Source organism: Scomber japonicus, chromosome 10, assembly GCF_027409825.1.
Source record: "Scomber japonicus isolate fScoJap1 chromosome 10, fScoJap1.pri, whole genome shotgun sequence".
Taxonomy (NCBI): domain Eukaryota; kingdom Metazoa; phylum Chordata; class Actinopteri; order Scombriformes; family Scombridae; genus Scomber; species Scomber japonicus.
In genome coordinates, this window is record NC_070587.1 from 9,372,860 (window position 1) to 9,653,581 (window position 280,722).

Below are 280,722 nucleotides of genomic sequence, written 5' to 3' on the forward strand. Positions count from 1 at the left end.
GCTTTGTAGTACTGGTGTTGCTGGTTCTTGGACAGCCGGGACAGGGTTCCTGTGTTGCCAGGGACGTCACCCATGTTGAGCAGCTGATCAGTGGATTTCACTTTCCTCGCGGGCTTGGAGAGAGTGTCATAGTTGGGGTTGTACTGGGGCTCTGGGGGATCCAGGGGGTAAGGATTGGGAGTGGGTGAGGCGGGCATGCCAGAGGGTGGCGGTGGGATCCAGGGACGGACTGCATGCCTGGGGAGGGTTCCTCTCCCACTGAGGGTGTAGTCTCCACCCCAGTGGAGGTGGTGCTGAGAGGACTGGAGGGCTGGCTGGGCTGTGTGAGGCCGGCGCTTGGTGGTGCAGTAACCAGAGGAGTACTCATCAAGACCTTTTTCTGAAAGCCAAACAAAATTTCTCTGTATTGTTTATCAGTAAATACTTTCAGCACATAATGACGCATTCTGCACTCTATGCCATAGTGTCAAGAGCGTCTCCATGTTCCAGCACTAATGAAACAGCTGCAGAAGCCGCACTGTAAAGGGAAGCGAGGGGCAGACAGACCAGTATATTTGTCCTCATTTCTCAAAATTGAAGGTACTTACCAAGCCGTTTGAGTGAGGAGTATCTGTTGAGCTCAGGCTTGGTGGCACTCTCATAGGAGGGAGGCAGCTGAGCCAGGTTGTGCAGGGAGTGGTGGAAGGCAGGCTGGGATTTGGTGTTGTTGTGTTTACTGGAGAGCAGGGTGCCTCCAGCTGCCAGCTGAGCATTGTTCATTCGAGGGGTGCGTTCTACGGAGACCACCGGGAGAAAACAACTGTGTGTTAAATGAGATTTGCTCCTCTGGATATAACACGCAGCACGTAGCAGTGTTTGAATCTGCTAATATTCACTGGAACAGACAATGCTTTCAACACTAACATAAGCAACCAAAGCTATGATAATCATTGTTATTGTTAGGATGAAACAGTCTACTTTTGAGCTTAATATGAAACTGAATGAAGTAAATGAAGCATCAAGATGATTACATGTAATTTACATAGGAGCCTGGCTTTCACCAGCTGCCTTACCGATAGTTGCGGTGTGTTTAGGGCTGGAGCCTGAGGGGTGGATGAAATTGTGTTGCAAATTGCCCACTGTAAGTCAAAAGAACATAAGGTAATCAGCTCACAAAATGGATGTCAGGCAGTTTGCAGTTCAGTGGTGTTTCAGCACAAAAAGATCAAGGCGACTATACTCCTTTATCCATCTACATCAATTCACCTTCATGTGATCTTTCATGCACGAAGACTCTCTGAGCAGATTCCTGTACATTTAACTGCTTCAATCTTGAAGTAGAAGTATATTTTTTCTGTGAGCATAGCCAGTACAGAGAAATTACAAATGATATCTATGATAGACATGCTTTTGTTAAAGATTACAATATTAAATTTAAAGATTTGTATCTCTCTTAAATAGCTGCAGAGATATCTTTGTGGTGGGACACAGGCAAAAGATCATTCATTCACATACAGACATGACAAACTCGATGTGTGTCTGCACACAGACGATAAATTGTACTGTCATTTGTGCTATTTTTGCAATGCTGTAAAAAGCTCTGAACTCTCACATCTGTTGTCCTTGCTGGGAAGTCCTGGGGCGTAAAGATTTTTTGGAGGTCTCCCTAGTGTCCCTGTTCCGTCCCCCACAGCCAGAGCCACGCTGTTGTTTCTCTCATCCTGTTGGACCGGGCTCGACTGGTGTCGCAACATGTCAACCAGGGCTCTAATGACATCATTAACACAAGCAAAAAGGAAATGCAAGTTTAAATCAGTAATCTGTTGGTTTATGTCTGATAATCGTTACAAAGAAAGTTAAAGTCAAACTCAGGTTGATGAAATATGTCTTACTCTCCTGGTATTTGTTAAGTATTTTTTCATTGTCATTACAGAAGTGTTCATAAGGTTTGATTTATCTTGGACAGTGAAACTACTCATAATGGATCGGTAATAGATGGACCATGTTCATGCGAGGATGAAGGCTTTGAGGCTTATAATGGCCGCTGACTAAAGCAAACACATTAACCTTACAGAGTTATTCAAGTGATGTGACAGACATTTATGCAATGTGAGGAATTGTGGTGGTGTTTGCAGTGAGGAATGAGGTTTTGCAGCCTCTTTCACGATGACCTAAAAACTAATTCAATATAACTGTGTATACAGTGACGAACATGTTACATAATTAGAAAAACCATATGCTACTAGTTTTTTTTTGTATGGCTTTCTTTTAAGGGCCAAAACAACAGTTAATATTGGCCTGATTACCATCATTCTCCACTAGTCAATGATAAGAGACCTGTACAAAAACCAAATACACTTCTTTATTGTGAAGAATACAGGCCATACATAAGATGAAAAACCCTGAGGAATCAAAACAACCATGATTTCTGCAGCATCCACTCAAAGGGGATCAAATTTATTTCGGATGATGACTACTAACATTATTCTGAGCCCAGAATGATGAATCTAGGCCATTTATGGAGTCCTGAAAACCTAATTTCATTATAGTATTGATATGTGGAAGAAACAAATCCAGCAGTGGAAATAAATGAACGAAAACACAGAAGAAAAATATGTTCAAAGTCTCACCTGGGCATATTAAGATCCCTTTGGTGGGCTTCTTGTTGCACTTTGTTGAAGACCACCTTGATGCCAATAGCTACAGCCACCATGAACACAATCACCCCACCGATGACGAAGCCTGTGTTGTGGCTCTGCTGCTTCAGTGGATCAAAGTCTGGGTCAGGACCTAATTCCTCTGGTATATTCATGGCGTCTGTCTGTGGCTTGGCCCAGTCTGGAGAGTCATAGTTTTTGCACATGTCCTGATCCAGTTGCCGGCTACGATCTGGACAGCAGAAGCGGTAGTGGCAAGTTCCACAGCAATAGATGAAGGTGTCCTTGGAGCAGTTGAAAGCGTTGTCAAATTGTCCCATTACGTCATAGTAACCCCGACATACATCAATCCATACATCCATCATCCGCGGTGCAACCTGGGCTGCGCCTAAGGGAGGTGCGAGGGCCTCAGCTGAAGTCACATTCTTGGGGAACATGACTTGAGGAAGGGGTTTTGGAGGCGTCTCCAGGACTCCCTCTGAGGTTTCTGGAAGTTTCTCAGGGGTTTTGGTCCTGCCTTGGAGAGCAGCTGGTCGGATATTGGCCTTGATGGCGAGGAGCAGGAGAGAGGGACTCGGGTCGATTTTGGGCTGCTCAGTGAACGGCCTCCCTGAGCGGTCTAGGTGCTGTGGAGGGGGGGACGGAGAGGTCTCCACAACAGTGGTAAGTGGGGCAGTAAGGAGGGAGAGCAGGGAGACAGCGAGGATTCGGAGATTGGTGGTGGGCGTCATTTTTACATGACTAAGAGATCTATTTTCTGTTGTTGAGTCAATGCAGTTACAACGCTGTATCCGCTTTTGCAGTTTAACCCACTAAAACGGCATGTGGAATATTCAAGTAGCATGTACTGTATATTGATGATGTATCAGTCGGTTCATTCAGTAATGTTGAGCCTGTTTCTTTGTCTAGTCAGAAATTGAGCATTTAATATGGTATAATTATAGAAAAGGTCAGGGATAATAAATCTTAAAGATCAGTTGGTAGGTTTCAAATATTGATGGTAATGGTATTAAAATGATTAACTGCTAGAAAGGAACCGAGAAAGTGTTCTGACTTGCCCTCTGATAACACATTTCAAGTCCAGAACACTAAAATGGTGCAGTTTTATCAAAAAGACAATAATAATCTCCTTGCTCCATGCAAATATCTGCCATACTCCTGGGTGGATTGTTTTTTAATATATATACTACGGGCCTGTAAAAATTAGGAGCAAGAATTTTCAATAAAATATGGCAGTCCTGTACATTCCTGTGCTTATCATGGCACTTGAGCAACAGTAGTCTATGGCCGGTTGTTTTGTCAAATCTAAACAGTTTGATCTGTTTTGTTCTTGGTTGACTATTTTAGTCTGGCACTACATACATTCAGAATTGGCACTTATTTAACCTGTAAGCAATCATTTTCTGAAAAAATGTGTGAAATCTTTAATCCTCATCATATGTTTGGTGCTTTTTGGCATTGTAAACAAGCAAATGTAATTAACAGATTGCACCACTGACGAAAGACAGGACTAACTCTGAAAACTGTCCATTAATAACACCTAGCCTCTGAAGCTGAGACTTATGGCCGTATTCACTTGTTCTAGGCACTCGTCACGTCCATAGATACACCATGTACTTTATCTCAATCTTTTATATAGTTGGATTAATGTGCATCAGTACTCGTCTGGCACAGACTTTGATTGGGCTGGGGGTAATAATGGGGGAGGCTTTAAGTGCTAGAAGATTGTATCAACTGAAAATTAGGAGCAAGCATAAACCAAGGAAACAGCTCACAGCCTGTGAAACACATCGTAAAATTAGGCAAATGTTGTTGATTTTGAATGTTCTGTATGCAGTTTCAGGCACAAAAGTTGCCCCTGTCATTTAACTGTATCACTAATTAGATATGAACTGAATGGCGCATCATTTCTCCGTGTGACATGTCTAAGTAAAATTATTCCTGATTCGTCTCCGAGGTTCAAAGAATATCACTTTTGTTGAGAAATATGTAAATGTGTGAAGTTATTGTGTTGGAGGTGTTGGCAATAATAGACAGAGGCAGATCTATCTCCCACAGAAATTATAATTATATGTAATTATCAAAACGTCCCTATCTGTAGCAGAGAATGTAGGCACAGATGGGGGAGACAGAATGCTGAAATCACCGAGGGCTCCACTTGTTTCAGTTACATGCTCCTCTAACCTTCGGAGGAGAGTTCAGCAAAAGGAGAAAAAAAAAGAGAGACACAAAGTAGCACTTCTCTCCCACAGACTAATGTTCCAAAAAAAAAAAGAAAAAAATCTCTCCGGGAGAATTTCTCCTCTGCCGTCTCTAAATGTTCTGCTTGATTTCCAGAATTGTCTTCGGGTTTACATGTCGACAATCAAACCTGGAATGAGTTGGCTGAGCGTCCGCTGCAATGCAAACAAGAGACATGATTAGAGGGCAGGTCTGCAAGCTTCTCTGCTCACTTTTTGACATTTGTGACGCCAGCATCTGCAACACAAGTCATTTTTATTAATTGCTTTATGTGTTGTGCATTGTGTGTGTGTGTGTGTGTATGTGTTAGTGCGCTGATCCGTTTGCGGGAGGAACACGCTCCTGAAAAGCCAATGATAGAGAAAAGAGAGAAAGAAAGCAGAGGGATAAATGCAGGGTAGGGATTTAAATGAGCAAAGAGATTGTGGCGAGCGGGAAGAGCCAGAGGTATAGATGCAGAGACGACCATGAGTGGGAGGGCGGTGTGTGGGTGGCACAGAATCAAGTACATTTCTCCCAGCACTTACCAATACAACATAGCACATCACACAAACAGCACCACCAAACAGATCTGCAAATACAGTGCATGCCACACACAAGAAGGCTGCTAATCAAGACTACAAATCAGCCACTGTTAGAGCAGTTGAAGGGGCAGATTGTAAAATAAAAAGCCTTTTGTGTGTGATTGATGTTCATGTGTGTGCATGTGAGAGACTATAGTAGGCATCCGGTAAACCTCCTTTTAGTCAGTCTCTACCTCTCTCTCTCTCTCTCTCTCTCTCTCTCTCTCTCTCTTTTTCACTCTCTCTCTCTCTCCTTTATTCCTCTTGCTCCCTCCTTCTCCTCTTTCTCCCTCATTCTGCCTTTCTCTCTTTCTCAGATTCTGTGCGTGGGTTGAGGCAGCTAACTCTCTCAGAATAGCACTGCAGCTCTGTCTGTGTGTGAGTGAAAGAGGCAATGAAAGAGAAGGGAGGCAGAATCCAATCTACACCATTAGCCAAAAACCACATTTTCAAAAGTCACATCTGCCACATCTCTTGCTCAACAAGATGACACTGATGCCTCGCCGCCGTCACCTGCGAACGCTGCTCAACTTCCATCACCGTGTTTTTCAGGCCTCGATTTCATTCACCTTGATGAAGATTTATTTTCCTCTGGCCAGATAGTCAAACTACTCCCCAATAAATGTGAAATTACAGCTTTCTTTCAATGCATAAGATTTTTCAATTCAAAATAAATCATTTCACCTTTAAAAAATATGGAGGGCCAGCCCACCTGCATCCCCAAACCCTGAAATCTAATGTTACATATTTGCCATTTTCCAGTAAAGTGACTCAACATATATAAAAAAGCTAATGTTTTCCTCTAGGTATCTCTCTTTTACATGAAGCAATGCAGCAGAGAGGGATACAGAGAGCAAGGATGGAGACCAAAGAGTGAAGAGCAGTGAAGATGCATCCCAGAGTTACGCGGCCTCTGGAGGAAGGACAACAGATTTCAACAGATTTCTGGCACTGCACGCAATTGTGTCAAAGCAAATGATCCAAACGGCCCCCCCTTTTTTTCACTTTGGTTTGCAGGATGCTGACGAGCTGTGCAGACTGGTGGGCATGCAACAATTTCAACAGGTGTTTGTTGGAAATTAAACAAAATGGCCTCTTTTTTATCTGTAGAAGCGCTGTTGTAAGACGTGCAGTGGTGTAAATCAATGAGGAAAAAACCCTCAAAAGACGTTTAATTACCGAGAAAGACGCGGTGCAGCGGTTCATTTAGCCTTAGCGGTGAATATCAGCTGCGCAATGATTTTGCATCAGCCGATTGATCACGTCAACTCCTTAAGACTACAATGCATCATTCATTAGGTTAATAAGTTGCAACTTGCATTGAAGAAGCATGCGGGTTATGGACATGACTTGCATGTATCAGTAGGGTTAGAGTGCGTGGGTGTATCCGTGCCGGTGTATGTGTGTGTGTGTCGTTGTGTGTTATCAGTGCTCTTAATATCCATATTCTTAAAATGTGCTGCAAGTTGACGATTTAAGTGTTCAAGTGATGAAAACATGTCTGCCTAAAGCATAAAACGTAGGTGCAGTGGTGTCTGTGGCGCAGCTTTCATCCAAATGTTTTGTTTGACAGCCTCCAGTCAAACTGATGCGTCTAAACATATGCCAAACTCATCTTACATAAACACACAAGCACACAATGAATGTATAAAACAGTTTTCAGCCTGTAATTCGGTAATTGATGTTGCATTAATAGAAGGTGCATAATGTCGTGTCTTACCTGTGCGCTGCTCTGGGGTTTGATGCTAGAGAAACAGCGCTGGGAGAGCCTGCGCACTGTATCTCAGCGTCTCTCTGATGGCAGCCTGTTAATTGTAGCTGAGGATGATCCGGACAGCGTGAACTGTTGCTGGATCTGCCACCTGTTTTAAATGTCCGTGTTTTTGACAAGCGCTACAGATCTCAATCGGTCTAGCTGCGTCCCCATGAGACTACTGATAATCCATTTTCACGACAGAAAAAGAGAGAGAAAGAAAAAACCGCGAGCAGGAGACAGAGTCAGCTCCCAACGAGATGTTCTGAGATTTTCTCACACATGTGACAAAGCAGTTAAACTATATACATCAGGGGGAGAAAATCCGCACAAGTTAACTATCCTTGAGAAGCCGCAGTATTTCAGTAGCCTGACCACCAGGTGTACCATACCAACATATATATATAGTGTATATCACCCAAAAGAAAGTATCACCAATTTTAACTTTTCTCCATCTGAAATTGACTGAGGCTGGTTCCCTTCATAATTTCCAAGCGAGATGGGTTACACCATAGTCTATGGGTTACACCATAGTCTATGGGTTACACCGCCTAACTGCGACTGGCCTGACGGAGGTCCGTCAGTGACGGAGCGCTGTGATTGGTCGGTCAGACTGGTGAGACTCAACTCTTCTGGGCGCTGAGCTGGCGGTCATTAGACCCATTCAACTGGTGGCGTTCATCCTTAGTGCCCTCCATTTCATTCCCCTCTCTGATTGAATTAGCATATGTCCCTCATTTTATTAGCGCTGATATATATATAACATATATATAAATGTCCGTCACGGATTTGGTCACTGCGCTCTCAAAAGTGCACGACAAGGCGAGGATGCGAGGATGCGTAAATTAACGCGATGAAAACGCAATTTATAAAGAAACACAATTCCAAAATTGATGCAGCCGATAAATTCAGCAGAAGACCTCCGAGATTCAAAGTGTGTGAGTGTGTGTGAGTGTGTTAGAGACACACACACACACAGAGAGAGAGAGAGAGCGAGAGAGAGAGCGAGAGAGAGAGAGAGACATGGTTGCCACAGCAACTGTGTCATTATGTTGGTGGCAATTATGAAAGCGATGAAAACAGGGAAGGGGAGAGGATTGGCGCAAAAGCTCTTACACTGAAGCGTGAGCGAAACTGTCAATTAGACACAGACCTACATTTGGCTTATTCGGGGATTTCTTTAAGTTTATGACGAGCAAGGGGACAACTGGAAATATATAAAAACGTATAAGGAAAGAGTGGAGAAGAGATAGAGGCTTTGTATTAGTTGCTCAATACTGTCACACAGGGGCGGGTTTAATGGCTTCGGCCAACTGGGGATGTTGGTATTGGCAGTGGTAGAAGTAGGCTACTGAGACCCTTTTTTTATTAGTAGAAGTGTTTATACTGGACTGGGAAAATGCTGCATTCAAATTGTTAGTTAAAAGTGCAGTGCGTAAGATTTCCATAAGTATGTTTTAGTAGGCTACTATCACCTGATAATAAGAATCACTGTTTCTGTTACCTTAGACTGAGCCCTTTACATCATCCATCCAGGCCGCCATGTTGCAACGCCACGTTACTACTACAGTGGTCTCCAACAAGTTTTGAAGAGGAGGAGGGGAGGTGAGGGGTAGTCACCTGGTTGCAATCTGCAACATCATCACCAAAACCTACATGCTGGTCATTAAATAGACCCACCATTAGCACAATGTACTTAAATGTACTCATGCTGGACAGTTGAATGAACTATTAATCAGTATTTGTTATATTTCATGGGTAAAATTTGAATCTGCAGTATAACCAATAACTGAAGTAGAAGTACACAGGTGCATCATGTTAAGTGCTTTGGGAGCCTTTTCTGGGCACAATGGGTTTGAATAGTAGTACAATTTAATATCTTTCAAAAACACATAAATGTAAAGCTGTTTGGGGGCTGTTTAGCAAGGGGCCGCAGGCTGTTGCCACCTCAGTTTTGTCACACATGATGGTTTCCTCTAAATCCTAACCACAGACTGTTAAATGAATGGAAATCAGTGATTACGCATTACAGGGTGAATCATGATCAACATCATTAACGCTGTAAGTGACACTGGAAAACCAATCAGATTGATGCCAGAAAACATCACACTTTTCTAAAGTGTTTCTTTAAAGAGAGTAAGGAAAACGTCACAGGATGATGCCAAGTGGGGAAGGAGGTAAGCACTTCTAAAACAGAACTTGGGGAAGGTGTGTAAAGGGTTATCGGGGGCCCCCAGGTGTCTAAGGGCCTGATGATTACCTGCATGACAGGCTGCTATTTCTACACAGGTGGGTGGGAGGCCAGCATAGCCAGTCATTAGACAGCCGAATGACGCTACATCAGCTGCACTTTCACTCATGGGTTTGCAGGGGTGGATGCAATTACTGGTTTCCTCATAATGGTTATTCCATCACTGCAGAACAGGAGACCACTATAGAAAAAATTAAGTGCAATAATACGTCACTGGACAGTAACATCTTCAGCTATGTTGAGACTTCACTACAGAACAGCTTAATCCCCCCAATAATAAACATTTGTGCAAGCAGTGACATCAAATAAAAGAGCAAACATGACTCATTTTTCATTTCACTTCTCGTATTTCAATGTTTTATTAACTTAAATAATTTAAAATGGACACAAAAATATCCACCTAACAGTTTGCACGGTGACAGGAGTTTCAGAGGCACCTTTTCCATTCCAACTAAGACAGAGCTTCAGTGTGTTTCCTTGGGAAATGTAGGCCCCGCACGTGTTTAGCACAGAGAGAAAACCTGCCTGTAGAAATCCTGCCAGTGCAACAAGTGAGGAGACAATTTCTATCAAATGTGGAGGTTTTCCTACAGGTGTGTTCTCTGGCACCCACATGGCTGGTTGGAGAGCTGGGTATTTGAGAGCACGTACTGCTTTGTAGGGGAGCAGGGGTAGTATAAGCGAGTCACACCACTGTATGTTTAATACAGATAAAAGAGGATTGATTTTCTATAAACGTAGCATTGCAGCCTACCCTATTCCCTTACAGCCACTTATCTAGATCTTCACACACAACCACAAGACAGCTGAATATGAACATGTCAATTATAAACAACTTTTGAAAATACTGGACTGTGAAACAATTTTAGAAAAATAAAAAAAAAAAAAAAAACTTGAAAAGGGATAAAGATTTTATGAAGATCAATGACAGACTTTCTGAACTCCACTAACTCTTTCCATACCTTCACTTCATTCAGATCACAAAACAAAAAACAATTTCAAAAGATTTTATACCATTTTATGTGAAGTTAACAATATTTCTCTCCCAATGATTTCTTGCATAATTATGTAGAAAACTCTACCATTATTTCCTCTCAGCTCAATTTGAAAAAAACCTGACTGTACTTTAAGTTATATCCTGGTTTCGGCTCAGGGTGAGCATGGCTGAGCAGTACACAGTACCATCACAGCAGCGTTTAGCAGGAGACAGTTTAAAAAGAGCCGACATCATGTTTACAGCTGATCTAGGACAAGAGTAATAATGTCTCACTAATGGACAGACATTAGAGGCCATGTTTAGCACAGTGAAGACCATTTCAGGTGTCATTCATTCAGAATAGGCCATGGGAAAAAAAATACAACCGATGACGAAATTCAATCCATGATATGATTTTCGAGTGAAGGAGTCTTCTTTCTTTTAAAAGAGGAACAAGTATCTTTCGTCGTGTCTTTGGGTATGGAAATAATTAACAAACCTGTGACACCAACAGGATGAGACAGACTGGTGGCAAAGCAAAGGGTAAGGTACGAGTACAAAGTGGACAGTCTGGATCGGTGGTAGAAAGAGTCAGAAAAAAAGGGAACAAAAAACATTGTCAGCACACTTCAATATTTATATTTACACACTCTCGCACGCACACACACACACACACACACACACACAGAATTTTTCTGGAGGTATTAAAGTCGCCTCAATGCCCGCTTTTTATCTGCTTTCTTTTTCCCTGCTACATTATTAGTGCTACTGCTACTGTTGCTATTGCTGGTGGTGGTACTGGCTCCATTAGCTCCATTACCCAGAGCTGCTGGCACTGCTGCCGCACTGGGTCCCGCTCGCTTCATAGGGTCACCTGCGTGCTTCTTCGGCTGTGGGCCATCATTAGGGTCCTGAGGTGCCCCAGAGGTCCCGCCAGGCCCACCCATGGCGTGGATCTCTGTGAGCAGACGAGCACGGGACTCATATTCTGCATAGTCCTCTAGGAGCAAGCGTCCAGCCTCTTCGTTCAGAGCTGACTCCGGGTTCGGATGGATGAGAAGACACTTTATTGTCTGTGAGGAAACAGGAGAAGATGGTAGTTTAAAAACACAACAGCGAAATCAACACAACTGACAGGACAGGACAACAAAGACTGATGAACCTTCTTACAAGTAAGACATGTCTGAGGCCGAGTTCTGCCTTCCAGTCCCTCTTCAGCACGTTGACACAGATCTCTCCTTTGTGACCCACGTTGGGGTGAAAAATCTTGGTCAGGAAATACCCCTTGGGTGGAACAGCAGGGAAGTCCTTCCCGAGGACCAGACGCATTCGGAAAATGCCACCAGCAAATGGAGTTCCCTCTGTCAAAGCATAAAGAATTCATCACATGAACAGTATGTCCTGACTGTGCCAATCCTGCTCAATAAAAAGAAAGAGGGTCATAAAGCGGCAACTGAGTCAACTGACAAAAACAGAAAACATTAAATCAAAGTCTGTCACAGATCAGTGAGTTCAAACTTCTTGTCCTTATAACAATTAGTTTAGGTTATGATGAAAGCAGTAACGCACAGTAATGAATATGGGACCATACTGTATTATCAATGAAAGTTAATGATCTACGTTTTCTACAGTAGCTGATAAATATGCCGTCTTTGACTGAAGAACACCGTAGTAAAATTTGGCAGTACATCAGCACCTAAAAAATCAAAGTGTTGCATAAAGACGCTGTGTGATGGAAGTGTCAGGTAAGCACTGAACACTGTTGGCTGTTTGAATATGTGTCTAACATGCAATTAGAAAAATGTAGAATTAATCCTTTATGCTATAACGTGAACATTTTTGAGGAACCATGAACAAGGTTTGGTGGCAGATTTTAACATTAAAGCTGAATGGCTAACAACCAAAAACCAACATAACTGTAGGGCAGACAACAGTTAGCACTTCGACCACATCAGAGACGGAGGTTAACAGCTGAGAGGCGTTATTACCTCAGGCTGAAAATATAGGGTTGGTCATCAGGTGATGTAATCTCTTCACTGCCAAGTGGTTATCAAGTTATTCTACTAAATGCGTAGTGTTGAGGCAGCTGACGTGAAGCACGATGTGGATGCAACATGAATTAAAAGTTGTAATTTTATGAGTAGTACACAATAAATGACAATCTACGAATTGCCCCACTGGCTAAAGTTAGCTCTCAAAGTACCGGCACAATAAAGTCATGTAGTTACAAAAATTATTTTATTGTAGGAATAACTTCATCAATTAGCTGCATGATTGTGAAGTGAAAATTAGACTATTTAATAACGTCACGCCAACTTAATTTATTTTTGAAGTGCAATATATGATCTACTAACGTCCTGTGTGATTGTTATGTGTTCGTTTAGCTGTTCCATCATTAAAAATGTCAAAACTCAAGTTGCTCTGTTGACCTTTCAGTAATTTAATTTCACATTCTTAAAACCGGAGTACGTGAGGCAGCTCAGTGAGAGACTGTAGAAAAGGGTAGGAAAAAAAACTTCAATGACTAAAAAAACAATACAGATTAACACCTGTGTTGAATTTACTATTAAAGGAGTTTTAGAGGCAAAACTTAATTAATTAGTCTCCATGCAACACTGTATTGCAGTACTTACCCGGTCCTTCAATGGCTGTGTGCAGTTCAGTTATATCTTCATCACTAGGATAAATCTTGATACCCTCAGGCGGGTCTGCTGCTAAAGCTGAAACCTCTTTGTATACCAAGCGAAGAACATGAGGGGGCAAATTCTCCACATTGGAGTTCTGGGGAGACATAAAAGTAGTTTAGTCAGATCAGGAAGTGCATGTTGTAAAAAAAACTAAAAAATCTAAAAGCTAGATGCATTTTGAGAAAACATCAAGCTGCACAATGACATCAAATTTGTCAAAAAAAACAGTTGACATTTTTACTTATAAAAATACAGAAACAATTAGTCGATTATCAAAATATTTGCAGATTAATTTTCTGATTATCAATTCGATTAATCGTGTTGCATACAGTTACTCTATACCTAATAAACAGCTTTTTAATCAAAATTGTCAATTATATGGGATTTGACTATTATCAATGTATTGTTTCAACACTAAAACAAACCAATGTGTCTGCCTATAGTATCACATACACTCACTTATTCAGTACTCTGGTGTTACCTTGATAATCAACAATCAATCAAAATCTATCTGACATAACTTAAAGCAAAACCACCATCGACATGAAATAGGAAATTATTTTTTCCTCTCTTATTGATGGGTAACACTTGTCTGTTTTTATAGTAAATCATATACTCAGGATCATTTGAAGTATTAGCAATGACAAATCAAAGCTGTATTGCTTTTCAGACAGCACCTAGTGAATTACGTTAATAGAAGTTCATCTAACTTCATGTTCATTTGTTTAGGCTAATGTATTTTTTGCTCTAAAACATCACAAAAAGCCATGTACCGCTGATATACCATAATGGTGAAGATCATAAAGAGCCCGTTATGGACCGTACACTTAATAGGTAACTTTACATTAGCAGCACTAGCCTAGCCTCAATTCGATCATTAATGATAAAATGTGCGCAGCGGTGTCAAATTTTCACATAAGGCATTTAATCTAGTCGGTGTATTTTTTTTAAATGAAACGCCGTAGATAAAGACTTTTAATTAACGCCACAGACTCCAGTAAATAGACATAACCCAACTGAGAGCTCGACGGCTGGCGACGGCTAAACATCGGAACAAGCTAGCAGCTAACCCCCCGTTAGCCGCTAGCTGTAAGCTCGGCTATCATCCCACTTACCATCTTCAAAAAGAGTTCTGCTGAGGCTGTGGAGCTCTGGTTGCTGTCAGATGTGAGGATACTTTTCCGTGAAAGTGTCGGGGGGAAACTATCTGTGGTGAAAACTTAGCCCGGTCTCACTGTCAACTGTTCTTTTCTTCTTTTCGTTGACACAGGAACAAAAATACGATCCCTAGTTTAACCTGCTGCAGCTGACCAATGGGAAACGTAAAGATTTTATACGTCAGGAAGGTTTAGCCAATAAGAATAGATTATTATCGTTGCGTCATAGTCGAAAGCCTTATCAGCCACACAGAATCGGATATATGACTGATACTTATCAGCAATAGGTCCATTTGAAAAACTCACCCCGCCCCCCGAACGCTGTTTAAAATACTATTGCGTGAAACACAATTAAAGTACAGTATACTAAAGTCAAAAGAGTCACATCTAAAGTGAAATATTGCAAAGATAGACAATACTGAAGATGACTAATAACTGTTGGATGACTGAGTGAGAAAACGGAGCTTAAAATTGCAGCTCTTATTATGAGAGCATCCAAACGGAAAGTGTAACCACAACTAGTAAAAACTGAAAAAGTTAAACTATTATTCCCACAATGGGGAAATTGACATTATTGCAGCAGAAAACTGGACTGTAAAAAGCGTCAACAAAAAAGAAATAAAGAACAATAAATAATAAGTACAAAAACAATAAAAACAATAATAGCAAAAAATTATAGCAAAATAATAGTAACATTATGTACAAAAGTAATATTGGTGTTGAGTGATACTATACCTGAGTTTGATATTGTTATTCCACAAATTTGAAGTGAAAAAAAAAATCTAAATGCACAGTTGAACTGAAGTAGTAGTATACCTGAAATACTGACATTGCACATTCATGAACCTTAAAAAAGCAGAATCTGCTCATGGTAATAAAGATTGCAACCTGCAACACATTCACAGGAGCCACTGGAATTTGTGTCCCATTTATTCAATCATTATCATATTGTTGCCATCATGACAAAGAATTGACTCGTTTTTAACATGAAACATTCAGGGTTTTTTGTTTCTAAGTGCCAATGTCTAAACGATGTATGTGACACCAGTGTCATAGCCTATAAATTTATAAAAATGCACATATAGAATATACTGGTCGTTTTCACAACAAAGACTGTTTTTTTAGTTTAGGGTAGTTAATTTGATCTAATTCATCTTTGACAATACAAGATAGAGGACATCACGTACATCGATAAAAAATCACAATGAATGCAATGAACCGTAAGTTAGTTAGTTAGTTAGTTAGTTAGTTAGTTAGTTAGTTAGTTAGTTAGTGTGTCATGCACATAGGCTACAAACAGACAAGAACAAAACATCTTATAATACAAAAACTGCCACAAAAAAGAATAAATCGTGTAGCCCTTTATTCATTATATTGAGCAATAAAACAGATGGACTTGATCTTAAGTCTCCCCTAATTCACATAGCAAGTCTTGCCATCTTTCTTTGTACATCAAGAACAGTTTGAACTGGGCATCATTAATATTAAGCTATAACCTATTTTGGAAAAGGATAAAGAATCAGTCATAAAAATTAGACTATCACCTCACACATTCAGTATATTAGTTGTGTATTTTATTTGTAAGGCATCATGTACAGTGTTAAATATAAATGTTAACATTTGACATACTGTACCAGAGTTAATTTTCAACTGCAGTCCCTTTGTAGGTCACAATTAAAACACAACAACAGCAAAAAACACACAGGACACATAATACAAAGTTACACACAGTAGCACATCACACACACCCACAATGTCAACGAGAAATGACCAATGTGTGCTTGTAGGTCAGGTCAGGTCAGGTCAGGTCAGGTAGGACGATCCACTGAGTTGTGAATTTTTATAGAGAATGCTGACTGCCACAATGCAGTGTGACAAAATGGCACAATGCAGTGTCTTATAGAGGATATTTTTGAGGATTGTATGGAATTCACTGAGCAAAAATACACAGGGAAGGGGCTAAATCATTTAAGATTTTATAGACAAGGCCCAAATTTGACTATAATCTAATATCTAAAAAAAACCCCAATGATTGTCTCGTTTGCATTCAATAAAAGTCCAAAGTATTAGTTGGCAGTTAAGCTCCTTAATTAAATCATTTAGTAAAGAATTTTTAACTTATAATCAGAGGACCTTAGGTGTTTTTTGGCTGCTTACTAGTATCTTGGACTTCCATTAAAAGTTAGTTGGATGGTCATTGTTTTTTTATTCTTACTTTCCATTCCTCGAACATCACCTGATTTTTTACTTGAAAAACACTACTGGACTTGTCCCAATGCAGCACTCCTTTTTGTTCCTTCATTCTCAGTAGACTGTATTTCCTCAATATCCTAGCGTACAGAAGCCCTATAAGGCCACACATTCATACATTTTATTTACTCTGTTTCCCCGTGATAACGAGTTAATTTAATTTGTTTTATCAACAACCTAAACCTGTTTTATCGAGTTATTTATATCATTTTAATGACAAATAAGTTGATATCTCAAATTAAATTAACTTGTTATTATAGGAAAACAGAGTAAATAAAAGATTAAATGAATAAATGTATAGCCACTCAGGGCCTCCATACAGTGATGATAGTGCATTGGTTTTTTAGGTTAGAGTTTATACGGTTTGTTTAAATAAGTAAAATAAATAATATCTTGGCGCATATCTTGCATATCTTATCTTGGCTGAGACTGTTTTTAATGTGTCTTAAGTTTGCCAAGTTGTACATTGTGTTTTTTAAACCATATTCCATATATATTGTTAATACAGTAAAAGCAGCCCAGGTCCCAATAAACCTCACACTGACATGGACAAATTCATGCAATAACAATACACTCAGGTATATTATCATTCACCACCAATATTACTCTTGTACATAATATTACATATTGTACTACTATTGTCTTTTCATAGCTTGCATACTTACTTATTATTTATTGTTCTTTATTCTTTCTATTGATGCTCTTTCCATTTGTTGCTATCTAGTTGCTGCTGCAATAATGTAAATTTCCCCAATGTGTGCCTAATATAAGAATTTCTGATCTTTTCTTGCATCATTAGTGTTGGGGAGTAACTAGTTACATGTAACTGCTTTGTTAGTTAGTAAGTAAGTAAGTTAATTTAATTAAAAACCTGTAACTGTAATCTGTTACAGTTACTGAGAAAAATGTGTAATTAAATTATAGTTACTTATGAAAATGTTGATGGTTACAAAGGGGGTTACATCTGAAGTCAGACTTTTAAGATTTTGCTCAGGAGGAGGGTCCCTCCACCCCCCCACCCCCTTAATTTTTTAATATTTAACACATTACTGAATACATACATTGCTGTTTTCAATTTTTTTAAAGCAATTTTTTTAAATATTTTGTAAGTAAATCATGACATGGGGTTATCTGGAGTACACATGGGCTTAAATTGTGTCACAGTACCAATTAATCCCATGCCAGATTTTTGACTTTTTTCATAAAATATCTTCATTTTATATTCCAAAACATTCCAAAAAACAACTTAGATTTTGGTGGGGTTAATGGGTACATTTACTTACCCTAACAGCTGAAAACATTCGTTAGAAAATTAGTAATTTAAAAAAAGTAATAACAATGTATAAAGTTGCATTATTTTGATAAAGTAAATGAAATTGTTACATAACTTATTACACTTTAAATAGGGTAACTAGTAATCTATAACCTATTACATTTCCACAGTAACCTTCCCAACCATGAACATCCTTTGTTACCAGAAACCATAAATCATTAATCATCATCATCACTATCGTTAACCAGACTGAACACTAGAGGGCGCTTCAACACAACCTCCACAGAGCTGCAGCTGCTGAACCTCTGTGAGTATACACAAGGACACAAGTTGCCTGTCTGGGTTGTGTGACTGTGTTCATTTTTTAAGTCATTAGTGCAGTAAAATCAGAGCGGATTTAAGCGACATCTTCTCCAGTGGTGCAGTGAATACCGTGAATGGGCGTGACAGCCTCAAAAGCAACAACAACAACAACCACTACCACGTCCACCACTACAACAACAAAAACTCCGCTTCCGGTTTCTGGATGTAGCTGTCAGCCTCCAGTATCTCTTCTGTTTAACGGGGAATCGCTTCATCAGCAGGTCGGTGGCTTCATGTCGCTATTGTCGGTTGATAAGGGCTCATTTTGCCCGTCGCTATGGAAACTGTTGACAAGCAAATGCAGAGCACAATCAGTTTGCTTTTCACCGCTTAGCCTCCGTCACGGTTAGCCTGTCTGTCTGAATGGAGCGCTGTTAGCTAAGCCTGCTTTGATAGAGAGATAGATAGACAGATAGATAGAGAGATAGCTCCTCTGTTAACTTCTCCTGTGTGCTTGGGTGTCCTCAGCTTTTATTATGAGCGACGGAGAAGTGTTTCATGAGAAGCAACGACTGGAGCTGTGCGCTATTCATGCACTCAACAACGTGCTCCAGGAGCGGGTGTTCACCAAAGAGACAGCCGACGACATCTGCAAACGGTAGGGGTAAAAGTCTCCGCAGCATGTCGGTGTTTGAGTGTGTGTGCTCGACATCTACTGGTGTCAAAACATCTACTAGTGTCAACCAACAAGCATATTTTAAAGTGTGAATAACTTAGATATTAGGTAAACAACAGGGGCGGTGCTAACAAATCTGCCCCTGAGAGAAGACCCCCCCCCCCCCCCCCCCGCCCACCAAGCCCCTTTTGTGACCACCTAACTTACAGTTTTTTGCATTATCGGGTCTAATGTATTTGTTTAGCACTTTTAAAACCACCAGTTTTTGACGAAAGTGCTGGACAGGCCTAAAATTGCAAAATACATTGGTATAAAAGGAAGTAGTGAGTAAAGGCCTGTCCATACCGATAACTATAACAACAACTATAAATATATAGTTTTTATAATCGTTTTAACTCAAGTGGATTGTTTGAGTCACCTACACCACAGCTATAACGACAACGACAGTGTTGAATGATATCGTTGGGATCACAGCCAATTAAAATCTCTCCCATAAACCGTACAAAATCTCCATCCAGCCTGGCATTTACAGTAAAACTTCAAAACCTGCAAATATCATCTTAATTATGGAAACTGACTGATGAATTTATTTATTTATATTTACTTATTTTAATGCAGCTTTGCTCCTCTCTCAGACATATGACAGATATGACACCCAGATGTTATTTCTTTTAGATAGGTTTGTCTTTATTATACAAAGATGCTGGAGCTTTGTTCTCGATTTTAATGTGAAAAACCACAAAGTTAGCACATCTTTGAGACTTCAGGTATGTACTCACAACATGTGTTACTGCCACAGCCCAATGAAAGCTGGTTATCTGTGCACTTTTACACATCTTGCTTCATCATCTGCTGCTGTCGGTCGGGAAAGTTTGGTCTATAAATACTGAAACATCACAGCAACTCGTGTCTTCTGATTGACACACTGAATCAGCACCCACCTATGAACCCTTATGTTTTTTTTCCCCTTTCTCGTTACAACACACAGCAGTAACAGGTTATCAATATTATTTTCATTAACTGCCGACACAGCTGGAACGTCCAGCGTCCTTTAAACCACAGTTTAAAGGACTTTATAATTCATAAATGTGGATGATCACAACGTTATAGTTATTGTTATAGTTATCGTTCTTAGTGTGGACGGACCTTAAGAGTAAAAAAAACTCAATAGAAGATCAAGGTACTGCACAAGACTTTTGTAGAAGACCAAAATGTTACATTAATCATCATGAATTGAAACTGTGAAATAGTGACAGTTATGCCTATACTCTGTGAATCTGGATTAGTTATGTACATAATGGATGTCATCGATGTGGTAGCAACTTGTCAATCACAATATACCTACATTGTAAAGAATACGCTGGTTAATCGTCTATTATACTCTAAACGGGACCATAACTTACAAATTTAACATCATGGTGTACTGAAGAAGACTTAAAACTAACTAACTAACTCATTAGGAAAATGTTTACTGAGATTTGGTCGTTCCTATTTTTTGTGCCTGGATCTCAGAACATCAGAGAGGTTGGTCGACTTCAGTAGTCTGACTGGAGTACAATGATGCAGTACTTCAGTTAGATAAGACGGCGCCAGTCCACTTAAAACCATAAAAGCAAGCAATAAAATCTTTAATTCAATCCTGGAACAGAGAGGAAGCCAGCGGAGAGAGACCTGGTGTTATGTGATCACACTTTATTTCTCCAGTTAGAAGACGAGTGGCTTATTTATTATTAATTATTATTAAATATTGTGAACGTTTTAATTTTATTGGGAATATTCTGTAGTAAGCACAGACATTTTAGGTCCCAAATCTTTTATTTTATTTTTTTTATTGAGTTCATGTCAGTGCTGTAAAGATCCCTTCCAGACATGTTTTAAAAATGTCTATATTACATTTTTGTGTATTTATTCATCAATTTTCTTCTGTTTATCGTGCTATATAGACCCACCATGAGCTGGTCTTTAATAAAGTCTGGATGAACTGAATTGAATATATAAAATACTTACTTTGATTCATTATTTGTGTCTCAAATGGTTTTTCCACAAAAAACTTCAAATATAACTTTATTTTAGTTTTTTTTTTTTTAGTATTTACTCCTTCTACTACTTCTTCTTCCTCCTACTCTTGATATACTTTCTTCTTTATCTCCTTTATCTCCTCTTTTCCCTATCCTCCAAACACCAAACCAACTTTACTGTGTGCCGTTTTATTAGTTATGATAGTAAAGATCGGCAACTGTACATGAACGGATCAAGAGGTGGCGCACCCAAACAGTATGACCCCAACTTTTTTGGTTGAATCCCGGCCAGAGTCCTGTGTTACATCTCTTGCACCTCTTACCTCCCCATATTTACTGTAAACTGTCTAAATGAGGTCAAAATGCAAAGAAAAGACTTTTATTGTTGACATCAGTTGACTCCTTTTGAGGTTTGTCAGTTGACGATGAATCACTGACGACGGGGTTTTCTGCAGCTGACCAGCTCTGCAAATATCATAGAATATGAACAGAAATATAACATCAGCTGTCAGGGAATAATAGCAGAGGAGGAATTTTACTCAGTGAAAGCCACTAACTAAATTGACCATGAGACAAGATGAGTCATGATCACGGTGGCTTACCACCTCAGCTAAAGAATTTTCTGTGGTAAACCTTGTGACTTTATGGGCCAGAAATATTTGTTTACTTGTGACAAACAAATAGTTAGGAGCTGACAAACGGCGGTTGGCATTGAGAAGGTGACTTACCAGATGTGGAACTGAGCCTTACAATACCAAATATGAGATGGATTTTCCCTTTTTTAAATGTTATATTTCTCTCTCCGCAGGCTGGCTCCACAGTGTGTGGTGAACCCCCATAGGTCAGTGTTAGGTACGGGGAACTATGATGTCAACGTCATCATGGCAGCACTACAGAGCCGCGAACTGGCTGCGGTGTGGTGGGACAAACGCAGGTGGGTGAGAACAAACAGGGCCTTGCGTGATGAGAAACAAACTGCAAAGTTGTTGTAACAAAAATCTGGAGGGCATCATTTTGTATTTTGTGTTTTCATTTGGTGCATTTCTCTGTATTTAACAGCAACTGGTCAAACATTAAAAACACAAGTTTGAGATATTTTAGCACAGATACAGTGAAGCTTTATGAGTAAAAAATTCCCTTAAATATATTGCTTTGCATCAGACTGTCTTGGGAAAAGAAAAGCACCCTTTTAGATACCTCTCCGTGCAGCTAGTAACTGACCCATCCCACGTTTTACACACCGAGTACCAGCTACTGTCCTCTGGTACGAGGTTCAGCCTTCGTAGTAGACTAAACAGATTCACGTATTAATTTATCATGGTGTTAATGAAGCCTTTAAATAGTGACAGATAAAACCCTGATGGGCACTGGATGATCTTTTATGTAAGGGATTATTAATGGAAAAGGGATTTTCTCTGTTTTTTTATTGATGTGTTTGTTTTCTCTGTTTTCTGGTTATGTGGTTATTTATTAACTTTTTGTTATCTTTGTATAGTTTCTGTGTGTGAAATGTGGTTTCAGAACTTTGTTATTTATTAACACATGTGTTTTTTTGGTATTTTGCATATCACATTTTGACTGCAGTATGAGTCTAGGACAAATATCCCCCTCTGTGGGACAATAAAGATAATCTTTAATCTTGAGATACCAGTTTATACACTAATAGTAAGGTAAGGCAAGGCAGTTTTATTTATATAGCGCATTTCATACACAATGGCAACTCAATGTGCTTTACAGAAAACAGAAAAACATGCAATTTGAGAAACATTATAGTAGACACTCATGCAGTGCAGCCACTAGGCATGTTGCAATATAAGCTGGAGGATTGACTCTCACTTTTTCCTAACACACTCAACTATTGTTAACAGTTCCTCTCTCCAGCTGCACGTGTAGCTGAGGGATTTCAAAAGTTATTTTGGGAAACTTAGGAAGTGTGCAAGTGCAGTAAAAGTCACTTCAAATGTGTTAAGGAGTTTCCTGGAATGCACCGAATGTAACAGATGGATAATTAAGATTATATCATGTTGGAAGTTATGTTCAACACTTAATTTCCCCCTCTTTTTAACACAGGACGATACAGAGCCTCTGCGTGTCCAAGGTGCAAGGTTTCATTCTGAATGTTCCATCACGGGTATCGCTTGGGATTGTTTCCCTCCCCCTTCGACGGCGGCATTGGCTCGCAGTTCGGCAAGTTAACGGACAATACTACAACCTGGACTCCAAACTGAAGAGTCCGGTCTGCATCGGGGGAGAAACAGAACTATGGTAAGAATGTGCTGCATTTAGCTGGAAGCATTTAGTTCTCCGAAATGTTTACAGTAAGCATGTAATCTATGTGTGTGTGTGTGTGTGTGAGAGGGTTTGCTCTGAATCGGATCTCAATTTGGCTTTGGTTTGCTGCATGGTTCCTGCTCGAACTCTGTCCCAGCGAGTGAGTCATCACAGATGATCGGTCACATGGGGCTTACCTCACTATTTGTTTGTGCTAGAACACTGCATTCTAGTAACCTCTCTCTCTGTGTGCCCACATTCTTCTAACCAATGCTTCTCTGTCACATATCCTCCTCACTGTCTCTTGTAGCATATTTCTCAGTGAACAGCTTTCTCAGGACGTGGCAGAGATGCTCCTGGTTGTCCGGAGGGAGGTGGAGGAGGACGGTTCATGGCTGATCTCTGACAACCCCAAGTAGTGACAACTTGGGACAAAGACATGCCTTTACACAGCATGGGAAAAAAACTCCTCTGGGATAAAGACATTTAAAAAAAATCAAACACCTCATTAAAGACAACTCTTCAGGGAATACATTAAAACACATTTGATATCGACACACAGAGGAAATCCCAAAGAGATGCAGAGACGGGCTTGTGCTCCTGAAGTGAAGAACTGATGATTGTAACTGCTGAAGAGCTACGGTTCTGAAACGACCCGTGTATCTGCGTCATCCACCCTGCTCTCCATACCTTTTTGTTTTAACACTGGGAAGGTGCATCTCAGTTAACAAAGTTGCAAAGTTTGAGGCAAACATGGGCTAGTTTGATGATACTTGAGTTGTGACACATGACTGAACTTTCACCGTTTTGTGGTAGAGAAGTTGCAGACAATGGTTGTGCATAAAAAAACAAACATCTGCAATAATGATAACTGGATATCTTTGATTACTAAAACATCACCAACAAGAAATTGGTTCATTGAATTTGCCACGTAACATACAGCATCTTTGGACTTCTATGATGCAATTGCCAAAATTTGATCAGTACCTGGTGTACTGTATGTTGCTCTTGTCACATGTATCAGTTGTCGAGCAGCACCTCAGTTCACCACTTCTTTCCCCATCTTTGTTGTTAACCCTCTATGCACTGCAGAGTTAGACTTGTTAGCACTGTGTGTCTTTGTGTGTGTTCGTGTAGGCACAGTTACTGTGAAGGCATCACCTGAGGAGGCATTGAAGGACAGTACTGGTGTCTTTGCATGTTTTTAGGACATTTAGTATAACATTTTTCAACACGTGCCACTTTTTTTTTTCTTCTTAGATTTTTGAGTGTGTTTTCTGATCTGCCAAACAACCTTTGGTTTTCATTTTGCCCCAGTATAAATAAATTGACCTGCAGAGATTTTAATGTGGTTGAACATCTTGTCTCCTTTTATTTTTGTCAAAGTTACATTATTGATGTGTGATAATGCAGCTGAATGCACACAATAATGAAACGTTGACAAAAATGGAAGCAGACATGACGGTCACGGTGATAGATTAACTATCTCTGGACCAGTTTTCCAGTCTCTGCAGGTTCATTCTCATACTGTTGTGTCCTGAATGGAAACCAGTGGTTGCATTGAAGTTTGGAAGATGGCTTTTAAAAATCTAAAAAGTGAATGTGAAGTATGATGTATGTGAGCCGCTGTTAAATGAGTTAAACATGCAAAAACACTAGCTCTATGACTGTATGTAACCGTTATGTTTATATTTGATCTCTCCTATTGATCTATGCATATCCAAAAGATTAGGAGCACTGTCTCGGGTACACACTAGTGACTAACTGACACATTAAACTAAGCTCAGAGGTTCATAATATTGAAACGTATTTATATTAAACTTTGATTTCTTGTTTTAAGTATGTTTCTTTTGTAAATCAGTGCTGTGTGTGTGTGTGTGTGTGTGTGTGTGTGTGTGTGTGTGTGCGCGCATACACAATGAAGACCACCTTAGCGTCAGGTTATTGAAGTTATTTTTATTTATATTAGACTCTTGAGTGTAAAAGGATGCCATTCAAAAGGAGCATTGATAATACCATACAAACTCAATTCAAGGGTTAACAAGGTCAGTTGGCAAGGATGGGGGATTCAATGAAATCTCCAACATACCATACCATATATACACAAAACATCTTGGAGAGATCTCAGAAACCCAATGCTATACATAGTTATTATTGCTAGTTACGGTAGGGCTACTGCAGCACCAGTAGCAAGAATCATATTGCTATGTACCTGCTGTCATTGCATGGGATTTGTAGTTCTCCACTCTCTGGATGTGAGTGGCAGTTGTAGTTCTCCATTCAGTCATTAAAACAGGGTCTTGGTAGTCCTCAAGTATTTTTTTTTAAGAGCAAAGGTTCATGATTATTCAGATATTATAGACAGTGAGATATACAGAATACCATAAGGTAGTACAAGGAAAATACAGAATTGCCACCTATAAAAAGTAATAATAAAAAAAATTATACCAAGTGAAGGAACTGCATAACCATTCACAGAAAAAAATGTGTCTTGTTGCTACGTGCCAGTGCTTTTCTACAACAATATTTATATAAAAACTTGAAAATAAAATTGGTGGTACTGATACATTTAAGAATATAAAACTACAACGTAGTAACGTCAATACCATTCTGACTTGCCTCACCACTGTTCACAGTTTACACAGAGTTTAGACAGACAAGGGGAAAGAATTTAGACCAAGTGTACTTGGCTCATACCTTTGCACGACCATCCTACCAGCAATATCGCTGTCGGTTATATCAGCAGTCCGTTAAGACTTGTTTCTTTTAAGTGCTTCTAATAATAAGTAATAATACTCAGTGGTACTGACGTTACGCACTTTGAATTCACACCTAGCATTCATTTTATTTTAGATTAGTTCTTTTTCATTTCAGTAAAGTGTCCATTCATATGAAAACTAAACATTTTTTTTCTATACATTTCCTAACAAAACAAACCAAAACCAAAAAAAGAAATCAACGTGAATACAGGTTCCTTGAATGGGCAGGGTTGGGGTGTGATTGACTTCCCCCATAACCAGTCAGCATGCTGGGAGAGTACTGTACGTCCAGAAAACACGATGAGATGCAACAGAAGGCAGGTTGAGTTGGTTCCAAAGGTGTATTGAGAGAAAATAATAAAAAAGGAGAGAAAAATATGTTATTCACCCATGTGTAGAGCAACTCATCAACAGTAGAAGACATGTTAACCACTATCTGACCAACAGTTGTTAAAAAGTGAATGCAGATTTTGTAGTTTTTCAAATAAGAGAATAATATAAGGAATTACTGACATTTTTAGGATATTTTTAGAACTAAAGTAACAATTTACAGTCAATTAAGAAAGCTGTCCAGGTCTTCCTCAGTCGATGGAGTTTGTCATCAGTTGTCATCACAAGACTAAAGTTCGAAACTATGGTTACGTGATTAGATTTGGTCTTACTGTATATGGAGAGGAGATTATAGCTTCAAACTCAATTCACTGAAGAGGAGTGTGAGATGTGATTGAAAACTCTGGAGTAAGGATTTCATTCTTTCATTTTTTTAAATCTTATTTTAGTCAAAAAGAAGCTATCGAGCTGAATGTTTATGATTGCTTTATCTCTAGAAGCTGCTTTGGTCGAGGTTCTCTTTAAAAATGGTCAGATAGTGATGATAAAACAGGAAAAGCTCTCATACTCACGTCAGTAACAAGTTAATACTCACATCTCACATTTCATGCACATTATGAACAGTCATAGGAAAAAGAAAGAACAAAAGGCCAGCCTACAGGGTCCTGCGAGGTTGAAGCCCCTGCCACCACCACCACGTTAGTCCGTTTGCTACTGATTAAAGCGAGCGTGTACACTGACAGTAATGATAAAATGGCACAGATTGTGATGGCGTCACAAGAACAGAGGAACTCACAGAGGGGGGTGGGGACTGCCTGTCAGTCAAGGGTAGGCTCTCATAGCCAGGGTTGCCATTGGAGGAAACGTTTGGAGTCCTGTATAGAGATAGAAAGAGACAAGGACAGGAGAAGGAATGGAGGATGAAGAAGAGAGGGAAACAGGGGTGAGACACGTTGAGAAAGACAGAGGGGAACGGGAGGCCGCAGGGTGACGGGAGCCAAGGACAGGTAAAAGGGAAGAAGGAGAAAGAGCGGTTAGAGAAATATAGGTTGGAAAAATACAGCGCGCAGTATAGCTAGTTGGTATTAGTACCACCAGGGCACAAGCAAGGCACTCTGAGCACCAGCAGCAGGCGCACAGTCCACTCCTGACTGATGATGCACTGCAGGATTTATATAATAATCTGCGGCTACATGCATTTAGGGCTGTGTGTGACTCACCAGCCCCATTTCAGCTGCTATGTGGTTTTTCTAATGAATCTATTTGTCTGCACGATAAACCCCAGAAAGCTTTTAAAGCAATCCCGAGCAGATTCCATTTAAGAGGAGTGGACTGTTTTTGTTTCACTGCTCGCTGAGTTTCTGAGACTTGCCAGTTCAATCAGGCTTGTGTGTTATTACATTAGATATGGGAGCGATCAAGATGATCAGCTGGCATGAGAATAGGAAGTTTAATACTCCACGATTAGATAAGTTTCTCAGAGCACTAACTTAGATTGGAAACTTCATTGAGGGAGAAAGGGAAAAAGCTTAATAAGATGAGAAAATTGAGAGCCAAAAAAAGGAAGCAGGAGGAATGATGAAGAGCAAAGAGCAAGGACAGATCCAGAGAGATAATCTGAGACACCACAGCGAGGAGACAGATGAGAGTGATGCAGGAGTGTGTGGGGGGGTTACCTATAGTCAACCTGAGCCTCACAGCGGCAGAACTTTTACGAGCGCGGCCTCATCAATGACACCCTTCCCCCCAACACAGCAGTAGTCTACTACTGTTTAGGAGACAGGACGCCATTTGAGACAAGATCTGTGAAATGATCGAACGGCCTACATCGTTTGTCGGGAAACACTCGACAGACGAATAGACAGACACACAGACAGACAGACAGACCTCTGGAGTTGTGTCTGTTTCTCTGCCTACACTGTAGTCCATAATGACCTGTCTGTGTGTCTGTCTGCAATGCATGTGCTTAACCTGACAGCTCTCTACATGTCTCCTACATGTCTATGAACAAAAGTGTGTAAACCTAACTGACTATTCTGCACTCCAACTAACTAATATTTCTACTCCTGTGTGAAGATATATGTGCTCAATACAATTATGTGTATGTCATGAGGGGAGAATATCTGATATCAAAGCTTAATGTCTTCACCAAAAAGACTATGTGTCTGCACAAAAATGTATTTATAGTCTCTATGAACTGCTAATGTAAAAAAAACTGTGCTGTCACGCTACATCCTGGACTCTTTAAAATCCCTGATCTTGGGGGGCATGAGTGCAAAAGTTGCCCGTAGATACAAACTTAAAGCTAAAAGTGCATCTAATCGCAATCTCCTCTGGGACGTTCTGTCTGTCTGTGTGTCTGTGTGTCTGTGTTACTCACGGGAGGGGCGGCGCGCTAGAAAAGGGGGGTGTCCACCCGGCCCCCGGGTAATTATAGAAGGGGGCCATGGCCCCTCGCTGAGACCCCGAGGCCGTCTGTCTACGTGCCTGATGGGAGGTGAAGGGGTCCTCACTCTCGCTGTCGGAGTCTTCATACTCTTCTGATTCACTGTCGCCGTCCATGAAAGAGAGAGAGAGGGAAGTGTGTGAGAGCAGAAGAATAATGAGGGGCTTCATACTTAATTTTCTTCATAGCTGCATTATCATTGTTACATATTCAGTACACATACACAGAACTTTTCTGACATGCGTCGTGTCCTGTGTAGCATGTTTCTGTGTACCTGTTCCTCCTTTCAGGGAGCTGAGACCAATCAGTGGCAGCTGATCAACCTTTTCTTTTTTACTTGATAAGTTTGGGGGGTTTTTTTTACCTAATTTTAGTTTCCTTGTTCATGCTGCCAGGATTGTAACACATGGTACTAATATTTACAAAAAAATAAGGGACGAGACTATAATTCAGATTTAAAAAATGTTGTATTAAACCACAACTGGCCACCACAGAAACCATTAAATTAATCTAATCTACTGGATGACTAAACAAGCAGCACTAGCTTTACATACAGTAATGTAACTTTCACATTCATGCTAATAAAGTCTGAATTACAAAGCAAATACCAAATCTGGGTCTTTGCCAGTGACACATGACAAAGACTTGAATGTGGATTTCAGCATACCTGAAAATAACCTTTTTCTCATTTACACAGACCTGAAAAAACAAATCCTAAATACTAAACTCTTCCTGCTCTCTAATGAAAACAAAGTCATCCTGAAATCATCCTGTTACCATTCATTTCTATGTAATTTGAAACGTTATTATGTTGTTAAACTTTTGCTGATGCCAATGTACTTTTTAAAATTTCCCAAGAACCTGCCATTTACAGCAAACATGACTTTTTCCACTTTGCATGCCAAGTGGCTTTCATAAACCGCATTTCATAACCAGGATCTGCATGTGGACTATCAGCACAGCTCGCTGTGTCATGAATATAAGAGGAGAGGAGTGTACGTCCGCCCTTACACTGTGGGACAAAGATTTATTGTGGTCAGGAACTTCAACTTGAGTTCAATCAGTGTTGTCTGCCAAAGTCCTTTTCTTGAACTACTTTTGGCAATGTTCAAGGCAGTCAATTCAAATGAGAGAGAAAGAAATGTCCTGCTTCTCTTCATTTTTTATTAGAAAACTATTTTTTTTAAATGAATGCAGCAAAAAAACAGAAAGTATGGCTATGCACTGCACACACACTTCTACACAAGCGCTTCTTTTATGTAGATCACTAACATGCATTGCAGATTGACAAAAGAAAGATGAAGACTGATGGATTTCTTCATTCTGAAGAAAAGTATGTTGAAATGTCACAAGTGGATGTCTCACTAAATTGCATCTAAGGGAGGATTAGGGTTAGGGAGCTGCAGTCTGCGGTCCTTCATCTTTCTTTTTGATATTGTTTCTTTGGTCCAGCACCAGTTTGAGGTTTATTGGATGTGTACATCTGGTACACTTTTGGATGAGCTACAGATGCACACACTCCCACTCTCACCTGGGGAAGCTCCTCCAGGCACCCGGCAGAGAGCAGAGAATAGCAGTGAAGGCCAGAGCAGAGAGGAAAGAGTAAAGGGAGAGGTAGAGCAATCCCTCCATCCCATCATAGCACAGGCCTTTCAGTGAATCAATATAGTCCTGAAAGTAAAGGGTGGAAAAACAGAAAAGGAGGAATAAATGTAAAGAACGAAGCCTGGTGATTAGTTGTTCTTATTGTATGTATTGCCCCTCGAGCTTTGAGTTACCTTATTCAGACCTCTGCAGTTCAGAAGTGCCACTAACTGATGAAAGTTGCCTTCTGTGGAGTTGAGTATCTGCTGAACATCCCTGAGTGATTTCTGAAAAAATGTGAGAAAAATCCCTTCAGAATTGTTCAACATGTGGCAAAAATGTTATTTCTTGACTGTTAAATACAATATAAGATTACCTCAGCTTTGGGGAACTGCGGGAGAGCATTTCTCTCCAGGCTGGAGAGGTGTGTGTGGATGTTGGACAGTGCCCTCTGCGACTGGGTCAGCAGCTGAAGCCAACAAGTCAGTTGAATTTAGAGCTTTTCTTTCACTCTCTTGTTCAAACACTCCATTAATATGCTGGGCGTGTAGCTTTTTATCAGAGGGGAAAATCATTTAAGGACAGGACGCCCAAGCAACAGCTGTGCATCGTGTCCTCAAATAATTTGTCCTTAACCGCCCTTGTATGAGTCTGACATGCAGCCTGCTCACTTACTTTAAATTACTCAGAGTAAGAGTGTCAGCTAAATGCCTGAAATGTAATATGTTACATAGATATAACATGTGCCTGACAGAGGTCACATTACCTGCTGGAAGGGACTGTTCATGCGCCTGCTGCAGGTCAGGTAATAGTCCAACACATCTGAATGGCCGACAAAACACCAGCGCACAACACATCAATGCACAATAGAAAAGATGTGGAAACATTTAACATTCATTATATTGAGTTTCTGCTGACGTGAGCACAGTTGGGGGGTAAATCAAGTGCATGGCAGAAAAAGGGAGCAACAGCCAATAGCTCTTTTTAGATAGTAGCAGTGTTGCGTGTACAGGAGCAGACTCCTACTGTACCTGAGCTGGTGCCAGTGTTGAAGTGGGTGGAGTTGAGCACGAACGTGTTTGGATCTGAGCAGAAGTCACTGAGCGCCTGGCAGTGCAGCAAGAGTGACAGGGTGAGCGAGAAGGGATGACAGGATAAAGAGGGTCAAAGAGAAGAAAAAAAAACAGCAGGAGAAGAGGGACAGATGAGGCAAAAGTAGAAATGATCACAAGGGAGAAGTTAGCAGACGAACTGACCGACTGACATACTTACCTCCTCAGATATCTGACTGCAGCTCATGCTACACTGACAGATATTGATCTGCCGCTGCCTGCATCACATGCTGTCCTGGTTAAACCTGTGCAATACCCTGACATCCAAATATCTTTCCATCAGTTGACTCTGTTATCCACTTTCCCCGTATCATCTCTATACATTACCCCACTTACTGGACTATAATTACATTGATGATGCACCCACAGACACGCTCAGCTTGAGTTCGCCCCACCAGAAGAGGGAGTGAGAGCCACACAGAGAACCCGGCGGCTGACAAAAGCAGCGACCCCGGGACGGAATAAAGTGGGCAGGCCCACAGCTGGTCCTTTGTTTCCTTGTCAGTGACCAGGGACAGAGTGTCTCTGTGTGGACCCACAGGCCTTGGGACATCTCCCGCCAGCTCCACATGACACTGAGATTCTTAAAAATGGGCAGCAATGCAGAAAACAGGCACTATTTACCCCCTTCTCCTTCTCCCAGCTCAGACCAAAAACAGTCTCCCCTCAGAGAGCACAACCTCTCCAGTCAAACTTCAAAAGAGAAACTGAAAATGGACACAAAACTTTCTCTGTGTTCTTTGTTGCCGCTAAATGTCACTGTTGGCTGGACATGTGAGACACGCTAGTGATGTTGTCACGTGTGAATGTTGAACACACAGCTGGACTTTTAGATGAACATGGGACAGCAGCGTGTTTGTGAATTTCACTTTTCACAGGCTTTTCCTTCTTGTTTGGTTAGTCTGAAGTCCCAAGGGGCCTAGGTACAGTAACAGCTCGAAGGCTTCACTGTGCTCTCTCTGTCTCTATCACTCACTCTAACTCTCTCGCTCTCAAACTGATCTTGAGATGCACTCTCTCGCTCTTCCTCTCCCCTCCTCACTCTTATTGAAAGCACTTCTCTTCATCTTCTATCTTTACTTCTCAAAGCCAAACGCCCACACACTCGCAAACACACTTACATGAAACACGCGCTCTTTAACGCACAAACACACTTTGTTCACAAACGTGCACACGCACATTGAATCTTTAATCTCTGCCCCATTTTCCTGCCTTTTTGGGCCTCCGCCATGACTGCAGCGTTCCCTAGGAGGCAGGTCTTTTCACAGTTTAGCACAATGGGCACAGAAATCACAAACACACACAACCACACACACAACCACACACACAGACACACACACAGACACACACAGACACACACACACACACAAACACACACAAACACACACACACCGCTTTGGCCTGCCATCAGGGGTCGGCCTCCTAAAGCTCTCTTCCCTCAGCAGTAGCTAGCCAATCCCTTCCATGACAGTCCCATTCACTTCCTATTCCTCCCTCCCTCCAGTTCTGTCACCATAGCAGTTTCACTCGGTCTACTCACCACTACAGTGGCTGTCTCCAAGCCCAGAGAGCCCCAGCTTAGGAAGAGAGCCAGCCATGCCAGCACGGTCATCCTGTGGGGGGAACAGCACAAACTCTTCAGCCAAGAGGACACCCTGACCATCAAGCCAGCGTTGTATGGATTGTGTTTAAAGATACATGAGTGTGTTTGTGTGTGTGTGTGTGTGTGTGTGTGTGTGTTTGTTTGTTTGTTTGTTTGTGTGTGTGTGTGTGTGTGTGTGTTTGTGTGTGTACACTCACAGGATGAGCAGCCAGCGTGCTTGTTTGGCCAGACCCAGCAAGATGAACAGACACACTATGAGATCAAGTAGCAGCAGCAACACATATGATAACCACCTATAAAAAGATCAATCCAAACAGCACATACAGCAGTTGTCATTGTTGAGCCTGAAGGTTCATCACTGATCTTAACTGTAATTTGAACCCAAAAATAGTTTTTCTGGATGTTTTCAACCACATTTCATGGCATCAGAGGGTGGATGTTGCTCATCTGTGACTGATAATCTTTAGTTGTTAAACTACAATTAAAATGTGTACTACACAACTTTTTTTGATACAACTCTACTGTGGTTTCACACATTCATTAAAAAAAGCTTCTGGTTACATAACATGTGGCTATAACCACTATGATGAACTGCTTTTCAACAGAAGCCACAGAAACAGCTGGCTGCAGGGGGATTTTTGATTTGACCGCTGGAAGCAAGTTATGTTTGTCATTTTCAAGGATGGTTGAGGCTACTTATGTTTAATGGAAAGGTTCACATTTTTCAAGTCTGTATTTAAACATGTCAAGCACCCATCTAAACACTTAAACAGGGTGTAATCATTCCTCCAGTTCACATGGACTATAGAGGTGCCCTTAAATGTGCTTATAATGTAGGTGACAGCGGGAAAAAAACTAGCTCATTCTGTGCGAAAATGTATTTAAAAGTTATCAAATTATAAGTTGAAGTTATGAAGAACAGGTGGCTGTGGCTCAGGAGGCAGAGCCGTTCATCCACCAATCTGAAGGTTGGTGAAAACACGATATAAATGCAGCCATTTATGATTATTTATGATTTATGATTTCAATGTTCATTAAGGTCCATGAATATTATTTCAGAACAGATATGAAAGACTGTAAATCCATCCTTTTTAAACTATTAATATTTACCTAGTGGGATCTTAATTGGCAAAATAAAAATAGCACAATTGTTATGATAACATGTCAGGGAGGGATTTAGTGTAATGTCCAATTAAAATCTCCATTCTGCTGGAGGAAGGGAGCAAACACTACCCTGATTAGTGTTTTTCCTGCTATAGTTCTATATGTGGAGAAAGGCTCACCTGTTGCTCACCAGTCCCTCTAATATATCTTAGGTTAGTGAGCATTGAGGACAGATATGAGTTAAAATGTCTGCTGACAAGCCTTTTCTTCTATCAGATACACCTAAGAGTAGCACCTTTTATGTTTTTACAAAAATGTTATTATAATTATTATTTGCTATTAGATTTTTCATCCCAGCCATTCTGCTTTTGTTGTCTGAAATGAACTTCCTCCTTTTCACCAGATTCAGATGTTTCAACCCCATCTATGATGAAAACTATAATTTCCAATATTTCCAGAATCAAAACTACTGGTTGTAATATGATGTTTAAGATTATGATAAACTGCACATTGTGTTTCTCCCTTTACGGGTACTTGCAACATGAATTCAGGGTGACGAAACCTTCCCTTGTATGAAGTCAGCTGAACTGTACTTCACCTCTTCCTGTGAAAAGGAAGGGATAACTTCTGTGTTTTTTCAGCGAGTGATCTGTTTATTTAGGCTTACTTCCTATTATTATTACTCAGTGGGTATTATGTACTTGTACTCATAAATGAAAGTGCTTTCATTGAACATAAAAACATCCCATGAAGAGGTTGTCATTTTGAAAAAGTTTTCATTAAACTTTGTTTTCCATAAACATGTAACAATGATAAGCAGCTGGGCTGGACGGCTCTTACAAAACTATACGAGCAGACGGTGATAACAAACAGCCTGTGTATGTTGAAATTTGTGCAACTGGCCACGAAGGTTTGTTAACATAACTATGGAGAAATGTGTAGACAACTCAAACTGTGGTTGTTGTTAAGTTAACCAGTATGTTGTCAGACTACAGTTAACATCTGTGAGACGACTGTGTTTTAGATACAGAACATCTCTGAATGAAAAAGGTCAAACAGACATAGTGCACAGAGATTTATTATTCCTTTATATTCACTTCACTACTTATTCTAAATCTCATCAAATTTATAGATGAGATTTTAACTCCTGATGCTTTGGCTGAACAAGCAATAAAATATCATAATGAGTCTCTTCATATACTTGGATAAATATTATGTTTAGTAAATCTATATTACGAACTTAATTATAGCATCTATTTTATGAGAAACTGCTGAAGCATGCTGAAGAGGAGTTTATTATCCTCCCACTTTCGTTCTTGATTAATGAAAACATTTTTGGCAAATGCTTTTGCTTTCGTCCGTCTTGCGCCGGTCCAAGAATTTCACCTCTAGCAGCACAATACGAATAGTCACAATTACCAAGAGACTGAAAAACGTGTGAGAGTGTGTGTGAGCCAAACTATTATGAGTCAAATTAGAGGCAAAACTGGGATAAATATTTCCTCTTTTAGCCCAGAAAGCTGACTATCACAGTTTAAACACTCAACACTGTCACTTTGAACAAAGGAACAGAGGAAATACTGATGTTAGTCAGAACAAGTAAAGATATGAAATCCTTAGAGCCAGGACTCTGTCTTCTAGGAAATGTAACAAATCTGAAACTAAATCAGCGTTCCAGGAAATTCATTGATATAGCTCTTACTGTTTCCAGAAAATGTATTGCGTTAACTTGGAAGTCAGATTCCCCCCTCTCAATATCAAAATGGATATCAGAAATGATGACCTGTTTGCCCTTGGAGAAGATAACCTATGTCATGAGAGACAGATATGATGCCTTTTTAAAGATCTGGCAACCTTTTATTGAATATATAGGGACACTACCTTTATCAGCTGTGGACTGTAATCTTTGAACTGGTCCAACTGTGAACCAATACTAGCGTCCAGATACAATGTTGACATATCAATGTGTTGCAATGCAATAAATATGTATGTAATTCATTTTATTTTATTTATTTATTTATTGTCTACTTAGTTACTGTTATCTTTCCTTTTCCTCTTAACCCTTTGTTAACTTTGTTATTAAGTACTTTTTGTGGGAATAAGTTGTATTATTCTTGAATAATTGAAAAGTATTCCAAAAAAAAAAAAGATATGAAATCCTGAATCGAATCTGAGATTAATCAATACAATATTAAGGTAACACTTTGTTTTACGGGTTCATGACGTTCTAATAATTGCCAGATAGTCTCCTGGAGATACTGATTAAATGTATTACTAATTACAGGGAAATTAGATTTTTGCATGAAAGAACTGCTCCATTTGATTAGAGATAGGCATCTTTATACCTGCTATATGTTAAATTATATGTTACTTTTAGCCAAATTTGACATATTTGAATGTCCAGCTGACAAATGAAACACAGGAAATTATCCAGACATCACATGCCAATCTCATTCTGAATTATGCGCATCATATTTTTTATTGAATTGTGGGCCAACTATCTAAATACAAATTGCTGAGACACAAAGTTAAACACTCCTAATATGCATATGTGAATATATCTGAGCAGTATTTAGTATTACTTATGCCTAATCATCTAAAAAAAATAAATGTGTATGAATATGAATTAAACATCTACCCATCTTCATCTTCTCTGGACTGCAGCCTCACCTGTAGTCCTCATTCACCATCAGCGTGTTGGCCGCCCAGCCAGGTGAAAAGGGGTTGGGCATGAGGCCGCTGGTTGGGACCATTGTAGGAGCCACGGAGGGAGGTACTGGGGTCAGAGGTATGATGGATGCCCCGCTGATACTACTGTCATTGCCCAGGCCTGCGTCGCTGCTGGACCGGGCCATGGAGATAGAGGAGAGGAGGTTGATCACATTCTCAGATAACCTCCGGCAGTTCCGCAACGACACCAGGAAAGGTTTACTGCCAGTAAAGAGCTCGTCCATTGTGGTCAGCGGGCCAGAGACAGACAGCTGCAGTCCAGTAATTGTGTCTGAAATCTGTAGAGGGCGGAAAGGAGGAATGTGATGGGGGTTAAGTGGAAAGGAAACCACAAAATAGAGATGTTGGTGCTCATAAAATCCTGGTCAGCTTTGAGTGGTTTTGTATGGAGACACTACAACTACTACTTGGGTATCTCGGTGCCTCTGTCTGATAATGCATGTCTCGAACTCAACTTTACTATAAATTCAATTTTGGATGTAAGATAAAAGCTTTATTTATCAAATTTCTTAAAATTAGTTTAAGATCTTTCAGATGGCAGATGGCAGCGGTACAGAGAGGTGAGCACACACCTGCTGAGATATGTTTAGGATTGTTAAGATGAATCACGTGTTAGCTGAAGCAGTTTGTTAAAAGTGAAGGATGGGTTGGTCGTTTGTAAACACAACAAATTCAAATTTAGCGAGAGAGAGAGAGAGCAGCGGTGGTCGAGCACACTAGAGAGTGAATGAGGAGAGCGATAGTGGCTGGTGATAACACAGCTGTGAATCAGATTAAAAAACATTATTTTCTGTTTTTTTCACAGCAGTTTCGTTCTTAAGCACAAATAAACCCCCACACCCCCCACACCTCTCTGTGGGAATGTGCTGAATTGCGGGATTTTGTGTGAATGCACAGCTTCATCCTGTCCACTGTGGCCTCCCTGCTCTGCGTGTGTGTACCTCAGCATGCCTCTGGTCAAGCAAACACACAGACCTGCAGCTCTTTATACATCCATGAGACGGAAACACAGAGCAGAGTAGAACAGAAGAGGGAGACCCAGCATGCTGTTAATGGCTGGGGGGGGGGGGGGGGGGCTACACACCCACTGCCCACAGGTTGATGCCCAGAAGTTTCCCAAACACATCAAAATAATAAGATAAATACACTGCCACACACTTCTAGTGGGACACATGTGATGATTGAGAGGGATTACACTTTTCAACACCTTTACATTACCATGTCCACACATCCACATCTGTGCTACTGATGCTGCTGACTTACAGATTTCAGATCCAAAGTTTATTTCCTTTATTACAATAAATGATCAATATATTTCCTGGCATTTGCATACGTACATTCCTGTTTCTGACACGTGCTACGACTACTCCTCTCTTTAAACTGTGCCTGTGCTTGATGATGGTCATATAAAATAAACTGCTCTATTTCAAATTGCTGAGATGGACTTAAAGGGATTTGACTTTGAATGATTCACTCATGTGCTTTTCCACCTGCTCACAGGTAATAACGAATGTATATTGTCATCTCCAGATCCTGTAGTTTTTCTGACCTGTATCTTCCACAGAGCACAGTGGAGCAGCCTGACACATAAACCACTGTCTGACCACAGAGAAATCAATAAAACAGGAGTCTGTATCCCATTTTCTTTTTTCTCTCAGCAGAACACATGTAAGCATGAATCTCTCTGCCTCTCCTCTTCACACACACACACACAAACGTTCTCTCTCTCTCTCTCTCTCTCTCTCTCTCTCTCTCTCTCTCTGTCTCTCACACACACACACACAGTGTCAAGTAGGGTAGATATTCTGCATGACATTTTACTTGTGGAGAACAGCACTCACCAGCAGATCGATGGAAGCTAGCGTATAATTGGCTGTGAGAAGAGACGAGGTCAACTGATACATCCCATCATTAGCTTCACTGTTGCCATAGAAACCGATGCCTATGGCAACACTGCAAAGGGGGGAAAAAGGAAACATGAACACATTGTGGGAGGGTGTATACAGTATGTGTGTGAGAGAGGAATAGAAGAACAGATAGCACAGGCATAAATGTAATGTTTAATTCAGTGTGTATGTACATTTTAAATGAATGTGACACAAGGAGATGGAGCTGGCGAGGATGTGATATGTGTGCTCTGGATGAGCATACCAAGAGTGGAGCGCAGGGGGAAGGGATTAAACAGATGATGGAAAAAAAGCTGACTCTTAGGACTGAACAGTTAAGCTTCAGCAAGGAAAAGCATTCGAAATGTTAAACATAGCGACATGTTTACACATCTTTCTGTTATTCAAATATTCAGATTAGGGCTCAGGCCAGATGTTCATCAAATCCCCTCAAACCCGAGAGAAATGGTATGACCCAATCTCCCACAAAGTATGTGACCCAGATTAGAAAGCAGGGGGAAAAAGGAGGAATGTGTATCTGCGTCCGTGTGTATTTTGCATTCCAAGCTGCCAAATGTGAATGCTGTCTAATGCAGCTGCATTTCAAATGACGTACGCCTGTTTTTGTACTTGTGTCCAAAGGCCACCATCTGGAGGAAAGAGTGTCACGTGAAATATTTTCAAGTGGTAAACTGCAGCACTATTTTTTTCATGCAGTCTAGCACTGGGAGAGCTCTTCTACTGAGCATCACAGAGGAAGACGACTACATTAAATTACATTAAGCTCCATGAGGGGGAGACACGAACCACATCAACCTACAAGCTGCACATGATGACATCATTATGACAGCTGAAATTAGATCCCCAGTACATTATGTTCTGTGATATAGCTTTACAGTCAGGCAGCATTGCATATAAACGTGCTGCGAATGGACTTGAATATAATAACAGGCGCTACTGAAGCATTAAACTACACTATAATTTCATTACAGCACACAGCTGAGCCTGTAGCTTTAGATTTAAAAGGTCTGATAGGCAGCTGAGCTTCCCCTCATTGACTTTTGCTAGAGTGTCATGGACAGATGTCTGGCAGCATTTCTTTTGCAGAGACAATGCACTGACTTGATGACGGCATGGTCATCAGATCTGAGGGGGACACCCGTGGGTAAATGAGTGTTGGGCTGTAGGTGGACGAGCTGAGATCATCCCCACACACACTGAATATTGAAATCTACACACACACACACACACACACACACACACACACACACACACTGCTGTCAAAGGCCTGCGGTTGGTAAACAGTAACATAACATGACCATCAGCTGTTATCCGGCCCTCCTGTTGTCTCCAGTGACATTGGTGACTGTGTGACAGGCTAAAAATCACATGACAATGGAGAGGGTGACAGCTTGTGATTCACAGCTGGCAGTGCTGTAAAGTAACCAAGTCCATTTACTCATGTACTACAACTATGATAGTACTTTTTTCATAGTATTATAGTATTTCTAGGTTATGTTCTGCTTATGTTCTGCTCCTACTCCACACAGGTAAATATTGTAGCTTTTTACTAGAGCAAATAAATTCAAGATTAATATATACATACATAGGTTCTGTGTTTTTTTAATTTATAGTTATTTATGTTTATTAAATTACAAGTTTACTGTTTCAGTGCACTGATGTCATTTAATACAATACAAGTTTATTATTGAAATGTAACATCATGCATTTAGGCCGATATATGGATATCAGAATTCTTTACTCCTTAATATCGGCATGAGCCCCAATAATCTAGTACTGGTCGAGCCTTAGATTTTCCTCTACTACATTTATCTTAACATACAATAAACTTATTAAACACAATGCACTGATGAAGATTAAACCAGTGCTTCTCAACATTTTTATGACACTTTACAAAAAAAAGTGTCTACTGGGGTTTTTTGTCATGTTTCAGAAAGTTTCTTTTAAATAACTAATGTTGGGCTCAAAGAGGTAAAATTGTTCAATATTTTACAAAAAATGCAAATATTAGATAAAAGTCCAAAACAATGAATACAAATTTGTGTTTTTTCATCTTTCCACTACCATTAATCATCTCACAACCCTCTAAAATGATCTTGCATCCTTTTTGAAGGGGGCCACTGGACTAAAGGACTGAAAGGGAAAAAGCTGCTAGTGAATTAATACATCAGTAATAACAATCTAATGATGTGATATATATTAATATATCAGTCACAAAGACATTTTTCTGTATAATGAATCATTTTACTTTTTATACTATTTTATTGATAAAACTTTGAACTTCTGCTTGTAATACAGTTTTTTTTTAATTACTGTATTTCACTTGTACTTAAGTAAAGGATTTGAATACTTCTTCAACCACTGCTAAAAGGTCAGCTGTGTGTATTTGTGCCTGTTGTCGATACTGTAATAACGTCTGAATCCTCCTTCTCACCAACACAGTGTGACGGACGCCACCGCCACCCACGTGACGCAGCAGATGCCCCTCCCCTTCTTCCCACTGTAACCGTGACCTGTGCTGCCATCTTCATCCTCCTCCTCCTCCTCTGATCCCTCGCTCCGGTCACCACGGTGACAGCAGCAGTAGTGTATGAGGAAGGAAAGAACCACCAAGAGGGAGAGAACAAGAGCGATGGCTGATAAGCTGGACAAAACCAGCAGAGTCTGAGGAAGAAAGAGAAGAGCAGGATGAGTATATAAGTCAGTGAATCTGAAATATGGCACTTTAATTCCATTTTTACTAGCAAATTGAGAGGGTAAAATACTAAGTAATCCTGTTAAATTCCATAGCTCGTCTTAGCGTCCCGCCCCCATTAGCAGCAGGAGATGGTAATTAAAAAGGTATAAGAATATAAATTGTGTACATCAAAGAGGCAGGCAAAATCAAGGATACAGATACACACTACATGCATTAACACAGATGGATTCACAGTTAATTTGAGGTGAATTTTGACTTTATACACTGATTTCAAAGGCTTTAACCCATGAATCCCTGATCTGTCTATGTTCCAGTATCACATAGTGAGCGTTAATATCACTAAGCCCTATCAGATTCTGCATCTGATCAGGCTCCATGTCATAAAAGTCAACATTACTGAAATGCATTTTGCCTCAACATGTATCTACAGTATTATCCTTCATCCATCTGCCCGTCTGTCACTCCCCATTCCTCCACCTTCTCTCGATCTCACCTCCTGCTCACTGAAGCCCCTCCCCATCGCTCCACTCAACCCATCCCTCTTTCCCCATGTTCTCCCTCGCTCCCACTCTCTTTCTTTTCTATCCACACCACTGAATCTCTATTAATAATCTGTGACCTACTTAAATACATTCACTGCCACCCTCTCTCACTCCTACTCTGACTCACTTTGCTCTCTCTCTCTCTCTCTCTCTCTCTCTCTCTCTCGCTCTCTCTCTCTCTCGCTCTCTCTCTCTCTCTCTCTCTCTCTCTCTGGTCTTTTCTTCAGCAACCTCCTCGCATTACTCATTCCCTCTCTCATTCTCTCTCGGAGCACTTTCAGTCTCTTTTGTCTTTCTGTTCTGCAGGATAATTTGCCCCCCCCCCCCCCCTCCCTCCTCTTTGTACCGCAGAGAAGTCACAAACACGCACTGTGAGACACGGCTAGCTGGAGATGTGTAAGAAGGCCTGTTGGAAGCGAGGGATGAAACCTTTTGCATTTTGCAGCAGGAAATTGCACACCATGAACCATGCAGACAATAGCAACTGTTTGAAGCACACTATCTCATGCATTAAAACAAAATTGCATTAAAAATAAAAATTGCCAATTTGTACGCACAGAAGCAGGTGCAATGTCATGGCTGTGTGACAGTTTAGAGGAGCATTAAAACATCTAATGCAAGGTGGAAAATGAAAAATAGATTAGATATGAACTCAAGGGTTCTTAGTCGTGTCCCCACCAATAATTAGGGCAATAAAGTGGCATGAAAAAAGATTTTTAAAGGACTGTAAATGTCATCATCATGGCTCTGTAGTTTGCTGTTACATTCAGGGATTTATGGAGCGATACATAAAATGATGTGGAGCAAATTGCCTATCACTTAGTTACTTAATTGTTCACCATTTCTGTGCATTTATTACTACAAATGCAGCGACAGGACTGTAATTATTACGCAATCAGCCACCTCAGATGTGACAGGTACAGTGCAGCATGTGGTTTCAGTGTTGTGTAAGTGGCTGTGGCAGGTGTCCGTTACCTGCTGGTACTCCCAGCTGTCGGGGACAAAGATGTTGTCCCTCATCTGCATGGTGAGGTCCAGCCGGGGGAGGGCGTGACACATCCTCACCCACAGCGAGGGGCTATAGCTGGGCACCGTTGTCATGGCAGCCATTTTCTACTGCCACTGGTCCCTTCCTCCACCCTGCGTGAAGGAGGGAGGGAAGGAAAAGAGGTGTCAGAGCAGCTGTGATGTGAAGAAGTAAGAGCAGAGGAGATTTAAGAAGGTAAGGAGGGGTGAAGGTCTTCCTGAGCTCATGGTCAAACTGAGAGTACAGAGAGGTCAAGGCCTGCTCTACAGCCACAGTGCCCCTCCTTCATCCGGGAACAGTGCAGACAATTTATGACCAGTGATCACCTGAGGAAAGCAAGGGTCAAAATGTCAGCCATAGTTACTGAAGAATAGCTCTTGGGAGTGTAAATCAGTGCACACACCTCGCCTGGAGAGGAGGCTGTAGTGCCCCTCTGAGTTTTAAGATTTACCCTTTTCTGTTCCAATCTTTGGATTTGAACATTTTTGAGAAAATTATCAGATTTTTGGTCACATGCTGCAGTGTGATTAGAGTTGAAACTCTTCGTCTAACAATACATTTGTTGAAATACAGAAAATTAATTGACAGCAACTTTGATAACTGATTAATCATTTACGTCTTTTCATGAGACAAAAAAATATTAAATATTTGCTGGATTCAGCTTTTCAAACGTTAAACGATTTTCTGTGTTTCATATCATCTTCACTTGAACATCTTCGGGTTTTGGAAAGCAGGCTGGACAAAACTAAATATTTGAAGATGTAACCCTGGGCATTTTACAGTTTAAGCAATAACTAATTTATTACTTTACTAAATACTAGTTGTTGTTTTTTAAAACAGTAGAAATCTAAAATAATTATCATTAGTTGTGCCATAGACAAGGAGATTACATTACTACATGTGGAAAAATCAGTTTGCTTTTGACAGACCTCTTCCTTTTTTCCTTATGCAAAATAGTTTCTGCTATAGGAGCAGCATGGATTATATAGGGGATATACAGGGTCTGTGAAGGGGTCTCTTTGGCTGGATACATACAGAGGAAGAACAGTGTGTAAAGCAGCAAGCAGACAAAAATACAAGATAAGATGTATTTGACTCCATCATCACCCACTGTTCAGTGTTCAGCATCTCTTACTAAAGCCGACCAAGGGGGGAGAAAGTAGGGTAAATACAAAGGGCAAATCCAGTTAGCCCAAACACACACTGGAATCCTCCTCACAATGAAGGAGCAGAGGGGGAACAGAGGGCGAGACTGAGCCTGCTCAGCTTCTGATACGGGCTGCCTAGATTAAGAAACCATCAGAGCTTTACTGTTTAAGAAAAGCACGTTTTAAGACTGCCCAAGAGAGGACGAGCACAGAGAGAAGCATTCACAACAACAGCAATGATACAAAGAATTATACAACACAGCTCAATGCCCATATTCTGCATTTATGTCAATAATGTCAAATAGATTCTGAACTAAAGGCCTGTGTTGGATTGTACTGTTTAATGCAGCTGGTATTTATTCAATACAACAACCAACACTGTGCTCTAAACTGGTGAGGCTTTTTTACTGTCCCTATTGATCCACACTTAAAAGCCACAGCACATCATTTTGACAGTCACTGTGGATGATAAAAGTTTTGATTCAGCCACATGACACAATTTGCTCATTCAGATTTGGGGTGTTTATGGCCCAGAACAAGTTAACAGCTCGCCCACAGGCCAGACAGGGTCTGCTGTAAGCCCATTACAATACGCCTGTTCACCTTAATGGTTCCAGCAGCCCAACTGTCACAAATCAAATCATTGCCAGCACTCCATTTCCCTTATTAAAATGATGCTGAACATAATGGTTCACACGCTGAGACTTGCATCCAGCCACCACCACACATCAGCAGTGTAAACAGACTTGTGTTCCAGATGTTAGTCGTCGTATTTATGAATTTTTTCAGGATCATTTATCTTGAGTGAGTTTATTTGATTAGATGTTTTACAAGAGCTGTGAGGCAGGTCTATGAGGCGCATTTATCAGACTTTGGAGCGTGTGAAAGCTTTCCGAGAGGCTTAATAATCGAGTGAGGGAATAATTCCACAATCAAAGCGCAATCAGCCAACCTGTTGTGATTACCACCACCAGTAAAATGCGCCAATATAGAAAAGCATTTCCACTGATGGATGACAGTAGTGTACTAATAATGATTTTCACTGCAAGGCAAATAAGTGGTGACACATGCACCATGCAGCATACAAAACACATTAGAAGACAACTCAAGATAAACAAAATATGAATGACAGCAGGTTATTCGTCTTGCTGTGATGTCACTTCTTGCACAGCACTAATTGGAAAATGCACCGTGATGACAGGCGACAGGTCAAAGTCTAGGTGGGATTCTTGGGCGACCCAGAAAGTTACTGGGAGAATCTAATGAGGTGCTGATGGAAGTGAGGAGGGGTTCACAGTCCTGGGGCAGCAGTTACTCAGCAGTTGTCACAGATAGGAAGCCTCAAGTTGATGTGATGTCTCCTGCCAGCTTGTTATCATGCCTCTTACCATTGCATAACTGAAGGCAAATAAATCTGATTTGGAAAAGAAAACGGGCGAGACAAGGAGAAGGATGGACTCTCACCCAGCCATGTCTTCTGAAGAAAAACAAAGCAGCAGAATAATTTTATGTTCTGCCTGCATGGAGCTCAGGAAGCGAGAACCAGTTGCAGGATATAAGACTCCATGATGTGTGAATGTACAGAGAGGGAAAAAAAAGGCCATTTTGAGGCGGCTAATAAGAACAAGGGTGAAGCATCTCTGTCAGCTGAATTTAGGATCATCTTCAGCACGGGGAAATCATTTCCACCTCTTTTCTTTTTTATGACAATACCACTCTCTGAATCAGAGGATATAGGCTATAAATAATTTCATTTACTGCTCAAACCATGCACTTCTGCAATTTGTCTCATAAAATCAGTTAGGATTCACATTACAGCCCAAGAAGTCATCTAACAGGCACTTAACAACAACCTTAATGAGTGTAATTTATGCCAAAGCGTTACAGCCTCATGACACACTACATCACCGAGGAGAAATTATCACCTATAATGGTCGATACGAGGTTACCTTTGTCTACTGTGCAAAACCATTGTAACAGAGTAATATTCTCAATTAAAATTCATTTTTCAGTTTACATTCATCTACATAATTCATTCTCAGTTCCGACAATGTATCTTCAAAGTGACTACAGCTGACCGAAGGTAAGTGAGTGCAGCTCATAGTCAGTAAGTCAGTGCAAATCAGTGCTTTGATGTGTGCAAGAGTCCAACATGACAAGTTAATGGTGACAAAATACTTCCACACTACTGACCAAACTGAAAACCCCCAGAGCAAACAAATATACTTCAAATATCTCGCTGATTTTGAGAAAATATGAAACAGATGAAACTACAACTGGGTGGGAAAATCATTACATGCAAATCAAACCATTAAAGCCTCACCGCATCAATGTTCTTATTCTACAATTGTCTATGAGAAAGGACAGCCATCAGACATGATAGTTGAAGAGATAAGCATGAATGAATTTCAGCACTACAGTGTAACGGTTTGATGAACATCCATTAAACATTTTTGAAAAGATAAGCATGGATCCAAATTAGCACTACACTGTGATGTAGATAAATATGCAATTATAATATTATATTTCACTTGAATGATGAAAAATCTTTGCAGCCACATCTACAATGAAGCCATAATCGAGGGCTGACAGGAGAGAGATCAGTCTCTTACCTTTGACGGTTGTGTTGGGAGGTTTCTCTCTCCTTCTGTCTCTTCCCTTCGCCCGGTGTCCGTAAAATATTTACCCACTCAAAGAGGTATACCGCCAGCCATCAATGCTTGATGCTCTTGAAAAAACATCATCCTGAAAAAATGGCTTGGAGACATGCCAAAAATGTGTCAAAATGGAAAAAAAATAAGCCAATAATTCTTGCAGTTAGTGAAATATCAAATAGCCAATAATTGTGTGGTTGTCTGGTGACAGTGGAGAGGTGCTTGTGTTGATGGATGAGAGAGGAGCTCTCAGTGAGAGCAAGTGAGTGAGAGAGACAGAGAGAGGAAGAGAGAGAGCGAGTGAGAGAGTGAGAGAATGTGTGAGAGAGAAAGAGAGAGAGCGAGTGAGTGAGAGAGAGAGCGAGAGAGTGTGTGTGTGTGAGAGAGAGAGAGAGAGAGAGAGAGAGAGAGAGAGAGAGAGAGAGAGAGAGAGAGAGAGAGAGAGAGAGAGAGAGAGAGAGAGAGAGATTAAGATTGAGGAGACACCCCTAAGGGACTCTTTATCGTTGCATTGTAGCCCTTCATAGCTTAACGCCCAAGCGACTTCACAACATGGCAGCGACACGATATTGCCCAAAGATAATTAATCTGTTAACGGGGATTAGTAGGGTCCAACCCCTCACTCACTTCATACTGGGCTACCAGAGGCACACTTCTAATACCGACCCCCACCAATATCCATGCACACTCCCATCAACCTGACCAATCTCTGTCCAGACTACCAGACTGAACTCTGACCAGATTACTGAGAGAACGCGTCAAAATGCAAATGTGTGTGCTAAATAATGGTGAAAAGAGGTTTTAAATATCCACTCACATGTTGGATGCAAACCAGTTAACTCCTGCCTATGACAGCGAAGTGAGGCTGCCTTGTGTCGAGAGCTCATGTGAGGAAGAGATGCATATAAAATTAGGGTAAAATAGGTGCACACAGATGAATATGGGGAGGGGGAGATGCAGGGAATGGCAATGTAAAATACTGAGGAGGAAAAAAAAAAAAGTGGGTTCCCAGGGAGTGATGCTGATAGACAGAGGAGGGAGGGAGATGGATTGAACAATGAATAGAGAGGAGGGGGGGAAGCAGCATGCAATGGATTTGTAGGCAAAACCAGTTTTCACTGGAAGCAACAGAACAGCATCAGTGAGAAGTGGGCAAAGGAGAACATGCAACAACAGGGGAGAGAATCTAGTGATGGAGATGCTCTGACTAAGAAATGCACATTGAGAGATTAAATGGCAAAAACACAGCAAGAAAGAGTAAAATAAAAAACAAAATTTAAAAAGGAGTATGGTGTTTGTCTCTCATTGGAGAAAGGGGGGGGGGAGCGAGCGAGCAAAGAGGGAGGGGGCGGCGTTGGTTTTTCTGTGTCACTGAAAGAGAGTGGGGGAAGGGAGGCTGGGAGATAATGCGAGCAAGGGAGCAAACAGTAGAGAGCCACAGAGCATACTTACTGACTCATATAGCCTATGTATAGTGTACATGTGTGCTGTGTATCTGGGAGGAAGAGGGGAAAGAAGACAGAAAATTATATTATGTATGCAAGAGTTGCTCGGGGAGCGTTAACATACAGCCTCTCCGTGGCTGTATGTTAACGCACAGGAACAGCACCACATCCATGCCATCCATCACAGCACTGATAAAATATCACCACTCACAGGACTTAAAATAACCAATTCAATATTTAATGTCTTTGACAATCTAGTAGTTATAATTCATTGGAAAAGCACACGGAGTCATCATTCTTGTGCAACACAGCCAATACAATATTCATTTAAAACAGATTGTATAAATCATGGAATTAGGAGCAGCAGAATAAATCTACTTTGGCTAAATCGCTCTATAGAAAACATCATATTTTCCCCTCATGAACAATTGATGTCTCCTACATGAGTGTTTATGGCAGGTGCATATGTCCTGTCTGTGTAGTAGTCAAATAGAAAATTGTAGACATTGTGAAAGATGCCCAAGCAAGTTTGATTCACTTGATAATAGACTGTTCTGGTCTGTATGTGTGGAGTTACATCATCATATATATCCCTGTTCTCTCCGTTTGTGTTCAAAGGGAAACAACTAAATCACGTGAGTCCTCCTCGACCTGAAGACCGATTTGGCAAAACTCTGCAAATTCTTAATTATTAATGTGTGTACACTCTGGGTGATGTTTAGTGGTATTTTTTTTAAATTTATGTCAACTAAAAGGAGTAACTAAGAAAAGAAAAGATCAAAAAAAAAGGAGTAAAATAAATATATGGATCTATTGCACCAGCCTGCATTACATATTCTGTATTTCTCATCTTGACATATTGGCATGGCATATAATAGCTGCCTGTTTCAGAATAAAAATCATTCATCATCATTCATTAAAAAAAATTACAAATATTTTTTTTTATCATTTTGTAATTTAAGTGAAGTGCAATTAAATCAAATAAACCTTGTATGTCCAAAACTGTTACTGTTCAGGAAATTAAAAAATTAAATTCATCTAATCGCGCAGCCACTTTTCATTGGCTGAATATTTGTAGAACCCACAGACAGACGTAAAATGTCACCAAAAGCATCAATTTATGAAACAAAAAAGACAAAATATGGAAATACGAGGTTTCTGCTCAACACGACAAAGTACACAGTTTAGTGTAATTGAGGGTAGTGTGTTTGCCACTGTCCTGCAGCCCTTAAATGTAATTTCATACACTTCACCCTTAAAAATGTAATTCACCCAATTGTCTTTAAAAGTGCATTATAATATAATAATAAGGTTAAAAACCTAGAAATGAAAACATAGACATCAAATTTGGTTGACCACCATCATCAGTGCAGAGTCTTATGTAAGGTATCAACATATATTGTGTGTGTGTGTGTGTGTGTGTGTGTGTGTGTGTGTGTGTGTGTGTGTGTGTGTGTGTGTGAGTTTTCTATTATCGAAGAGTTACTGTGCAGATGGTGTTTCATAAAAACCATCTACTTTGGGACCACCCATGGCACAAAGGTGCAAGGTGTTCACTGGAAGACGGCCAAAATTTAAACCCTTACCCACCTTCAGGTCGCCCACCCCTTCAAAAATCCTTTCTCCCTCCCTGTCCTTGACCTTAGCCAGTGTGAGGTGGTAGCGTGGGTTGTAGGAATCCTTGTGGAGCCAGCCCTCCTTCCTGTAGGCCTCCTGCAGGCCGCTGTTGAGCTGCTGGAGGGGAAGCTGAGGCTGGGGGCTCAGGTACAGCACCTTCCCGTTGAAATGTTTCAGCTTTACGGGGAAGGTCACAGCCACCGGAGGGTTGCGATCCAAATGGGCAAAGCGTCGGAGCATCTCCCCAGCGGCGGCCACTTCAGCTGGACCCGACAGGTTCAGGAGGCACATAGTAACATGAAGGGAGGAGGCGGGAAGCCAGTGAGGGGCAGAGGAAGGGAGAAGACAGATGAGCTCCTCCTGTAGCTGCTGGGAACCAGTGAGGATAGCGGGAGTGTTGGCTCTGAAGGTGATGAAGTGCGTGGGCCGTTTTTTAGGGGGGCGACCGGCACGCTTCTCTTCTCTCTGCTCCAAAGGTGTTGACGGATTCACGCTGATGTTCTTGGCTGCAAGATAACTCTGCGTACAGTAGTGGAGGAACAGAAAGAGAATCACTGTGATAAATATGGACTATAATAGCAGAACAAAATGCTTCAGGGTGAGCTGTGCTGTACCTACCGAAACATTTTCATTGCCTTCCCAACTTTCTTCCCACTCTTCCAAAGCGTCTTCCTTACCCTCCATTTCTACGCTTGCTCCCTCTTTTTGGGATGAGGACATTTGGCCTGTTGACTCATTAAGTCTAAAGTGAAGACAGGACAGCAAAATTACTCAAAAGGGAAGACAGTATCTAGATGGATGTCTTACTGATTGTTTTGCACATTTTTGCTTTGAAACCTTAAAGAAACTTGTATAAACATTCATTTCCAAGATGTGTCAAATATATGTAAGAACAAGTCTGCTTTGTTTGTGATTTTTTAAAATCAATTTTCCCGTAAAATTTTACAATATGTTTGATGATTCATCTTGAACTCTGAATGTTCATCGAATTGCAAGATTTTAGATTTTTTTCAAATGTTCGTGGTTTATAACATTTTAAATGGTTTGGCCCTCCACCACTATGTGACTATGTGTATACTCACTCAGTAAGTTCAATTAGATTCTCCAGAACATCCTCTATAAGAGATTGTATCATTGCATCACACTATATTTGTGCAGTCAGCACTGCCTGTGAAAGCCACAACTCAGTAGAGAGTCCTACCTGATGACATGAGGAGCTGCAGCTTCATCAGTATACTTATAACCACATTTAAAAGTCTGCTAAAAGCTTCTCAGCTCTGTAACCACAGACTCTACATGGTATGTGTTGTGCTGATGTGTGTGGCTTTTTGTATGAGTCCTGTGTGTTTTTATGCTTTGTGCTGTTGTATTTTTTAACCTACTGAAGGGACTGCAGATAAAGGTAGGTATGACCTAACTCTAGCACAGTACATCACATGAGTAAAATTTATGGTTAACACTGTACATGATCCCAATAAACAAATTACTACCACTATACAAATATTTGTCCCGTCAAATGTGTTTTGGGCTTACTGACTAACCCCACACCCATCATATAAAACCACACTTGGCCTTCAGCTTGTAAATCATTAACTAGCAAAACAATATCCTCGGCCAGAGGCAGACAGGAGTTGACCAAAACTTGTGGAGTAGTGTGTAGCTGAGGATTACTCATATTTCTCCAGACATTACAGGATTACTCCATTTTCAAAGAGTCATAAAATACCATAAAATGTGAATGATCGAATTGAAACCCTTTACGTAATTTTACTCCGCCCACATATTTTAAATACGTCACATTATGAAATCTCAAGATGCTCTAACTTTGTTCCACTGTGAGTTTAAGTGACATTTTGTACTGAAAAAAAGGCCCAAATGTAGGATGTAGATATTAAATATGATGTTCTATTGTGTTCAGGAGTTATCTATTTCCAGTTAGACTGATGGGGAAAAAAGGATGAAAATGAACACCACACCTATTTGATGCCTCCTCCGCAACACATGCTCCTTGTGAGTCCTCTTGTTCCTGAGAAGTGTTGTGTCTACACTTTGGGGCTGCTTGTGCTGAGTCAGGAGGGCAGATATTCATCTCATTCTGCTTCTCTTCCTCCAGATGTGTGTACTCAGTTTGACTACACTCCTCTGTTTCCCTCTCTTCCTGCCCACTCGCAGCAGGTGGCTGGTCCTCTGTCACTTCCAGGATATCTTGTTCCAAAATCAGCCTCTCCTGTTGTTGTTGGTCTTCTGTGTGGAAGACAAACTGATTATATTTGGTCAGAGGAAATTCTGTGTGCTCACTTTTGTACTGAACTTTTCTGTATGTATGTGTACATCTGGTTGTAAGGTAAGGTAAGGTAAGCAATAAATGCTCCTCTCTTACCCTCTACTTCCTCCTCCCCTCCAAAGGGGGGAGCCAAAGATTGACCGGTGGAGCCAAATACCCTATCAGTCCTGCTGTGGCGGTCCCAGACGCGGTGCCCTCTGTAGGTGAAGTACTGGATCCTGTGTCTGGGGAGGGCGAGCTCAGTAGTGTAGTCGCAGTCACAGGGGTTGACATCCCAGTTGAAGTCAGAGAAGGGACGTTCCAGCACGCCAAGGAAGCGATCCACATACCCCACTACAAATTTGGATGCATCCACTGAAGGGTCCCACAGGATCCGAGAGATAACATCATCTGCTGTGCGCATGCGAGGCTTTTTACTCACATCTGGGGGGGAAACAGGATATAAACAGATAATTAAAGAATGATACAGAGTGAAAAGTTTCAAGGGCCTCTTAGGAGTATGAAGTCATTGACACATGATTTAACTACTCCAAATGTGGCGTGACCTTTTCCCTCGTCGTCTTGTGGCTTTGTTGCTTTATTCACTTTGCCTTTTTTCTTCTTGTTTTTTTCCATCTTTTCTCCTTCCTGTTTATCATCCTGGTCAGAGGGAACAGCGCCTGAATCGTCTATTAGTGGGTCACTATGAACAGAGAGCAAAGGTGGAAAATGTTAAAATATAATTGTCTTGTTTATGTAAGAGAAATGAAAGCCACATTATGGGTCTAATTCAATTTAACTCATATTAGCCTTCATGCAGACTAACTTCCGTGCAGCTCTCACTTCAGCCTTGACTAAACTGTAATAACCTGCCAGCTGTGAAATATGAGCAGTAACATTAGAAGTAAAAAACACACACAAGACACTTCTGAGCTGGGAAAAAAGACACTTCTGGAGAAATATAAAAAAAATCCAAAAAAAGTTGATATACAGGCAGCTATCAGTTTAATGCTTGTACCCTTAGTGTTGCACTTAAATAAAAAATACATTTAAAAGTAAAACATGACACTTCTGAATAATACTAATAATACCACATTGGGCTTTGCGATAAGTAGTGAACATTAAGGCAGCCATTGATTTAATTCTAGCAGCTGTTGTGTGATGATTTCTAACCCCTTAAAGGCACATTAAGTAAATGGCGAGCGAGCTGGTGAATTTTCTGATCAGAGTAAGGCGAGAGGACCTGTGAGACAAACGACATCTTTGACCAAAATGACACTTTCCCATCAGGAAAAAGGGGCACACGTTGACTCCGTCCTCATCTCCTTCTGCTGACTCTGTCAATGATAGACCAACAGAGAGAGAGAGAGAGAGAGAGAGAGAGAGAGAGAGAGAGAGAGAGAGAGAGAGAGAGAGACAGAGAGAGAGAGAGAGAGAGAGACAGAGACAGAGACAGAGTAAAGGCTAAAGTAAGCACAACAGATGTGTAATGAAGCTGTAATAAAAGAAATGTAAAACAAATGCACAGCTTGATAATAATACTTCAGGACAGTAACACAAATAAAAGTATTTTACTGAAAGTAGCTCCATAAAAATTGGCAGCAGAGTTCATTAAAAGCTTCAAGTTATTAGTAAGATATACACTCAGTAACAATGATTTACTGTTATCACTTTTGGATGCATGCCCCTTAATTCTAAGTAAAATGAGCACAAGGTAAAATATTCACTAACTCTCTCTCACTGGCACTAAGAACATTTTACAACACTGTGGCAGGATGTAGTCAAATTAGAGTGATGACAGTTTGTGTAATAAATAAAAATATTAATATACAGTATTATGTGAGACTCATCCTTAAAGCAGGTATTTAATTCTGTAGTTTGCTTCTGCGTGTGTTTTAAACATATAGCTGAGCAATGTCTCCTTTATCACGCTTACATGACTCCTCACATATGTTTATGTGTGTCAGATCACAGATAGATGGGAAGTGCTCAGACGTCAGAGCATACGATCCCGTTATCATCTGCCCTCAGAATGCTGAACAACATATCAAATTTAAACCTCCTTTACTGGGATATATCTCTATCTGAATATCTAACTCCCCGAAAGGAAACTGGAAGTAGTTGAGTAAGTAGAGAAATTATTTGTATAACACTGTATTTCCTTTCCAACGCACTTCCAAAGTATGTATCGTCGAACAGGTGGAAATGACTTGCCGCAGAGGGCTCAAATGTCAGCCAAGCAGTTGGATGTGGTTGCCCATAAACTCAAACACATGCCAAATACCCTCCGATGTTATTTCCAGATTGAGGAACTGAAAGTGACTAACAGCCCAAAACTTTTAATTATTGACTGTAATAATATCCTCCTTCCGACCGAGATGGCACTGCCTGGCTTTTGAAGATTATTAAGGAATTCAGAGTAGAATATTAATCTCTGACCAGCCTTTAAACTTCTTCCAGGCATAAACATCTCACATCAAGAGATTTGGAAATAACTGTAAAATTCTCAGGAAAATCCTTAAATTTTTCTTTTGAGCCCAATGAAACACATGGACGTAGACACAGAGACAGTGAATCGTCTCATGCTGGATATCAGGGTCAGAGCCAACACCTTTGAGTGTCTTGGGAATCTTGACTCATTTCCTGACAAGTTTTCCAACATAGCAGTCCGGCATGCAATGAAAGCCTCAGTTTTCATTCCAATCATTATTCATTGTCAGAGGCAGCCGTCGGAAGATAACTACATTATGACTTTACAAGAACTCTAGTTGCTCACAGTAACAAAGAAATGTATTACAGACTAGGAAATGTGTATAGACTGTTTGTTACTCATTTATTTTTTTACTTTCAATTTGAACCACAACATTGGCCTCATTTATGACCATATGTTGAATCTATGCCAATAACTAGTAAAAGTGATGATAAAGAACATGGACATAAACATACTCTTTTTTTTGCAATGATCCCTTAAAAATACTTGTGACAAGGATATGTAATAAAGGCATGATATTTTACCATTTGACAATAAGCTTTACTAAATAAAATGACATCAGTGCACTGAATTTAATAATCTTAAATAATAAATTTAACTAAATAACAACAAAAAAACCCCACATTTAACAAAAAAACATGTAACTTGAATTAAGAAAAAGGATCAAATATACATTGAAACATATCTATGACTATGTGACAGACAGGAACAGTAGTGGGTTAAACTGTAAAATATGCTTTACCTGCTGTGGCTTTAGAGGACTGTTTGCCACAGCTGGGGCCACCTGGGACCCCTGCTTCTGGGCGGGTGGGGGCCAACTGGGTCCCATCAACCCTCTGGTCCTCTGATGAAGTCGGGGGCACTCCTGACGCGTCTGAAGCCATGTTAAAAGTCTGTGATTTTAAAGGAAATGTTACTAAAAAGAAGAAGAAGAAGTCTGCTATTTCACTACCGCGCCTTTAGTTATCTGACAGGAGGAGGAGGAAGTAGAGTCCGACACTTACTAAAACTAACCACGGACAATATTATCTAACCTTTCGTAAATGAAAGACTCACAGAAACAAGAACAATCTTATTAAAATAGTAGCCTACATTAAAAACTTGAAAAAAGAACAAATGTTTTGAAGTTTAGACACACCAGCGCGTTGGCTTTTAATCGCCCTTTGACCGCGAGTTTGTTCTCACTCAAGGGATTCTGGGTAATGTAGTTGTTATTTGTCTTGAGCGAAAAAAAGCTTTTGTGGATTCGTTACACAAAGCTTCACAAAATAAACCGACTCGTTTTAGTACATTATTGTCTTCTATCTTTGAACATACTTGAAAATGTTGTAAAATGTGTTAAATTGAAGAAAGACGTAAGCCGTACGTCATCTACTGTGCTCGAGCGCATGACTGTGTGTCACATGATCAGTGAGCAGCAGCTGCACAGGAGAAAAACACCACAAGAAAAACTGAATTAAACCTAAGTCTGAGACACAGAGGGGCATGAATTTTTGAAAAAGCAGCACAAATCAGGATTGTACTGTTTGTATTCTGGATCAGCATGCTGCCTTTTACGTAACGTCTTATTTTTGGACCCATGAAAGTCTGATTGTGAAGTAGCTGTGAGTCATTTGTTGAATTTGGCTCTACGCTGAAGGTAAGCTCTCTGTTATTATCAGTTGTATCAACCATGTCCTAACTCTGTTGTAACCTGATAGTTTCCGTAACACATGTGACCATTTAACACAATAAACATCTGAAACATGTCTTCTGCCCCACGCAGATGAATGCCCTTGTTGCTCTCTGTCACTTCTGTGAGCTCCATGGCCCCCGGACGTTGTTCTGCACAGAAGCATTGCACCCTCCATCCCCGTCCCCTTCCTCCCAAGCAGGCCCTTCAGTGCCTGGGGACCGAGACAGAGACGGTGACCGGGAAGGTGAAGGTCTGACCATGAGAGCCAACAGCTCGGCCACACAGAGAGGAGAAATGTGTGAGGTGAGTGCCATATCAACTGACATGAGTTGTGTCCATTTCTTTTATATTATAACACTCAAGCTATAACTTTTTGGTGGCAGATGAGTCCATTGTCCTGTCAATGATCTTTTCCTCTTCTTGCCTCACAGGGTTGTCGATCTCTTCCTGCATCTCACCCGGGCTTTGTGAGTATTGACAATGAGACAGGCATACGCTTTCTGAGCCACCAGCATCCCAGACAGCCACAGCTTTTCAGTGTGGTCCGCCAGGCCTGCGTACGCAGCCTCAGCTGTGAGGTAAACGGTGACGTACGTCTTTATGTATGTGTGTGTGAGTCACACATCTCATGCACTAAATAAACTTAACAATTTTCTTATTCCTCTGTCCCTTCATATTCTCCCTCCTATTATCTTTCTTTCTGATTTTATCAGGTGTGCCCTGGACGTGAAGGACCGATTTTCTTTGGAGATGAGCAACATGGTTTTGTGTTTTCACACACCTTCTTTATCAAAGACAGCCTTGCCAGAGGGTTCCAGCGCTGGTACAGTATTGTCATGGTAGCCATGGACAGGATCTACCTTATAAACTCCTGGCCTTTCCTGTTACGCCACCTTAGACTCACTATACAGAGCCTGCAAAGCACTGCCCTGAAGGTAGGCTGCACACATGAACACATTCATTTTCCTCAGAGAGAAAAAACTTTTTCTGTAGACATTCACTCATTAGTGCACTGATATCAGAATGTCTTCTCAATCAGGTGTTTGACAATGAGCAAGGAGTGTGCCCCCAGCGAGCAGTGAGGATGAACAGTGTGTTCTCACCGGCAGTTTTTCCACATCAACGGAGTGGCAATGCAGCCCGGTCACTAACTTCTCTCACACAGCATCCCAACCTGTGGGCCAGCCTGCACTCCTCCTTCAGCTGGTGAGTCAATATACTGTCAGAGCCACCATAACATACAAGCTCTTGTATTTTTCCATGTGTAATCGCTCGCCATGACATACAGATGTGTGGTTTCACCTCGTTTCCAGGCTGCTGAAAGCCTGTGGTAGCCGCCTGACAGAGAAGCTGCTGGAGGGAGCCCCCACTGAGGACACTCTGGTGCTTATAGAAAGACAGACAGGTAGACTAATTGTCTTAATAGCACATGATGCTGTTTTTACTATCGCAACATTTTTATTTACATTTATTCAACCCTGTAAGTGTGTAAACGCTAACGACTAACAATTGTTCAGTGACACATGGAAAAAGGCAGATCAGTCACTTTGGCAATGTCTCAACATGTCTCTCCGTCTTGATGGAGGATGATATCATGTCACGGGTTTTACACCATGTGGCGATGTTGTATCACCAGTCTGAAAAGTCTCCTGTGAAAGGCTGATTCAAGGAGTTAGCCAGTGAGGAGCCACTGTGCCAGAAAAACAGAGTGATTCATTTAACCATTGTCCTCACACACTTTTCCAATTTCGAAACACAGTTTTAGCCAAGGTTTAGAGAGTGATTAAAAGATTTATACAGATATTTCCCAGTCAGTGCAGCTCTATGTTTGTGGAATTTGAATATCCTGTGCCCTAATAATTATGTTAGTAAATGAGTAATTCTGTAGCACTTCTGCAACAAGTCACGGTTACAAAGTTTTTTGAAAACATGCTTTAAATTAATTTTAAGAAAATAAGAAATTTAAAATATCATGCCAGGTCACAGTGTGTAAATATTGTTTTTAAGTTTTTTTATGCAATGTTAGCTAGGCACCCTCATACTGGAAGTAAGCTGTCCTATCATGTACTGGCTTGTATTAGTGGCAGACTGGAAGTCTATTAGTATTTGTATTGCACTTAGTCATAGATACGAAATGAGATTATACTGACTTTGTTTTAGAGATTAGGCACGAATAGGGTCATAAGCACACTACATCATATCCTATATACAGAGTGGGCAATAGAGTCACAAAGTTTTCAGTGGAATTCCCCCGCATTTGCAATGAACCTCAACATGAAAACATGCGGTCATCTGCTATTTCTGTTTTTGTGTCATCCTGTGGTTTTAAAAGAGCAAGAGGAAGAAATGAGCTGCTGGGAGGGAGCAGAAGGAGGCGCATCAAAGTCACAGCGGCACCAATCAGAGATCGAGCGGGGCCATGACTTCCTGTGTGACGAAGAAAAATTAGATGACTTGCCTGGTCCAAAGTTTAGGTCACTGAGGCACTTGAGACAGGTAAAAGTTGGGTTCTTTTTGAGCGTGTGCACAATGATGTGAAATGGTTGATGTAAGTGAACAGAAAATGAAAGAGTAAAAAGAAAAGCAAAGAAGAAAAACATTTTTTAACTACATTGTTTCCTCAACATTTGAGAAGAGAGAGCCTTTCAGTCGAATTAAAAAATGTAATAAAACATTAATAACAAATCAGCTCACTGCTTCATGATTCTGACTCCTAACCACACGCATACTGCATTTATTAGCTGTTGCACATCATCGTTTGATTTGTCCTGCAGGTCCTCGGGGCCGCTGAGTTCCGCCAGCTTGCGTGGCATGTGCTCATGGGAAATCAGGTCATATTGAGAGGCGCAGACCCCGGGCTCATCCAGTCAGCTTTTACAGTGCTTAAGGTATTCAGTAATGCTTTTCTTGTTAGTTAAACAATGGTATAATAAAATGTCAACAGGTAAATTCAATGTAACAAACTTTTATAATCATATAACACTAAACACACATTCATGTTTTCAGGGTTACACTTAAATTGTTTTGTTTTTTTCAAATTACATAACGGTATTTAAGCTACAGTGACACACCTTAACATTAACTTTGCCTGTACATGCACCTCAGATTTTTCTGTGCTACATTCAGAAACAAGACAGAGCATGTTTTCATGTTACACTTATTGTTCATTTAATATATTTCAGTCTTGTAATCACTTTGATACAAACTGTGGTTTAATTGCATATTTCTTTGTATTTATAGTTGATTACAATTACGCTGTTGCATTTAACATTTCAACACTAACAATTAAAATATTAGCAACGGCTCTGTTCTATTCAACTGTCCCAGTCAGCCGTGACAGAGCAACAACATGCAGGAAACTGAAGCTGAAGCAACTCAGTCACCTTTTTTTTTTTTAATCTGTGCTTTCGCAACTGTGACGTGTGAAAATGTCCTCCTGTCAAAATCCTATATGTATACCTCTTCAACCTAATCAACCAAACTCATCATCTGAATTTCTGCTCTGTCTCCCTTCAGTCTTTGCTTCCGGTCGGCTGTGTACGCTCTGTGCCGTACAGCGCTCAGTACGAGGAGGCCTACAAATGCAACTTCCTGGGCCTCAGCCCGGATGTGGCTATTCCGACTCATGTCAGCTCTTCAGGTACAGAAGAGTCTCAAGGCTCACACTGTCTGTCTAATTGTTGTCTGATATGTACCAACGTCACAGATAATATTATATTAAATGGACCTTTTCTTGTGTTCTTCCCCTGTAGAGTTTTCTATGCTGGTGGATATCACCTCAGAGAGAGGCTGTCAGATCTCAGCTGTTGGTGAAGACAATATCTCCTCACTGTATCAGTTCACCATCAGCAGTGCCAATACACAGCCCACAGACAGGGGTGAGCATACCTTCATTTATTAATAGTCCCTGTATGTTTGCTGGCACTTGCAATATTGCCACTTAGTTTAACCTTGAAAACAGAATATTCCCCAACATCTTTCCCAAGACTGAAATGATTTGGATTCAGTTAAATGGCAGAAAATGATTTTTAAAAAGTTGATCTGCATCAAAATATACAGCTGCATGGTATACAGTAGTTTTCTCATTCAAGAGTATGGTAAGGTGTGTCCAAACTGGTACTGCATATGGGACAGTTTTTCCCCATTTAAATAATAAAACTAGTTGTTAATGAGAAAGCTGTGAAAACATACCAGAATATCAAGGAATTCTTAAAGAAATCCCAGAATCTGTATCAAAAACAAAGCAGTAATTCATTGGTCCACGACTTGTCCTGCTGATTTAAGAGTTTTGAAATGTGATTCTTCTGCGAGTTATTTTCTCAGTTAATCACTTAATCACAAACCAAAAGATGGCCTTTATAATTTACCAGAGTCCAAGATGGTGTCTTCAGATTCCTTAAAATTCCCAAAGTCCAGCAACTCTGTGTATGTATGGAGCTGAAACCACAGACTGTTTGGCTGGTTATTTAAATAGTTGCTAATTCATTTTCACCCGGTTGAAGAATAAATTAATCTTTGTCCTCTGCAGGTCCGTCGTTACTAAACAAACTGGAGGTGGCCCTGTCTAATGAGAACTTGTCCGTGGATGTGGTGTCTCACTGCCTGTTGTGTTTGAAGGAAGAGTGGATGAAGTGAGTAAAATCCACTTATTCTTTAAGGAGACTACTTGAGTTGAAGTTAGATTTGACTATTTTGCGTATGTAAGCCTTCTAATAGCTCCTCTTTGCTCTTTCAGTAAAGTCAAAGTGCTGTTCAAGTTCTCCAAAGTGGATGGTCGAGGGAGGGAGGACACGCAGAAGGTGCTGGCCCTCCTTGGTACCACGGGACCGGGGGAGGAGGACAATGTCAGGCTGCTCAAGTTTTGGATGACCGGGCTCAGCAAAACCTACAAGAGTCATTTAATGACTGCCGTCCGAGGAGGGGAGAGGAGCCCCAGCCAGTGACAAAGAGAGAAGCAGGAGGTAGCAGATGAAGAAAAGGGAGCTGAAAAGAGGAGGAACCACTGAAGGAAGGAAAGCGAAAGCAAGAATCTTTTCATCAAGCGTTCTGCTAATTGTTTGGGACTTTTAGTGGAGTGAAAGGGAGCTGTGAGTAGATGACAGAAAGGGTGCGCCTCATCCATTATTGTCTTTCTAAGTAATGAGAAATCTATTGTGTTGCTAACCCTGATTATTATCCAGCACAGATTAACACGTTATGACGGTTTCTGTTTGTCAAAGGGAATCTCTTTTCATACTTATATATATAAAATTTAACTTATTACAGAAATCTTCTTTAACAATGTTGCTGATGTTTTAAAATGAAATAAATGAATGTGAACAGGTTAGTCTGGAATCTTTTTCTTTTCTTTTTTTTTTAAAATTCCACAGTTGGCTCCATCTTGTGGCAAACAGGAAGAATAAAGAGGGGAGTGAAAGTGGAGTGGAGGAGGAGAGCAGCATTTCTCTGCCAACTCTGTCTAACTTGCTCAATTGGCTGTCAGCCAACAAATCTCAAGTGGTGAAAGACAACACTTAAAGTTTTCTGGTGTCCTGCAATGTACAAAATGGTTGCATAACACGGCCTCACTCCAGTACTGTCGACCACATCAGCAGGATTTGGCTTCTTAATGAGCCAGTCGCGCACTGATCCACTAAAACGCTGCACTTTTTTTATACCACAGTTATTTGACCCTTTTGCTTTGCTGAAGCTGGCAGACTTCAGTCAATAAAAGGCAACAACATACGGCTTTGTTTAAATTGGGAGGCTGATATTTTTTTCCTGACCAATACCTACGGTAGATGTAGTGATTGTGTAAAAGCTTGCTATAGCTCATGAAAAAGGAAAAGTGAGTAAATATTAGACTTGACTGTAGCTTTCTTTTCAAATTAATCTACTTCTTAACGCTGTCTAATTTACTCTTGTTTTTCTTCCCCTGCTGTCGTGCTTTTCAACATCTAACTCAAATCTGGATTTCATTTGGAAGTTTCACAAATAGAAGCACAAACATAACTTGCAGCAGCTCCACAAATTAGTTACATATTTACTTTACTCCAATATGCGAGCGGTGTATGAAACAGGAAGGCGGCGCCATGACTGGGTATTTATGCCCATCATTAAGACACTTGGGTATAGGTGAAGAGGTCTTGAATTAATGATTCCTCAGGGAGAGTTAAATTTTTGCCTGCTGCTGCTTTTTAGTTTCCTTTTCCCAGAGATGAGACATGGGAGGGGAGGGGGGGGGGTCCTGCTTGTTCTGGCATGTGTCCAAATCAAGGAAGAACATAGTAGAATTCCTCACAAAGAAAGAAATAACTAACTCCTTCCTTTCTTGTCATTTGTAATTAACTTGTCTCGCGTGGCGTGCAACTGAAAACATGAAGACATGATGCTGGCCAACATAACCCAAGGAGACAGTCCTTCACACCTCATGATGATGACAGCTGTGCTCAACACACGTCACAGTCACACCATCCACCTCTGTGAGCTGGTTTTTAGCAGTAAAGGCTAAAGAAAGCTGTCACGCATGGAATGACTTGCAAGTTCTGGCAATGCAGTGTTGCAATCCGGTTTGTCAGATTTTTAAAGGAATGTGATTCTTTATTTATTTATTTAAAAAGAACTGAAAAAAAATAGACCATGTGATGATTAAACGGGATGATATTGCGCATTGGGTCTAGAGAGATAAAGACCAGGGGATCTACAGGCACAGAGGTGTGGGGGAGAGTCCAAATGAAAAACATACGCTCCAACTGCATGACTAAGCCTCCTCGGGCCTGGTTTGGAAGGGGGAGGATGGGGGTAAGAGGGTGGGGGTCAGGCAATGTGGGGAGCAGGGGGAGGGGGCCGGGTCAGTCAATAGTGAGGTAAAACGTGTGGTGGTGGGAGGGGCCGAGACTTAAAGGGAGCAGGCAAGCAATCCAGCTTAGCACTTTCACTTTGAGCGGAGCCTCTGTCTGAGTGAGGATACACAGAGTGGCCAGAGGGAGAGATAGAGAAGAGGAGGCCAGTGTGTCTCTCCCGCTTTATCCATTAACCAGTTTCGAGGCAGAGAGGAGTGACTCAAATTAGGCTGTTCAGGAAGATTCTAGGTCAGTGGACAGGGGGGTGAAAGAGGAAGAGATATAGTAAAAAAAAAAAGAGACTAAACAGAAAATCAAACAAAAGCTTTATAGGGAAAGGCTGCAGCCACTCAGGCTTAAGTGGGAAAATCCAAAGTGAGAGAGCGGGATGGTGAGAGTGGATAAATGAGGCATTTTTTGGGAAAGTACCATAGGAACCCAAAAGGAAGGAATGTAAAAAGGATGTCAACAAGAAGACTGAACATCAAGCTGTGAAGGAGAAGACACAGCAGCGCACTCTGTGTCAAAGACCTCAAGAAAGAACCACAGAAGAGGAAACTTTGCCTTTCACAGACTGACACAGAAACCTCATGTCTGTGTGTGTGTGATTGCCGTCAACAAGAGAAATGGAGAAGTGTCCATTTTTAGAAAGATAAAAAGGATGTCACTTCCAGGTGAGAAACAAGAATTAAATGCATGTTAATGCTTTTTGCAAACTTCCTTTGAAAAATGTATGTATAGCTGAGTCTGGTTAGTAGCAAATTTGTTGTTGGTGGGGATTGTCAAAATAGTATTTCTGCTGTCAGAATTAAATTTGTTGTTGCAACAGCAAGTGTTGCAGCAATAAGCCATGTTTGATGTTGTTTTCTGCAGAAATAACTAATTGAAGCAGGAAATGATGTAATGGTTTTTTTAGTAGGTATGCAGTTTGAACAAGCCTTCAGACCACAGAAAGTTTCCAGCAATTATCTGAATGTGCTCCGTCTCTTTACTCCTTTCTTTACTCATGTCTCTAACAGTGTTGCTGTTGCTATCACTCTTGACTGTCCAATGTGGTGGATGTGACTTTGACTTGGGAGTTGTGAGAAACATTAAAACAACTATCGACTCTAACCCAACTGGATTTGTAAGTTTAACTCTTTTGACTTTGTCTTTTTAGTCCTTTCTTAGATGAAAACTATCCTCTGTATAAGAGTGATATCCTTTCTATCTACTTTAAATATATATTACTTGTATCAATTGTGTTCAGTAAGTTCATGTAATGAATGAGATGCAATGATCTGCTCTCATATGGTAACTTATTCAGTCATCAGCTGACAAACTGAGTTACTGATTGACGTGTCACAAAACAGAGTCATAACAAGGGCTTAATCATTGTGTGGTTAAATTTCCGATGTTATCTTAATTAATCACCATCATCAAACGTTGTTCTTGTCAAACTCAGTAATCACTATATTTCATTATATTTATTATTTATATTTATATTTATTTATTTATTACTATATAAATGTTTACCAGTCCCTTCATCTTTGGGTTAACTCTCATCTTTTTCTTTACTTTTCCTTCTCTTTCTAGCGGACAGTATTTCCTAAAGATTACTATGTAGTGCACCACTACACAAAAAGCATGCTCTGTGACTCTGATCCGGTGAGTTCCTTATCAGATAAAAAAAGGGGAAGTAAGTTACAAAGTATTGTAAATGGGTCATATATGTTAAAGTCTACTAACAGTTTTCTTCTGCATCTGCCTTATATTGACTGACTTTTTGGTTTCTTAACAGCATAACAATTAGTTTTCATCTAATCTTCAGCTCAAGCTTGTAAAATTAAGTTCAGCAGTAAACTGTTGTTGCCTTGTTACAACTGAGCAATTGATGTGGTTGCTGTGGTTATTGGTCACATGTGTTTTGCACGTTAAACTCAACTTTGCTGTTTTTTTTGTTGTTCTTCATTTCTCTCCAGTGCTGTGTGTTCCCTGCTGCAGTAGTCCTCCTGGACTCCTGGCACGTGCTTCTCAGAAATCTCTGGGATGAGCACTTAAATCACTCCCTAATCATAGAGCTGAAGCAGACACTGGATAAAATAATCAAAAAGAACAAAAACACAGAGGTATGATTTTTATTTTAACCATAATGCCTTATTATATATCCTGCATTCAATATTAATAGACATCTCTTGTGATTACTTACTGCAGTAATATCAGTATTTGAATCTTTATTGCATGCAATTATGTGGAAGTGAATTCATCAGAGTCCCGGTGTTTCTGTGAAATTGTGTCTTGGATCACCTCTTTTTAATGTGTTTCTTGTTTCCTCTCTGCCACAGAGGTTCCAGGAAGAGACAGACCTGGCTCAATTTGCAAATCTATCTTCCTCCCCTGAGGAACTCCTCAAGCTAACATCACAGCTTTTCACCCAGTGGCTTGAGGTCGGATGCTTACCCTCCATTGAAACATGCACCCTGCCCACTTTGCCCCCCTCTGTTGAGAGAAAGGACTACGGTCCATCGAGGGCCAGACTCTTGACCACCCGAGCTATCAGCAGTGTGGAGGAAGGACAGTCTGACATGATGAAAGACATTACACAGCCGCCGTGCAGCTGCAGTCCACGATCCCCGTCCTATTCCCTCTGGAGCCCCCTGCTATTGATACTCTACTGGTGGTTGCTGTCATAGTCACTCAAATGGATCTTTGATGATGCACACAAAATGCAAGACATTTCCTGGCACTGAATGATTGTTTCTGATGTTTGTCTTTGTGTTGTTATGCAGTAAGCTTTCTTAATATGAAGTGAGATGCACAGGTTGCATTTAATGTCCAAAGTTAGTTCAGATAGCTAGGTTCACTGTCCAACAGTGCCCTGTAACAACTGATATCACAGATATAAATATATAGCCTTCCTCTTTAGAGCAAGCCACAAGCTCCAGCTAGTTATGCTTGTCATGCTTGTCATGCTAACAAGAGATGCTGAGCAAGCCAATGCACATAAGCCATCGTCTTCTTGATGTGGAATTCATCACTGTTTACAATGAATGTTATGTTAATGTAAGATATTACTGTTTATAGATGTTTACTTTGTATATAATGTAAATTAAAGCCATTTAGATATATTTTGTGCAATTATTATCCAAGATATAATATCCCAAATGTAAGCTGCTTGTCTTCTTTTCAGAGATCACATTTGTGTACGTTCTGTGAAAAGAGATTATATTTTGTTTATGGTCTTGCATTCCAGCAACAGGACACAGAGAGTCCACGTTCATATGAGCTAATCCATTACTGCTGTGCTCTGCAACGGAGTTGTTTCCAACATACAAACATTAAACAGCTATTTTGCAACTGATAACAACTGAGAGACGGATTGCAGATGAGTGAGGAATGCACTCCAGATCAAACGGCTCAGAAGATGTTGTGAATCCTATCAGGATCAACATGAGAAATAAAGAGAACCATTTAGTGCTTGCACTTGCCCCTGCTTGTACACACCCACGCCTGTAATGTGCACTATTGTCCTTGAAGGACCCTCCTTGTACTTTCACAATCTTTCAAATGCAGAGGTATGTCGCTGTGGCCACTATGGGAAAAGATTTTTGGCTTGCACCTCAAGTTTTTTTCTTTGACCCTTTTCCCACCAACTTATACCATAATTTGGAAGGATGAATCAAACGTAACACGGCATGAATGACAAATAATTAGATCGTTCTGCTGCTAGAAAACTAAAACTTGGAATTTAGATGTCTTATTTTTCCTGAAACCACAAAGCCACTCTTCATCCCCAGTGCCATTTACGGAAAAATAATTCAATATCTAAGCTGTCAGTCTACATCCAGCAGTGAGGCTGCTGCCAAATCTATGTTTCCCATCAGTAGTACACAGGCTGCTGACCTCTGTGATTGTACCAGGCTGTGCAGCAGCACATGTTACATGTTAACTACAACTCCTCCTTGAAATAAAACTAATCATCACAGCTCACTCAGAGACTGTGGGTGATCCACAGAACATGCATGAATCACTTGTGAATAATTCATCTCACTTTCTACACAAATGTTTTTCCATGGGGGGACGTTTGGGGAGACTCGTCTAATTTTTCTCACTTAAGTTAAGTTATATGTAATGTTTATGTTTAGGCTATATATATTTTAGTAGACAAATATTTGCAAGTCTAACGATTCCTGGCACCAGAGAGCCAAGCGCCAAAGGGGCCAGCTGAATTCCCGTAAATGGAGGAGACGGGGAGAGGTGGAAGGGGGGGGTGAGACAGCAGGGGAGGAGTGACAGTGCAGGGTGTTTAAACCACGTGGCCGCTCAACACACCGGAAGTAAGCAAACTCTGCCTTTGCCAAGATGTCTGCGCCCGGTGAAGACACGTTTGCCGAGGAAAACGACGATATGGAGGAGATGGATGAAGTCGGCAGTGATGCCGATGAAGGCGTAGATATGGAGGAGGGCGGAGGGGACGGAGACGGGGAGAAGAAAGTGTACGTCCCCGGAATGGAGCCGCTTCAGCCGGGAGAGGAGCTGGAGATGGATCGGTCTGCGTACCGCATGTACCACGAGTGCCAAACAGGCGAGTTAGTCCCCTAGAGTTAACTAAAGTTAGCTAAATTAGACTCACGTTTGTCAGTATTGTCATCAATTTCACGACCTGCAGGTTGAATTGAGCCGCGTTGTGTTGTTGTTTGTGTTCAGGTGCTCCGTGTCTGAGCTTCGACATCCTGAGAGACACAGACGGAGAAAACAGGGAGCAGTTTCCTCTGTCCATGCTTCTCTGTGCAGGCACACAGGCTGACACAGCTCTGAAGAACAGGTTCATATCAACTCTATATAAAGTTATATGTTAGTACAGACCAGTGGTGAAAAGTAAATAAGTCAACTACTGGACTTAAGCACAGTTCTGCAGTACTTAACAAGAGTATTTTCATTTGATGCTACTTTATACTTTCACTCTACTACATATGAGAGGGAAATATTGTACTTTTTTTTTTTTTTTTTTTACTCCACTACATTTATTTGACAATTTTAGTTACTTTTCAGATGAAGACTTGACACAATGGATAATATAAAAAACTTTAAAAATACAACATGTTGTTAAAGATGGAACCAGTGATTTGCAACCTTTTTGGCTTTTGACATCTTATAAAAGAGCAGTGTGTAGTCAGGCTCACATTTCAAATATCTGAGTTGTTAACAGCTCCACCAAATAGTCATTTTCCATTTCAAACCTGCTCACAAGTTTCAATTAAAGTTCAAGACATCCAATATTTCACCAAAAATCAAAGATACTGAAAATCTTTTTTTCTTCTTTCTTCTTTACTGATACTTCAGTTTTAACACTGTAATGATGTCATGTATAATAATATATAATAATATAAGTCAGAGCGACCAAACCACTACTTGTATTTAAGTAATTTAACTACATCAAGCTTCTTATACTTTAAAAAAAATGTTTATGACTAATACTACTTTGACTTAAGCAGGATTTTTCATGCGGAACAATACTTCTTCCACCACTGGTAAAGACCCCTGACAATATAAGTACAAAAGTTTGTGATCATACAGTACCAGTCAAAAGTTTGGACACACTTTCTCATTGATGTGAATGGGAAAGTGTGTCCTCACTTTTGACTGGTACTGTAATTGTGGACCCTGTGCACATATTTTTTTGTATTTATTAGTTTATTTAACAGGTGTCATGCAAATTAACACTGTTATATAAGCAGTGCAACATATGTAATGTATATAAGTTCATTTGCAGCCTCTGTCCCTGGTCAGGCATTTAAATCTAGGTTTAAACAGCTAAACAAACAAGCTGATAAAACAGAAGCAAACAAACAAAACATGTACTGTAAGCATTTGTTTCACTTGAGTAGGGAAAGGGTGATATATCAATATTATATCTATCATGATATCAGGTAGATATCATCTTAGATTTTAGATAACCTAATATGTCATAGTAGTAGTTTTTCCTGATTTTAAAGGCTGCATTATAGTAAAGAAATTATATACATATGTATGTGTAATTATTGTACATTAAATTATTTTCTTTTTTAACTTTTTGCTAAACTTTCTTTTTTCTTGTGAAAAAAACTTTAATCAGGAACCAGTTACTGCTGTAAGGGTTAGGGTTAGGAGTCATTGTGCAGGACAATTCATGTTTTGTATACTGGTTCACTAATTCAGGCCTCTAACATCTTTTCAAATGAAAGGTTGGAAACTACAGTTTTAAAGCATCATTTTTCAAATTATTTTCAAGCTTGTTTTAACACAGTACTTGGTGGGTTATTTTAACACAGTGTGTTAACACATTGGTGGGTATAATTATTCCTCCTGTCTGTGATGGCTGTGGAGTGACATCTGCTGATGTATTCAGGGACACAATAACTGAAAAGCTTCAGATAGTCACAGCACCAAAAGCACAAATATGAATAATAAACATAATGATGGCAGAATGTTACAGTATCCACTATAACAAGTCATATGTTGTATATGGTCCAGACCTTCCCCCTATACACTAATATGTCATAATGACAGTCTTAGTCACTGTGTGGTGAATTGAAAATAACTGAGCAGTTAAGCTTCAATCTGGTCTGTCTCTTGATATCGTAATTTGAGCAAATACTTTAGGAAATGGATGGCACAAAAATAAGTACATCGGGGCTTTTTTAAAATTGCTGTTGCACTTTCAGTTTTATGTTGATGTCACCCATGTTAGGTGGAAAGAGTTAGGGAAATTTCCATTTAACATCAATTTTACTTTTTTTTTAAAAAAGGGACATTTTTCTTCATACTGAAACTTAGCAATTGATGACTTCTTTAGAAGTATTTTGCCATGATGCCATGCTTTGAACCAAAACAAATAATGAGGCAATTTGTTTACGAACTCTTTTCAACTGGAACCGTTTACTTTGTTACAGACTACTCGTCATGCGCATGCACAACCTTCATGGAACAGAGAAAGACAAAGAGGGGGAAGAAAGCAGTGATGAAGACAGTGATGACGATGAGGAGGATGAGGACAAAAAGCCACAGATGGAACTGGCCATGATGCCTCACTATGGAGGGATTAACAGAGTCAGAGTATGTTGACATTTTTATAAATCTGAACCATCAAGTCTCCTCTATCAGCATCTTTATTTTTCCAAGGTTTCCCAATCACTGATTTAGTTTTTCATTTCCAGGTGACTCGGCGTGGAGAGCAGTCATTGGCTGCTGTTTGGTCAGATAAGGGACAGGTGGAAATATTTGACCTCCGATCTCAGCTGGAAGCTGTTCACAGCTCTGCTGCCATGGCAACTTTCGTCAAACAGGAGAAGGAAGCTACAGCTCTCTTCAGCTTCTCAGGACACATGACTGAAGGCTTTGCGATTGATTGGTCTCCTACAGTACCTGGTGGGTGACAATACAATACAGTTGGTAGACAAAAAAAGAAAAACTAGGCAAGGCAACTTTATTTGTAGAGCACATTTCGTACACAACTCAAGTGCTTTACAGAGTGATTAAAGCAAAGTGTACAAGTTAAATAAAATGAGATGAAAAGATAGAATAAGGAATAAAGGAGTAGGCCATATAAAATAGAAAGGTTTTCAGTACTAGTTTTTTAGTAAAAACTACTCGTATGCTTTGGATTTGTTGACACTTGGCATTATAATTTGGATTACCAGCAGTGTTGGGAAGATTACTTTGGAAATATACTTGGTTACAATTACAAGTTACCCTGTTGAAAATGTAATAGTAGTGTAACTATTTCAATTACTTTCTCAAAGTAATGTAACTAATTACATTTGATTACATTTTGATTAGCTACTTTTCTTAATTTTGAATCAATGCTCTCGACTGTTAACCATTTTCACATTTTAAGACCTGATAGTGTTAACCTTTCAGCAGTACTGTTAACCTTCACTACTGTTAAAAACACTCTTTGCATTGTACTACAATGTTAGGGCCATTGTTTTTGCAGGTGGTGTTTGCAGACATCCCAACCTGCAAAAACTAATTTAAGGGAGTTTCGTTCCGGGGGAGGGGTGCAATCGGTGTTGGTATAAGGACGCTTTGCTCTCACACGCGCTGCATTTATAGTCACACAAATACAAACACGCACAGACACTCTCTAGTGTGCACTCTGCTCACTCACTCCAGATTCCAGGAGATTGTGTTTTATTTGCGGCCGTCAGAGAGCCACTATCAATATGTAGGAGATGGGATGTCTGTGTTTGTATTTCCAACACATGAACGTATTCTCCTGCGCCTCCGACATGTTGCTGAGTCTGACTGAATGGCACATGACCAAAGATAGCATCAGGATCCAACTTGCGTCTTTGGAAGGAGGAGGTTGATATGAAAAAAACTATTTGATAAATCCGAGCTTTTGCGGCGATTTTTCAGATGTAACTAAAATTGTAATCATGAAAATTTCCAAAAGCAACTGTAATTTAATTACGCATTTTCTTACAGTAATGTAACGGATTACAATTATGTACATTTTGTAATTAAATTATGTAACGTTGTTACATGTAATTCGTTACTCCCCAACACTGATTACCACCATATGTGTCCCTGACAGCACTTAGTTCACTTTGTTGTGTGTGTGTAAAATGAGACACTTTGTACACAATGTAAGCTATAATTTCCTCTCCCTCTGTCGTCAGGGATTCCCTTTTACATTCCTAAACACCAACCTGCTAATGCCAGAGACCAATTTTGCATAATAACACAAAGCATTAAAATGCTTTTTGGCACGAGCATACTGCAGGATGCTCAAACTGCAATTTTTTTTTCACTTGGCCAAGGCCCAACATTTCACAACATCAAATCTGAGATAAGCTGCTGAACATGTAGTAGTCAAGCAAACAAGACCTTAAAAAAGAACTTTAAGAATAAATAAAAAATATGTATTATTTTATACTTATAAATGCTCAGCAATAATGTAAATGTAAATGTACTTTATTTATACAGCCCTTTACAACAGTCCTTTCGGTGTACCAAAGTGCTTTACAGCAGGTAATAAATAAAGATAGGAATAAGTAAAAACAATTAAAAACAATAAAATAACAGCGAAGTCAATAAAATACAATAAAATAGGATAGGATAAGATAAAATAAGATAAAAGTGTCATACTACTGGGTATTAAAAGCCATTCTTAGTATAATGTAAGTTATACTAAGGCTGCAACTATTGATTATTTTCACGATGGAGTAATCTGTCAGTCTGTCCTTTTGATTAACCTATTAATTGTTTGGTCTGTAAAACATCAGAAAACAGTACAAAATGTCCAACCCAGTTTTCTTCACATGCCTTTTATCCAACCAACATGTTAAATCCCAAAGATATTCAGTTTGCAATCCTATAAATCAGAGAAAAGCAACAAACACTCCCTGGAAGGAGATAATTTTGGCTTTTTATCCCTGATGATTAATGAAGTAACAAAATCAGGAGGATTATTTTTTGTAAACTGACTAATCCTTGCAACTCTAAAGTATACAAAAGTTACAGTTAGTAAGCCTAAAATCTGCACAACCACCAGTAAAGATGGAACAAAATCCTATGTGGGCAATTTGTAAAGGAGTCCCCGTCAGGTTGAGTGTGCAAGTGCTCAGACAGAACAATAAAATGACTTTCTAGGTGGATTGTAATCAAATACTATAAAAATTAGGTATTTTTCATTTTACACTATTGAGAAACTTCTGATTGATTAAAGTCTAATTCCTTACTGTGTGACAGTTAACTAAATATTTAGTTTGAACTTAATCAACAGGACGTCTTGTCAGCGGAGACTGCAACAAGAACATCCATGTTTGGGAGCCACAGGAGGGAGGGACGTCATGGCAGATTGACCAACGACCTTTCAGCTCCCACAGCAAGTCTGTGGAGGACCTGCAGTGGTCTCCGACTGAAGCTACAGTATGTTTGTGCCTGCTAGACCCCAACATGGTCCAAATAGGGCCTTTCTGTGTTTGTGAGGGGTCCCCTTCAAACTAACAACACACGTATGCTAAGTGTTAGACATGCATGTTGTAATTTGACATGCATGTCAGGTGCCCTCATTCCCACCTTGACCAACATGCTGTCCTCAGAACTGGAGTTGAACCGTAATGAGGATTCTGGGAAATAATAATGTTGATGTTAAACGACAGGGTGTGGTGAGGCGACTGAGTAAGAGTGTTGACTTTAAGAGCGATACCTGTTGACACTGAAGCTATGTGCTTCAGACAGAAATATGTTATTTATGTGTTTTCTTAGCTGAGACAGTTAGTGGGTCACCAAACTAGTTTGAAGTATGTGCATGTGTCTGAAGTTGGTTGATTCCCTTCAGCTTCTATCTTCTTCCAGTACTGAACACAGACAGCAAGTAAATAAGTGAAGTTCCTTGTTTGGGAAGACTATTATGAGCCATCAGGATTTGATTTGTTCAAAGTTCAAACCTCAGAATCTCACTCTCTTGTTTGCTCCAGGTTTTTGCATCCTGCTCAGTGGATCAGTCTATCCGTGTCTGGGACATCCGTGCCCCGCCCAACTCCATGCTCTCAGCCAATGAAGCTCACTCGTCAGACATCAACGTTATAAGCTGGAATAGGAGTGAACCATTCCTCCTGTCAGGAGGGGACGATGGTCTTCTGAAAGTTTGGGACCTGCGACAGTTTAAGGTAAAAACATTTTGAATGGTTTAGATAATCAGTATCTTAAGTGGCAGTCCTTCAACTCCTGCAACACACTTGAGCTGATGACGACACAGGGTTATATCATTTTTATGATCACATCAAAGTAACCCTCATGTTACTACTGCATTTATTTAAAAGCTTGTAGTATTATACCATTAGATCATGTAATAACCTCATAGTTTGATATCTCACTAATAATCTTGTATCTGTTACTAAACAGTCTGGAAGTGCTGCAGTTGTTGCCTCTCTCCCAAAACTGGAATCCACCTCAAATTTACATTTTCAAATAATTAATTACACATTTTAGGAAATATGCAAGTTTGCTTTCTTTCCAAGAGTTACACAAGAAAGTTGATACACCACAAAGAAAGCAAACTAGGACTGGAACTATTATTTTCATTTTCCAGTAATCCGTTGATTGTTTTCTCAATTAATTGATCAGTTGTTTGGTTTATAAAATGCCAGAAAAAAATGTGAAAAAAAGCCAAAGAAAAAGCCAAATATTCTGTTTATTATTATAAAGAACTAAATAAATGAGAAAATATCCAAATTTAAGAAGCTGAAACAAGAACACCTTTGTATTTTTTTTCTTAAAGAATTACTCAGTGATTAATCAATTATCAGAATAGTTGCTGATTCATTTTGCATTAATCAAGGAATCATTGCAGCTCTAAAGCAAATATCACAAACAAGCAAACATGTTTCACTTTCATTCTAGACCCTGCCTGGACATTTTTTGATGAAACTCATGAAAAATGATGCAGAAAATCCAGATTTATAAATCAGTGTTTTTGTTAGGATTGATACTTTTATGGTCCGATAATTGATAAATGATGAACAGCTGTCACACCTCAGTCCTCATCTCCTGTGTGTCCCTGTAGAACGGCCGGCCTGTGGCGAACTTCAAGCAGCACAGCGCTCCCATCACATCCGTGGAGTGGAACCCCACCGACTCCAGTGTGTTTGCTGCATCAGGGGCAGACGATGTCGTCAGCCAATGGGATCTGTCCGTGGAGTCATGTGATGTGGGTGCCAGGGTTGAGGGCATGAAGGACCTGCCCCCTCAACTCTTGTTCCTGCATCAGGGTCAGTCGGAGATCAAGGAGATTCACTGGCACCAACAGATTACTGGTGTGATGGTTTCAACAGCTCTGTCAGGATTCAACGTGTTCAGGACAATATCTGTGTAGTGTGTGTGTGTGAGTGTGTGTGCTGAGAGAAACACATGATTTTTCCATTTACATGAGTAGTACACATTTAATGTGTAAAGAGCAGAAAATCCAAATATTAGTCACCATTAAGGGGCTTGTAATAATGTAAATAACTCAGCTTTGAGGTCATAACTCTTCTTCTGACATTTATTGGCACATGTAGGCGCCATATGGTGTTATCTTTTTTATTGATCTTTAGGTCTGTATGGCTTACAGATGTATTAGCTATTTTAGGCATTTCCTATTGCATGCTTAAAATAAAATGTTAAAAAACCAATGTTGTTTTCTTTACTTTACTTAATTCATGTGTTTAGAGATAAAGTGTCCATTACTCTGTTTGTATTTTACTATAATAGAGAAAAGCAGTGAATTACTTTGAATATAAAAGTCCAGGTCTTGAGATTCACTCTGAATAGTGAGCACTTGCCCAGGAGTCATTGACAAAGAAAATAAGTCAGTCGAGTCTGGTGATTTTTTTTTTTTTAAATCCCAATAATTGTTTTATTGTTTTCACTGTACTCATTATTAAACCACAGGATAACGTGTTCAAACCAGCATTTTCAACAGATCAGCATAATGGTCTCCCAGTTTTACAGCATTATGGAATAAAATACTTTTTCAATAAAAAGCCTAATGTGTACTTTAAATTCCATGATTGTCTTTAGCATTTTAGCATTAGTCCAGCCCCACATCCTAAAAGAATAGCTTTGGTAGGTATGAAAACATAATAACTGCACGCTGAAAACACATTTAGTCTGAACCAGAGAAGCTCACATTATCAGATGTGGAATGTGACAGTTCACAGTTGATTATACACAGGATAACTTTTATTTTCTGACGTCGTCTCTGGAAACCATCGGTTTGTAAAGCTCATCAAATACATCAAAAAAAGACATTTAGATCGTAATAAACATGCAATATGAATAACAGACATTGATATAGCACGTTAAAATAATGTAAATATACAGCTCCCTCCCTTTAAGGCACTATAATATAAAAGATCAATAAACAGTTTAGATGGCAAACGTAAGACAGTAAAAATTCAAGCGAGCATCATTCATGTAGCCTGAATCAAACTTTCCACTGAGTGTCAGTTTCATAGCAAAGTTTCCAGGTGAATGAAATAAATCAAAGTGCTACAAACCGTTGACTGTAAAAACCTAAATGACACTGCTTTTATCTGATCACAACGTCTGTCTTTGGAAAATCCGTTACCCTCATAGATAATAACATAAATATGTTGTTTCCAGTTGAGCAACATCGTCTTCAAACTGTTCAAGTTTGCTTTCTGAGTCTTGAAAAATCCAGTTGGTATATTCAGCTTTAGACTCCCATTCAAATGATACTGAAATAATGAATGAAGGAAAATACAGTATACTTGATTTACTTGACAGCTAATACCTATTTTCAAAGGGAAACCAGACCTTCCCCCTATAGACCAATTTCATCATCAAACTCATCTTCAAATGTGTAGCCTTTTCCTACTTCTTCCTCCTCCTCCTCTTCCTCCTCCTCCTCCGAATCAGTCTCTGAGTGGCAGCTGTCGACCCTCCTCCTGTCCAACGGGGTCACTCCTTCATACTCTGAGCTATGTGACGAGGCAGGACTAGGAGGCAAATCTACTTTATGATTGGTGAGCTTGGTGTCACCTCCACCTACTAGGCTCTCGCTCCTCTCACTTTCACCCCTTGTTGGACTTTGACACGCCAGCTGATCCTCATCCTGGAAGTCAAAGCCTTGACCCTCTTCCTCTTCAGACGCCTGGCGAATGATCTCCTCACGTTTGTCGCTGAACCGCACTTTTGGTCGTAGCCCCTTTGGCTTGATCCCGTTCCCATCTGGTATTCTGCTGTCTCCCACCTGGTTTCCATCCAACCCAACCAAGTTCTTCCCATTCAGCTCGTTCTGCATGTTCAGAGACATCTCCACGGCTCCTTTTCCCTGCTTCGTTTCCACTGAGGATGTTGGACCACTTTTGGGACTGAACACATCCTCCTCATCAAGTCCCAATCCATCCATCACGCCCAGTACATCCCCCAGCATAGAAGGGCCCAGATCCAGGTCTAGATCCAAGGTGAATGAAGATACTGACTCTGAGTGCTGAAGCTCATTGTTCTCTGGACCATCTAGAGCATCTGTGTGGAGATCGCTGTGGTTGACTGGCGCCTGAGCGGCCGACTCGGTCCCTGTAGTCCCCACATCAGAGTTGGGTGAACTTGGACCAAGAGTGGACAGGAAGGAGGTGTCACCGAAGGCATCACCTCCTCTACCGATGTGCATGGTGTGGCGAAAGTCACCCAGTGGGGCTGAGATCATGGTAGGGTCCAGGCGAGGGGCCCGGGATGATTTGTGAAGCGGCATGACTGCTAAAAGATTGAGATAAAGGGGAGCAGAGGACAGAAATAGGGAAGGAAAAGGTCATATACTGAAGGCAGCACAAAGTGAATCAACTACATATGACAAAGAAAATGTGTGGGGAGCGAGTGAAATACTGGAACAGATTTCCAGCCTCTTGATAAGACAAGGCTGTGTAAGAACTTCACCATGTTGTGCAATAATGTGGGAAACCAACGATCATTTTGGCACTGGTGCGGCTGTGAAGGCCATGCTGGGACTTGTACTTGAGACACACTCATGCAACGCTAGCACATACTTTTCTCTACCCTCAGGGGTGTGTGTGTGTGTTTGTGTGTGTGTGGATAAAAACAAGATCTTCTCAACGAAAAACTAAACCTCCTAACCACCACTACTAAGTTGATGGGTATTACATTTTGATCCCAGCATGGGGAAAAAAAGACAATGCAACAATTTTAATAACAATAATTAAAGTAGGAGGTAGTCTGTGTTAGTGTAAACTTTACACTAAACCAACATAACAACTGTTTCTTCATCACCAATGAAAACCAGTATTTAAGCAATCACTCCTGAAGTGTATTAAAGTGAGACACAGAGAGAGAGAGTTAGGTTTGGGAGGGGATTGTAGCATTACAGGCCTACCCCCCAACCCCTTAAGACACTCAAATAACAACTAAAGACTATATCAGTTTAATTAATAACTTCAACGAGAGGCAACAAAAGCCACAAGTACTACAAACGAAGCAACGAAGAGGGTCGATTAGATAAAAGTCTGCTGATCAATTGAGCTGAGTGAGCGTCAGCAAAACATTCAAAGACTGGAAAACTTACTTCAAAGAGTGTATTCTGGTGTTTGCTGGGCTCCCTCTTCTGTATCCTGCTTGTTCATTTGTTTTTTTTTTATTGATTTTTTTTGGTGTTGTTCTGTTTTGTTTTTCGCTTGCCTCTGGACTTTTCCCTCGCTCTTTTTCCTCGCCGTCGTTTGTCTGTGTGAAGTTTCTCTTTTTTCCACAGGGATGGGCATGGAGCGAGGAAGTGACGCGACGCGCTGATCGGGGTAGAAGAGCTGGATCAAAAAGCTGCTGTCGACTTCACCAGATCGGGAAACCACATTGTTAAATATAAACGAGAGTAACAGTCAGCCACAGAGTACATTTTTTCCCCATTTATACACTGTGTGTTATAATTGTGAGCTATGGGCTGAGCAACAGGATAATATCTATCTAGGGTACATGACTGTGTGAAGGAGGATTACGTTTAATTTCATGTTAGAAATGATACAGTTCACAGTGTTAGGGAAACTAATTTAAAACCTTACTTCATACTTCACAATGAAAACTGATTCAACTAAATCTATTCTCAAAAATGTGCGTGTTAAACTAAAACTACTTAATTCAACTACATCCAAAGTATGAGACATGATCACAGTCTGGGTCTGGATTTCATATTGTTACATAACTAAACTGACACGGAGTAAAATGCAAGTGTGTTTGATTTAGGAACCAGGGCAGGTAGCCCAAGATGTGATTTATGGAGAGGATAGGGAGCAATAGTCGTGGTGGAATCAGGAAAATGCTAAATGGGGAAATTCATAGTTTTTTATTTAGACATCTTGGTCACAAACCACAAGTGATTTTAATCAAATAGCAGGTGGCATTGTCATATGAATATGTAGTTTCTAATTAGCTACCTAAACTGTATTACCCAAAGTAGTAAACTGCTGAAAACTGTACTGAGATATGACTGTAGTTAAATTACGACTACTGCAAACTGTACAAGTAACTGAACTATGTGTATTAACTTCTCCCCAAAACTGACATGTTATCCCCAGGACTGCAGCAAATACTGATATTACACTTTTTAAAAAGGCTAAGGCTTTCTTTCAACAGTTGGGTTATTGCAGTTTTTACAGATGTTACAAACAGAGATAAATGATGCATTTGTTGGGGACTATTTTCTACAGTGGATTTGGTGCACTGGAATGAGAACGAGGTCTGTTTTTACAGCAGGAGGGTTTTTGTGGGGTTGATTTAAAATAGCCTGGAGTAGCCACGTTCATAATAATGAAGTCACCCAGACCCAATAGTTTGGCTTATTGATGTCTTTTTAATAGTTTTTGGACAATGGAGCTCTATGGGACTAAGAAACAAGCTACATCAGACTTTGGCTGCACAGAGAGTACTTACAGCACCAATTTATTGTTGATTTTGGTCTTTTCAAGGGATTTGTTGACAGTAAGAAAAATATAGAATATCACAAGATAAATGGAGCCGCTCTTTCTAAGGCAAATCCTCTGAAAATCAATGACTGTTTATAAACTCAACAGAAATGCCAATTAAAATATGTTTCTACGAATTTCTTCCTGCCCAGGAAATTTCTTGGGAAGTTATGCAGTTGTAAAATAAAGTAATACTATTTTTAATTCCTGGCATGAAGCTCTAAAAAGGCATTTCAAATTATCCTCCACACAGGTTTTAAATTCAGTTGACTCTAAACTATAATGGGTTTAAAAATACTGTAATCTGACTAAAAAATGTGAAAAGGTGTTCATTTCTAACTGGTGAATGTTAAACTCTCCCAATACTGCTAAAATCCCCAAATAGTTACCACTATAACAGTATAATGAAATGTTGACTTTCATAAGGTTTGACTTGAAATACACTGCAATTATGTTGTCATTTAAGGAATGTAGTCGGTGAAGTCAGCCCTCATTTATTGCTCCACTTAGGGTGTCACTCTGGTGTGTAACCTCTCTTGAGTCATACAATAAACCAGGAATCCAAGAACTGTCCAAAAAACACTGGACAATCCTGAATTTGCATCATCATTAGCAGGAATACACTTACAAAATATTACCATGTACACTTACTGTATTAGTAGCCTAAATATAGTACCAGTCATAGGTTTAGACACACCTTCCCATTTCCTTAAATGAGGAAATATGTTTGACCAGTAATGTATAGAGTATATGATTGTATAGGGTAGAAATGCTTTTTAGGAATCCATCTCACTCGGCTTCCTGCCATGGGTTAGAGAAATAGAAGCATTTCCAAACAGCAGATAGTCATACAATGGTGCGAGGTAGTGAGTCATTGTTTGTGAGATCTTGTCACAAATACTCAACATATTTGTGTGATGATGTAGCCAACAAGACAACAATGGGAACAAATTATTCATTGAGCAGGACATGATATCATTCATTGTGAGAAATAGACTGGAAATGATACTCAATAGGTTACAGTAATTTTTTTCTTTATTTGCAAGCTGTGCATCCTGATATAGTCTAAAACAGGGTAGCACTTACAAAAGTAAGACATTTTTAAGTAGATTTAAAAGAAATGCCTTTTGGTCTTTCTGTCAACATTATGGTGTTTACTGTGAAAGTATTAAGAGGCAATAATATATCAAACACCCTCAAGTCCTGAAAAAAGGCAAATAAAAGAACATACGTATTTATAAGTATATGTTCTTTTATGAGTGCTTTGTTTGATTTGGTACAAGAATGACACTAATTTTAGGATTCTGTTTAAAAGGACAGATAGTCAGCCCTGCTCTTCATTGCAGTGCAGTAAAATTGACGAGCCTTAACAGTTGCAAATATTATTTTCCCTCCACAGAGATGTCCAAAAAGACTTGAATGCCACGGACCAAGTGTGGGAGAGACTGTGCAACAGGAAATGACTCCCCTCTGTGTAAAACACGCACAAGCGCGCGCACACACGCACACACACATACATACACACATACACAAACACACACACACTCACACACATCCTGCAGCTGTGTATGATTCACAGGAAGGTAAAGGGGAAAATGTATGCACTTTTAATGTAAGAAAACCTGATCTATTGTTGAAAATCTACAAGAAAAAAAACCCATAGGTTGTCATTTTTGGGGGTGAAATAATAACTCTCTCAAATAGAATCTACTGTAGTGAAAGATAAATTGTTGTCATGGTGACAGCTAAAGGATTAACAAAATGTCCCAATATGTTTAATAATATTATTAACTGGGCGTGTTTGTGGATATTAGGCTGAGGTAAAGTTTTTAGCTGCGCACTTAAAGAAAATAAGGAACTGCTCAGTGTAGTATTATCCCCTGCGTACAGCCTCGCAGGCACAATAGCCACGGCTGACAGTGACGTAATCCAGGCATCTGATTGGTGCAGGGGGGCGTGCACTGTGCCTGAGAAGACAAACTCAGGGTAATATAACATCACGTTTTAACGGCATGACGTCACTTGACTTGGCCAATTTCGCTAATCTGCCATTTTGTGTCTCCGCAACTCGGTCAGATGAAGTTGGCAGTTAACGGAGAAGGAAACGAATATGTCTGTGTTTACTTCATTTTTAAAAAAAAATTGACTCCGAGTATAAAATATAGCCGTGTTAGGATAGAAGCGTGATTGAGTTTCCGTTTGTTGCTCTTGTTGTAATCCGACAGTTAGCCGTTGTGTCTTCACCTTGTTTATTTAGCTGTAGCAGCACGGAGCTAAAGCTAGCAGCGTTAGCTCCTCGTCAGCCTACTAGCAGCTATCCCAGCTTTAGCATCCTAACGCCAACTCTGGTGTGTGGCGAAATGGCGGCCAACACGGCCCAAGCAAACCCAACAACTAACTGGTAGGTCCCACTTTGTAGCTACAACCCCCCCCCCAAAAAAAACCACACACGGTCAGCTAACATAATAAAACAGTGCTGATGGCTGACAGCAGTCTGAAAGTACTGATGTTATGTTAGCTTGGCTCAAGTTGTTGATCAGTGTTGTCTCATCTAACGTCGCACACAGGCCGCTGGTTTGGTTTAGATTAGTTTACCTAATATAACCATGACTCCTCAAATCCATATTGGAATAAACTAACACTGGATACATTGGCGTTAATGTTTGATGTAATTACATTGATGTGTAAGTTGGCTAACGTTGGCAGGTTAATGTTAGCACACACTATACCTGAGAGGTTTAGGTGAGGTCTCAACCTATTTGGACTCAAGGACCCTCCATATTGATACACATCAGGCCACAGACCCGTATTTGATAAGATGTAGTCTCAGGGATCATCATCTGATAGATTTAGTTGTTTCATAAGTGTCTATGCTGTAAATTGACAGATTAACAGTGAAGAGAGTGAAACATGTGAACAGAGCAGTCTTATAACTTCTAGGTAAAGAAATAATATGCCCAGACCACAGGTTGAGAACCGTTAGTTTAATTAATCAGATAATGGAAAGATTAAGACTGGCTTCTGCTCCACAGGCTAGCGGATCAGGATTGACTTCCAAACTAGTTGTGATGTCCCAAATCACACTCTTAGCCCATCCCTTTAAACTTGGGGTTTCAGTGAGCACAGATACATTTGTTACTTTCAGCAGATGAATGTGGAAACAGCCTTCAAGTGTCAAACTCTGCACAGTGAAGCTCAAACATTGAGAGGAGGGGGACTTTAACTTAAAAGTATTAGCTATTAACCAGTACCTTAATCTTGTAACGATCAGATCAGGCCTATTAAACTTATCCAGTCAATGACTTGTTAACATGATATATTTATGAATTTGCACCAGCCAACGTCAATACTTTTAGGCCTGTTTGTGTTTACTACCAGAAACTTCCATGACTAATTCTCTTTTGTTGATGGCAGGTCCTATGGTGCTACTGGAGATGGCCAGGTTCATGAAAATCCAGAATGGGAGAAGGCAAGACAAGCTTTAGCCTCCATTAACAAGAGTCAGAGCGCTGCTAAGGCTACACAAGCTAACCGGACAACAGCAGAGGTCAGTTGATATCTCTTTGTGAACAGTGTGTCTTTTGATCTTTGTCAGGTCTGATATTGAGCTTTGTGGTGCGTGATCTAATCACAGAAGAAACATCAGAACGATTAACAAAAATCAAACAAATAGAGAATAATTGGATAGAGGCGAAACCTCAGGAAATGACTAGAAGGTTTATGAAATGTTAGTCTGGAATTGCAGCGTAGAAGTAAAATATCATTTTGTAAAGTCTTGCAGCATTGTGAGTTGTGTCCCTGATGGCTAGTGTAACATGACGGCTATTTCTGCTTGTGTCATTTCAGGCTGGTCAGTTTCAGCCGGCAGCGACTGACTCCACTGCCATTCAGCAGCAGCAGCAGCAACAGCAGCAGCAGCAGCAGCAGTACTATCAGTGGTACCAGCAAAATCCGCAGCAGTATCCTGGTTATACGTACCCCTATAACTATTACTACCCAATGGGTCCAGTAAGTACAGAAAGGAATTTTGTCCTCATCGACATTTTATTCTTGTAACATTTGATGTAAATGTAGGTTGTTCAGCACTGTTAGCTTCTTTATCACCAGCAAGACCATCATGTTGGAGGATTTAGAGTAGGGTTTAATAGTAGGGGTGTGACGATACACTCACGAGCTCACGAGAAGAGACACGATATTGGGTTCACGAGATCCAGACGAGGCGAGATTTTGACTATATTTTTATGAAAACTTCAATGAGGAAATGAAAATTGAATTGAAATGTTTTAACATCTTGTAATGAATCACTTTAGTTGTACTTTCTAAATATATAATTATCATATGCAGTATGCAGCACTGTAAAAGGTTTCCCCATATAGATATTATATAGATGGATAATTTTGGTATTTATGGAAATAACAACCATAAATACAAAAGTTAGATACAATCACAAATACCAAAAAGTAAATTATAAAGAGTAGAAACAATTCTAATATATAAATATAAATTAAATAAAGAATCCAATTATCACAAATTATAACATATTGCTAATAAAAAAGACACAAATACAAGTAAATTGCACAAATCCTGTATCACATAAATGCAGAAGTAGAACAACATATAAATTGTGTTATAATTTGGTAGTGTGACTCATTTTACTTTTGGCATCATTAGGCTTCGATAGCTGCGCTAGATTCCTCCGCTCCTCATACTTCAGGTTCTCAGTGTAGAGACCTGAGGTCAACCTGCTCCTCTCCTCATCTCATACTTCTCAGCAGGTAGAAGCTGTAACAAGGTTAATGATCCACACGTGACTTTATAAAAAAGAAGACATGAAGTGCGAATGAGCGATAGACAGCCGATCGTCTTTTTTTTTTTTTTTTTTTGGTGCGTAATTGTAGCTTTGCGAGACAAAATTCACTTCGACAAGAAGTATTGTCGCATTTTCGTCTTGCGAGATTTCTTGACGCGAGAATTCGTCACACCCCAATTTAATAGTTATACAAACAGTGAATGTGACCAAAATAACTACATGGCTCTCTTCTAAATGTACAGTATGGAGCTGCTTATCCACCAAATCAGTATGGTGCACCCCCAGGGCCTTACCCAGGAGCTCCAACCTCTAACGGACAGGTATGTAATTTAAAGTTTTAGGCAAAAATATTAAAGATTTTATAACTGGTCATAGACCCTCTACCTTGTAGATGTAATCATGATCCTAACTGATGATGGGGTTTGTCACTCACCTTCTGGTTTTACAAAACCTGAAAATGTATTCAGTGGACATGATCAATAACTGATGACCTTTTTAGATGTCTTAATTTTTGTTATAGTATGGCAGTGTCTTTGGTGTAACGTATAACAACCTTTTTTGTAGTGGGGTCTTCAAAAAAATGTTTTTTTTGTGATGTTAAAATAGCTTCTTTTTTGTCTTTTCTTTTCACAGCCTCCTCCAGTACCTGGAATGGAAGACCAATCCTCCAACTATCCTTCCCAACCACAACCTCCTCCTACTGCTACTTCCCAGCCCCCCCAGAGCCCTACCACCTCAGAGAAACCCCCTCCTCCTCCACCCCCTCCCATTCCTCCCCCACCCAACTCGCAGTACCCCCCTCCTCCATCACAAAATGCTTACAACACCAGCAACTCCATGCCATATCCACCTGGTGACCCCAACCAAATGCAAGTTTACAACCATTCCCAGGGAAGGCCAAACTACAGTCAGGGTTTTCAGGCCCAGAACAACTACCAGCCTTCACAGAATACCACCCAACAACAACCGGGCCAGTATGTACCAGGACTTGGCAGAGGAGAGGCCAACAAGAACAAAAACCAAAAACAAGGACAGCAGCTCTGGCATCGCATGAAACGTAAGATTTGAATTTCTACACTTTATTAGCTAGCTGACAAATGTGTTCTGTCAGCTGAAACACGACAGAGGTTTTGATATAAGCTTATGGCTTAACAATGCTTCCCATTATTGCAGTTTAGTGAGCTTATAATATGCTTGTTTCAGTCATGTTGAAACTTTTCAACCATAAATGTAATTTCTGCTGTGTCAGGATGAGGGTTGGAGATGTAACGCAGAAATCTGGCTTTTGTTTTAGTTGTACATTAAGGAAAATGTTCTTTGGTTAGTTTTAATGTCTTTTTTTGTTCTTGCAGAGGCACCTGGAACCGCTTCTGTGAAGTTCAATATTTCCAAGAGGCCCTATCAGGTTCAATGCTCTGCAGTTTCCAATCAGGCTTTCCCTCCAGGTGAGCAGCCCTCAGGACTGAATCCAACTCAATCGTCTTCTGCTACTGCCAGTGCTGCATCTGGAGGTGCTCAGACACGGTAAGAACTCCACTGTGCACTAATGTGTTGTTTTTTTGGAGGGGTTTTTTTGTGGAAAATGGATTGACCTTGAATGTCTTCTGTCCAGGCCTCAGGACTGGCCCCAAGCCATGAAGGAATATGTGCAGCGCTGTTTTACAGCCTGTGAGACGGAGGAAGACAAAGATCGCACAGAGAAGGTGCTGAAGGAAGTTCTGCAGGACCGGCTGAAGGATGGCTCTGCTTACACCATTGATTGGAACCGTGAGCCATTGCCAGAGTGAGTTTATAAGTGGATTAGTGTTTGTTTGCTGTCTGTTGTATTATTTGTCATCTAAGCTGCTATTGACAACTGCACATCAGCGTTGTAGATTTTAATTTACTGTATTTAGATTTGGTTACAGTTCAGTACAGAGAGGAAGCCTGGGTTTACTTAGACCAAAACGTCATTGATTTATTTTGCTCTGAACAGTTGTGAACTCTGTAGGAAGGAACTAGACTTCTTATTACTTGATGATATGCATGTTGAAAACACATTAAGATTTGGGTCTTTTTTTGTAGACTGAAGGTCAAACAGTCTCGTTGGGAAGCTCTTCCATCCCAGAGGACAACAGATGGCTCAATTAGCCGTGGTGGAAGTGCAGCGGCGGCTTCACGAGGCAGAGGTGGTGGACACAGATTGGGTCACTACAGGAATATCTTTTCTCAAAGGAGTCCATCTTCTAGTTCCTCACGTTCCTCCTCCCGCTCACCATCCCCTTCCCACAGCAGACACAGGGACCGCAGCAGCCAAAGGCATAGGCGCAGGTGAGACACTATACACCCCCCACCATCCACCCCTCTCCAGTCCCTCCATGTTGTTTGATGACTGTAGAGAGCCAGAGTTTTTATCTTTCTAAATGTCTTGTGTCTCTGTGCTCTCAGCGATTCTGGCTCACAGTCAGACAGCAGCATCTCCAGTGACCTCAGACCTCAGCTGTCAAGACGAAATCAGAAAGGGGCACGCGGCCGGGGCAATGACAGAGATCGAGGACGTGGAGGAGGAGAGAGAGGACGAGGAAGAGGAGGAAAAGCCAACAGAGGGAGACGGTAATTATAATCATGTTCTTACTCAAATGTAGGCTTTTAAGTTTTAAAATGGCGGATTCCTCTTCACTACTTTATTCCGATGGAGATAGCTTGTTAATAACCCCTTTCCTGTTCACACAGAAACATGGATGATTCCAGTTCAGCAGTCGGAAAGAAGAGGAAAGGTGGCAATGCTGGTCTGGATTTCCATGACCCCAACCGGGAAGCCAAAAAGCAGAGTAGAGCAGCTCGTTTCCACAAGCAGCTTCGCTCAGAGCCTCTTGTTCTCTCGATCAATGCTCTGGACCTGCCTGATGGGACACAGGAGGGCCTCAGCTGGGAGGACTGCCCCATTGTGGGAACATGTCAGGACATCACCAAATCCTACCTTAGGCTCACTTGTGCCCCTGACCCTTCCACTGTGCGCCCTGTGCATGTAAGTTATACTTTTTTACACTCTGTGCTTGTAGATGTGTATTTGCTGCAGATTTACAGTCACAGAATAATATTTTTTTTCTGTGTGGGGATCAGAGAACACAGCCTCTTCACAGCCATTCAAATCTTTCAAAGAGACTAAATGTGGGTTGCACTGCAAGCTTACTTTGATCAATTTTTCTCTGTGCCGTAAAGAGGAAAACAACATGAAAGAAGGGAAAGAAGGGGGTGTTTGTATGATGAAACATGTGATGAGTATATTTCATGTCTCACAACACCTTTTTCATTTTCCATTTTCTATCATTCAGGTGCTGAGAAAATCTTTGCAGGCTGTGAAAGCCCACTGGAAAACCCACCAAGACTACGCCTACGCCTGTGAACAGATGAAATCTATACGACAGGACCTCACGGTTTGTTTTCTTTCATTTTAATATAGTACTTTTTGTTTTTTATATTTTCATTGTCTTTTTTTGTTTATGTCTCCGTGCCAGCTTGTCCAGAGGCATTATGTTAACAAGCTGGCATCTGTCAGGGAATTCTCTCAAATTAGTCACAAAGGTCCCTTTAGACTCAACAATGAACTTGCTTCCAGTTTGGTGGTCAAAGGTGACGGTGACCTCATAAAACACATTTTTGACCGCAATTCAAGAATTCATACACTGATTATGACATCGTTTCACACAAATGTCTGATAGGAAAAAATTGTGACAGTTATGACATTTTCTATCCCAAAGATTAGCTTCACTGTGGCTTCATAATGTTCTGGCAATTATTAATTTATTTATTCTTTTACAAGGTTTACATGTGAGCATTTTCTTCTGTGTTTTTTAATTTATTTATCTTTGCCCTCAACCATGCAGGTCCAGGGAGTTCGTACTGAGTTCACGGTGGAAGTGTACGAGTGTCACGCTCGCATTGCTCTGGAAAAGGTGAGTTGGCTCCTCTTCAGTAATGTTGTAGTAGCTTTCAGTGATACCTGATGTTTAGATAGGAGGTAACTGTGTTGTGTTGTCTTCAGGGTGATCATGAAGAGTTCAATCAATGCCAGACTCAGCTGAAGGCCCTGTATAAGGACAATCCTTCAGAGAACATTGGAGAGTTTACAGCATATAGATTGATGTACTACATCTTCACTAAAAACTCTGGAGGTATAATCACATCTTTTGCCCCCTATCACACATTACTAACACATTTTGACCCTTGACATGTTTTCCTTTTCACATTTTAACTTGGCCATTTCTCTCTCCATCCAGATCTGACCACTGAGTTGGTGTACCTGACCCCTGCCCTGCGGGCGGATGTGTGTGTGGGTCATGCTCTTGCACTCCGTGCTGCCTGGGCATTAGGAAACTATCGCCGTTTCTTTAAGCTGTACCAGGAAGCCCCACGCATGGCTTCTTACCTCATTGACAAGTTTGTAGACAGGGAAAGAAGGATTGCGCTTCGGGCCATTGTCAAAACGTAAGTCATGTTTTCAAAAAAAAGATACAATTGCAAATATTAGATTCAGGTAATTAAGTTCTGACCTTTTTATTTTTATTTTTCCTCTGTCCGCAGGTTTAGGCCCGACTTGCCGGTGGAGTATGTGCAGTCCAATCTGGGCTTCTCATGTTTAGACTCCTGTATGGCCTATCTTACTGGGCTAGGTGTCACATTTACCCCCTCGGACCCCACAAAGATAGACTGCAAAACCAGCTCAGCCTCTTTGGCTGCTTCCTGAGGGGATGGAGGGTAGACATTGAAGGGAGATGCTTAGGGACCAGCACAGATCTTTGCATATTGAATGCATTGCACTTCAGACACCTCAGCCAGTTAAGATAGTAGAGTAGTGGCAGACTAACAACCATACAAGTCCCATATAGACAGATGCATACTAGAAAGCTCATCTGCAAGACAAAGCTTTCAGATTGCAGATGTAACTTTCTGACACTCAGAGATAAGAACTGTTTTAACTTGAGGGAGAGTATGTACACACACAGTCACACAAATATTGTAGGTTAGCTTAATGCCCAAGTTATCTAGATACATTTGTCATGCAGAAAAATGAGCGGACAGTTAAGATTTGGGATTATTATGTAATCTCAGAGTTTAGAGGCCAACAAGTCTCAGAACCAGATCAGAGAGGCGCTCACCCTCATGGTTCCTGTTCCATTACCACCGTCAGATGTCAAAGCTAACAGTGTTCTGTTATGTTTTTTCCCTCTTCAAGTCAATAGCTCCAAGACCTGAAGATTCAAGCCTTGTCAACCAAAAGAGAAACGCAAACAGCCGTTCAAGTCTTTCATCCATCACTCCTGTTCGAAGTCAAGTCCATGGAATCAGGTTAACTTCACATTTTCTGCTTAAAGACTGTGAGATCACTTCGTGAAAAGATGCTAGCAGATTATCTGAAAGAAGAAGCTTTGGTTTGTATGTCCTGCGCGCCTGCCCTACACCCAGCTTCCTCAAAGTATCAGCAGCTGGCTGGTCATCCCCTTCATTGGCCACAACCATACAGCACATGAAAGCTACGGACTGAAATCTGAAGTTTGTTGGTGATTTTAGTTAATATTGATCCATCTTGCCACTCAGTTATGAAATGGTTGGCCAGCATTAGGAAAAAGTCCAAATCTAATGAGCATTGACTTTGTGTACGCCAAGAGATACAGGCAAGTGGTTTTCATCAAGTTGATTTCCTCACATCTCCACACCCTGGAAGCTGAGTTCATCTTAAAATCCCAGTGCAGTCACAAGCAGAGAAGGAGTCTGCTTCAGTCATCCTCAGGGAGAAGATCCTGACAGCACTTGGAGTCCAGCGTGTTCCTGTCAACACGGCAGAGTGCATTGATGAAATGCATCTCATTGTCCAGGCTGACCTTCGTAAACCTCACCAGCTGTTATTCAAAAGGAACAGGGGTAGCTAAGCTGCCAGGTTGAAATACAGCTGAAGGTGAATTCTGCGTGATGGAGCAGCGGAGGAACCTGCAGCTTGAAGAAGGAATGTCGGTGTGCGGTTTGTATGCTACATCTGGCTCTGGTGTTTACAAGGCTGGTAAGAGAAAGGGACTTCTCTGGAAGGAGATTGATGACGGCACTGCAGACATGTGGCCTCATATTTCATCTGTGTTCAATGTTTTACGTCTTGTATTTTTCTGGACAGCAGTATTGGCCTTTCTCTTGACAAAAGGAAAATAATTATGGAGCTACACATTGATTTTTATGGAAATTAACAGTTTATTAGATTATTAAGTGTCATGACAAATTTGACGATATCCTCTGCCAAAAATGGAGTCTGTACAATCTCAGCAATATTACTGCACAGATACACGCTGCTGTCTGAATGTCATATGATGAAGTATTTAACTCAAAGCAAAGTTTTAAACTTATTTGGACAGTATCTTTAATAAAAAGGGACGTGCAAGCTGAGTGTAGATTAGTGCTTTTATGTCCATTATTCTGAAAGTTATGAAATATTTGTCAGAAATGAGCACTGAAAATTTCAGCCTGATTCCAGTAATGAAAACATTGTTTCTTACAGTGGTAGTGGAACTGAGGTGAGCCTTACTCCTGTTGTGATTTTGTCCCATTTCCACAAGTTGGTGTTTTAGTAATTTGTTCTGGTGGTGGATGCAGTCGGGGAGATAGTCCAATTGTTTAAGAAAGGATCTGTTAGAATACAAACCGTGATTAGACAGCAGGTAAATGTCCGGGGATGTAACGCTAACAGACTGAACCTTCCTCACTGAGATGATTTATGTGCAGTTTATAATCATCATGCTATAATTGGGTCCTTTATATTGAACACATGAGATGAAATTGGAAGAAAAAAACATTTAAACTATATTGTATTTCATAATCTGATTATTTTTGATTTGAACAGTGTTGATTACCCCTGTTGAAATTTGAGCCTGAGGTATTTAAGAATGTTGTAATTGATCAGGATGAGATTTGGATTTAGGCTCGCTGTACAATTGACTTGTTAACTTGTCTACAGATGATATATTTTTTGTAAATATTGTATGATACTGCTGTGGTTTCTTTTTAGTTAGTGTGTAGTGAAGGATTTTTTCTTCACACACGGGTAAGTGTGTTTTGTTTTTTTTCCCTGGGTTTGTTAGACCCACTTATGTGAATATGTAAAGTTAAACGCAGACAGGTCTGAATTGGATTGGGTTATTTGTCTTCATACTTCAGTGGAGGAGCTGGTTGCAGAGGCTCCAGTTTGTCACAGTTTAACCTAAAAATGACACCACAGGCTCAAATCTTTCCAGGATGTAACATCTGAACCCAAGTGACAAGAAAAATGTGGTTGTTAAATTTGTCCTTTTACCTGAAGAGAAACACATGTTTCCTGTTTAGTGTCGGGTTAACGTTCAGTCCATACCAAGCAGGATTTGATAGGGCAGTTCTGCCTTTATTGGACTTGGGATAGTGAGGAGATGGGTATGACATTCAACGAAGGTCCCTGGCTGGGATCAAACCAGTGATGTCACAGATGTATGACATGTGCAGTAACCATTAGTCTCCAATAGTCCTGTTAACATCTCCAAAAGGACAAAGCTCCGTCAGCTTGACAGAACACGCTTGTAAATCTGGTTTTACTGTTTTTGCAAACTGTTGTCAATTGTTGACTGTTGATCTCAACATGTTTTCTTTCTCCCCCTCCCTTCATTTACCTCGTTCCCTGTCCTCTTCGCTACCCCCTCCCCCACCCCCCCCAACCCCTCCACACTCCTTATAAATCTCTCTTACACGCTGCTAGACTTCTTATTCTTCAGCTGGTAGCACTGCTGCATTGCAGGAACACATGGAGTGATCAGTGGGCGAACCTCCTCAGCTGCCTCCTCCTCCTCATCCTCCTCCAGACGCCAGCCGGAGAGAGTGAATTTGTGAGCAATCCAAGTCTTGGTTTGACCCACTCAAAGAAGCCATACAGCTGATAAAATACATGGGAGCCTCACAGAATGAAATGTCAAATGTTGATCTGCTGCTAATGTCATTTGCTGCTAACCCAAATCTTTAAAGATGTTTTTTTTCTTACATAATTCTGATTTAGCTTTAAAACAATGTTAGATTGACAAAGTCGCCATGTATTGTTGTCTTCTGTTTGTCCAGATGCATTTGCATTTTTTTTAAAGAATACTCGTTCCTGTTATTTAGGGTTTTTTTTCTTTCTTTCACCTAATTTATTGACACATTTTGTTAGATAGAGCTTCTTGAGTCAGAGTTGCAGTAGACCCTTGTTATAGTTTCATCCCTCAGCAGCTAACAATGTGTCTGGACATACAGAACATTTTGTTATCCTCAAAACTCACCTACATTTAGCTTCTTTTTTTTTCTTTTTTCAGTGTGCAGTCTTACTCAGGCAAAGTCTCTTATTTAGTGGTGTGTGCTCCCATGCTATGAATTTTCCTTCTGGTTTCTTGACGTGTGATGAGAATGACTGTGATGGTTTAGTGTAAACAGAGGCTTCATACACAGGGTTAAAGTGTGAGATACTCGGCATTGAAAAAAACCCCAGGATGTTCGCTTTGTTGTTGTTGTTTTTTTGGTTTTTTTCCCCTCCTCTCTTTTATAGTAGAAATTTCACCCCAGACAACTAACAATACACATTTTCAGTTTGAATGTCTGTTTATTTTATTTTTTCTTCCTCTGATGCCTGAGTCATGTTTTCAGTATTTTTTTGCTCCCATGTACTGTATACCTCCATCAGTCTTTGTAACTCCCACCTTTGATATTTGACAGTGAAAGATCTCCCATGTCCCTCACTTCTGCTGTCATTTCCTGCCATTTCCCTTTTTAACTCTTCATTAGTTGAACTTCTCTTTTCTTTCTTTTCACTTTCTCTCCCCCCCCCTTCTCCCCTGCATGCTGTCCTCTCATCTCTCCTACAACTTTCTAACCAGTAAATGTTCTCCTCCTCCACCTCCTTTTTCCTTTCATGTTGAGTATGTTTGTGACCGTTTGCCGTGTGCAACTAGTCACTCACTAGTAAGTATTGTATTGCATCTGCAATGCTTTAATAGTTTATGTTGCAGCTCACTAACAACTGCAGCTGAAGGTTTATCTGCAATGCCTCACCCTTGTCCCCATTTCCCATACCTCTACAGATCTGATTCAAAACTGCCATTTTGTAAATATCGTGTACATATTACCTTTTTGAAAAAATCTAATAAAATTCAAGCATAAAGGGCATCCTGTGTTTTTTTAAATCATCTAACCTTGCTGGTATATTTCTGGATCTAAAGCCAAGTGACTAAAAGTAAGAAAATGAGGCCACAGAATTCAGGAGTCAAGTCTTGCATGAACAGTTTATTGAGAGATGACATATGTTCCAGTAAGAGGGACCTGTGACACTGTTAAGACTACAAACAAGAGAATAGTTTGGTATATTGAGACAAAGGATCAATTTCCCTCTTAGTCTGGCATTTTCATTTCAGGCCAGGCTGGATGTGTCTGATAATACTAAAGTAAACGAAAGAAAGGAGTTGGAAATAACAGGAAAATGATCAATGCCAAAGTAAAGACTAGAAGAAAGGAAATATTTACATGCAGTTTAAAGAAGGATCAAGTTCATGCATTATTTTTTGAAAAGCAAAAGCCAGGAAAGAATAGGAGATTAAATGCTTTTAGTGAAAGTGGATTTGAAATTGAATAGAGGGCGTTTCTACTTAAACCAACAACAGCCTAACATATTTTTGATATGATAGACCTCTAAATCATCTTCAATAAGTTGCATACGGTAGATAAATATCACTTTAATGTCTAAGAATGACACTAAAGAGCAAATTGATTTCAAAAGTATGCAACATCTTGAGTGTTTTATCATTAAAGCTTAATAAAAAAGCGACATACCTGTTTGTTGCAGTAAGCTTATTGTACACTTTGCTTTCTAGTTTGTCATGAATCAAAATCTAAGTTAAAGAGAAGTTAAAAACTATAAAGGAAAGAGAAAGGAGCAGCAGTAAAGCCACAGCTCAGACATAAAATAGTCAGAGAACTATAAAGAGCATCATAGAAAACTACAGAGGAAAGAGAAAGGAGCAGCAGTACTAAGGACAGAAACTAGCAGGCAGAGAGCAAAAAGCTTAATAAGAAAATAAAGCCACACCTAAATATGAGAGAGGGAGAAAAGGAGAAATATGCATCATGCAAAAGATAATTTTATAAGCAAGAGCTACAGTGAGAGAAAAGATCTTCAGAGAAAAGTAAAGAAGCTAAAAGAAAATGAAAAGTCTATGGTGTTAAAATATGTACAACTACACCTATTAAAGAAGAGACTAAAGCAAAATAGAGAAGAATCAGCAGAAGAAGAAGACAGACCGTGACTAGATTCTATTCATTTACTATAACGGTGCAGAGAAAGACAAAAGAAAAAGAAGAGAAAAATAGCAGCAATCATTGACTACAAAAAGGGATAAAGTAGAGAGGTGCATAAAAATAGAAAAGAAGAAAAAGTAAGAAACAGATTAAAGAGGAAAAGGTCTCCCTATCTATAAAAGTAAAAGCAACAGAGGTGCATAGAAACCAGAAAAACAGCCTAGAGACACAGTGAGTGTAAAGAGGAAGAAAATGATGAGAACGAATAAAGAACAGAAGAGAAGAAAAGGGGGATGAAAACAGTTTTTATTTCGAGGTAAACGTCAAACACAGCAGCAAAGAGTGCAACAAGAGACAAAGACAAGATTTCATCAATGGCAGTCGAGAAGTCATTGAACAGCTGAGTGAGGAAGGAGAGAAAACAGAAGAAAAGATGGCAGCACATAGAAAGATAAGGAAACATGAAACAAGAGATTGAATGATTGACAGCAGCCTACAGATGAGGGAAGCTGCCTCCAGTCAGAAAATATCATTTCTACTGATGAGATGTCTTTGAGCAAGGATTATGTGATATAACCAGCTGCAAAAAGACAGATTGTTACTGTGATTGCTGCTCGCTAGAATAAAACTTCTCAGATACAGAGCCAGAGAAACAGAAACCAGACTGTGTTAGTCATGATTGACACACAGAAAAGAGAGAAAACGACGCATGATTAATACTGACAGCCGTATGAAAAAAGCTACAGACGTATGAGAGGTAGATTGTTAGAGAGGCAAAAACAAACGAAACTCCAACCACAGACAACCCAGACAAACATTAGCTCTGCGTTTGTCACACTTCAGCGGGGCCAAGAAAAATACGAGTCATAGTGATAGCAGTGTCACAGCTGTCTCTCAGTCCACTGGATTAACTGAACGATGCTGATGCAGCCTCACTCATGTGCTCACACATACGCACACGCACACACACACACACACACACACACACACACACACACACACAGACGCACACTTAAATCTTTGTCATCAAAAATATGTCACTTTACATTGTACAAAATGTTCTCTTGTTTTTGTACAGCTTGACCCGTGAAATTGAACAATCTCAGATATTAATCACAAAAGAAAAAAGGTAATTCTCACAGTATTGTTCACCAACTGTAGTGTTAGTGATCTACCAACATTAATACTCTTTAAAATCCAGAAAACAATAATCAGTTACGCAACTGTCTATATATTACATATCATCCTCTTCAGTCTTATAGTATTTACAACTTCAGTCTGTTTAGTCTCTCAGGGGAGAGGTTGTGATATAGACAGGAGGTAAAAACCATTTCCACATTCCCAAGAAGTTGAAGGATCTCATAACCTGTCCTGCAGCGCCACAGATCAGCCAGTCCCAGGCAGACTTCAAGAGAGACTTCTTTGGACTTCTCTGGACGTCTCAGTATGGAGTGAAGCGGTTGTACCCTCCTCTGTACAGACTGGCCTGTTGACAGATGTAATATGGCAGGTGTGACAGGTGCCGGGTGCTCACCACAGACGTAACCAGACACTGGAGCTTTCCACAGAGGCTGTGTGTGTTTTGACTGAACTCACCATTGTACCAACCCCATATGTTGTTGTTGGTCCAACTGAGTGATGATAGGGATCTGCAGCTGTGGCGTAAACCCGTCCATAACTGAAAACATCAGAGGAATCAGGAGACGGTCTGACTAGTCTGCCACCACCCAATACACTGGTATAGATATTATGTTTTATCCACATTTAGTTGCTCAATTAAAAAAAAAAATCTGCCTACATCGTTGCCTAAATGTCTCCAAACTGAAAAATACTTTGAGTTAACTTTAAAATGTTGTTCATATCAGAATCAGCCTTCAAGAACAGGTTCACAACTGTTCAAGTCTGTCATCAAATAATTGTCCCAAATGAACTTTGACTGAATGTTTTTCTTGCTGTAATTAAATTATTCCTCCTGTTTATACTGGCCATTAGAAAATCCTTTCATAATGCACCAACAATGTAAGTGATGAGGAACAAAATCCACTAGTCTTCTGTACAAAAATGTCAATATAAAGCTATAAAGTCATCCAAAACAAATAAATCAACTCCAGTCAATATTTATACTGTATATCACAGTTAGAGTCTTTTTAGCACCAAATTCCCTCTTTTTATTTACAATTACAATCTTATGCTATTTGTGTAGACACATTTTTTTAATTTTACTAAAAAGACCAACTGTTGAGGATCTCCACTTTATTTGACTCAGACTGCATATTAACTTTGAATTGAATATTTGCTCAAAATTAGGATTTACATTGTAAATGCATTAGCAGGGGATATTAGTATTATTGTTTTATTATTGTTTTAACACAGATAAAATTGTCGACCTGTAAACCTTTAAAAACCCATAATATGCAATTTGTGTTATTTTTATGATGTGAAACTTGTCAACAGATATTTAAAATCCTTAGATGAACAGAAAGAAGACATTTAACCGTGAAGCCAGTGTGGGAAAGACCGTGAACACTGATGGCTAATCGAAAGTAAAGAAATAGTTTCCTGTTTGGAGAAGTGTATTAAACACAGACAAGTACCCGTTATAAGTAGCCTACACAAAACTTAAGTGCATCCATCTGTTGAAGCTTCAGTTCATACAAAAGTCACAGGCACTAAAGTATATAAAAGTGGAGTGAGGAACAAATGATGTGTGGTGTGTCTTCTCACCCGTCGCTGTAGGTTGCTGTAGCAGCAGATGCTGATTGAGCCACTCTGTAAGCTGCAGGATACCCGCCCTGCACCAGGAAACAGCAACATACAAGGATCAGTTTGATGGTTTTAGAGGGAATGGCAAATAAATATAAGCATTTCATTAAAATCAGTGGAATGTTAAAACAGTTCATAGTGAGTTAAAGCGCTATTTGCAGATAAACAAATCTTTGTACACAACTAAATCTCAGAGAGCATAAGGCTGTCTGTCTAGTCATGTTGTTAATTGCAGGTAGGCACGAGCACGAAAACCTAAGAGCTGTGTGACTACTGTGTAAGCTGCTGGAGATTGTTTATGGTTGTTGGTGGATGCAGAGTTTACCGAAGCGCTGGGATATATTACAGATTGCAGAATGTAAATACCTCTGTGTTAATGTTTTGTGATACTTCATCATGATGTAGTGTGGAAAAATCTGATGCTCTTGATTATCTATGTTAGCACATGTTTCACTGTAGTAGCCAGTAACGTTACTGTGTTTTATGTCTGTGGTTCCCAAATGGGGGTACTAGTACCCCTGGGGGTACTTGAAGGCACTCCAGGGGGTACATGAGATTTTTTAGAATATATATATTTACAAAATAGCATCAATTCAAAAAGTCGTTTAAAATAAAATGTTTATTTATCAACAATTTAGTTCATGAATTCATTTTAAAAACATCTTTATTATAATCCTAAAAGAGGGCACTCTAAGTTGATAATTATTATTATTAAATATTTGTTTCCATAACTAAATTCATTATTTGGATTTAAAGTATTGTGAACGTGTTGTTTACATTTCATTAAGGTGTGAATTGAGGAAAAAACATGTAGTGGTTAAAAACATTATTCTTTGTGAGATTAAAAAAGTAGTGATTTATATTATATTCTTGCTAAGTGGAGGCACTGTAATTCATAATTAGTTTAAAGGAGAAAAGGGTTTCCAAACTGATCATTTGGTTACACAGGTAAAGCCACAGGTAAAGTACCCAGGGCCCCGCCCACAGTACTACAACCCTGGTCATGTAAATAGTAACTTAATGTAAGTAGCTACGTGGGTCGGGTGCTACAAGTGTAGAGTCACTCACATAAACTTCTGCTCCATACAGTCCATCCTGATACACCACCCTGAACAAAGTGGAGTAAAAATATCATTTAATAGCTTTGCAGTGAGTAAAATGAATGTAGAGCAGGCACTGGTACTTGAGTGTATTACCCAGGGTAGGCGGGCATAGTAGCAGGTGTGGCTGCAGCAGAGCGGATGGTGTTGTAGACGGCTCGGCCTCGGCCGCGCAGTGCAGACCCCCGATAGGCCAGAGTAGGAGTAGCTACAGGGTATGGAAAACTGGCAACTAAACAACCAGAGGGGGAGAAAGCATAACATTTAAAATGGAAATGTTTAATCATCTGATGCCTGTGATCGCATGACAAGAGGTTTACATACCTGTATAGAGTTCAGGTGCGTACATTGCCCCCATGACAGGGTTGATCTTCCATCCAGAAGCTACAGAGAGAGAAATAATTAACATCTAACAACTAAAACCTCAAAAGACCCCAAAGTGAAATGTGCAATGATTATTTGAGTTGTGTCTTACTTGAGATTTCACCATTCACAAGAGGTGTTTGAGGCTTCTTGGTGACGACTCTTGCAGTGGCATTATTAACCTGTGGAGAGCAAAGATGATAGAGAATAAAGGGTTATTACACCTAGTATTATTTTGGAAAAGCTGCATAGAGCAGGAAAATCCTTCCTCACCTCAATCTTCCTCCCTTCCACAATTGTTCCATTCAGCTTCTCTCGTGCTCGGTCAGCCTCGGCTGCACTCTCAAAGGTGACGAATCCAAAGCCCTGAATGTTTGTATTTTAACTTTATTTATTTATTTTCATCTTTAAAAATCTATTTCATAATGCACTGATAATATTTCTGTGATACTGACCTTTGACCCCCTTTCATTGAAGATGATTTCTACATCAAGGATCTTGCCAAATTGCTGAAAGTGTCAAGAAATTTTGTTTGTCAGCAAAATAGCAAACAAAGAACATCATTTATAAACCAACATGTAACATAATTTCATGCATATGATGGTTTCTAGATCAAATTTTCATACCCCAAACATCTGTCGGAGGTCTGGGTCTCTGAAGCGGAAGGGGATGTTGGAGACATGGAGGCGTTTTGGTTGGGCCTTACCTGACCCTTCCTCATCACTTCCACTTCCAGCTCCGCCTCCAGACGACACCGACACACTCAGAGACTGGGGGTCAGAGGTCACAGGCACCAATGCCTCGTCCTGACAGTGAAAAAGTATGAAACAGGAGGAGGTGGAGGGAGAGCGAGCACGTGGATAGAAGAATGGACGCACAGGAGGACGACATAAAAGAACAGGAAACAGGAACAGATAGAAAACAAAAAAAAAAGATGGAAAAAGAATGAATGAGATGAGAGTAGATGTGAGAACAAATGGGGGAGAGGGCATCAGTAGGAAAGCAAAGAAGAAAGGGGGGGGAATCAAAGTCAAATCAACAAATTCAGCAACATCTTTCAGAGAATTTTTCTGTGTAAAAATCCAGTTTTGCGTAAGCATCGCATGGCATTAGGCAAAGATCATTTTCATGAGGTCAAGTGATCCAAACCAAGTTCAAAGAGCATTCAGCAACCAGTGATCCCTCTCAGGCAATGTGAGGAGGCGTGAAAAGGGTTCCATTTTAGTGAGGCGTCTTTGAATACATGCCTGTAGAATGGTATAAAGACAAAAGCACTGTACACTACTAATAATTATGACTTTTATCTTACAGTAAAACTACGTAAGCTCACTCCAATTGCTGACAACAGGAATAAATTAGGTTTAAAGTTCATCTTAAAAGGAAAAGAAATCGGTAAACTTGTTACATACTTATATAACTGTACCTAAGCAGTTGTAATAAACTGAAGCACATATTAAAGGACACGTTCACAATTTTTCAAGCCTGTCTTTAAACATTTATCAGGAGTCAGAATTAATATTGAAACTGGTTTAGCTCACTGTAATCGTTCCTCCTGTTCATATTGAACATTAAGAGATCTGTTTTCAGTGTAAGTGACGGAGGATGAAATGCACAGTCCTCGTTTGGTCAAACATTTAAGTTTATTTGGTAATGATTGGTTAATTATCTAACATACATATGTGCTTTAGCCGCCCACTTCAGTCAAAGCACGTGGATATCTGGCTAAAAGTTCCACCTTTTTGTTATGATTGCAGCTCAAAGGGGGAAACTGCCCAGACTAAACCAAAGAGGGAATTTTGTACCAAAAAGACATAATTTGGAAGATACCTACTTGATTTTATTTAACTGGGTAAGAAGCCTTATGTAAACTTCAGGTAACTTCACCACTTACACTGTAAACACAGCAATAGGGGGCTTTCTAACGGTCAGTATAAAGTAGAGTAATGATTACCACAAGCTAAACCTCAGTACATTTGGGTACTCAACTGCTGTTATACAATTAGCTTAAAAAATTGCGAGCCTGTCCTTTAAATTGTGCTGTGGCAATATTTAACTGATTTAAATTGCCCCATGCAGAACAATTCAAGGAATAATGTGCCAAAAACCAAAACATTCACAATGCACCACGATGCTAGTGTGTGCGCATGTATGTGTGTGTATGTGTTGGTAAACCAGCACATCATCAACCATTTGCAAAGGAAATGTTATTTTTTTTAAAAAGAAAAGGACAAATGAATGAGTCCAAAGAAGATAAAAATAGAATGAAAAGGTAAAAGAAAGGCAAAAAAATTAAATAAAATAAATAAAGTGAGCCTTAGCAGAGAGAAGGAGCAGGGTGCATTGAAAATAAACAATTAAAAAGCAAAGAAAAATGACAGGAAATGTGCTAATATATATAAAATATAATAGAAATTTTAGAAATTGCAGTCCTATATGCAGAAGTGAAGAGTTGGGTATTAGCGTTCTAGTACCAGACAGTGAAAGAAGGCCTCAGTACAGCAGTGAAGGATAAAATTAAACCAAATGCAAAGAAGGTGCGCAGAAAGCTTGAAAAGGAAGAGGGTGTGGGGGGGTGGGAGGCAAGGGGGGGCCAGAGATCAAAACTAAACGTTCCACAAGGGTCAGTCTGGGGTCACGGTGCTGCTTTTCTGCCAAGGGTTAAAGATCATTTGTCAAGGGGCATAATTATTAATACATTGGGGATGGACAGAGGAGAAGGGGAGGTAGAGAACACATTCACACATGAGAGCGTAGTACAAACAAATAAACGCACACATGCCACTGTATTACACTACACTGGCTTACTATTGGCTAACTACAGTAGACAGCAGACCATCACACACATCCCGACACACACACCACAGACAGGCCACAGTGAAGGGGGACAGCAGAGAGGGGAAGAGGGTTGAGTTGGGTGGTGGTGTCATGTCACGATGCAGAATTGTGTTCTGGACCTGAGTGATATTTCAGAGGGGGAAAGGGGGTCATCTGGTCAGCCTCCCCCTTTGACCCCCCCTTCCATGGCGACGTCTCAACTTTCCACGAAAATCAGCACGGACCCGTGTATGTCAGGGGCTCTAGTAATAAAATATATAGATGGGGCCACAAAACACCATTCGTGAGAGGAGAAAGAGAGATGTGCTGCAGCAGCAGGACACAGAGCCGGCCTGCTGCACTCATCAGATGTTTATAGTCTGATGATGTTTTCGTGCCTAAGGGACATTTGACAGTGTGTACCATATCTGCCCTGCAAAAAATCTCCATAGTATTGAGTCATTTCTGTTCAGACTGAGAAACCTTGCTTATTTTGTTGAAAAGAGTCAAAATCAACCAGTTAAATAGAATTTTTATTTGCTAATTATCACCAAATGATGGGAATGTCATTAGTTTTGGACAAATCTTGGCACTAGATGAAAAGTCAGAATTTTCAGTTTGTTAAAAGGGAGATTTTTTGCAGTGTGATGGATGTGTTGATTTTACAAGTAAACAAAAAAACACATGATACTTACATTAAAATCTGTCTTCTTTTACAATACTATTACTGTTAAACAGGAAAGTCACCCCAGTTTTCCTTTCACATCCCTTTATCATTAATCATTGTTGTCTGAAATGAAGGAACCATTTAAACATCACATATATATAATTGACATAATTACTCTGCACTCTTCACTGTAAACTCTTAAAATCATCACAAAGTTTCACAGCTGTAACCCTGAAAGGTGACCTGTTTTACTGCCAGCTAAATAAGACACAGAGGATAAGGAAAAGTGGGGATTCATTTTCAACAACAAATCTGGTCCCAGCTGTCCCCCACTGAGTGTCAGCGGCATTCCCATACATGGACATAACAGAGGAGGTGGGGCTCTAAATATAGAAGGAAACTCTATCTGGCCGAGTTCCTCTGATAGCAGATATACAGGGACTACGTGTAGCAGCAGGACTTCTTATCGCAGTTATTCTTTGAATTAATGCAGATCATATTTTAATATGACATGAAGTTCTCTACATGATATGAATTCCACAAACTGTCTCTTACCGTGTTGCCGGTTGGCAATGCCTCTGCCCCGTCGTGCTGGGGGCCCTGATAGACCCTGAGCTGGGGATGTTCGGGGTACTCTGAACTGGCATGGGCAGAACTAAAATCAAGAGGTGGCAGTCTGCCTGCAGATGTTGGCGGACCTTGACCTGGAGGGGGGTAGGAGGGCGGCGGGGCGTAGACCTGAGGCAGGGCAGGGTCGCCGCTGCCGGGGCCGGCCTCCTGGGTGGGGCCTCCCTGGGAAAAGGAGAGAGAGAGAGAAGAATCAGCCTGGTGAAAACAAACATGTTACTTTTAAAGGCACACTATGCAGGATTTGTAGGTTGATGTTTGTAAATACATTCAACGTCAGCCCGTCCTCCCTGGCTCAACGTTACCAGAACGAGAGAGAAAGAGCAACAGTGGCTCCGTTCTAAAGCACAAATAAACACACCCACACCTCTGCACAACCCTGAAGGAAGGTGCAGCATGGCCAGATTTCATGCGAATGCGGAGCTTCATCCTGTTTGCTGTGGCCGTTCTGCTCCGCCTGTGTGTAGACCAGCCCCACCCTCAGTCTAGCAGACAAAGACCTGTTGTCTTCATACTGTACATCCATACCACAGAGACAGAGAGCAGAGCGGAACAGACAAGAGAGACGGGATAGCAATGTAACCTGGTCACTATGCTACGAGGCCCGACTTCTCATCCTCCACGCTGTGGAGCTGGGGAGGGGGGGGGGGGGGGGGGCTACACAGCCACTGCCCAAAGGTTGACGCCCAGAAGCATCACAAACACAGCAAGATAATAGGAAAATACTGGCAGAGGACAGAGGAGTCTGCAGATACAGTCACCGCCACACCATTTTTCATGAGTCGTAAGTGATGATTGAGAGGTTTGATGATTTTTTTATAGGAGAATCCTGCGTAGTATACCTTTAAAGTTGCTCTGGTCTTACAATTATGAATCATTTGAGTTTGAATATGTACAGTTTAAGATGCATAAAGTTTACAAATGTATTAAACGCACATCTGGTCACTAACTCACCAAATGTCTGTGTTTGTTTAAGGAAAATTTGAATAACTCCTAGTACAAAAAAATACATGTAAAGTGCAGCTACAGTTGACAAAATTAGTAGAGAAAATGTATCCGCACTAATTTTTATAATAATAATAATAATAATTTAAGTCAATTAAAGCACAAATACAGTCGTTGAACAATTTAAATAATCATCATTAAAACATCACCTTGGGTTTTAGGAGAATGTGTTGGACATTTTTCACTATTTTCTGCTATTTTGAGGAACTGAAAGAGAAAACCCTGATTTAGACACTGAAACATCTAGTCCATACAGCCTAATGTTCAAATCACACTATTCTTCCATAAAGTGCAAACAACCAAATTTAAACTCCCTCAGTCACAAACAAGATGAGAAATGTAGATGTTAGCAAATACAAACGCAAACACAGAGCTAACAAACAATCCTTCTGTGCATCCTTAAAACAGATAAATAACCCAGTTAGGAACTAAAAGCATTGTCTTACCCCTTTACTGCATTCCTCGGTCTCTGATGCATTGTCCAAGAACTGCTGCATGTTTTAATGCCAGCTGACCACCCGCCCACCGACCATAAGTTCTACTCATCCACCAATCAAACCAAATGATTGCCAGGGCAAATGGGACTGGGGGGCCACACCAGCTGTGGTCATCTGTAATTGTCAATCACCTCGTTTCCCCCACCCATCTGCCCAGCCCACTCTGCCTCCACTTCTCTCTCACTCTCTCTCTCTCACACACACACACACACACACACACACACACACACACACACACACACACACACACACACACACACACACACACAAACACTAAATCACACACATACACACAGCAGACAGAGGTCTTCCAGAGAGATGAGAGGTATTTATGAATGTAAATGCTCCTTCAGTTGCGAGGCAGTATATCACGCTAAAGGTCAACTCTAAGAATACCATGTTTGACAGGCCAAATGGTTTTATCACTTTTAGAGAGAAATGTTTAAATAATTGATCTTAAACCATGGCATTCAAACTTCAAAATGTTTTGTGGCATATGCTTAGTTGTCTTTCAAATAGTTGGGGACTTTTCTTTCTGTTTTGAGTGACACCTGTTGGATGATCAGTGGCATAAAACATTTAAAGTCTGCTGGAAAACAACTCAATCATCCTTTCTTTCCATGTTCATATTTTTGACTTCATGCTTTATCTGACAGCTGTAGTAACTATTCAGCAGGTCAAGATTTGACACATAACATAATAGAAGCATAATAATAAAAAGCTGAATTACAGCTGTCAGTCAAATACCGTCACGAAGAACCCACCTTGCTTTTTCTTAATGAGATAATATCTTTCTGAAATGATATAAGAAGATTTATAAAGGAAAGGAGGCAAAAGGTTTTCTCCAACCTGTAGAGATGTACACAGTCCTGGTAACCCCCCCACCCACCCCCTACCCCCAAGTTTGTGCAGGTTTTTACCTGACGGCTACGAGTCACAGACTTAAAGTCCCCCACAGAAGTAAATTAGATCCACCTCCAACATTTATTACATTGAAATACTTCTCACTTCTTAATTAACCATTAACATCTCTCTAAATACAGCCACTCATTCCTTTTCTGAACATTTACTGATCATTAGTACACTTTTACCTACACATCTTTTGTATAGTGAATATTAACTCAAGTTTCAAGTTCTTACCAGACCACTTGTTTCCACATCTTTCCTTACAAACAAAATGCCACCATTTTGTCAGCCAGCTTCAGGATTAAGAGGGATCTATTATAATTAAAAAACTCTCTCCTCTCTCATCTCATAATGTCTCATGTATCTTTCTATCAGCTGTTGCACTTAGGTGTGAAAAATGAAGAGATATATGGATGCTAATAAACAATAATGGAGGAATTGGAGGAACTTTGATTGTGGGTTAAACTGCTGTCACTAAAATGTCTCTTGCTGGTAGCTTGACATCAGGCCCATTTTGTTCCTCAGTCTGCAAATGTATGAATTCAGAGTATGAGCTCTTAGTAGGTCAGAGGTAATAATACACACAATCTGATGTAATGCACCCAGCTAGTGTGTTTTCGGACCTGTGAGTTTGTAGGTCAAACACTGAGAGTTGAAGAAAACGTTATCTTTATTGTGCTGCAGATATCTCATATTAGAACAAATGCTTCTTTGTTATATTGTTTTTCACTCTGATTTAATATGTTTGTTTTGTTACATACAGAATATGAAACAGCTGTTTGTCTTGTGATGCAAGTCCACGACTGCTCAGTAAAGTGTTTATTTCTTGTTCCTTCAGTTGGATGTTTGAGCTTCACCGTACTGAATGATGTATGTGCAGAGTTTGACACTTAAAGGCTGTTTTTACATTCATCTGCTGAAAGTGTCTCTGTGCTCACCTTAAATCTGAGTTTAACACCTACAAGTTGTGATATAACAACTAATATATTTATATACTTTATATATGTATATGTGTGGGTTAAAATTTCCCTTGGGGTGCACAGGTGGTCAAGTTGTTAGAGTGCATGCTATATACGCAGCCGACCCCGGTTCGAATCCCAATCGGAGGTCCTTTGCTGCATGTCGCCCCCCCTCTCTCTCCCATGTTTCCTGTCGGTTTACTGATGAATAAAGACGTCTATAACAAAATCTAAAAAAAATAAAATAAAATTCCCTTGGGAGGGTCATTAATCGGATTTAACTTTGTCATTTTTTCTTGTAAGTCTGGAAAGTACAGTATGGTAAAAGGGAGGATTCTCTAATTACTTGTCCATGTCTCAGTCCAGTCATTTACAGACATTCTCAACTATCATGTAGAAACATGTTTCCAGTAATGTCAACACAAACTTAAAGTTGTTCTGTGTCTCATTTATCTAACAAAACAACAGTGTGATTGTACCAAACCCCCTGCCAGATAGAAAGAACAAGATATCGCAATCTGCTATCTTTGTTTTCTATTCCCACAGACAGTGACAAGCAGCCACTCTGCCTGATTCAGTATCATATCACCATGTCAGCAGGCGTACACACACTTCACCCACTCCTGCTTGTAGGCTTTTTTTGATTTCCATTTGTTCCGTCTTTCCCTCCACAGCTGTCAGCTTGTGGTCAGAGGTCAACGGCTCTGGGCCAGGTGCCTGCTGGGACAGCTGCGGCGGGATTTACACACAGACGACACTAACTGCAGATGTGGCCTTTTAGTGCCAGCCAAGTTACAAATTGCCAGCCAAATACTTCTTTCACTACCCACTCTTCTACATCCTGCTTTTTGCTGTTCGGATTCCTTGGAAAATATTTTGAAGACATTTTTTGGCTTTTGTCCGACAGCCAGTAGTGAAAAGAAGCAGCAGAGACTGAGAAGAGTTAAAGACTGACATGTGACAAAGATCCCTGCTTCAGTTTGATAAATGGCTGATTGATTCATCCAAACAAAAATGCTCAAACAGATGCTGGACAGATTTATTCATCAAACCACTGAGAAAGTCCTGAAATCTTGGAAATATATCATTTCACTGAGAGTACAAAATGTTCACAACAGAAACTTGATCCCTTGAATGTAGGGCTGTTTATCTATGAAGAACATTTCAATGGCAGCTCAAAGTCCTTCACAAATGACAATAAAATCAAATTAATTTTAATGTGCCAGCACACATTAAAATTGTTTTGGAGATTTGTCTCTTTCCTTAGGGCACATAAGATCCTTTTCAAAACACACTGGCTCCACTTTTTGGTATTTTAAATAAAATACTCCTGTGGACTGACTAGTTTGTGCAGAAATATGACTGTTTTTATCCTTTTTTCCATCCTGAACAAGCTAATGAGAAAGGACTTGATTCATTTTAGAAAATAATCCTTTCTCTGATTCCAGTCACCTCTAAAAAAATACCACTCTCTACACCTGTTTTCTCAAAATACCCTTAATTATTTCATTGTTACTGAATATTAAAATGTTGCTATCGTGCTCAAACTGCTAAATACTCCATGTCTAAATCCACAGCATGCAGGTCTCACACCTATTTTAAGTGCCATTGATTGCAGAAAACAAGATAGGTGACAGAATCTCCTCCTGTGATTATCTGCTCACTAGAGGAGGGTTAAAAATACAGCTGGTGTGAAGCACAGAGACAAGGTAGAGAGATACCAGATGCATTGTGGCATTTTAATAGTATGTCAGGGACACTTCACACACACACACATACACACACACTTAAACAGTCTGCTGGCAGAGATGGGCAGACTAAAGATAACCCCTCATGTGTCCTTACTATTAAATAAATAAGATCTTTTCACAATCAATCTTCCATGGACAGCTCCCACCAGCCCTCTAGGATGTGTCATTCCTACAGTCTCTCTTTTATATTAGATATTTAGTCACCATCAAATGATAACACTGACCACCAAGATGTGACTCATTTACCCTGGGAAATAGAAGCTCTTTGATGTCTTTAATTAATGGTTTCCCTCCTCACTGGAAATATGCTGTCAAGATGGTTTATTGATGACACTGACATTCATTTCTACCTTAGAATAAAAACTACTTCAGAGCTTGAACAATTCGTTAATTCAATTTTTAAGTAATTTTTTAAGCAAATATGGCAACAATCATTTGGTTTCAGCCTCTTAAATGTGAATATTTGCTTGTTTTCTGTGTCTTCTGTGATAGTAGATGTAGTAGTAGATTTGGGTTGTGAAAATGTGGTTCCTATAAAACAAGAACTTCAAAAACACCCAACCGTTTTTCACATTTAAACAAGACAATAATCCGCAGTATAAAAATAGAAAAAATGTTGTAAACTAATTCAACCATGGAATTTATTTTCATTTTGTATTCATAAAGGGACAGATCTTTTATTTCCAGCTCTTGAAAAGGTCCCCAACGACCATGATCATGATGTCGACTTATGAAAACAAACATTTATGTGTGAGAAACTAAGGAATGAGATTTTGAAGTAGAGTTTACCTGAACTATGCTGGGATAGCATGTGGTTGTCTGTGGGTAGACAGGCAGTCCATAAGGCTGGAGAATCACAGTGGGTGAGGATAGCATAGCCCAAAAACCACGCACAAGGAGACAGGGAACGGTGGAAGATGGGAGGAGAAGGAGAGCAGAGGGGAATAGGAAGGGTTGATATACACACAGGAAAGCAGGCAGTCAGATTGTAGGGGAAAAAATCCCAACAGGAGAAAACAGAAGATCCAAGAGGGCGAGTGGGGAGAGACGGATAAGACTCTGTTAACCTTGTAGATCAATCAAATAAAACACGAAGAAAAACTCCACAAAACAACCAAAGTCCTGTCCTGAATAGACAGGATGTAGAGCGTTGAAAGAGAAAGCAAGTGAGCTTCTGTGTGTCCATCAGTTGATCATGCAGCCTGACAGACAGTAACACATGCTCAGGGTCCCATTTCAGAGTTATATAAATAGTCACCCATGTCCTTCTGTCTGAGTTTACCACCTCACTCACTAGCACACGATGTCATGCACAATTTCTCAGAGCTTCTTACATTTTGTTTTACAATATCAATAACAACATATTCAACATGGTTTCACTGTATGAGGCTATATCAAAAACTCAGCTAGTCATTTGACTTCTTCTTTGTATACTTATTATAGACTCAGAATATGAATCAGAAACAGGTTAATTGCCAAGTAGGTCTTCACATACCATTTGTCTGAGGGTTGTGGTGCATAACACTCAAAATATATAAACAAAAGTATGTTTTTGTAAATCATATAAAAATAAATAAGATATATATGTCAAATATATTCTAAGTGAAAATAGCTGTTATGGATTTAACTTTAAATTGACTAGATAATATAAACTAAAAGCTGAGAGATTATTTTCAGGTATGTGATGACATATATTTATAATACACATGATGTACACACAACCTTATTCTGTGGCCTTCTGTGTTTTCACTTGTTATTTTCAGTTTCACCAACAGAGCGCGACAAGACCAACATCCCCTTCCGTCCCTATTATAGAAAGTAAGGTCTTATTTTTTAATGTAATGAACAATGAAGTTGATAACTTGATCAAATTGCTGTGTCTCTCAGGAAAACATCATCATTTCTTCAGTTTCTTCCAAACAAATACCACTCAGACATCTCATCTCTTTGGAAACATTGTGGACAACATTTCCAGTCAATTATAGTTGCTCAATAAGAATGAGAATCAGGTTTATTACCAAGAAAGTTTGCACATACATGGAATTAGCCTTGTTGTTGGTGTGGTGCATAACAGTTAAACATACACACAAAATTAAGCAATTTAATAACTTCAAATCCGTAGGTCTTGCTCCACTTTACATTTCTGAACTCCTCACATCTTATCCTGTACCAAGATCCCTCAGATCTGAAAATCAAATGTTGTTACACATTCCAAGGTCCAGGCGTAAAACTAAAGGAGACCATGCTTTTACTGTTGCAGCCTCAACACTCTGAAACAACCCTCCCACCCCCCTGCAGGCGCGGCAGCCTCAATATCAGGCGCCTGAGTCTGTGCCTCACTTTAAAAAGATTTAAAGACCCACTTGCACAGACAGGCATTTCTGTCATTTGTATAATTGCTGATTTTTGTTGTTTTATTTATTGTTTAATGTTTCATCTATTTATGCTTGATTAGAACATATTCTTTTAATTTCTGTTTTATTTATATTTTACATTGAGCAAATTGATTTCTGCTTGTGTTCTTTTATATTAGTTTATTTTATATTTTTATTTGTTGAATTGAATTGAATTGAATTTTACATTTTTTATTTTGGCTCCCGTCCTGTTGTTTGTATTGTAATATTACTGTGCTCTTAATAAAGTTAAACAAGGTCCCGTTTCCGTTCTGGTGGTGAGAGGCATGCTGGGAAATGTAGTATGTACGTCATCTCTATAAATACCACGAGGCTTCCTTAAACGTCCTCTTTACTGCGCGAGCCTGAGCGAGACAGGTACGAGCAGCCTCGTGGTGTTATTTCATACCTTAAACTGACAGTGTTTTTACCCGTTTAGATATACTAAAGATCATAGACGGTGAAGAGAAACATTATTGTACTCGTAGATATGTATTTAATGTTACTTATCATTTTATATTGTGTTGTTTTAAAGGAAGGCTAACTCTGCTAAGCTAATGCTAGCTTGCTACATTAAACAACGTGGTGCAGCTGCGGCCTGCTCGTACAGCTGATTAGTTTTTGATTTTACAGCCACATTTACGTGATCGTGTTTAGTTACAAACCTATTAAATTTATCTAAATGCGCCTAGTAATGGTTTTAAACGTGCCACACATTATCTGTGTTAAAGTATAACTCATCGGCTCAGTTTTAAGTGAGAAATATCCATGTTACACCGCAGCTCTTCAGTATAAATTATTATTGTTAGGTGAATCTGACATTTACTTAGTGGTATAAGATGGAAAAGCAGATAAATTAAAGTATTTGTACTTTTTTACATCTATAGCGCTCACATTAGTTAAGTCTAATTTACTGTAAATGAGATCAACTTAAAGCTCAGTATAGATCTCAGATGAAGTTAATGTTGATTTAACTGTACAAAGATTGTAATACTAATGTTTTAATGAAGTTTGGCAGCTCTTAAGCCTAAATTGTTTGCAGATGAAACTGGAATAGCAGAGAAATAAAAGTGTAATTTGAGCCATGTAATCTTTAAATCTTTTAATCATTTGAGTTGAGTCTAATTTACTGTAAATGGGGTCATACTAAAACATTAGCTCATGTTAGAGCTCTGATGTGGATTTTTAGAAGTCTGCTGTAAATATTTGCACATCTGTGTTGCTAAAGACATTAAGTTTGAATGTCAAACTTAATCATTTTTGTGCTTGTTTTGCAGGCATCCAAAGCCGCCATGCCCGTTGCCAGAAGTTGGGTTTGTCGCAAGACATATGTCACCCCTCGCCGTCCCTTCGAGAAGTCCCGTCTCGACCAGGAGTTGAAACTCATTGGTACGTTTATGATTTCATTAAGGTGTCGGTGGGGAAATGAGGCGGCCTACTTTTAAAATGTGTTAATTTATCTTATAACTGCACTGAGTGTGAACTTTGTCTAATTATCCTGTCTTCTTTAAAGGCGAGTATGGTCTGAGGAACAAGCGTGAGGTGTGGAGGGTCAAGTTCACCCTTGCAAAGATCCGCAAAGCTGCCAGAGAGCTGCTCACTCTGGATGAGAAGGACCCCAAGCGTCTGTTTGAAGGTATACAAATAAATTACGTATTTTAAGTGGTGTTGGCCGATGATTCAACTATCTACTCTCAGACTCTTCTGTGGTGTCAAGAATTCCTCGTCAATGAGGCCAACATTGTAATTCTATTCAAATCATCATACGCACCATATGTGCCTGTGTGGATATGTGACTTTAAATATCTTGTGTGGTTTTACAGGTAATGCCTTGCTCAGGCGTCTGGTGAGAATCGGTGTACTGGACGAGGGTAAGATGAAGCTGGATTACATCCTGGGTCTGAAGGTTGAAGACTTCTTGGAGAGGAGGCTGCAGACGCAGGTTTTCAAGCTTGGACTTGCCAAGAGCATCCACCATGCCCGTGTCCTTATCCGCCAGAGGCACATTCGGTAAGCGCAAAGGCTCCTGGGAACTAACATCAAATATAAAGGGGCACAAGTCTTCTGAGGGACTCACGAGAAACTGTCAATGCTTCCTCTTCCATCAGAGGACCACCAGCTCGTAATGCTGTCCGCTGAGATGAGTTAAACATTTCAGCAAGGTCAATTCGGTATGAAAACCGTATACCTTGTCACTAGACATTGCCCAGAGCCAATCCTGCCACTGAGCGCTCGGACTGTGCCGCTGTGGTGTATTGGCTGTTAGGTAAGGTTTGGGGGATTGCACCTCGGGCAATTAAGTGATGTACAAAGAGGTACTCAGGCTGATGATTAAAGATTCACATATTCAGATTCTCTGTGGTGTCAAGAATTCCTCGTCAATGAAGCCTGCACTAGTCCTCATCCTGTACATGTGTTTACTAAATGTAGTTAAATTAGTCTCGGTTAAATTTCTCTTTACTTTTCATCACTGCTTTCAAGAGTAGACTTTTTAGTGTTTCTAAACTCCCCCTCTTTCTCTCTGTATCTTGGCAGTGTGCGCAAGCAGGTGGTGAACATCCCTTCCTTCGTGGTCCGCCTGGACAGCCAGAAGCACATTGACTTCTCTCTGAGGTCTCCATATGGCGGCGGACGCCCAGGCCGCGTTAAGAGAAAGAACACCAAGAAGGGCCAGGGTGGAGCCGGAGGAGCTGACGATGAGGAGGAGGATTAAGAAGGATGTTGGCCAGGGAGTGTTTCTAATGCTTCCTGTTAACAAATTTTCAATAAATATGTTGGTCTGACCAAAGAACTGAGTTGTCATTGCATTTTTCCCTCCTATTTATATACTGTATAAACTTTAAACAGGTGTATATCAGTGTATCAACAGTCGAAGAATATTCAAGTTTTCTATCATGAGAGACATTAAAATATACACTGAAGTTTATGAAATGCCGTGTAGTTTAGAGATGTCCATTAAGTCAGTGGTACATTCCAACCCCCCCCGTTGCCTCAGATTAATGGATGAGTCCACCCACTCGAGGTGGAGTCATCTGATCCAGGAAGTGAACCAGTCGACAGTGTGGATGGATGAAGGTGTGTTTACCGGCTCGCGTAAAGAGACTGGAATAATTTAACCACGGTGATTTAACACAAAAGTAAGTTCTCAAATTTGCACCTCACACTTCATGTCCCAGTCGGTGTGGTAGCAGCTAAACTAGAGCGATGAGTTCCGACTGGAGCTAATGTTAGCTTAGCTTCAGCTACAGTGTTAACCCATAGACTGTAAAAAGAGTGTTAACCTCATAACGTGTTTAACATATACTCTAACATTTGTACAAAAGTGACGATCATTGGGTGCCTCTTAAACTGCCACCTGGAAGTAGCTTTTCAGAGGCGGCTGAGAAACTGTTTTTGATCTGTTCTTGTGCTCTGAGCAAATTTTCCGATTCTTAAATTATTTACATGTTTGCTATTATTAAATAACCATGTGCAGCTCATAAAAGTGATCAAACATCTGATAGCCAAGATCTAGCTACAATGCCAAACACTCAAAAGAAAAGCTGTTTCACTTGTTCCGTGTTCTAAAAAACTGGTGTGTGTATGTGTATGTGTATACACTTTGCATTTTAACTCTGTTTGCACCATTTTCATTAAATAATGGCACAAGCAGCTCTTGCTTGTTGCGTACACCTCAAAGGAACCGGACGTTACCTTAATAATGAAGTTTTTGGCTTCACAGGCAGATGTTGTGAAATCAGCCTGAAATGTGACACTGTGTTGGTACCATAGACTGTATATAAGAAAGGTTGGTACCTACTTCAGGGAAAACTACTCGGTTTGAAACTGAAATGCTGAGGCACATGGTGCATAAAAGAGACCAGTTTCTAATAAGCATATTAATACTAATTGCTTAACTTGAAAGTAACTTACGTATTTACTATAAAGGAAATGTATCATCAGGTCCACAGCTCTCAAAATGGATCAAATTAAATCATAATATAAAATGTGATAATATAAAAATAACAAACCAAGAAGGAGCATTTCTTTGTGGATTGATACCTACTACTGTATATAATATGTATGTATGTATGTGTCACTTTCTTTTGTTTTCTATTAATTTAAATATAATTTCCCTATTATTTCCATGTTATTATTGCACCGCACCATATTGTAGGTGAACTAAGGTTTGTGTTGACTCGCCCTACTCTCACTCTCACTAACTTTTGGAAGAAATATTATCCACTTTGCAATATTAGTCTGCTCTAGTGCAAACAGCTTTAAACCGTCCTGTAAGGCTGAATCAATACAGGATGTTTCAGTGGACTGTACCTTGCTGTGAGATGATCACTCATGATCATATGATGTATATTAACACTGTATCATTTTATATGTAGGTTTCTGTGATTCTGTGTAACGTTGGAGCTGATCTGTGTTTTTGTGCTAGCAGAGCGATGTCTCCTGACGAGCTGGTGTATTTGGGAGTTCTCGCTGCCTCCATCCCTGTTGGATTCCTCTTCCGTTACCTCAGTGAGTACTTTGGTCAGGATACGTACAGACATACAGTACCGGTCAAAAGTTTGGACACACTTTCTCACTCAAGGGGATAGGAAGTTGTGTCCAAACTTTTGACTCGTACTGTATGTTTTAGAAAAAAGCAGCTAAATGTTGTAGGTGGGGAATGCTGCTTGTTAAGGTCATGCTTAGAGTAACCAACTAAATATGATTTTTTTAAAATATATGTCATTTTAAAAGGCATATGCTACGTATTTAAAAGAGAAAGGGACACACTGTCTTCACTTGCTCAATAAAGATACTATAAATAGACCTTCTTTAGGTATGTGAAAAAATTACTGCTTTGAATTCTGGGAAAGGAAATTATCTAGGAGTTTATTTTCATGAAACAGTGTTATGTTAACATCATGTAACAGCTCCAGTCCTCCTCAGACTGCAGTTATACATATACTGAAATATTTCTGGAGTGATGCTGGACCGTTTCTTTAAAGGAAAGCCTGCTGTTCTTTGAGGGGATGGAGAAAATGTAAATCTGCTTATTAGCTGCGCGCCACTGCCTGCTATTAAGGATTAGTGATGTTTAATCTGGTATTCGGGGACACCATGGATGACAGCGAAAGATGACTTGTTAATCTTTTCTTTTGTTCAGGGTTCAAGGTTTTAGCGCCTTAACCTTCTTTTATTCCTTTCATTACACTTCGTCTTACACATTTGTCTGTCTGATGCACATGACATGTTTCACCTGTCATTGGTACACTATATTGTTTATACTATTGTTTTAAATGTGTTTATGAAATCACGTACAAAAGAGATGACTGGCTGACTTCTGTGGCGTGTAAACATATGTTGTGTGAATCATGGTAACTGGCACAGCTACACACAGCTATGCCCTTACACAAGTTTCAGTAAATGATGTTGAAACCAGAGCCAGAGCATCTGGAGTGACGAGTTCATTCTGATATTGACAGCATCACAGCACAGCAGTACTGACCACATCAACACTGTTTTACACAGATTTTAAATTGGTGTTCATGATGAGTTTTAGGTGCTTTTCCTCTCTCTCTGTTGCTCCATAGTAAACACAGATGACAGTGGTTTATTTATATGATTTTCTTTTTTCATTTCAGGTCCTCCTGTGAAGCAGGGGGCGGCTCTGCTTCTGGGCCTCTCTGTTACCATCGCTACCTGTCATGTCCACACACTCCACTCTCTGGTGACAGTGATTGGAACATGGATTATTATAAAGAGCAGCTGGCGGTGAGAAATAAAATTTCATGCTTTTACATAATTTCACTGTATGACACACAGACAAAGGTACAGTAATCCTGCAACTAACAGCGATTGTTTTGATCATAAATTAAAATGACCAAATTATTTACAATTTCTAAGAGCTCAAGATATGGGCTTGAGATTTCTTATTTTGTCAAAGAGTAAAGTGGACAAAGCAGCTTTCATTACATTTAAACTCTCTCCTATCATTTTGTCTCTGTCTATAAGGCACGCCCCTGCATTGAGTCTCACCTGGACCTTCCTCTACCTCCTCTTCTTCCGGTTGGCCACTTGGTTCGGTTTGCCACAGCCGACACCTTTTTCCAACGCCATTCAGCTACTTCTCACTCTTAAGGTACAGAAACATAAGATCACACAACTAATTATCATGAGGAAATCTATTAAAGCAACACAGTTTCCTTACAATGTGTTCACCTTTGTTGTCAGATGGTGAGTCTGGCCAACGAGGTGCACAGTTTCCACACGGAGAAGAAAATGGACGTGAGCTCCTTCGCAAAGTCTCCTGTCATTGGTGGTCTGCCTCAGGAGCCGTCTCTCTACGATATTATCTCCTATAGCTACTGTTATGTCGGTATAATGACTGGTAAGTGTGAACAAATGTCTGACACCTCTCAGAATCTCTATTTTAAGGGGGATATTTAAATATTGAACTTAATGTTTGTATGTGAGCTGTTAATACCCATGAATATCGTTGCTTGATGTCACTTTGCTTTTGCATGAATTTTAACTGTTGTCTCTCTTTGTCTCACTCTCTGCTTCTTGTCCAATACTGTGTGAGTCCACATCATTTTCAGTATTTGAAATTACATCCAGTTGTAATGCGGCACTCTTCTCTTTTTGTTTTCTTATTCCCCTCGCCTATCCGATGACACCTTTTCTTCTTTTGAACCACGCTGTCCTCCACTTTTGTGTTCATTGCCTCTCACATTATCCCCATTGTCCATCTTTGTCTATCACCGTCTTCTCAACACTGCCTTTATGCCATTGTCTCATCCCTTCATTTACCCAAAGGGCCGTTCTTTCGCTTCCAAACATACATCGACTGGCTGAAGCAGCCCAGTCCGCTGACCCTGCCCAGCTGGGAGCCGTGTCTGCAGCGTCTGAAGCTGGTTCCTGTCTACGGTGCTCTGTTCCTAGCTGTCAACTCTGTCTTTCCTCTGTCTTACGTTCGCACAGACGAGTTCTTGGATGAAAACTTCCTCTTCAGGTATTGTGACAAAGTAGAATGAAAGGCATCGCTGGCCTAGTAGCATGAATGGTGGCGAAAGGAGTTGTAGATATCACACAAAAGTTTTCTTAGCCTGTCTCATTAATAGAATCATCTAATTTAAAATAAATAAATACATGATCATAAAATTAAATTGTGTGCAACTTCATAGAAAAGAATGACTGAATAAAATGCAAAGAGAAGAATAAATTGAATCGAATTTAAACAACGAGCAACAACAATCATAAATGTGCATTTCAAATAAAAATCGTTCTTAAGAAGAAAACGTGAGGTTTTTAATCTAGTGGAGAAAGTTAAAACACATTTACTTTCGTCAGACTGTGGAGTCATCAACATAATTCTGAGGCCTCAAAGGGGCTTAAAAGCTCAGACACATACATACATATATTTTTTAATTTATTTATTTATATGCTATGACAACAAATATTAAAGTGGTAAATATTTCCAAATACTTCCTCTAATGTATGAGGAGCCAATGAACTAAGCAGGTTGATTAATATCTCCTTTGGTTTTGACTCCTTTGGGTCTAGCTGAAATTTGTCACACATATACACAAATTAAATGAGGCAAATGAATAAAAGGAAATCATAAATGATGGTCCACAGTGATATAAATACTGTAGTGCTGTGTTTTAGGAAAGTAAAAAATGATACCTGTCAAGTCAAAAAGATTCCTGTAGCTGTGGCTGAGGCGTAAATGTCTTAGTAATAAGACAGAAGAATGAAGTTAATGTTCTTTTGTCCTCTCTTTCTCCCTGACCAGGGTATTCTACATGATCGCAGTGTTCTTCGTGTTCAGGATGCGTTTCTATGCAGCGTGGTGTGGAGCTGAGGCTGGTTGTATCAGTGCCGGTTTAGGCTGCTATCCAGAAAAAGCTCTTTGCAAACCTGGAGGAGGGCCCACTGTCAACTATAGGTACCCTTAAAAAACATCTTTGCCTGTGTGAAGGTCATATTTTTGTTGTTTATTCACTTTTATTCTTTCTCTCGTGGTCAGCTCTGATCCTGCTGTTGAGGAGAAATACGACTTTAAAACCATCCAGAACATTGACTGCTACAACACTGACTTCTGCGTGAAGGTGCGACACGGCATGCGTTACTGGAACATGACCGTGCAGTGGTGGCTGCATCACTACATCTACCCCAACTCTCCCTTCAAAGCCTACACTCTCAGGTAAGGCTTTAGAAGAAGTGCAATATATGCAAGTAACTCCTATTTATGTTGTACATGTATGAATCATGTACCCATCCATGAGTCCTTGTGAGGTGTGTAGTGCCTTCACAATCCCTTTATGGAAAACTGCATTGAGATTTTAATTAAAATGTTAGCTGTGAGGTCACATTAATCGTCTGCAGCTATAAGAAAAGTTGCTAGTCACAATAATCAGCTTGGATATTACATGTGAATATTCTGAAGGGATATCAGTGAAATTTTCTTTAAGTCACACTGAAATGAAAAACTACTTCTGACCTTTTTAGCTTATTGTTATTGACTTATAAAGTGAAATATTTAAGAATAATTATTCTATTCTCAACGTCTTAACTCATTTTTCAGTACCATGTCTGTTGCTCTAGTTTCCAGCCCGCTCATTCCCTCTGAAGATGTAGGTCACATACACACAGAGTTTTATATGAGAACTAAATAATTTTCTACAATAGTGCTGTAGTTTTTAGCAAATGTTACTCAAACAAGAGTAAATCTATTTTCAATCTAGTCAGTGTGTGGTGCACTAGTGAGTATTTATGGAGTATTTGGGACTTAAAAAGTTGAAGGCTATAGTCCTCGTTGCAGGCGACCCCGGTTCGAATCCCGAGCCGAGCGGTCTTATCCTGCGTGTCATTCCCCCCCCCTCTCTGCCTCCTATTTCCTGTCTATCTACACTGTCCTGTACATTAAAGGCAAAAAGCCCGAAAAAATATACAAAAAATAAATAAATAAACTACAGTACCCATTTTCATGCTAACAAAGCAACATGTCACCCAGTGTGATAGTTTGGCCTACTGATGTGTTTTTAGTTTTTGGACAACAATGGACATCTACATCACAGAGAAATAATATACTGTACGTCTGGCTTTAGTTACACATCACATTGAGTTAGACTTCATGTCCTACCACAGACTTTAAACACCTTCTGTATATTTAAAGGTTATTCTAAAACTCTGACTCCGACATTAGCTCTTTTGAACATTTTTTGTACAAACCACTGTGATCTGAAATAAATGAAAGTACAGAAGATGAAAACCCTGACACGTCATGACATATCTGTATAACTTCACCATCTCTCCCATCTGTCTGACTTTCAGGGCCGGCTGGACCATGTTCATCAGCGCCTATTGGCATGGACTACATGCTGGCTACTACCTCTCCTTCCTCACCATCCCTCTGTGCATCGCAGCGGAGTCCGCCATGGAGGCCTCTGTCCGAGCCAAACTTGGTCCTCGTGGACAGAACATCTTTGACTGGATTCACTGGTTCTTGAAGATGAGAGCCTACGATTACATGTGCATGGGCTTCGTACTGCTGAAGGCCTCCGACACCATCCACTACTGGACGTCCATCTACTTCATCATGCACGTCATCGCTGTTTGCTGTATAATAGTGGGCAGGGTCTTGAAGGGAGGGAAAAGGGAAGGGAGGAGGGGGGAAAAGGAGGAGAAAAAAGAGGGAGGAGAAAAGGTAGATAGCAGCAAAGAAAATACTGGAGAGAAAACAGACTGAATGGGGGTACATTAAAGAACTGGTTGGATATTTTTGGGACATCAGTAAAAGTTAAGAATATAACTTCCAATATTGCACCATCACTAATTTTTCTAGCAACAAACATCACACAGGTCCAGTAATATTTCTTGTGGGAAAAGGTAAAAATGTTACTCTTTATAAAAACAAATGCAATCAATTTGACATTTAGGAAATTAGAAGAAGTGTGACATGTAAATCTGGTACAAAATCAACACTGGAGACATTTTTTATATGTACATAAAAGTACTGTGAACTCTGGTAAAGGAATGTTTGCGCTCAATGAATGTTACTTTTGTAGTATGATTGGTTGGTGGGGTGTAAATAATTAATTCAATCCTCTCCTCATAAGTGAATCTGCCTGTACAGTTTGTGTGATTTTATGTTAAGATATGATGTCCAGTTTGAAGTGTTTTGGATTGGTTTTACTGGTCAGAATGGGCTCTAATGATCCTTTTGGGGCAGATTGTGGAGTGAGTCAAACAACAGGCAGCTCAACTCTCATAATAATATTACTCAAATTAAAAGAGCAACAACGGGATCGTGATTAAACTAATGTGACGCCAAAACATTCCTACAGCACCTCACCTGTCCTGATCTCCATTTTTAATGCTGATCCATTTTTTGTGTCTGATAAGCATTAATCACAGTTTTCCAATTCAAAGAACCAAATTTGAACATTTTGCATCTCACTGTTGTTTTGAATACAATCCAAATAAAATGACGTTCCTGTGACGGTTAAATGCAGAAACAAATTAAGTTAGAAAAGTGGCTGTGAAGACTTTTTCCACTTCAAACTGGCAGTTTAAGGGAGCAAAGCAAGTCGTGTTTACATTTTTATTGTTTCCTAATTACATTAAGGATTTATTTCTGCTGAGATTTTTGGTTTAAATAACTTCAATGATTCTCAGTATTATGATGTTACTCATTTTATTCTGGCTGAACATTTCCGGGGCTTTATCTGCTTGATGCAGTGATTTTTCTTTTTGGATTTTTTTTCCTTAACTGTTTTGCTGCCTTTAATTGTGAGGAAATCCTACATTCAGATCATATTAAGAAGATATGCACATCTGTATAGCAGGGCTGTATGCAGTGTAGAGTGTGCCATGTGAAACATAGATAACAGTTTGTTCACTGCCAAAACATCTGTACTGCCATGAAGGACCATTCAGGGTTGGGACCAAACATTTGATTAAAAGAAATGTTCCACATCTTAATTATAAGCTGCCTACTTAAGTCTGAATAACAGCACAGCTGGGTGAAATGGTTGAAATCATTATTATAATGTGAATTTGGTTATTTTCTAATGTCTATCTACTGTATATCACAGTAGGGCAAATGTATACAAAACCACAGAGCAAACGGATGAAACAAATAACTACTTTTCTTAATAGAAACTTGCTTTGGCCAACAGAAATGTCTATATTGTAATATGATCCTCATAATATGCTTCTGCTAAACATGTATAAATTATAAATTATCGCTCAACCCTACCTACAGAAAACTGTACAGCTGGAAAACTTGTCGAGGATTTCTTCACTCCTGTCTTAACCCGTGTGATAACTGGTTTATACAAGCAGATTAGAAAGGTTATTGAGCTGCTGCTTCTCCAAAATCTTTCTCATTATTTGAATTACAATTTGTTTTTGTGTTTTGCAGTTTATCCTTCAGTCTGTCTGTGCCAAAAACCCTTGTGGAAATGGTTCCCTTTGTTTCTATTATTGCACAGTGATGATTGTGAATTACATGCTCTTGACTGCTCATCTTCACACTATTTATTTTCCAGCTTTTTGTCTTGTTTTGTGTTCATTTCTTGTCTTTGGCCCCACATATTGCAACAACTGCAACACTCCCTGCTCTGTAACTCTGTTACATATAAAATACATATCAGCATTTCCTCACAAATGTTACTCGTGTCTTTTTTTTCCTTTTTAAACTTGACTTTATGATCTTGGAGTTCACTATGATGCACATAATAGTCTTGTGTAATGCATTTAGATAAAGCTTACAGGAAAAGGTTTTTATTCATTCATTCTTTTAGTTGTTAGGCTGAGAAATCATTAACTCTTCAGCATTAGTGTACACAAACACACACCTGCTTGGTTACCTCACAACACTGCTGCTCTCATTCAAACTCTCCTCCCTGAAGTTTGCTATAAAGTTGAAGACATTTGTTTTTAAAACTCAACATCACAAGTTACAGTTCTTCAGTTTAAGCTGTTCGCTTGCTGTATGCTACAGTTCTTCCAGTAGCTGGTTATTGTAGATTAATGGTAACTATTACACTGGAAATAATGGGTTAAATCATACAAGGAAGTACCTGGGTGTTAATTTACTGAGGGAGTAAAGTCCGTGAGAGAAGAAAACAGGGGGAGAGGTTCCTGGACAGGCACCATTTCCTCCTGACGAGCTGGATCCCTTTTGTTTTTATCCCGAGTTTGATGCGGTTTATGTGTTAGATGTACTTACAGAGGACAGTGTGAAGATCTGCTGGTGGTGTACTGCATCAGAGAAATGGCCTATGATCTACAGAGGCAAGAGTCACATGTGTATGACCATGTTCAAGGTTTGTCTTCTGGTTTATGTATCTGTCAATTTTAAACATTTAGACAATATCTTAGTTAAATGAATATCTGTGTCATGTTTCTATTGATTCTTTTATTCTCACTGCCTTGTTTTAACCTACATTGCTTGACCATGAGCTTTGCTGTTTGTCACAGGGGATGGTTACCCCGGTGATCAGCAATCCCTAAGGTTGCGACGGGGCCAGTCTCAAATGTCCAATCAGAATTACCATCAGTACCACCGGAGCTCGACCCCTGCACAGCAGGATGAAGAGGGCAGCAGTGGACCCCCCCGTGACCTCAGGAGCATGCCTGTGCCCATGGCCCTGAAAAGAGCTACACGGTACGACAGCTACTTCTGAGCAATCTCATTAACTGCTGTGTGTTGGGATGTCTGGGATGAAAACCATAGCTACAGTGTTAATCTCAGGTTGTACTAGATATGTTGCACATTGTTAAAGTGCTGTAAATGTGACAGTGTTTCTAAATCTGAATGGTCAATTAAAGGGAGACTAAGCAACTTTTGTAAGAAACAAACAATAGATATTACAAAACAGTTTAGCTCTGAAACATTTAAACACATCCGAGTTTAATTTGACAGACTCCATTTTTTTTCACTACAGCATCTAATAATGCTATTGTTATATCCAGCTTCAGTATTTCACATTATCCCATAACATAATTAGTATTACTGTATAACCTAATTGTCACTTGGCTGCTGTTCAGTAGAAGTTACAGAGCAGATGTTAGCTTTGCTTTTGTATAATTGTATAAAGGCTTCTTATGAATTGTGGAACAAATCCTTTTTTATCTACAGAGCATAGTTCATTTTTTCTAACACAGGGCCATTTAAATGTTTTTAAAATGTGTCTGTTACAGGCAGGTGCAGCAAATGCAGGTACCTGTGGTCTCCAGAGGGGAGTCCTGGAAACGAAAGAAGACCAAATCTCTGCTAAAGCTCAAACATGGCATCAGGGAATTTCTCTACTTTTTCTCTCTGTGGAGAAGCTCTTTGCAGAAGATTGGAGGTAAGCCTTCAGCTATTTTTTTTTAAATGGACTTTAATCCTGCTGAAAGTTTAGTGTGCTTTGGCAGGTGGGCTTGCATTGTTATGGATTTAATCTGAATACATTTTTGATCATTTTGTTTCAGAATTTATTCTACATATGTGGTTTGAATGCATTTATCAGTTTGAATGAAATGTGGACTTTTTCCCCCACAGGGAACTTTGGAGGTGGTGTCCAGTCATACTTCCTGTTCTTGCGATTCTTGGTGGTGCTTAATTTTGTTTCCTTCTTGCTCATTGCTGGATTCGTCCTCATCCCCAGCATCGTCTTCAAAAGTGTTGGGACCAGTCTTATTAACAGCACTGGTAATGACCTCCCCAGACAATATTTCATTTCACTTTAACACACAGCAGTTATGTCTTGAATTCTAACATTTTAGGAAAAGTATTTCTCACAAAACTGGAAGTCTTCTCACAGATTGAAGTAACAGTTACCTAGCAACCGCCTTGCCTCTGAGGACAGGGTCTATGTAGGAGTTACTGTAGACAGCATCACCAGCTGTGGAGCTCGCCTCAGAAATACAAAGAAGAAATGCTCAACAGTGCATGAGCAGAAGATTTACTCCCAAAACAGTAGAGTATGCAGCACTGTGAAACTAATCAGAGTTATAAAATAAAGAGGATAAGTGTTGTAAAGATGCCATCATTTACAACTGTGGACGTGAGCTGGAATGCACTCTCCATCCTTAAAGCAGTTTTTACCATTTTTGCATGCATCACTTTTGTCACGGATTTCTCCATTTATTAAATAAAACCCTTTGATTTTCTAAAGCTATGTGAGGAAAATTGCTTTATCTCTTGAGACACTTTGCCGTTAAATGTGCCACAGGCGTGCACGCAATCACAGCTGCAGATTTTTCTTCTCTTTCTCTTTTTCTGCTCCTTCTACTTGTTGAAAAAGTGCTGAAAACCTTAGAGCGATAATATGACCTATATGTTCAGAGAGGTGCAGGGAAACAAAGAAATGCAGTAATCCCTGAGAATGCATGCATCTATCCTAAAGCTTTTTGTGTTTTCCAGGTCCAGAGGAATGCATGGTTTATGACCCTAATCCTCAAGGCTTGGTGGTCTTCTATTCTTACTTCCTTGACTTACTTTCAGGAACGGTGAGAAACTTTGCAGAGATTAAATAAGCTGTGATCGTTGCAGAACGTATAGCCTAACAGATATTTATGATTATTATACTTTTGGCTTTGTGTCCATGTTGTTGTTGTTTTTGAATGATAAGTCAGTTTTTGTTCAGTTTGTCTTGAAAAAGAGCCAACCAATGTACCTTTTTCACAGCAGACATTTTGACTTGTCATAGTGGGAAAAGCACAAGTATTACTAATAACACTGACAGTGGTTGTGTTATATTCAAGAGTCACAGTAAGCCATGACAGTGTGACAATGAGCAAGCAGGACTCTGAAACTGAAGCAGCTAAATGGAATTAAGTCATTGTTAATTTTACTATTTATACCTGGGCTTCTCCTACTGAAACATATTAAACTGTCTCCCTTGAGTAAACCCTATAGTCTTAAATGTATAATATTTGATCATTGTAAAACTTTAAACACAGTTAATGTGAAGTGTATTGTATACTGTTAATTTTATCTTATAAACTGGAGCTAAGACCTATACTTTTAAAAATGAAGTTGATGTAGTTATTTAGTGAATGATTAATATCCTAACAGACTATTTCCATACTTGATTTGCAACATTTAAAATTACAAACAGGTTTCAAAACCCTCCGCAACACCCAAAAGTACATAGCATGACTTCAGTGTCCTCAATGTTGCTTGTTTATTCCGTCATATGTATCTTTCTTTTTTATTTGTCATTGTCTCATATATATTTCACCTAGTTTATATTTTTGGTGTAATCTATTTTATTGGTTTTATTATTACATTCCCATCATTTTTATTTCTCTTGTATATTAGTCTCAAATAGTTTTACTGTTCACATGTGTACAGTCTTATAATGAGGACGATCATCTGTAAAGCATCTTGAATTACAAAGATGCTTTAATATAAATTTTAATTGTTGGACTGATTCTTGACTGATTAAAGTAAATTTAAACCACATCCCATGTATGTTTGGTGTATCAGATATGCTTTGCTGAGATCCTCTCCTCTTTGTTCAGGGTTTCATGGAGTATTCATACCTCTTCTATGGCTACTACAACAACACGATGGCAGAGGACAGTAACTTCTCCTACAACATCCCTCTGGCCTACCTCTTTACTGCGGTCTTCTACTTTGCATTTTGTCTCATTTGCATCATAGAACGGTCAGTCCCACAAACAAACACTTCCAGGTTCAGTAATTCAACCAAGCCTTTGTGTGTCTATGTATGAGTCAATAAGTGAACAAATGACATTTCAAAGCCTGAGTCAAGACTTCAGTCATCTTGACCTGCATTTGTATCCTCTTCCCCGGCTGGCTGCTTACACACAGCATGGGGACTGCAGCTCGAGTTGCTGTGGCAACAGGAGGCAGCGCTGTGGGCAACTACAGCCTGATAGTGTTCATCGGCTGGGACTATGGTTGCCTGGGAGACCAAGCCACCAAACTGAAGCAGAAGAACATCCACTATAGGCTACAGGTCAGAGGGGATCTGTCCTACTTAACAGGATGGAGGACAGTTAGGAAAAAGAGAGATACTGAAGCAGATTCACACAGTCATTGCCTGTAAGTGACATGCATTCATGACCAATTGTCTCTTTTCTCTCTCTGTGTCCCTTTCAGGTGGATCTGGAGGAAGAGAGAAGAAAGAAACAGGCAGCCACTCTGACGTTGGTTCAAAAAATAGTTTTACACTCACTTCGTGTTTTTATGTTTCTCGTTTCTTCGGGGCTCATCGTAGCAGCCTTTTACGGCATCTTCGAGGCAACAACCTACAGCCAGGTAAATTATGTAAAAGTAGAGTGATGACGCCCATGTGGCTTTATTCAAATCTTGAATGAACAATGAAACAATGAGGCCCTATTTATGTCAAACAGACAAGGAGCGGAGAGCAGGGGATCCTGGGTTTGATTTTTCAGTACCTACCTTCCATTGTCATCACTGCTGGAAACTTTGTGGTGCCTCTGTTGTGTGACCAGATCGCCTTAATAGAACGTTACAGCCCCAGCACTACTGTCATAGTAGCACTATTAAGGTTTGTGCTGCTGCCTCTGAGAGAGAGTGATTATGTTAAAGTATTTGCAATAAGTGCATTTGTGTTTAATGATGATAAAATGCTTTAAAATCTGAGAAAATAATCCTGAGATTTTACAAAGCTGCTGCAAAAATGACAAACTAGGATCTGATCTAATCTGTGTGTTAATCAGCCATGCAAACTCTGTCACAAAATCACAATTGGTTGATAAGTAATTCTCCATTTGTCTTCCATGTAGGGCCGTGTTTCTGCGTCTGGTGAGTTTGGGTGTTCTCCTTTACACCCTGTGGAGTCAGATCACCTGTAACGGGAACTCACAAAGTAAAAAATGTGAATTGTGCCAATACGACTATACGACCTACCAGGTGACTATACTACCAGGCTCAATGAGAGATTACAAATTACTTAATGATGCTTTTCCAGTTTAGTTTATTTTCAACTGCACTGATCTTTAATCATAAAGCAGGATGAACAAGCGGGATGTAGGGCCTGGACAAGTCGCTGTTTGACAAGTACTTTAAAGGAAAACAAGGAGGCAATGCATACATATATCTGTTCTTTTTATCTATCTATCTGTCATGTCTGTATTTATGTGAGCAAAGAGTTCTGTTTGCAGTTTGTTTTTGCATCAACACATTATATAGAGAGAAAGCTCCAAGTCAGCAGGTTTAGCTGAGGACTACAGTAAATAACAAGAATGAGATGGTGTTGGTTTGCCAAACACAGAAAAAAAGAGAATATTAAATAATTATACCTGAACTACTTAATAAAGTCATTTGTGACAAAGACAAGAACTCTCGGTTTATACAGAGATTTCACCAATTCATAGTGATAAAATTAGCAGACACAAAATGCCAAACTAACAATTCATAACAGCTCCTGTGTGTAGTTTAAAGATCAGAAAATAATGTGATGACCTTTAGTGACATCATTAACTAGAGCCCGACTGATATATTGGTCAGCTGATATTATCTGTCGATATTAGCCAAAAACAGAACAATTGGTATCGGCATACACGTTGTCTGATATGTGCTGATATGCATATTTTTGAATTATAAAGGTGGCATTTTATGTGTATTTGATCCTTCAGTTTTAATATATACTTACCTGTTTGTTTGTTTTTTTGGGGGGAGGGGCGGGGTCATTGCAAAAAAAATGTGCGTTCACGTATATATATATAAGATTATCAGTCAATATGTCAATATCAGAATGTTTTTATTCCCTGATATCAATATTGGCATCTGCCCCAAAAATCCAGTATGTGTCATAGTCCCAAGTTGGGACTTTGTGGGAAATCAGTCAAAAGTGAACAAACCATGTGTAACATTATGAGACAGTTTGATCTTTTCATGTGTTGTCTCTTCATGCAGTGCTGGGAAACACGAGTGGGACAGGAGATGTACAAGCTGACACTGTTTGACCTCCTCATCAACATCGCTGTGCTTGTCCTGGTTGAGTTTCCACGCAGGTACAAATCATTATTTCATATGTTTCAAAAACTGTCCAAATTTAATATGAATGTAATACATTCAGACTATTTTGACATGTGGTGTGCTGTGTTTTTGTGTCAGGATGGTGGTGGACAACTGGTCCAATAAGCTGACTCAGTGGGTGGGTCGACAGGAGTTTGTAGTTTCTTCCAACGTGCTCGGCCTGGTTTATGGTCAGACTGTGGTGTGGATAGGGGCTCTTTTTTGTCCCCTGCTTCCAGTCATCAACACCATAAAGTTTGTCATCATCTTCTACTGCAAGAAGGTGAAGATGTTGTTTTTAACATAGAGAACATTTCACACAATGCCAGTATTACACAGCACTCTGCTTTGGTTTCATCCTTAACCCTGTTTCATGTTTCCACTGCTTCTTTCCTCCTCAGATCACACTCTTCAATAATTGTCGGCCAGCCTTGAAGACGTTTCGCTCCACCACCTCCACCTTCTTTTTCCTGGTGGTGCTCACGTTTGGATGGGGCCTGGGCATAGTCGTCATGATTTACAGTTTAACTGAGTGAGTGCTGATTATCATCCTCTCCTCTGTAATGGTTACGTTCAGTTTAGCAATGGCAGAAAAAAATACTGATGAAAGTGGACAGTGAGAGTTTTGCTCCAGTTGTGACTCTGCAGGTCAGCTAAAAAATCTGAGGTGTCATAACAGTGGAAGGCACTTTAGACACAATTATTTGTTCTATCATGTTATCTTGTGATATATTATATATATATATATATGGTTATGGTTGTATTATATGGTTCAGGAGAATTGTTTCCTCTTCCCACCCAGGATCCATCCTTCAATGAGTTGCGGGCCTTTCCGTTTCTTCCCCATGATGTGGAAAATTGTTCCAACCTCTTTCTACAACCTGACCAAAACAACACAGGAGTTTCTCTTCTTCATTGGCTCACAGGCATTCTCAATCCCTCTCTTTACATTATCCTGGTGAGTGAAACAGTGGAACTACTGATAAACACAATACAATACAATACAATACACCTTACACTGTACGTGCATATTACATGGTCCTTCATATTTCATTTAATGTTTTATGATGTATAATTATGTCTTCTCTCCCTCCGATAGTGTGCTGATGTGTTATTTCGTAGCTTTAGCATCAGTCTATGGAAAAAGTGTTGCTCTGCTAAGAGCTCAGCTTAAACTGGTAAGCTGTCAGCATTTACCCTTTGATTTAAAATTAAGCACTTATTTATACAATTTGTAATTTTTTAAATAATTTTTAGGTTGTGTAACTTCCTAATATTTACAGATATAGATTTTTACTAATGCACTTGTGGATCTTTGGCTTGCAGGAGGGCCGCGACAAGCAGTTCTTGGTCAAACAGATTGAACAGTTCACTCGGAAACATCAGATACAGAACCAGCATGACTGAACATAACATATGGACTATGCGACATGATAAAACAGATTTTTAATGCCAGCTTCATATACTGTTTATTATAACACTACCTAAGTTATGTAATCAAAACAAAACATAAAACAATGTACTGTGAATAATATTAATATTCTCATATAATATACTGTCTATATTGTGCCTGATATGTTTTTTCCACACAAAAAAAGTTCAATTACCTGATTAAAACTATTCAAGAATCTCCACCTTCTCTCTCATTCGATAGTCCAAACTCCATGAAGATGTAAATCTGTAAAACTAAAATCAAGTAATTTAGATGTTTCTAAATGTAATGCGTCTATTCCTATGGTGGGTATTACATGAAGTACTAAATTGGTATCAGTATCACTTTAAGGGTTCTTGGATTGGTACTTGTATCGTAACTTTGTAAATGATACCCAGCCCTGTAATGTAATTTACATGTGTGATGTGGAAATACCTTCAATAATGGACTTTACAGAAGTCAAGGAACTTTATTTGTCACATGCAGAGAGATACAAAGTAGGAGACATCTTGTGTCTGGTAGTAGAACTTTTAAAAAGATGTCATGAATGTAAATGTTCCTCGTTTGACTATTATCTAATTATTTATTTTCATTTTACACAATAAAATGAGAGGAATCATAGCACCATCTAGTGTCAGTTCTGTGTTGCTGCAATGATGTGTTAATGTTTACTTCCTCTTTGGCTCTTCCTGTGGGCCAGGCTAGTCAGCGAGCGAGAGCAACTCACCTCTCAGCAAGTCAGTGAGAGGAATTTTCATCTCATCTTGTAATGTAGACTTGTTAAAATGTACAGTTTATTGTGAGGGAGCAAGTTAAATGTATCTTTGCTGCCCTGACGTTGATAGGTGAAAAGTAAGTTAGCTTCTACTTGCAGTGAAGGAACGACTTTTGCTAGCTAACACCTAAATATTGTATGTATTTTCACTTTTTTACATTCTTAAACAGTACTTAGGTAATATTCAGCTCTACTAACTTCCCTTTACTACATTCTTAATTGTATTTATGATCACACAACTTTCGTTTTCTGCCTGTGCTTGCTTGCTCATTCCTACTTCAGTTGACGCTAGCCTTGCTCAGCTAGTTAGCAGCTAACTTACAGTAGCAACAGTCGCCAAGGCAACCATGAACATCCTTCCGAAGAAGAGCTGGCACGTCCGCAACAAAGACAACGTCGCACGCGTTCGGAGGGACGAAGCTCAAGCAGCTGAGGAGGAGCGCGAGGCTAAGCGTCGCGTGGAGCGTGCAGAGCAGGAGGTGACCGGTGATGATGTCACGTTGTTTACCATGATGATGATGTCATGAATCAAACTTTTGGATAAGCCAGTGAAATTAAATACTGAAAGGAAAAATGCTAATTTCCCCTAAATCCAATATGACTCATGATTAATCAATTAGACCCAATGTATCAGTGCAGCCTGTGCATGATGTCTGATTTAGTCAAACTCTGTATCATCAGCTATGTGTCAGTATTTGATGTATGTGGTGTTACTATAATAGTAGGTGAACACAATATTCAGATATATGTATTCCTCTATCATCACTTACATTGTAAATGCATTATAAAAGGATCTGCAAGTGAATGAAAAGGAGGAATGGTTACAGCATGACTGACTATTGTGTTAAGACAGACTTGAAAAATTGAGAACCTGTCCTTTAAGTTAGAGTAACTAAATAGCGCTGCCCATTAAATACCTGTAATACGAAGGCTTTATTAGCCTTTATAGTTTCAGTTTGAAATAATTCCTCTCTTTTGCACCGCAGGCACGTACAGAGTATCTGAGAAGGAAATCTCGAGCTGCTCTCGAGTCAGCAGGAGGAAGCAGGGATGATGAAGAAGATGAACAGAGCAGAGGGAGTGGAGCTCTGGAGCATCTCAATCTTTTTCCTCTGGAAGACTCTTCAGAGAAGAAGGGGAATGAGGAGTATCTCAAAGAAAAGAAAGAGGAAAAGGTGATGGTGCTTCTGTCCATTCTTATTCACCACACAGGTCACCCAGCCTGTGTCTGCAGGCTTGGCCTCATTCAAGTCCAGCACTGTTCAACTTTAGTATGAGAACACAGGTTACTGTTATCAGCTTCCTGTAAAAAGCCTCACTGGTTATTATTGGTGGCAGACTAGTATGGTAGCTTACTACAGCAGCCTCTGAGCACAACACTAGGACTTTTGTAACTCTGCCATCATTTCTTATTGTCTCCAGGGCTGCAACTAACGATTATTTTTATTATTGATTAATCTACAAATAATTTTTTAAAATTGATTTAGTCTATGTAATATCAAAAAGTAATGAAAGCTGTCCATGAATTCCCTAGAGCCCAAAACTAATGTCTTCAGAAATATTCTTTTGTCCGACCAAAAGTCCAAAGATACTCCGTTTATAATGATATTAAATGGAAAAAATCCTCACATTTGCATAGCTGGAAAATTAGGATTTTGGATGTTTTTCTCCTTTCACTAACGTGATTAATTTATCATCACAATTGTTGTTGTTTTTTTTGTTTTTTTTTACTTCAAAAACCATCTGTGACTGAAATATACAGGTCACATGATAACAGTTATCAGCACCACCAGGAAACTCCATCTGCTGATGAAAGTCATGAAATGTGGCTGAAAGCTCAAAATCCTCATGATAAGGTTTTGGTATTTGTCAAGCTGCTGTTTACAAGGTTAAGAATAAACCTTCAAACTCAACTAACATTAGGTTATTCTCACCATTTGCCAAATTACATTTCCACCATAGTATCAATATTTCAGTGATCATTCTTGATGGAAATTACAATAAATAAACAAACAGCTTATTCTGGAAACGCTGTTTCAAGCACCAGGATGAACAGACATGTGAACAACAGTATGGTATAAATGATGCTGTCTTCAGAAACTTGTTTTTATACTCTATGTTTAAATGTATCTATGTATAAAATGTGTATAAATGCACCATTGGGAGTGACTAGGAACAGAGGCTGTGATCACATGATTGTTTAAGTCCGACTTTAATTAATCAGAAATGCCAAGATGCATTTTGTATACTGATTGTTTGCTTCACACTGGTATATTTGGACATTTAAAATCAGTGGAAGTGGGTACACTGTGGTCAGAAAGCTTAATGTCGCCATGCAGGTGGTCAAGTGGTTAGAGCGCATGCCACGTACGCAGCGGACCCTGGTCCGAATCTCGGCTGGAGGACCTTTACTGCATGTCACACCCCCCTCTCTCTCCCATGATTTCCTGTCTATCCACTATCAATCAAGGTGTCTATTCCTGAAAAAAGTCTTTAAAAAAAAAAAAAGAGAGAGAGAGAAAGCTTAATGTATTCTGGATGTAGCCAAGCCACAATGTGATACAGTTTTATTATCAAATCTCAAAGAAGGTCGAAGTGTCATTTTATCACTCTTGCATGTTTGTCACCGCTGTCATCATACAACAGATTTTACTCAATGTTGGTTTTCTTTGTTTTTCCAGGAGAAACAGGAACGTGCCATTGGCTTACTGGTGTCTCTGGGACCCCAGCCAGGGTCTGAGGTCACTCCGTGGTACATGAAAACCGGCGAAGAAAAAGAAGAGAAGAGAGAAACAGAAAAGAGGAAGGGAGTAAGTGAAGAGGAGAAAGAGAAGAAGGACCGTAGATTGAAAGATAGTTTGGACCCTTTGAAAGATATGAAGAAAGGTCTCGGTGTGAAACCGCACAAGAGCAAGAAAAAGGATAAAAGAGACAGAGGGGAGAAGAGGAGCAGTGGAGAGAGGTACAAATGTCAATATCACTTGCCTAGCAGTTGCTTATTCTCCAAAATATTTATAAAATTTCTTGTAATAATAAATAAGAGCACATTTTTCTGATATATTCTTGTCATTTAATGAATAACTTGTCCTCTGAGTAATTTAGAATATCTACAATATTTTGCACTCATTTATTTTTTTCTTGTTTACAGAAATCTGTCCTAATTTCAGTAAACAGTTTTTATATTCAGGCTTTGGTGATAATATGGAGAGTATCATCATGCAGAGATAATAAAGCTGTCTGTCCTGTCTTTTCCAGCTCCATTGAAAGGTTGCGTGCTGAGCGTTTACAGAGAGAGGCTGAAGAAAGGAGGAAAACCCAAGCCCTTATCGATCAGAGGAGCGGCAAAGGGAAAGATTCAGGCAAGGAGGTGCAGGAACGGGACATGCCGTACAACAGCGCCTTCTTCCCAGAACTTGCCCGAAAGCGTCAAAGGCGGGATCGAGACAGCTGGAGAGATGAAATTTTAAAATCGTGATAATGTGTTTCTTTCGTCGCCTCTGAAATTTAAACTGAGACAGCGAGAGGTGTTAATCTGCAAATGCTGGAAGAAGATATGAAATCCTAAAAAAAAAAAGAAGGTAACAGAAAGTAGGTAAAGAGCCAGATTGCGAACATGGTTGTGACCTGGTCGTGGTATTGTCAGGATATTGATAATGAGGCAGCTTGTAGGCCCCATTTCTGTCCTCTCTGGTCAGGTTCTGCTGCAGCTACTTCACCCCCTGCAACATGTCACACACGAACACATCAGCGGGGCAGATTATCGCCATCACAGGGGGGCTTGAACCCAGACTGTCAGCAAATACATACCCAATGAAAAGATGATAGCGTGATATGAATAATTGTGAAAAAAAACAAACCAATGTGTGGTAAATTAAGTAGGAAATAAGCTCACTGTTATATATTACAGGCATGTAAAGGTTGATGGTGTTACAGGTAAACCATTCATATTTTTTCTCAAAGAAAAGTCTGAAAGTAATTTGTGCATTTTATTTAATACAGTTTTTGTCTAATTAAGGTAAAATAATAAATCTGATGAGACAAAGTCCATTTTGGTTTGCTTTTCCGCAACACTGTATCACACCAACATCACCGAGCAACACAAAAGATTGAAGACTGACTTTTTTTTTTTTTTTTGGCTATAACATATTTTATCAGTGTGTGGTTTTAAAATACACTCAACCTACAATAATTTCTAACCTCGTGAGTGTTTTAATGTTCAGTTTTGTTAAAACTGGAGTTCAGCGGCTGTACTTTGTGCTGCTGTTGGTACCGAGATCTTTGAACATCTTATATCAAAGAGCCGACTGCAGCCTCCAGTCACTGTAAACGTGAGTTAACTCCTCTCTGAAATAGTATCAAATAATCTGAACATTGTAACCTTCATGAAGGCAGGATTTATTATTTTATTGTTTTGTTGATGTGGACCTGCGGAGGTGTCCATTAATAAAGTGTTATTATTATTATTATTATTATTATTAGTAGTAGTAGTATTAGTATTATTATCATTGTTGTTGTTGCTTTACACTGTATTAGTTTTACCTAAAGGTTTACCTGATAAATTGATAATATAGGGTTAAGTTACAGTCATTTTTAGACAACTGTGTAATCTATTTTTGCTATATGTCTAAAATATTTTTGATAGATTGGTCATGACAGTTCACTCACTTAAAATAGTTTAGATTTAATCAGAAAATGTTTGTTTTATATGTGAAAAAGGTGTGGTTAATTAACATTATTATTATGTATAATTATTTATTAAACTTTACTGTTTGAGTCAAATTAAACCCATTTTGACATTTAAAAACAGTAAAAATAATATGAATGTTATGACTTTTCCTGAAGTGGCCCAGAAACAAAAATGGAAATATTTCAAAATTATTTTTTTTACAATTTACGGTTCTTAATGGTTACTATCCAAAAAAAGTTGCATTCTTAACTTCAATTTCCTTTCAATTAATAGAAGTAGACAGTTTTCTCCTGTTTTAGAAAACATGAAATCATAATACAGTGTGATTGTTTTTCATTATAAACAAATAGAGTCAAACCTGAAGAACACTAATGAGTGATTAATTACTCATTTATTAATCTGTGTGGTTGTAAAATACATTTATGGTTTAAATTTTGGTCTAGGGACTTATTATAAAGGGATACTTGTGAAAAAATAAGACCCACTCTGAACTATAAAGGGTCAAAATATGAACAGTAAGGGTTAATGGGGCCATAATAACATCACATCCAGGATTCTTCATGCAAAATTAATAAAAGATCCAATATGAGATCAATATAAACGTACTACTTATCACCACATACATTATCTCATTATCTCCCTGTGGGAATATTATATCAGATTTTATTTATTAATTGTTTTTTTTTTGCATGATGATGAAGCTGGACCATGACAATGCGCGCTGTGTATGTCTGACGTAGGCTGGCGGAGGAGAAAAACACAGACATCCCTCTAACACTGAGCGACGGAGGTGGCGGAGGGGAGGGGGGAGAGAAAGGAGGATATCTAACAGGAGAAACAGCGGACGGTTGTTTTCACACACGGAGGCTGAGCAATAATGTATGATGAGCGGGGCTGAGGATGCACAATAGAGCATCTCACACACCGTGTTTAATTGCGGATTAGAGGAAGGGGGGAGGAGGTGGAGGAAGGAGGAGGGAGGGAGGGAGAGAGCACAACAAGGAAGGGAAGGAGACGCTCTTTATTATTAGGAGAGAAGCGGAGGGGGTGAGACAGAGACAAGCGTGAACTGGGAGACACGGCACAGACCGTGGCGGGGGGGACGGGAGAGAGCAGGACACCGACACCGACAGTCGGATCGGATGCTCGGATGCTGTTGTCGCTGCTGCTCCGGACACGGCGACGATGCGGCCACACTGCTGGGTGATGGTGGCGCTGGCGGGGATCATGTCGTACTTCAGCCCGGAGAGAGCCCTCGGAGCCCCGCAGAGGGAAGGTGAGCGGAGGAGGAGGGAGAAAGGGGGGTGGGGGGTGTTTGAAAACCTGTCAGTGATGCTGGAGAAAGGAGGAGAGGGAGGGGGGATGTAGTCAGTGATGAAAAGGCCTCCGTACACTGTATTATCAGCTTGTATATGACTGAGACATAATGCGAATTATTATTGCAGTACGTGGCTGACTTTAGCAAAACAAGAGCATGGCTGATTGGGTGATGGGTAGGGTACCATATTTGCATGCAGTGATGAAAATATTGGGGAGGAGGGGGATGTTTCGATTTTGGGCCTCACATCGATGGCATTTTAAAAACAGCACATACTGTATGAATAGCAGACTAAACCCGTCGGTCAGTGCGAGATATTGCAGCCTCCAAATAGCCTCCGCTTGGCTCAGGAGATTATTTAGCCTTTTAACCACTGCTGGCATCTTTATTTTTTCTGAATCTGAATATTGCCTCCTTCCCCCAAGATTTTGGCAGAGTGTTGTGTTTGTGTAATGTGTTCAGTCATTGTATTGTGGTGTATTGTTTTGATGAGAGCTGTTGGCACGGGGCTGGTGGAAAAGGCCTTGTGTTAGGTTCCTATTTATATGCAGTGTCTGTCTGGACATCTGTCTAGGGAAAGATGAAAGAATAGCTCTGCACAAGAATTGTGCATCAGCAGTGGAGCCACTAGTTATGTTTGTAGTGTATGTTACACTGGCAGGAGGGTCATTGAGATTATATATTGCAAGTGTTATGATCAGCATTTTGCTGTGTTTCTCTCTCAAAGCTAAAACTCATGCAGGATTATTTCTAATTTATTGGAATCCAGGGTGCCAATATTTATTTATTAGCAACAGATCGGGCCCTTCACCAGCCTACAGTTTGATACAACGGTGGTTTTAAATGCTGAACACATCTTCAGTTACCTTTGCTCAGGCAGCCTGATGTATGAAACAAGTTAATCTTGATGAGTCTGTGCTGCAACTTTCTGTGAGAAAGAAAACAGGAGAAAAAAACCCCACAAAAACAAGAAGAGCTCAAAGTGTTAATTACAGTCAGGCTTTAATATTGATCCCAAACACAAGCATCACTTCTTTGTGTCCTTGTATTTTTAGCAGTATGTTGATCCTCTTTTCTTTTTTCTTTTTTTGCAATATTTTTTTAAGCTCATGAATTATTAAATTTACTTCTAAATTTATGTATGCAGTGTTTACAATATCATGACCTTGTGAATGAATGCATGTTTGGACGAGGGACACTGAGGATGAAGTTAGGATAGTTTGTGAGAGCACAGACTCAGAACAGAGAAAACTTGGCTTATTTTTTTAAATGATTTTCTCATATTTATAACTTCAGACTGTTATGTAGTTTTTTTGTGTTAATGTTTTCAGATATGTGTTATGGGATGCACATAATATCAGTGAAAGCAGAGAGTAGATAAGTCTTCACAAGGTGAAACTGTGACTGACCAATGTTTTTGTTCTTGCAAAGATTTATTTGCAAGTTTCAATATAAATGTTAATATTATTTACGTCCTTCATTGCATTAAGCGTGAGTTGGATGCCGTCTGACTGTTTCAAGGTGTTATTGTTCCTCTCATGTCATTTGTCATAACTGATATAATGTTTGACGTATTTTAGCTGCAGTAATTTAAGTGAAACCTGTAGTTAACACCTGAAGGGTATTTAACCACCCTGCCCTGCCCCTTTTCTTTTCTACAGATGGTTCACTTCCCACAATCGACTACGTTGAGGTACAAATATCAAATGTCCCGATCCCTCCCTCTCTCACCTGAGTAGTAAACCTTCCTGATTTGAGTAATTCTTTTCCAGTTTCCAACCCTTCCCAATTAGCGCTCCTTTTTTTACCTAAATGACAACTCCTCCCCTGCTTCTTAACTGTGTTTCCTGAGTGGAATGCCATTTCTGATATTTCCCCCTCCCCGTGCTTTTTTCCTTACTGGAATGGTATATTCTCCCACTTTCAAACTTGAATTCTTTAATTCCAGTCTCTATTTTCTTTTACTGATCCAGACAGTGTTTTTTTTTCTCTTTCTCTTTTTTTTTAATATCTTGGACATAGTTTCTTTTCCTGCTTTTTTCCCCCCAAATCCCTGATGCAAGCTGTCCATTGGGGTTCTCCACTGTGTCCCAAACCTGCCGCTAAGAATACGCTCCAATGGTTTCCCTCTAAACAAAACACCTGTGTAACAAGACTTTACACCTTTCTGAGTCAGTGAAATCTCTTTTTTTTGCTTCTCACTGACTCAAACCTAACAGTGTGTCCCCCCCTTATAGAAACACAAACACCCTCAACAGATGTATTAAACCCTCTCCTCCCTTGTATTTCTTCCTCTCGTCCCCCCTCTGTCTTCCTCTCAGTTTCTCAGACCAGGGCTGCATCCCTCTCTCCTCCACCCTACGTCGTCATCCTCATCTCTTGCTCGGGGCTCGTCTCTTTTGTTCTGCTGCTCCTCACCTGCCTGTGCTGTAAGAGAGGAGGAGTGGGATTCAATGTAAGTCTTCAACATGTAAGAGATTTATTCACCTCTCTGCCTTTTTTGGTTTGTCACACAGTTTGCATGCCTGTATGGTTTTCATGTAAGCTCGCCTCGATATGGACTGAGGCCTTGCAGAAGGCTTTGGTCTGGAAATGGAAACACGAGTCAATAATTCCAATTTAATGAAGTAGAAATGGTCAATAATCATCTCTCGGTCTAATCTTGACTAAGCCTCCTGTCTTTTAACCTCACAGTGTTGTTGCTTAGCTGACAGACAGGGTGTAATTAGAGTGGCTGCTTTCTCATTGTCTGCTCCTCATTTCAGTCATATGTTTGAGTGAAAGAGTACCGTTGTAATCATACATCATACTAGTATTGTGATGCCTATATATTCTATGTTTCAGGAGTTTGACAATGCAGATGGGGAGGAGTGCTCCGGAGGATCCAGTCCTATCCAGGAGGACAGCCTGTCATCGTGTCCCTCCCTACCGGAGGTCTACACCTTACCCATCAGAGACAGGCCCAACTGCCCTGCCCTGCAGGATGGAGCAGGTAACAACCTGATACAACTCTCCTGCATAGCTGTGTGCTCAAGCTTCAGCTTTCTTATGAAGGGTTTTTGAAGCTGTGCTCACATGAGAGCCAAAAACGCAGTAAACTCCCTCAGGGTCTGTTGCCTGAATCACTGATGTGGATCCAGTAAAGGTCTCAAACAGAGAGTAAAACCAGTAGCATTGGACTCCCTGCTGAACTTCAGTTGAGTGGGAACTATGATCTGAGGAAATTGTGCATCAGTGCTCTGTTTGAACAGGCAAAGTTGGGCATTTGGTTGACTTGTAGTGACAGGGTGAGAGGGTTGCGGCCATGCTGACGAGGGTTGAGAATGTGGGTTATTGGCTCAGGAAAGGTGCTGAGTCAGGTAACAGTGCAAAATGTGTGGTAGTTGACTGTATTTATGAGCAGCACCGTATCTGTTTTTAAAGCTTATTTCTGTTCCTATTGTGAAATATTATGTCATTAAAAAGCATCAAATGCAGGCGTATGTGACCCTGATCTTTTTTTATTTCTCCTCTTCTTTTCTTTTTTCTAACAGACTCCAAGTCTCAGTGCTTCAAAAGGCACACTCTAAACTACCTTCAGGAGATAGGAAATGGCTGGTTCGGAAAAGTAAGATGATCACCTCCCATATTCAGATATCATCTCATCTTTGTGTTGTCATGTTAAATACGGGTAATAGATTGTCTTTGTTACGGCATGCTCTGCTCTGTTATATTTAATACTGGCTCCCGACCAGATTACGAGTCCTAACTCAAAATAGTTCTTTTACTGCCGGTCTCTCTCCCCTGGGCACTCTTCCATGTAATTGTCCATCGATCTCTTCTAGGTGATCCTGGCTGAAGTGCTGTGTGACTGCAGCTCCTCTCAGGCCGTGGTGAAGGAGCTGCGTGTCAGTGCCAGCCCTCTGGAGCAGAGGAAGTTCTTGGCTGAGTCTGAGCCATACAGGTGGGAGAAACTGTTGAGACTTAAAGAGAGACTATGTAACATTTGCTAACCATCAACCAGTGAGAATCACAGGATAATGGACAGTAGTACTACAGTCACACAAGAACAGAGGAGTAGAGACTTCAGTTTGATGGAAATATCCATGACTAACATTAGCCAACTAATGTTAGTAACTGGTCATACTGGTCATACCATATAGAGTAAGGCTGTATTAGCAATACAGTATATTGAGTATATCGAACTGAAAAAGGGTGCATTTTATTACTTATAATTTAACCTTTCATTTATAAGCAAAGGACTGTGTTATGTCTTCTTTAAAAATAGGATCTCACTTTAATCCTTTATAAAGGAGCAAAGCAGCATGTCTAACTTGAATTGTACCTGTTTACTATCAGGACAGACTTGACAACGATCTACAGGAACTAAAAAGGATAACAAATTGGAAATTGTATTTGAATGTTTAGTTTGGTATATTCAGAATGAAAATGTCACTGCAGGTACATAGTACTCTTGTCAATGAGCACTGAACCGACCTATTTAATATGTTTGACTTAGAATCTGAGTTGTATTTTGGCTGTCCTTGTTTCTCCCAAACACACACACACACACACACACACACACACACACACCGATACATAGGAAGCATTCAAGGACATGGCCATTCTCTATTCCTATCTCTGGGCAAAAGTCACAATAACTACCACCATCCTTTCTCTCACACACACACACACACACACACACACACACACACACACACACACACACACACACACACACACACACACACACATAAATGTAAACCCACTAGGAGTCATTCTCACACACATTTTTTTATGCTGTTTACATCTCTTATAGAGGCGCACACCTTCTACCAGTACTGTTCTTGCTGTCTTCTCACCTCTTCTGTCTCAGTTTGTGTCCGATGCAAACATGCAGAGTCAACAACAAGCAAACACACACAACACAACACAACACAACACCAACACTCTTTATTTCCTTTTTCCATCCTTCACTCTTCACTTCACTTTACTTTGGCTTGGCTGCAGTGCCTCACACATGTACCTCTTCTTTTTCTCTATCTCTCTCTCTCCCTGTGTCTGTGTGACCTACCTATCTATATATCAACTTACCTACCTATCTAATCTTTGGTGTCTCGTTCTCCCTTCAGGAGCCTTAAACATCCCAACATACTTCAGTGTTTGGGACAGTGCAGTGAAAGCATCCCTTTCCTCCTGGTTATGGAGTTCTGTCAGCTGGTAAGTAGAAATCATAATTTTTTTTATATATTATTTTTATTTTTATTTGATTTTTTCTCAGGTTTGCAGATCTGGATCCAACAGCATGTATTAACATATTTTTCTCTTATTTCATATCTTAGCAGTTAAGTTACTTATTCTGCATCATGTTTCACATAAATTATCTACTTTTCCCACTTCTTGTCAAAAATATTTCCTTTAAATCTTAGCAGGTAGGTCAGCCTTTTTATTCAATAGATATCCCAGACATTCCCAAACCATGCTCTTTCCCTGGAGAATCGGCTTTATATCAATGCCTTGTCTTTTTTGCTGGCTATAAGTAAACATTTTTGACAGATAGCTATCTCTTTTTTGTACTGCCTTCTCAGTTTTCCCTGGGTACACCACAGCACTGTTGTTTGGGATGTTGTATCCCATAACATCTTTGATAGCTGCATTTACAGAAACGCTTTAGTTTAGTGCAGCTCCAGAAAACATGGTTACGGTTCACCTCCAGAGAAAACAGCTATTTTTATATGAAACAAAGGTAAAAGTGAGTCATATTAGGATAAAGACTAGTAGTACATAACACATAATTTTGTAGTGTTTTTGACTGATCTACCTACAATTTAGGCCAAAGATCATTTGGCATCTGTGCTTTCAAATTTCTCTGAAAGCACCCACATCAGGCATTTTTTCAATTGTGGTGCGGCCCATTAAAAGTTTTTTTTTTTCTTAGGATGTTTATTGTAATATCATTTCATGTGAGCGGCTCATTAGTAGCACATTATCTGCTGCTGAAATGATGGATTCCAGGCTCACTGAAATCTGTTCAGCATCGTAGATTTGGTTTGTTTTCCTCCCCTAAGCTGGCTTAATCACTGACTGATTAAGAAAACCGTATGAGTGGACTCTCAGGCCAAACAAAGGCACGAGCAGATCAATTACAGCAACACAGTGAGAGAAACAACACTGTAGCCCTCACAGACTGAAGCCCTTTTTTGATAAAGTCGCCCATTTTCCTTTCCATGTGGATGTTTTTCATCCTTTTATATAGTCCATGTTTTATTTCCTTGCCCTTCCAGAAGCGCAAATGACTTATACTAACGCTGCCAGCTCATTACCAATTCCTGTGTTGCTTTTGAGGCTCTGTGATGGAAATCACCTAAAAAACGACGTATTTACTGCAGAACTAACAAATATCTTTTGTGCCTACACAGTGTAGCCTCTAAGTTTTATCTCTGTTTTAGGCGAAGGGCACAAACACTTGGCACACACACTTACAGCCAGAACTGCCATTAATTCAGCCTGTACTCACGTCACCTCCACACCTGATCTTGACCTGAACTACAGATGAAAACTTGGCCTCTTGGCTAACTCTGACACATTTACATCGTGGTGTGAACTAAAATGTTGATTGATGTGTACTGTCTCTGTCAATAAATCTTAGATAATACATTAATTAATAACACACATAATTAATTTCCATTTTTTTGTGATATTCATTTTAGGGTGACCTGAAGAGATATCTGCGAGCCCAGCGCAAGTCAGATGGCATGACCCCTGACCTGCCGACCCGGGATCTGTTGACTCTCCAGCGAATGGCTTTTGAGGTCACCTCAGGCCTGTTGCATCTCCACGAAAACAACTACATCCACAGGTCAGTCACGACTCTCTCTCTGTAGCCAAACAAAAACAGACAAGAGTGTAGCTCTGATCAATTTGACTATTATTTAAAAGCTTGTTTTCTCTGCAGTGATCTGGCTTTAAGAAACTGTCTGCTGACCTCAGACCTCACTGTTAGGATAGGCGACTACGGCCTTTCTCACAACCATTACAAGGTACGTGGCGATGTGCTTGTGAGTTTTTCATCCCCTTGAATGAGAAAGTGTGTCCAAAGACTGGACTGGTACTGTATAATTTAAGGTGAAACTAAATAATTCTTGTTATGTTTGTGTGAAGGAGGACTATTACCTAACTCCAGACAAGCTATGGATCCCATTACGCTGGATCGCTCCTGAGCTGTTGGAGGAGTACAGAGGATCTCTCATTGTTACTGACCAAACCAAGACCAGCAATGTGTGGTACGTTTTAAAGCAGCCACAGCTCTTTATGTACTTCCCTGCCAAAAAAACAAACCAAGCTGCAGGTCACCAAGTCATGCTGAAAATATGAAGGTCAAAAATGCCATCTTTTCATTCTAATCACAGCTAGTCTCCTAGCACAAATTAAGTTGCTTTCCTCTTTAACCAGCATCAGTGTGAACTTCATCAGTAAACATCAGCAAATCCCAGCTCATACACCAACCAACTTTAGCTGTTCATGGCTATCTTATATACTTTATTCCTCTGCTACTGAAACCATTTTGAGAATTAAATGCTCTGAACAAGGAATGTTTTGAATATGTAGATCAACAGTATCAAAAGTATGATATTTGAAAATAATCTGAAATGCTCTCTGTACAGTCCTGTTTGTAGTGCTTTGAATATTAAACTGAAGTTGAGTAAGGCTAGAGTTGAGTTTTTCTTTTAAAATAATAACATGAATAATATAACCAGCAGAATATCTTATTTTTTTTCTTGTTATGCCTCTCGATCTTGGTCTGTTTTGAAGTCAAAGCTCTGTATAAACAAGGGGTTGCAGTAAAAGCATTACATAACAAAACTCTGAAAGAATTGTGGTGCTCAGTCTCTCACCATCATACATCTCTTTTCTTCAGGTCCTTGGGGGTGGTTATTTGGGAGCTGTTCGAATTTGGCTCTCAGCCCCACAGACACCTGAGCGACGAAGAGGTGTTGACCTTCGTCATTAGGGAGAGACAGATCAAACTGGCCCAACCCAGACTCAAACTCTCCCATGCAGATTACTGGTCAGTGCTCTAATCCATTTAGCGCTTTGCACAGAAATGATGATTAAGTTAATGGAAAGTACTGTAATAATGTCCCAATTGTACCTTTTAAACTGTTTTTCTCTCCTGTCTTCAGGTATGAGATCATGCAGTCCTGCTGGCTACCTCCATCTCAACGTCCTTCTGTTGCTGAGATATTCCTCCTCCTCTCCTCCCTCTTGGCCGCTGAGCGAGGAATGGCAAGGGGGGGTGTCGGGGAAGAGGATGAAGAGGATGAAGAGTATGAGGAGGGTAGAGGGAGGAGAGGGGAGAGCGAGGAGTCGTTTGAAAGACGCTGGGACTTACTCCGTCCGCCTGCCTTCCAGGCTGCAGCAAACGAGCGGCAAAGGGAGAGAGAGTATTGTAGGGATGACAGAGACAACTCCTACCCCCTACTGGACCCCGTGGGGAACTCTATCACCCCGTCCTCATCTGAACTGGATGACATCCTGACAGTCACTGAAACTAGCAAAGGCTTGAACTTTGAGTATTTCTGGGAGAAGGCACATGCCAGACGAGGCTACAAACCTCTTCCCCCTCCTCAGCCAATCCCGACTGTGAACAATAACCACAGACAGTCCTTGGACACTCCCACTGTGGTCCCAGTGATCAGTGCACGCAGCCCCTCCCTTGCCAGTGAGTACTACATCAGATTAGAGGAGCACACTCCTCAGGACAAGTCGCCAACTCTTAAAGGGAAGCCACAGTCTTCTATTCGGTCTGATTCGATTTGCCCTGGAGACATGGAACTGGTGGAGATTCGTAGTGGTCTTCTGGGAAAAGAGCGTGTCCCTTATTGTTCTTCTGACAAGTGTGGAGGTGGAAAGGGAATCCAGACTGTCCGATCAAGTGAGGTTAAACTCCAGGTACCCAACACAGGTTTGGCAGAATTCAGAGACACTTCGAGCAGAGTGACTGACTTCTCAGTGATCGATTTAGGAGACAATGAAGAAGAGGAGAAGAAGAAGAGCAGTGAGGTGGATAGAAAACCATCTACAAGTTCTCAAGCCCCAGTCCTCCCTCCCAAGCCTCGCTCCATGTCCATGTCATCAGCCAACCACCTTCACTCGCGCCCCCTCCCCGCCCCTCCACTCGGATATAGAGGACTTCCTCACTACACCATTAGTGGGAAAATCGAGACAGACCCCCATCATATGAGCAGCTGTCCCCCTTCCACCTTTGATCACCTGGGGCTCCATCGATCCCGACAGACTCTACCCCCATCCCCATCCCTTTCCCCCTCCCTGCCCCCATCAAGCCATCCCATTTACCCCTCATCTCAAATGTGTCCTCCGCCTCTCCCTCCCCACTCCAAACCACAAAGACCCTGTCCAAGCTACAGTACAGCTGACACTTTTTCAAGATACAGTAAACCACAGATGCAAAGATCCCTTAGAGACCCACTATCCTGTGACTTGTCTGACAGAGACGGTGTTACCAGGCACGTAGAATCATCACACAATTCCAAGGAGACTTCTCACTCTCGTACAAAAGACTTTGACTCTCCTGTTCGTCGAGAAAACCCCCTGCGCCCTATTTATCGCAACTTACCCCGTCCTCATCCCCAGGTTGAAAGGCATTCATCATCTAGTCCCACCTACTCAGATGAGGATGACTCTCCCTTCATGTCCCCTGAGAAATCCAGCAGTGGGACCACTGTCACACATTCCAGCCTGTCTGAAGATGCAGACCCGGCGGCCTCAGAGTTCTTCTCCAGGGGAATGAAAAGGACCCAGTCACGCCTCGACACCATCCTGCCCGCCATTTGGAAGGAAGAGGCTGAACTTCAGGCAGAACGTGTGGCTGCTGCCAAGAAATCCCCAATGCATCTGTTCCTGACAGAGATATCTAGCGTGACAGAGTCTAGTGAGCCCAAGACAGAGGCCTCATGGAAGGGAGAGAAGGAGGAGAGAAGAGATGGAGAGAGATGGGGAAACTTTGTGCTGCCCAACAGAGGGATGCGCCGCTCCCAGTCACTGATCACAGAGCTGGGCTCAGCAGGACAGTCATGGGGACCAGAGAAACACAACAACACAGAGGCTGAGGAGGACAATATAGTCACTAAAGGATCATTCCAGGGGGATCTTTTTCTCACAGAGATTGACACAGGAAGGATGGACACAGATCTGGGGGGAGGATCACAGAGTGACCCTGTAAAATACCTCTATCCTGCAGGATCCAGGTTGCGGCCCTATGTCTGCGCTCCAGGCCTACCCTCATACACAGAAGCTGAGGAAGCCTATTCAAAAGGTATACGGAGATCCCGCTCCCTCCTCTCTGAGATCACCATCGGGAAGCAGGAGTCTGAATTACAAGAGACAGAGAAGGAGCCACGAAGAACAGAAATGACCAGAGAGGAGTTCCTAAAGGAGATCCAATCAGCTGAGACCTTTCTGACAGAAATCATATCTCGACAAAACGCTGCAGCAAACAGAAAGGAAGTGGAGTCAACTTACTCCCCTACTCCACTGTCCCCTGAATATGAGTCCATTTGCATCGACCCCAATTCAGCTCAGACCATCAGATTTCAGTCAGAGAGCTCCGTACGAGCATCCAAAAAAGGGAAAGATGACACACACACTGAGGCCATCTATGCCCAAGTGACTAAGCGTGCTAAAAAGAGTGAGATAAAAGTCTCCACAAGACCAGAGATCCCAATCCTTCATATAGGATCAAATAAACAACCTCCCAAACTGGACAGCCAAGGGAGCAATGCTGACCACTCAGCTCCTCACTGCCAATCTGGTGAGTTTGTGTTTTCAGAAATCATGCCCAAAAATGGCCTACTGCACAACCAAACACTTGCATGTCGGAAAGAGGAGGAGTGTTCAGATGGCCCTGCCTTACCTGCCAGAGGAGAGCAAAGAGACAAAGATCTCTCAGAGCACTCGCCGATCGAGTCCATCAAGGATGCTGAGGAATCCAACACTGTGATACTGTGTGAGAACAAATTGCTTGTTACAAATGATAGTCAAAAGGCTGCTGTTGTAGGGAATGGTGAGACAGTGAAAGATGACCTACAGGCCAGCAGCCCTGAGAGAGGGCAGAAATGGGCAAAGACTTCAGAAACCATCACACCAACTGCTACAGAGAGCTTGAAAAGTTTGGGTTCTCAAAATGATAATGGAAGAGAAAATTCTCCACAGCACAATGACAGCGTTCAAGAAAAACATATTGGTCATATTGCCCAAAAGATAGCCACTCCCGCCACCACTCCAACTACTCCAGACTGGGATCAATCTACTGATGTGTCACTTGTTACCCCCACTGACTCAGTCCTGTCACCAATGACTTCGAGCTCAGCTGACTGCCTCACACCTAGTGACTCATGGACGGGAGGAGGAGTGGGAAGCGGCGGGTGGCGGGCTTTGGGAAATGAAACGCCCCATCGAGACTCTGCCTATTTTTCTGACAGCGACTGGGAAGGGGACGGGATGAACAGGAGGAGCAGTGATGGACTTATTGCCTCCAGGCCAAGCAGCGGTCGAGGAGGTGATCGGGGAACACTGACAGGAATTGAGGAAAAAACTGAGGAGGAGGGGGAGCTTGGAGATAAAAGCCCTTTAAGAAACAGTATACAGATGTCAGATAGCAAAGCTGAAACTGCAGAAATGGCAACTATTGAAATGTGTGAGGAAAAGATTATCCCATATCCAAATGCTTCTGTTAATGATGTTTTTCATCTAGGTTATGATAAAGACATTTTAAGCAAAGGGCTTGAATCGGCACAAAGAGATGACTCTGGCATTTTCCACAATGAGAGCAAAAAATCAACACTGTTAGGTAGTCCCCAGGCCAAGGACTGTGTTGACTTAATTGATCAGTTGTTTTCAAAATTAGATGATGAGCCACTAAAAGGGCTGCCACACAGTGGCGAATATCCGATAGACAACCACTACAAAGATGGCATAATTTCTCAGATAACAGATTGCAAATACCAAGACTCTGCAGAGAATGACTTAAATCTTCATTCCAAGGGCCTTGCTGAGACAGATATTTTGATTGATTCTGTATCTGGCAGTCAGTCAAAGGACTGCATGTTAAGACCTGGCATCAAAGAATACACAAGTGTTACAAAGACGGCTAACGATCTGTCTGCACTAAATGCTCACCACTGTGGAAATGACACTCTGGAATCTGTGGCAACATCGCAAGTTGACAACAGAGAGTCCAGGTTATCTAAAGTGTACAGTGTTCAAACCAGTGATGCCAGACGTAGCAATGATGAAAACCTGTCAGTAGTTGAGCCAAACGATGCAACATTTGTAGATGATAAAGTGAGTGGTCTGACACTTCCCTCTTGGGCTGAGCAAGGTGTCGAAGAGCCTGACAAGCCTGGCTCGGATGTCCACCACACAGACCACAACGAGCTGGGCCTGAGAAACCTGCGCTGCTCAGACAGCAGCCAGGACAAGAAGACCGAGGTCACAACAGAGACAGAGAAACAGCTGGCTGCTACAGAGCTGAGTAACGCAATGAAGGAGAAATCGCCCCTGAGAGGAGCAGCAAATAGGATGGACTATGTGGATAAAGACTCCTGTGAGGGGCTGGATTTGAAAACAAAAGAGTTGTGGAGTGCTATGGAAGAGGATGAAGAAAGAACTGGATGCAGTGTGATCAGGGGAGAGTTTGACTGCCACCGTTTCTCACAGTCAAGGGACCTTCATTTGTGGCCTGATGAAAATGACCAGTGGGCTTCTCCAGAAAGGAGATGCCAAGACATTGAACTGAGATCTGAATTTTTCTCTGGGTTCAATAATAAAGCGTGGGAGGTGGGGGAGCGGCTTGTAGTGGGCCAGGAGTTTTGGGAAACTGAAGAAAATGACGAACTTGCAGGAAGTGAACCTCACCCTGCTGTCCTGGAGGGCTGCGAAGAAACGTGGAACGATGAGACCCAGGGACTAACTGGCAGTTGTGATGTGAAGGAAGAGTGGGACTCTAAAAACAGTGATAACCAACAGACTTTCCAAACAGTTGGTGTACAACAGGAGGAAAATGTTGAGAACCTTCGAGAAACTGACAGATTTAAGAAAGACCTGAAAGAAGAAATCTCGAATATTGAAGTAGAGAATATAGAAATCCCAGCACAAGAGGCCTCTGAGAAAGGAGAGAAGCAGACTTCATCATGCATGGAGACAGTTAGGGACAGGGAAGGTTGGCTAGACTCCACAGAGACAGAGGAGAATCAAAATTTTAACAGATGGCCTCAGAATCACCTCTGTGAGATCCAAAAGGAGGAGCAGTCATCAGAGGTTGACAAAGAAACAGCCTCTAGTTTGGAGAACTCTTTAGAGCATAAGCACACAAATATATCCATTTGTATCACCGAAGCTCCTCCTGTAGACCTTTCAGATCTGGAAAATGTTGAATCAGGTTTAGATTTAGAGACTGAATTGAATCCATGGACTGCTAGCCAATACGTGGAAGAAAGCATAAGCATTATAAACGTAGAGGAGGATTACAGAGACATGCCACTTCCATCTAATCCTGTTGCTTGTCCCGTTGACCTTGATGTGCAGGAGGAGATAGATCAGTCATATCCACAGGTAGACAATTTCAGCTCAGTAGATTTCCCCAGTCCTCCACCAAGCATAGACCTTGATGTGCAAGATGATAAGCTGGAGAGTTTAGACGACTCCTTTCCTAGTCCACCACCATCTGTTACAGAAGCAGAGGACTTTATTAGTCACATTAATTTAGACGACTTTATTGCTAGCAGTGAGACAGAGTCGTGTATTTCCTCAACTCACAACACAGATGTCTCAGAGCCACCTCTGCAAGAGATGCCACCTACTACAACTCAAAGTAAAGGGATCTCGGCCAATCTGAACATCCCCTCTGTGCATATAACACTCCACGATGATAGCAACTTCACATCTGACACAGACAGTCAGGATGAACAAAACAACATGGTCCAATTACCTGCCGCCCCATCCCCACCCCAAGATCCTCTCAATGCTCTCCCAGAATTATTGATTTCTGAGTGGAAAGATTTGGATGAGGAGCCCCTAGAGGATTTTGAAAAGCTCGAACAACTGTGCTGCATATCTGGAGATGAGGAGGACTCTTTGGGAGAACTTTTCTTGGGGAACCTAGAGCTCTTGGAGTCTTTGAAGAAAACACCTGACCAGAAAGGCAGCAGTGCTGGCATTAGTGATACAGGAGAAGAGATATGTGGTTCCTCTTCTCCTGAGGGGAGCAGGATGGATTTGAAGGAGGGCAGGATCTCTGACAGTTCTGATAAGCTGGTGGATCTTGCACCACACCTGATCCTGAATTCCCAAGACAAGCTATCACCTCAAGAGGAGAGGAATGATGTGCTGAGGTCACCAGGCCAAACATCAGATGTTAAGGATCAGGGATCTCTTTCCAAGATGACAACTAAGAATGGCCTCATGATGCAGGTGAGCATGTTTCCTTTCTTTTTTTAGAGTTTAATAAACGCTCCTTGTATTACCTTTTTATTCACCCCTGTGTGTTTTTTTGGTTTTTCAATGTTTCAGGTGTGTGAGGAACGGCTGCAGTTCTCCCTCAGTGAAAATGTGAAAACAAACGTGCTTTGGGGAGCGACTGTTAAAGACACAGTTATGCTTCGGCCCTGGGGAGAACAAATTACAGAGAGCAGCAGGGAGCTGGTCACCATGAAAGAACAAAAAGAGGATGAAAGGTATGAAGGCTGACCTTGGACATCTGATCATGAATAACATGATAACCAGAAAACCTATAAAACATATTTTTCAACATACTTCTAGTCTTATCAAGCCAGTACGATGTGACTGAGGGGCTGTTAAAAACACACACACACACACACCCTACAAACAACGGACAGAACTGTCCATAGTCCTAAAACAACAGCTGAGCAGGTCACATGTATCTCGTCCAATTATTTTGTTGTTTTTGCTATTTTTGTGTAGATACATAAAGTTTAAAGCTGCAGTTGGTTAGGGTTAGGGCTGTCTTTACATAGTGACAGCCTTAGCAAATATTACAAAAAGTTACTTTTATAAGACTTACCAACTGCAGCTTTAACAGAATGGGCAAATACAACTGAGGGGGCTGAGCCCACATAAGACCCCCTGTGGTGCCAGGCCTGAGTTTTATCCAGAAAGTCCTGAACGATTTTTTTTCTTGCCACTCAAGATAATAATTTTCTGCCCTCAAGTAAGTACAGTGGGAGTGAATGGATTTTCATTTGCAGTTCTCAAAGTAATAAAAAAGGACACTAAAAAAATTCAATATCATCATCTTTGGCCTAATTGTAAATTGAATACCATAAACTATGATCTAAGATAGCAACAACCTTGGTTCAATTCTGGTTTAAGTTCTGATCAGGCCTATTTCTTCTGTACACAGTGCAGTTTCTGGAGATAAATTGTTAAAATATAATTTTCCATGACTTGAGCAACACAAACAAAAGTGGGAGGAATACTCACCTTCATTGTGTTGGGGTCGCAGAAGAAACCTCAAGAGACAAATAATTCAAAATATGCATGGATAAATGTCAGACGGTTCAAGTGAGATATGTGAGAATTTTATGATTTTAGTGAATTGAACCTTTAATATTTATGTTTGAATCAATCCTCTCTTTTGTTGTTGTTGTAGCAAATCAAAGCAGGAAAGTATACTAAGCATTCAGCCGCACACCGATGAAACTAAAACTGAGCCACTCACTGTGATCGAACAACCTGAGGTTACAGCACCTCTGCCAGCTGCCAACCAGGCAATGAAAGGTACCTTTGTCTTGGACTGAATGTATTCCTAATGTTGATCCATGTTTAGCACAGACTGAGATAATTAATGTGAACATAACATGAGCTTTTACTATCCTGGATAAAGAAATGTCACATGCAGAGTAAATCTCAGACATTTATAGTCAGTTATGTTTTTGTTGTGTCAAAGTCTGTTTGCAGGATTTGTGTACCATGGAGGGCAGCTAAACAGGAAACTTTGACACAATAGAATAATATACAGTGAATAATATACAATGTGAATCTGTGAAAAACTCTTTGTTAGCCATTTTTTGTGGCTAATATCTCTTCACTTTTCTCATTCTTACAGCAAAACTTGCTCGTCTGTCTCTCGCCCTCCCTCCCCTTGCGCTGACTCTTCCCCTCACCCCCACTGGTAAAGGAGGATTTGGGGACGGGGCGATTGGAAGTCGGATCGGGAGGCGGAGAGGTCTGTCCCCAGGAAGCGACCCTGACGAGGAGGAGGAGGACGAGCAGGAAGACGAAAGCTCCCGCAGGGTGATTGTTGTCACAGAAACGGACATTGACAAACGTGTCGGCCTGCGGAGTCTGCTGAAGTCACCCAAGGAACCGACGGACAGAGAAAAGGACAGAGGAAGAAATGTGTCCTTTTTTGATGATGTCACCATTTATCTTTTTGATCAGGTATTTTCACAATATTCCACCATTGATTTTTTATAATAAATGGTGTAAGATTTAATAAAATGAAGGCGGACATTCTCTTTAATTTCAACAGGAAACTCCAACTAATGAGTTGAGCTCTTCAGCACCCACCGGTCCAGCCCCAGTGTCTGTCAAAAGCACCAAGTTGGATTTGCATGGTAAGTCCGCAAGCATCATATTCATGATGACACAGAATGAGGAGGTGACATTTTTAGACTGGAGATAATGCGCATCAGTCAGAAATATATTTCTTATTATACATGTGTTATCAGTTAGTCCCCACCTTGAGCTGGAGAATGACGTAATAAAATCTGACAACTCCTAACTCATCCCCACCCACCGAAATGGAAAACCCTCAGTTCAGCCATCTCCTCTCCAAACACGCAGCCGGTATTAATCTTCTATAATTATACCCCTCAACACTGAGACATGTGGAACTGAGCAGGGACATAAATCCTGCGCTCAACAATGCACGCCTAAGCTGTGTTTCCCAACTCATTTTCATTTCCTCTCTTGACTTCCGCTCTCCATCTCACACACTGATCACCTCATTTCACAGAATAATGAAAGTTTGGGATCAGAATTTCCTTTTGGGCTGCGCACATACAGAAACACCAAAATTAGATGCTTTCATGATCTTTCGTAGCCTTCAGAGTTGAAACTTCAATGCCTTGTGTTCCCTTTGAAATGCAGTTATTTTTAACAATAAACCGTCTTGCTTATATTAATAGATATATATTATTAGTTCATTTTCAGTTTTTTATTTGGTTTTCACTCGTCTTACTTTATATCTCAGTAGTATTGAAGCTACATGTGTCCCAGTGTTGATGCCTTCATTATAGCAACATGATTTGGTTTGTCTTTCCATCAGGGCCGAAAAGCAAGGAATCAAAAAGGAAAGATAACTTATCAATCAAACCAAGGTCGCCTGTGGGGGCCAATCCAGTGACATCATCGCGCTTCACTGTCAGCCCTGCCGACGATCCCCACTTGGTGTGATGTCACAAGTCATCATGGGAACCTTTAGAGCTGAACCCCTCTGAGACTGGCCAGTGAATTAACCCCAACAACCAGCCATTGACCCAGAGGCTATTTTTTTATTGAATAGGCAACTGAAAGAATAAGACTCCCGTTCTAAAAGCTGGACACATTCCAGGTTTTACCAGCGACAGGATTTTGTATGACAGGGGTTGTTGAGCTCCTGCCTGCCACTGTTTACAGAGTTTATTCATAGCCTTTGGCTACAAAAGTCTTTGGAAAAGGCAGCATATGCTAGGAGAAGAGGAGCCTGGAGCTTTGTAAAATCTGAAACAGATTTGACAGCTATGCAGTGGGAGTCTTGCTGTGTACCAGCTTACCTTCTCTTTTTCTGCTTCATTCTGATGTATTATTCCCCAAGTGTGCGGGGAATGCACTTTCTTTAGTCACTCATCTGTCTATGTAAACGCTTGGATTCCAGTCCTCTCTTTATTAAAAGTTTTTCATTGAAGTCAGTCAGTTGTTCTTGTAGGCAGCAGTTTGGAACAGACTTTGCTTGACTCCTGTATTTGAGAATACTCATTTGTACAAATATCATAATACAAGTGTATACAATATCATTTTAGAGCTGTTTACTTTTAGATGTATTCTTAGACTGCACGAAAAATGAAACAAGCTACATTTATTTATACTTTTAGTTCTGAAAATCTTTCTCTTAATTACTATTGATTTATATATTTATTAATTGTTTTATTTATTTATTTAAAGCCAGTTTCCATGCAATATTTTATGTATTTGATTATTTATTTATTTATTTATTTGTTTTGGTGCAATTAACATATATTAACTTAGCTATAATTTGTTTGGGACAGAATGCATCTAGGTTATACCTTCTCTAAGATCTTCATAACAAATAAATCAAAATATTTTCCCAAACGTTTTAATTGCTAAAAAAATTAAACAAATATTTTGTATAATTTTACTTGTGAATATATGCCAATCTGTATGGAACTATGTCCTGTAATGTTTCATTATTTTACAACGTCTATGAATTTTTAGCTGTCTTGTCATTCTTTCAACATTGTTTAATGACAGTTAATGTATCTTAGCATGAAAAATTGAAGCCTTTCATCAGTAAATAACGCCATTTGTTTGTGTATCTGTTAATTTATTCCATTTTCTACTAATAACAGTCCATCATGCAGTCGAGGTCCAACTAGTCCATTTGTTTAGTCTGTTTAAATGTTGGTTTAAAACCTGTATTGTTTAAAGAATTGTTTTCAAGGGATAATGTATAAACAAGGGGAAATAAAAACTACAAAATGTGAACCTCTTATTGAACTGTTTCATGACAATAAATCGATTGTTTTCTATTCATAAGGTGCTCTATTTAATAACTGAGAACACCTCTCTGAATGTGTACATCTTGTGCAGAGCATTTATGACTACATTACCCAGAAGGCTGTGCGAACGTAGCGACGTATTTAATCTGAGACGAGCACAGAGGACAGAAGCTAACGAGGAAAACACAACCACATTGCATGATTAGTTGTCTTCAGTTTTACACAGAAGAGCATAAAAACCTACATTTTTGTTTTTCCGGGGATAGTCTACAGGAGTTTTAACCTTCGAGGTGAGTTAAATGTTTCTTTTAAAACGTTTAGTATCGTAAACCGGCTACGTCAAGCCAACGTTTGCTAATGTTTGCTAGCTAACATTAACCAAATGTTACATTACAGTTTAAAAAACATGATTTATTGTTATTTATTGGTTAGTTTAGACAAATGTTATCTTTCAGTCTTATTCTGTACCTTCATTTGTACTGGTAAGAGCTTTAAAGAGAGTGGTCAGAGTGGCTGAAAGTTATCTGTTCTCATAAATGATTGATATTTGGTTGTTAATGTTAATCAATTAAAGATTAATCACTCAAATACGATAATAATACTGATTTTTGATTAATCGTTGTAATAATTTTGGTGGCGTTTTATAGAGTAACCAGTGACCCTGGTCAGCTGAGGGCACCGCAGACTGCAGAGAGTTTTAAAAAGGAATTAAAACATTTATTTTTAGCAGAACCTTTGAATTTTAATTATCCTTGCTGGTTTGTGCTTATATGTTCTTATTTTTTAATCAGATTAATTTATATTGAAAGTAATCATTCCTTGCAGACCCACACTGAATAACTACTGGGCACGGCCATAATTTGATGTTTTTATCCTCAAGTCCTCAGTAACACCCTCCAGACCCGTGGTGCCCCCAGGAACTCATTTTGGGAGCTTATTTGTGCAACTTGATTTGACCAAACCAGTTACATTTAAGTCTTCATTGTTTCACTGCAGATGTCTCTGGCAGACGAGCTCCTGGCAGATTTGGAGGAGGCCGGAGATGAAGGGGAGGACGGGTTGTATCCAGAGGGAGAGGAGGGTGAGAGCGATGGAGAGACGTCACAGGGAAGGACAGAAGGAGTGCTGGAAGACATCCAAGAGGAGATGGAGGTGGACTACAGTAAAACTGAGAGTGTTGCATCCATCGCCAAGCTCCGCAACAGCAAACAGGTGAGTCCTATCATACGAGAGCTTTAATAAAAGTTGCAATTTCCATAAACATGTCTGGTCTTTCCTGCATAACTCTCCTGTGTGTTAACAGTTTTCAGAGATCATGGACAAAATTTCAGTATATATTGGAAAGCAGCGCAAGAACTCAGAGGGTGAGTGTAACCCATTCTGTATGTTTTTCGCATATTGCCAAAACTCATCAGTGCATAAGTAGGGTGCGATTTTGTTGTATTTTTTGTTTCCTTACAGTCGCTGGCCCTGTCGAAGCTGACCCAGAATACAGACTGATTGTAGCAGCCAATAACCTCACAGTAGAGATTGACAATGAGCTCAGTGAGTTTACTCTTCCTTTTTAATAACACAATCAAATGTTATTCTGTTCTTTACAACCTGAGTTTACTTCTGTTTTTCTTTAAGATATTATTCACAAGTTTACCCGGGACAAGTACTCCAAGAGGTTCCCAGAGCTCGAGTCTCTGGTGCCAGATTCTCTAGATTACATCCGCACGGTCAAGGTGAGTTGAGGTGATGTATTTATTAGGCCTCTAAACTAGAAACCCGCTCAGTATGGGAATAACCCACTGCTGCTATTTTTCCAGCACTGTTTGTGTCCTTGGTTGGACAGAAGACAAATGTTTTGTCACTGAATTTATAGCGTCACATCTGCAGAAGGCAGAATGAATAATTAAGAATTTACAGTTACAGTCATAAGTCACTTAGTTTGAGATAATAAAGTATAGTCCTCTACATCAGGGGAGAGTGGTGTGATTTAGACAAAACTTAAAGCGATGGTTCGGTGTAATTTCGACCTAGCGTCGTATGCACCATGAGGTCTATCTAATTAACCAAATGAAAATAAATGGCTGAGATAGACCTCATGGTGCATATGACGCTAGGTCGAAATTACGCCGAACCATTGCTTTAAGAATGATAAGCTACACTTTACACTTTAATAAATGATCACATTTGCTTCATCTGTGTTATTTTTGTTAATTCCAGTTGAACAGGTTGAAGATGTTAAATGTATTATTTTCTCCATGTCGTGTTTTCTGCTCAGGAACTGGGAAACAACCTGGAGAAGTGCAAGAACAATGAAACTTTACAGCAAATCCTCACAAATGCCACTATTATGGTCGTCAGTGTCACGGCCTCGACCACACAGGGGTGAGTCGACATCTGCGGTTAAACAATGTATCGCTCACCTCCAGGGGTGACAGTTAGTGTCTACCTACTCGCTGCTAATTATCACTCAGATCTCTTGATTGTAAACTGATTTTTGCACCGTTAAAGCTGACTCTGTGTTCTGTCTTTTTAAATGTTTTAGGTCACAGCTAAATGAGGATGAACTGAAGCAACTGGAGGAAGCATGTGACATGGCTCTGGAGCTAAACCAGTCTAAGCACAGGATATATGAATATGTAGAGTCCAGAATGTCATTCATTGCCCCAAATCTGTCCATCATTGTCGGAGCGTCAACAGCTGCCAAGATCATGGGTGAGAGATGCAAAAAGATGAGTTTACACAATTGTTTTTGTCATCCCTTCGTTCTTATTTCCATGACATCTTTTCTTTATTCTCTGGTTTCTCTGGTTGCAGGCATTGCTGGAGGTCTCACTAACCTGTCCAAGATGCCGGCCTGTAACTTGATGCTGCTCGGAGCTCAGAGGAGAACCCTGTCCGGCTTCAGCAGCACTTCTCTGCTGCCCCACACTGGCTACATCTACCACTGCGATGTTGTGCAGTCACTACCACCTGTGAGCACATATATGCACAAGAATATCTACCACCCCCTAATTTGCTGCATTTTTTAAATTTAACGGCTGTCTGCCTTTTTTTTTTTTTTAATCTTCAGGACCTCCGGAGGAAAGCAGCTCGTCTGGTGTCTGCAAAGTGCACTCTGGCTGCCCGAGTGGACAGTTTCCACGAGAGTTCAGTTGGCAAGGTGATGATCCAGGAGGAGCATGAGCAGATGAATACACCTTAAATTCTCTAGTATTTTCTTGACCTTTTTTTCTTGTCTCACACTGAAATATTGAGTTTTAATAGCTTCAGTAACATCTGCACATTGACATGTGTTTTTAATATGTTGCAACCGTCCCTGGTCCGTGTTGCAACTGTCACCATGTTTGGGGTCAGTTGCAACATCTGAATTTTTCTATTTAAATCAATATTGTGATTGTTATGTTATATGTAACCATCTTTAAATGGTATGGGTAATTAGCAGGCATGTGTAAGTTTAATATGTAAAGGTTTGGTGGGCCTAGTCCAAATAGTCTCTGAGTAACTGAGAGTAATGTAAAAAGTGTTGCAACTGTCCCCTGTCTCCCCTAATTAATGCATCACAATTTAAATATATTCTTCTTTTTTTTTTTCAGCACAATTTTAGCCTGCAGCGATATTGAGTTGTTTGGACAATTAATCTTTTTGTCATTTGGGCAGGTTGGCTACGATCTAAAAGAAGAAATAGAGAGGAAGTTTGATAAATGGCAGGAGCCTCCACCAGTGAAGCAGGTCAAACCGCTGCCAGCCCCACTGGACGGACAGAGGAAGAAGAGAGGAGGAAGGAGGTACACAACCTGTCACTAATTCTAAACGTGGACAGCAATATGGACATGTTTGACATTCAGATTATTTAATATTTATTTAACATTTCATTTCAAGTTATTCAGAAGGACATGATAGTTTACTCAGATTACTCCCAGAACAAGAAGTAAAACAATAAAGTAAAATATTCTGCTATAACTAAACACAGAACAGCATGCTGGAAAACAGTAAGAGTCTTACATAACTAGACTACCTCCACCAACAGCTATAAATATATATCCGCTCCACTGCTCTCTTCTCTCTTCCTGAAGGTATCGAAAGATGAAGGAGCGTCTCGGGCTGACTGAGATCAGGAAACATGCAAACAGGATGACCTTCGCAGAGGTCAGTAGATATTTTTTGTCATGACCTCAATATCTCTTGTCACGTGTTTAGCTAAGCTCATTGTAAATTTCAACTCTGTTTAACTGAGTGTCTTTTTCAGGCAAAATTATGTTCAGAAAGTAGTTGGAAAAAATACACATAAACATACACTGATCATTTGTAAAACCCTCCTAAACAAAGCGGCTAAATATAAATGAACATATTCAAAAGCTTTGAAGGAAAAAATGTGTCGTCCTGGTTAGTGTTGGTGCTCACCTCAGTTCATCTGGATGGCTAAAAAGCCACCCGATTTACAACAGCTTCTACCTCAAGACTGAACGTTTTCAGCAAAGACAGTGTTGCAAATGTAATGTTCTTCTTGCAGAAGCTGTGTATCTTATCAGGAGACTGAAGTTATATCTCTACTCCTGAGCATGGTTTTTTTTCTCTGTGAAAAACTTTAGAAGTATCGGGCACAAAGATGCAGGTTCAGAACAGCTGCTCACTTCTCTTTAAGGGACAGAAAACTATAAGCATTTAAGAATTTAAATGAATCTGTGAGTTAATGGCTTTCAACTCAATAAAATAAGCTTAATGTAAAAATATGTTTGTTTTACTGAGATAAAGTTGTTTTCCATTTTTATTTTGGCAAAACAAGACTTTGGACCTAATTTCTGACTTTTTGTTGCAGATTGAAGATGATGCATACCAGGAGGATCTGGGCTTCAGTCTGGGTCAGCTAGGGAAGAGCGGCAGCGGGCGTGTCAGGCAGGCTCAGGTCAACGAGGCCACCAAAGCCAGGATTTCCAAGTCCCTCCAGGTATATATGGTCATTTTCACATCAGCAGTGACTCATGATTAACTCTTGGTCTCTAATGTTTGTGCATGTTTCTGTTTTGTAACACAGAGGACTTTGCAGAAGCAGAGCATGACATATGGAGGAAAATCTACAGTCAGAGATCGTTCCTCAGGAACCAGCTCCAGTGTCGCCTTTACTCCTCTACAGGTAAAAATAAGTAAACAACCTGTTTGAAGAACAGCAGCAGTGCACAGCACAGGTTTATTTTAGGTAACTAACACTGTGCTCTCATCTGCAGGGGCTGGAGATCGTCAACCCGCAGGCTGCCGAGAAAAAGGTGGCTGAAGCCAACCAGAAATATTTCTCCAACATGGCGGAGTTCCTCAAAGTCAAAAAGGAATCCAAGGAGTGAACACACACACACACACACACACACACACACACACACACACACACACACACAGTCAGTTGCACTCAACACTGCAGCATCATAGTATGTTTTCAAATTTGTCTGACAATGTGCTTTGTCCTGTTTTTTATTTTTTATTTTGAATTTTTTCATTTTAATAAAATGTAATTTACACCATTCACAAAACATCCTGTAGTTTTTATTATATAGAGAAAATATTGAGCTGATATGTAATACGTTAGCAATTAAACATCTTTATTAACTCTTGGCCACCTTATCTGTGGTTGGCACCTCTTTAACACTTCCAAGTATATCCACATGTCATGTAGCAATAACAGGACTTTACAACACACACTGCCTTGTAATTTCTTAAAAGTATTTATTGAAATTTTACAATCCTGTTATAACCCCGTTATGACATCTCCCATGCAGAACTGTGATGAGAAAAAGTTGTAAATATGTCTTGAAATTCACATTTTAGCAATTTCTTGACTGACCTTCCTTTTCAGAAAACCTTAAAAGCCCCAAAAAATAGAATCTATAAAAGGCAAATCTCTCGTAGCTTTGCAGTATTTTCCTTTTTCACATCCTCAATCCCCCCCGCCCCCCCCCCCTCCCTGTTTCCCTCCCAAAAGAAAGCCTAATCAAGAGCTGAATTTACACAAAACATGAAATTGTAACTGCAGAAACAGATCTGAAGTCTTCACGATTGCTTGAATGGAAAAATCTGATTCAGGTCACATAACACTCTCCATTCAAACAGCCAGGAAAAGGTGGGATCTGTCCCCGCTTCTGATTGAAAACCAGATCACCAGTGTAAATCTTATTGTTCTTCAGGTAGCACATGAACAACCACACCAGACGAGACATTTCTTACTCCACTCACGAGTCAAATCTACCACCAGAATTTTAGGGTTTCTGTATTTGTCACTCTACATGTAAACAGTTTCAGTGCACATTCACTGTATAGGGTTTTCACTTAAAATATCAGGTGGTAAATTCAACACGGTGGACTTTAGGATGACATCAAAACAAGAGAATAAAACCTTAACTAAAAGTGGGAAGCTGACTCGAACAGACCTAATGCTATCTGTGTACTTTGACTTTTTAATTCAAGGTGATTCGTGTTGAAGGAATTTGGGCACAGATACATTCACTATGCTCAGCTTGGCCTGTTGCAATGAGGACGATGAAAATCCCTCGGCAATGAAAATCAAAACATCAAATTGATTAACTTCTCAAACCCTATTTTTAAGATTTATTTTACAAGTTTATTAATTTCTCACAAACATGAATGCGCCATAATAATGCATTTTCTTTGACAGGTTAACTTAAAAACATTTTATTGGTAAAGAGAGGGAGTCAGAGACCAGTTCAATTGCATAGCAATTTAATCCATGTCCAATAAGGACTCTTTCCCTGTCACAGGGAGAGGCCCTGTGGTCACTCTCAATCAGCGTTTTAAATCGACCAAGACAATATCAATAAAACTATTGATAACCGCTCACTATCTCTAATAGTGACCATATTCAACAGGCATCATAGGGTCTTAAAAGAAGCCAGTCCTACACACCATGACTAAATGTCCACTGTCCTTCCCCATTCTAAACCACCAAATTACAGTAAATACAAGATGGGCAGTTTACGTAACAATCAAATTCAAGGTTTGTTTTGTGTCAAGTCAAAGGCTTCCAGGCTCATGTTGGGTAGGTGGTACAGAGAATCTTGTTGAAACGCGAAAAGAAAACAAAACATGAGAAACATGCATGGGGTAGGCTTTCCTAATGCCACATACTGAGTGTGCACACAGACAGGCACAAACGCAGATCTCTAATGAGAGCCCCCCCAGCTCATGCAGCGCGCTGCGCTTGATGGGCCCACAGGGCGTTTCTTTGTCAAAAACAAGGCGCTACATAAGCAGCGAGGGCTTCACATGAGATGCAGCCTATACAGACACCTGCCTCCATTTCCGGAGAGGGTCTCTACTACACATCACAATCTCTATCCACAGTTTGGAGTTCAGTCTCGGAATGTCAACAGCAGCACATTTTGTCTCTCTCTGTCCCTTCGCGGCCCTCTGTCCGTCACTGCAGGTCTCTGTCTTCGAGGTACCTGTACTCGAAGGTGAACCCCTCCTTTTTCCGCTGGCCCCATTTCTCATAGTCAAAGTAAATGTAAGTGCCCTGTGGGAGCAGCAGAGTGGACAGAGAGAACAGTCATTAGTGCACTGAAAACAGATCAATATAATATATTAGCTGCTTAGTTTCTAACTTTAGACAACAATGGAAATTAAATGCGGTGGAGCTGCACCTGTTCAAACTCGTCAGTGATAGTCTTAGGCTCCTCGTGCCTCTGGAACCACATCATGTACTTGGTGTGAAACCTCCATGACTGCTTCTTGAGAGCCTTGGCAGACAGATACTGAGCCTTGGTGCCCTGAGAGAGGAAGGTCAAAGAAATATTAAGCTTAGAATAAAGACTTCGATACATCTGGGAGGCGTAAAAAAGGATCATCAAGGTGAAAATGTGAATTTGGTGAGTTGAGTGGGCGCATGATTACCTCCAGGTAGTAGAAGATGAAAAATAGAGTTTCTGTAGACAGTCTCTGGTAGAACTCTATGGAGTCAGAGTGGTGTGGCGGTATCTGATGATGGAAGGGCAAGGTGGGACACGGATTCCTCATCAGGTATTGCCTTTAGGACAAGGAGCAGAGATAGTTACAAATCCATCAGAAACAACTGATCAGGGCGTCTTCGTGCAATCCACATTTACATCAATCTCACACTGATTATGAATTCATTCATAATTATAAGATGAAGATAAATGCAGAATTTCTGTAAATTGCAGACCATACAACACTTTTAGATGTCCCAGATCCATGACGATATAAAACTGGTTTATACACAAAGATAAAAAATGTCAACGTGATTTTCTGAAACTATTCTAACCAATTTTAAAAAAGGCATAAAAGATCATTTGTGAACAATCTGGCGCCCTTACCTGATCCTCTCAGAGTCGGAGGGGTGTGGCATGTGTGTCCACGCGGACTCCTGCATGGCCTGCTGGTAGAGCTGGTCTTTGGGGAGGGGGGTTGGGCCCAATGGACAGACCCCGAGCGAGGGTGGGATGCTGACTTCCGACACGGACGGCTGAGGGGCGGCGGGTGTGCCGGGCGCTGCAGATGAGGAGAAGATGTCTGCAGGACGAAGAGAAAGTAAAGGATTGTGTCAATTAAAGAAGATGTCACCACACTTCCCCTTTTCATTATGATGTCTTAAACATGCAGCTGATGTTAAGAGCTTTTACTTAATAAATGACATGAAACCAATTATTACAAGTCAGTTGGCTGATTAATAATTTTAGCATTATATTAGTGTTTAAACCTCACTTACTATAATCTGCTACTATGAGCACATTGGCATCATCTACTACTGACGAATTTTTCAAAGTACAGAATAGTACAACACTTCCTTCTCAGTAATTAGTAATTATCAGTGACTTTGGGGGTTTACAGTGTAGAAATAGTGTCTGACCGTTCCGACCTCTGTCTCTTAGGTGCAGGTTGGGAATCTCTCCGTCCAGGCCTGATCCCAGCGCTGCCCTCTCAGCCATCGCCTTCAGTGAACTGAGAGGCTCAGGAGCCTGAGGAGGGAAGAGGATGGAGACAGCATGAGCACAGAGTGGCTGATGAGGTCAAATTAGGTTGGAAAGAGAGAGAGGAGCCTTTGAAGGTTATGAGCATTTAACTGTTAAAAGACTATTTATGGAAACCAACTATTGCAACTGGAGGTTTTAAGCTCTACGAGGCCTGTACTGGATACATCGAGCAATGTGTTTGAAAGAGAGACAATTCAGCTCCTCTAACTCAAGACGTTTTCTGGCAAAGCTATCCTATGCTTGCAGGCTGCCCTACACTCAGACTTAGATGTAGTCTAACACTGCTTTCTTCTTCTTCTTTGTAAAGGGAACAAAAACATATACATCACTAAGTTCGCGAGCTGCGAAGTGTGGGCTTCTCTCTATTTACAATAAATTTAGCCTCTGAGAACATAAGTTTGTGGGCAGCCAGGGAAATTGTAATAGTTCTATTTTCAGATGAGTGTATCGACAATCAGCAGTTATGGGCCAAACAAAGGTAACCTGAAAACGTCAAATACTGGTCTCTAGTCTCTTGATACTGGACTGTTATCTGAGCAAACCTGGAAATTATTACATGAAGGAAATGGCCAGATGGGATGCTACGTACTTTAATAGTCATACTGCTCCATCACTGGCAGATCTGATCAGTAAACAAAGCTTTTTGTTCTGCAGTCTCACATCTTTCTCTCATTTTCCAACTACTTGTCTGACAATCTCTCCGTGTGTAAATTTAACAGCCTGCTGGCTATAATCTAACTGGTTCACACAGGAAATTCTGGCTACTCAATCAGACCATTAAGTGGCTCTGACTGTCCTCTCTTAACCCTGCCATGGTGCTGAACCTTGGCTCGGCTCACCTTGAGGCCCTCAGAGGCCTGCGTGTAGGAGTGGGGGCCGTTTAGTAGACTCCCTCCTCCGGGTGTGCTGTCTGAGAATGAGGGGGACGGAGAGCTGGGAGGCAGGGTGATGGAGCTGATTAAACTGGGACCATTGTCCATCCTGTACCAGTAAAGTGGCAACACCAGAGAGATAAAGTTAGGAATATTTTTGTGCAAGGAATGTGAAGAAGTGTCAGGATGAAGTGAAGTTAAAAAAAACTAAAAACTTACGGCTGACTGGTTGAAGAACTGAGAGATGATGGTTGGCTGCTTTGTGACTGGCTCGGTGTGCTTAGAGCTGATTCTGTGGAACTCTCTGCCACTACGGCACTGTAACCTGGGGGCAGGTGAGGGAGAAAGTGGTGGTAGAAAAACTCTTAATGAAGAAAATTTACAGAGAAAGATACATGAGAAAGAGAAAGTTCACAGTCACACAAGGACAAGAAAAAGTTCACGTACTTGTGCTTCCATTTTGCTTCAATCCACTCGGCGGTCTAGCAGGAGCAGCATTCACCCCTACTCCTCCAACTACTCCGACGTTCCCTCCGTTGCCTCCCATCATGCCAATCACTCCTGGGGTAGCGCTGACAGAACTAGGAGGCACCTGAGAGGCGACAGGGGAAACATTTTGCCCTGGAACCAGACCCATGATGCTCCCGCTCAGAGAACTGTGAGCCGGGCTGGAACCTAGCAATCCGAGCCCAGTCCCTGCCCCATTGGTGGTGACTCCACTGGAGCCAGAGGTGGGGATCGAAGTGCTGCTCTCCACTGAAATGCTGGACTGGGTGGTGCTGCTCAAACCCAAGCCTCCTGATGCTGCTGCCTGAGCGTAAGGGGCAGGTGTGGACCCCGAAATGAGCCCTGCCATTGTGTTTAGAGGAGAGTGGTGGCCACCCAGTCCTAAACCAGACATTTGGTTGGCACTGCTGGTCCCCGTCATGCCAACTTTGCTCAAACCCAGTCCCAACCCAAGTCCCAAACTGGATGCAGGGGTTGGCCCAGATGTGGGCTGAGACTGAGAGTTGGGAGCCAATGAAATAGGTGTGCTGGGCGTAGGGAGAGGGGGAGCTGTGGAGACTGGGAGAAGCGGGTTGCTGGGCGGGCTGGGGGTGTTGTTTGAGGGGGCAGAGGGTTTTGTCTGAGGTGGTTGCTGTTGTGGCTGCTGCGGTTGGTTTGGTGGTTGAGGTTGTTGCTGCTGTTGTGCAGGTTGATGCTGATGTTGCTGTACCGCACTGCTGAAGCTTCCTATAAGACTGCTGCTTGGGGGAACCACAGGGATGCCCCCTACCACACTCGCCATGGACACGAGGGACGAGGATGAGGAGGAGCCAGAGGTTGTGGAGGAAGAGAAGGAAGACAGCAAGGAAGGGGTGCCGTTCTTCACAGGTGACTGAAAATGAAAAGGCGCCATAGAGAAGCGTTTCAGATTAAACTTTCCAAAGACAAAATGAACGTTGAATAAAGTTTACTGTGAACTACAGAGGTCTTCAACCAGGGTCCCACAGAGTTCACCTACTGACAAAGAGCAGATGAGAGCCTCTCACCTGACTAACTTCACTGTCTGTCGATCGTCCCCTTTTCTTATCGTCCTCTGAGTTCTCCTATAGGAGGAGATACTTTAATGTGACAATCCACTTTTCAAATGTTGATTCAGCATTTTAGCCAGTGGATTACAACACAATAGAACTTGTAGAAAAAGTTAACTAAATATGAACTTTAAAAAAAAGAATCTGCATGTTATTTTTTGTATGCAGCATCTTTGATATAAATAAAATAACTTACAGCAGTGCAAGTGGCCGGGGATGGAGGAATGGGTGAAGAAGAGGTGGTGGAAGTGGGAGTGCTGCTGGAGTGGAGATACATCTCATCTTCCACGTTGCCCTGACCTGACGGAGACGTCGCAACTAATGCTGCGGCTACAAGACAACGACAGAAAAGAGACAAGAGTTGAGATCGGATAATGCCATCTTTATCGTAACGCTGCGTACAGATGTTAAAAGATTCCTGTAACATTGGAGCACAATTCTTACTCTAATACCCCATCAATACTTCATGTTCTACTCACGGATATCTTCCAGGTCTAAGTCGTCATACAGGAACTCGTTCTCCTCAAAGTCAGGGTCTTGGGAGGAATCAATGTAATACTCAACGTCATCCTTGATCTTCTGAATTGAATCCACTGGTACAGAGTCATTGTCCAGCATTCGTAAAATGGTTTCCAACATGCGGATGTGGAATCTATGCCTCTCAATCAACCGCTTGAGCTCCTCGATACGATCTTGCTTCTGCTTGACAGAAAGAAGGCAAGAGTGCAGTCTTAAACATTTTAGTGAAAGTCCTTATATTGGATTTACACTAGAATTACAGAACATCTACAGAGGATGTTAAATTAAACGTGTGTGGGGGAAAAAAAGAGAGGACTCACATCTTTATCACCCTTCTTCTTTCGTGTCTGAACTGAAAGAGACTCCACCTCACTTTCAAATTGATCCACCTGCATATTTAGAGTGTCTATCGTATTCTGAGGGTGAAAAGGAGGTCAGAAAAAAGAGCATTAATTCATAAATTCGAATTAATATTCACAAATAGCACGTTTAGTGATTAATTGTTTGCCTGTGGTGCGAGGAAAAGGCTGTTAACAGAAAACTGGGCAGCAAAAATGTACAATGTGTGTAGATATATTAGTGGATGTATTACTGTTAGCCACTGTCCCGTTTCCTCCTTTTCCCGCTGAGCTGGATCAACCTTCTGAGCGAGCCCCAAGCCCTCTTTAGAGTATGCTTTTGTTTTTGTTTCACGCTCCACAACTTTGAATCGCTCCATTTGCTAAGGAGAGAAAGAAAAAAACCACACACACACACACCACACACTGTTATTAAGTTGAATGTTTTGATGCGAAAATGTACTCTAGTTACATATTAAAGAAACAAAATGAACCTAGAAAAAGTAAAAATGGTGGAGAGCCATACCGTCTCGATAAGTTTGCGATTCTCTACTAGCTGCCTTTTGTCTTTGATCTCGTTTGAGGCCACCCATGTTTTTATCTGATCTCTCAATCGCTAGAAAATAGAAGAGATGTTAAACCAATTTCATATTGCAGACATACTCCTTAATGAGTCAATGTGCAGATGAAGTGAAAATGTGAAAATATATGTATGCTTTCTTAACTACTTGTAACTATTTGGACTATGGTTAACTTGTCTTACCTGTAATTTTTTAATCTCTTTCTTGAGGTCAGCCTCATACTTTTCCTTCTGGTTTGCATTGGCTGCATTGTGGAGCTAAAATGTAGATAAATATATGACATAAATAGTTTTTCCCGACTTCAGATTGCCAAAGAAAAACATGAAAAGCAAACGCAAGGAAACATGGATCTCTCACCTTTTGCCAGATATCTTCAAACTGTTCTACACCTTCAGCTACTTTTTTCAAACATCTGTCGATCTCGCCTGTGGAGGTGAAAGAAAAAAGCTCCAGCATCACTGCTCATACATCCATGCAACAGCAAATATCTCCACAGACTCATGCTGCTGGATGAAGATACCAGGCTGGACATCATGATGGACCCTGACGACAGTTTAACCAAACTCTTACCTTGAAGTTTTCTCTTGTCAGCCATGGCTCTGACTACGACAATGTCCACATTCCGTCTGTCACAAAGTTAGCTATGTGAGAAAACACAACACGTTTATAGCCACATAGCTCAGAAACCCAACACAAACCCCTTCAGCAGAGGCATCAGCGCATCGTCTCCCTCTGAGTAAACTCCGGCTAGCTGCCATGTTCAACGTTAGCACCACAAATAACAACGTATTCACACCATTTCAGACACTTTCAACCGGGACAACTGCACGACCTGTTCGCCTATGTTCACGCCTTTATAGACGTAACTGATCTTGACATATTTGTCAGCTAAAATTAGCCACCTAGCCAGCTAACGCCACCGAGCTAACGTCAATAGGAGCCAGTTGCTTAGCTCGTCCACCTCGCTCGGTCACTAACTGGCCCGTTTCAAAACAACCACCACGGAGCATGTTGGTGGGCAGAGTTCATATTCATGCAGCGTTATTCTGGGGGGCTCACTATAGCTTTTATATGGTGGTTTTGCATTGTGAAAGGCACAACATATCAGAAACCGTTCAAAATCGTAAACCTGCTAGCTAATGTCTTAACTGTCTGACTAGCTAATGCATAAAAATGCTAGCTAGCCAGCTTTAGCTAGCCAGCTAGCCAAATTTAGGAAAAAGGGAAACTGGGTCAACCCGAGCATCTAGATTCATACTTGTTTACGACATTTACCTAGGATATGGGCTTTCGTTTGTCTTTTTTTCAATTACAGCCAAAACTAATTCCAGAAAGTCTTCTTTACTTCCCAAATTGTGTTTTCTTTTCGACAAGCTCGTTCACTGTAATGTAGCTGAAGATGGACGGTAGCTAAAATCCCACCTCCGTGTCCAGAGTCCGCCCTAAACCCAATCCACGGATCTGATTGGACAAACCTCCCGCCCGTCACTGCCAAACATCCGCTGGAATGCTGGCCAGCCATTGGCTCAGCGGCGTGCTGAATTTTGATAAACACGAAACCAGAAACTGCCCCTGAAAACACACATTCCTAATAACTGCCTCTATGAAAACTAATGGAGTTCATTAGCTCCCGACCTCGTTATTTGAACATTAACATGTTTGTTTGCTTTAGATATATGCTGATTTACTCATGTATTCATTCATTTTGATATTTTGAAGAAACTGATCTCCATGACAACTGAGGAAATTCCATCCTCTGAGGAAATGAGATGAGCAATAAAAAAAGATGTACCATAATTGATTTAAAAATAAAATTGAAGAAACTTATCTACAGACACACGGCTTTTTTTTTATTTCTGCCATTAAACTGAAACATTTTAGTTGTTGTGTACTTTAAACTCCGGTATAGAAACATGATAAAAACACAGAGTTATTGTTTACATGAATGAAACATGGACATGAAAAAAAAATGTAAAATGCATGTGTGTGTATGTGTGTGTACACACACCAGCCCTTTCTAAACATGTCTAAAAGTGAAACATTCCATTTTACAGCCTAAGAACCATACAGCCATCTGTAACACTTTAATATTGATAAAGATAAAATCATGAACCATGAAATCATGACAAATATCCAGGAATGTATTGTGAAGAAAGCTGTTCATGACACAAGTTTGCTAATATGCTGTAATTGCATCTGGGTTGCCAATTCTTCATCAAACAAAGTTGTCACAGTTCGCTACTTATCATAATTATGTGATGTCATCAACTCTCAGTACAAAATATCAAAACAGCAGAATATATACAAAATATATGTATGTATGTACCACGTAAGTACTATCTGATTACACATCAATTCAATGTGTTCACATTGATTGAGTAAAACTTAATTCAGTGCAAACCCCGGCTGAACAGAGGCAGCATGTTCACTCAACAGTTAAAGCAACAGGGCACTCCTTTATATTTCATCATATTCATGGACGAGCAATGGTCAGTGAGACAGAGAGGTCGGACTGGGCATTTCTCCAAACTGCGTCTCTGCCAACACTGACATGTCTGGTTCAGTCTGGGAAAAGAAGCAGAAGCTCAGTTAACAGAAAAGTAATTATTCTGCACAGTCAGACGTCTGAATACTATCAGTGCAATTTAAACCACCCACAACTAAATATTAATCCAATATCACACACAGATAACATCGCAAAAAACTGGTCAGTCTTATTAACACTAATGACTGATAACCACAAAACAGACAGCAAGCAGTCCAGTAGAATTGTTCACCTACCTGTTGGTCTTTATCCTTTTCTTGCCTTGGTATTCGATGCCTCCTCTTCTTTGGCCCAGCAGCATGATGCAAAGCTGCAGACGAGGTGGAACCAGATACGCCGTTGAGCCGATTGTCCTCCGCTCCAGCAGCTGGATCTAAATGGGCTCCAGTCTCATCCTGAAGAAGAACAAAAGACGAGGGATAAAAAAATTGAAATTGTAATGACATGTCCTGACCCTCAGAACATTTATTTATTACAAAGCAGATTTGAATGGTCCCAGAGACAACCAGTTGCGTCCACTGGACTAATATCATGGCATGAAACACCATAAAAAATATTTGAGCCATTTTTTGTCCTACATACAGCCATCTACTTCTTACCTCAAGCAGGATGGTGAGCTGGGCATTTCTGTAGTCGTCCCCATGTGCATCAAGAGTCTTCATGAGGAACCTGTAAGATCAATAGAATCTTGAGATGGGACATCCAGCGGGAAGTTTTTCAGACAATGTACATTAAATGGATTTTTCTACCGTCTCTCTTTCTTTAAGCGTCGTGTAATTCTTTGTACTTGGTGAAGGCGACCGAGGATCTTCTGATTCACCTGAACAGAACATGTATGTTATTGATTACAGTGGTGAGGGTGGAAATGAGTACAAATTCACTGATAGACCATCATACTATCACTACACCCAAACATCCTTCCTTTTACATAGACATAATCACATTACACATATACTCCCCAGCCTTGTTGCTTTTGCTCCTTCCTCCCAACCAAGAGAAATTGCCAAACTGTGCTGTATATAAGGAATACTGAAGTAAAAATAAAATATAAGTTATAAAAAAGTTCATATCATCTTAATATCGATGCAATATTTCACTTTTATCAACTGTGGAACTGAAATTTACAGGATTTCTCTTCTCTAGTAATACAACTGTGAAAAAAGCTACTGTATCAGAGGAAAGTATCAAAATCTTCATTATTATTAGCTTACAGGAACATAAATATCTATCCTCAAACATTATGAGGAAGTTAGGGCACTGAATGATGTATGATGAACCAGTTATACAGTAACTCCTAAACCCATTACATAAGCAAAAGCAACAGGAAGAGTGTGCAAAATAAACCACAAGCATGCAGCACACACACATGTACCAGCTAACACAAACACACCTGTTCAATCTCTTTGCATCTTCTGCTCAGAGCGAGATATTTCCTCTTATCGAGAACTCTTCTCTCTTCATCCTCCTGCGCTGTACTCTCCAGAAGCTCGTTGCCTCCTGGGCCCAGCTCCACCTACATAAGAAAAAACAACAACATATGTTTTTGTGCGGTATTTCAAATAGAACGCTGTCACAAAAAAGGAAATTTCAGTCGTTGAATCGATTACAATGAACTTTGTGTTGCTTCATATTGCAGCAATATCTTTAGTGCACTGAAAAACATATTACAGCTATATTCCTGGCATGTTCACAATGTCATTACGTTGGTTATTTTAACCACAATGTGACCTTTTGACTTGTTCAACCCACTAAACTACATACTTTCACACAAGAAAACATGAACATGCACTTAAAATAACACATAAAACAATGTAGTTAATAAAGAAAAATCACCACTACACCAAACAACATGCAGTACATATATTCACATGGAACAATTTATATGGCTTAAAAGATAAAAGAATATAATCTAAGTTCATTTAGACCTTCGTACTGCAATGAAATGAAAGAAAACCTATATTTTTAAAGGATAATAATAATAATGTTAATAATAATAATAATAATATTAACAACAACAATAATAATAATAATAACAGAAAACTAGAATGTTTAATAGATAAAGTTACATCTTAACTAACTTTCAGTCATGCAAGATCAGTCTGCATTTCATCTCTACTCTCTACTCTTGCTGAACAGCGAGCTGTTCTGCTCCTTCTGTTCTAATTGAGGCTCTTTTTTGGCAGCACCTGAAATCAAGTAGGACAGCACCAACCATTCTGTTCCCATCTGTATCACTCAAAAACTGATCGCTCATCTACATGAAAGCATTGCTCATAGAGAGACAAGCGTTATATGAATGCTGGAATTCAGAGTTTAGTGTGAAACCTGAGAGCACTCTTTTCATTAATTTACTGAGCACAGGAAGAATGCTGATACGTCAGCTGTTGGCACCTGTATGTTTCCTTTGAGTTTCTGGGTAAAGAACTTGCTTTTGCAGCTTCCAAACTGTAACACTGTAGCACATACACCTTCATTTAAACTTAGATTAAGAATAAAAACAAGAATTTTAAATGTCCCTCCTCCAGGTTATCAACAAACTGTTTTCCAACATCACGACCTAGAGCAGTACACAACAGCCGTCCTGGGTTACATCAAGCACTGCCTGTTGACAAATGCATCCGGGTTTATCCCAACAAGAAACCCTGCATGACTAAAGAAGTGCAGTGCCTGCTCAGGAAGAGGAACACCGTCTTCAGGTCTGGTGATGGGGTACTGTACAGTGCTGCTAGAGCCAACTTGAAGAGAGGCATCAGAGAGGCCAAGGCTGCCTACAGGAGGAGGATTGAGGACTGCCTCCAGAGCAACGACTCCAGGCAGGTGTGGCAGGGGGTCCACACTCCATCACCAACTACAGACCCAGTAACATCTCATCTGCTGTTGGTGAAGCCTCACTGGCAGAGGAGCTGATCCACTTCTTCGACTGCTTTGAGGTGGAGTCACCGGAGGCAGCCACACTACATCCACTAGCCATCCACTAACAGTCACATCCTCAAGGTGGAGGAGCACGAGGTGAGGTGCACGCTGAGGGCTGTGAACCCGAGGAAAGCTGCAGGATCTGACGGCGTCTCTGGACGGGTGCTGAGAGACTGTGCGGACCAGCTGGCTGGAGTCTTCACCAAGATCTTTAACCAGTCACTGTCTCAGTCTGCCGTCCCTTCCTGCCTGAAGTCCTCCACAATTGTCCCACTTCCGAAGAAGAACAACACCAGCAGCCTGAGTGATTACCGACCAGTGCTCTTACACCTGTCATTATGAAGTGCTTTGAGAAACTGGTCCGGAAGCACATCACTGCAAATCTTCCACCCATGTTTGACCCTCACCAGTTCGCCTACAGAGCCAACGGATCCACAGAGGACTCTCCACTTTGCTCTGTCCCTGGAGCAGCAGGGGAGCTACGCGCGGCTGCTCTTTGTAGACTTCAGCTCAGCGTTTAACACCATCCTTCCCAACAGACTGGTGAACAAGCTGTCAGACCTGATAATATCTCACTCAATCTGCCTCTGGATCAAGGACTCCCTGTCTGACTGCTCTCAGAGGGTGAGAGCAGGACCCCACATCTCCTCAGCGCTAAGCCTAAATACTGGATCATCTCAGGGCTGTGTGCTGAGCCCCCTACTCTACACCCTCTACACCCACGACTGCACCCCCTGTACACTACAGAAACAGCATCATCAAGTTCGCTGATGATACTACTGTGATGGGGCTCGTCTCTGGGGGGGATGAGTCAGCATATCGGGATGAGGTGGAGCAGTTGTGAGCACAGAAAACAACATGGCACTGAACACTACCAAGACAAAGGAGCTGGTCATAGACTACAGGAGAAATAAAACAGACACTCCGCCCCTGTTCATCGGTGGGGACAGGGTCACAGACTTCCAGCAAACGCTACAGGACATTGAGAGTATGCACAAATAGATTACACAATAGCTTTTACGCTAAAGTCATAAACGCACTTAACTGCATTAAATAATGGTCATTATTTATTTATTTTTGTTTCTGCACTTTAAAGATGGCATCTCAATTTCATTGTGCTTTGTACAATAACAATAAAGACTTTCTATTATATATATTTCTATTCTAGTTAATCCATTTATAAGCATCTGCACCAATTCAATGTGCAATGTTGTATTGGGCTGCAAAGGTGTAATAAAGAGAGTGTATATTTAAAATCCCTAACTATTATCTTTGCAGGTTAAGACTCATGATTAGTGCCTGACTAATACATTGGCTAATTTGATATCATTTAAGACATGACATAGTAATTTAAAGGCAGCTTTGATTTAATTTCATGGAGCTGTGTCTGCAGGTCTCTTCAGAACAGACTAGATTTCATTATTAAATAGCTCCAAAATTAAACTAGTTCAATTTGGACTGCACAGATAATCATATAGCATAAGGCTAATTTCACAGCTTGTTATATTTTATTCTTGCAAACTAACAAGCAATGTGAAAATCCTCAAACTGGTAATATTAGAAGAATATTAACTGATATTAAATAATTACTAATTAACTAATATTTTTTTCATGACTTTGTGGCACAGAGAGCACCTGTCAGCTTGCCCTGCTGACTGCTATTACCAAGACTGTTACCATGATGATTAACGTTACCTCTCCGGGTCCCAGCTCCACACCACCTGGCTCCAGCTCTGCCTCCAGGATGTGTCCTCCAAACAGAGGAGGCAGGGCCAAACCAGAGAAATCCTCCATCATCTGGAGAAGAAGAAGGAGAGGTGGAGAAAGGATCGTTTGTTCTAAGATATTTCTGCAAAATCATTATCCAGCATGTGTAGGTACAAGCTAGCTAAGGTGCAAAATTTAATTTAATTGAAAAACACACCAATTTTATTGTTATGTACCAAGTACAAACCATAGCTGTGTGTAAAACTACACAAATATGAGGAATTGATTTTAAATAAGCTGAACTTTAGACAGATGGACACATATTTACAGTATTGAATATATCACTTACTGTGGTAGATATTTCCAAACATTATTGGCGTATACAGTAAATTACAGTGATGATTAAAAAACAATCATTTGGATGGTATCATAGAAGGAAATAAGCTATCAATCTACAAGTACTTACATTTATTGGTGATCGATAGCAGCCGTGTTTCTTCTGATTTTAAAGCTCCACTGCGAAGTATTTACAGAGATCTGCAGCATAGGTTGTTAATAAGTCTTCAGTCAGGTCAAATACGAGCGTTTAGTATCATAAAACATGACAGAAATCAAAGGAAATGCGAGCAAAAGGCAGCTCTTCATTCACTCCAGTCGATAAACTCATGTTTATATGCGACGGGCGCAGGAATTATACGTCTGTAACGAGCTACTACATTTCCCATGAGCACCAGCGCCACTGAAACTACAACAGACAACATGGCGGGTACGTGTATATTTTGTCATCTTATGAATGTCTAACCGGTTGAATTAACGTTAATATGATCTCCAGATAGCATAAATAAATACTTTAATTGTTCGATTTTACGCCAGCGATATCCTAAAGTTACTTTTAAACAATGATATTCAGTCGAAATAGAAGGAAAAATGTGACCTTGGATGTGTTGCTAACACGTTAGCTCGTTAGCTGCAGATGTGTTTGATTTGGACCTCCTTGTGTCCCTGCAGGTTTCGGAGCTTTCCTGAAGAATGCCTGGAATAAGGAGCCTGTTATTCTGGCCTCCTGTGTTATTGGAGTGGTCGGTGAGTCTCCAAACCTCCTAACAGGAGCTCAGAAATGTGTGAAAGAGAGCAATAACTGCACTGATGGTAGTTTACAACATGATTTGGTCTGTGTTCAATGCATTTAAAGTGAATTCCACAACAGTGGCTTACATTTATTCCAATCATCTGACAGCAAAATTCAGTAAAATGAGCTGCTGTCCAAATGAGTCAAATCAACTGGATATTTTTCAACATTGCATTGTTTTTAGTGACAAGGTCTCTCTTTGTGACTATACTAAAAAGACTGTAAATGTGGCAGATATCTACTACATGACTACCTCTGAACTACTGCTGGAGCCTCTTATAAGCTTCACATCAGCTTTTAAATGCATCTTTGCACAAAATGATTGTGTGGACACACTGTGGATTTAATCTCTTTAGCAGCCAGTATGAACTGAGGACTGATTACAAGCAGAGTAATGTTCCTTCACTATTAAAGGGATAGTGTGTTTTTTTTTTTTTACATGAAATTGTATGACATCCTCATCAGTGTCGTGCAACAGCAGTGACTTTTCCCCCACTGCGTCCTGTGAGCAGAGTTCTGGCTGGCTTTTGGTGTTGAATAAAGTAGTTCCTGCTAGTTTGCTGGGGTCACAAAGATAAAGTGCTTTGCTCCAAAAACAATATGCGTTCAAATGAGTAATACATTTGCATCACAAAATCGTTGTCTGAAAAAAGTCAGACCTCACGATCACCTGGCACTATTTTCCCTCCCTTCGTATCACTGCGCATCTTTCCATCAGCTGTTTCACGATGTTTACATGCTCGGATACGCCAGAGAGCTAACATGAGAACTAGGGAGAGTAAATATATTATTAGACGGAGTGAATGTTATGATTAGGGTAGATAGATTTATTTTTCTTTCTTTTTTTAACCCTTTGGAACGGTTAGTTGAAGTGGTCGGCCCCAGAGCATGTCAGCTTGGAACTTATGCAGGTGTATAAAACCCTGGTGTATTTAGAAACCAGTTAGGAGCATCTAAAAATGTATTGTCAAACTCAGATTGTTGTACTTGATGATATGTGCTCTGCCTGGTCTTTGTTTGTGTATGAGCTGTTGTTAAATAAATAATTGTCTTCAAATGACCACTGTAGCTACTGTATGTAGATGTACTGTATGAATAGTTAATGTATTGTATATGAAGTCAAAAACCTTTGTATTGTTTCCTCAGGCGTTGCTCTTCCATTGATCAGCCCCCTCACAAAGTATACAGGAATGATAAATTCATCTGTTCCATACAACTATCCAGGTAAATACAGCCGTCGCATTCTTTTAACCATCTGCTTTAATACCTCCTCAGTCAAATATTGAAGCTCTCCTTTTCTTATTTTCTTCCTACAGTCCCCGTGCGAGATGACGGAAACATGCCTGACGTCCCTGCACATCCGTCTGAACAAAAAGGAGAGAACCTGGAATGGCTTAAAAAGCTATAACGGACACATCCTCACAATCAATACCTGTGATGTTCCCTCGGTCCATAATTGTCTGCAGAGCTGCTCCACTTGTCAATGTCCTACAATAAAGATTATCTATTTAAATCTACCTTTGTGCCACATTGGTCCATGTTTGGTGCATTTAGATTAAAATACATGTTGAAGTATAATGTAAGACCATTAATAGTTCAGAAAATGTGTTCAGTCTAAAAGCCTCAATTGATGAAGAATTAAGATTATAATCTCTAGTCTAACATGACTTTATTTGTATAATATGAAAGTTTTCATTGATTTTTGAGACTTAAGGGGAAGTGGATCAAAAATATAACTTCTATAAATGTCCATGAACCTTTCTTGAATGTCTGGAGTTAAATTAGATTCTGTATAGACGTTTAACGACTATTCTTGAGGTCCAACATGAAACACCCATAAATGTGTAACAGACATCATGTTCCTGTCAGAAAACATGACTGGGTTAAGATTTCTGTTTGATTTTAAAGAGCAGATCAGGGACGTTCAACAAAACCCTGATACTTTGGAGGAGGCTCAGTTTGACAAAGCTTAAATTAGATTCCTTGTTTTCTTAGCAGCTCTACTTTCATAAGTAGTTCAGTTGTATGCACAGCAGTACTGAATGAGTCTGTTTAAATATAGATCCAGTTATAGTTCACAGGCATTTGACACTTATCTTGTCTCTGTTCATGCATGTATTCAGTGCTACTACTCCTCCCACAAACACACTTCATAAACATACATATTGTGTTGAAACTGAATGTAGATTTTTAAATATAAACGGAAAGCTCACTTTGTTTTACAGGATACACACACACACACACACACACACACACACACACACACACAGAGAGAGAGAGTAACAGTGGACAAACATTTCCTTCATATAACTTTTATTTCACAGCATGTCAGTATCCAGTATGTCAGTTAAGCAATATCTTCCTCAGCAGAATTCACCATCGTAATATAATAAGTTTTCTGCAGTCATCAGGATTTCATATTGATGCAACTCATAGAACAGCCTGACAGTCTGTTAATGTGTCTGCATGGACTTTTTTTCCATAGAAACAAGGACTGGTGTAGAAATTGGTGTGCAAGGTTAACATAAAATTTCACTTGGGTAGAAGAGTTTTGAAGTTGAGACAGGCTTCAGTTGTCCCTGCCGCTTTAAAAACAGGCAGTAATAAAGGTGTAAATGTTTTACAGTTGGCATCCCACTCAGCAAAAGTCGTCTGAATCCGACAGTGAATATATTTACAATGTTTTCATTACATGTCTACAATATTCTGCAGACTTAGGATCATAAATATAATTAGCTGTAAATGTAGTTTTTTTCAACATGTTCATATTTCAATCAATTTTACATGTTTTTCTAACAACATATTTAAGATTTCAGATACATTTATCTGTATACATTCTCTAAAAATGTTCTTCTCTTTTAGTACTTTCTACAATCTCAATCTTGCACAGTTTCAATTTATAACATCCACAGTGATATTATTTGTTAGGGAATATTCTTTTACTGTCACATAAATGAACTCTGTATAAGTATCAGACCTCCTCAGAACACTAAAACAGCCACAACAGTTACTTTCATTCAAAGATTGAAATAAATTAAAAAGTAATTCAATATTACTATTTAAAACATTCAAACCTGTGACGGACAAAAATATTTAATTTTGCCTTCACTAGGTTTTTCTTCCTATTTGTGCCGAATCATTGAGAAAAACATTTGATGCCACTGTAAACAGATTTGCAGGATTTGGAGCTTTACTGCTTCTGCCAAAAGTCAAAATGCTGCTTCTACCAAAGTGAAACGCTATCAGTATTTTTAAGTAAGTCAAATAACAACAATTACAAATGTGTAAGCACTATTTACATGCATGAATAAGTGTGATCTTTATCATTTTGCTGTTTATTAATGATGCCACACTAATCAAAGTAATACAGGTGCTATTAGAAACAACATACTACAACCCTTATGGGTAACATCTTGAATCTTCAAGATGCTAAAAAATAAATCACAGCAACTCAAGGCAGTTAGGAGAGGAACATAAACCATTTCAGCTTGTACAAATACTAAAGTTCACCTTTAAACTGCAGTTTTCTTGCCTACAGAGCTACATATTTACTTTGGATATCTCTAGTTTACCATGAACACTTGCTCAGACGTTGGTCAACTTTCCTGTACGCTTTCTTCGTCACTTTCAAAGATACATTTCCTCAATAAATTTCCACTCTCTCGTCCGTCCTAGCTTTCTCATCTCTCTTAAAGATTCTGCTCAGTCTGAACAGGTGGCTACTATCAACTAGCCTAGATGTTATTAAGCTTTAGATTTGGGACCAAAAAGGAATCAAGAATCAAATCCAAAGACTAAGCACTGAGATCTCACATTCTTAAAACTTTAAACCCTCCACAACGTGCTACTTTCTAAAAAAAAAAAGAACAATCCATCTTTCAATGATAACTCCATCCAAATGTTCAACTATTGATGGTTGCAGTAACACACTCCAGACTCCACAGTTTGTCTCTGTAAAGCTCAGGAGCTGTTTGGTTTGGTTGTTGTCTTTGTTTAGCTGTTTTTGCTCCATATTAAAATTTCACTCGTTGATTTTACTGATAATTTATCAAGTCTCAATAATTTCCCTCACTGCAGTTTAAATTCAAACTTTGAATAATTACATTTAGGGAATAACTTTTTGAGGTATAAAGAGTTTAACTAATCAATAATCTACACTCTCAAAATACTGACGTGACTTTACAGCAGCAGAACGTATGGGGTTAACTCGCATGATGACATGATGTATCACTGACGCCCATGTTCTTTAAAGTATCATTTACACAAGATATGTTCTGCGCCAATTTCATTAAAAGATGCCAAGTCTCTCAACCAAACAACCACATTTTAAAATAGAAAAGACAGATTGAATAAATTTTAAAAGTTCATAGAAACTGAGAAAACACGACAATCCGGCAGCTTTTCTAAAGATATAATAATAGCACTTTTAAAGTAGGAGCCTGTCCTCTTCCCAAAACACTTCATTATAGTGAAGGTGAAATTACACCACAACCTGCTAATAGGAGCCAGTCCCTAGATCAACTGAACTAAAACACTTTTATGAATATGGCACAGAAACAAACAAAAAACTACATAAAGGTTATGTATAAAAATTGCACTGTAAAACAATAGCAATAAGAGGCATCTTTCTATAGGCCAGGACAAACCTGAAAATGTTAGTTATTCTAGGTGAGCAAGATTCAGTATTTTGATCTCGACAGCTAAGCTAATTACAGTCAACATCTTACTTCTGTTCCACAAAAAAACTAGCCTATATTTTATTTCAATGCTCCCATTTCACCCAAAAACATCATTTTCAGATATAACAGTGGTCCTGTTTCTACTTCCTCGCGTTAACTATCTCAGCAGTGAATGGACTGTAATCATACTCATAACAGATCAGCCTTTACATGTATACCTTTAAAACTTTGATTCAAAAATATACTTTTCTTGCCCATGAAACACAATCTGTATTTGATTAAACTGCAAAAAAAAAGAACATACAAAGTAAAGTACTATTCAATAGAATCAACATGAACCAATGTGCTGTATCCAGGATTCAACCTGAGACTTGATGGATCAACAGAGCACACAAAACAGGATCGCTTACTCGATGATGGGAGCTGAACGATCATTGGTGACTGTTTTTCTGAGACGGACGTGGGCAAATGGATTGGGCCTGAAAGAGAAGAGCAATTAAAACAAAAGGGAGCATATTTTAAAAAGGCTTTAAAATCTATAGTCTTTCCTTCCATCAAATCTGTATATGCTGAAACCTGCTGCCTCAAGTTCTTCACATCCTTCTAAACAAGACATGAAACAGAAAATAAGTTTCACAACTTGAAAATGAAGCAGAAACACTTAGGAGTGATGGATATGACATGGAATAAAGTCTATGCTGCATAATTATCATTTTTGGGTGTCACCTTTTTCAGTTATATTTGCTGATTTATCAGGGGTACCCTGGTCGACCAGCAAGATGCTGATCTCAGCTTGGTCTGATTCCAGCGAAGGACCTTTGTTGCATATCATTGCATCTCTTTCTAATAATTTCCTGTCACTTCTCCAGCGTCAATGATCTAAATAAGGCAAAACTGTATAAAGAAAGTTTCTCGAGACCGTCTGTCTTATTACACTGTGTAAAAATCACCTGGTATTATGTGATGTGGTCATTAAAGGTGTGCTAATTGAGTATTGCACTTCCATAAAATTGAGGAATTTATAGTCCCAAGTATCTTACTATAAAAGAAGGCATCTCTGTCTCTTTGTATGTATGTATGTATGTATGTGTGTCCTTTTCTTGATAACCGTTGATCTGATCGACTTCACACTTGGCAGGTGTATTGCTAAGGAACCAAGAACGTGCAGTGTTGAGTGTGAAGTTGTTTGGATGAGCGGTTAAAGAGAAATATATAAAAATACTTCATGAACAACACTGTTTTTGCTTCTTCACTGCCTGTGGAGTCAATAAACAGAAATACAGACAGCGCCTCACTGCCACAGCTCCCAACGTTGTGGTCAGAGGATGAATTACATCCCTAGTGATGAGAACTACCTTAGACAATTGAAAGAGTTCAGCTGCTCCTCACACAACGGTATGTTCAAGAAATAGTGCAGGATGTCTAAGGCACATTTTGAGTGATCCCTGCAGCTCATCCGATCGACCTCAGCTTAAAATTGTAGTGTATTGTAGCCTGCATGTGATGCATTTAGGGAACCCTGGTAAATTGTAACATCTACAGAACATTTTAAACAGGCATATTTTTAATGGGTACCGCATTAGTTGGTCAAACTCCAAGAATGAAGGAAAGCCTGAAATAGTCTCAAATAAAATCCTAGAAAACCCTGATGACAATATCTGGATTATTTAGAATTTTAAAAAGCTCCTCTAGAGTCACAGAAGAAGACATTATACATCTGTTTTCAAAGGCTAACTAATAAACTGATCTTCACATATAAAATCAATATCACTAAAATCTCTGTAATTATAAACACAATACTTGTACGATGCTGAAAACTTTACCTGCTGGGTGAGCCTGGTGGAGAGACCAACTCTGCTGAGATCTGTAATATAGAAGCAACAAAGATAAGGTAAGAGAGAGGCTCAGTTGTGAGTTTACATTCACTCTAACCCTCGAGACATTCTCCCTCTCTTTCAGGTCTCTGACCTTGTTGCTGTCGGCCATGCTGTACGGGCGCGGGCGGAAGGTGCTGACCCTCTGGGGAGGAAGGGAGCGCTCCTCCTCTGACTCGGGAGTGAGTGCTGGGATACCCGGAGACACGAGCTTGTCGAGCTGGCCCATACTAGTGCTGTTAGCTTTAGATAAGAAGAGAGAGCTGCAGGGAAGGTCACAGACAGAGGAAAGAATACATAAGAAAAAAGAGAGAGGAAACATGATGATGTTAATGTTGTCGTGCGAAGCCACTGAGTATGCTGTTGGTGTTGGAAAGAGAAGAAGTGTGTTGGGAACGGGCGGTGGAAAGACTGAAGGACAAACATCATCCTGCAGTTTATGAGCTCCTGTGACTTTCTGTGTGTCTGGCATGAAAGATGTTTTGATTTATTGAGGATGGAAAAGGGAAAGCTGTCATATTAGTTTCAACATTATAAATGACCCCATTATGTTTTCTGTGAATCAACTTGTTATATCTTTGTATTGTTCTAAGTATTACTGTTACATTGACAGATTGATGGAAGTGAGGGAAGCCGACTTACCTCTCGATATGATCCATCTTACTGTGTTGTGGCTGGGTGTAGGAGAAAGGGAACCAGCCTTTCCTGTGAAGGAACATTTTAATGTTTGTGATGATTGATTTATAGTAAAATGAAAGCTTCAAGCATAAAAACAAGTCAGAGTGTGCGTGATGAAGAAGTCCGTCTGTATTGTCTTATTATAAATGTATTTATTAGCCTGGCGCCAGGGAGAAACTCAAACACTTCATGCCATATGCCTTTTGAAGTAAGAAGTTCTACATATCAGATGCTAGAAAGAAGCTCAAAGAAATGCCTCAAAACAATATCTATAATATATTTTATTCAGCTTTTATCTTGTGGCATTGAGACATTTCAGTCTTCTAATTTTGTGCTTTATAACAATACTAAAGATCACAATGAAGATGCAGTTAATTTTACACTAGTGTGTGTGTGTGTGTGTGTGTGATTTGTAAAACACACCGTCCAGTTCGTTCATTTTGACCATAGTGCCACCCGTCTCTGGGCTCAGAAATCAGCAGGGCGATACTGTCACCAGGCAGGAAGTGCAGTAAGCAGGCACCTCCTATGCCACCGCCCTCTGACGCTCCAGGTGAGTGAGCGAACATGGCTTCCACACGTGTAGGTCCAGATAAAGGCAGCATCCTGGGAAGACTGGAGCCTGGAGGAAGAGGAGGAGACAAGGAAGGGAGAGGATGAGGATGGAGACACTCACACAAGAAACAGGCAGAACAGACACACTGTATCACATCTTACCTTGAAAACCACCCAGCCTTATTTCACTCACAGGTCTCCTAGGCAGTGGAAGTGTTGATGTCGCACACATCTCTGCAGTCTTCATCAGCCAAGAATGTGAGGGTGATGCCGTATTGCTTCCCCCTGGTCCCACCTGTTGGTGCAGTAACTGCACAGGAGTCATGGACCTGGAGAGAGGAGCGCTGTGGGGCAGAGGAGGGCTGTGAGGAGCACTATGGGGAATGGTGAGGGTCATGCCTTGTGTGCAGGTGCTGGTCGGGGGGGCATGGCTTAGTGACATCACTGTGGAGGGGATGAGGCTCGGGGAGAGGTTGCATGTGTTGGCAGCCAGGAGAGAGCCTTGCTGGGCCGAGCTGCTGAACATGGTGGGAGTGGATGTAGCGGGGCTGGCGCTGCTGCTGCCGCTGGTGCTGGTGCTGCTGTCAGGGAGGGGGCTGGCTGATGCATTGAGGGGTGTGCTGGTGTGTTGAGGAGACACTCCGCATGATGAACCTCCAGCAGCTCCTCCAGTGGCGGACAGGGAGCGGAAAGTCTGCGGGGAGCCCTGAGGTGGACAGGTGTCACTCTGGGAGGAAGAAGGGACTGAGCGTTGCTGCTGGGAGCGACTGGAGTCTCCATTTAACAGAGGAGGGACTTCTTGAACAGAGAGTCTCTGTAAAACAATTTAAAAAATGTTTCAGTCTTTCACTCAATAATGTGTATTAGGTTTTGTGGCTTTCCTTGTTTGGCCTTTACAACACAAAGACTGAGAACTGCAGTTCAATAACCAGCCTACCAGCACTCTAAAGTTAAAAAAAAAACTAAAAATGATAATTTGTGGTTTATGGGAAGGCATTGGCTGTTACTATTGTTTGTTTTGTTATTATTAAATTTGTGTTTGTGAACCCAAAAGTGTTCATTTGTGCTAGGTGTTAGCAGGCTTATTTTGTTTCTGAGTCAGACTACCTGTTTCTCACTAAGCTAATTGCCTTCTGGCAGCTCTGTAGTTGTTGCACAAACATTTGAGTGGTATCAATCTTCTGACCTGACTGTTGGAAAGAAAGTGAAAAAGCACATACTTCCTATTCTCTCCAGTTTCTATATTGTTGAATTTTGCTTGACCACCAAAAGCAGTCTGAGTTTGTCCTATGAGATTTTGAATACTTTCCCACAAAGTGATTCTTACATGGAAACTAACCACACTACAGCCGACATTAGTAACTTTTAAAAATGCTGGAATCAAGGTAGGGTCAACTGTCTGGCACAGTATAAATGAAGATAATCTGACCTGTTCCGGCTGAGCAGAGCCGATCTTGGTGTGACGGAGGGCCTCGGCTATCCCAGCAGCCCCTGAGCCTTGTGGTGCGGTGTGACGCAGCAGATTCAGAGCACGCTCCGGGAGCTTTGTTGGCTGAGAACATGACTGCTGCCAAGATGACAGTTTCTGCGACAGAAGCTCTCTGACCTGTGTTGTGTTCAAAAGAAGAAATAAAAACACCTTTATGATTGATAATTAGGACCACTACAAGACATTGCAACGATTCTCACTTTGAGAGAATGCTGAAAATTTCACAAACATAAATGAGTGTGAACAGATTACCTTTGAGTGGTAGTTGATGAGCAGTTTGGTGACACAGCACTGTCTGTCCACCAGGAAGCAATATCGTCTCCTCTCCTCAGTGAGTGCAGACTTGTAACCTGTAGCAACCAGCGCATCCAGCTCGCCTTGACGACGACTCATCAGCTCCACAAACTGATGGAGAAGTCAGACAGTGAGAGAGATTACACTTTAAACCTGGGCACCCACAGTCCTGCATTCACAATCACCTGCTGAGCACTCAAAGACGCAGTGACCTTTAATTCATTTTGTGAGGAAAGTGAAATATCATGTGACATCATATCCTGCCCGCCAATGCTGCTGTGCAAGGATAACAAAATCTAAATCATATAATACCGTCCGTCGCCCTGATGACCTTTTCCTCAACTGAGTCCTTGCTCTTTGATTTCTCTCTTTCTTCCCCCAAAGTGTTTAAATCCTCTCGGCCTCTTATATAATTCATATTTCTTGCAGTGAAAGCTTTCAGCCCTAAGTTTCTTGTTTTCTGAAAATCAGCTGAGGCAGATTGTTCTTTAATCTTATTCACAGAAGCCTATTTTTCACACAAACGCTCACGCAACTCTGCTCTTTAATCTGCTGTAATGCTGTTTGTGATATTTAGGATTCATGTGTTTGAAGGATTTTTGTTTTTCAAATGAAAGAGATCACTGTGTCTGTCTCACCTACTTTTCTTTAGTGTTTTTGCATTTTAATGCTTGTGTATCAACTTTTTTTTTTTAACTGGTGGAGGTGGATCTCTGAGCTTTACTTACCTGCATCTCTCTGTCTCCATATTTGTTCGGGTGACGGCTGCCTTGGCTCTTCCTGCGGAGTTTCTTCAGCTGTGACTGGCAGCGCTCGATAGACTCAGATTTAGACCTCCGCTCACTCTGATACTTCTTTAAAGTGGCCTGAGAGGAAAGATTAAAAAAGGGTAAATCGAAAGATTTATTGGATTAAAAAATGTTTGATAGATTTAAGATATGAGTACTGTACTCAAAATCCAATCAGTCCATCTTTAGTTTTTACCAATAATAAATGAAATTAATTAAATTAGTGCTAAACAAATACATTTGGCTCCAATTGTGTTGCCTTTAAACCCCCAAAAAACATAACATAACTCCTTATGTAAAAATCCTGCTTTTCTCACAATTTATCAACATCAGACTGAACATGTAGAAATTGTCTGTGTGTCAGATGCTCTTCGGACTTACTGTGAGGTATTTAATGTCCAGTTCCAGTTTCTGCTCCAACTGTGCGAGTAGCTCAGAATGAAACAGCTTCAACTGTTGATGGATTGATGGATATGAAACACAACATATACTGATACTTTAACATTCATATATACATATATCTAAAAGAGCTGCCCTAATCACATCATCACATCTAAATATTTTATAAACTTCATATAACCGAACATCTAATGGAACTTTTACATGGTTGCTAAAAATTGAATTAAATTAAAAAATATTGAAAATTTGCCTCAACCAAATAATTAGAATGTCAACATCGGACATATAAATGCGACATAATATAATTTGTGCCGCATTAATCTCTTACCACGTCCTCCAGCTGCACCTGAATCTGTCTGTGGACCTCAGCCATCTGAAACAGTGTGTCTCCTGTAATAAAACATGTCAGAAATCATCAGTATCACATATGAGCTACAAGGACCTTTACTGTCATCTCACCACAGTCACATTTATACTTTCAGTTCAAATGATTCAAACGATGACATGAAACTGCTTTTCCCCGAGCTTTAGGGGAAATAATATCATTAGTAATAGAAGAGAAATATTTAAACTTTATAAAAATTTAAATGTAAGGTATAAAAAATAGGAAGAAATAAAGTATATAGTGTGCAAGGTCAAGTTGGTGCAAACAGTTGAAGCTATATATAGTATTTACAGAACATAAAGAAGAAATCACATGATTTGGATAAACAAGATAAGGAGTCTCACTGCTCTTGATATAGTTCATCTTTAACCTGTGCAGAAGTTATTTCACTGTGTATAGATGGTCAAACAGACAAATTATTCTAAAATATAACATCTGTGCACTAATAATGGTGTTTCACAACTGTATCAAAATTAATATACATGCAGCACTAAACATACAGTGAGCAAAAATGTTCCAAAACTTGCTGTTTTGACACAGTTTCTCATTTACAAACTGGCGGTCAGCTGTGAGTCCGTCCCTCAGTCACACAGCACTGTAGTATGTGGTGGCTGGCATTTCGCCCTCCGACACTCCTGCCTGCCTCCCCCGCTGTTTTCAGCATTACAATGAGATCATGTGGTGTTGTTAATCTCTCAACAATGACCCTACTCTCTCCCTTTCCCTCTGTTCTCTCCCTTTCTCTCGACATTTCCTCATTGCCTCTTGTCTTCATCTCCTCCCTCGCTAACGCATGCATCAGACTCACAGACTATTTCAAACTTCTCTCCAGCTGTCACATTGACTCTCTAAACTTGATTAGGTCTATAAGCAATTCTTTTTTAAAATGTCTCCTTCTCTACCAGCCGCCCACTCACCCAGCTCTTTGGAGCCTTGGCTGTCACTCGCCAGTTCTCCAAGTTTCACCAGAGCATCAAAGTAACCCTTGGCAGCCAACGTCACTCCTGAAGAAGAAAGGAAATGTTAGGAAAATGGTTATTTATCATGGAAATCTAGACACCTTTTTTTAAATAACAACTTTATTTGATAACCTCACCCAGACACCAACAAATCTACATCCAGAGTTAGTCTCTGTGTGACTGACCTGTCAGGGCTTTCTCATAGTGTTTCCCCATGGTCACAAAGTTCTTCAGACTGGGGTTGAACTGGTCCAAAATCCCCTGTTGGGAACGACACATAAAAATTAAACAATGTAAGGCTTTTCTGTATTTATACTCACCTCATTACAGAAGAGGAAACTGTATAATCTTGAATTGTGAGATTAACTGTCGAGGCAGACAACACAGACAGTCGTACCTTGTAGACATTTTCTGTCATCTTGTTGACTTCCTCGGTCCGAGACATTTTTCTTCTATCACTTGGTGCTGCCACTATGTACGGTTGTATTGTCTCTTCCTCCTGTTGTTCAGGGTCCTAGGCTTTACAGAAGACAGCAACCCCCTACAAGAGAAAAGATGAAGAGAAAACAATGCAGTGAGGGTGTGATGCAAATAATAATAATTTTTTCAATCTATGTTTGGTCTTTAAAATGTCAGAATATGGTGAAAAATGTTCCCAAAACCTAAGATGACATCCTCAAATGTTTTGTTCCAACTCAAACATATCAGTTTACTGTCACAGAGAATTAAAGAAACCAGAAAATATTCACATTTAAGAAGCTGGACCGAGATCATTTTAGTATTTTCTGTGAAATAATGACTTAGAGTGATTAGTCAATTATCAAAATAGCTGTCGATTGTATTTCTTATTGTTGCAGCTCTGATGAGCAACAAGTTTCATAAATCTACAAACATTCACTGCAAAAGACTTTTTAAATCTTCATATTTACTAAAAGTGTCTCCATATGTGATCGCTCTCTGCTTCTTTGAGGTGTTGAAAGTCTGAGATTTAAGTCAGCTGGAGGACTTTTAAGGCCGCTGAACCTTCATGACGAGACTGAACTTTACACAGCAATGAGGACGTCGCACCATCTTGGGTTTTGACTGAGGGCAGCAGTGTCACATTCACATGGATCCCCTCTGTGTCTCAGCTGCCAATTTCTACATTATCGCTCCACAACACAACGGCAACCCAAATATTTCTCCTAGATTCACACGCCAGACGAGTTACCATTTCAGATAAGAACAATGGGCCCCTCCAGCCTGAGTCACAGGTGTCAGAGCACTGAATAAACATGCGACAACAATGTTTCTTCAGCAGAGAGGGACGATCAAGAGGGGCTCCTCTGGAGGTCAAGGGATTTCCAGTCTGGGTTTCACAGCAAAAGACTCCCTCAGTTTTCCTTGTGCAGCCATCCTTTATTATCACAGCGAGATTACAGAGAAAACGTTGACCCAGATCAACTAATGGTATATGACACAAAGAAAACATTTCCAGACTCCTGCTCATTAAGGCCACCCTGGTGTAGTCTGTAATTTGTCAGAGTGGCTGTAACAGTCTGCTGCTCTGCAGGGTAAGACATTAAAGAGGGAGCTTTGTCCTAATTTTGTGACTTTTAATTTTGTTTGAAAGATGCAAATCATTTAAAATGTTAATGAAGGGACATTTTAAAGAAAAGTAAAGCAAATATTTCAGCTTGGCGTCCTCTCACTTTAAGAAATAAAGTGTTGCTTGTTTCAGGATGCAACAGGAACAGTCTGCAGGTGGTTGGGGAACTGATACAGAAGGTGCATTCATTTGGTTTAGCCTCTTTAAAGGTCCTCAAGTGTGTGTGTGTGTGTGTGTGTGTGTGTGTGTGTGTGTGTGTGTGTGTGTGTGTGTGTGTGTGTAAACACTGCATATTAAAAACCATTAATGGCACTGCAAAAAGGGATGAAAAACACAATAAACTAGAGACATATCAAATTGTATTAAAAGAATTACACAGTTTGGTGATTTTGATGATATCCTCCTTGTGTCACAAAGTGAAATTATACATAGCCTACTAATTCATACTTTTCTCAAAAGATCAAATGATGGTTGTAAAGCAGGACTCTACTGCTGCATTTCTTCCACACCATTTCATCTAATTGCAACAACTTAAACAAAAGTCTTCTGTATTACTGAAGCAAATGTAAAAATAACTTTTAAAAAAATAGCCTGAATAAATGAGTAGCTGATCTTTTACAGTGGATGCTGCCCTGCCGTTTGCTACCTGTTGATCTCAACAACTCAGCTCCACTTCCATTTATGAAACAGTAACAAGTAATTCAGATATTTCAAAAAAAGAAAAAAGAAAAGGAAAAGAAGTTACATACCTTTTCTGGTCTCATTGTTGGAAACGATAAAGGCTTCCTGCGCGTCTTTGAGTGTTTAATGAACAGTATAACACCCCCCTCTTTTCTTCCTATAGGCTACTTTCCCTCTCGGTTAGTTAGTGGGGGGTTGTTTCATCCAGCAGAGCACTAAATCTCAACTCCCCTCCACCCCTTTTTCACATGGCCCTCTCTCTCTCTTTCCCCCCTCTCTCACTCTCTCTTTCTCTCTGTCTGTCTCTCCCTCTCTTTTTCACTTCCTCCTCTCTCTCTCTCAACCTCTCTTTACTCCCAGAAATCGGGGTCAGATATTTGGTGCCGTTCAGTACCTCTCCTCATTACTGAGCCGATTATCGACATGCCTTCACGCCCGCAAAAACCGGCCAGAAAATCACCGACAGACCCCTTCCTCTCCTCTCCTCTCTCCTCTCCTCTCCTCTCCTCTCTCCTCTCCACCCCAGTACAACCAGCTCCCTGCAGTTAGAAACCACAGTCAGCCTCCCATTCAGTGTCTGCCTCTCTCGGCCTCTCTCTCTCACTCGGACTGAATAACAATGAGCTAACGGGACCTCGGCTGAATAGAGGCAGGAGGAGAATAATGACTTGGAGCTTTTCAAGCCAAAGACAGAGCAGCACAGGCAGGCATATCACTGGCCTACATACACCCGGGCCCATCACACATTCCTGCTCCCCATTCTCAGAGGGAGGACAGAGGAGGACGAAGAGGAGGAGGAGGAGGAGGAGGCCCTGTATGGACACAGGCCTTTCATTGAAAACTGCTGTGAACTCATGAAAAGATTAAAGGATAACATAAAGATGCTGCTGGAGACTGTGTTTGAATTATGATAGTGGAAAAAGTAGTTAAAGGATTTCAGGGTCAATTAGTTATGAGGCTAATTTATTTAATGCTGTGATGAAAAAACATGAAATCATGTCTTTGAATGTATAATTTGCTGAAATACCGAGTATATCCTTTATCACTTGTGGCAAAAGTTTGACCAAAAACAAAAAGATATATTATAATGAGTTGGGGGTTTCTTTTAAATGAACTTCTAAATGTTCTCAGAGCAGCAACAATAAATCCATTCAGCAACTAGCAACCAGGTCAGTAGTTTAATTGGTTTCCATTATTTAGAAGAATAAATAAATACATTTGCTGAATTTAGTATCTTTGGGTTCAGGACTTTTGGTCAGACAAAAGAAGTGGGGCAGCAACTAATGATTATTTTCTTGATGAATCAGTTAGTTGTTTGGTCTATAACATGTTGATCACCAAAGCCCCATAGAAGACTAAAGAAACCAGAAAATATTCACATATAAGAGGGTGGAACCAGATAATTTGCAATTACTGAATAAGTATCCATATACTACTACTGGATTGACTACATATTTTAATACTAATAATATTTGATGACTATGTTGCACATAAAAACAAATCAGTAACTATCCACAGATACTAACTGTCCAATAATTATTGTTTCCCCCAAAAATGTGGTCTGATGAAATAGTGACACTCAAGTAAGCTCAAAAAAGTTAAAGAGCCAGTGCTTTACAAGTGCACATTAGCTACATAAATAGGGCGTATTAAGCAAGAATTTGGTGTTCATTTTAACATTTCAGAGCAGTAAAAACACCCTAAACACAATTATTTCATCCTATAGTTGTATGTCTTTTTCTAAAGTGATTATACAAAAAAGTGTATATTATCATACAAAATATTGTGCAGCTGAAACACATTTTTATACATATAGAGGGTGTTACATGTTGAATTAGACCTGTATATATCATTATCATTATATTTATTTATATTAATTGGACAAATTGCACACATTCATTTAAATGATTATGGCTGTTGTGTTTTCCTGTTTTATGCAACATAGAGTGATAATATAGAGTGACTGTGAATGTTTTTTGTCCATAACTAAATTGTCTCTGCTCTCTGAAAACTTCATTGAGGATTAATCACTTATTTATTAATGACTAATGTATGAATGACTGAATAATGACATCACATCACCAAAGTCAGACGTGACTGAACTGAAGCCGGCTTTGTTGCAGTTGCAGGTTTTTCCCAGCAGGTGGCGATCGTGTAACATTACTTCCTGCCGCACCTCCCCTGCATGCAACAAGTGCACACTGTGAAGTTACATTGCATCATGTGAACAAAGCTGCATCCTGAAAACTAAAACAAGCAGGTAGGAAACTCATAATCACAAAGACACACCTGTATAATAAACATGTGCAATTCATAGAGTTGAGAAGTTTAGTCAGATATTCAGAACAGCTACCATGTGAAGTACTCAGATATTGGGCTACCACATGATCTTTACTGACCCCATCACTGCAGCTCATCACCTCTCTGCACAATCAAGAAACATTACTGGCACTAGCAGTTCTCTAAACTAATGAACTCAATCAGACTTGCATCAAAAAACTAGATCAAAATGTCTTTGTCTATCTGTCCTCAGAGTTTTCTCTAGTTTGCCAGCCTTTGCAGACGAGCGTGCTCTGTGGGGTTCTGGGTCACTTGGTTCAGTATTGAGGGGAACATTGGAGTGTCTGTGGTCTCGTGTCCTTGGACCTGAGCCGTAAAGCTGTTTGTCTCGGCTCGCTTCCTCAGGGCCTAATTCACACGCACTAAGGAGATTGACAGACACGAGAACTCGGCTCACACTGACCTATTAAACAATAAAGATGACTCACAAAGATATCACCCATTTATCCATCTATGCGCTGTCATGTTTTCACACTCAGGGTTTTATTGAACACTCTGGTGAAACAGTGTGTGTCTAAAACAGATCATGTGATTGAGTTTGTCTGATCACTTGGCTGATCTTCAGTTCACGTTTTCTGTTGGGTTCTGTCCAAATGTGTCACCCACTAATAGTGTCACAGATTAATGTCCAGATCAGGAGACACAATGGCAAAGTGAACACACACACACACACACATCAGCGTTAATCAAGCTGTCCGAGAGGTAAAACTCAGCCCTGAAAAGTTTGCAAGCTTTGTGAATACAAATTATTCATGGGCTTAATTTCTGGAAGTGCAGCGATGAAGTGAATCAATGTAAGAGGCCTCAGGTAAAGAGGGGACTGAGGTAAAATGCATGTTAACATGTTCTACATTCATTAAATCATATATCATACCACTGGTCTGACATTATCAACATATAAAACTAACAATATGACCATCTATGATTGACAGTAAGACGATAATCAGTAAAAAAACAATCGAGTGATGAAAACCAAAGCACGTGCTCCTGATCTACAATAAAGGGAACAAATTCTTCACTCAATTCAAGGCAAGTAAAGTACAAAAAGTACAACAAATGTCTTTATTATCATGGCTATATGATCAAAAATATGGCTGAAACTGATCATTAGTCTCAATTTTTTAGTAAAAAAATTTCTTTACCTCATCTTTCTGAAAATGATGCGGCAGATTTAGGTTCACAATTAACTCTTGATGAAATAGAAAATGCTCTTAAAGGCATGAAGAAAGGTAAATCTCTATATACTCGGTCCTTATTTACTATCCATGTTTCAGGTAGCTATTGACAAAGGTGCTTTTACAAAGAATACAAACTCTGCAATTATATCTCTATTACTAAAGAAAGGCAGAGATCCGACTCTTTGCTCCAACTACCGTCCCTTATCTTTGATTACATCCGATATTAAACTTTATGCCAAAGTGCTTTCCAACAGACTGGACCATTTAATGATAACTCTCATTCATAGTGATCAAACAGGCTTTGTTAAATCTCGGTTAGCTTCAGACAACATCTGCAGACTGCTACATATCATTGATGCTGCCAAAGATATTCCCTCCTCCTGCTCTATTGTATCTTTAGATGCAGAAAAAGTTTTTGATCAAGTGGAATGGGAATATCTTTGGACAGTATTGGAACATATGGGACTAGGTTCTAGTTTCATTAATATGATCAAAACGCTATATGCCAATCCCTCTGCCATGGTTTCCACAGGTCATCTTTGTTCTTCTCAGTTCCCTATACAATGTTCTACTTGGCAGGGTTGCCCTCTCTCTCCTAAATTATTCATTATTTCATTAGAAGCTTTTGCTGATGACCTTTTACTTTATATAAATAGAGCTTTAGAATCCATACCTCATATTTTAACTCTTTTTAATAACTTTGGAAGCTTTTCTAGTTACAAGATAAATTGGTCTAAGTCCAATTAGATGCCACTTAATTCAGGCATTGATGATCCTTTGTGTTCCTTCAACATACCAATTAAGAAAAGCTTTACATATCTAGGTATTGGAATTCATCAATTGTACATTACAATTTTACAAATGCCTTCAAGAAAATTAAGGCAGATTTAATGAGATGGTCTAACTCTAATATGTCATTTTCATTCCAAGCATGTGTCTCTATTATAAAGATGGATATTTTACCTCGTATTAATTTTTTTCTTCAATGATTCATTTGCCTCCTCCACCAAAGTATTGGGAACATTTTCATTCTATCATATCTAATGTATATGGAAGGGTAAACAGCCGAGAGTAAAATGATCTACTCTGCAACGCGACAGAATTGCTGGTGGATTATCTCTCCCCAGTCTGAAACTATATGCTCTGGCATATACTTCGAGATCTCCATTATAGTCAAGCAATATACAACCGGCGGTTTAGCTTAATCTTTATATACATTTCTTCTTGAGTCCTCATATAAACCTTTTTGCGCTCCAGATCAGTTGGCAAAAAGACTTAATTTCATCTGAAATATCCTGGAACCACATTTTTACCAACATAAAAGTGGCTTCTAAAGACCCTAATCATCAGCTCATCCACTTTCATTTTTTACACCGAATTTATCTAACACCAAAAAACAACATGCAATGAATAAAAATACCTCTCCATGTTGTAGCTTCTGTTCACCAAATCATATGGGATCATTTTATCACATGTTTTGGCAATGCAGATTAATAATATCATTTATCTAACATTATTGGAAAGATAATTCATGGTTCTCCCAGTGTGCTCCTACTTGATTATGTTTCCTTGTTAAATCTGTCAGCCACAGAAGAATGTGTATACTTGGCAGGCCTAACAGCAGCCAAAAAAATGCTCGCATTGCATTGGAAGCCTCCGCATGGTTTGTTGATAGGTCACTGGTCTAACTTGTTCATGGACATTTTACATAAAGGACTTTCAGTGGCAAGACTGCATGGTGCTGATCCAAGAACACTTAGCTCAGGGTCAAAGGTCATTGAAAAACTGAAAGGACAGATCTGTATTGTTAACTGAATTGAGTGTTTTGTATTGTTGGATTTTTTATTTTTACTTTCTTTATTTTTTATTGAGGTTTTTTTTTTTCATTGAGGTGGGTTTTGCCACAGGAGGGGTGGGAGGACGGGTGAATTGAGGGGGCGCTGGTGCCCAGGTGGGGAGTTTCTAATATTCATGTCTATGATCTGGGAGGGATCACTTAACAGTTTGGAAGTTTGTTTGCTTTTTTTTCTCTTTGTTTTGGCTTTGTTTTTATTCTATGTCTGGACTTCGGATAATTACTAATTGACTGTCGAATTGTTCCACATCAAGAAGTCGAGGCTGATGTTGATCAGTGTTTACTTGTTTCCTCTGCTCACAAGGAGTACTGTGCATTTAATACTTAGTATATAGATTTTTTTTTTTACAGCAGATTATAATTAAGATGAATAATGCCAGTGTGAAGATCTGCACACTGAAGGAGGAACTGTAACATCAATCTGCGGTTGTCCTCAATCACTTAACGTGCCAAACATGTGAGCACTGCAACAAGATTGATGAAGAATGGATCAATAATACAAATAATATAAATATTGAATAAATGTTTTAAAAAGGTTTGCAGACTTAAATAAAACAGTGTTGACAATATTTAAATCATGTTCAGAGTGTGAAACACAAACAGCTCTGGTAATGAACTCTGAGTCTGGTTCAACCAAGTCCAGTTGAGTTTAGGGCTTGAGGGAAAGTCCAAATCATGTCACAAGTCATCATCATTTTTTGCCAAAAAAAGACAAATATTTGATGGTTTCACATTTTAAAATTTGAGAAATATCCCCGTCTTACTCTGTTGTAAATTAATTATCTTAATGTTTTGGACTGTCAGACAAAAGAAGACATTAGATGACATCACCTCTAGGAAATAATGTTGAGCATTTTTCACATTAAAAAAAAAAGTATGGAGCAAAACAATTAATTGAAAAAATAACTTAAGTGTAGACACAGTGAGTCTCATAGACAGAGCAAAAGCTTTGAATGCTCAGCTTATTCACAGCTGAAAATCACTTCTTTAATCCTCGATTCTCGACAGGTGTCAGTCTCTTGTAATCAGACTGGTGCTACAGTATGTAAAGTTTCATCTGACTGTTAGAAGGTTGCATTTAGAAAAATGTCGCCTGGTAGAGTTTGAAATTCATGAAACACTGACAAATGTTTTTGATAAAATGAATAAATTATTTGACATCCTTTCTGTATTATTATATTTTTTAAATGACTATACTATAATTTGGATTTTTATTCTATTTATTCTGTAAGACCAGTTGTAATTGCTTTTTTTCCATCAGCCTTTCAGTTTTGGTACCTGAGGTTTTAATCAGGCAGTGGGGGGCCTGTTGAGGTAAGGTGCTTGTACCTGACACATGCCAGGTATGACATATGCCAGAGTGTCTGAACCTGTTATCTCATGTTAATGTAAGTATACGTGTCTGGCCTGCCCTGTAATCAACATGTAGACTTCATTGTTTGTGTGTTGTGTGATTTTCTTTGACCTGAAAGCAGCCATCTGTTGTCCTGTTGCAGCATCACTCAGACTGGAGGCAAGGAATTAATCAGGCCAATTACTCCCGTGCTAAGATCTGGGTGAGCTGTGTGACGTGTGCTGAAGGTGAGGCGGGAACATATACAGCCTGGTAGAGAGGATATTTGTTAATAATATATTTTTTAAAACAATATTGGTGTGATTTGATCAGAGTGCTTCTATCACAAACTCGTTTAACATCAGTAACAATATTTCTGTGGTAAAAATAAAGATGGTGAAGAAGTGTTCAAGATGCCAAGAGGTCAACGTAGAGGCAGCGTGACAGGAAGAAGAGGTGTGGTCTTCCAGGACTGATCAACAAAGAAGAAGGAGGGGTGAAGAGGAGGAGAGAAAAGGGAGGAAGAGACAATGAAGAAGGGATAGAAAGAGTTGAGCACTCCTCTGGAGTAAATCTCTCTGATCTGATCAGTGTGTGAGGCGGACTAACTGCATGCTCACAATAAGTGGACACACAGTCTGCAGTCACAGGGACTCTGAGGTAAGCACTCTTTTCTAATGTTCACTGAACTTTGGTTAAAGTTAACACATGTCGAACACAAACAGCTGCAACAGTGTGTTTAATGTTGTCTTAGCTAAGTTATTCCATTGAGATGAAACTAGAAGACCACAGTACTGTATTCATGCATTAACATTCAGATGCAAAGAGATGCAACATTTTTTACTAGTTTTAAACTAAAAGATATTTTACCGTTTCACAAACGTATTTTGAAAAATCAAGCATCTCTTTTTAATGCTTTTTGTTTTTCTTGATAAATTATGAAAACATCAAAATTAAACAGACTAAAACTACAGCTTGACATGCATCAGTTTACAAAGCAAAGCCAGTGGTGTGATATTGGAGTCTGTTGTCCCGTTAAGAGTCAGTTAAGAGATGTTATCATTTATCATCTGTGTATTTGTGCATCTTCAAGCCAGCTGATAGATCTGTGACAAGATTTCCTGTCAAATCTGAAAATGAAGGTGGATCTGCTGGATGGCAAATCTTAAAACTTGAGATAAATGTATAGATTTCATTTAATTTTTCAAAAACCCAAACCCATTTTTCAAATTTCAATTGAGAACAAACATGTATTTTTTTTAAACAAATTAATTAGAAGGATAAATTATGAATTAAGAAAGAGGCTGTCATGTTTGTTGGATCACAGTTCTGACAACGAGAGCTAATAATTGATTAGTTGCCAATTATTGAATTGGCCAAATGCCATCTATTCTTATCATTTTTATTAAGAAAGAAATCTCTCTGATTCTGACAACAAACTGAATATATTAGGGATGTGGACAAAACAAGACATTTGAAGATGTTACTTTGGGCTTTAGAAAACAGTGATCAATATTTTTCACTATTTTCTGATATTTTATGGATTGTTTGGACTGTAAGTTAGTATCACATTTAGTAAATCAGCATATCATAAAACACTAAAGCTCGTTAAGTGGAAAAAATACTAGAACATTTATGAAGCACTAGCAATGTGGGTGCAAGATGAAGTAGCGTGTAGTTTACAATTTTCTTACACCGTGTTGTACTTCACTAAAGTGTCTCAATTAATTCTGTCAGCAAGACACAAACAGATATGTTGATCTTGAAATGTACTGAATCTGTTATCCTGTGTGTTTAACAAAAGAGTCAACTGTGTCTTAATCACAGGTCTGACTACAGTTTTCAGTTTTTAATGTGCGACTAATCGCACTACTTAAATATCCACCTTGACCATATGGTGCAGGGATGGTGCACGACCCCAGTGTCCACCATGGATTAACACACACGTACACGCACACACAGCAGAAAGCCCACTTATCTCTGGCTAATTTAGCCCAACAACTGTTTGCAATTAGGTTAATTGAGTGACCTGTGGGTGGTAATAAACTTAGGGCTAAACAGTGGAGATTGGGTGTGACACGATTCTGTGCCTTGACCATCTGTCTCTCCTCTAAGCCTCGCAAATCACAACAGGAGTCACAGAGACAGTGCACATATACTGCAAAGGTTGTTCAACCCTTCAGGAAAAGAATATTAAAAAGAACATTATTACACAGATATGAAAAAAATATGTAATATTTATCTCCAGTTTTTGCAGCTGTAAAGTATTTTTGCACTTGCACGTGAAAAGATTTTAATAAAAACAATGACCTTTGTACCTTTGTCATACATATATATATATATATATATATATATATATATATATATATGTTTACAGCTATATTTTTTACACTGTTTCATAATTGATGAATTACAGTGAATCATGTATGAACCTTCAACATGCGCGTACACACACACACACACACACACACACACACACACACACACACACACACACACACACACACACACACACACACACACACACACACACACACACACAGGAGAGGCTGCAAACAACAGGTGGTCAGTGAGGTTTAGCCACCACATCACGTGTGTGCCATTTCAAAATGTCGACCTATAAGGACACACTGCAGTGAAGTCAGCTGCCCTTTATAATATGGATACATGGAATATAAGATGGACTAAATATTATATATCTAAATATGAGAATATATATCCATAAATATTTAGAAACATCTGCGTCCCCAGAGCTGGTTCCTCGTGCTATTATCATCATTTGCTGGGTCGAACCCATAATTAACCACCAAATTCAATTAATGAATATATAGTGCAAAGTAAATATTAGTATGAGTCATTTTATTACGCTCTACTGTTTCTTTGAAACCATCTAACTCCCGTTGACAGTAGTAGACATCTTACTAGTGCGGTCAGGATGTCACACCACTGATTTAGACTAATCCTTATCTGGACAGACTCTAGTTGTTTTTGGCACATGTCTATGCCATGTAAGGTTACTGGTCAGACAGACGGCAGCTAACTGGGGTCAGTGATGTCACACCTGAAAAACTTTTGTTTGTCAAACTGATGGAAAAGTGTCTGAGAACTAGAACAACATAAAGAAAGAAAGGGGAAAAAAAGAAGTGACATTTTCAACAACTTCTGCTGCTCATATTAGCTTCTAAAAGCTTCAAAAAGATCATTATCTAACATCTGATGTTTTGTTTTACAGGATTATTCCATTCTTCAGTGGGGGAGAAAGAAAGACACAACAAAGTAAAACAAATTCTCTCACAGGACGAAGAAGATAAAACTAATTTTAGATCCTCACAGATGTGTGATTGATTTGTGGATGGAAGTCTTTGTTATCGAGCTCATGTCTTCTTTACAACACAGAAGTCAACTCAATCTCTTCTCTAACTGGCATCACACATTTTGAAGTGAAGCTGCAGCTCTTTAGTCTTTCTGGCTGAACTGTGGATGGAGATCATGAGGAACTCTCGGTCTTCACACTTCTCCACACTCCTTTTCCCCATTGTGCTTTCTCTACTTTCTCTCCTACTCTGTCCTGCATCTGCCAACCCAGTGTCTGACTTTAATTACGGAGCGCACTCGCGTTTCATGTGCACCCCTATTCCTATAGATGCGGACCCTGCCTGCTTTCCCACAGCAGGCCCAGGCGTAGGGGCAGCAGGGCCCAGCGGAGCAGGGCATCAAAGTGTACCTCCTGCTGGCTGGTGGGGGGCAAGCGAAGAGGCCAAAGCCACCATCCTCCACCTCAGGGAGAGCCTTGTCCAACAGAAAGAGACCATCCTGGACCAAAGGGAGACCATTAGAGAGCTGACCGCCAAGCTCACCCTGTGTGAGGGCTTTAGCCGGGGTGCGAGGCCTCATGACGACCACCACGGCACATCATCACCCTCACACCACACAGGAGGAGTGGGCAGTCATCACACGTACACTGACAATGGGCACTATAGCAACCAGCAGGGTCACCATGGAAACAGCAACCTCATACCGGACTCACCGCACTACCCCTCTGTGGGGGGGCAACGATCTGATGGAGGGCATAGCAGCAACAACCAGGGAAAGGATAAACATGTGACACCGGGGGACATAACATCATCACCAGAGCAGATGGAGAGGATGCTGCACGCGCTGAAGGAGCGGCTGGACAATCTGCAGGTGAGTAGCAACATTTCTCAACTTTGTACTTGTAAATAAAGATAACTGTAGGACAAAAACAGAGAAATAAAGAAAAGTGTAAATATCAGGTAAATATCATATAGCTCATGAATAAGTTGTGAGTGACAGAGAGACTGTGCCCATACGTGGCTTTTCCTTGTTCGTACGCAGCAGTGTTGTTCTCACTTGATTGTACACAGAATAATCAAATCCCAAAGTAGTGTCTAGACTAAGTACACAACAAAGGAACAATTAATTACTTAACCGCATAAGGCCACTCACTACATTGGCAAGATAGCCACTAGGTGTAATGTCCCTCAGTGGGCACTTCAGAGCACAAACAGGCTCAGAGGAGGATGTCACTGTCTGATCCGTGATGAGGGGGATTTATAGATACTTTCTGAGTTTACAATTAAGTGCAAATGTGTTTCTCTCAGGATCCTGTTTCCTCTTAAGTTACTTGCTGTTTCTACTCTTGGCACATTTATTCGTCTTTCTGGCTCGAATCACGATCACAGACAGATGTCAAGGAGCTGTGGAGTCTAGCTGGGGTGGCACGGGTCTAAGATCAGCAGTAATTATCGTGATCTCCCTTGACAGAGCGGTAATCAGGGCACGCGCCAGGACAAAGCCGGGATTACCTGAGAGGAAGAGAAGCAGAGGCAGATGCAGGAAGGAACAATGACTGTTGAGAGGAGCAGACAAACTGACTTGTATTTGACATTACAAGACTGTTAGTGAATGTGAATATCAGGATGAAGGAGTCAAAGAAGCACAAAAGACAATAAGTGCTCTGTAGGCTGATAGGTGATAGAGCACCACATGCTCCTGTGGCCTCTGATGCCTTTTTTCTTCTCTGTATTAATTAGGAAAAAAGGGATTAAGCCCATTTTTATCAAGACCATCATTTCATCTCTGTTTTTTCGCCCCTCTAAGCAGAAGAGGAACACATCTATTACCTACTCAAGCTCTCTGAAGGAGCTGCTGCAGAGGAAGATCAACGCTCTGGAGGAGCAGCTGCACCATCACACTGGTGCCCTAAGCGGCCCAGAGCACCACGATGACGCCAGCGGCCACCAAGACGAGGGGGACCATCACGATGACGACCACCACGATGACGGGCACCCAAATGGCCACCAAGATGACCACAACGATGGGGATCACAGTGACAGCGGAAACCATACTGACCACCACGAGGACAGCCACAACGATGACCATCATGATGGAGATGAAGATGGTGACCATGACGACAACGATGACAGCCACTATGATGATGAGCACAACAGTAATGAAGCAGACAGTCACAGTTACCATCCACACACAGGATACATAGCTCCAGGCTCGAGGGGAGGTTTACACTCAAATAAACTGACAACGATACTCAACCAGCTTCACCTGGCAGGTACACAATATTATAACATGTGACCAGAAGAATAAGAGCTAATCGTTTTTTAAGTTCTTATTTAAGAAGCAGCACTTGTTATAAATGTATAAGTATTGTAAATATGTTCTGCAGCTGCATAGGTTCCCAAAGAGAAATGAAGAATGTGCAATGTTGAAAGAAACCTAAACACTAGCTGCAAAAGTTCAATAGCAGAATGTTTTCTTTAGTTTGTTCCTTTTTTGACCTGGAAGACCACAAAACAAGCTCACCTCAAGGTTCATTTAGTAATTTCATCAGCAAGTACCTCAGCAAGGGTCAAGAATGAACATTGAAATTCAGATTGAAAGAGTAGAAAGGTTTGACACAAATTAATTTCCATCCAATGTGCATGGAAATGAGAAATAGAGGTCAAAATGTCAGCAACACACATATTATAAATATCAGCTTTATTATGAGACCGGTGCGTTTCAGCTTGTGGCTAATATGATCGTTTATAGCTGATCTTTAAACACAAGGGTTTGTGGAGTATTTACTTATATTTTAAGCCGCCATGAAGGAGAAAAACTGTCTTCCTGATGTAATTTTTCTTCCAAAACAGGTTCCAACAGGAAGAAATCCAAAAGTCCAGATACCTTCCAGATTAGTTTCCCCATGAGAACCAACTACATGTACGGACGGGTGAAGAGGACTCTGCTTCAGGAGATCTTTGCTCTGACTTTGTGTCTGTGGATCAAAGCGGGTGTGGGGCCCGGCCTGGGGACGCCCTTCTCTTACTCAGCACCTGGACAGTCCAACGAGCTAGTGCTCATTGAGTGGGGGAACAACCCCATGGAGCTGCTGATCGATGATAAGGTGAGAGGAAAAACCTTGTCTGGGTTAAAGTCAGCATTAGGTTACTCTGTTAAAGGCACTAAAATCATAATTTGTCAATCAGAGTCATATTGTGGGTAATGAGAACCTGCTTCAACATACATGCTATAAAGTTTTGGTTAACAGTGTTTTACAGTTTTTTCTTTTTGAAGAACTTCTCGGCTGCGTTGTCTAACTGATGAGATAGATTTTTTAACAAACTGTGTTCTTGTGTTCTTCAGTGCTTAGATGTATTATGTTGTCACATATTTACATTAGTGCCTCACAATCTTCACCATCCCCTTCCCAGGCGGTGACACTACCTTTGTCTCTGACTGATGGGAAGTGGCATCATGTGTGCGTTACCTGGTCAACACGGGACGGACACTGGGAGGCCTACCAGGACGGGGTGCAGAGAGGCTCTGGGATCAATCTCTCCCCTTGGCATCCCATAAAACCCGGAGGGGTCTTCGTCCTGGGACAGGAACAGGTAAAGACAATGCGAGTTATTCTTTGTAGATACAGACAAATGTAAGAACATAGGTAATAAAAAAAATCCACATTTCAGATACTATTTGACTCAACCATTGATTCTGATTTATATCTTTCGTAACTTTTTATGTATGATATCAGATGTTGTATTGACTGTACCTCTAATGTGTCCTTTATGTGCTGTAAACTAAAGAGACACAGCAATCATAAAGGTCAAAAAGTTGGATTTTAACCACCCTCTCTTCCTCAGGACACTCTGGGAGGTCGGTTCGATGCCACGCAGTCATTTGTGGGAGAGATGTCAGACGTGCATATGTGGTCTAACGTCCTGAGTGCCAGTGACATCTACAGCCTGGCCTCCTGCGGCAGCCACCTCAGAGGTGACATCATCGCTTGGTCCGAGACAGAGGTGGAGCTTCACGGAGGCGTCGCCAGATACCCATTCGACCCCTGTCACTGAAAGGGTGGTAACAGGATGGAAGTGAAGAACTTGGAAGATAAACTGGAACGCACTGAGATTATGTATCATCCAATAGAAAGTAAAGACATTGAAGGAGGTTCAAGGACAAAAGTTACTCAGGATGATCAATCAGTGGCACCGAGTCCTCCAGACTCAGAACCAATGCCTTCGTTTGAACTCAATCAGTGACTTTTTCTTAAAAAAAGAAGAAAAATTAAAAATATGTGATGAAATTATGTGATGATGTGTTTATTATGTGTTAGTTATCATGTACGCATGAGTTGGTGCTTTACTCTAAACAGACTGATTGTGACATATTGTCATGTTGTTAATGCTGAAAGGAGTCTGATCATGGTAGCAGACCTTACATGGTTCAGTCGTGGTGAGAAACTTTATGTTGTTAGTTTAAAAATGTGCTCAGAAATCCATTTCTAATCCGGATTCTCTTTTGAAAAGGTTTCCATGGAACGATACAGCTAATTAACCAAAGAAATTAGTATAATTAACTTGCGTTTCACTTTTTGTAATTTTAAATGATCTATGAATCATAGATAGATTGGTGTTTTATCTCTGGGAGACTTGCTGGAAAGCTTGTTTGACAGAATTTAGTGTTTTACAGCTGCTGCTGGTTTTACATGTTTAACATGGACTCTCAGTATGACATTATGTTCCAGCAGTGCTGCTCTAAAAAAATATTATTCATGTTTTTTAATTTTTTATATATCTAAAATGCATTTGTTCCCTGAACAACTCACTTGACATTTATCACATTTTTCCAATAAATTACTTTTTTTTCACGTGTTTTGTGTAAGAAAGTCCTCGTGGCTTTTTAAGGGTCTGGCCTTGATTGTATATTTATTAATGTTCTGTATATAACATTTTTGGCCATGTTATAATTTTGACATGTTACGACAATGTAAATAAAAATGTGGAAGACGTCTTAGTTTTTCATTCTTTGTGGAGTTCAAATATAAAACTGATGGAGCTGATAACATGTGTTGGGCTGTTTTCATGAATATTTATTTGAATCCTGGTCAGACACATTCATACTGCAGCCAGCTGGCCCTGAAGAGCTTTTATGACTCACTGATCAGTTTGACCTCTTTCAGAAATCCACCAAGACAGTAACAGACCAAAGGTCATGTTCTTCATGATGACTTAAGACAACTATTAATACTGAAAGACGACGCAAATCAATACTGTATTTAATCTTAACTAAGCTCGGAGCTACAAGACACAGAAATAAAAACACGTCCAACAGTCCATCATCTCTGTTTATCTTTTTATTGTTACACAGTAGTTTACTGGCACCAATATTTTGTGGTTTTTCCTTTTGCTACATTTACAGATGATCTATCCATCTTCACCTCACAGTAATTAAAAAATAAATAAATACAAAAAAAAAACATTTTCTGAAAGAGGTGGCTCTGGGGTCAAAGAGGCCCCAGTTTCAGTTGGATCATTTCATTATTTTGTTTAATGGAAACATTTATTGTACCACCAGGGTTTTTTTTGGCAACTTTGCACTTCAAGAATACCCAGAGTGAAGGCTTACAGACAGTCCACATGATGTGTCGAAACACACAGAAGCACTAACATGGAAATATTAAATTAGGCCTTTGTCAGTTTTACATTTGGGGAAAGATATAGAAGAGTTAAAGAAGACCCTACATCTGTGCTGAGAAGGACCATTTACTTGCTGTGTCTTTAAATTAAGGTCTACATGTTTCTATCACAGAGAAAAGACCCCATTCAGCTTCATGCAACATGATCTTTATCAGGTGAACAGAATGAAGCTCAAAAATACAGTACATGTTGGTCAGAAACTGTTGTGGCTGGAAATGACCAGCAGATGGCATTATATATTTCTACACAGTTAACGGGTCATCCTTCAGCATATTGTTGTGAGTGTGTTCACCAGTAGATGGCGCTACAAAGTGTTGGACTATTGTCAGTCAAAGGAACAGCATTTACTCCAAAATGCTAAAATTGATAAAGTGCAGAAGACATTTACTGTAGCGCTGCTATTATTATTCCTACCATCTAAAAATGCCCTTTTCAATACAGTTCAGGAAATAACTGTTTACTGAAGAAATCTATCACTGGACACAAATCTAAAATTATTACTGATTCATTACATCTGAATAATCTTACTGTCACATAATGAACCTTGTTTTGGTCACTGTAGTATGATGAAAGTTTTGAATTTCACCTGATAAAAAAGCTTCTTTACAGTTCAGGTGAACATTGGGTAGCACAGGAAACAAAGATGTACTTAATAGTAGTTCAACAAATCACTGCTTGTGCTTCACTGAGTCTGATTCACTCAAAAAAACAACAACAGTGGTCAGACTGGAATCAAACTACAAACATCTTTTCAATATCTTCTTATTTTCCAAAGTCAGAACAATCAATCAGGAAAATTTACTTTATGCATAAATCAACTTCCACATTAAATCTTCCTCTAGTCAACAGGGAACACTAACACTTTTCAAATCAGTGCACTAGCATGATCGGCGACACGCCGGCACCTACGGCCGAGGTCTCCGTTTATCAACATGCAGTCCTACAGTAGCTCGTACAAAAAAATTGGTTCTTAACAAAAGATAAAGAATAAATTAAATTATTTCTATGTGTATCGTAAACAAATATGCTAACATCTATTTACAAAAAAAGTATACATTGTAATGAGCTGCCTTTGTGATTTCTGGAAACTAACTATAGCGGACAGACCCGGCTCTAAACAGGTAAATGACAGAGTTATTACTAATGAGAGAGATGTCAGTGTTCGCCTTGAGCAGGAAGGAAATGATTTGTGGCATGCCATTAAATTACATCACATGATGATTGTTGCTCAGTGTAGTGTTAGAAAGGAATTGTTAACAAGCTTCCACACTGATACTACGGTTTTCTACTCCACTATTGCTGAAACATGTTAAAAATAAACATGCTAAGAAACATATATGTTGTCTCAGTGAGCTGAAACAAGCAGCAATCTGCAAGAGAAGACACTAATCTTTGTCTCCTAAAATCAGCTTCTTGCCTTCAAAAACGACCGTACTTGAAGATCAACAGTAACTTGGCGATATAATTCTTGTGTAACTATAGACAGTGATGAGCAGTGACATTTTCCTCAGATTATGGTAACAGTATCTAAGTGTAGACAGTAGTAATGTGTATCAAAGCTATACAGAGTACTATAGGGAGCAATGGGAACATCTCAGTAATCTGAAATCACTTCCTGCTTTAGTTTATATTTGATTCTTCAATTCTCTGAGTCTAAAATAACTCTGTGTAGTGTTTGATTAGTGAGTTCACATTTTGTCTCGGGGCAAGCACAATTAAAAGAAGGCAATTTCTCATTCAGGCGGCATCAATAAATGTGAAAGACCTTCTCACATGAACTGAAGCTGCTTGCCATACCTGACTAAGACCATGTTAACACTAATGAAAATAAATCTCCCATTAAAGCTCATTAGTGTTCTTGAAGTCTGTCATACACACTGAAAAACCAATCAAGCTGAGGAATATAAAATGTCTTCAATTAAGCATGCATAAGCTGCTGCAGCCATCAACCTTGTGCATTTCTGCTGAGCAACTTTCTGCAGTTTTTGAAAGTTTTCTTTGTGGTTTACGGAGCAGATGTGAATAAGAAAATGCATCACAGCACTCATAGCTTCATCAAATCCTCAATTTTTTGTCAAGTGTGGATGAAAAGATAAAAACAGGAAAGACTTGGTTTTCAAAATCCTCTCCATTAGTGTAAACATGGCCTAAGACACATTGAATCGTTCACCTAAATGCTGAACAAGAGAGAGAGGAATGTGATGACGTGACGGGACAGACGTGTGCTCTGGCTGTAGTGTGTCGGGTTGTATATAGCAGTAGTGTAAGAACCAAGGTAACAGAGGCAGCCACTGTGAGTGTGCGGCTTTCTAAAGTCTGGTAGACGGCATAGCAAGACGCCTTCGTATTGGGGAGAGGATGTGCTCAGGGACGGGGAAGGTGAGGTAAGAAAAGGTATGAACGGGTAGTGAGGGGTAGGGGCAGAAACAATGTGTCCCGTGTTAGAGGGAGAGATGAGAAGGACAAAGGAAGACAGGGAAAGGTGAATGAAGGGAATCATCTACGGTTGTTCCTCCTTCTTCTTCAGTGATATACGTTTCTTCCTGGCAGCGAGCATTTCGTAGAAGGGATCAACACTGACAGCAGATCTGAAAAATGAACACAGTTACTTAGAGGGAGGATCATCCAAAATATTAACAATAAACAGGAACAGGTGACGTTATTCTTTTAATTTACATACTTGATGCTGTGGATCCATTCGTCCTTCTCTTCAGGTGTGGGGGCGGAAATACGGTACACCATGTGGTTCCCCTCCACTACTCTCCCATCAGCCTCTGTCTTACACGCCTTAATCAGCTGACCGCGGTTGTTGGGGATGTATAACTCAAAGCAGTTCTGAGAAAGGTGAAAAACCTCAGATAAACAATCATACCACACCCACACCATGCTACATGCCTGTCACCTTCAGCAAGAATGTGAGCTTACCGGTTTCCTTGGGTCTTCTACCTCTCGGATGCTAAGATTCTCCAGGGGAATGATACCTCGCGGTTCCTTGTCCTATTAGTGAAACACACATTCACAGAACATCAGGGCTGAAAGAGTTAATGTAACATTCATTATTCAGCGTGTGGTTTCTGTGTATGTGTGTCATCGACTGCAAGAATGAAACTGTAATTCTTTTCAGTACTCTTTTCCAAGGAAAGGTTATCAATTCAGAATGAAGGTCATGTATGACTAGTCTGACTATTGTTTCCTTTGTTTTCACTGTGTGTAACGAGTTTCCCCTCTGTGGATTAATAAAGCTATGCATCTAATCCTTGTATTAAGCAACCAACTTCCTGGCAGATATATTATCGCCACTGGGACTTTAATCATCTTTTCTGGCCTTGAATAAGTTCCATATATTTTCCAGAAACCCTGCAATTTATAAAACTACAACAATATATCAATACTATAAAAACTGTCCAACTTTTTATAGCAATTTCCCAGAAATACTCAGACAATAAAGTGATTTCAGGCCATGGTGATCATATAAAACATGTTAGATCATGTTGGGACAGTTTAATGCTTCTAAAATAGGTGACGCTGTAAAATACACATAGACAATGTGTACACAGACTTACTGTGGTGTATTCAAAGTAATAAAGGCAGTTGTCCGTGAGAATGAACCATCGCCTTTTCCAGGTTTTCACTCGTCCCCCTGAAACACAACAACACAGTCATGACAATGTGTGTGAGAAAAGGAGAATCAGGGACCTTAAGGGGCCAAAGACAAAAGGATACTACTCTACAATCTCAACATTCTTAAATCTAACTATGAGGCTAATTTGACTAAAACTCTGTAACTACAACAACTCTATCAGTACATACCTCCTGAGAAAACAAGCAGCGGCAGTAGAGGGTGGAAATCGCAGGGCAGAAGCAGAGACAGAAGGGACCAGAGGATTTAGAGGGAGACAGTGGACAAACAGAGAAAAAGAGAGAGAGAGAGAGACAGAGAGAGACAGAGAGAGAGAGAGGGGAGGAAGAAGAGAAGGAGAGGAAGAGAGATCATATTAGTGACACATGGATCACAGACCCCGCCATGCAAAAGAAAACAATCACACTTTAGGCTGCCGTGGCACAAGAAAGTGAGTCATCATCATCATCGTGCTGTGGCAAATTCAAATGCCACAACACTGTGAAGTTGAGGCGAAGAGCCGGCAAACCTCAGAGACAGGTCGACAGGACTCATCACAGAACAAAGTCTTGGAAGAGAACAGAGTAAAAGGAGCACACAGCGTACATCAATTCTTACATCAGTAACAATGACGTACTCTGTCAGAGTCAGTGTTAAAGTCAATATGTAGGGCAGCAGTGACCCCTCAAAAACCATCTCACCAAGTTTGAGAAGCCAGCCCTCTCTGTCGGGGTTGAAGAAGGTGTGTGTCAGGTCATTGCCGTCATCCTCTGGGATCTTAAAAGGCTCGTTTTTAATGCTTTCGTAGAGATTCTGGGGTAAAAGATAATAAATTTAACTCTCCCATTGACAGCATCCTGACTTTATAATCCAGGAAGACAAAAAATCGTGGAACACATCATACTCTGAGCAGGTCCTCCGGCAGGTCTCCCCCCTCGTTGATGCCTCGGTTCATCGAGATGAAGCGGTCCACTCCGGGTTTGTCCCTCACATTCGGGTTGTGGAGGCTGGTGTTCAGCATAATGATGGCAAATGACAGCACGTAACATGTGTCTGTGGAAAAGTAGGGAAATGTTAGAAACTAGTTATGATTGATCAAAAAACTGCTTTTGGCTTCTATTAAAACCTGCTCTGAAATCAAGAAGGCTTATGAAATACTTTTTAATGTTCTAAACTTACTATCATATTTGTTTGTTTTTTCAAAAAAGGAATGGTTAACATATATAGTTATTACTTATTATTTACTAATTACTTAATGAAAACATAAACTTCAGGTTTCTCTTTAACCTTACTCATCAAGTCATTACTGGAGCTCATGTTTAGTGCGAGTTTCACTTTCTCTTGTCAAAAAGCCAAAATGTGCTCTGACAAAAGATGTGAATCCCCCTTCCAGTGACTCACCGTAAAAAAAAATCAAAATGTAAGGAAATAGCTCATAATAGCTAAAAAGTAGTTTGTTGACAGATAAAATCTACCGGTGCTCTGGAAGACGCCGGGGTTGCAGTGGCAGTATCTCTGAGCGAACGCCTCCATCATTCTGTCGATCTTCTGGGCTTCACCGGGCAAACGGAAACTCCACAGGAATTGCCTGCGGTGGACAGGTCGAGGTTTGGGTCAATTCAGAGAGACCAAATTCTGCAATCAAGGCAGTGTTACACAGCAAACACAATAACAGCCTGCTCTCTTGTGTCACACCTGGACAATGGGACTTTCCATTGTTGAAGAGGTTTGTTTATCAATTCCAGGAATCTGTATAAAACACTTTGTCCTTGTCTCAAAACGTAAAACATGCCAAGAGGACAAGGTTTACCTGAGAGCCTGGACGAGGTTAAGATCAGTGAACTCGTGGAGGTCAACGAAAGCCTGAAGAACTTTGATGTTGAAGTCGTCTCTGCAGGACAGCAGTGACAGAGAGAGAGTTAAAAAGGGGGCTGATATGTAAGGAGAAAGAAAACAGAAGATACTTCATGACTCGGCACCTTTCTCCGAGATAATCTCCTATAGCAGTCTTGTTGAGGCCCTCTCCTTTGTAGAGGAACTGAGCGATGTCCTCTGAGGTGTGTCTGAGCAGCTCGTTCTCCACCAGAAACACGATACCCTGCAGAGACGACGAAGAGTCCGTCACAACACACCTGACTGACAGAGAAAACACACTACAGCTGTACAACTGCTGAGGAGTTTTTTTTTTTACCTTTTTAGGGTCCATGTTGAATTTCTTCCTTCCCATCGCCACATGCCTACTTTTCTGTAGAGTTTTACTGCAGAGTGGAAAAAAACGAGAGGAAATAATGAACAGCTGTTGATGCAATTAACCCACATCATCTTAACAATAATGGCAATGGATCAGAAGTTTAAAGTTGATAGATAGTAGAGATAACAGATTTATTGGGTAGTGCCGTAAATCGTGAAAATCCACATGCTCATCATGTGCACACTATGTGAAAACTGAGTAAGCTATAAGTCTACTGAGCACTTTGTTCTTCTTACCTGCCCTCTGTGCTGGTCTCCAGTCCCTCCACCTCTAAAATGGCTTCTCTTAATTCCTCACGGAGCCTCTGGATCTCCTGCAGCAGGACGCCCTTCCTCCTGCGGATGTCCTCCAGCTCAGAGCGCTCCTCTGGGCTCAGGTCTACTGGGACTGTAAGGGAAGAGAAGAAGAATAAGTTCATTACTTCTCCCGCTGCATATATAACAATTACTAACAGCACCCAAACAATATGAGGCAGGAGTTTGTCTTTATTAGTCACATAAAAAGTAATAAAGTAACAACTATTTTAAGACCTGCATTGTTACTCAAATTGATTGTGACCGTTTCTCTCTTTCAATATCTAATAATGGAAAGGAGAAAGGGAGGAAAGTAATAGCATCAACTGAAGTTAACAATGATGACTTCAGAAAGACAAAAGCCTCTTCACATAAAACTGATTGACATTTACAAACAACCTTGATGTCACCTGTTTTGCCTGATCTACACTTTCCCTTCTCACTGACATCTCTTAATAGCACCCAAATACTAAAAACCAGCCAGGATCTACGATTATAATATATATCGCATGAGAGCATTAATCCATTAACAGGTCAGACAGACACGTCACAGACTCATCAGAAACCAAAACAGAAAGAGGCAAAAAAAGGTCTACCAATAAACATGAACCAAAGGAGGGAAAAAGAAACAAATGAAGGGGTTTTTATTCTCAAATGACAATCAGTGTTCACTCATACACTGAAAATATCTGGTCACCCAAAAAATCATTTTAAATATCCAGCTCAAATCAAAGGAAGTGCCAGAGGTGTTACTTTGGACAACAGTTCCTGCCAAATGAGTGAATAAATGAATATGATGTCTACTGTCCATCAAGTCAAAGAAAAACTTGTAGCTCATCTGGGAGACATATCAACACAATATTAACCAGATAGCATTATAACTATTTATTGATGACCTTAAATATTATGTTTCTCAAAAATACTTGTGATGCATAAAAGTCTTCTGACAGCACAAATGAATTAGGTGAACTTAGAAACTCAGTTGAATTAATAAAATATCACAATTCATGAAACTCTCCTTGTAACTGTAATGCTTGGTTTTTATTCAAAGCTGTTTTGATTCAAACATTATGATCATTTTGGAGCTGTAATTAGTGTCGCTGATGAATTTCGCTCACGATGCTTATATCTGTGTGAGCACGTTATATATTAGAAACACCTCTCTGTATAATGTGTGAAAGGCCAACAACTCCACAGACTACAGCCAGGAACATAACTATAACGTTGAACCAGTACTCTCTGAAAATAGATTCAACAAGAATTGAACGTGAAAACCTTCATAAGGACAGAATTTATTGCAGGGTAGTTATATTATACTGCATTAACAGGTTAACCTAATCATCTAGTAAATGTGTAAGTCATAAATCTATAATAATACATCCATATCTGCTATATTCAAGGACAGGGTCAAAGTTTTTCAAGTCTGCCTTATAACTACAGTCAGGTGTCCAAATGAACACTGAAACAGGTTTTTCTTGTTGTGATCATTCCTCCTGTTCTTACTGAACATTATAAGATCCTATCATAATGCACTTACAATGTAAGAGATGAAGGCCAAATCCATAAGCCTCCTTCTGTGCAAAAATGTCATAAACATTTGATCTGAAGTTAATATGAAGCTTCAGCGATCCAAATGAAGTAGATGTCTTTTTAGTGCCAAAGTTCCTCTTTTTGTTACTATACTTTCACAGGGAACAGGGAAACACTGTCCAAGGAGACACAAAGAGGGAATTTGATGCTAAAAACTATGTAAATGTGGCAGATGTCCACTTGATATGACCAACTCAGACTGTGGACACACTGTGGATCTAGTCTTTTTGTAGCCAGTATGAAACAAGCAATGATTACAGTGAGGAAAACCTCTTTCAGCGTTCATATGAGCACCTGACTGTAGTTTAAGACTTGAATAGTTGTGAACCTGTCCTTTAAGGCTATAATCTTTGTTATCTAATAAGACGGTTTATAATGGATTGACAGCCATATCTGATTAATTGAGGCAATAAGAATAATTTATTTGTTTATTGGGGACAGATACAATAAAAATAGACAGGCTAGAACAACTGTCTGATGTAAGTATCACAGTGTTTATAGCTAATGCTAATTTGCAACACCTGACCCTAGGAGGGCTTTTGTGAAAGTAAGAGATTAAAATATGATTCAAAAAAAGGAGAATAGAAAATTAAAAAGTAAAAAATGATGTAAACCAACTACATCAGCACAATAAATCCACTATAGCACAGAGTAAAAAAGCAAGGTCCAACATGGTACACGGTACTATAAGACACACATAAAGCAAGGAGATCTTTGTTGCTGAATTAACCAGGATTTGGTGAGTCCCTTGAAAGTTGTGAAGTGTGAAGAAAAATTCAAGCGTTCAGGTAGAGAGCTCCAGATTTTTACTCCTTTAACATGTTTTACAGAATGAGACTTTACAGTTTCCACTTAAAGCTGCTCTGCTGCAGCTCTGGAGGCTCTTTATGTCTTTGCACAAAGACCAAGGAGCAAGTCCAATATCGTGATGACTGATTTTATTTAAAGCAGACTCAGCAGAAAGTCTCAGCCTGTGATCAGCAGTGGTTGGCAGCTGGATTATTATAGTTAACGATAACTATGATTGAAGAATAAAATAATAAACTGGCTTTGCACAATATGGTACCTTTAATAAACAATGACTTGGTAAACCATATTTGGTGTCATGCAATCTTTCATCCTTTTCAAGGCTTTTCTCCTAAAACCTGAATAACTAAAACTAAATAAAAAATAAACTAAAACTACTTGTTAAACTAAAACTACAGTGAAATTTAAAAAACGAACAAAGTGAAAAACTAAATAAAAACTAAAACCTAGAGAACATGTGAACCTCTAATGACCCTGGTGGCACCCAGAGCCTCCAGACCAGGGTGCACAAAACAAACAGCTGCTCGACACCACAACAACCACGCCCACAGTCTGGATTAACTGTACGGCTCATACATGACAAAACAAACTGCTTTTAACATGAAGTGCTCGGTTAAAATGCTACAAATGATTAATAGTCGTCCTTGTGTGTCTTGGTGTCAGGTGTTGAGTATCAAATGACCGCAGCTGAAACGATCCGAGATCTCAGTCAAATAATCAATATTTAGTTGGCGTCGGGACTATTGCGCTACTGCAGCAATGTGGCTAAAATGTGGTTCACGCGTAACCAATACTTGTCCGGAAAATACGAGAAAATGTTAATCTTCAACCATTTTCATTCAAAAGCCCGATAGTTTGCTGAGTGTGTCACACCTGAGCTAATAATGTAGTAGCTGTTAGCTGCGCTGCTAGCTCAGGTTAGCCACAGACACTTACTGTAGTCCAGGTCATCCATCTTGGGCGCTTTACTTTTAGGCATAAATATTTCAGAGTCGACTGTCATTCAATAACAGAAAATGTATGGATATATGTGTAAATATATCCTCCAAACTTAAAGGGAAAAATAATGACCACCTCCTGGTGTCGTAATGTTGGGCCGGAGACAAAGAAGGAGGCGACACCGGAAGTGCTGTCTGAGTTTCGATGAGTCTACTTCCGGTCAGCTGTTGTGAAGAATATGGTCCTTCACAGAAGAAAGAGATGCTGACATAAAGTTTGACATAAATATATAAATATAAGTGGTGAAAGAAGTACTTAGAGCTTCTACTTAAGTAAAACTACCAACACAGCAATTAAAAATACTACATTACAGTAAAAGTCCTACTTAAGAAAAAGTATCGACAGCAGCAAAATGTAGTTAAGTATTGCAGTAAAAGTACATAAATGTTACCGGCTTGATATAGTTAAAGTATTGCAGTAAAAGTACTGCAACATTATGAGTGATGTAGTATGCAGTATTACAGTAAAAGTACTGCAGTATTATGAGTTTGATGTAGTTAAAGTATAACAGTAAAAGTACTGCAGTATTATGAGTTTGATTAAAGTATTACAGTAAAAGTACTGCAGTATTATGAGTTTGATGTAGTTAAAGTATTACAGTAAAAGTACTGCAGTATTATGAGTTTGATGTAGTTAAAGTATTACAGTAAAAGTACTGCAGTATTATGAGTTTGATGTAGTTAAAGTATTCCAGTAAAAGTAGTGGTTTGGTACCTCTGACTGATATATTATTATATATGACATCATTAGATTATTAATAGTGAAGCATCAGTGTTAGAGCAGCATGTTACTGTTGTAGCTGCTGGAGGTGGAGCTAGTTTACACTACTTTATATACAGTTAGCTAGTTTATACTACTTTATATACAGTTAGCTAGTTTACACTACTTTATATACAGTTAGCTAGTTTATACTACTTTATATACAGTTAGTTAGTTTATACTACTTTATATACAGTTAGCTAGTTTATACTACTTTATATACAGTTAGCTAGTTTAGTCCAGTGGTTCCCAACCTAGGGGTGGGGCTCCTCCAAAGGGTCAGCAGATGAATGTGAGGGGTCAAGAGATGATTAATGGGAGAGGAAAGAAGAAAAACAGTTTTTGGAGTTTTCTGTTATCTTTGATTTTTGGTGAAATATTGGATCACTTTGAACTTTTATGGAAATTAAACCATGTGAGAAAAATCATTATTTGATGGAGCTGTTAACAACTCATAGACATCGGAAATGTGAACCTGACTACACATTGCTCTTTGTAAGATGTCAAAAGCCAAAAAGGTTGGAAACCACTGATTTCATCTTTAACAATATGCTATATTGTAAAATCTTATTATTATCCATTGTGTCAAATCTTCATCTGAAAAGTAACTAAAGCTGTCAAATAAATGTAGTGCAGTGAAGTATAAAGTAGCATCAAATGGAAATACTCAAGTACAAGTACCTCAAACTTGTGCTTAATTACAACACTTGAATAAATGTACTTAGTTACTTTCCACCTCTGATAAATAAAAGTGATGTTACAGGAATATGTTGAAACATTCACATTCACATTCAATTTATTATAATTTGAGAATTTCCCCTCTGGAGGATCAATAAATTATTGTATAGTTTAGTTTTATATTCTCTAAACTTTGTTGCTCTTCCTCGTTGTATTTTAAGGGAGAATTGTGCAGAGCTCTGAATAAATTACAAAATACTTTTTTTTTGCATTTTGCATGAAATACACCTAAGTTGGTGAATGTTTCCACACCCACTAAGCAGATGGAAGGAGAGCCAAGACATGATAGTATCAGCACTAAAACTATAAGGGGTGATGAGAAGACATTTTGAATACATTTAGAGGCATTTCTACCTTTCTTGTGTGTAAAATATCTATTTTAATTTAAGGTCGGTTACAGTACAGATAAGACATGTAAATGTCCAAAAGCGGCTTTAGAGGTTTTAGAGGAGTGTGTAACTTGGTGAAAATCAGGTATGAAGTCAGTGAACAGCTAGTGACAACATATAACTTGTAACATTTCCTTCTTATAAAAATGTGTCTAGTTATTATCAAAGTGCATAACTATAAGCCAGCCAGTCTGGCCTTATTCAAACAAAATCAGACACAAACATCTCTGGTCCAAAAGAGAGAGACTGCACATTTTACTACACAAACAAAGCTTGGATCAGAGATCTGATTCCCTCTGGGGCCGCTGAACTAGGTTGAACTCAGTGAAGTGTATTTACTCAGAGAAGCTTTGTGCCACACGTGACGAGTGTTTGAGAGAAAAGGAAAGGCCTGAAAACTGAACAAAAATCATGAAACTGTTGTGCAGTTATTGATCTTCTTTGTTAGTTAGTATACTGTGAGTGGCTGGAGTGGAGATAAACTGTGTGTTCATGTATGGGCAGCAGTTTAAACAATTAAATTAAGCTGATAAAAGCAAGTTCCCTCTCTTCACATCATCAGTTCAGATCTTTAACATATGAGAAGACACATGGAAGACAAATGTACAGCAGATTTTCTCCAGACAAACTTATCAAGTTACATTTATTCAAAACCATATATAACTATTAACTGTACATTGTATATGTATATATTTCATCATTTTAGTAATAATTACAATTTCATTACAGGCAGTCCACTACAGACATCTTAATGGCATTATCAATTGAGGGGTTAAACCCCAGCATTGTCCAATCAGATTGGTCTATGACACCACAGTCCGAGCTATGGTCACAGACGACAAACTGTCATTACTACTGTAGTCTCTTAACATTGAGAGTAAACATTTTGGATCAACTTCAATTCAAGGTGTATATAGATTCTTCTATTTGGTAATGTTATCAGCCTAAACTCAAATTGTACTCACATGTACTCTGTAGCCGTGTAAGCACAGTGTAATTGTGGTAAACTAGCTGAATTGTGTGCTCAAAAAGAGAGAAAAAAAGGACAAAGACAAAAAGCAATGTAAGCCTGGTGAGCAGTCAAGTTTGAACAGTTTATGATCAATATCAGAATTTACAGGCTTATAATACAAAGGCATTGATTTTTCCAGGCGTGACGAGACATACAGTATTTGATGATGAGCCGAGGAGTTCTGACATGATCGTACTGATTGATACACTGTACACGCTAATAATTTATCCTTTTTAATTCCTAAAATGTTTAAAATATCATCAGTTCCTAGTAGAGCTCTCCAACGTCTGCTGTTTAATTTCAGGAGCAAATCATTTATTTATATTTTAATCCAAAATATAAATCTATCACTTACTTCACCACATTGGTTCATCAGCTAGCTAATTTTTCACAGTGATTTTTCTCTTTTTTCCATCCATCTGATAAATATCTTGATCAAATGTCTGACGTGACAACACAGAGTTACTGAATTTTAGTGTTGTTTAGTTTCTCTACAGCAGGAATTTTAAGTTTCTAAATGATTCAGTCAGTCCAACCTTTCAAAAGCTATGAGTGTTCAAATTGAGACATTTAATCCATTTCAGATTAGGAATGTACTGCGATCCATTTGTTATAGCATCTGGACTAAGGTACTTAGTACTAGTGCATCCTTTTTCTATAACAAAACACTGTTTCTGATTCTGTGTTACTCTTTAGATGTATCTAAAAGCTCTTGTTCTCTCTGGTGTTTCTGTGCTGCTACAACTCAAATTATTGTGCAAAAGAAATGCACAAACGACAGAAGCGTGTAATGTAATGCTTTCAAAGATGATTACTCACAGATGTGGATAGACGTAAACTAGTGCTGAGGGCTAATGTGAGTGATAGTGATGCTGAAAGATTTCTTGAAAACGCACAGTAGAAAACCACTAACAAAGAAGCTTGTTTTGTTCAGTTTTTGTTATTTTATGTGTTGCAAAGTCTGATATCACTGACATCATCATTGTGCATCCACTGGCTAAGAAAAGCAGGCGGATTATGTAAAAATGTCAGTAATATTCACCGTTCAACGGTTTCATTGCTCCTATGAGTGTAATGAACCTGAAAAAGCTTGATCTCGCTGCTCTACGTTAAGTCACTTGTATGAACAAAATGGTCTTTTCAGTGTATTTATATCCACATTCTTCTCCATGGGTGCTTGGAGAGCAGTGTGCTCTATGATAATAGATGAGACCTCCCAATATGTCAAAGTATACAAGCATAGCTTCGCTTTGATGTAGTGGACGGACAATATAGTAGGTGGATAGAGATTTAAGAAGATTTAGGTTTCTTTTAGAAGTAAGAAAGGACAAATTCACACCCCTCCTCTCCAGTGGCAGATAAGGCAATCTTTTCAAGGACGGAAGTTTTTATACTGAAACACTGGGGATGTGGTGGAAGATTGGGGTGATATTAGGGGGCTCAAGTGAATCTCAGTGTATTTTATAGCATTTCATATTTCAACAACTTTCTCTGAATTAAATCTGATTTCTCTCCATCTCACTGTAAGGCAAAATCAGGTAGTGCTTCTCTGCATGCATACTACTACGTATACATCCAACACATGCACTATCTGCACAAAAAAAAAAAATCCAAAAACATTCGATTGTTCTTCCCTCTTATTATCCCAGGCTGTGCAGTTTTCATGCTTCTCAGGGTACGCTGAGCGTAATCCAACAGCTGTGCAATGAGGCGCATTTTTCATCCATTTTCAAATTTGCTAATAATCCCTGCAGTCCTGCTCCAATGATGCATGGCTCGATGGGTTATCCCTTTCATTAAACCCCAGAAAAGCAGTTTCAGCAATCCAAGCAATTTTAAGTCTGTCAGACCCCCCCCTCCCCCTTCTCAGAGTATAGATGGCAGCAGAGATTACATAATTCAGTAGAGTGCTGTCAATCAGCTCAACCAATCCCTGATTAGAATCGGGTAATCTTCTCTCCAGAGTCACCAACGATGAGACGGGCCAGGGAAGGATGAACCTGTGTGATAATGAGACATCATAAAAAATACAAATGATAAGTCTCACAGTTACTTTTTAACACAACAGCACAGCGTTAACTGAGCTGCCGCACATGTAAAACAGGTTGTATAAGGCCTTTTGTCTGAAGTCTGACAAACTGCCTGAAGTAATGTTACTTGGTAATGTCTGCTGAGACCACAAGTATGAAAATGAAACAAATCTGGGGGTGTTCAGTTAGAAAACAGTGAGGTCAAAGACGTAACTTGTGTAACACACTTGGATCCCGAAACTGACTGTCAATGATCGAATTGCATTTTGGGTAATGATGGCACCAAGGAAGGAAGACAAGATACAAGGAAGATATGCATAGAATAAAAAAGACAATATCTCTAGATCTACTACTCATAATCTGATAAGTACCCTTTGAACACTTGGTAGTATAGAAATATAAAGTACATCAAGTCTATTTAATAATAAAAGTGTTAAACAAAACAGGCAGGTTTAAATCTTTCTTCTCTGTCTTGCAAATAGTTCAATTGAGGCACTTTGAGCAATTTCTACAATCAGTTGTCAACAATGCAGACATTTCTTGCTTTTCTGTAATTAAAGTTTCGTTTGAACAATGGACATGGATTATTTTTACAGCATAGCCTGTCACCCAAATAAATAAAGTATTTTTATGAAAGTAAATGATTGACATTCAATTTGTTCCTACTACTCCCTGTATTGTTAAATTAAGTTGAAGTATTTGATTAATCAGTCAAAATACAAATTACAACTGGCACAGCCCTGCGAGCGTGTACTTTATATACGGGTGGATCGAGAGCTAATCTAACCTCCGTTACTTCATGTGTTTAATGAGCTCCACTGAGCCACAGTTACATTACAGACTGCCACGCTACATGTAAGATGAAGTCAGTAACAAGCACCATTTTTTGTCTTTCTCACCTGTGCTTGAAGCGGCCCATAAGGCACCAGTTCTCCGTCCACAGTGAGTGTTCCCCGTGTAGACAGAGGCTGCAGCCTGAAGGCCCTGCAGGTAACGTGGCTCACGTACGGCGAGCTGACGGAGTGGTGAGTTCCTCTCTCCATGGCAAAGAACAGTCTCAGTAAGGTGGCTCTGGAGATTCCTGCCCGCACAAAGGTGAGGTGGATCAGCCCATCGTCAAACCTGGCCTGGGGTGCAGCATGGAGGTCGGCCCCCAGGTGGCTCTGATAAAGGGCCAGGACCAGGACAAAGTCCCCTTCAATGGTCACCCAGTCTCTGGTAGGAAGGGGTTGGTCAAGGGGGGGTAATAAGTCATCCCTCGGGAGATTTAAAGGCAGTGAGACGAAAGGACGGTTCTTAAGGGGTCCTGCTGGCTCAGCGATGTCAAAGTTAAAAGATGACGACGGCGTGCGTATGGAAGGTGAAGGAGAGGTTGAATTTGGGGTGTTAGGACGTGGGACGAGGTAGGATGAGGAGTGTGGGGAGGCACATGAAGGGGAAGATGGGGGTGTGGGAGAAAGAGATAGAGAGAGGGAAGGGAGTTTAGGGGGCAGGGAGTTTGAGTGGGAGTGCTGGAGGAGGGAGAGGGGCCTTGGCCGGGAGGCGTTCTGGTTTTGGTCCAGGGTCTTGGGCTTGTAGGAGAAGGGAGAGTGACGAAAGGGGGAAGAGATGGTGAGAGACCGTTCACGGGCGACGTCCAGTGGGTAGGGTTCTTTCTGGTAGTAGGTTCCATTCAGATCCATGTCCTCCACCCCATATGAAGGACCAGAACCTGTGTCGGCCTCCTGACTGAGCGGCTGATTAAAGAGGGCGTTGGCGATTTGGCTAGAAGGGGCTGAATTCTTTCTTAGTGCCTGTCTGGCTTCCTGAAGGCCATCTTGATAAGGTAAACCTTCTTCATCTGCCTCTCGCCCCATGTCTAACCCGTAGCTCTCTCCGAGCTCTCGTGCATGCAGTACTCCCTCGCCCTCCACAGACCCACCACTGCCTTCGCCATCCTTCCCCCTGTTGTCCTCCTCCATCTCATTGGAGTCTTGCTCTGCTCGTCCCTCTTCTTCCCTTTCATCCTTGATCCCCTCCAATCTTTCTGCCCTTCCAATTCTGCATTCATCCCTTTCATTTGATTCTGAACTAGTCCCTGACCTCTCCTCCTCTGCTTCCATCTCAATCTCCCCCTCCCTTTCCCTCTCTCTGTCCTCTGCAAGGCTGCTTGCCCTCACCACACCAGTTCCTCCTCCTCTGGCTCTCTGCCTTCTTCTCTCCCTTTCCCTCTGCCTCTCTTCTTTTTCCCTCTCTCCTTCACCCTTCCGCAGGCTTCTCTGCTCACTGATGCCCATGTCAGAGGAGGTGCGATGGATGGGGGTTCGACAGAAGCCCTCCAGGCCTTCAGTGATACTGCGGGAGAGGGGTCTCCTTGGCGGAGGAGGTGTAGAATCTGGTGATGTGGTGACAATAGAGGGCGGCAGATAGGACAGACGACCCTTGTAGGATCGCAGAGAAGCTATCCGCACCAGGGTGCCCAAGGTGAAGCGGGCTGACCCCAAGCCACGATACCTGGAGTAAAGTAAAAATAAGTAGTTGATAAAGAAAATCTGTCTTTGAGTGGAAATATGAACAAGATGAACAAAACAGTCAGTGATTGTTCTTGTAGTCAACGACAGACGTTATTTTAAAAACACACTCACCTCTCACTCTCAATGTCTACATCGGATACAAAGCCCCAGGCAACAGATAGGAAAGAGAACAGTCTTCTGGGTGCTGCATTACGTGGGTTGGAGGGAGGGCTTGTTGTCACGGAGATCACATCCATGGGTCGGACACCGCCTCGACAGAGCAAAAAGCAGCAGTTTAAAAGGAGGGGCTCCCGAAGGCACATGTCATACCTGCGGGAGACATAAAGACAGTATCTCCTTTCAGTAAAGATAAAGAGAGAACTGTACAAACAAATCCATACAGATAAGATAAGAAGAAGTAAGAAGATAACCAGTGAGTTTGTGAGTGAGGTTTATTTGACTTCAAATTACGTTTCAAGAAATAAACACAATCATTATCTTTTCATTTTTCTTTATGAAGTTGTTTTAGTTTATAAGTGTTTGGGAATGTTAACACAAACCATAAAACTGTTTTAAAAGATGACTCAATAAAATGTGTGATATGACAGAGCTTGCTTCATAAATAATTTTGTATGTTTAATGGTGTACAACAACCTATAAACATCAGATTATCAGAATAAGATAAGAACATCAGTTTGACAAAAAAAAAAAAAGGTTGAGATTCAAAATGGTTACAATTGCTTTAACTGTTTTCATTAAGCAAATAATGGAAACAGCTAATAATAATAAAGTATTCTTCTGTAGACATGCCTACCCTGCATGGTGGTTGACGGAGCCAGCCAGTGCATTCCCAGAGCCACAGGGCAGAATGCCAACAGGTACTTTTATTGCTTGTTCCCAGTCAGGACGCTCCATCAGCCCATTAATTACCTACAGGAACATAAACATATGAGTGGATACAGTTTACTCCAACGTCCCTGAGTTTCACCCATCTTGGCTGACCATCAAAAGCTTTACAAACCTCATGCAGCAGACCATCCCCAGAAATAATGATGATGCCATCCCACTCTGGGAGCGATATCTCTCGGATGAGCTCCCTGGCATGGTTCTGACGCTCTGAGACAGACCAAAAAGAACATCTGCTACAAATGTACATTTTATGTAAATGTAATATTGTTCTCATTATGCTGCCATTGGCATTGGTGTGTTACCTGTCTGTATGAGGTTGTAGCTGATGTTTGCCTCTCTGATCATTGGCAGGATGTGGGTCTGACACCACTGCATTGCCTGGCCTCTCCCACTGAAGGGATTGACCAATAACAGTAGTCGCCTGGGACGAGGTAGCAGACTTCTTGAAAATTCTATATGAATGAGAAGGGAGAGCATGAATTACTTTACCCAGTTTGTTTATTGTTACTTTTTATTTCATTCTAGTTTACCCTTTATTTTATTATATTTTCATCATCTCCTTACTGTATTTCATTGTCTTCTACTCTCATCTTGTTAATGTTGGCCTTATTATTATTATTATATTATATTTATTATTATCATTATTACTGTAAGGAATAAGGGAAGGAACTGGAGATACTCTGCATTGTCCAAGTCAGCCAACTGGAATGTAAGTTAAGCTGTTATAAACAGTGTTGCACAATCCTGGACTTTGAGTGTGTCATTTGAAACTCCATTATTTCACCTGGATCACAGGATCTACTTCACACCACACACAGACAGTGACACTGTTTCTAGACAGAGGGTCTATTTAAACTGTGGTAAAAGACAACTATCACATTTTACTCCTTTTCTTCACTCTGAGGAATTAATTTCTTCTAAAACTCTAAGATTAAGTTTTAAAAAAAACTCTAAATGGATGCCACTGGTGTGGGGAAGGAGATGAAATTACTGCCCTCTTGGATAATCCCGGGTCATGCAACAAAGAACAAAAACAGAAAACCAAACTAACCAGTACTATAACGTCCATAAGGATGAAAATGTGAAGAGCAAGGATAGCATGTGAAACAGAAGGAACAGGAGTGATTTAGTAAGACAACTGCGACAAAGAAATGAAGAAAAAAATGAAGGTTATGTGAGAATAGAGGAACAGAAATGAAGGGTCAAGCAGACCGCTGGTAAGGAAGTAATGTGTACTCTAACAGAGAATGAATGAGATACCAGCAGAGGAGGGACAAACTGAGGATTGGGACAGTTTTATCTGCGTAGGTGAAGGAGACATAGATGTTAAGCTGAAGTCAGGAAAGCAAACTATGCAGAGAGAGTAGACATATTTGGGAGATGGGAGGAAGGAGATAGGAAAAGATGGAAGATGCTGGTCAAGTGTGTGATGTATGGGCACTGATGAGACAAAGGTAAACATTCACACACACGACCGGTCAAAGTAAACACTAAGCGAGGCCGGGCTTGGCTATTGAGACTGAGGGGGATACAGCTCATGGAAAGGGGGTGGCAAGCTGCAGGAGCCCTACCCTATCTGTCTCTACATTTATCACTGAATCCTATAGAGCGTGTGCAGGACAGATAAGGACATAAAAAAGGGCATGGAGTCATGTATAACAAACAAACAAAAGAAATCCAAACTAAACACCCAGACTAATAAATATCACAGCCTCTTAGGGTGTTGTAGTATTAATCTCTCTTTGTTTTAAGCCAGATAACCCCTAAGATGTGTAACTACTCTCTCTTAGTAGCAAAATGTGTGAGCCATACATACAATGGGGACTTGGGTCACACTGACATTAAGCTATATTTAGCCAACATTTACAAAGGAGACATAAATCAAGGCAGCACGAGACCACATTGTGTCGTTACTCGTAGCAAACAACAGGAATTAAAAACTTATTCATGGAGAAAAACGTTTAGACTGGCCAAAGTAAATCCTTTCAACACTGTTATCTACTGTAAACTACCAACAATGCCCTTTTAATAAACTATTCACATTTCATAAACCTGGGATTTGATAAAAATAGAGTTCAGTCAGTGCTTGATGATTTGCGCAACGTTGATTATCCATCTATAAAAAGGTTTTAAGTCTCCGAGAGTTGATTTTTATAACATACTGTCATGAACTAAAACAGGCGGAGAGTAAAGTAAATCTTAAAACTGATATAAAGTAGTCTGCAGTGTGGTAAAATAAACAACATGTATACTCAACCGACTGCTACAACCACCGAGAGGGTCTTAAAACAAAAGGACACATGACCCACTCTCAGCTGACGAGCCACGACTTGTACAAATATACTGACCTGTTTCAGCAGTGACGGTCACGCCTCTGAGTAGACACTGCACAGCAGCCGACCACCTCTCGGCTTCAGCCCTGCTCTCTGCCAGGTAGGCCCTCACCTGCCTGCGCCGGGACACCCCCTTCCTTCGTTTGCCTGGTGGGTACCAGTACAACACCAGGAGAGGAGGCGCAGGGGCACGAGGGCAGCTGCATCCCACCAGCTCTGATAAAGGCAGCAAGAGACGGGCTTCTTTCCCCGCCCGTGGCGACAGACGCTGGATATGTATGTGGGTGTGGGTGAGGGTCAAGGCATAGTTGGAGGCCGGAGCCGGAGTAGGTGAGGCAGCAGGGGAGAGACCCCCTGGACCACCAGGGCTGTTAGGGCAGCTGTTATTGTTGCTGTTACTGCCCGACCCCCAGCTAGCAAACTGGCCATGAAGGAGGGCTTCTGCTGGGGAAAATGTTGAAGTGTCTGGGGATCGCATCCTCCCTGCTGACATGGACGAGGGTCACCAGGAAAAATTCAGTCTAACAAGCTGCGGGGTAGTTCGGCGGTTAGAAGCTTGAAGAGTGAAACTTAGCAGCTCTTCTGAGATTTGCAGGGAAAATCAAACTGTGTCCTAATATCAGTTTGAGAGCTTCATCCCTGAAATCTCCACAAATTCATTCTTCTTCAGTGCTTGAATTCAAGAGATAATGTCACAAAGTTTGCTGAGTTTCTGTCCCCGTCTGTCCATTTCAGAAAAAAGAAAAAAAAAATGCTTCCAGTTCAAAGGTGCTTTTGTTCATGTACTTATCCAGTGAAGATGGGAACTGCTTAACACCAGTCCTTTTGTCACAGTTAGAAATCTCCCATGACAGTTTGATCTGAAGAGTCGTCAGCTTCTACAGTTTACTGCCAGTTGAAAAGTGGACAGGCGACACGTCAACATATTTAAAGACAACAAGACTTTAAAAACTGAATTTGCCACTATGAGATCAGTCATTTAAAACAAGAGTGTTCTTCACAAAGTTTGCATAAGTAAAAAATAAGTTTACATTAAAACTTAAAGCCGCCTATTGCGAAAACAATGTAAGGCAGCTGAGCAGCTACAACATCAACAATAACTCTTTAAATAATTACACAAATGGACGAAAATCAAACTTTAAGTTGCATTAAAAAAGTGAATAAAACAAACACACCTTGCGTGAACAAGGAGGCTACAACAATTAAATTAAAGAACAAGTAAAGATTTCTGTAGAATATGTTGCATGTTAAGTGCTGGCCAAAATGTAATAATGCCACAAAGATATGACAAGTGCAGGCTTTTTTCAAGACCTTTGATACCTCCACTGCTATCTCAGTGATGTGTAAGAGGCAGACAGGGAGTGACTAGGCCAGTCCTGTAGACAGTAGTGTGATACATTTAAGTTTCATCTAAACAAACTGCTCCTGCTTAACTTTGTTGTTTGTTCTCCACAAGAGGAAAATGAACACTGAAATGGACAAGTGGAGACTCGACAACGAAAAACAAACACAGAAACAAAACAAAAGACAAACAAGGAGACGGTTCCAGGAGGGTCCTTGATTTATGTCATGGTAAAGTCCTTGAGCTGAGCCTCACGTTCCCTCCCATAGATCTTTGTTCCTGTGTGAAGACAATGAAGAAATGGACACTTATAGAGGAATGTGTCTCTAATTCACTTTGATTTCTGACTCACGTTTTCGTAATCAGAATAAAACAAGTACAGATGAAGTAGAAGCAACGGAAAAAGTTTCATGATAAGCAGAAGAGATTGTGGGTACGAGATGAAGCAATACAAGATCCATCATGCTCCTTGACCGTAGGTGCGTCTTTGCTGTGGCACATAATGACTCAGAGTCACACATCCTCCGCAGCCTTGCTGAGACACCACATTATTTTGGATGAAAGGTTGTCTGAGGATGACCACAAGTGCTTCGTCATTTTTCATTTTCCGGGCTTTTTGCCAAATACGGTTTATGGACACAGTGTCTCTTTCACAATTTGAATCTAGGACTGAAATTTCGTAAATTGCTAGCTTTAATTGTACCGGTTTTGGGTAGTTTCGCAATAGCCTTAAACTGTCTAAACAATATTAATACATTTTACTAAGGCTGCATCCAACAATAATTTCCATTACTGATTCATCACTCAATCATTTTCTCGATCAATGAATATGGTGTTTGTTCCTTAAAATGTCAGAAAATTGTGAAACAATGTTGATCAGTGTTTCCTAGAGCCCAAAGTGTCTTATTTTGTCCATGACAGTCCATAATCCCAAGATATTCAGTTTAATGTTACAGAGGACTAAATAAAAGATAAAATAGTCGCTTTTTTTGAATGATGAATGATTATCAAAATAGTTGGTGATTAATAGTTTATTTATTTATTTACTAACTAATGGACTGTTTCAGCTTTACATTTTATTCAACGGGAATTTGTTCATATAAAGTCTGATTTCGACATAATAATCACTATAAATTCATATGATATTATTATACATATACACACTACAGAAACATAGTCTCTGACAACAAGTTTAGCATTCATTTCACTGATCTGACAACTAAGAAAGTGACTCTGACAAGCTAGTTAGATGTTTTCTAAAGCTGTACAGGCCTATCTGTATGACAATAAAGGGGAATATATCAGTATCATATAATTTTAGGTATATAGATGATAGGTTACAGTATTGTTAAAGCTCCAACTCACCAGAGTCCCGTTGATTAGACTTTCTACTTCAGACCTTAAGTGCGTCAAAGTACAACTGGACTATCACCGTAGGACTGTTGTTAATCCACTAAATTAATAAAACTGGTCATCTCGCTTTCATGTTTTACAGCCAGGAAACATTATGTAAGCTGTGGTGCAGACAAAATCAATACTTGGCTGATGTCCTGCTCTGATAACACCAACTCTAAAACGGACTTCACTGTGATGCCCATTGTTGCACCTTACGTCCTTGAAAACGCAGGGCGGGGACAGAAATAATAATATCTGCAGGCTAATTTTGTCTCCACACAATGAGGCTGCTGCTGAGTAACCTACCCAGGTATTTTGGGGGAACTTTCTGGTAGCTTACACTTTGAACTCAAGACCATTTACTACACAAAGGGGCATTGTTACACACGTAAGATCAGCGTTAACTATTTATCTAAAAAAACAACCCCGGAGACGTAAACTATGTTTCACCAACTTGACCCGGTGTTGTGTCGAAGTCTGTTCCCCTGTCGATATGTGTCCCCCTCTCCTCCATAACCCCAAACCAGTCGTCTTCTGGAGGTGCTTACCCTAAACACAAGCTTACCTTAACCAAGGCAGCTAACTGTAACCATAATCTAACCATAGAATCCAACCCAACTTTAACCAGAGGGGAACATTATTGGAGGGGTAACCAACTTCGACACAACACCGGTGACGTTAGCCGGCTAACTCACTTGAGCTAACCCTGAGCTGTAGTTACAGTAAATAACACACCCGAGCTGATGAACCACTTTCATTAACATTCTGAAATAATTATCAAGAATCAGATGCAGTTTAGAGTCGCTGTGAATTAATCCGAAGGCTAAATTAACTACTGATAACCAAGGTTAGCTGATGTTGTGAGGCTACTGTAAACTGACAGGCGCAACACCGCGTTGTGTCAGCTAGCACTGGCTAACATGGACGCTAACTTCATATTAACTTCCTACACGATTATTAACACTTTATTCCTCTTGGTGTTACCACACTGAAAAGCTCCAGCTCCACTATTTTACGCCTAATTTATTAGTTGGTTATATAAACTGCCCAAGTTAGCGCAGCGTTTACATGGCAACGTTAGCTACTCATGATGTGAATCTATAATGCGGGGACGTAATGTTGTTAACTGGGAACTTTGTGTGGTTTTCAGCACCGGACTAGGCTAAGCTAAAATGAATATAATAAAACAAAGAAAAACAAAATGTTACCTCATCTTGCCTCCCCTCTCACGACGACAGACGACTCGCTTGCTCTGAGTGCTGTGTCGGTGCAGGAAGTGTCTGGAGACGCAGCAGCAGCAGCTTTGAGCGGCGGAGAGGAAACCCAATGGCGATAAGGAAAACATTGCAACACCCACCGACATTCTCCAATCATTGACAGACCATCACTTCCTGGCCAAGTCATTTTTTTTTCCATGAACAGGTTTTTTGTTTTTTAAATACCAAACACAAAAACATCAGTGAGAGCTTTAAAAAAAAAAAAAAGAAAAAAGAAAAAAAAAGAAAAGTACAGGGTAGATGTTTTAGCAGTGACAGTCCTCTCCACAGTGGTCTTTAATTTCAGCTCATCTGCTTCAAATCACTCCATGAGCAATTAAAACACAAGAGGCAAACTTTTTTTGTACAGCCATCTTTTTTATTTGTATCAGATTGCATCAGAAAACAATGAGACAGACTAGTTCTTGTAAGCACGGCTGGCTCTGCGGCCACGGGCTCTCTCGAACTTCCTGCCCTTGGAGCGGATGTAGGGCCTAGAGGAGAGAGAGAAAGAATAGTTTAGTATAGTATGATGGCATCACACAACAAACATCTAACACATCACTGCCTAACAATGACCCGAGAGCCAACCTAGCACTCACTACATCTCTAAAAATGGTAAAAACAAATCAACATTTCCCTCCTACCTGAGTGCTACCTACTCATTTAAAGTGTGCATTATGACAAAGTATTGGCACTTGAATACAATAGTCATTGTTCCTGTTATAAGAAACAAGTGTTTCTTACAACAGCTATGACGCATCAAAATATCTGCCGTAAAAAAAGACCCAACTTCTAAGCCTGTGCTGTGTTTAAACCTTAATAATAAATGACACTCAGAGTTAACATATTCAACATTTTAGGTGTTTTGAAATTATCAGAATTTAAAAGAGCGTAATAGGATTTATCCAAAAATCTCAATCAACTATTAAAACCAATTCAAATTTTTTGTCTCCAAGTATGCAATTTAACTTGCTTTTAGTAAGACTTTAGTGCACACTTTGAAGAAATCAAGAGATCTAATTATTTACACCTGTGATTTTCTGTATTACTTGATAATTAAGAACATATATATTTAAAAAAAAAAATACACCTTTGCTCAGGAAATTAAAGCTTTGGTCTCATCACATGAAGTAAAATATATATTAAAAGATTCATAATTTGTTGTGTAGTACAAGAATTAGGCTAATACCTGTTATGGAAAATTAGCCAATAAAAGTTATCTATATCACCAATCATATTGATGAGAATATAAGAACCACAGCAACACCCCCCCTCCCATTTACAATCTTTTAGAAAATTAATAAAAATACTGTTTAAAACTAGCAAAGATATATAATATAAATATGGGGATACATTTAAATAAGTCATCACTAAAAATATAAAAATAACTTGAAGTTATTATTTAACATGTCAAACCACATCCTGCCTGATAGGAGAATCAGATATGGACAGAAAAACAAGGAGCAAGATGGAGGAGAGGAACTACACCCGAGGAGAGTGTGACAGAGCTACAGAGTGATGAAAGTAAAATGAATTATATCCAATCTGTAAATACAAGACAACCCCATTCAAGTATAATATCCAAAAGATAGCCATTTGTCTTATTTTTTTTTACAAAACAACTCTTCACATACTTGGTGTGGCTGTGAGGGGTTCCAGGGGCCTTTCCGAAGTGTCTGTACACCTCTCTGCCTTTACGGGGACCTGGAGAACAAAAGACAAGAGACAAACTGGTTAGGAACACTACACAGCTGCTTAAAAAAACTAAACGTATCAGAACGTATTTAAGTCCAACAAGAAGCAAGTTATTCTTTAACTCGACATTAGAGTCAGACCTTATGCACAGGCTAAGCAATGAGTGACTGACAATGTTTCACTCACTGTATAATACAAGTCGTGACCATGTTTTTGACATAAAAAAAATAAAATTGTATCACCAAGTGTGAAAAGTGAGGTGTATTTCCATCGGATGCATTTATTTCCCCTGTAGGTGAAACATTTTATAGTTCCACATGTTTAATGATTCATGACATGACAGCGCAACTCCTTTTGCATTTGGCCTCAGGATAACAATGTTTTGACATCACACCAACACAATGCTTCATACACAAAACGGACACCAGATGCCCCCCCCCGCCCCTCTAATACAAGAGTAGACCTTACTTACTCAAAACCACTGTTGGCAGGTAGTTTTAGGAATGTATTAATATTGTAGTTACAAAGGTTTTAACAGCCTGTAATTCATCAGATAATCATCTGGATCTCTGAATTTTGACAAATATGGGCACACTGTGCATAACAAATTGACCGAGCTGCACAGGTACAGATAATTATTGTGAAATATGAACATCTGGTAATGAACTACCAGCATTAAGGCAACGATAAAGATGAAAACTTCAACCAGTCTTAACTGTAGCATTAAAACATAATAGGGTTCCTTGTGTGCAAGAGCACACGTTATCTGCCTGCCTCCTAAAAACAACCAAAACGTGCCAGTGTGCAATTAAAATAGTGACCTGTTTCTAAGGAAATATCCGTTCTTAAACCAAAGTGCCAAGCAAAACCAAGACCACATTAGTATCAGGTGCAGTTTCTATCAGATTATCTGCTGAAAAATAGTCTTGAGAATGAGCAAGGCAAATATTTAGGACTGGCAAAGTATCACTAAAGGGATGAAAAGGAACATTGTATTTGCAGCAGTGTGTTCTTGTATCCAAATAAATCCAAAGTCTGAGCCAAACTGAGATAAGTCTGTTCTCACAACAGTGCAGCAGACCTGTAAAGATTTGGACACAGGGCACAATACAGAAAAAGCCCTCTGTGCTCACTACAGAGACTGTCCTCTTACTGCACCATCACCCCAAATGATCTGTTAGAAATATGCCATCCTTTGTTTAAAAAAATACAAGTACTGACCAGCTACACATAAAAAAAGGGTTTTAAAGTAACCTGCTTGACCACAATAAATTGTATCTACTCTAAATACATTGTGTTGTAATTTGAGTGTAAACGTATAGTTACCTGACAGCAGCACTGTGCCCTGTCCTTTGGGAGAAGCCAAAGCGAGCTGGTCAAAGGTCATCACCTGACCTCCTGCCTTCAGGATCCTGCGGCGGGCACCGTCAGTGACCCTAAGAGCACAGATCTGTGGGACAAATAAACAGTGTCAACACATTAATAATGTTACAGTGAAATCTTCAGTAGAATGAATGAGAGGTTATGGGGGGGACGGGGACGTAACAGGTGAAGTTTCTCATTCTGAAAATGAAGTCTTACCTTGAGCTTGGGGATTTCCTGAATCCTGACATCATCGGTGACTGTTCCCACAACAACAGCGATTCTGTTCTCACGGCCGGGCATCCTCATCTTACGGATCTGGGGAAAGGAAGGGAAGTCAAAGATGAAGTGAAAATGTCTGACCCAACTGACCACAGGACTACCACATCTCCAACATTCCCCTGCTTTCAAAGTTCAGACATGTGGTACGTATGTAATATGATATGTGCAATACATTTCACTCTTTGCTGTATCTGAGCAGGCTGTATATACTGTAGATAACCACTATATGTATATAGTGTAACTTTATTTTACCACCTTATTATCTCAACTCCTTGTACTTTTCACTTCTTAATACTATTTGTATCCTGATGACAAGATTGTTGTGTTATTTTGTGTAAGTAGACAGAGCCACGAAACTGGAGTCAAATTCAATGTATTTTAAAGTATAGTTTGCCAACAAAGATTCTGATGAAGAAAGTTGTTTGGCTGGCTGACATCAATATCTTGGTGTCAATACATTTGTAATTCGATCCACAGTCTTTCACCTCAAAACACGAATATGATCTAATTAATTTCATACATTTCTAGAGTTCAGCACTGAGGCAATAAAACCTCACTGGAGCCAGATGCACTGATCCCATTTTTATTCTACAGATATTTCAAACCAGGATTTTGCAAGTACCGTTTACTAATCTGATACAAATGCCATTTTTTCCAAAATCTGTATCCCTCACTTAAATTGATACCAATACCAATTGAGTACTTCATTTTGAAAGTCTTCAAATTATTAACATTTAACAAACAATGCTTGTGTTGACTGGCTGTGAGCAAGTCCATGCAAAGTGTCATTTTCTAGCTACGGGTGTAAAAATGATTGATTTCAGTAATCATTTGAAGGGAGATGTTTCAATGATACTTGGTACCGATTTATTACAGTCAATACCTTAAAAAGGTATCAAGTGCCGATACCCAACCCTAAATCTGATAAGTGCCATTTTTTCCATAATCTGTATCCCTCAGTGTGGAGCTCATCTTTGATAGGTACCATAATATCACAGTTTGTTATAGTACATAGTGTTATAGTACGCCACGCCATGTTGGATCTCATTAAAGTTAAAACCTGAAGAGTTCGGTTTAGAACCTGCTCTATGTGTAAAGTGCCTTGAGATAACTTTGTTGTGATTTGGCGCTATACAAATAAAGATTGATTGATTGATACTTATAAAAATCAGCAACCTGTTGTAACTGACTGAATGCAATTGATATCATAAACACCTCATTTTAATACAATAGCAAAATAACTGGATCTGTCACTTCATGGCCGATTCTCCATCTGCTTCATCAGGTCAGTATCACACTTAAACGCGTTTACACCTGGAAAAGGACCATGTGCTACACACTACAGCTTCCTCACACAGTAAATCTAATCAGACACAGGGAAGGATTCATTAATGCTCGAGACAGGACGGGGGGAGAAATGAGACTTACCAGACGAGAGATGGAGATGGGGGGCCTGTTGGTCCTGCTCATGAAGAGCCTCCTCAGGACAACCTTGTTGAAGGAAGCATTGGAGCGGCGAGCCAGGAACCTGTACAACTGTAAGGACACAGTAATACCATTAAGATCAAATTACAAGCAACCAGATAGGTAACTGGTAAAGTTCACGTGTGACAAATGTGTACAGGAAGTGAACCATTTCTGAAACATATTTACCTTAACCAGGAGCCTCAGGTAGATATCCTGACTCTTTGGCTCCTTCCTGTGCACCTTACGGTCCTTGTTGTGTCTGATGTCGACTCCCTTTAGAAAAAACACAATAATTAGTATGTTACAGACTTCACATTAGACTTACATTGCATCCTAGCTTGATTACTTAGTATGTGCTTTTGTATTGGCTGATCCTTTAATATACACTCACATTTCATGCTGGCAAAATCTACAACTAGCGATAGGTTTTATTTAGTATAACTTGAGCTATAAGTAACAATTAGGTGCGTCTTTCAGTACTTTCTGGCAGACCAGCATGCACCAAGTTAAGAGGCCGGTTCACACGTTGACACTCACGATGAGAAATGCACATAAGCTAGCTGCTCACAGGCAAGGCTAAGTTTAACACTTCGTAACACGCTTAAATACAAGGGAACACACGTTTATGGTTTAACACAATATTCCGCTTTTACAGACAGTATCAGAGCTCGTTTTCTGGTCAACTTCAACGTGTGAAGCATCTGCCTGGACAACACTAATGTCGGCAGCGAACAAGGTGAGCTAATATTGTTAACATGGTCAAATAACACCAAATCATGACGGCACAGTAACACAAACTACATTCAGCATCAGTCAATGTTTCAATCTTGAAAATATGTGTGTGTAATTCAGAGGATGGTCGTGGATACTCAGGTTAATCATGGTTTTAGATTTCTGCTAGCTGCACCTACCATCTTGGACTCAGAGCGAAAAGGGAAAAGGAAGAGCGGACGTCTCGCGATAAACAGTGCGATGAAATCTCGGACGCCTGATTGGCTGCAGAGCATGCGCCTTCCGGCAGGCTGACGTCACAACAGCAGGGTTGATTTTAGGATGTTGCCTCTACCGTCAGAGAGGACTAATCAATTATTTATTTATCATTTATAGACCTGTATTAAATCTACAAATAAAGAAGTATGTCTCAACCAAATTCATTCCAACTCATACAGGTTTTCCACGTTTTATGGAAATTATGGTCAACAGACCTAATTTAAATGAAAATTATGAATTATTATATTAGATTTAAGATCGCAGTAAAATATGTTGGTATGGATTATCACAAATGGATGAAGTTTAGTCAGGATACGGTGTAGAAACCATTTCAAATATTTGAATGGCAGCAGCTAATCAAATCTGATCAAAATTGACCAGGTCCGGTTTGGTTTTATAAAGCATAAAGTACAAATGATCACCCAATTCAAGTAAAGCAGTGATGATTATACTTGAAAAGAATATAATATGGAACCATCCATTTCTGATATAAAACATTTCTTTCAACACTGGATCATATTTGAACATAAAATGGGAACTATTATGATTGCTTTTTTATTATGAAAAGGTTCCTATACTTCACTGTTGCTGTAACATGTAACATGTTGTTAATAAAAGTAACAGTTGTTCTTTGTGAAGACTAATGTTGGTTTTCTTTTTGTCTGTGAGATATCTGGATAATAATCTGGACATTTGTCAGTTTTCAGTAAATGATGGTCCTGAACCCCCCCCCCCCAATAAAAACTGTTGACAGAAAGATGTGCCGATGTAAGTTTTTCTTCCTTTCTAAGCTTCATTCAGTAACTCATGAATTCACTTATCATAAATAATACAGTGTATAGATAAACAATATATACTACACCATGAGGGAAGATAGTTGCTTTTTATTGGACACATGAATTAAGTTGCTGCACCAATCCAAAACACACATTAAGAAAGACATGTCTCATTGGAAAATGTCTTTATGCCAGTTTCCAAAAACAATAAGATGAATTACTTTAATTTCGGCCCTTTGAAGGAGCTGAAAATCTACATATATGTAGTTGATTTGAATCTAAATGAAATAAAATGATCATACAAAAGTTATTTTCAAAACAAGTGTATTTATTCAATAATAAATACAGATTTCAGAGTGATGGTAAAAAAAAAGAAAGAAAGAAAAGAAATTCAGTCCAAGGATGTAAACAACAAAAGAAGTTACTTCACAGTTTCACAGTTATTTTTTCATTGGCTGGACCTAACAGGACATTTCAGTTATGTGACATGTACAGTAACCATTCATCTAACCAAGTTATTCCTCTGTTTGATACTGAAGGTAACAGTTAAGTAAGGATTGTTCTCTAAACCTCCAAAAATTGATGTTGATTACACCAACAGAAATATCTGCAGGATTAAACTCAGGCACTTTTGTATCATTATTATTCAGTTTTGCCTACAGTGTTTCATTTTGGAGACGAGAAGGTTGAAACAAGACAAACACATCACAGCTGAATCATGTGGGCAAATCAGCTGATTCACAGTGTGGCACCAATTCAGACCTTTGAGATGTGACCTTTCTCTTATTTAGGAATCCTCCCTCAAGTTATTTTTGAATGATTTTAACACAAGAAAACACATTTTTTTTACACTGAAATCACTGTCATTCCATCCAAAACTTGTGATGTCGAGAGTCTTGAACTTATTCATGTTTGTGGTCATGCTGCTGTCTGAGGTGACACAGGTAGATTGTGAACGTCAGAGCAATGCCTCCCAGAAACACAGTCCGCGCCACTGGAGGGACCAGGGCAAAGTTCACTGCCTGAGATGGAGGTAAAGATGAAAAGAAAAGATGTCATTCTGGATCTATGCCTCTCTTCCTGTGTGTGCAGCCAGAAAATGACCAAAGATGGAATATACAAGAATATCTCACCTGCATTGTTGACCAATACACCACACCGGTCTATAGAGACAAACAGGTAAGCAGAGACAGAGAAAGAAACATGTTTTACAATGTATCTTTGAAGCGTTTAAAATAATAATACCTGCACCTTTGAATGTGATAAAACACAAATCACAGTCAACAAATAAAATAACAAAACAGTGCCCCATACATTCATCCATTATCATAATCTAAGGACAACATTTATATATTTTATACCTTGTAAGAAGTCCAGAATTTTTGTCTCCAGTCTTCAAATAGGTCGTCTTTGTTTTCCAGTAAACTTAAACCTAAGAGATGGAAGAGCTGTTAAACATTTTAATGAGACTTTGTTGGGTCCATCAGTAGAAACAAGTGTAACTCACAACATTTCCAACATTGTCAGGTCAAGTCAAGCCAATTTTGATAACATGAAATCACAGCTGTCAGGATCCAGTTCCCCGCTGCTCCCTCTTTCTGTGTCCATGTTTTCTTTCCGGGGCCTTCTGGTACCTACTGCATCCACCCTCCTCTGCACACCTGATTCTCATCAACCTGGTTTCCTGCTCTTCACATCTACAGCATTTATAAGCCGGTCTCTTCCTCCACTCATCGCCAGTTTGTTGTCTCATCCACCGTGGTAACGCTCTCGGCTCTCGGCTCTCGGCTCTCGGCTCTCGGCTCTCGTGTTTAGTATATTTTGACCCCTGTTTTTGGATTTTTGGATGACACTTTTGCTTTGGACTTACCTGTTTTGTGTTTCCTTCCTCTAGCCCTGCCATTTGCCTGCCCTCAGCCTTGCCTGGCCCAGCCCTGTGGTCACCAGCTGCATTTTTGTTTCTTTGTGTTCAAATAAACTGTCTTTGGCTGCTGATCTGCATTGTGGGTTCAGTCTCTGTTCAGTTCAGTGAACTCCTGACAACAGAAGTTATCTCAGAGCACTTTTCACATGGATCAAGTCTAGACAGTATTTACAGAGACATGAGTAAGCACTCAAGTGTTCAGTTGGTAATTTATTATATTTGGGTTCATATGTAATTGTTCATTTACAATAATTCTCAATAAATTAGACTCTTAACAATTCTTTAACTGACATAAAATGCTAATATGTAAGGGTTTTTTTTGTGTCAAACTATTAAGCATATTAAGTTCTTTCTTAGAAACTCTATATTTGTCCTGAGAATTAACAGTTAAACAGCAGCTACTTTTAGGAAATCATTGAAAAAATATTAATTTCTTTTGTTTAACAGCTGTTTGACATACAAAACTATACACTGAAAACTAAGCTAATTTAGTATTTATTTTTTGCAAATTAACTACTAAGTATGAACTCAAAGGTATTTAAGAACTAAACCAAATTTCCCCCCCTCATAATTATTGTCCTAAAAATTAACTGTAGAATACCTGCACATTACTCAGACAATTTCCATGAAATTAGTATAAAATAAAGGAACCTGTAAAATAAAGTATTACCTAAAAAACATATGACCTATAGTCCAGAAATATTGAATGACAATGCCTGGTAATATTCTGTACATGAGTACAAGTCTGTTAGAGATATGGTGCATTGATAAAAACAAGGTTGTCGGAATTACATACGTGAGTATTGAGAAATACTCAGTGCATCTATACATTTACACGTGTATGAACAAATACAAAATGTATAAATATAATTACATTATTTTCCATAAAGATGTTCTGGAGCTATAAAGGGAGAGTTGCGGAGGTTGTTTTTCTCAATGAGACCCAAAAAGAGTCACACACTTATATCAAACATATTTAAATACATTTTGTAATGCACTTACCAATATAAAAGGCACTGATGGTGAGAGGAGCTGCAATCAGCTGATCCACCACAACTTTCCCTGTCACTGCCTTGACACCGCCCCCTGGCAGCATCCTCTCCAGGCCTCTGAGCCAGTGGTAGTTGAAGTTGGCATGGAAACAGAAGCCAACAGTTGCCACACGGGCCGTCTGACACCAGTCAATGCCAGCTGAGCCCTCTGATGTGGGGCCTGCAGCAGATTTTCCACCAAGCACGCTCTGTTGTATGAGGTCAGCAGAGGCAAACAACGTTGTGTATCCCACCACGTTGCTGATGTAGGGGTGAGCCTTGAACGCAGCCCAGGCTCTGTTCATGGTGAAAAACCTGATCAGAGAGAGAATACAGTTCAAGAAATGATACTGAAAAACAGATTTTTTTTTTCAGCTGAATTCATTTTGAATCAATCTTCTGGGTGCCAGTGTTAACACTCTGACATGTTTAAGTGAGGAAGATTTTAAAATGAATAATCAAACTGAGTAATGTATTTTATCCTAAAAGCACTCAAACCTACCTTTCAGCGTGACTCCACTAACACTTTTCTCCTAAATGTCCAAAGCCGTACAGACACGAACCGTTTTCTGTTCTGTTGGACGAGGAGGAGCTGATGTGAATCTACTTGTGAGGGAGGTCTTCTCACAGGGTCAAAGTTCGGCCACTGTTGTAGAGTGTGTGTGATAAGACCTTTTTATCAGCCTGCTGGAGAAGAAGCTGAGAAAATACCACATGTGAGGACTGATTCAGAAGTGACCAACAAAGCAATAACACACTGCAGACAGTAGAGAGGCTATATACCTATATACTGTATATACCATGTAATACACAGTTAGTTCTTCTCATGTCTGTCTAACACACATTAAACAGGAAATGTTACTTACCACACATTTCTCTCATTGAGTGAAGTGTGTTAGCTGTGCAGCTCACTGGTCAGAGGCACATGTGGTGTCACTATAAATAGATGTAACTCCTGCAGCAGTGTTTCCTTACTTTGAATATAGTGGCACAAGATGCATTTAGGAGCATCTTTCTATATATGAATGAAGGATAGAGGGTGTGGTAAGCTATGCTGTAGATTGTAAAGTGTGTGTTTCTGGGTCTTGTTTTGGATATTTTAATTGTATTAGTTTAGAGAAAGAAAGGGGTGTAATATCTCACTAACATCTGAAAACATGGACCAAAACATAAACACATAATTAGAAATGTATCATGTATCACAAAAACTTCACTGTTCATCAATTAGATAACAAACATGATTTTGTAACTTGCTGTATTTGAAATGTCCAAACTGAGGATGTCAAACCCGCAGTGCTGTGTATGCAGGTTCAAATGTCACGGTAACATCCGTGCTGCATTGATTTCACTGTAACGTTATATAGTGTGTACAGTATTATATTGTGGAGTATAGAAGTTAGATGTTGTAAAGTGATAATAGTGTAAATTATTGAGGTATATTACAGTTAAATCTTGTGAAATAATTTACAGTGCTGTTAAATATTTTGATCATATGAAAACATCAATTACTTGCTCAACTTAGCTCATTTGAATGGATTATTTAAAATTTCATTTGATTATTTGTGTATATGTATTCATATTTTATTCATACTGTATAAATATGATTCATTTACTAGTATTAGTTATTTTACATGCAACAGGTAGCATTCTGTAAGACCTCACATTTTACATAAAACTACAGTTGAATCTGTACATATACAATAAATTACCAATGAAGAAACACTTTTATAAGTAAATTATTTGTAATTTTAAGGGTAAAACTTTAAATAACTACAAATATCTGCAAATACCCAGGTATTTCATTGTTTGATGGAAAATAGGGAAAGGTCTGTAAAATAATACAGAATAATTCCTGTAAAATGACTTTTTCTTTTTTTTTACACTTTAGGTTTGGTCTAGTGATCATTTAGTCAATCAGCAAAACATTTTGCAATTGTCTTGATCATCAAATAATTATTTTAATCATTTTTAAGGGAAAATGCCAACAATCGTTTTTTTTGTGTTTTGCATGATAGTAAACTGATTATCTTTAAATTATGGACTGTTGAAAACATTTGAAGACATCATCTTGGGCTTTATGCTTTATAATTATATGTAGTTTCAACCCTAATTAAAACCACACAGGAAGCTTTTTGGAGACGTTGATATTATATTTCAACCTTCCTGCAGATGGAACTAATATTGCTCATTCACTATAATCTCTAACCAGATTATCAAAAGGATTGTTTTGACCATCCATGCTATAGATTGTATTTGCACACATACATACTGACAAATACTCTACACACCCAAAACCCAAAACTAATACTTATCATCTTAATGTTATAGATAAAACATATAAGATATCACTTAACATTTTTATTCCTCACTGTTTGTCTCGGCTTTGTGAAAAGGACAGCCTATTCACCCACCTGCTGCCATAGATATGTAAAACTCTGCACTTGGAAGGTGTGCTATTGAATTGTAAAGGTCAATTAAAGCCACTAGCAACCATCTTAGCTCTTCCTTCTGAGAATGTGATAATTAGGGCCAGAGTTTAAGCTGATCAATTAAGGGCTTGTTAACTGCCTCAACTGGTGCGTTTGTGTATCTCAGTATTTAACAAGCTGCCTTTAGTGCCGAACACAATAGAGACGTGTGCTCACACCTCCACGAGCGGTTGACTTCTCAGATAATTGCCTCTTTCTTTTCAGGGCCTCTCATCGTGTCTCACTTCCTCTCCCTCTATCAATTTGTCGAGTTGGATTCTTTTCATACTGCTGGTAAAAAGGGGAGGGACACACACACACACACACACACACACACACACACACACACACACACACACACACACACACACACACACACACAAATATACAATAACAATTATATTAGTACATCTCTTTCTCTGAAGCAGCCCATCTCCCTCGAGCTGAGTCCTCAGTATAGTTTGTTGGAAGATACGAAGACACACACAACCTGAACAGGAAAAAGGTAAGAATTCTTTTTCTTTTAAGCTAAAGAGAGTAAAAGATGACTAAATACACCAGATAGCTGTCATGTTTCCAACTGATCAATGCTCTGCTTAATAATAAGCATTAAATGTGACAGAAATCTAATTATCAAATAACATAGCATTTTAAATTCATTGGTCTATTTACACAAGAGCTCCTTTGCTGCTGTTTCATTTGATTTTAACACCATAGTAAGGCTGTGTAGAGTAACCAGGTCAATGATTTAGACAGAAATAATTAATGAACACTTACATTTGATTAGATTTGACAGACTCACAAGCGAGGCCACACAATCAAACATTAGAGGACATTGACTCAAAAGAGCAGCTGTAAATTTCTCAAGAAGCTGACCAGGTGACAGTGAAGAAGTCTTTTAAAAAAAAATAAAGTAAGAAAAGACTTGAAGTAGAAAAGTGCATAAGAAATACCATAAGCAAAGATAGTAAGAAAGTAATGCAACCTTTTAGTAAACCCATTTATGTAAAATAAATTACAATACATAATAATTTGATAAGTAAATAAATTGATTTAAATAATTATTGCTCAAAATATAAGAAAATAAGAAAAGATCAGAAGTAGAAACGTGCATAAGAAATACCATAAGCAAATGTAGTAAGAAATTAGAAAAAAGCTTTTATGTTGAATCACTCACAATAGTCATGAAGTGTAATTACAACTGTGCATCAATAGAAATGTATCCTCTTTAAACTCTTTAATCTCTAATCGTTTGACAGCGATCTTGATTTCCTTACACTGGCTCCCCATCAAATTCATAATTAAGATCAGATCAAATGTATCTTCAACACAGTAGTACAAGGGATTAGAATTTTAACACCCACCCCCCAAAAAAGTAAGTAATAATAATAGTAAGACTAGATGGATCTGTGTGTGGAAATATTTTTTTTATTTATTTAAAACATTTTTTAGGACCGTACCAAGACTTAGCCGAGTGGAGCAGTGGTCATCTTGTATTATTCACTAGATTAAAAAAAGTAAAAAATAAGAGGGACAAAGATAGACCCAATAAAGTAGATTTATGTGCCATGGTGCTGTTCCTAAAAATATACATGCACTCATTGTAGTATTTGTATATCTGTGACGGTTTCACTGTGAGTGGCGTGTGGTTTTGAGTCAGAATCAGTGGAGGTTGGAGGTACTGGCTGCTGTGGCGTTGCAGTGTCTGATGATGACTGATAGCACAAAGGATCCTTGTGATCATTTCTTAGAGCTCTGTATGACAGGCCAGTCTCTCTCTGAGGTCCTCTGTTGTTCAGGGTTTGTTGCTTGTTCTTCGCTCCAGGGTGAAAACATAAAGGAGACTCTGCTTGAGGTTGTGGTTCCTAAACTTTGAAACTCTCCTTTTGGACAAAGAGCACCCAAAACCCACATGATTTAAGATTTGATTTGTGTAATTTTTTTTTTTACTGTATTTTATTTTGTCTGTTTTCTTATGTTTTATTGTGAAGAACATGACATGACTCTTGACTCATGTGACTCTCTCTGTGTTATTTATTACTTACTTACATTTCATTTCCCAGCCATGCGACCATCCATCTCTGTGACTCTTGAGCGCGGGTTGGAGAGAGGGGTCCCCTGGGGTCGTGACCTCTACACCTTTGTAACTTCAGCAGCAGGTCACATGATGAGGACCCTTCAGAAACCCCGTAAGAACCGGCCGTCTAAACGGCAGGTCAACCACCGTCGCTTCCTGCACAACATGATTCAGAGGTGTGTTGGAAGGAGCAGAAAAGCACTGAAACCAACTGATATTAACATGATTATAAACCAGTTTGTTCCTGCCAATATCTTGAGGCAGTGGATCCCAACCTAATTATTGAGACCCCTCAAAAGGACCCAAGAAAAATCTGAGGGGTCATCAGACAATTAAAGGGATTAAAAGGAAAAGATGTCTTAAAACCAGCAAAATTATGTATTTCTTGTGAAATATCTTAACTAATTTCATGAGGGGTTTCAAAAGACATGACTTAATTTTAAAAGAATAGTTTGACAAGAGTTTGATGAGAAGAGTGTTACTCTTACTTCATGTCTGTACGGTAAATATGACACCGCAGCCAGAAACTTAAGCTTAAGACTGGAAACAGGTGGAGAGAGCTGGCTTGGCTCTATCAAAAGAAAAGAAAATCTGCCAGGCAGCTAGGAGAAATCCCAGAAAGGTCACTTTTACACTTCAGTTTCTCGTCCAGATTAAACATAAATAGAACATGTTAATTAATGAGCTTTAGAGTTGGTGGTAGGTGGATTTTGTTGCCTTTGAACAGAGTCAGGCTAGCTGTTACACTTGTTTCCAGTCTTTAAGTTAAACTAAGCTAAGACATGAAAGGGAAAGTGTAATACCCCACATTTTGGGTTTAAGGGATGTAAAAAGTTAGCAAGCACTTTTGTCATTCTGCAAATTACTGTTATAATATTTAATATCTCATGTGTCTCTCTCAACAGAAAGTTTGCAGACATAGAGGCAGCGAACCACCGACTAGCATCCGCTCTTTGTTTTAAGGAGCAGGAAAAAAATTTATCTGCTGGGACACCTGAGCAGTCAGGTAGCCCCTCTCATGGTGGCTCTCTACATGATCCAGATAAATGCAGTGTTCATACTGATGCAGATGGCATCTCAATGTCTCGGAGCGATGTCTCTGTTGGCTCACATGAAACTGAAATCCGAGAAAAGAAACAGCCAGATTCGGGACATCTTTGGAAACGGCTTCCCAAATCACAGTCCACCACCTTCACTTCCAGGAAGAACAGCCAGGGCAAAGGAACACAGAAGCAGAAGAAGGGGACTGTAAATCAGAAACTGGCTGAATTCATATCCATGAGCTCTCCCAAAGGTTTAGACTATGACCACGAGGAAAAGCTTGTTAAAGCAGACTATTATGAAAATGAAAACATACTAAAGCCAACCAGCATTCTCCCAGAGGACACTCAAATGACTCTAAATGACTCCAGTTTCCTCCAAAGTGTGGACATCTCTCCATCCTTCTCTCCGGAGCTCTCTCCGTTGTCTCTTGACTCTTGTGATTTCTCCATCCAAATGTTCACAGACATCTCCACCTGCACACAGACCCAGAAGAGCGTGGCTGACATAACAGATAGTCAGTGGACGGACATCATGGATGTTTTCTGTGCTGGCAGTAAGGACTTAGCCAGCGGCATGGATGTAGAGGCCTATTTTGAAAGTATCTGTGCATGCCGAGGTGATACTGGGGCAGATGATGATGCATTTGCAGATCAGTCAGGTAATCTCACACAAAGGATCTGCAGCAATAGACCTGACGGGGTTGATCTACACTGTGACCGAGGTGAGTATAGTTATGATACAGTTGATGGATACAGCTGTCATGGAGATCAGGAGTTGATGATAAACCACCTCCAGAGTGATCAGAGGAGCTCACAGGCGCTGAGACAATACCAGGACGCTGCAGAGATGCAATTCAACAACTTCATACCACTTCAAGGCACCGAAAACAACCAAAACCAACTCCTCACCTCCATCAGCTACCTTTATAACATCTCTGAGCTGCAACACCCTCAGGAAGAGAGTCCCTGTATGCTGGTAAATTGTGAAAATAACCTAAACTTTATGCCATTTGAGGGCGTTGCTCAGTCATTCTCTGCACCTCTTCATCCTGAGCACCATCATATACTAACACCACCCCGTGAGGACGACTGGCTGTTCACTGACATCCTGAATGACAGGAAGTCATTCGATTGCTAGGAGAAGACGTTTGTATCTTTTCTGGAAGTTTGTTACTTATAAGATGCACGTTAAAACTGTAAATATCATGGATTAGCTTGAGTCATGTTAAAGGGGACGAGGGGGCAGTGAAGGGTGTGTGCAAGATCTCTTCCTCATTTTATAGTAGAGAAGAAACAAAACTTCAAATAGCTGTATCTTTGGATGGCACAGAAATGTCATGATCAGTCATATTTTGCAGCAAATTCGATATTGATGAGTGTTTTGGGAAGATTTTGGAAAGCTTGGACTAAATCTTAAGCAATGAGGTCACAGCAAATACTACGGATCAAAGGATTTTATGACTCCTAATTTGACAGCCTAACCAGTTATCTATCCATCTATTTTTCTGTTTGTGACAGAAGCTTTGCTGGTTTTGTGATTTTCAGGAGTGTTCCTCCCAGTTAATATAGTTTTTTTTAATTTAAATGCCTCAATGCTTAAAGATACTTTAAATATTTCAACAATTTCTCTTGATTGAAATCAAAAATCTTTGTATGTAAAGACTTATCAATTGGCAGTTTCCTGGACTCCTAACATGTATTTTAATTAGTACTTTATTAAAAGGTAGCTTCACTGAAAAGATTAGCTTATATAATTGCAACATCGGTTACATGAACACGTTTGTTACAGGTGCTGAGTCAATATCCTCTGAAGGCTGTTTCTAGTAAAATGACATTTATTATATTCGCCAGTACCTGTTAGTTATATTTTCAGTTAACATGAGATTTACAGTCACTTTGCTTGAGATTTGACCACAAACAGCTGTTCACTACTGACTGGCAATAAATTATTTTATTTTAATACGCAGCCTGAATTGAATTTGCACCCATTTGCACCAAACTTTGGATTTGTACATATGTTTAAGCTTTAATTGTTATTTAAGCTGTGAGAGTCTGGATCTGTGTGTGTATTGATTACAGTGGTATGAAGTTGAAAATGGTGTCAAATATCCAGAATGTGAATAAACAACGATACATATAATAATACTAACACCTGCTTTCTGTAGCATTTGAGCCTTTTTGTCAGAGTGTGTCTTTGTCTGAAGCCTGCATTTGTGTTTCTGACTCCGCCTGCTTTCAAGGTAACAGACTGAAGACCAGTTAAATGGGGACAGCTTGAAAAAAACTGTTTGTTTTTCGGGTTGGTTGTTACTAGGCTTAGCTAAGTAGTGTTTATGGTTAGGGTGAGTCTTCAGGAATTGAACACGAGTCAGTGAAATGTCAAAGTAAATGTGCGTGTGAATGTCCGACCTGTGCAAAGAAACACGCAGACACAAAATTCAAAACCAACGACATATATTAAAGTTAACCCCAGTCAGATGTTTTATAATACCAGATCATTAACAAAAAAAAGGCTAAAACAATAAAACACATTTCCAAAAATGTTTCAAGTTCCACAGTAGCCATAAACAAACACAGAGAGGAAAATAACACCTTTGAGAAGCACCGGCCTGGTATCTCGCTACAGGTGAACAGAACTCATCTGTCCTCCTTCCAGCAGTTCAATTCATGTGTCTTTAGGTTTTGGTCTATCAAGGCGTGAATGAACTCGCCACATTTAGACGCTGATATAATATTTTGAGATTAGGTGAAGAGTTCAGAGTGACAGATTGTGTCGTGACACCTAATGTCAGCTCATTTGGCTTAATGCTATATCGGCCTCTTTCAGATAAGTTATAACCAGACAAAGCAGACATAAAGTACTGACAGTATCTGGCTGAGTTTATCCCCACTGGTTGTGTGTAAAGTGCAGCATTTACACAATATCTTAAAAAACACAGATTCAAACAAAATCCTTTGCATATTGCTAAAATAAAAAGAATACATACAGAAAATTAAAAAACAAAACAAAACCCCTTTAATAGGGCATTAAATATATGTCGTCAGTAGTCAAATCTTTGATCTTTCTTCACCTGTCACTAACTGTGAATCATGGTGAACCTGGCATGGCGAAAAAAAAGCTTAACATGACTGAAAGGATGGATACACACTTGGGACGTTAGACCTGTTAATTACTGTACATGCTTTTGTTTTTGTCAGTGCAGATGTTTGCTTTGCTGCTTCATTAAAATATACAACCTGTTTATTTCAAACTGAAGGAAGAAGAGGGAGCAGTAATGACGACCCTTATTACCGAACACTACTGTACTGGTCCAGTCTGTAATCAACGGTACACACCCACAGGATCATTAATCATTTATAGTATATATTTAGATATATATGTGCAGAATAAAAAGAAAACATTCAGAACATTTGTGTTTTCAGCTACACAATCTTCATCTTTCTGTAGCTCCAATTGAAACTCAAAGCGCCTGTGACATTCTTTGTAACTTAAATAAATAGTTCAACATATTAGGAGACATGTTTATTCACTTTCCCACCAAGAGTTAGAAGAGATGATCTGAATGTCTGAATGTTAAATGAGAAGCTACAGCTAGCAGCTGGATAGCTCAGCTCAGCACAGCACAGCTAACAAAGAATAACGTGAGCTATAGAGGTGCTGGTGAGTGGATTTGGTTTTGTAAACTAAGTGAACCTGCTGTTGGCTTTAGCTTCATATTTAGCATACAGATGTGAGATATGTATCAATCTCAATCTCATCTGACTCGCAGCAAGAAAGCAAATATGTGTATTCCCCAAAATGTGAAACTATTCCTTTAAAGAGCATGTCCAAGTTTGTTAAGACAATGCTGTTCGTGTCTACATCCAAAAGTAGACATCACATCGATGTCCTGGACAGACTTAAAACTGTGACAACTGGGCAGATGCTGAAGGAGGTCGTAAACCAGAAGAACATCTTAAAAAAAAGAAAAAAGAAACTCCTCATCTGTGAAATAGTAAATAAAACATGCTGGGGAAAAATGGAGTCCAAGTAAAGAAAAACATCTTTAAAACCAGGTTTCACAAACACAGCGAGATCATCAAACTGCCTGTATTTGATCGGCATAACCCACACATGTAGGACTGTATGTCACTTTGAGTTTCAATAGCAAGGGTAAAAAAAATCTACTTTATGTTCTACTTGCATTTACTTAAATACATAAAAATTCATTCCTCAGTGCCTCCATCGTCATTTTTAATCTAATACTAATAGTTTCTGAAAACACTCGTGCTCAGTTATTCTACAATCTTCTACATGGGAACTGTGAGCAGAGATTTTTCTACTGATGAAATCATCCAGTGACTCGACTGGATGATACCTACCCAGACTCTACTTCTGTCATCTACTGGATCCTACACCTACTCTATGTTTACTACAAATGTAAGTCCCTTTTTCTCATCCATACGCCCACCATTTGGTTTAAAAAAAAGAAAAAAAGAAAAAAAAAGAAGCTTTGTTTGATTGATCATTTACACAGTTAATCAGTAAAAATCAAAATTACAATGTACAAGATGCTCATGGGAATAAAATGTGATGTGTTTCAGTCTTAAAAAATAAAAAAAATAGGATCCATTGTGACAAGTCGTTCTGCTTTGGGGTAAAAAGATCAATTAATACAGTTTCTCCACAGGTTACTTTAAATTATGTTGCTGTGGTAGAAAATCCACATATTTGCTTCTTTTCTACATCAGCAATAACCTCAACCAGTCAAACCAGTTAATCACCAGAAAGGTCTTCCATGCAAATTCACTTTTCAGACGTGATGCTGCAACTCTGACTGAAACAAATTAGTGCCGACAGTAAATGTAACTCACTCCAGCCTAACATCAGTGCCAGCCGTATCAGAAATAATCAGACAAAAACGCCTCCCAACAAGACTGAGTTGTACAGTAAAACAACCAGCAATCAATAACTTAAGCTCATATTGAGATTGATATAAATTATACAAATTTCTGAAGCAATATGTTAAGAGTTAAGTTGAAGAAACTATCTAATACTACCTACTGTATTATCTAACAACCTACTGTTTCTAATCTATAGAAAAAGGGTTTATTTATTTAATACAACCTTAATGCAGCGACTGTGACTGCACGTTAGCTGCTTTTTATGGTCAAATGTGTCGTGTCACTACTATTGCGACAAATGACATGAAAATGAGATCAATATGTTATTATGGAACTTGGCGTAATGCTTTTCAGTTCTTTATGAACCATTTCCAATAAAAGGTTTGACTAAATATTGGTTACTAATTGCCATTTCTCTAACTGTCTGTTTACCAGCTTATTACAAGTTCTCTTTTGCGGTTTAAAAACGTTAATTGACACATGAAAATGTCAGAAATCACATTTGCACTTAAGACACATACGCAGAGAAGATGAAACTCCCTGTTCAACGTGTGTGTATTTGACTTCTTCTTCTTCTCTTGTTGGCTATTTAATATAACATGTACATATAGATTGTCTTAACACCTTTCAGGAGTATTTTCACCTCTCCATTAGTCCTTTGTGAAATTCGATTGTATATTCAATCCTCATCAAAGGGTTAAACATGGCTTTGTTTTGAAATACCTCCTAATGTAAAAGACATGGCCACCGTAATGTTTCTGCTCTCTAAGCTGTACAGCAATCGTGAAATCAGATAAATTATTTTGCTGATAATAATTAATTAGTTCCTCAGAAATCCATTACAGAGGTGTAATGTAAAAATTTCCAGTCCTTGTTATGTTGCTTTTTTTGTTACAAAATAACAATCAATTCCAGTTGCCTCTTTGTAAAATCTCATTTTTACACGTTTTCTGTTCTTTTTCAGAAAAAACGAGGCAAAAATCTTAAAGAGCATTAAGTGAGGTTGTTGTATAACGCCTGATGTTCCTGCATGACATTTATAAACTAGTGTTCTGCTGTGTGCTGTGTGCATGTCGCTCCGTCACCCCTGAGAAGTCGAGGCTGCGAGAGGCCGATGCGTGTTTGTGTGTGTGTGTGTGTGTGTGTGTGTGTGTGTGTGTGTGTGTGTGTGTGTGTCTGTGTTTGTGTGATGAGTTGAGTTTCTGTGTGTGTGTCACTCTGTGTTGTTGACGCTATAGGGTGGTGGAGGGTCTAGGCTGTGTTCTGAGGAGGGAGTCGGGGTCCCTGGGAGTCCAGAAGAAGGGGTCGGCGAGGCAGGGGGTTCCTCTGAGTCCGAGTTCTCTAGCGAGAGGTCGTCCACCAGCGCTCTGCGTCCACGCATCGCCAAGGGCAACGGAGCACGCCTGGAAAAGGAGAGTGAGAACCAGCTGAATGCAATGCGAGGAAAACACAGCACACGGTTAAGACTAGGGCAGCTACTAAACTCTATCTTAATTACAGATTTCAATTTTTAAATATTTGTCGATTCATTGTCTATTAATTGATTAACCCATAAATCAATTAACCTTTTCATTACTATCATTTTGGGGAATACCCTTATTTGCTTTCTTGGTAACTTGTGAATTAGGTAATAAGATTAATACCACTCTCATATCTGTAGAGTAAATATGAAGCTACAGCCAGCAGCTGATTAGCTTATCTTAGCAAACAGTGGTATACAGCTAGCCCAGCTCTGTCTAAAGACAACATAATCCGCCTGAGAATATGTCTGAAGCTCACAAATGAACACTTTATACTGTATTGGATTTATGGGGATAAATTCAGGGAGTATTTCTTTTGTAGGGTGCAGTCACTTCCTGGAATCTCAACTGGTTGCCTGGCAACAATAAGACTTTTTTTTTTTTTTTTTTTTTAGCAGAACTGCACAATAACAGTATAGAGTGTGAAAGTCAAGATTTCACTTTTGGTGTGTTGAACAAAAATGATGATTATAATGAAGTAAATCAAATAGGTTATATAAATACAGATGAAACACACAAAGCCAATTAAATAAATAATAATGTCTGGAAATGTCCCACACATGTACTTTACATACTGTGCATGTACTTAAAGACCCCTCCCTTCCACACAGACACACACACACACACACACACAAACAATAAAAAGTAACACACACAATGACCTACTTATCTGGTCTCCATTCAGGGATGCTGAGTGTTGGTGTTACGTAGACAGATGGACAGTGTTAGATGGACATAAATGGAAGCAACAAAAAAGCACAGCAAAACAAAATCATATTGAGTTAATGAGGGGTTAAAAACAAACAAACCAACAGTAAATGATGATCGTTCATCCAGTCATGCAAACAGAGAAAACACGCAAAACAAACAAACACACACACATACACACACACACTTGTTTACCTGAGCTGGCTGCGGAGGCTGGTGATCTCCCGTGTCATGCTCTGACTGCTGTCACTGAGCTCCTCCAGCTCTCTCTGCAGCTTCCTTTTCTGGGCGTTGGAGCGGGAGTTCTCCTCCTCCACCTCCTCCAGCTGCCTCTTCAGCTGCTTCAGTCGGACCATGGACTTATCCAGCTGGAGTAGGAGGATGAAAAGAGGGGATGGGGAGGAGGATGGCGACAGAAGAGAAGAGGGGGAGAAGGACGGAGCACATTGCAGAGGTCAGAGTGAGACGTGAGGTTGGAGAAAAGGGGGGAAAAGGAAGAGAGAGAGAGAGAGAGAAGGGGACAGATATATAAAAAGACAGATTAGTCTAGGAACAGGAGCACTGATAGGGATCAGGAGTCAGATTAAACCTGGCAGATTATCACTGCTGATGTTTTGGGAGGGGAGTCTGTGTCTCTGCTGCGTCTGCAGGATTTATTTTTCGGAGTGCAATACATTATATCTTCCCAATAAACACACAGATGCCGGGGCAGGATTAGGATTAGGTTGCACTGAGCCGGAGAAATCACTTATTTTAGGATGATTTTTCAACACTCTCTTTGTGCCCGACCTCCATTAAATGATTATTTAATGCTCCATCTCTGTCTGTATATTCTGCTCTGTGTTGTCTTCTGTGGCTCACCTTAGTTAAATATATGGATGACCTGGCTGGTGCAGTCAGCATGATGTTAATTATTTACCTGCTCTCTGTATTGGTCTGCGTGCCTCCTCTCGTCTTCTGCCTGCATCATCACCTCCTTCAGTTTCTTCTCTGTCTTCCGCACCAGTTTGTTGGCGATGGCTCGTTCCCTGAAAGAAAGAAGAGGTCATTATAAATTACCTGTTGCAACAAGCAATTCAAGACCATTTGTCAAGTTAAAATCTAAAGGTTACATTAACAAAAAACCTGCATTGCATGTCATTTGTAACGCTTAATTTGTTTTACATATACATTATACATACACATTACATATACACTTCTGTCTGACTGTTGGACAGCGCTGACCAAACTTCAAAAGTGATTACTGATATTTTATTGAGTTAAAACAATAATATTTACTTTGAGACCTTAATAAAAAAGAGAAAAACTCCCTACAGTCCTTAAAACATATTATTTGTATGTATTATTTGTAACCCTAACCCTATTTGTATGTTGTACTAATGCATCTTTGAAAGTTTATCTTACTGTCTCTCCTGCTCCAGTTGCTCCTCCATTGATTCTATCTTGGCCTCCAGGGCGGCGACGCTGAGCCGGTGTTTGCCTCTAACGGCTCCCTCCAGCTCCCCCAGTCGGCTTTTCAGCTCCTTGTTCTGCCTCTCCAGCTGCTCCCGAGCTGCCTCCGCCTTCTGGGCCAGAGTCCTCTCTCCCTGCAGCTGCACGGTCAAAGTCTCCACCTGGACCACGAGCAGAGTCGCAATGACAATGAGCGCTTCCAAAAATGAGTGTGTAGAATATATACTGTGTATGCAGATATAAGCTGTGTATGTGCACCTGTAGAGCCATCTTTCTTTGTCTCTCTGCCAGCAGCTCAGAGTTAGACTGCTCCTCCTCCAGCTCCTCTTCCAGCTGACCGACTCGAGATTCTAACCTCCGCTTCTCTTCGAGGAGCACCGTCCTGGACAAACATACAATTTTACTAATAGCAACAAGTCCACACATAAACTGACAAAACAATGATGAACACAGTGTATCAGAAGTAAAGGGATACTAACTTTCCAGAACTGCTGTTGACCATCTCATCTGCCATCTCGTCTCTCTCCTGCTGAGCCTGTCTCCTCTGCCTCTCAGATACAGACAACTCCTACACAGAGAGAAGGATGCAGACAATGGTTAAAAGTCATTTAGACACCAACACCTTTATCAAAGGCATTATATCTTAACATTTCTGTTAGGTTTCAGTTCAAGTGCACACTTACCTCAGTGAATTGCAGGACTTCTGCCTCCAGGGTTTGGATTTTCTTCTCGCTGTCTTTCGATTGGGCGATCACCTCGTCCCGAGCCAACTTGGTCTCATCTAGTTCTCGAAGGATTTCCTTCATTTGACCCTTTGACAAGTAAAAACATTTTTAAAAAACTGAACGTTATGAAGCACAAGTGTGTGTGTGTGTGTGTGTGGCTCAGTTACCTGCAGCCTCCGTAGCTGTTTCACTGCCTCCTCTTTGCCACGGCTGGATGTCTCCACCTGGGCCTCGGCTTCCTGCAGCTCCGCCTCCAGCTGCTTCTTGGACGAAACGGCCTGAGACCGCTGACTCCTCTCCTCCTCCAGCTGGATCTCCAGCTCCCTCACCTGAGACAGGAGGGAGGACATAAGAAAATTAATACTTGTGTAAAGAAAACAGCAACAACACTTCTCTCTCTTTCCTGGCTCTACTGTACCTGTTTGCTGAGAGCCCTCCTCTTCTCCTCTCCCTTCTCCTCACTGGTGCTCAGCTCCCTCTCAAACTGAGCCTTGAGCGCCTGCATGTTGACCTCCAGCCTCAGCCTCGAGTTCTCGGCCTCCGTGAGCTCTTCCTCCAGCTCCTGTGTCTGAACTCGCAGGTTCTGGGCCTCCGTTTCGAGAGCCCTCCGGGTCCTTTCCAACTCATGGACCTGACGCAGCAGCAGATAAGAGGAGGTGACTCACAGAGAACTCAGATACAGAAGTAACAAAGGAGCCCTGAGAGATAGATCCTTACGTTCTTGCCGACATCGTCCTGCTGGTTCACTAACTGTTCCATTTCAAGACGGAGCTGCTTGTTGGCCCTCTCTAGCTCCTCCCTCTGATCCTGGGCCTCCTACATACAAAAACATATTACCATAAAAATCACAGCTTACAGCGATGACTTTACACTGTAGGACAGGAAGGTGCTTCAGGAAAATATAACTGATGCACACTTAGCTATTGTACAGTGTTATGCTGTCTGCTCTGAGGTAGTTTACCTGCAAGGCTCGGGACAATGCCAGATATCGAGTTTCCTTTTCTCGGCTGTCTGCTTCTGCTCTGTCTCTCTCATCTGCCAGCCGAGCGCTCACCGCCTTCTCCTCTGCCAGACACTGAGCGGCAAAGTATAAGACAAAGTTAGGCATCAGTTAGGATCATTTTTAGGCTGACGGTCTTTCTGCTGATTTTGTTTCTGACCTGGTCGAACTTCTTCTGCCTCTTCTCTAGAGCTGTGCAGTTCTGCCTCTCTCTCTGCAAGGCCAGCGTCATGTCTTCTATCTCCTCTCTCAGTCTCTCCCTCTGCCTCTCCACTCTCTCTTTCTCCTCCTCCCTCTGTCGCTCCCTCTGGATAGCGCCGTCCAGCTCTCTCTGGAGTTTCCTGCGAGCCTCCTCCCCGGCCTCCACCGCGGTGTTCACCTCCTCCGACTGCTTACGCAATTCAGCCAGCTGTAGAGTAGCAGCAGAGATGGGTTTGTAAATGTCAGAGCCATGTCTACAGGAAGTTCACAAAGCAATAAGTCTTTGTAATTTATTCTTTGTTTTTGTTCCTACTCTTCACGTTGTCCTTGGTCTACACTTGTTCTGTCGTATCATTTCTTTTCAATCAACTGTGTAGCACTTTGAACTGCAGTCACCTGTATAAATGGTGCTATATAAATAACTTTTGATTGAATTAACTTTATATTTCTGGTCTGCTTTGGATATTTTAGTGGGCTTTATCTGGGGATGTTGTGGGAAACTACCATATATCTATATTTTACTGCAGGAAATAACTCAATCTTATATGTAACAAAACAAGATAAAGCGTGTGTCTCTGGTGCACCTGCTGAGTGTGAGTCTGAATCTGCCGGGTCAACTCTTTTGACCTCTCTTCTTCCTCCTCGACTCTCTCCATCAGTCCATTCCTTTCCTCCTCCAGCGCTCGCACCCTCGAGCCCAGAGCCAGCTTCTGACGAGTCTCCTCCTGCAGCAATTCCTGAAAGAGAGGAAAAGATAAGTGTCAACCAAGTTCAGTTCCTTATAAAAAAAGCCTACAGTCATTCTCTCAACTATTAGAAGAAAGTGCTAAAAGTGTCTATGACTGTGGCCCAAAAGCCAAAGCCTGTGTCACCCCTGACCCACCCCTGGTGTCCGAGTGTGTTTGTTACCTGTGCATCATGCAGCTGGCTCTCCAGGCTGCTGACCTCTTTAGTGAGACGGAGGGATTTGGTGTCAGCAGAGGACAAATTGCCAGAGACGGACTCAATCTCACACTGAAAGAGACACAGTTGGATAGAAAGGTAGAAAGGAATCTCTTGACTTCAACACCACATACAGCTTTTGGAGATGTTTAAGGTACATAAACCGACTTTTATTTTTTAAACAGACAAAGTCAGCCAAAAATAAAAGCACCTGTAGCTTGTGCACTCTTTCCTCCCTCTCTTCCCTTTCTCTGTCAGCTTGAGCCAGGCGGGCACCGAGCTCCTGCAACTGACCCTCGGCCCTTTTGCGACCTCGTTCCGTCTCCGTGCGGCTCGTTTGGAGGCTCTTGAGCTCTGAGGTCAAATTGTGCCTCTCCTCTTCCAGCACTGCCTTGGCTTTCTCAAGGGACTGACGTGCCTGAGAGAGAACACAGACGGGTGAGGGTGTGAACGACTGAACGTGCACATGTTTTTGTGTATGTGGGTGTGTGTGTTCCTTATACCCTCTTGCTGTTGTCCAGCTGCTCCTGTAGACTGTCTATCGCAGCGCTGTGTTTGACTCTGAGCTCTGACAGCTGGACTTCGTGGCGGCGAGTCTCCTCTTCAACACACCGCTGGAGTTCGCTCAACTCCGCCTCCCGACGAGACCTGTGTAGAAGGGAGAGGAAGGACGTCAAGTGGTGTTTAAAATATTCAATAATAACTTCAGCACTATACAGTATTTTTTCTCCTATCTTTCTTTTTTATTACACTTTCCATTTCTGTTACTGTCATGATCTGATGGTACAACAGAAATATGATTCCCAAAAGCTCTAGATGATACTTTTTTACTATTATCATTTACCTCAGCTCTTGCTGGGCAGCTGTGGTGTCCAAAGTGTCCTCCAACTCAGTCCTCAAAGCTTCCAGCTCCTCTCCCAAGTCTCGCCTCTGTTTCTCCGCCCTCTCTCTCATCCCTCGTTCATTATCCACTTCCTCCTTCAGCTCAGACACCTGGGACATGGCTTCTCTTAGTGCCCTCTGAGCCTCTGCACGGCGCGCTCCCTCTTCCTCTAACCTGATGGAAACAGAGGCAAACGAGGGGAGTAAAAAATGTATCTGACTTTATTAATGGTCATGTTATTATAAAGTGTGTCTTCCTCTTTCTCACCGGCCCTGCATGACGGTGATTTCCTTTTCCTTCTGAGACAGACTGCCCCTCAGCTCTGCAGACAGCATGCCCAAGTCTGACAGCTGCTCTTGGGCCTCCACCGCCTCGTTCTCCATCCTCCTTCTCCACTTCTCCTGTTCCAAACGACCCTGCTCCTCACGCTTCAGGCGCTCTGCACAGTGTTGAAGTGACAGATTACAATACAACATTCAGATAACAGGAACTACACCAGCCTCCAGTCAACTATGTGGCTGAGATGACTTTAGGACATTTACCGTCTAAGTCAGCAATGACTGCCTCCTGCTTATTCTTCAGTTTGTTGAGACTTTTGGTTTTCTCCTCTTCCTCTGTTAGCTGGTCCGTAACCTCACTCAAACGGTCTTCAAGCTGCTTCTTCTCCTGTTCGGAGAAAAATCAAAATATTGCATAGGATTATAAAATGTGTATACAATGCTACACAAATATTTTTTCCATTTGATGTCCATTCCCTTGAATGAGAGCGTCAAAACTTTTGACTCATACTGTATGTGTTTAAATAACTTTTATGTTACTGAAGGGGACATTTATGGGATATAATAACCCCCCCCCCCAACAACATCCACACATACACAATGAGGTTTTCATGTAATGCCCACCTTGTTGAATCGGTCTCTCTGCTCCACTGCACTCAGCAGGTCAGTTTCCAGACTTTTCACTTTGGTCTCCAAGCTAACTTTCTCCAGCAGGAGGCGCTGTCTGGCACTTTCCTCCTCCTCTAACTGCTCCTCCAGGTCCTGGCAAGGAGAGAAGAAATTGTTAAGTGACATGTCAGGACAGAGACAGGCTGATGCAAGAGTGAACATGATGGGCCTAAAAACCTTTGTTCAATTTGCCTTAATGTGACAGTCATTATGGAAGAGGTAGTCAGGAAACAAGGGGGGAGAGATGGGTATGACATACATACATGTGATCTTTTTATGATAGAAAATACAGACATTTTTGGTGTCTGTTTGCATATTTGGGTTCTCTCACTGAATTTCCCTTTACCTGTATATTTTGCTGCATCCTCTTCTTCTCATTGGTCAGCTGGGCACCCCTCTCCTCCTCATCCTCCAATCGACTCTCCAGCTCGCCCAGCACCTCCTCCAGCTCTTGCTTCCGATTAGCCAACCTGGCCCTCATCTCCTCTGCCTCTGCAAACAGTTCAGCCTCGGCCTGCAGCTGGTCAGCCAGCACTGCCTTCTCCTCAAGGAGCTAGTATGTAACACAAAGAGGAGTTGGAGCAATGAGTGAACGACTGATTCAAAGCAGAGGGATTTCAATGTAGGGTGAACAAGGCAGAGGTTTGTTTACCTGAATGTGTTTCTTGTCCAACTCATTGAAGTCCTGCTCCACTCGGGTGAGTTTGTCATTGGCCTTCTGGAGCTCTGCCTCTCTGACCTGGATCTCCTCATCCTGTCGGGTCACCTGCAGCAGGGGCTTCACCTGATAGGCAGAGCATGGGTCAGAGGTCAGTGTTTCAGTCCCCATTCCTGCATCGGCTATGATTTAGTTTGAGATGATTTTATTTTTCATTTCCTCATTTTATGCATACTGCAATTTACTTTTTTTGTTGTTGTTTTTAAAAAGGACAATATTTTCATTTTTGAATCCCTAAATTTTGTTTTAGGAAAGTAAAATAGAGTAAAACTAATTAAAATATCTCCCAGCATTGTCCGTTATCAGTTACAAATATGTGTATATTGCATATTTCATGTCAGTGATGTAATGTAGACGTGGAACAGTACCTTAGTGAAAAGTCGCCACCACTGCCAGTTCCTGAGTTTGAGGTAAGCAGCACAGTTCCTCTGCATCACCCTCATAGCACTCAGCTGCTGCTGCTTCTTCAAAAAGGCTCTGAGAAGTGAGAAGAACAGCACAATACATCAATAAAAACACATGCAGGTAACCTCTGAAATGATTCCAAGTGGTGGATTGTCACCTCAGACACAGAAACTAAACAGATCTCACGTGCTTCTTCTTTTACAATAGACACCAACTTTAAACTTTAAGCGCTAAGTAAACGTTTTACATAATATTAAGATAAAAGCAAACAGTGACTATAAGTTTATTAGGGTCTTCATCTACGCCTCAATTATTACTTGTGATGCTTTTTGGCCTGTAAGCTACACTGCTAGCTTTTCCATCACTGATGCAGCAGCTTAAACATGTTTTGATATTTTATTAGGATCCAAATGTTTTGTTGTCAAGCCATTTTAGCAAAGAAAAGTTATTTTATTTTTAAAAGCTAAGAATACAACAGGACATAACTTTACATTTAATGACATAGTCTTGTTATTACAGTAGAATGTAAGGATTAGTCAGTCAATATCATTTCGATTGTCTCTGATGGTCCCGCTCTAATCACCCTGCCTACTCCACTGTCAAAACTTCATTACTTATGTAATTTACAGGCTTTCATAAGCTCTGCCAAATACTTGTCAATGTTGTGGAAATTCCTGAGTCACTGATAGGGGTTGACAAAAGATTAAATATTAATACTCCTTTAAGAGTGAAATACAAAACTGCCAAATCCCCAGAAGTGTTAGATGTCTTGCCTCTCTTTTCCCTTTGGTTGGTTTCATTTGACAAAAAAGTAATTGTTGACTGGCTAATAACTTATTAATAACCATTTAAAAACAACCAGAATTAACATTTAATGCTATCAAAAGCTGCTGACATCAACATCATCTAATAATAACTCTCATATATGTCAGTCTCTGCTTATGTTTACTATTATGTAAAACTCTTACTTGCGTGCGAGGTAGCCTCTGGATGCACTCTGGAAACGTATGATGGTGTCTGTGATCTTTAGGTCTCTCTCCTCTTCCAGGTGAGCCAGGACTCCAGCTCTAAAGAAGACTTTACTCTGACCCACCCTGAACAGGTTGTGATCCAGTTCCAAAGCACTGATCTGAACAAGGAAACAGGATAAAGTTAATCCCAGCTGGTCAGTAAATAAAAATACACAATACAGCGTCTTTACAGCTACTGAAAAATGACTCACCATGAGCTCTGATGCCTGTTTGCCATCCATGAAAGTGCGAGGAATAGCATTGGGAGTCAGGATCTCATATCTGGAAGAAAAATGTGTTTTAGTGAGTCGGGGTTTGAGCGAGACACATGAGTAAGAGAAAGTGCTTGAGAGACAATGTGTGTGTGTGTGTGTGTGTGTGTGTGTGTGTGTGTGTGTGTGTGTGCGTGAGAGAGACAGAGAGTGAAGAAGAGAAAGAGAGAGGGACAGATGGTTATTAAAGGTTGTTGTTTGGAGTATGTTGCACACACACAGACACAGACACACAGACACACACACACAGACACACACACACCTTTGTCTGAACTCCTGGAATGGGATTCTGTTAGGGAAGCCTTGTCTGCAGATACGGATCCCCTCAAGAACTCCGTTACACCTCAGTTGGTCTAAAACCAGGTGGGGCGACAGCTTACCAGCCTGACAGATGGGAAGAGACAGAAAATAACAGCGAAAAAAAGAAAAAGTCAGATATTTCATCCAGTATGTTTCAGTTTCCATACTCAAGTGTCCCCTGTCTCACCCTCTTCTCATGGTTGGGGATGATGCAGCGGAGGAAGTTGGGGTTGGTGTTCCTCAGCGTTGCCATCAGCTTGGCGAGAGACTCCTTGTAGAGTTGACCAACTGTCCTAAACATTCCCTTCTTTGTCTTCAGTCCTGCTGCTCCAAACGGGATTGACCCGCTGTTGTCTCCTGACGACACCTGGTCCAGACCCACTATCCTGTCCACTGGAGGAATAAACAACACAGAGCAGGGTGTCAGTGTCAGCAGCACTGGACTGAAATTGGGTGTTTGTCACACTTTATATGGCATGTGAATGCAAAAGAATGCAAAAGAATAATGGTTTCACATCTGCTATCAAGGCTCTAGACAGAGAGTGATATCAGATGGTACATGATGGATTCAAAGCTCATTAGATATGCAGTGGTATTGTTTTTGAAGCCAATACCAATTGAGGATATTTTCTCATCTATATCAGCCTGTAAGATACACATACACTGTGTCTGTATAATGTAAGTACATAACAGGTTAAGCTTTCTCTAGCTGAAGCTGCTTGGTATGGACATGTCTAGACAGGCAAAAAAATGACTTGATGACTTTTATTCTGTTCCTGATTGTGACATTCAGTTAGTATTCTGATATGTTGGTGCATCTCTTGAGCTCATTCAGGATCACATTTCTGCCTGCATGTGGTTGGTTTGCATGAAGCTCTTCCAGTAGCACTTAGCCACAGTATGTGATACTGAATGTTTCTTTTTTTGAGTAATTATGAGCATGCTGCTACGTCCACACTGTCAAACCTCTGTAAAAACAAAGTGAATTACTACATCACACGAGCACAGCACTCTTACTAGAAGCAAAAACACAGTGAAAGAGCAAAGTGAGAACAACAAAACTAACAGCACAGTAACAATTATGATAAAAAACACAAGAAGTATTTGAAACTACAGCACAAACATCAACTAATAAAATACTTAATAATGGTTAAAACAACACAAAATCACACACACACTACAATCAAAAACTGGGCTGACAGAAAACAAAGCAGTAATGTGAGCATAAGGTGGGAGTGAGGAATGTGACACACAGAGGAGGAGAAAAAAAACCTACTGTCCGAGCCATTAGCCTGTATTGTGGCATAGGAGTCAAAGAAGTACACACGAGGAAGAGTTTGAATATCTGATGCAGGGAGAAGGAAAGCACGGGGAAGAAGATGAAAGAAAGGAAAGAAAGAGCCCAAGAGAGGAGGAAATTAATGGAAAGGGAAGATAAAAGAAGGACACAGCAGAGAACAAGAAGGAAGAGAAACAGACAGTGAAAGATGGAATAGTTGCATGATAAAGAAAAGGAGAGAAAACAGTCAAGTTAGTACAATTTGCTCCAGAGAGTGTCATTATTTGTATTTGACAAGCTTTAGAAAAATACAGAGGATGAAAACATATTACTGTTTCAGTTAAAAGTACATTACCCTCCACACTGTACTGTGTGTGAAGTGAGTTAAAGGTCAGGTGTTAACAGTAGTGACTAAACATGAGAGTAAACCAGCCTTACCCTCCTTCCAGAGCTCTGACACAAAATGATCAGATGACTGGTGGAGAAGAGATGCCACGTTGTCGTTCAGAGGATCCATGTTTTTTATCAGCCAGTCGTCTGCCTTGTAGTCCACCTGAGAGAGAAGAAGCCAGTCAGAGGAGACAAAGGGTGAGATGCAACATCATGGAGGGATGTAAACATATTCAAGTTTGACTCAGGAAGATCACGGACATTGAGACAGTTAATACATCCACGCATGCGTCTGCATTTTGGTTGACTGCCAGAAGATCTGTCATAATGTGACTTTTAATCTAGTTTTCATCTAGTTTTAAGACACGTTTTTATGATGCACCAACTAGCACAACTGGGACCACAGACCAAAAGAACAAACATACCTTTACTACAAAGCTGTTTATCGTGTTTTTATTTTGTTTCATTTCTATCTCTTCTTATTTGCCTTAATGTTTCTTTTTTCATCTATGCTGTTGAATTTGACTTGTTTCAAATGTAGAGCACTTTGAGCTGCATTTTATGTATGAAAGGTGAAATATAAAAAAAGTTACCTTGCCAGCATAGTGAATGATGGAGAAGTCAGCCTCCCCACGTGGCTGCTTTGATTTGAAGAATTTTGGATGGGTGCCTTGCTCTCCAGACAGCTTGTCCACAAACGAGCGGTCTGTTGCTCGAGGGAACCAGCACTCTTCATCCAGCAGGGCCAAAACACCAGGTGGGTGAGCCTGACAAAGATAAGGAACATGGCAATGTATCAAAGCAGAGTATGTGCTAACATATTAGTGTTTCTTTTTAAATTATTTGCTTTTATTCGTTCATAACTGGATTTTGTTTAATGTGAGGATTTGAACAGGGTGCATAAGCCACAGGTTCCATTTCTTAACAAGCAGTAATTGGTGTTCCTGTCTTTATTGAGTATGTACCGGTCTTTCGATGAGGTCAATGCAGGGCTGCAAGTCCAGGCCAAAGTCAATAAAGTTCCACTCGATGCCCTCCCGCTGGTATTCCTCCTGCTCCAGGATGAACATGGTGTGGTTGAAGAGCTGCTGCAGTTTCTCGTTGGTGTAGTTGATACACAGCTGCTCAAAGGAGTTGAGCTGCAGAGGAGGGATTTAGAAAAGATTTGATGAAAGTGATTTGACAAAATACACTTGCTAAAATCTCCTAAAAAGAAGCAAAAAACAGTCATGCACATTTGAAAACATTTACATTTTCCATTGTTATGACATTTAGAGAAAAATCCTGTGTTAAATTTGAACAAATTACCTAATGCATCCAAACAAACCATCTTGAAAAACATGTGCGAACCTGGAAAATCTCAAATCCAGCGATATCGAGGATGCCGATGAAGGAGGCTCCTTGTCTCTGTCTGCGGTCCAGAGCTCTGTTTATCCTGTGCACCAACCATCTGAACAGGCGCTCATATGTGGCCTTAGACAAGGCTTCCACAGCAAAGTCAGCCTAGAAGAAGAGAGAGAGAGACACACTGTTAAGATACAATACAATGGGACAAATGTCAGTTGAGGACAAATATAAGTCCATGAAGTATTTTATACCTGTTCTTTAGTCTGGGCCTTCTGCACATACTCTCGACCCACTTTGATCCTCGGGGTGAGTATGGCGCGGGTGAACTCCAGCACGTTGATGCCCAGTAGATGGCACAGTTTCTGAGCAGCTGTGTTATCAGGCATGGACGCCTGGTCCTGGTTCTTTTCCTTTGTGAAGGAAATGTTACCAAACTGGAGCACAGAAGAGATCACCTTCAGCATGGCTGAAAGAAAAAAACAGTGAGAGGGAAGGTGATTTATAGCGAAGATCAAATGTGCAAGAAAAAAAATACGTTCTTTCTTTCTCCCTTCTTACATAGCAGCTCCTCTGGGGTGAAGCCCATTATAGCCATAGAGTCCATAGTCTGGGTGAAGTTTTCTGAATCGCTCTGACCGGGAACTGGGATGGAGCCTCCACTGAGAAAGCGGTACTCATCAGCAGTTCCTAAGAGCAGGTCCGCTTTAGATATGGGGGAAAAAAAAAAGGTGAAATTAAAGATTTCTGTATAAAATGTATTAATTACATGAAAGCACTAGTAAATTTTAACAAAAAAACCCCCAACAGTTTCTGTTCTGTAGTCTAGCAGTATTTCAAAATCACATTGCAGTCATCGACCTCTGTCCTTTCACTCACCTCTTGTGTCCTCTGAAGCTCCACACAACATCTGGTAAAAGATGTGGAACGTCCTCTCATCTTTGGCCTGACGGGTGGCCCGGGACTTTTCCAGGAGGTCTGAATTTATGAGGTCATGGACATGTGCAACCGTATATCACATAGTAGTGCAGTTTCATATCATAGAAAGTAAATGAAACTAGTAGGTGAAACTAGTATGCTTTAGTCATGGTCTACTTCTAGCAATTTAGCATTTTGAAACTATAATATATATGTAAACCTTTAAAGATGCAATTCCTTTAGCATGTTTTCACAAATGAACAGCCTACAAACAAGTATTCTCATGAAAATGTAAATATCAGAAAGCACCTGTTAGTATTTTTAGCTCAACTATGCTGTAAACCAGACAGCTTACTTAGCGATCAACTTGTTTGTGAATGTGATGATATTTAAAAAGGATACAGGTTTCAATATTGGCACCAACAATGTACCCTGCCACATCAAAATTAATGCGGATGAATTTACCCTGAGGAGAGAGGGTGAGAGAAGTGGTTTTATGTTTCAATTTATTTTTTCATTAATTCTTAAACTGACTGAGGTGAATGTATAATTAATCCAGACAGGTCTTACAAATCTGGAGGAATTGTCGTTCTTGACCGTCTTTGCGTTGCCGAAGGCCTCCAGTATGGGGTTGGCCTGCAGCAGCTGCCTCTCAAGCTCACCCTGAGACACACAGGGGACATCAGATCAGCTTCACAATGTTGCAGAGATAACAGCTATAACAAGGGCCTGTCTACTAAAATGCACCCTTTACTCCTCCTTACTTTGGAGTAACTACTGTTCTGTTATATAAAATAAAATAAATAAAAAAATGCATGACTCATCCTTCAAGAGCAGTGCCACAAAGGGGTGCATTTCAGGGCCCAAAATAGCATCCACACTACGCACGCCATTCCCAGACCCAGGAACAAATGATTCTCAACATCAGTAAGAGTAATGAGTTCTTATTAGTTTAGCAACCAAAAATAAAGGAAGTGATTGTGTTTCACATTTAATATATTAATTATTAAAGTCAATTTCTAGAGTCTAACTAGTACTCAAGCATGAGTCAGTTGAGAACCACTGTTGCAGAGCAAAAAAAGGGGGAGGAAAGAGGAAAGCTGCAGCTTCAGATGTTAACATTATACACAGGCTATAATATTGGCTGATTCTAGCTAGCTGCAATGCATTACTGCAGTTGTCGCATTGCCAGTGCAGCAGCTGTCGATGCAGCATCAGCAGCAGCAGTAGCAGCCAGTGATGGATACTGAGGAGATTTAGCTACAGGAGGTGGTGTTAAAAACTGTCAAGGAATGCCAGCCAGCCAACACTGAAGCCACACACACACACACACACACACAGTAAATATGAACAAAACCACATACTTAAATGTAGACACTCGATCACGCGCCACTCACAGCCACACCTACTCTCAAATTTGTACTCATGTCACCACATACGCACATGCCGCACAGGTCAAGTGATTAGAAACACCTCAGATCTACAGGTACGTAAATACTTGTGGTATTTACAAGCCAGTGAGAATGGAAAAACCAGCCCTCAGCCCACTGGGAAGAAGAGTAAAAAGTGCCCAAACTAGAAATCCAGAAAAGGTTTTTACAAAGAACAGTCAGAGAGAGAAAAGCACTATTGACAGAAGAGTGATAATGATTCTCATTAAATATCAGTGGAATCATATCAGCTCTAGTTAATATTATTCTACATGTGACCCCCAAACTCTGAATAAACCCCAAGTTGTCTAAATACTTTCATACTCACATATTGTACACTCTGACGAATTGTGTGTGTGTGTGGGGGGGGGGGGGGGGGGGTGAAGATTATAGGGGGGAGGAGAATGAGTGGATGGGTGAGCATATGGACAGGATAAACAAACAAACAAAACAAAAAAAAGACAAATGAGACAACAACAACAACAACAAATAAAGGAATACAAACAAGCAAAAAAAACAAAACAACCAATATTCAGTACAGTACTAGGCTTAGCTGTTATGAGGACATCAGTGCAGTGCTCGTTTAAGATTACTTTGTCTGTTTTTCAGAATGATCGTGAGGCTTCGTTAGGCAGAAAATAGGACAGGAAGAGAGCAAAAGAACAGGAGAGCAGGATGGAGGTAACTCACCCTGATCACCATAGAGCTGCCTCTGGTTAAGGACCTAGAGCCATCCATCTGATCATGCAGGAAAGAGAAAGAGAGAGAGAGAGGGAGAGAGAGGGACAATGCAGAGAGAAGAGAATGAGGGGAAACAGTGCAGGAAGGAAGGAGATAAAAAGACAGTGAGGAATAATGCAGAGAAATTTAAAAAAAAAAGCAGGACAGATTGACAGAGAAAACCCACTCCAAGATGTTATATAATGTTAGCAGATTATATTTTATAATCATAAAGTTCATAGGAACAATTCAATATAAGAGGTAAGAGCAAGAGAGTGATGTGATGCAGGTTTAAAAGATTGTGGCTTGGTTCAGCAGCAGGAGGGCTGCAAAAAGAACCTTGAACTAATTAAATAACTATTTCAAACACTGACTCGTTCACTCTGAAACTCTTTCATCACCTGAGGTCTCCATCTTCATATTATATCATTCTGCATGTATATACAGTGTTTGTTAAAAGTCTCTGGACTGCAACATACCTGTAAAGCGTCCTTGTTCCTGCCCAGAGTGCTAACCTTGTGGGAGGAGGCAACGTGAGCCAAGTACTGTATGACTTTCTTAGTATTTTCTGTTTTCCCTGCTCCAGACTCGCCTCTAAAATACACAGACACACAAAAAACCCAAGTAAGGAACACAATGAATACAGTTCTTTTTATAAAACGGTTCGTCTTCAACACACATGGTTCCAATTTTGAACGGTATACAGAAGCATTTTTAAAGAGAGAGAACACACAGAGGTGCAAGTGGCCAAACATACATTCATCACACCAATAAACATAGAGCCCATGCAGCGTATTCAAAGCCACAGGTCTAAACATAAAGCAGGTGTGGAGGATAAAAGGAGCGTTGCCGCTGTTGCTCTTGGAATAGTTCGAAGGATAGTGGAGTAAAAATAGCTGCCGTAAAAAAGATCTAAAAGAAGCAGAAGCCTTGTCCCAAATACACCGATTTCAAGATGAACCTAGAGTGGGATCCTTGACAATGACAGGAAGAGTCTGGCCGGAAGACGGGATGACAGATTACAGACCCAGCGGCAAGCAGGTAGGTGGGCGAATGATGGCAACAGAGAGAGCACCCTCCCTTCACGTTCTAGGCCTTAATATGCTCTGACCAGATATGACTGATTTGATGTGACTCTTTGATTCCATGTTTGAAAATATCTGACATTTTGCTGAGCTCTGTCCTGGACACATTTACATTTAACAACAAATGGTATCATAAGAAAATTGTACGTTGATTAGAGTGATAGCTACTATATCATTACATATAGAAACGTATGGTTAAATGTATGCGAGTCACATAAACTCGATCCTTGTTTGTACAATATCCATTTTTTACATTTACAGTGAAAAAATATTAGATCCGTGTTTGAAAAAAAACAAAACTGAGTGTGAGATTTCTGTTCATGTAACCCTTGACCAAGGCCTGTACATTAAACCTAACAAAAACAAGTTTGTATTCTAGTTTCCACTGTTAAATCGCTAATTTATTTGAACTTATACTTACTTGTTTCATACTAATAATTTACATTTATCTTCTTTGCAGGCCATATATTTTTTGTAATAAAAAGGTTTTTATTGTAGTCTTTAAAATACATGTTGTTACTGTAGGATATTATTAGAAACTTTTGGATGGATGGATGGATTTTTCTATTGTATTCATTATATTTCTATCTATTTGAAACAGCTCTGGGTACATACATGTTATTTTAAAGGATGTGCATTTTCCAGCTGGTACGGTTGAGCAAGTTCTGAGCTCTTTTACATTCAGAGGAGCTTATTAACCTTAATTTGACAGCCTCTGATTGGTGTTTTTTCCCCCCGGGCATTTACATTATATACATGGCACCAATGCTCTTTGACTGTATGGACCTTTCCTGGTGAAGGTCTGAAGACTGAAACATTAATAAAGTGGGACAAGTAATCGACAGTGTGCAGGACTTGTGAGGCACTAATACACACAAATGAAGACACGTTAAAGCACACTGGACATATACATGCACACACATTTCAACAGAGACATGAACTCTACAAACAATTCTCACACAGACGTCCCATTGTAAGTTACTCACGTGCAGAGGATTGCCTGATCTTCTCTGTCTGTAAAAGAAAAAAAAAAGACAGTATGAAGACATGACATCATGCATATCACTCATAGCTCAGTTCATCACTCACACTAATCTCTGGTGACAACAAGGCAGAAAGATCTCTTAAAGACAACGCCTCTTAAAATAGTGTCAGTATCAGATGAGACTATACAACTTTCTCCAACAGTGTAAAACACATGGTTTAATACATGGCTGACAAAATCAACATCAATCCGCTCTGCTTATTTAAAGACCTACTCATGCAGACATACAGTACGATTCACTGAAATAACACACTGTGAGTTGTTGTATAGGAGTGAGGAGGCTATCCATGTCACTGGCTGGCTCATGTTACACTGAACCTCCAGCCCTGTCATGAAGTGCCCTGGACCCCTCCACAGGTCTTCACACCTCAAGTTTTAATAGGTAATACATATTACATGAGTGCACAGATGGAGTCGCACTAGATGGCTGCTCCAGCATTTATATTTCTCACTGTGCTCTTCGCATTTCAGTCATTCCTTTCGTAAATAGTACTGTAGAGAAAGACAGGTCACCAGCTCAACTACCTAACCACATAATACTGGAAGTCAATGGGTGGACACAGTTTGCAACATCACTTGTGTTTGCTTTTGAAGAATTCCCACAAGTTCAGCGTGGAAGAATTTATACTGGTCATACAGGTTCAATCACTGTCATGACACACCGGGAACCAACCCCGAGGGTGGTGAGGAGTGGTGGGAAATAAGCCGACACAGACACACTCCTCAGCCTCACCTGTCTTGTCCTGCTATCTCACGGAGACGCCCTGAGGCTGAGAGGTTGCTCAATCAGCATTTAATGGCTTTGTAATGGTTGCTGGGAATTCTCCCTGTCTCATTTCATGCTGATAACAGGTAAGACTCAAGGACAAGTAAGACCGAAGAAATGCCTGCCATATGGTAACTATCATCATTATAAATGTACATATCACTGAATCTACTGGTTGTTACAACGATTGCTGCCACGCCTGCATATTACTTTTAAAGCCTTTTGATAACAACCACGAGTCAAGAAAAAGATACCACACCTTCAAATAGCGTTAATGGTGTGGCTTAGTGATCAAAGATCATAGACCAGATTCAGCACCAAGTTCCAGTCTAGCTGAGCTAATAGCAGATGTATGGCTTGGCTGCACTGTCGGACTTATTAGAGAAGTCAGAGGTCACAGATAGCATGGAGTACCTTGCAGCATGCTGCGATAGGCGGCCTCTGATATGGCGTAGATGTGCGGGGGCATCTCGTGACGTTTTTTGCCTCGATACATTTCCACGATGGACTCTGTGTAGATGGGCAGGTTTTTGTAAGGGTTCACCACCACACAGAAGAGCCCTGAATATGTCTGGAACAACACACAGAACAGAGAGGTTTGTTATTTACTATACGTTATGTTTGAAAGGGTTGAACACTGGATGTAAACACTCCTTGGGGCTACTTTCTGCTCAAATAGTTTATGCAGGATTGCAGGCAACAGTGAGTGGCCTGCTTTCCCGGCTTGATACCTGCAGGAGTAGTATATTCTCATTAAAGTAGTTGCTTCAGTAGAAAGTACAGCAGTAAACCAACCGTTTGTCTTATTCTGGTTACAATATATTATGCATGTCAGTGACATTGTTCCTGATACTCACTGTGACACAGGTAAGCAGGACACCATGTCTGAACAGTTAGGCCTAAGCTAATACTTTCATTGGATGAGAGAACAGATAAACTAACTGCACACATGCTGCATATACAATATAATATAACACATACATACACATAATGTTCTTACTTTCTCAAAATGCACAACACACTCTGACACCAATGGCACCACATATTTCTAAATGGGCAAATTTTTGTAGGATTTAAAAATACATAATTCATTCAGAAAAGAACATTTAGGTTATTCAACACAGTGCTCATGCACACCCAGACAGTACGACACTCGAATGCACTCAAACTGCAGTGAAAGTCATGAATGAAAGAAACCAAATTATCTTATCTCCTCTTTCAATACACCTGTTTCAGCTATTCCAATCATCTATATACAGTCCCCTCCAGAAGTATTGGAACAGTGAGGTACATCAAAAGATGAATATGAGACAAAAGATCAACATTTCAGCTTTTATTTCCAGGTATTCACATCTGGATCTGATACACAACTTTGAAGATAGCATTATTTGTAACGGAACATAACATTTTTAGGTGAGCACAAGTATTGGAACAGATAGACTTAAAATAGATTAAAATGAATAAGACTTAATATTTAGTTGCAAATCCTTTGCTTGCAATAACTGCATCAAGCCTGTGACCCATTAACATCACCAAACTTTTGCATTCTTCTTTTGTTATGCTTTTCCAGGCTTTCACCGCAGCCTCTTTCAGTTGTTATTTGTTTTGGTGGGTTACTCCCTCCAGTCTACTCTTTAGCAGGTAAAATGCATGCTCTATAGGGTTTAAGTCTGGCTGACACACACACACACACACACACACACACACACACACACGCACACGCACACGCACACGCACACGCACACGCACTTCTCTTAGCACCTTGTATCAGTTACACAGGGGATGCCAGAGCACTCACAGCTAACGCATGCATGTGTTTTCAAACTGCTTCTTGTGTGCTGGTGTGAGAAACATTATGCTGTGTTTGCGTTTCACCCTCTTGTGCTTTAAACATGTTTTGCACTCACATAGATCAGGCCGGAGAAGTATCTCTCTCTCAGATTGTGCAGCACTGAGGCTTCGTTGAGGCAGGTGAGGTCGGCCATGTCCTCCACTTTACTGAAGCGTGGGGGGTTCATCCGCTGGACCTCCTCCCTGGACAGAGTCACCTTCCTCTGGCTATCTGTCAGCTCCACCTCCACCTCATCCCCGCGCTCCTCTCGAATACTGGCCGACTATTAGCAGAGAGAGAAAGAGATTAAATAAGAAAAAATGAAAGCTGAGAGGAGTAGCTGTACTATAGAGTATTAAAATCAATTAGCAGATATTTATTATTCAAGATTTCATGGTATTTATGAGATATGCTGTCATGAAATCAATCTCAGAATAATCAATGAATCAGAATCAATCTCTTGAATGGGCTAATCTGAATTAATCAATCATGTATTGCTGTAAAAATATTATTTGTCAGCTTTTAATGCACCGAAATGAAGAAGGTAAGCATAACATTGACTGAAAATAAAATACACAATAAATGTGTATTATGATGGATTACCAATGACAAACAAGTTTCAAGATTTTTGGAAACAGATTTTCATATTTTAAGAAAATGACTACCATGAGCTTAGGTATGAAAATGGTAAAAAATAAAAAAATTATGATTTCGATTTATCAAGCTAAATCTATAGCAACAAAAAATACTCTGGCCTAGTCCTTTAACTGTCAACCAAACCTGGTAGACTGCAGTTGAAATGAAGCCCACACCGAAAACAATGTGTGAAACTGTCTGAGCAGAGTGTGACTGACAGGGGCTGAGAGTGATGATATCTTTAAAAGAAAACTTAAAACATACGTTTTTATCCAGGCTTTCATATAGCTTGTGTCACTTTTACTTTTTTCTTTCTCTTATTTTATTATATTAAACTTTATTAATTTAATTTTTTGATTGACTGATTGATTAATTGATTGTATTTAGTCTCATGATACTAGACATCAGATATCTCTGCCTACTGAAGACTGGGGATTTGTAAATGCAGAGTAGCTGCTTGAACAGCAGCAAGAACAGCAGCTAACAAACCTACGGCCCTTTCATTTTGTCAAGGATACGCCTTACTGGATGCTTTCCTCTGTTGTGAACTGCATGTCACCGCCCCGATATGAAAGGACACCCTAAAGACTTTGGATTGGTTCTGCCATGCAGGGTTTTTTTAACTCTCTAATTGTGTCCACTCAGTTTTAAAAACGAAACCTGGAAGATTGATGAGCGTATGGAGACTGACCTATGAGTCTGCTAACATCAGACGAAAATAGACAGCAACAGAAAATGAAAGGGGACCTCCCTCGTCATGCTGTCAGTCTGCTGCTTGTTGGACAGAGTAGTGAACTCCAGCTTTGACCAGGTCACAGCTCTGCTTCTTGACGCACACATCACACAAAATAAGTGTGTGTATGAGTTTGTATGTATGTGGGTGTATATTAGTTACAGATTGAACAACATGATCTGAACAGGAAACTGGATGAAAAAGAGTGTGTCTTAATGACGTATGTGTGTGTATGCGTGTGTGTGTGTGTGTTTGGCCAACAGTGCCATTCTCAGATCATGAGTGTAAAATGAAGTCAGTGTCTCTGCAACGGCCTCTTTAACATTAGAAGGATGAAGGAGAGTATTGTTCTATTCATAGAGCTCTCGACTAAACCAGTCCAACACAGAGAGGCAGACTCAGAGAGAGGACATCGAATTCATATGTCACATCCTACAGTAATGAAAACTTGTTGTGTACATTACATGAGTACTAAGGCAAAGTGGAACAAATTTATATTATGACAAGGGCCTTGTGATAGTCATTAGGCCTAAATGTGTTGGGAAGCATGGCAAGGCACATTAAAGAATCTAACAGAGACAGAGAGAAGCCAAAGAAAATAGGGCATCGTCATGAGGATTAAAAAGCTCATAAAAGATTGTAACACTCACATACAAAGACACACAACACCCTGCCCCACCCCTGTGACACACCTTTGGTCTAGAAGGGCACATACTTGGGGCCAATAATTCACCAGAGAATTAATACCCTGATAGTAGAAAACAGGAATGTGACAGCAAGCTGTAGAAATAAATTATCCTTCATTTAATTTAGACCTGAAACTTAGCTTGTTTTATTTCTTTCCAAGTGTGATTTCAGTTAGTGCTTGTTGGAAACAAAAGTCAACTGTCATTCAGTCATTTCTGTTGAATGGGTATGAGTGGACCACAATAAATTACCTCAAAGCCATGCTTCTCCGACGGCACCCACACTAGCCTCTTAGCCGCCCAGTCGGCTTGACTGGCAGCGGTGAACACAGCGGAGTTGGTGGTGGGAGACCCTGGACCCGCTCCCGATGTCAGGAAGCGGGTGACATCGTTGGCACCGCCCCCCGTTGGCCTGGACATGGTACTACTGGCACTGGGAGAGGAAAGACGGAGACACACAAAAAAGGAAATAAAAGGGGACAATCAAAAGTGAGCCTGCGTTGAGCCTACTTGTCCTATGGGAAGGCTGAAAACTGGAGCGATGGGGATGATATATAGAATCGTCGGACTTTGACGCTGATGCGTTTCTGTGTCAAAACACTTCATGTGCACCCACACATGAAAGAGCAGTGGTAGCACGCTAGTAGCATGCAGGCCATACCCAGCTGAGATGGTGGCCTAATTGAAAGACACAGCAAATCAAGGAAAAGACGGGGATGGAAGAAAGACAGAGAGATTGGTGGGTGGAGGGCTGGAGGGGTGACAGAGCAGCGAGATACATCAATCGACTGAGTAAACTGACATGACAGTGAGAGGGGGAGGGATGATGAGGAGGAAGGAAAATGGGTGGGATAGCAGTGAGGAGAGAGGTTCGTAATGGACTGAATCTACTGGTAAACTAAGAAAAAAAGTAGACTACATCTTTCTACTCTAGGCCAAAGAGATTAAACTCTACTGAGCAGCAGTGGCCAAAATCTTGATTTGTCAATCGAGGTGACAGTAGCTAGAAGTGGTTACTACTCTGAAATATGACGGTGATTTCCAATCAAAGAGACTGTAGCACAACAACAGGATGTTTCTAGATTTGCTCTGACAACTAAGAAATCACGTACAGCAATGAGTCAGTGAGAAAAGTTCTGTGTGTGGAGAGAGAAGGCCATGGGGACTGACATCATTTCAGAAGGGCGAGCTGCTGCTCTTTCCACAATGGCCCACATTAAACACTCAACTGTACATCACAAACGTACAGCACACACAGCATTAGCACTGGCTGACCTTGTCTTAAAGTCTCATTATTGATATTAAAGCAAATTAGTTAGGAGCCTCTGCATGTTGACGTTGTTCAGAGATTGGTGACAGTTGTTGGAGGAAGCTTAGAAATTCTGAATTCATGAAATGGTTTTATGGGGGAATGAGCTGCCACAAAGTCTTCTGAGGTAACCACAGACAGGCGCCGGCCTGCATGCATGTGTCAACTATTAGGCGTCTCCATGCTCACCAGGTATGTCATCGAGCTTGATTCCTGCTATGCTTTTTAGTCTCAGTTTTTTTTGTTTTTTTTGTACATTTTGTGAGTTCCTGACAGGGACCAGTCACCAGCTAGGCCGTTATTATGCCTGTTACAGAAATATGGACTCTGGGTGTGGAATAAACAATTGACAAAATAGTCGCCACCACCCAGCCAGTCAGTATGGAGACTATGTAGTTCCCTCTGTATCATAAAGCAGGCTTTTGTGCATCTGTTCAGGATAAAGTTGGTGTTATTCTCTATTTTTATTGTCATCAAAGAAACAATTTCCTGTGGCCTGTTTTCTGGCCTTAACCCTTAAAAGTCCATTTGGACCTACTGAAGAGGTGAATCTTTCAAAACGGGTGACAAATTTATAGGTTTGTAATCAGTCATTTTCTAAGACTGCTGGGACAAACGTGACTATTTTCAGCTGGAGATGCAGTCGGTGTTCAAGTCAGTATCTGCCTCACTCAGGACTGTGCGTGTTGATGTAGGAAAAAACGACAGTGCCCTTCGCCACCATGAAGACACCTGTCAGCCTGTGCGACTATGTGGCTCACAAATGTATTTTTAGTCATTTTTGGACAACAGCAGAGGTCTATCATGCTCAGAGGAATAAGCTACTGTATAACAGGTTTCTCGATTGGATTTATTTGTTGATACAGCTCTGAGATGTGGAAAGGTACAGCATCCACTGCAGTAAAATAGTCTTTTAGGCTTCATTCTTAAATCATCTTTACCAATGATCACAGAGGAGCACTGACAGGCACTTGACAGTTCACCACTTTGAATGATATAGTTGCAGTGTGTGATGCTGCTGAGCTACATCGATGCCAATGATTCCTCTAAAGCAAAATCTTGACACCCACCCACCCACCCACACACACACAGACCTCACAGCCAGGACTGACCAGCAAACTCGTCCTGCAGCAGCTGGAGGTGCCAAAACCTGACTGCCTTCCTCCATAGCAACACCCTGAACACTAAGCAGCAGCCCACAGACAATACCTTGCGAGTTTGAACTGAGGTCATTCACTGCGGGGGTCCTGTGGTGGGTGTGTGCATGTGCAATTAATGTGTGGGTGCCTGCGTGATTGCGTGTGTTAAAGGGGTATATGTGTGTGTGTGGAGATAGGAGGAGGGGGTTGTTAGTGGGAGGGAGGGGGGGCTGGAGACGCCTTTTTTCCTCCAGCTTTGATGCAAATAGGCATTGCATCTGATGATATTGTGGCATCTGCGCACACCAGCGGACAGTGAGGAGAGGTGACATTATTAAGCCAGTGGCTATAATAATTACAGTGCTACTGCAGACCATTACAGCTGCGGCATGACCCTTATAAATTACCAGCATTTCAAGGCTGTATCCCCTGCACGAGTAGGGGAAAAACGGATGAAGGCAACCACACCTACAACATAAGACATGAACAATCACATGGGCCCCAGCCTTTAAATGACTCTGTGAACCGCATACATGTGGCAGCCATAAAACCAAGCCCTGATCACTGGGAATAATAGCTAGGGACTGTTATTATTATTATTATTATTATTATCATAACCATTATTGTTATTTACATGAAACTCATCAGGCCTGTACCTTATAATTATATGAGCTGAAATCCTTAAAATAAAATGGCCATGATCAGACAGAGACAGTTTTCCTTTGCCAGACTTCAGGTCATCTCGATGTAAGCCTCTCTTTGAGGGCGAATATAAAGATCAAACCGGTGTGAACGCTTCTTGTCCCACCGACGTCTCATTTTTAGGCATTATGCCATCGCTTTTAGACAAACCTAGCGAGGTTAGCCAGCTACACAGAAATATGATACGTTCAGGATATTACACTGGCTATTTACGAGTTGGATTAGGGTAAAGGCAATTAAATCTCTTACCTTCAGGTTCCGCTCTGAGTCGTGGATAAGGCTGTGGTGGGAAGAGAACCGGGATGAGGCTGTTTCTTGGATATTTTCCTGCCTGATAGGTGTGTAGCCTACTGCATATGCGGCTTTTATCATTGCACCGCTCTCTCTGTAGAGCCGCACACACTTCTCGATGAGAATAAAATAGACTGAGAGCAGTGAGGGCAAGGCGGCGGCTTCAGCCCAGGAGCAGCGCTTCCTGCTAGGAGACCAACCAGGTGCGAGAAGACGTTTCTCAGAGAGGAAAAAGTCCAATGAAATCCTACAACCGAGCCATTAACCCGCCCTGTGAATGCTGCACTCGCTTTCCGCCCCTTTGCTGGCATAAAACGGGTGCGGTGACGAATGGCGTCAACGGCAGCGTAAAGATCTCCGCCGTTGACCAATGAGAGTAGAGAAGGGGCGGGGCTAGCTGTAACTGACGTATCTAACAGCGAATCAGAGCGCTGCAGCAGGTGCCTGTGCTGCAGTCTCGCTCTGGAGCAGGGAGATTTGCGCGCCCTTTGTTTACCACTCAGAGGCGGCTTGTGACTGCAGACACAGATCTGAGGTCGGATTTGCACAAATACAACAGACGGTTTGGTTGGAAAGATCTGACTCTAGGCGCGTGATTCAGATCATCCCCTGAAAATCCGACTGAAGTCAAATTTGTGAGGTACCAGGGTCCTGGGGAAAGTATTCAGATCCTTTACTCAAGTACAGGTGACCACACTGCATAATATATCCATTAATCTCTATTAACAAAAATGCTACTTCTTTCAAATAAGTATCACGTCACTTTTTACTATTTAGTATTTATTGCACTCTTGACTTCGTTGCACTATTTGTATCCTGTTTACAGTCACAAAAACTATTTCACCTGGATATAGTCATTGCGTGTGAATATTGTTGTTTTTTCTTCTATGAGAAAAAGTTCCAAAAAGAAAACTACCTAAGTATTACTAGCTAGATGTACTGAGTATCAGATATAAAATAATTAATCTGTAGAAAATTACCCCCTGTCAGGGGCGGATTTAGGGGATGACAAGATCCGGGGCTAAATCTAGAGCACCCAGAGCCAGGGCCAACTTTTTTTTGGACGGTTCACATGCTCAGAATTAAATTTAACTGCATTATATGACTACTGCAAACATTAGTATTAGCAGTAGAGATTTATTTTGGTCCTTATCAACAATTTCCCCAAACCCATGCTTATAGAGATATATAAATAACAATCAGGAATTAGATCAAAAGGAAAACAAAACATATTACATTCATATTATATTTGATATTAATAATTACATTTTTAATTGCTTTTCAATTGCATATTAAAAATATATTTTTCAATTTACATAAGGGGGTTTTAACATTCTTTCAATTGTCCCTAAAATAAAATGAAATATATTAAATGTATTGATTATATTGATATTGATAGCTCCATGAAAATGTAACATTGTGGATATTACACAGGAGGGAAGATTGACCTTTCTTCTTTCTGTGACAAAACAAGATTTAGATTCAATCTCTGACATGCAGCTGTACTGTAGAAGTGGGGGGGGCAACAGCTGATGTCTTCACAATTATAATGATGACCTTGCATAATATGGATGTGACACATTCAAGTATAACAAATGCATATTTCATTGGTGTAGAAGTACTAAAAGAAATAAAAAGTATCTAGTAGTATAAATGGAAAAATTGTGATGAGAGCAGTGGTAAATGGTGAATAACATTTTGTAAAACAGTCAGTCCAGAGTGCTACAAGATGAAAAAAAGAAATAAAGAAGCAACCAATAATAGTAATTCAATCCCCGTGTTTTATTTGCTCTACAACACAGATTTGTTTCATTTGGAAGTGCTCCGTGCCAGAGGCAGCTCTGAAATTACATTTCAGTCTTAGAACAGAGTGGGACTTTCCCTTTTTCTCTAGAAAAATACCCCAGGAACGGTAGCTACAGCTTTTATTGGTTTCATCTCACTAAATTACTAAAATTGTGTAGTTTTATGTATGAAATATATTCTAAGTACCTATATATAGTGTGAATCCTAGTAACCAGTGATATTATATAAAAAACTCCATGGATATTTTTTCTGCAGTGTTTAAAAAGCACTATCATGGTTAAAGTGATGGTGAAAGTTACATTTCATGGAAGTGGGGGCAGGGTGAACAACATGACCCACCATGCAGCCTATAAATAGAAATGGTAGCCATAAAGAAAATTCCTAAAGGAGGACACAGACAAAGAACAGCCTTAACACTAATTGTAACAGTTAATATGTTATCAATACCTTGACTCACCCCACCCCCACCCCCACCCTCCATAGAGCATCTTTTCTATAATCAATTGATACACTGTGATACATTGAGGTTAACCCGTGCTGATCCCACACTATTACTGTGCTGCAGAGCTTCGTCTGTGATATTTGTCTCTCTCTCTCTTTATATATATATACACATATATATATTAGTGCAAAGTACAAAGAACAAGATCCCAGGTTGTGCGTTGGACAGGTTGA

At 40.2% G+C, this 280,722-nt stretch overlaps 26 protein-coding genes across 34 annotated transcripts in view; 12 read left to right on the forward strand and 14 right to left on the reverse strand.

Moving 5' to 3' along the window:
• Positions 1 to 3,490, reverse strand: part of LOC128365942 (uncharacterized) — a 7,434-nt gene extending 3,944 nt beyond the window's left edge. Inside the window, exons 1-5 of the mRNA XM_053326568.1 lie at positions 2,610 to 3,490; positions 1,592 to 1,746; positions 1,053 to 1,118; positions 588 to 773; positions 1 to 379 (exon numbers count right to left, since the gene is read on the reverse strand). The exon at positions 1 to 379 is cut by the window's left edge and continues 3,944 nt beyond it. Of these exons, the coding sequence (XP_053182543.1) occupies positions 1 to 379; positions 588 to 773; positions 1,053 to 1,118; positions 1,592 to 1,746; positions 2,610 to 3,367 (1,544 nt within the window). The 5' untranslated portion in view covers positions 3,368 to 3,490. The remainder of the gene's footprint in view (positions 380 to 587; positions 774 to 1,052; positions 1,119 to 1,591; positions 1,747 to 2,609) is intronic.
• A 6,281-nt stretch (positions 3,491 to 9,771) lies between these two features.
• ube2s (ubiquitin-conjugating enzyme E2S) lies at positions 9,772 to 14,354 on the reverse strand. The gene is made up of 4 exons (XM_053326589.1): positions 14,223 to 14,354; positions 13,054 to 13,201; positions 11,591 to 11,781; positions 9,772 to 11,493 (listed from the first exon to the last, which is right to left on the reverse strand). Exons 1-4 carry the CDS (start codon positions 14,223 to 14,225, stop codon positions 11,125 to 11,127), a joined length of 711 nt encoding a protein of 236 aa, XP_053182564.1. The 5' UTR covers positions 14,226 to 14,354; the 3' UTR covers positions 9,772 to 11,124.
• A 3,758-nt stretch (positions 14,355 to 18,112) lies between these two features.
• josd2 (Josephin domain containing 2) lies at positions 18,113 to 24,593 on the forward strand. Its single transcript, XM_053326591.1, has 5 exons — positions 18,113 to 18,371; positions 18,619 to 18,748; positions 21,593 to 21,718; positions 22,855 to 23,049; positions 23,366 to 24,593. Exons 2-5 carry the CDS (start codon positions 18,627 to 18,629, stop codon positions 23,472 to 23,474), a joined length of 552 nt encoding a protein of 183 aa, XP_053182566.1. The 5' UTR covers positions 18,113 to 18,371; positions 18,619 to 18,626; the 3' UTR covers positions 23,475 to 24,593.
• A 421-nt stretch (positions 24,594 to 25,014) lies between these two features.
• On the reverse strand, positions 25,015 to 47,029 carry ttyh1 (tweety family member 1). 2 transcript variants are annotated; one of them, XM_053326574.1, is made up of 15 exons: positions 46,658 to 47,029; positions 42,846 to 43,010; positions 41,065 to 41,294; positions 38,565 to 38,676; positions 36,664 to 37,001; positions 33,087 to 33,182; positions 32,827 to 32,899; positions 31,206 to 31,281; positions 30,941 to 30,996; positions 30,551 to 30,643; positions 30,369 to 30,461; positions 30,122 to 30,261; positions 28,632 to 28,692; positions 26,941 to 27,019; positions 25,015 to 26,094 (listed from the first exon to the last, which is right to left on the reverse strand). In XM_053326574.1, exons 2-14 carry the CDS (start codon positions 42,978 to 42,980, stop codon positions 26,981 to 26,983), a joined length of 1,542 nt encoding a protein of 513 aa, XP_053182549.1. In that variant the 5' UTR covers positions 42,981 to 43,010; positions 46,658 to 47,029; the 3' UTR covers positions 25,015 to 26,094; positions 26,941 to 26,980. The 2 variants fall into 2 exon arrangements, with proteins under 2 accessions (XP_053182549.1, XP_053182550.1); XM_053326575.1 differs by having other exon boundaries at positions 28,525 to 28,692.
• Positions 47,030 to 49,266: 2,237 nt separating this feature from the next.
• On the reverse strand, positions 49,267 to 55,670 carry leng9 (leukocyte receptor cluster (LRC) member 9). Its single transcript, XM_053326570.1, has 7 exons — positions 55,258 to 55,670; positions 53,268 to 53,361; positions 52,591 to 52,727; positions 52,142 to 52,468; positions 51,738 to 52,005; positions 50,380 to 50,503; positions 49,267 to 50,280 (listed from the first exon to the last, which is right to left on the reverse strand). Exons 1-7 carry the CDS (start codon positions 55,397 to 55,399, stop codon positions 49,627 to 49,629), a joined length of 1,746 nt encoding a protein of 581 aa, XP_053182545.1. The 5' UTR covers positions 55,400 to 55,670; the 3' UTR covers positions 49,267 to 49,626.
• A 251-nt stretch (positions 55,671 to 55,921) lies between these two features.
• Positions 55,922 to 61,510, forward strand: flcn (folliculin). 2 transcript variants are annotated; one of them, XM_053326571.1, is made up of 12 exons: positions 55,922 to 56,154; positions 56,281 to 56,493; positions 56,622 to 56,780; positions 56,904 to 57,125; positions 57,230 to 57,396; positions 57,504 to 57,595; positions 58,523 to 58,686; positions 58,965 to 59,078; positions 59,707 to 59,830; positions 59,943 to 60,068; positions 60,719 to 60,821; positions 60,926 to 61,510. In XM_053326571.1, the coding sequence occupies exons 2-12, from the start codon at positions 56,281 to 56,283 to the stop codon at positions 61,131 to 61,133; spliced, it is 1,692 nt and encodes a 563-aa protein (XP_053182546.1). In that variant the 5' UTR covers positions 55,922 to 56,154; the 3' UTR covers positions 61,134 to 61,510. The 2 variants fall into 2 exon arrangements, with proteins under 2 accessions (XP_053182546.1, XP_053182547.1); XM_053326572.1 differs by having other exon boundaries at positions 56,622 to 56,768.
• Positions 61,511 to 63,134: 1,624 nt separating this feature from the next.
• On the forward strand, positions 63,135 to 66,103 carry zgc:174888 (uncharacterized protein LOC558116 homolog). Its single transcript, XM_053326590.1, has 5 exons — positions 63,135 to 63,685; positions 64,031 to 64,137; positions 64,587 to 64,658; positions 64,973 to 65,119; positions 65,336 to 66,103. Exons 1-5 carry the CDS (start codon positions 63,673 to 63,675, stop codon positions 65,681 to 65,683), a joined length of 687 nt encoding a protein of 228 aa, XP_053182565.1. The 5' UTR covers positions 63,135 to 63,672; the 3' UTR covers positions 65,684 to 66,103.
• Positions 66,104 to 67,352: 1,249 nt separating this feature from the next.
• On the forward strand, positions 67,353 to 75,151 carry grwd1 (glutamate-rich WD repeat containing 1). Its single transcript, XM_053326578.1, has 7 exons — positions 67,353 to 67,575; positions 67,698 to 67,815; positions 69,923 to 70,085; positions 70,187 to 70,397; positions 72,760 to 72,905; positions 73,457 to 73,648; positions 74,545 to 75,151. The coding sequence occupies exons 1-7, from the start codon at positions 67,353 to 67,355 to the stop codon at positions 74,851 to 74,853; spliced, it is 1,362 nt and encodes a 453-aa protein (XP_053182553.1). The 3' UTR covers positions 74,854 to 75,151.
• A 194-nt stretch (positions 75,152 to 75,345) lies between these two features.
• Positions 75,346 to 78,202, reverse strand: cdc42ep5 (CDC42 effector protein (Rho GTPase binding) 5). The gene is made up of 2 exons (XM_053326585.1): positions 78,061 to 78,202; positions 75,346 to 77,240 (listed from the first exon to the last, which is right to left on the reverse strand). The coding sequence occupies exon 2, from the start codon at positions 77,233 to 77,235 to the stop codon at positions 76,306 to 76,308; it is 930 nt and encodes a 309-aa protein (XP_053182560.1). The 5' UTR covers positions 77,236 to 77,240; positions 78,061 to 78,202; the 3' UTR covers positions 75,346 to 76,305.
• A 3,308-nt stretch (positions 78,203 to 81,510) lies between these two features.
• leng8 (leukocyte receptor cluster (LRC) member 8) lies at positions 81,511 to 93,437 on the forward strand. The gene is made up of 15 exons (XM_053326566.1): positions 81,511 to 81,848; positions 82,862 to 82,994; positions 83,294 to 83,455; positions 84,500 to 84,577; positions 84,891 to 85,314; positions 85,610 to 85,781; positions 85,870 to 86,040; positions 86,322 to 86,567; positions 86,685 to 86,849; positions 86,970 to 87,264; positions 87,572 to 87,673; positions 88,124 to 88,192; positions 88,282 to 88,411; positions 88,517 to 88,724; positions 88,821 to 93,437. The coding sequence occupies exons 1-15, from the start codon at positions 81,808 to 81,810 to the stop codon at positions 88,981 to 88,983; spliced, it is 2,559 nt and encodes an 852-aa protein (XP_053182541.1). The 5' UTR covers positions 81,511 to 81,807; the 3' UTR covers positions 88,984 to 93,437.
• Positions 93,438 to 95,581: 2,144 nt separating this feature from the next.
• Positions 95,582 to 104,398, reverse strand: rbfox1l (RNA binding fox-1 homolog 1, like). The gene is made up of 13 exons (XM_053326963.1): positions 104,348 to 104,398; positions 103,258 to 103,410; positions 102,825 to 103,061; positions 99,415 to 99,594; positions 99,244 to 99,297; positions 99,062 to 99,154; positions 98,901 to 98,970; positions 98,750 to 98,809; positions 98,522 to 98,657; positions 98,394 to 98,433; positions 97,287 to 97,354; positions 96,159 to 96,240; positions 95,582 to 96,048 (listed from the first exon to the last, which is right to left on the reverse strand). Exons 1-13 carry the CDS (start codon positions 104,396 to 104,398, stop codon positions 96,004 to 96,006), a joined length of 1,269 nt encoding a protein of 422 aa, XP_053182938.1. The 3' UTR covers positions 95,582 to 96,003.
• A 6,342-nt stretch (positions 104,399 to 110,740) lies between these two features.
• rps9 (ribosomal protein S9) lies at positions 110,741 to 113,198 on the forward strand. The gene is made up of 5 exons (XM_053326385.1): positions 110,741 to 110,785; positions 111,685 to 111,796; positions 111,921 to 112,043; positions 112,231 to 112,417; positions 112,943 to 113,198. Exons 2-5 carry the CDS (start codon positions 111,700 to 111,702, stop codon positions 113,118 to 113,120), a joined length of 585 nt encoding a protein of 194 aa, XP_053182360.1. The 5' UTR covers positions 110,741 to 110,785; positions 111,685 to 111,699; the 3' UTR covers positions 113,121 to 113,198.
• Positions 113,199 to 113,437: 239 nt separating this feature from the next.
• Positions 113,438 to 122,060, forward strand: mboat7 (membrane bound O-acyltransferase domain containing 7). The gene is made up of 9 exons (XM_053326381.1): positions 113,438 to 113,548; positions 114,839 to 114,916; positions 116,029 to 116,158; positions 116,399 to 116,525; positions 116,618 to 116,774; positions 117,203 to 117,398; positions 118,182 to 118,334; positions 118,416 to 118,592; positions 119,723 to 122,060. Exons 2-9 carry the CDS (start codon positions 114,841 to 114,843, stop codon positions 120,135 to 120,137), a joined length of 1,431 nt encoding a protein of 476 aa, XP_053182356.1. The 5' UTR covers positions 113,438 to 113,548; positions 114,839 to 114,840; the 3' UTR covers positions 120,138 to 122,060.
• A 477-nt stretch (positions 122,061 to 122,537) lies between these two features.
• tmc4 (transmembrane channel-like 4) lies at positions 122,538 to 130,184 on the forward strand. Its single transcript, XM_053326379.1, has 16 exons — positions 122,538 to 122,721; positions 122,876 to 123,062; positions 123,599 to 123,747; positions 123,942 to 124,091; positions 124,806 to 124,891; positions 125,909 to 126,054; positions 126,222 to 126,369; positions 126,513 to 126,671; positions 126,767 to 126,924; positions 127,163 to 127,289; positions 128,295 to 128,392; positions 128,496 to 128,679; positions 128,798 to 128,928; positions 129,199 to 129,354; positions 129,496 to 129,574; positions 129,723 to 130,184. Exons 1-16 carry the CDS (start codon positions 122,670 to 122,672, stop codon positions 129,801 to 129,803), a joined length of 2,091 nt encoding a protein of 696 aa, XP_053182354.1. The 5' UTR covers positions 122,538 to 122,669; the 3' UTR covers positions 129,804 to 130,184.
• A 359-nt stretch (positions 130,185 to 130,543) lies between these two features.
• leng1 (leukocyte receptor cluster (LRC) member 1) lies at positions 130,544 to 134,648 on the forward strand. 2 transcript variants are annotated; one of them, XM_053326383.1, is made up of 5 exons: positions 130,544 to 130,680; positions 130,886 to 131,082; positions 131,590 to 131,778; positions 133,285 to 133,565; positions 133,859 to 134,648. In XM_053326383.1, the coding sequence occupies exons 2-5, from the start codon at positions 130,951 to 130,953 to the stop codon at positions 134,076 to 134,078; spliced, it is 822 nt and encodes a 273-aa protein (XP_053182358.1). In that variant the 5' UTR covers positions 130,544 to 130,680; positions 130,886 to 130,950; the 3' UTR covers positions 134,079 to 134,648. The 2 variants fall into 2 exon arrangements, with proteins under 2 accessions (XP_053182358.1, XP_053182357.1); XM_053326382.1 differs by having other exon boundaries at positions 130,544 to 131,082.
• Positions 134,649 to 155,557: 20,909 nt separating this feature from the next.
• On the forward strand, positions 155,558 to 160,780 carry prpf31 (PRP31 pre-mRNA processing factor 31 homolog (yeast)). Its single transcript, XM_053326380.1, has 14 exons — positions 155,558 to 155,695; positions 156,402 to 156,617; positions 156,709 to 156,769; positions 156,867 to 156,950; positions 157,035 to 157,132; positions 157,675 to 157,781; positions 157,942 to 158,111; positions 158,214 to 158,371; positions 158,470 to 158,559; positions 159,057 to 159,184; positions 159,473 to 159,545; positions 160,216 to 160,344; positions 160,432 to 160,530; positions 160,622 to 160,780. Exons 2-14 carry the CDS (start codon positions 156,402 to 156,404, stop codon positions 160,733 to 160,735), a joined length of 1,527 nt encoding a protein of 508 aa, XP_053182355.1. The 5' UTR covers positions 155,558 to 155,695; the 3' UTR covers positions 160,736 to 160,780.
• Positions 160,781 to 162,105: 1,325 nt separating this feature from the next.
• Positions 162,106 to 169,683, reverse strand: cnot3a (CCR4-NOT transcription complex, subunit 3a). Of its 5 annotated transcripts, none has more exons than XM_053327170.1 (18): positions 169,549 to 169,683; positions 168,844 to 168,914; positions 168,631 to 168,698; positions 168,456 to 168,530; positions 168,219 to 168,308; positions 167,947 to 168,075; positions 167,675 to 167,770; positions 167,315 to 167,534; positions 167,032 to 167,165; positions 166,794 to 166,850; positions 165,709 to 166,639; positions 165,481 to 165,586; positions 165,229 to 165,370; positions 164,275 to 164,374; positions 163,733 to 163,928; positions 163,293 to 163,425; positions 163,043 to 163,168; positions 162,106 to 162,915 (listed from the first exon to the last, which is right to left on the reverse strand). In XM_053327170.1, the coding sequence occupies exons 2-18, from the start codon at positions 168,866 to 168,868 to the stop codon at positions 162,817 to 162,819; spliced, it is 2,727 nt and encodes a 908-aa protein (XP_053183145.1). In that variant the 5' UTR covers positions 168,869 to 168,914; positions 169,549 to 169,683; the 3' UTR covers positions 162,106 to 162,816. The 5 variants fall into 5 exon arrangements, with proteins under 5 accessions (XP_053183145.1, XP_053183142.1, XP_053183143.1 ...); XM_053327167.1 differs by having other exon boundaries at positions 164,266 to 164,374; XM_053327168.1 differs by having other exon boundaries at positions 167,315 to 167,537.
• Positions 169,684 to 170,137: 454 nt separating this feature from the next.
• On the reverse strand, positions 170,138 to 176,095 carry tfpt (TCF3 (E2A) fusion partner). The gene is made up of 7 exons (XM_053327128.1): positions 175,905 to 176,095; positions 175,427 to 175,528; positions 172,209 to 172,331; positions 171,568 to 171,638; positions 171,418 to 171,487; positions 171,055 to 171,213; positions 170,138 to 170,838 (listed from the first exon to the last, which is right to left on the reverse strand). The coding sequence occupies exons 2-7, from the start codon at positions 175,526 to 175,528 to the stop codon at positions 170,764 to 170,766; spliced, it is 600 nt and encodes a 199-aa protein (XP_053183103.1). The 5' UTR covers positions 175,905 to 176,095; the 3' UTR covers positions 170,138 to 170,763.
• A 66-nt stretch (positions 176,096 to 176,161) lies between these two features.
• On the forward strand, positions 176,162 to 178,084 carry ndufa3 (NADH:ubiquinone oxidoreductase subunit A3). The gene is made up of 4 exons (XM_053327084.1): positions 176,162 to 176,204; positions 176,447 to 176,521; positions 177,714 to 177,791; positions 177,884 to 178,084. The coding sequence occupies exons 1-4, from the start codon at positions 176,162 to 176,164 to the stop codon at positions 177,973 to 177,975; spliced, it is 288 nt and encodes a 95-aa protein (XP_053183059.1). The 3' UTR covers positions 177,976 to 178,084.
• Positions 178,085 to 181,599: 3,515 nt separating this feature from the next.
• On the reverse strand, positions 181,600 to 189,112 carry zgc:158689 (uncharacterized protein LOC791177 homolog). Its single transcript, XM_053327043.1, is given in 14 exon segments — positions 181,600 to 181,725; positions 183,070 to 183,211; positions 183,214 to 183,383; positions 183,763 to 183,825; positions 184,222 to 184,420; positions 184,516 to 185,167; positions 185,783 to 185,959; positions 186,095 to 186,247; positions 186,865 to 187,002; positions 187,306 to 187,377; positions 187,652 to 187,713; positions 188,626 to 188,712; positions 188,853 to 188,928; positions 189,065 to 189,112. Coding segments are annotated over 14 exon segments (2,112 nt in total). The 3' UTR covers positions 181,600 to 181,652.
• Positions 189,113 to 201,131: 12,019 nt separating this feature from the next.
• Positions 201,132 to 205,012, forward strand: si:dkey-283b15.2 (neuronal pentraxin-1). Its single transcript, XM_053326966.1, has 5 exons — positions 201,132 to 201,827; positions 202,764 to 203,229; positions 203,810 to 204,063; positions 204,371 to 204,550; positions 204,803 to 205,012. Exons 1-5 carry the CDS (start codon positions 201,132 to 201,134, stop codon positions 205,010 to 205,012), a joined length of 1,806 nt encoding a protein of 601 aa, XP_053182941.1.
• A 1,268-nt stretch (positions 205,013 to 206,280) lies between these two features.
• On the reverse strand, positions 206,281 to 216,309 carry cyth2 (cytohesin 2). Its single transcript, XM_053326827.1, has 12 exons — positions 216,135 to 216,309; positions 212,745 to 212,895; positions 212,449 to 212,515; positions 212,237 to 212,355; positions 212,068 to 212,148; positions 211,733 to 211,845; positions 211,162 to 211,310; positions 210,959 to 211,070; positions 210,202 to 210,278; positions 209,564 to 209,635; positions 209,319 to 209,473; positions 206,281 to 209,226 (listed from the first exon to the last, which is right to left on the reverse strand). Exons 1-12 carry the CDS (start codon positions 216,199 to 216,201, stop codon positions 209,139 to 209,141), a joined length of 1,251 nt encoding a protein of 416 aa, XP_053182802.1. The 5' UTR covers positions 216,202 to 216,309; the 3' UTR covers positions 206,281 to 209,138.
• Positions 216,310 to 218,337: 2,028 nt separating this feature from the next.
• sphk2 (sphingosine kinase 2) lies at positions 218,338 to 230,892 on the reverse strand. The gene is made up of 8 exons (XM_053327017.1): positions 230,805 to 230,892; positions 226,875 to 228,480; positions 224,829 to 224,978; positions 224,639 to 224,733; positions 224,432 to 224,547; positions 223,750 to 223,947; positions 222,025 to 223,618; positions 218,338 to 221,095 (listed from the first exon to the last, which is right to left on the reverse strand). The coding sequence occupies exons 2-8, from the start codon at positions 227,350 to 227,352 to the stop codon at positions 221,033 to 221,035; spliced, it is 2,694 nt and encodes an 897-aa protein (XP_053182992.1). The 5' UTR covers positions 227,353 to 228,480; positions 230,805 to 230,892; the 3' UTR covers positions 218,338 to 221,032.
• A 317-nt stretch (positions 230,893 to 231,209) lies between these two features.
• On the reverse strand, positions 231,210 to 236,629 carry rpl18 (ribosomal protein L18). Its single transcript, XM_053326648.1, has 7 exons — positions 236,573 to 236,629; positions 235,848 to 235,934; positions 235,623 to 235,730; positions 234,132 to 234,230; positions 233,877 to 234,000; positions 232,490 to 232,559; positions 231,210 to 231,346 (listed from the first exon to the last, which is right to left on the reverse strand). The coding sequence occupies exons 1-7, from the start codon at positions 236,573 to 236,575 to the stop codon at positions 231,271 to 231,273; spliced, it is 567 nt and encodes a 188-aa protein (XP_053182623.1). The 5' UTR covers positions 236,576 to 236,629; the 3' UTR covers positions 231,210 to 231,270.
• A 1,700-nt stretch (positions 236,630 to 238,329) lies between these two features.
• On the reverse strand, positions 238,330 to 240,687 carry si:ch211-120k19.1 (uncharacterized protein LOC563199 homolog). Its single transcript, XM_053327372.1, has 4 exons — positions 240,354 to 240,687; positions 238,789 to 238,859; positions 238,561 to 238,590; positions 238,330 to 238,449 (listed from the first exon to the last, which is right to left on the reverse strand). Exons 1-4 carry the CDS (start codon positions 240,685 to 240,687, stop codon positions 238,330 to 238,332), a joined length of 555 nt encoding a protein of 184 aa, XP_053183347.1.
• An 11,380-nt stretch (positions 240,688 to 252,067) lies between these two features.
• Positions 252,068 to 275,112, reverse strand: myh14 (myosin, heavy chain 14, non-muscle). 2 transcript variants are annotated; one of them, XM_053327916.1, is made up of 41 exons: positions 275,053 to 275,112; positions 272,822 to 273,028; positions 271,329 to 271,485; positions 270,090 to 270,117; positions 268,498 to 268,612; positions 266,439 to 266,531; positions 266,271 to 266,334; positions 265,830 to 265,928; positions 265,512 to 265,655; positions 265,205 to 265,419; positions 264,957 to 265,109; positions 264,572 to 264,745; positions 264,200 to 264,373; positions 263,655 to 263,769; positions 262,125 to 262,330; positions 261,900 to 262,021; positions 261,578 to 261,647; positions 261,324 to 261,484; positions 260,319 to 260,427; positions 259,885 to 260,016; positions 259,579 to 259,785; positions 259,188 to 259,325; positions 258,828 to 258,951; positions 258,553 to 258,724; positions 258,247 to 258,459; positions 257,906 to 258,050; positions 257,614 to 257,820; positions 257,370 to 257,474; positions 257,045 to 257,197; positions 256,420 to 256,668; positions 256,221 to 256,334; positions 255,977 to 256,075; positions 255,678 to 255,890; positions 255,427 to 255,588; positions 255,218 to 255,346; positions 255,014 to 255,102; positions 254,793 to 254,916; positions 254,487 to 254,695; positions 254,002 to 254,110; positions 253,278 to 253,450; positions 252,068 to 252,281 (listed from the first exon to the last, which is right to left on the reverse strand). In XM_053327916.1, the coding sequence occupies exons 2-41, from the start codon at positions 272,930 to 272,932 to the stop codon at positions 252,068 to 252,070; spliced, it is 5,790 nt and encodes a 1,929-aa protein (XP_053183891.1). In that variant the 5' UTR covers positions 272,933 to 273,028; positions 275,053 to 275,112. The 2 variants fall into 2 exon arrangements, with proteins under 2 accessions (XP_053183891.1, XP_053183892.1); XM_053327917.1 differs by lacking the exon at positions 252,068 to 252,281 and having other exon boundaries at positions 253,274 to 253,450; positions 266,439 to 266,538; positions 268,469 to 268,612.
• Between the last annotated feature and the right edge of the window lie 5,610 nt (positions 275,113 to 280,722).

What these genes read in the sequence shown, in the direction of transcription:
- zgc:174888 (XM_053326590.1), top strand. An exon ending in TGCTCTGTGACTCTGATCCG is followed by an intron (nt 64,659 to 64,972) that starts GTGAGTTCCTTA and finishes ATTTCTCTCCAG; the next exon opens with TGCTGTGTGTTCCCTGCTGC. An exon ending in AAAAGAACAAAAACACAGAG is followed by an intron (nt 65,120 to 65,335) that starts GTATGATTTTTA and finishes TCTCTGCCACAG; the next exon opens with AGGTTCCAGGAAGAGACAGA.
- cdc42ep5 (XM_053326585.1), bottom strand. Translation starts at nt 77,235, where the DNA reads ATGCCGCTTCACAAATCATCCCGGGCCCCTCGCCTGGACCCTACCATG.
- ndufa3 (XM_053327084.1), top strand. Translation starts at nt 176,162, where the DNA reads ATGAGCACCAGCGCCACTGAAACTACAACAGACAACATGGCGG. An exon ending in TACAACAGACAACATGGCGG is followed by an intron (nt 176,205 to 176,446) that starts GTACGTGTATAT and finishes GTGTCCCTGCAG; the next exon opens with GTTTCGGAGCTTTCCTGAAG. An exon ending in TGTTCCATACAACTATCCAG is followed by an intron (nt 177,792 to 177,883) that starts GTAAATACAGCC and finishes TTCTTCCTACAG; the next exon opens with TCCCCGTGCGAGATGACGGA.
- rbfox1l (XM_053326963.1), bottom strand. Translation starts at nt 104,398, where the DNA reads ATGCAGCAGTTCTTGGACAATGCATCAGAGACCGAGGAATGCAGTAAA. An exon ending in TCAATGAAAGGGGGTCAAAG is followed by an intron (nt 99,155 to 99,243) that starts GTCAGTATCACA and finishes ACAAACATTCAG; the next exon opens with GGCTTTGGATTCGTCACCTT. An exon ending in TGGAAGGGAGGAAGATTGAG is followed by an intron (nt 98,971 to 99,061) that starts GTGAGGAAGGAT and finishes TGCTCTCCACAG; the next exon opens with GTTAATAATGCCACTGCAAG.
- prpf31 (XM_053326380.1), top strand. Translation starts at nt 156,402, where the DNA reads ATGTCTCTGGCAGACGAGCTCCTGGCAGATTTGGAGGAGGCCGGAGAT. An exon ending in AGCTCCGCAACAGCAAACAG is followed by an intron (nt 156,618 to 156,708) that starts GTGAGTCCTATC and finishes GTGTGTTAACAG; the next exon opens with TTTTCAGAGATCATGGACAA. An exon ending in ATTACATCCGCACGGTCAAG is followed by an intron (nt 157,133 to 157,674) that starts GTGAGTTGAGGT and finishes TTTTCTGCTCAG; the next exon opens with GAACTGGGAAACAACCTGGA.
- rpl18 (XM_053326648.1), bottom strand. An exon ending in CCATCTCCATCTCTCGTCTG is followed by an intron (nt 234,231 to 235,622) that starts GTAAGTCTCATT and finishes TCCTTTCCCCAG; the next exon opens with ATCCGTAAGATGAGGATGCC. An exon ending in ACCCCTCACAGCCACACCAA is followed by an intron (nt 231,347 to 232,489) that starts GTATGTGAAGAG and finishes TCTCTCCTCTAG; the next exon opens with GCCCTACATCCGCTCCAAGG.
- ttyh1 (XM_053326575.1), bottom strand. Translation starts at nt 42,980, where the DNA reads ATGGCTGCCATGACAACGGTGCCCAGCTATAGCCCCTCGCTGTGGGTG. An exon ending in ACAGCTGGGAGTACCAGCAG is followed by an intron (nt 41,295 to 42,845) that starts GTAACGGACACC and finishes TTTCTTCCTCAG; the next exon opens with ACTCTGCTGGTTTTGTCCAG. An exon ending in GCACGCTGGCTGCTCATCCT is followed by an intron (nt 32,900 to 33,086) that starts GTGAGTGTACAC and finishes TTCCCCCCACAG; the next exon opens with GATGACCGTGCTGGCATGGC.
- si:dkey-283b15.2 (XM_053326966.1), top strand. Translation starts at nt 201,132, where the DNA reads ATGAGGAACTCTCGGTCTTCACACTTCTCCACACTCCTTTTCCCCATT. An exon ending in AGCGGCTGGACAATCTGCAG is followed by an intron (nt 201,828 to 202,763) that starts GTGAGTAGCAAC and finishes CGCCCCTCTAAG; the next exon opens with CAGAAGAGGAACACATCTAT. An exon ending in TCGTCCTGGGACAGGAACAG is followed by an intron (nt 204,551 to 204,802) that starts GTAAAGACAATG and finishes TCTCTTCCTCAG; the next exon opens with GACACTCTGGGAGGTCGGTT.
- si:ch211-120k19.1 (XM_053327372.1), bottom strand. Translation starts at nt 240,687, where the DNA reads ATGAACAGAGCCTGGGCTGCGTTCAAGGCTCACCCCTACATCAGCAAC. An exon ending in CATCAGTGCCTTTTATATTG is followed by an intron (nt 238,860 to 240,353) that starts GTAAGTGCATTA and finishes TCCATCTCTTAG; the next exon opens with GTTTAAGTTTACTGGAAAAC. An exon ending in TGTATTGGTCAACAATGCAG is followed by an intron (nt 238,450 to 238,560) that starts GTGAGATATTCT and finishes CCTCCATCTCAG; the next exon opens with GCAGTGAACTTTGCCCTGGT.
- cnot3a (XM_053327164.1), bottom strand. Translation starts at nt 168,868, where the DNA reads ATGGCTGACAAGAGAAAACTTCAAG. An exon ending in AGAAGAAGGGTGATAAAGAT is followed by an intron (nt 167,538 to 167,674) that starts GTGAGTCCTCTC and finishes CTTTCTGTCAAG; the next exon opens with CAGAAGCAAGATCGTATCGA. An exon ending in AAGAGACAGAGGTCGGAACG is followed by an intron (nt 163,929 to 164,265) that starts GTCAGACACTAT and finishes TTCGTCCTGCAG; the next exon opens with ACATCTTCTCCTCATCTGCA.
- grwd1 (XM_053326578.1), top strand. Translation starts at nt 67,353, where the DNA reads ATGTCTGCGCCCGGTGAAGACACGTTTGCCGAGGAAAACGACGATATG. An exon ending in GACACAGCTCTGAAGAACAG is followed by an intron (nt 67,816 to 69,922) that starts GTTCATATCAAC and finishes ACTTTGTTACAG; the next exon opens with ACTACTCGTCATGCGCATGC. An exon ending in GGGACCTGCGACAGTTTAAG is followed by an intron (nt 73,649 to 74,544) that starts GTAAAAACATTT and finishes GTGTCCCTGTAG; the next exon opens with AACGGCCGGCCTGTGGCGAA.
- cyth2 (XM_053326827.1), bottom strand. Translation starts at nt 216,201, where the DNA reads ATGACAGTCGACTCTGAAATATTTATGCCTAAAAGTAAAGCGCCCAAG. An exon ending in TGCCGGAGGACCTGCTCAGA is followed by an intron (nt 211,071 to 211,161) that starts GTATGATGTGTT and finishes CTTTTACCCCAG; the next exon opens with AATCTCTACGAAAGCATTAA. An exon ending in GAATGGATCCACAGCATCAA is followed by an intron (nt 209,227 to 209,318) that starts GTATGTAAATTA and finishes TTCATTTTTCAG; the next exon opens with ATCTGCTGTCAGTGTTGATC.
- sphk2 (XM_053327017.1), bottom strand. Translation starts at nt 227,352, where the DNA reads ATGTCAGCAGGGAGGATGCGATCCCCAGACACTTCAACATTTTCCCCA. An exon ending in GTAGACATTGAGAGTGAGAG is followed by an intron (nt 223,619 to 223,749) that starts GTGAGTGTGTTT and finishes ACTTTACTCCAG; the next exon opens with GTATCGTGGCTTGGGGTCAG. An exon ending in ATGGGCCGCTTCAAGCACAG is followed by an intron (nt 221,096 to 222,024) that starts GTGAGAAAGACA and finishes ATTATCACACAG; the next exon opens with GTTCATCCTTCCCTGGCCCG.
- tfpt (XM_053327128.1), bottom strand. Translation starts at nt 175,528, where the DNA reads ATGATGGAGGATTTCTCTGGTTTGGCCCTGCCTCCTCTGTTTGGAGGA. An exon ending in CGCTTAAAGAAAGAGAGACG is followed by an intron (nt 171,488 to 171,567) that starts GTAGAAAAATCC and finishes TTGATCTTACAG; the next exon opens with GTTCCTCATGAAGACTCTTG. An exon ending in AGCTCACCATCCTGCTTGAG is followed by an intron (nt 171,214 to 171,417) that starts GTAAGAAGTAGA and finishes GTTCTTCTTCAG; the next exon opens with GATGAGACTGGAGCCCATTT.
- leng1 (XM_053326382.1), top strand. Translation starts at nt 130,951, where the DNA reads ATGAACATCCTTCCGAAGAAGAGCTGGCACGTCCGCAACAAAGACAAC. An exon ending in TGGAGCGTGCAGAGCAGGAG is followed by an intron (nt 131,083 to 131,589) that starts GTGACCGGTGAT and finishes TTTGCACCGCAG; the next exon opens with GCACGTACAGAGTATCTGAG. An exon ending in AAGAGGAGCAGTGGAGAGAG is followed by an intron (nt 133,566 to 133,858) that starts GTACAAATGTCA and finishes TGTCTTTTCCAG; the next exon opens with CTCCATTGAAAGGTTGCGTG.
- mboat7 (XM_053326381.1), top strand. Translation starts at nt 114,841, where the DNA reads ATGTCTCCTGACGAGCTGGTGTATTTGGGAGTTCTCGCTGCCTCCATC. An exon ending in AGCTACTTCTCACTCTTAAG is followed by an intron (nt 116,526 to 116,617) that starts GTACAGAAACAT and finishes CTTTGTTGTCAG; the next exon opens with ATGGTGAGTCTGGCCAACGA. An exon ending in GATGAAAACTTCCTCTTCAG is followed by an intron (nt 117,399 to 118,181) that starts GTATTGTGACAA and finishes CTCCCTGACCAG; the next exon opens with GGTATTCTACATGATCGCAG.
- leng8 (XM_053326566.1), top strand. Translation starts at nt 81,808, where the DNA reads ATGGCGGCCAACACGGCCCAAGCAAACCCAACAACTAACTG. An exon ending in CTAACCGGACAACAGCAGAG is followed by an intron (nt 82,995 to 83,293) that starts GTCAGTTGATAT and finishes GTGTCATTTCAG; the next exon opens with GCTGGTCAGTTTCAGCCGGC. An exon ending in CTCGCATTGCTCTGGAAAAG is followed by an intron (nt 88,193 to 88,281) that starts GTGAGTTGGCTC and finishes TGTTGTCTTCAG; the next exon opens with GGTGATCATGAAGAGTTCAA.
- rps9 (XM_053326385.1), top strand. Translation starts at nt 111,700, where the DNA reads ATGCCCGTTGCCAGAAGTTGGGTTTGTCGCAAGACATATGTCACCCCT. An exon ending in CCCCAAGCGTCTGTTTGAAG is followed by an intron (nt 112,044 to 112,230) that starts GTATACAAATAA and finishes GTGGTTTTACAG; the next exon opens with GTAATGCCTTGCTCAGGCGT. An exon ending in ATCCGCCAGAGGCACATTCG is followed by an intron (nt 112,418 to 112,942) that starts GTAAGCGCAAAG and finishes GTATCTTGGCAG; the next exon opens with TGTGCGCAAGCAGGTGGTGA.
- ube2s (XM_053326589.1), bottom strand. An exon ending in CACAGCCATTGAAGGACCGG is followed by an intron (nt 11,782 to 13,053) that starts GTAAGTACTGCA and finishes ATGCTTTGACAG; the next exon opens with AGGGAACTCCATTTGCTGGT. An exon ending in GCCTCAGACATGTCTTACTT is followed by an intron (nt 11,494 to 11,590) that starts GTAAGAAGGTTC and finishes GTTTCCTCACAG; the next exon opens with ACAATAAAGTGTCTTCTCAT.
- flcn (XM_053326571.1), top strand. Translation starts at nt 56,281, where the DNA reads ATGAATGCCCTTGTTGCTCTCTGTCACTTCTGTGAGCTCCATGGCCCC. An exon ending in GCTGTGAGGTAAACGGTGAC is followed by an intron (nt 56,781 to 56,903) that starts GTACGTCTTTAT and finishes TGATTTTATCAG; the next exon opens with GTGTGCCCTGGACGTGAAGG. An exon ending in CTGCACTCCTCCTTCAGCTG is followed by an intron (nt 57,397 to 57,503) that starts GTGAGTCAATAT and finishes CCTCGTTTCCAG; the next exon opens with GCTGCTGAAAGCCTGTGGTA.
- tmc4 (XM_053326379.1), top strand. Translation starts at nt 122,670, where the DNA reads ATGGCCTATGATCTACAGAGGCAAGAGTCACATGTGTATGACCATGTT. An exon ending in TGTGTATGACCATGTTCAAG is followed by an intron (nt 122,722 to 122,875) that starts GTTTGTCTTCTG and finishes TGTTTGTCACAG; the next exon opens with GGGATGGTTACCCCGGTGAT. An exon ending in ACATCCACTATAGGCTACAG is followed by an intron (nt 126,370 to 126,512) that starts GTCAGAGGGGAT and finishes TGTCCCTTTCAG; the next exon opens with GTGGATCTGGAGGAAGAGAG.
- leng9 (XM_053326570.1), bottom strand. Translation starts at nt 55,399, where the DNA reads ATGGCTTCAGACGCGTCAGGAGTGCCCCCGACTTCATCAGAGGACCAG. An exon ending in GTCCTCTAAAGCCACAGCAG is followed by an intron (nt 53,362 to 55,257) that starts GTAAAGCATATT and finishes TATCATTGACAG; the next exon opens with AGTCAGCAGAAGGAGATGAG. An exon ending in ACAAGACGACGAGGGAAAAG is followed by an intron (nt 52,469 to 52,590) that starts GTCACGCCACAT and finishes TTTCCCCCCCAG; the next exon opens with ATGTGAGTAAAAAGCCTCGC.
- myh14 (XM_053327916.1), bottom strand. Translation starts at nt 272,932, where the DNA reads ATGAACCCCCCACGCTTCAGTAAAGTGGAGGACATGGCCGACCTCACC. An exon ending in AACAGGCATCAGAGCTCATG is followed by an intron (nt 261,485 to 261,577) that starts GTGAGTCATTTT and finishes TTCCTTGTTCAG; the next exon opens with ATCAGTGCTTTGGAACTGGA. An exon ending in GGCAGAAGAAGTTCGACCAG is followed by an intron (nt 256,335 to 256,419) that starts GTCAGAAACAAA and finishes TTTGCCGCTCAG; the next exon opens with TGTCTGGCAGAGGAGAAGGC.
- josd2 (XM_053326591.1), top strand. Translation starts at nt 18,627, where the DNA reads ATGAGCGACGGAGAAGTGTTTCATGAGAAGCAACGACTGGAGCTGTGC. An exon ending in GCCGACGACATCTGCAAACG is followed by an intron (nt 18,749 to 21,592) that starts GTAGGGGTAAAA and finishes CTCTCTCCGCAG; the next exon opens with GCTGGCTCCACAGTGTGTGG. An exon ending in GGGGGAGAAACAGAACTATG is followed by an intron (nt 23,050 to 23,365) that starts GTAAGAATGTGC and finishes TGTCTCTTGTAG; the next exon opens with CATATTTCTCAGTGAACAGC.